We start from the raw sequence: 288358 nt of genomic DNA, 5'->3' as shown, positions 1-288358 counted from the left end.
TGACAGATGGCGTTCTAGATTGTGTTCCTTTCCTCATACCCAAAAGGAACAGGGCTGGGTCTTTCTGAGAATTTTGCCTGTGTACGAGATAGCATCAGGGAAGGGGCAGGGCACCATTTCAAGCTTCTGTTCTGCAGGTAAGGAGGAAGTGGGGGGTGTGATGTAAGGGAAACAGGGAATGGAATTTTTCCAGCCTGAGCAATGATGGGAAATAAAGGCTTCTGTCTGTTGCTTAGGAACAGAAATATCTTGTGCCTTTGCTACAGCTGGAGGAACCAGGTAATTTACTTTCAGAGCTCACCTATCTCCTATTCAAACAGAGCTGAAGTGAGCCTTCTTTTCATCTTGGCTTTGCAGGGTGGCAGGTCATTAGACCCCCCTGGCTTTCTTCCATTCAGCAAACTCCCATTCCTAATGCATTGTCTCAAAACTGTGCCAATCAAACGTGTATTAACTGGGGTTAAAAACAATAGATTTTCTTCAGGAGCTAGCCTTTGGGTATTTTTCTCAACCAGAAAGCAAATGGAACCCCATGTGAGCGGGCTGTAGAGCTGTCCTTCATCTGAACGGCATGTGATGTTTGATACCGTGTTGGCATCCTCCCCTGCACCTCAAGGAGGGAAGGTTGTCACACAGACACTCCCACGTTTAGGTCTGAAGTCCAGGAGGGAGGCAGGACCCCACTTTCTGGTACTGAGAAGGCAGGGCAAAGATTGGCAACCTTACCTGTGTACATGAATCTCTTTTGGAGGTTTACAAAATGTATGTTCCTGAGACTTACTCCCCCAAATTCTGATTCATTGAGTCTTTGATACGGCCCGGGCCGGTATAAAATTTTCCCAGCTATTTACAACTGAAAACTCAGTCCCATTTCTCCTTGCTCAGCCCCTGCTGAAGAGCGTTGGATGCCCAGAACCAGGCCTGGGACAGAAAGGCCTGGGCATGGAGTTCCTGGGCTTTCTCAGATTTTCTTACTTCCCCTGTGTCTTCCCCAGGAAGCTCTGTGGACTCATGTTCACATGATTTGTTCAAGGATGAATGCCTCGGTCTTCATAGTTTAAGTGGGAAGAGTTACTCTCAAAGGAGCACTCAGAAGGAGAATTGAGGCTTGTAGTTGGGTAGAAACATAGTGGAAGTATCTAGAAGGTGACTAGGCTATAGGAAACTGATGAGAAGAGCCCTGATCCCCAGGTGTTTCTGACCTGGAAGAGTGGTAAGAGCAGAACCTTCTAGGCCCATAGGCACACATCATAAATACATCAGGCCTGAGGAAGGCCCTGGAGGGTGTGAACACCTCTTAATTCTACGCACCCTTCTCTAGGGGTTCAAGGAAAATTGAATAGCTTAATTAAGAGCATTATTGTTGGGCTTCCCTGGTGGCGTAGTGGTTGAGAACCCGCCTGCCGATGCAGGGGACACGGGTTCGTGCCCCGGTCTGGGAGGATTCCACATGCTGCGGAGCGGCTGGACCCGTGAGCCATGGCCGCTGAGCCTGCGCGTCCGGAGCCTGTGCTCCGCAACGGGAGAGGCCGCAACAGTGAGGGGCCCGCGTACCGCAAAAAAAAAAAAAAAAAAGAGCATTATTGTTGTAGCAGCAAATAATTTTAAAAGGGAACGAGATGTAGTTCCCATTTTCCTCTTTTTGTCTTCAAAAGAAGGGAGTCAGTGATTATTGTTACACTGAAAATGAAGGTGATTATATAACCTTTAAAATATCCTCAGTACAATAATGAAAGAAGTGTTGACCGTTTCTTCTAGAGCCACAAGCCGAAGGCACTCATTACTTGGCTCTTTTTTGCTCAGTTATGTAAATGGCCATCTGTGGAAACACCAGAGTGTATCCAGAAATCTCATCTTGAAGAGAGCTATCACGTGCAGGAGAGGAAGCTCCGTGGGCAGCTCTAATTTGCATGATTCCCGACTGCAGGCATGTGACTAAAGCATAATGGGTCTGCTTCTCAGGGGCACCTGGCCATGAAATCAATCTCAGTGCTTCACGGTCACACTGGAGGCAGACTCGCATCTCTTACACTGGCTTACCAAAGCCTAAGGATTGCGGATTTGAGGAAGAAGAAAAGGAAAACATTTCAACCAGATTCACAGTGAAACCTGGGTTTTGAAGTCATTTGCATTTTTGATTCGTTTTTGTTTTGGCCCCCTGCCCCACTGACTCCCTTCATATTAGTGCAGAATCCAAAAATGAACTGAAGCTCTCCCTCTTCTGATGATGTGGGCTAGGAAGATCCCAAGAAGACGTTAGAGAGATTTGAGCCAGCCTGCCGTGGGAGATGCAGAGCTGCTGAATGGGAGGGGCTTGGACTGCAGTCTAGGAGCTGCAGAGGATTCCTCTAGAAGCTGTGTGTATCTAGCAAGCACACTTACTTTATAATGCTTCCTTAGGGTGATGAGAGTGCTGGCTCGCAGCCCGCAGACCATCCCTGCAGACTTGGGCCCCTTTCCCCTACCATCTCCTGCTATTACTTCGGTTTCTTTGTGTGAGTCCATTTTTCCCAGTAGGCCTGTAGGACCGATAAGGAAGGCCTGTAAGGAGGAGGTCGGTCACGCCCCACCTCAGACCACCACCAGAACAGCTGCCAGTGTTCACACACGGCAAATACTCAGCAACTTTATTATTAATAATTTTCCTAGTTGGCTCCCATAACGATGTAAAAATAAAAATAAAAGTGTGCCTTTTCTTGCCTCTCCTACTTGACCTCCAAGTTAATAAAATGAGTCGCAGAGAGATTGCAACTGCCGAGAAGTAAAGATTCCCTTTGATGAATGTATGACGCTTGTCATACCTTTGCCCTTGGGCTCGTGGCAAATAATGAGAGTTCAGTATGTGTTCTCCCTTATCGCGTTTGGCAGGTCACTTCACCACTCTGGACCTCAGAACTAACATTTTATGATCCATGATTTTGTGACTCAAGTAATAGTATTTCCAGATCCCCCATTCCCATGGCTCCTTGACCATTAGTATCACCAAGAAATGGCAGTATCATTTAAAACATCTTGGTTTTAAGGAACCTGCTCTCTGACACCCATCCCATCCTCCCAGCTCACCTTCTTTAGTCCTATCACCCGGCAGACTTCTAATCCATTGCCTGACTGCATTTACATTGTCTAGCATCCCCCTTTTTATATTCTATTTTTTTTTTCTTTTACCTAGTTTAGATTACACCATTTGTCATTTTTGTTAGTTAAGCAGGTACACGTTGCAGGAGGAAAATGCACTGTTGTGCTCTTTTATTTATAAACATGTGACATAAATCTAAAATTAACCCTTGACACTGCTTGGCAATCCTACTCCACCTACGAGTACTGTATGTTCGTTCTACTCTCTGGAACACTTAGACAGTCTTCTCTCACTCCCAACTCTGAGGCTCCTTTCCCATTTACCTTCAACTGATGACCTTGCCTCAGAATTTATTGAGGAAATAAAAGTAAAAGGCAGGCCAAATACCCATCGTCAAATCTAACAACCCTCTTATATCTTGATTCATTCTCCATTTCCCACTTGTATCTGCAGATGAAGTGTCTTTGTTCCCATGAAAGGCTGTTTCTACTTACTCTCTTCCAACTGTGTCATAGATGTACTGAGTCTGCACCCTCACTTGTCCAGTTCAGTCATGGTTTATGTTTGTTGGCCTGACATAATTATGAATCAGTAGTTCCCCGTATAGTGTTCCGGTTTGGATGATAAATTATATGGGCCCCTTAGTTATATAACAGAGTTCCATACGTGGGATGAGCTGTTCAGATCAGCTCTATGCTGCTCTCACACTGTCCTAGTTACTTTACAGGTAGTTACCTAGCTTTATAATAAGTCCCAACACATGGTGGGGCAAGTCCTCCCTTCCTTTCTTTGCTGGAAGTGTATTGGCTCTTTTTGGTCCTTTACTATTTCATCTGCATTTTAGAATCAGTTTATGAAGTTCCACAAAATCCTGTTGGGGTTTTGACTGGAGCTTCATCGAGTGTCTAGATCAGTTTGGGGGAGAACTGACATCATTACAAAATCAAATCTTCCTATTCATCAACAAATGTAGTGCTCTGTTTTTTCTTGAATATCTTTCAGTAAAATGTCACAATTTTCTGTATCCAGGTTGAATGTATATCTTGTCAATTTCTTGCTAGGTATTTTATAGTTTTTGTTTCTATTGTAAATGTTGTATTTAAAAAATTATTTCTTCTATTTTTTTGTTGTGGTACAGTTGACTTGTATGTTCTCATATGCAGCCGCTTTGCTAAAATTACTTTTTATTTATAATAGTTTATAAATTTGTCAGGGTTTTCTATACAGACAATTATATCACTTGCAAAAAAACTATGGTTTTTGTTTTCTCCTTTCCAATACTTCCATTTATAAAAATGTTTTACTGATATACAGTATACACACAGGAAGGAGCACACATAAGCTTACCTCTTGAAACATTTTCACAAGATATACACACTTATTTAACTAGTACCTAAATCAGGAAACAGAACATTATTTGTACCTTAGAAGTACCCCCCCCCATGCCCACCAGTGCGCCCTTCTATCACAACCTCCCCAGAGAATAACTCTTGTGCTTTCAATGTGTTTTCTGGTTTTCTTGACTTGGCTCACGCAGTGTATTACTTTCTCCTTTTCTGCTAGACTATTCCCTAACATACACGCATGGCTTTACAATCATCCATCTTAAATAACTCTTCCTTAACCAATGTCCCTTTCTGGTCACTACTCCATTTTGCTACTCCCCTTCTCAGAGAAACTTTTTGAACAAATATTCTATAGTCACTGTCTCTGTTTCCTTACTTTGCAGTTTTCTTTTCAACTCACTTGATTCTGGCTTCTGTCTTTGGAATTCTACTGAAATAGCTCTTGTCAAGATTACTGTGACCTTCATGTTACCAAATCCAATAGAGAGGTCTGTCAGTGTCCTTTTCCATCTCTCAGCATCCTTTGATGTGATTGACCCTTGCCTGTCTTGAAATACTTCCTTTCATGGCTCTTCCATTTATTCCCTTAAGTCATTGCTTGTTTACAGCCCTTCTTCCACCAAGACTCCAAGTTCCACAGGGCAGGGGTGATGTCTAACTTTTTCACTGCTCCATCCCCGGCATCTAGTCCGGTGTCTGATACATAGTAGATTGTTGCCTGGGCCTTAGAGATTACTGTGCATATCCAATCACTTTTGTCTCATGTCTACTTGGATGTCTTGCAGGTACCTCAAATTCAACAGGTCCAGAATATGTTTATCATATCACAGACTCTTCACTCTACTAGTGTTCCCTCTTTCAGTACACATCACTACCACCCACTGAATCAGAAACCTTAACTAGTTCCTCTTCTCATCTCCACATCCAACCCATCTCTAATACCTGACCATACCCCTGCCTAAGTACCTTTTCCAAATCTGTCTACTTCCCTTTATTTCCATCTTCATCCTTTCGGATGCTACCATGTTGAATTACTGCAACAGCTTCTGAGCTGTTTTTGTTCTAAACTGTTCTGAGCTCTGGTATTGCATCCCTCCAGTTGGTTCTCTACATGGCAGACAAAGTGGTCCTTTTAAAAATACAAGTCTAGTTAAATCATCTTCACATAGCAGACATTGTGTCATATTCTGTGCTCTGAAATACAGAAATAGAATTTACATGGGGTAAGCAAAACAGTGCAAGACTGCACTTATCAAATCATTTGTATTTAATTTCAGTATCAGTATTTTTCCAAATCTTGAAAGTATCCTCTGAATTTTTGTACAGCTTTTGTATCTTCTACAACTACTGACCCATCAGGTGCTTCTCTATCTCTGCACCTACCTTTTCTTAGAATTGAGTTCTATAGGCCTTTTTTCAGTAACAGAGGGCAGATTTCATTCCTCATTAGAAGGAAATGTATAAGCAAAACTACTTATCTGGGGTTGAGGCACTACCTGGCGATTCATTTGTCAACAGCAGTCTTGTAAAAACATTAAAAGAGACCTTTACCACCTCCCTACATTAATATTAAGGATTCTTAGCAATCCAAAGTCAATTTATTATTGCTTTCCTTACTTAGTTAGACATAGATTTTCAACTAGTTAATGAAGTGCATTTTGTAATTACTAAAGGGCTCTGTTGCTTTGATGATAACTAGATACCTGCAACAAAAACCAAAACATAAGTTTTAAGTGGTATTAAACAGCTTCTCTTCTCCATCAGTTGGTGTCTAAGTAGTTGCTTGCAGAAAAGCACAACCAATCAAAGGACAAAGTTGAAAAGTCATTTGTGTTTGATGATGTGCGTGGTTTTAAAATTTGAGAGCGACATGGCGTGACTACTTTCCTGTTTCCAGAATTAGCAAGAGTAGCAGAATGACATTAATATGTGGGTTCATTATCCCTAAGAAGTTGGTTCTTTTTTTCCCCAGAAAATATTTGCTTTTCTGGAGTGCAAAAAGATTTGCTCATTCATTGTCAAGATCTGTTACGTGGATTGAGGGATGATGTCACTCTTCCCACTGCTGGTAGGGCAGAAAGTCAATAAATGTGATTGGCAGCTTTGTGCAACATTGAAAAGTCTCCAGTAGATTTCTCACATGGGACCCACTAAAAACCAGAGGACTCCAGGAAATAAAGTCAAACTGTCCTCTTTTGACATAAGGCCATAAACATAATGGAATGATTTCTCCCATGAAAGATTTGAGCAAAATAATATCTACCGATTTCTTTGGTTGAGTCACACCCGGCTTTCTTTTCTTCTTAGGTCCTGTTGTTTCAGGCAGTATCACTAGCAATGAGTTATCTGTCTAATACTGTATAACAAAATACCTTATTTTAAATGGGCACAGGGAGGTAGTGGAGTAGAATGCTTTAGATCTTGGGCTCTTGAACCAGAGATCTGAATTCAAATCTTGACTCAGCTGGTTGTGTGACTTTCAGTGAGTAACTGCCTCAGTTTCTTTATCTATAAAATGGGGGAAGATAAGACTCCCTCCCACAGAGCATTTTTGTGATAATTAAATTTATTTATGTAACATGTGTGGCAAATAGTGATGACCACTACTAATGTCACTGTTACGACTGAGGTTGCAAGGAAGTGGCCAAATGTTCTTTTCTGGTCTTTCAGGGATCACTGAAGGTAGATTCAACCTGGCATTCACATCTGTGGATGGATGAATCCTTGCACGTATAGCCAGGTTAATCTTTATAAATGGTCATTTGAGGCTTGGCGAAGCAAGATATTTGGAAATAGGGCTCCCCTGGTGGCGCAGTGGCTGAGAGTCCGCCTGCCGATGCAGGGGACACGGGTTCGTGCCCCGGTCTGGGAAGATCCCACATGCCGCGGAGCGGCTGGGCCTGTGAGCCATGGCCGCTGAGCCTGCGCGTCCGGAGCGTGTGCTCCGCAACGGGAGAGGCCACAACAGTGAGAGGCCCGTGTACCGCAACAAAACAACAAAAAAAAGATATTTGGAAATAAAAAAATGGAATCCATGTTTTATGTTGTCTTATTAGAAAGACAGATCTTATTTCTACCTATTTTTTCCTAAAAAGCTACAACGATGGGGATAAAGCTGATAGCTGTCTCTATAATGCCGCATCTTGTAATCTACTTTCACATTTGAGTTTTTGCTGGTGTTGGTACAAGGCATAGAATCATAGTCACACTAGGAGATCCAGGGAGAGGTTCTGGTAGTCCCTGCAGAGAAATGGGTTTTCAGCCCCCAGGGTCATATAACTCAGGATAGCCATTGGGGAATGACCGAACCTTTGACAAGTGGAGGAAGGTGGGGAAGAGGTAGGATATTGCTCTACCTTGGGTTAGGAGGAACACGGGCAAGCTTCCCTCTCCTCCTCCCACCTTTAGTTTCAGTTGTTATAAGACTGGGTGGGTACCTTCGGTGGAAGTGTGGATGGTAGTTGGGGTCGGGGGGCCGCGGCTGTGGGCAGTTTAGGTTGGGTTGCTGCCCTGGATAAAAAGGGGGGAGGTGAGGGCAGGTCTTGGAGCTGTGGATGCCGAGCAGGCCCCGGGGAATGAGAGAGAAGGTGCTTTGGGTTTCCTTTCAAGTTGCTCATCTCATTTCACGGGTTAGTAAGAAGGATGAGGATTCAGGTTCACTGCCCTGGCCAAAGTGGAGGGGCTCCCTTTGTCCCTCGAGCTCCTGAGCATGGAGGTCCAGATGAAGGAAGGAGTTGGGTGGTTTTAAATTGAATCAAGAGTGTTTTCAGGGCTTCCCTGGTGGCGCAGTGGTTGAGAATCTGCCTACCGATGCAGGGGACACAGGTTCGTGCCCCAGTCTGGGAAGATCCCACATGCCACGGAGCGGCTGGGCCTGTGAGCCATGGCCGCTGAGCCTGCGCGTCCGGAGCCTGTGCTCCGCAACGGGAGAGGCCACAGCAGTGAGAGGCCCGCGTACCGCAAAAAAAAAAAAAAAATAGTGTTTTCATCATGATAACTTCTTCCCCACCCTGCAAAACCAAAAACAAACCAACAAAACTTAATTGTAGGAAATACAATTTCCATTTCTTTTTAGAAAAAAACTGAGCTCTTTGTCTACAGTGTCCTTTTATCTGGATCCAGAATTTTACGGAGTCTTGAAATTCATTGATACATGAAAAACTGGGGCCACTGTTGACAGGAATTGCGTATGTTAATAAACTAGTCCTAAGAGTATCCTTTGGGATTGTACTGAACAGTCTCCTGGCTGCAGTTCTGTGCGTGAATGGTGGAAGCCTGGCGGTGGGGGGTGGGGTGGGGGGGGCAGGGTGGCTGATGCATGTGGACAATTAGCTTGGCTGGGTTGATTTTTCTCTTTGAAAGAGACCCGCGCCCAAATGTCACATATATCGTTTTGCTTGAACTTTCTTGAATGATTATGAAATATGCTGGGAAAATAAGTAAGTCCCTGGTGTGTAGGGCTCGCTGCCGGCCACTGTCCTTCAGGTGCTGTCACTGAGAGAGGAGGTGATGTTTGCCCCTAGTTTGTACAATGGCTCCCTTGGCTTTGGCTAACGTGCTTTCCTTCTTTCGCCTTTTAAAATTCCACACATCATATCTTTCTTTTTCAGTCTCTAGAGAATGCCAGAGTGTTTTATTCCCTGATGAGCATTTGTGAACTAGACCCTTGGAATTTATCTTCTACCCTTTCCTTCTAGGCTTTGTGCCCCTGTGGACACACAGAATCTTTTTCTCTGTCTCTGTGTCTGTGTCTCTTGCATTTGTTCTTTGTGGCAAGCACATTTTCACCATTTTTTTTTTTTTTTTTTTTTTTGCCCTGGTGAATTGGAGCATTTCAAATTTCTGCTCTTGAGATAGTGACGTTAGGGACATTCAGAATAATGAATCTTCGCTCACTGTTGACTCATGTTGGGTGATTTGAGCTGCAGCACCTAGAGCCGGCAGCCTGTGGGATCAAGTTCATGGGCCTTAGTAGCAACCATCGCAGTGCTGAGAGTAGACATGGGACTGAAGGGACTGAAGGGGCTGACACCCGGGACCCTTACAGAATTCTAAATGATTATGTAAAAGATGGAAACAATGCAAGTTGCATCAGGAAAAGGCGGCAAGCGCAGAACAACTTATTAGAATAGGGAACAAGAAGGGAGAGAGAGAGAAAAGAATCCAATCAGATAATGTAATAGAATGTGAGGCTAGGAGAGGACTGAAGAACTCATCTGGGAAAGACTAAAAGGATAAATCGATAGAGATACTTTGAATGTTGAAAATTCTTATTTTGGTAGAGGATAGTTTTTGTCGATTGTCTTACATAACGATGTTCATGTGTCATCTATTTTTAAGGTTGTTCTGGAGACTATAAAAAATAATCCCTCTAGAATGTGGCAGGACCCCAATTAAAATGGATAAAATGCAAAAGAAAATTTGACTCATAAACAGAGAAATCCAGGGGTGAGGCTGACTAGGTATGGCTGGACCCAGGGCCCAGCCTGGACCCCAATAAGGATCTCTCTTCCTTCTCTCTTTCCATTCCTCTCTCCCTCTCCCCCTTTCTCTTTCCTTCTGCATTTCTGCTCCTCCTTAGCTCCCATCCCCCAACCATTAATCCTCTCCTCTTTCTCCCTCTCCCTTTCTCCCTTCTCCACCGTCCCCCCGCTCCCCTCCCCCCTCTGCCCGCCAATTTCTGTTTCCGTGTTGCAGCCCGTTTCTCTGTCTGATCCCCACTCTGTACCCTCCCAAGCCCTCTCTCTGCTCTTACTCCCCACACCCCGGTCCTTCACACCTCACACCCCTTCCTTTCTTCTCCCCGCTCTGTTTCCCTTTGTCCCCCCCCTTTGCCTCCTCCCCTCTCTCCTCCCCTTTCTCCTTACTCTCTGCCCCTCTCATAGTGTGTTGCCCCGCATGCTAACTTTGTTCTAGGGCAAGCTGTCTTCTACAGGGACCTCCCAGCACCTCCAAGCTTATATTGTCCAGCTTAGCCTTCCGGATAGAAAAAGTTTCTCTTTCACAGTAAATTTCATAAACAGTCCCAAGATTGCCTCTTAATTTGGCTGGTGTGGGGACTGGAATATGCTGCCAGGCCTTAGAGCTGGGGAGAGGTGCTGTTGTCCCTTTCTGAACCCTGTGGACTGAAGTTCCAGAAAAATCTAGGTACTAGAGGAGGGGAATTGGGACTGGATTCAGAAGAAAGAAGAAACGGTATTGGATCCTGGGCAGGCAGGAGATAAGGTGCCATCACTATTGGCCAGTCTACCGACTAGTGGTCTGCTGACTACTTTTCTACAAGAAACTATCATTAATAATAATCAAAATTTAGAAAGCTGTAACAAGTGACCCCCAAATATCAGTAGGATACAAAATAAAGATTTGTTTCTCACTTTATCACAGCCCAGTGCAGGTGGGGCAGCCTTCATAAGGCTTCCCTCAAAGCGCCGATGCAGGGATGGAGGCTTTCTCATCCTGTGGTGCTGCTGTATTGGAGTCCTTCACTTCCAGCTGCCTGAATGGGAGGGACGGAGTGTGAGACACACAGGGTTTTATGGCCACTCTCAGATAGCGTACAGGATTTCTGCCCACGTCGCACTGGCCGGAACCCAATCCCTTGTTCTCACTCTAACTGAAAGGGTGCTAGGAATTTAGTGTTCTTATGAAATGAACAGGGTTTGAGGACCTTAGGGCTACAGTCAGCTTGTTTGGATATGTGATTAGATGGCAAGTCATCAGAACTGAACCAGTATGAAGGTAGTGCTGGACATTTATGAGATATACATATACGCTCTCCTCTGAAACGCTTCCGTCCTTTCTTTGGACCTACACCTTGTCCTAAAATTCTGCTTTTCCACGAAGCCTTCCAATATAGCACTGTACTTAAGAGCTTGCACTTTGGAACCAAACGGCATGAGTTAAATCCCAGCTTCCCATTTTCTAGGGGTAATCTTGAACAAATTAGCCTCCCTAAGCCTTTGTTTCCCCTTTCACATACAGGCATACCTCGGAGATATTGCGGGCTCGGTTCTAGACCACCGCAATAAAGCCAATATTGTGATAAGGCGAGCCACGAGAAGTTTTTCATTTCCCAGTGCCTATAAAAGTTTGCTTACACTCTGCTGTCATCTGTTAAGTGTACAACAGCATTATGTCTAAAAACACAATGCACATACCTTAATTAAAAATTACTTTATTGCTAAAAAGGCTAATCATTATTTGAGCCTTCAGTGAGTCATAATCTTTTTACAATAGTTAACATCAAAGATCACTGATCACCAATCACCATAACAAATATAATACTAATGAAAAAGTTTGAAATATTGCGAGAATCGCCACAGTGTGACACAGAGACACGAAGTGAACAAATGCTTTTGGAAAAACCGTGCTGACGGTCTTGCCTGACACAGAGTTTCCACAAACCTTCAATCTGTAAAAACTGCAGCATCTGCGAAGTGCAGTAAAGTGAAGCACAGTGAAATGAGATATGCCTATTTTGTGCAAGAAAATACCATTAATAATAATCCAAATTTAAAAAGCATTCCCCTGATACTCATAGAAAGCTGTATGTCAGTTATATCTAAATTAAAAAAAAAAAGCATTCAGATCACCTTGGTAGTCGCGACGTTTTCTTTTTCTAGCTATGCTTTTACTTTGCAGCTCAGTGGAGCTCAGCAAGTGGGTGGTGCCTGCAGGAGGGGGCTGCTCGGCACGCTCCCATTCTCCACTCACAAGGATCTTACAGTTTCAGAGCTACAGGACACTTCAGGGGTCACCCATTCCTTCTCATGTTACAGAAGAGGAAACTGAGGCCCAGAGGGTAGCCTTGACGGCGCGCAGTCGCGCAGTGGGCTGATGGCAGAGTTGGAGGTGGCCCCCGCATCTCCTGACAGCACCTCTCAGCGTGAGGCTCCTCTCTCCAGTGTGGCTTCTCCCTTCTTCTAGTCCTGATCCTTCAACGAGCCTGCAATGAAGGCTCTGTGGTCCTGCTCCACGGCTCAAAGGAGAACCTGCTCACTTCATTACGTTGTGGGTCCCCCTCCCAGTTAAGATATTCTTCTGTGCTCTAACCCTAGAGACTGTCCTGTCTACAAAACAGTGGTTGGGATTTACAGAGATGCTGCTGCAGCTCAATGAGAGGTGATAAAGACCTAGGTAATTGCTGTAGAATAATCCCCCTGCCAAGAAGATGATTGAACTCCCACACAGAAGGTGAACAGATGGTAGATTTATTGAAATTCATAGGCTGTGAGATGGGATAATTTAACTGATGGCTGGGCACCCTCATTTCAGATCGAAGGAGGCTCGCGGGAGAACGCGTGTGCCGCTAGGTGGCATGATCAGCCAGGGTCCGTGTTGTCTGCTCTCGGAAAGGAGGCCAGGTTGCACACACGCCCAAGAATCCCTTCAGTTCGTTTCCTAATTGGGACTGCAAACCTTCCCTGTGGCTAAGTAGGAAACCACCATTTTTAAAAGACTTAAAATCACTTTAAGTTTAAAGTATAAATATATCACTAAGGACTTTTGCATGGAGAGAAAGCAATCACATGACAGGGTATTAAATCACTAAAGAGATGAGGCCATGGCTGAGAGGGGGGGCAGTGTCTGGATCACGAGTAGCTGTGGGCTCCAGTAATCTTTCAATCATTGGCCCATCTGGGCTTAAAGATATGTTCTTCCTGCCAGCTCCTTCCCTCCTCAGCCTTGCCCACTGCTTGCAGAATAGCAGGAAAAACTCGCTCTAGAAACTTCATTTTGGAAGTTGATACCACTAATAACATTATTTCAGAGGAAGAATAAAGGAATCCATTGGGAACTGGTGTGAAGGGATAGAGGAAATTATAAGAGAGAAAAGGTGAGTTGATAACAAGTTAGCCTGTATTGGTTACCTGTCATTATCTGTGTTCTCTTACTGATTGATTTTTTTTTAAAGGTTCCTCCCCTAACTTTTTCCTTTCCCCAAATCCAGAGCTTTGCCAGTGATTTTGGGATACCCACATCCTTCTGATTTTGTGTGGGAACCACTTCCTGTTTATAATAGAGTTCCTAAGTGAACCCATTTATCCACTGAACAAATATTCATCGAGTCTTTCTTTGTTCAAGTTTTTATCTTTTTCTTGTGTCTCCGTTTTTTTCATCTGTAAAATGGGGATAAATACCTATCTCGTAGGATTGTTGTAAGGATTAAATGAGCACTTTTATGTAAAATACTTAAAACAAGTCCTGGCAAATAGAAAGCACTCAAATGTTAGCCACTGTTTAGTACCACCACCACTGCCTACTCCTGTTACTACTGCTGTTACCATGACTATAACTGCTACTACTGTATATTACTGTTATCACTGTTATTATTACCACCGTACGACTACTACTACCGTTACCTACTGCTGTATTATTTCTACTTTTAATTTAGATTTTTGAGCCGGTATTTCTCCTAATTGCAGAAAATTTCTAATCTTGTCAATTTAAGGTAAATTTACTCTCTTCTGGATTTTAGGTAAATAGTTATTTGGAAAACTCCCCTTCCCACCGGTTTTCTTTTCCTCAGAGGGTGAGCTAACCATCAGTGGGGGCAGGGCCATGTGGTCCATAATTATCCTCCATCTGCATGGGGCCACCTTGTCTTTGCTGTATTTTGTTCATTGGCCTCTGTCTTCACTCATCTCTGAGGTCTGGGCTGGCCTCTTCTGAGCCATTTTTGGGCCTGGTGGGGGTGGGATTGACAGACACCAGTGAGAAATTTTGAGATGTCGTCTGGCCACATGCTTTGTGAGGCTGAGCTCAGAATTCTTGCCCCAGCACTTTTGGAGACCAAACTGGACAAGAGGACTTCTTACAAAGCCAATAGGCTCCCTGGGCTATACTTCAGGAAATGAGGCACAAGCCTCCTTGTCCTGGGCTCCCCAAACTTAAGGGATGTTCTGTAATTTCTTGCTTTATCTCTGTATTCCTACCCCCTGCTTCCCCCAGTACAAATATAGCACCCTTCAAATTTTATTCTTTTTGTCCTTCCCAATTCCTCAAATCAAAACTCACCATTCATGGAGGAAATCTGAGTGTGGAGTAGGGAAGTCCTTTTTTGAAAAATTTTATATTGGTGGAAAGGCTGTTGGGAGGAGTATAGGTTCTTGAGCAATGCCTCTGAAATCATAGCATGGAGGTGTCCAGTGAGGGGTCAAGTACATTGTCAACCATGAGCAACATGTGCCTTAACGGTTGTTCTGGAACAAAATTCCTGGATATGGACAACTCACTAATTCAAACTGAAAATAGGTGGTAGTGGTAAGGCTAGAATGGACAAATGAAACTTCAGGACTATAGACTAAACACAAAGAAATACAATTTCTTTGACTGAATACAGGCCTATTCAACATAGGCCAATAAAATACTGCCAATAAAGGACACTGTCACACTTTCAAAGAATAAATAAGAATGAATTTCCAGTATAGACTTTGAAAGTAGTTTGTTTTATGAAGTTTATGGGAATCTTATAATTCTGCATTATTTCTAAAGAAATATATAAACTCTAGCCCCCTCCTCCTGTATCATATACTCAAAAAGATATGGATTAGTAAAGTTTCCTGTATTACTTGGGACCAGAATTCATTGTTAGAATTGAGATTTATCCTATTAGATTATGATGATCTAAGTCAGAGGGTAACAAAGTACACCCTGCGGGCCAGACCCAGTCCGCTGCCTGCTTTGTATGACTGGAGAGCATAAGGATAATTTTTACAGTTTCAAATAGTTAGAAAAAAAAAATCAAGAGAAAAATAATATTTCATGATTTGTGAGCATTCCAGAAATTCAAATTTCAGTGTCTATAAATAAAGTTTTATTGGCACAGAGCCATGCTCATTCAAGTACGTATTGTCACACTCCATTTGCAGAATCACGTAGTTCCAACAGAGACCGGATTGCCTGCAAAGCCAAAAATACTTAGTATTTGACCCTTTACGGGGAAGAGTTTGCTGGCCTCTGGACTAAGATGTGGATGAACATGAAGAGAAATTCAGGGAGAGCATTCTGTTTAGAATCTTATTTATACGGTCTACATGTAAGAGCACTCAGTCCCACCGTGAAGGCGTTGATCTTAAGGAGAGCAGGCGGGAGAAGTTGTGCTTTCATCTCGGTGTTTGTGTCAGTTCCACCCCTCATCCGTGATTCTTAAAGCCTGCTGTTATTTTATGCCACCTGCATAACCTGATTTGCATCTTAAACGAATATCCAGCTACCACTTGGACTTTTCTCAGAATAAGACGAATGGCTTTTATGAAGCCATCTGTAGATGAAAAATAAAGAGCAGACAACAGTCCTGGAATATGTGATTGAGGGAGCTAGCACACAGCACAAGAGTCAATCGGCTGATTGGCTCCCCAAGTCAAGAAGCTACTAAAGGTATGTCAGTATTGACAAGATAAGGGAGGCAGGTGCGAGCGGTCTGGAAGAGAATGGGAAAATAAAAGCCATTTGAAACCCATGGGCACACTTGGATAAGAGACTGGGCCAGAGCTAGGCTTCGCATCCTGAATCCCCTGTGCCCTGGAGCTCTGGGGTCTTCTCTCCTCCTTGAGCCTGGCAGGCTTTCTTAACAGTCATGGGACTCGACCTCTCATGGGGCTGCCCCTGCTGCCCTGGGGGTTCTTCCAGGAGATACTCAAATCGGAGAGGGTTTCAACATCTACACTCAAGTCCCATTTTTATGGTGCATTCGGTTTAATGATGTCACAGGTTAATGATTGGATTAAGCTGCTTTTTTTCTTCCTTGCCCTAAACATTCCCAGCCACCATTTACCCCAGAGAAACTGTCAGAAGTAAATTGCAGAAAATGTAGCAATTCTTAGCTTCTAAATGTAAAATAGAAGCGTGAAACAAGGATTGAGGAAGTCAGTGTGATGAGTCAGAACCATCCTAATTGAGTTTCTCCCTGACATTCTCCCTCTCTCATCCCCTCCCAGTGTTTCGCCTTGAGTAGAAAAAGACCTTTTGACCAGGAAAAGAGAGAGAGGGGCGGTAGGGAAGAAGCAAGGAAGACCTGTTTTCCTCTCCTGCCTTTCTCTCTTTATCTCCTCTCTGTGCTCTCTCCCCCTGTCCCCTGTCTTTTCTCTTCCTTTCCTGTCTCTCCTCTCCCTTCCCCCTCCTCCCCTCCCCTCTCTTCCTCCTCCTTTCCCCTCTCCCTTCCCTCCCGTCTCCCCCTCCCCCTCCCTCCCTCCCACCTCTCTTCCTCTCTCCCATCCGCCCCTTACCACTCTGTGTTTGTGCCCAGTTCTTCTCGCTCCCCACCTCAAACTGAGTTAATTCTTGCCTGACATCATAGGGGAGATTCAGGGAGGTGGCTGATCTCATGGAGGAATTCTGGTTGTCCTCATGGTAGGTACTGTTGTACAGTAGAACCAGTTGCTAGTTGTGCCTAGGCTGGAGAAGGCCTTGGAGATCTCTGCAGATGCTCAGCAGTACTGCAGGGCGTCCGAAAGTTCCTATGCACAGACACCAAGTGAGAGTGTATGCCAGAGACCTGAAAGGGTCTTGCAGACAGCACAGGGGGATGTGCTTTGGTAAGACAGGACATGGGTAGTCTCTGTCCACGGTGTGCCAACATCTCAGTGGATCACTAGCTCCAGGGAGCTCTTCTAGATAGCACTGCTCATTGCCTGTGTCGAGGACTGGATGAGATGAGTTCTATCCTGAGAAGGGGCCTATAAGCCCCCATTCTCACAACCACTAAGCTGGCGCTGGCTGGAACTAAGGGATAACTTCAGAGAGGAGAGGGACCAAGAGAACATTTTCGATTTAACTGAGTTTTATTTTTCATATAGGGCAGAATAGGGGCCCCAAATCAGAAATTAAAATGAGTTATAGGAAATAAAGTTATATTTCTTACACACCAGAATTGGTGATTATAAAATTTGTACCAGATGTATTTATTAAATATGATGTGCCAGGTAATCTATGAAATGATTTTCATGCATTTTTTCCTTTAATGCTTTTAATGATTTTGTGAGGCATGTATTATTAATCCCATTCTACAAAAGCAACCAAGTTGCTTTTGTAGAATGGGATTAGTAATACATGCCTCACAAAATCAAGAGTGCTTTCAAGAGTGCATTTGTTAGCCTGAGGTCACATAGTCAGAAGGGAAGGAACTAGGATTTGGGTCAGGCAGTAATGACTCTGGAGTCCCACCCTCTCCACATCCCCTAATAGCTGAGGGTCAGATGGGATCCTATGATAGGACACTGAAATCTACTTTGCGCAAAGCTGTTAGCGAAGCAAACTTCTCCTTTGACAAGTAAACGTTTCTGGGCCTTTTTTCGTGTGCCAGGTGCTCAGCTAGGCATGGGATACAAAATGAATAACATTCACTTCCCTCCAGGGATGGAACAATCTGCCTACATTTGGTTCTAACACATGGAAAGGACTCAGTATGAACTGGTTGAGTGAATAAATTTGAAAGGTACAAAGCATCAGTAAGGGAAAGAATGTCAAATCTCAGATGTAGTAACAAGAATATGGCAACCATGCCCATAGAAAGAGAACTTGAAAGAATCAGAACACTGATTCTGGTGGAAATAGATGTGATTTTAGAATGGTCTCTGCCTTAGGCCTCCAACAGGAGGGCCTGTTGGTTAGAAACCTAATCCTCACTGAACAAAGCCCTGGGGAACAATTGAGCTCAGAGCAAAGAGTTGGGCTGATCTGATCTGAGAAGATTCCTTTATTCTTAACATCAGTGAGGTGCTGATGAGGGAAATCAATCAGTGGGTCTCCTAGGGTGGAACTGTATTCAGAAGGGAGAACTTGTTTTTGGAAACAGCACCCCTTTCTTGGTGTCCACAAAACTGAAAAAGAGATTAATGAACTGATTGATGTAGGTAGGAAATCTAGGTCATATTATAACCTCTGATGTCACATATCACACAGTCTATTGAATACAGGATAGACAACAGGCTCAGGTTTCTCTAAGGGAAAGGAGAAAGCCGGTTCCAACATCCTACCTTTGGCAGACACAGGTGGTGATTTTTGGTTGCCGGGCAGTGGGCGGCATCCTCCAACTTTCTGCTATTTTCTTGTTGATACCTCTATTCCGAAAGCAAATGATCAGGAAGGCCCATTTGTTGAAGTTGCATTAGGGTGTTAGGGATCTTTGATGGTTAGCCATAGACACTGGCTCTGGTTAATTCAAATCAAAAGGGAATTAACAGAAACAATGTAGACAGCTCACAGGATAGAAGCAGCAGCTCAGAAAGGGCAGGAACCAGGTAGCTCTGAGGCAGGAATTGCTCCACAGCACCACCGCTGGAGTCTGTGAACCCCAGCCTTATTCCGTCTTTTCTTCACTCCCCTCCCAATTCGATCCCAGAGAGGCAGGGTCTTTCTGGCCTGGCCTGGACTTCGTACCCACCTCCTGGTCAGGGGAAGGTAAAGCCTCTTGATTTAATCCCAAAGAGTAATCCAGTGGAGACGTGGTAATTCCTCAAGGAAATAGGAGGAAGGTTACCCTAAGAAGGTGGAGCGGGGGACTTTCCTGGTGGTCCTATGGTTAAGACTCTGTGCTTCCAGTGCTGGGGACCCAAGTTCAATCCCTGGTCAGGGAGCTAGATCCCGCATGCTGCAATTAAGAGCCCGCATGCCGAACCGAAGATCCTGTGTGCCGCAACTGAGACCCGGTGCAGCCAAATAAACAAATAAATATTTTTTTTAAAAAAAAGGAAGGTAGAGTGAGTGCCAGGCAGCCCCTGGAGCACCTTAGTTGGAAGGCTCAGCTTCCCAAAACTCTGCTGACCTTGGCGTAAGTTCCGAGACGTGGTCTTGAAAGGCTTTTGTGATCTTACTCTCCTTCTGTCTCTGGACGTGCCTGTGAGAGCAGTTCCCTAGGAACCTGCCACCTTCCCGCACTTCAGTTTACCCCCATCTAACTTTCCGTTTCCGACCTGGGTGTCTTTGCTCCATCTCCTCCAATATCAGCTTCTCTTCACCAGGAGCTAATCTCTTCCTTATTTGTGCTCTCATAAAACTTTTTGATTCTGGAGATGTTCTTATAATCCTCATTTTCCTGGCCCAAGAATTCCCCAGTACATGTCGCTGCTGCTATGGCAAATGTGGACAAAGCACTTAATATGTCCTAGGCCTTTCCTAAGCACTGTCTGTATAAAAAGCCATTACATCCTTCCCATCACCTTATGCTGCTAGTGTCTTCATTTTACAGGTAAGGACAGTGCAAGGGAAGTTAACTTGTCCAAGGTCAAATAGCTGAGACAGAATTTTAACTGCATTGTAGCAGAAGAGTCTGTGCCCTTAACTCGTCTTGCTTTTTTTTTTTCATGCCTCTTACACCCTCCACACCCATCAGACATCTGTTCTACATCTTAATAATTCTGCTTTCCCCCCTTTATTCCCACTGCCTTGATATCAGCCCCTATCCTCCGAGTCCCCTCATTAGCATAAACTCAGGTGTGGTTGAAAGGGGCTTATTATGAATAACAAAAGACATTCTTCTCATTCCAGACGCTCAGGAAATTTCCAAGGGCTTTAGAAGCTCTGTGCCAGGAACTGGAACAGAGACCAAATATGTGTTTCTTATAATATCACAATATCACACCTGCTTAAGTTGACTTCTTCATGATCTGTTTGAGTAACGTGTTACCTGGTCCTCATTCCTCAAGTATATTCAGCACCCTGTTGCCAAATATGTCTTACCAAAAATTAAACTTGATGCTATTGTTCATCTGCTTATAATTAAAGTTCTCCTATTACCTACTGCGCCAACATAATTTGGGTCTAACTTTACTTTCCAGTGGCATCGTCTACCATTTACACTCTTGCCTGTAGTCCTCTACCTCCATGCATCCCTCTCTGTATGGCTTAGGAGAGGGCCTTCGTGTCTTGACTTCTCCCACCTGTCTGGCCAAAGTCCTATTTCTATTCCAAGGCACTGTGCAAATAGCATCTCCTGTGGGAAGCCTTCCTCACCCATCACAGGTACAGTCAAGTTACTTCCTCCTCTGTTTCCGTCCTAGTCTGTTCTTAGCTATGTTACAACACTTAACGGGTGGATTAGTTTCCTAGGGCTGCCGCAACAAAGAACCACACACTGGATGGCTTAGGACAACAGAAATTTGTCTCATGGTTCTGGAGGCTACAAGTCTGAAATAAGGTGTCACGGAGCCACGCTTTCTCTCTGAAACCCAGCTTCTGGTGGTTTGCTGGCCGTTTTCGGCGTTCCTTGGCTTGTGGTTGCATAACTGCAATCTCTGCCTTTGCAGTCACAGGGCGTTCTCCCTGTCTGTGTCCTCACGCGGCTGTTTTCCTATAAGGACACCAGTCGTATTGAATGACGAGTCTACTCCGGTATGACCACATCTTAACTATCTACGTTTGCAATAACCCTAATTCCAAATAGAGTCACATTTTGAGGAACTGGAGGTTAGGATGCCAGCATGTCTTTTTGGAGGTGGGGACACAATTAAACCCTTAACACCTGTCTATACTGTAACCTTTTGTGAATATGTGGTCTTCCCCACTAGACTGGATCACACCTTATTCGTCTTTGTGCCACGCGCTCTGTCCCCTAGTGGGCCCTCGTAAAATGTTCAGTACATGTTTATCTCCCTTCATGAGGTAGTAAATTGTGTGAAGGAAGGAGAGGAGTTGTGCTTTTTTCATTAGGTTATGAATGAAGCAGAGGTGGATTCGGATTTCTTCTTGCTATCTCATAAATCGTATGAGAGAAGTGACTCTGCCTGTTCAGTGACTAATATAGCCTTAGTGATCGGAACATGCCTGACTCAGAGCAGGTGACAAGTAAATATTTACTAAACATTCATACATTTCTAGTTGGATGGAAACTATTGAATGAGTGGATTAAGATGATAGGAAATAAATGATAGATAATTTTAGAAGCACTTTGCTGGTCTTTGCCCTGGCCAGGTCTTTGCTGTAGTTGTTTCCATGAATTCATAAGCTTTAGCAAGTAAAGCTGACTCTTGCCAGGTGCTAGCCAGAGGGTAGGAGGCTGCTATAAAGGTAACCATTGCTGGGGTGCTAAAGGCATTAGAATTTGTTTGTTTGTTTGTCTGTAGATCAGCAACCTCCTGAACTCTTGGTGGGTTCCTTCATGTCCTTCAAGGGTGCCAGCCCGGCAAGGAGGAATGTTTTGCCAATAACTCCTTAGAAAGATTGACTCTGATTTTCAGTCTATTCCTGAAAACTCCCAATCACGGGAGACTGGAACCCAATTTTGCTCCTGTGTGCGGCCCAAACTGGATGTTTAGCTCAATCCCCGTTCATTAGCTGGCAACAACTGATAGTTGTCTGGTCCCACTGGAACCGCCCATCCCTGGCTTCTGTCCGCGTTTCCCAGGGAGTTTTGTACCACGGATGCTCCCAGTTATGCCACGTTTGGGTCCTGATTTAGGACTATCAGCTCTGAGGAGGGCAGCATTTGCCTTGTTTCCTTCACTTCCCTGCTTTCCCCATGGACTCCTTTCCTCAGATGTGTGCTCAGCTGCCCCACACCACAGCCAGTCACAAAGGGCAGGGTGTGGCTTCTTTCTACGGCTCCCTTGGGAGCAGCTCAGGATGATGGGAAAGGCAAATCTGGGATTCCCCGTGCCCTGGAGACAACGTAGAGTCAGTTTTTGAGTTTCCACGATGTTATAAGGTCTGTGTGTGTTAATAATTGCTTCATGTTGAGGTCAAACTATTATGAAGAGTCTTGAGTGCTGGCTTTTTCTGGTTTGAGTCTTGCAAGTTTAGTATGTAGAGCTAGCTACTTTTTATCTCTGGATGAAGAATATAAACCTCTGCCTTGCCTCTTTTCAGAGGTGCACGTTTGGAGGATGTCTCTGTCACTAAAACATACTCTTTCCATCTGCTGTGTGACCAGCTGGACAGCATGAGCCACAGTGTAATGGTCTGAGATAAAGAGAAGCTACCAGGGAAAGGAAATCTGTGTGACTTTGAGTGTCGGGGCGTGAGCAGGTGGAATGCTCACTGACATACTGCCCTCTTCTCCCCGGGCCTCTGGAGGCCGGTCGACTGAAGCTTGGCCCACTTTTGTCACATGTATTATATTTATAAATTTTTCCCTTTGTCTTTTCTTTCCTGTATCTCATTACTATAATTAGTATCTCCTAATCATAATTCACTTGAATTTGCAGGACCAGTGGGAGGTTAGAAACATAGCAATTATTGAAAGAGGGAGATCATTAAAACTCACTTAGAGAAGATGAAGGAATAATCATGAACAGCTTTTCTTAGGTAGCCTAAGGTTTGTAAGGCCATCTAATTGCTTCTGTTACAGTTGGGGTCAAAATAGAGTGTCATGCATTTACTTATCACCCACTTTGAAAACCTCTCCCTTACATTTCTTCCTTGTTCCTTCCAACAATCTACCAGCACCAATTTATTTATTTATTTATTTATTTTTAATCTTTATTGGAGTATAATTGCTTGACAACGGTGTGTCAGTTTCTGCTTTACAACAAAGTGAATCAGCCACACATATACATATGTTCCCATATATCTTCCCTCTTGCGTCTCCCTCCCTCCCACCCTCCCTATCCCACCCCTCCAGGCGGTCACAAAGCGCAGAGCTGATCTCCCCGTGCTATGCGGTACCAGCACCAATGTATACCCTAGGGCCATCACAGATTGAGAGGAACCCAGTGCTCTTCTCATATGCCTGAGATCCCGTCCAAATTGTCCGTCTTGATTTCCGCTAACAAATCTTCTTTGGGAAGCTTTCAGTTTGTTATCAAGTATTAACACATTTGTGTCAATGAGTTTTGTGAGTATGGATGTTAACCATCTTGCGAAGATTCATGCTTTCACTTTGAAGTGTAGTGTTGTTGCTGGAAAGTGGCCGTCTAGGCAGGAACTACATTTCCCAGCCCTTTTTGCATCTATCTGGGGCCATATGACTGAGTTCTGGCCAGCAGAATGTGAATGGAAGTGATGTTAGCTGCTAGCCTGTGACAACCCTCTGTGTAATTATTTACTTGCCCTCTTCTTATACCTGCTAGCTGATTGTCCATGCCCCGGGTCTCCTTGCAGGTCAAGAGCTGATGACAGCAGGGTCTTCATCAGTCTAGGCCCCTGAATAACTATGTGGAACATCTCCCCTCTACCCATACCTTCTGCTCTAATTAAAATTCTATTGTGTTGGGGCTTCCCTGGTGGTGCAGTGGTTGAGAGTCCGCCTGCCGATGCAGGGCACATGGGTTCGTGCCCCGGTCCGGGAAGATCCCACATGCCGTGGAGCGGCTGGGCCCGTGAGCCATGGCCGCTGAGCCTGCACGTCCGGAGCCTGTGCTCCGCAACGGGAGAGGCCGCAACGCTGAGAGGCCCGTGTACAGAAAAAAAAAAAAAAAAAAAAAAAAAAAAAAATTCTACTGTGTTAAGCCACTGAGAATTGGAGTTTATCTATTACCTCATCTAGTGCTACCCTAACCAAGTGGTAAAATGTTTTATTAAAAATATGTTTTGAGAGATAATTTTAGACAGCTAATTCCTCAGGGTAGAGGAGGAAGGGGTTATGGCTAAGGGTAAAGGTAGAAAGGCTCTAGAACAGCAAGCAGTGGACCCCAAAATAAATTTTCTTACCTAATCCTTCTTGTGAAGACTGTGCACTGCTTGTAGCATATTGGTTAAAAGGGATTTTTCACTGAGTTAACATCTAAGATTTTTTCTCCTACTCTTCAACTTTCTTAAGCATAATGTTTTCCTTCTCTTATTTTCATAATCTGCAGTGACTATTTGTAAATCCTCTCCTATAGTCTTAAGCAGTAGAGCATAATTGTTTTAGTTTCCCCTCACTACTGGCTCCCATGTCAAAATTTCAAACTTATACAAATAAGCAGTTACACTAAGTAGCTCAGGATATATTGTCCATCTGTCTGTCCGTCCATCCATCCATGCATCCATCCATCCATCCATCACTTATACTCCCCACCTATTATGTACCAGGAGCTCTGTGAGCCTCTGAGGACACAGTGATAAATGAGACACACATCACCTGGTCTTATAGAGCTCACATTCTAAAAGTTAGACATTGTTTTAGAAGTGAATTCGTATTTTAAATGCCTATCATCTACACCCTGTGCAAGAAGTTGCGGTAGGCATCAGTACATAGCATTTCTGCTCTAAAAGCCTGTTTGAAGCAAAGGTGGGCCCGACTACCCCTTTGCTCTTAAAACTAACAGAACTGCGTTAAGGGTGAGGAGAGCTGAACACAGTGGCTCAGTTCCCTCAGTGGCCACTTGGCTCATGGGAACTTGAATGCCTTTTAAGTACTGACCATTTTATTCTTGGTTATAGCTGACAATACTGAGTATTTTCAGTAAAACACGTTATAAGGTCTGTGTTTGTTAATAATTGCTTCATGTTTAGGTCAAACTATTATGAAGAGTCTTGAGTGTGCTGGCTTTTTCTGGTTTGTGTGTCCTGCGTGAGATCTGTACATTAACTAGGGATCATGTTCTCGTGAGTGATTATTACCAATGACAATTTGTTTATAAATGACATCTGCATTAGTTACCTTTTGGCATGTAGCAAATTACCCCACAAGTTGGCAGCTTAAAACAACAAACATTATTTCATAGTTGGTGATGTCGGGAACCCAGGAGTGACTTAGCTGTGTGGTGCTTGCTCGGGCTGTCTCCTGAGGCTGCAGTTAGAAAGTCAGCAGGGGCTTGTCGGGGGCTAGAAGATGCGCTTCCACGAAGGCTCACTCACAGCTCCTCCCCTCTCCTTAGGGCTGCTCATGACCTGGCTTCTCCCTCTCCCACAGTGTGCTCTCCAAAAGAGAGAGCAAGGCCACAGTATCCTTTAGGACCTGGCCTCAGAAGTGACATACCGTCGCTTTTCCCATATTCTGTCGGTCACACAGATGACCCTGTACAATGTGGGAGAGACTGCAGTAGGGCCTGGATACCAGGAGCAGAGGTCATTGGGTGCCGTCTTGAAGGTTGGCCAGCTACATAATATCCTTTCTCCATAACGCTTTTCTCACTCTTAGAAATACCACTTGAATCACGTGAGCGTAGGACTATGTTCCTACAAAGAGATTCAGGCCCTGTTAGGGCTTTTAGGACCACATACAAAGGACACAGAATACGAGAGGCTCCTTTAGTCTTAGGTGGAGGTGTGTGGGTAACCATACAGTTTTGATTTTGTAGCCTCTTTTTTCAAATACGTTGCAACTTTAACACCTTGTTGACCACGTAATGTGGGTTCCCTTGTTTCACAATCCCCACGTGAGAAAGGTGGTGGGACACCGCGGTAGGACAAGACCAGCTTTTGGTCTTGAAAGGCTACTCCTTACATGCCTTTCCTTCCTTCCCAGTTTCTCCCCCAGCGTACCGATGGCAGATTTGATTTGGGTGTCCCAGCTTTAGCTGCTTAGTGAAATCGTAAATCAAATCCTTTAATGTGAAACGTTTAAAGACAACAAAACCAAGCCGAGGAGAGTCAAGCATATGACATGGGCCAAATCAGTGACTTGCCGGATCCTGCCACCTGTTAGAAATGCGATTCTCAGCATGGCCCAGACCTGTTGCATTGGGGGTCTTCTGAGGAAGAGGCCTATGGTTTTTAAAAATAAAAGCACTTCAGGTAACTTTTAGGTCCTGTAAGACAGCGGTCCCCAACCTTTTTGGCACCAGGAGCCCGTTTCATGGAATACAATCTTTCCACGGACCGGGGTGGAGACGGTTCAGGCGGTAATGTGCGCGATGGGGAACGGCAGATGAAGCTTTGCTGGCTCGCTGGCCGTTCACCTCCTGCTGTTCCTAACAGTACCGGTCCGCTGCCTGGGGGTTGGGGACCCCTGCTATAAGATTAAAAAACACCGTGTTAGATCACAGTGGGCCCAGTCAAGTGCGCATCAGACTTCTTGGAGTTCGAATATAAGTTGCAATTTGGAATAAAATACAGAAAGAGAACAATTTTAATAGGCAGACAGTTTGGCTTCCGAATTTCAATGAACATTTGCTCTAAAGTGAGCAGGGATGGGTGATGCTCTCTTGGTAGCCTGGGCTCCATAGTGCCTTCTGGGCTGTGAGCCTCTCTCCCTGATTGAAAATCTAGTGCTTAGAGATACAGGAGTTTTTAAATGTAAGTGTTCCTGAAATTCAAGCCAGCTTGGTGTTCAGCTAAGACGTAGCAATCCATTTCAAACACTGAAATCAAAATGAGCCATATTGTATATTTTTGAGAGTACTTTCAGAGTAATACAGGGAATTTTCAAGGTAATCTGGACTATATGCAATTATTACTTCATATTGCTAACTTTAAAGTCCTGCAAGAGAGAATACTGCATTTTTTCATAGTGTATATGGATTAATTGTTTAGTTTCCTGTGACCACAGCCTTAGTGGCTTACAACAACAGAAATTTATTCTCTCACAGTTATGGAGGCCAGAAGTCCATGAGGTGTTGACAGGGCTCTGATCCCTCTGAAAGTTCTAGGGGAGAATCTTTCCTAGCCCCTTCCAGCGTTGGATGGCTCCCGGTTTTCTTTGACTTGTGGCTGTATGACTTCAATCTCTGTCTTTACGTGGCCTTCCTTTCTTCTTGTGTCTCTCCTCTGGGTCCCTTGGAAGGACATTTGTCATTAGATTTAGGGCTCACCTGGAGAATCCAGGATGATCTTATTTTGAGATCCTCACTTTAATTATATCTGCAAAGACTTTTCTTAATTTTTTTAAGTAAGGTCATATTCACAGGTCCTGGGGGTTAGGATATGGACATATCTTTTGGGCACCACCATTCAACCACTATACTACTGTACTGTAAAAATGAAAGCAAACTGTATAACATAAAGTTGTAATGTCTGGAGTTAACTATCAATTTTTTTTTTTTTTTTTTTTTTGCTGAATATTTGTGGAGCCTTTAATCAAGAATGGCTAAGGCAGGATTTAGCCATGTCCTTGGTCTTGTCCATACTTAGGTCTCTTTTACTTCGAAGCTGCCTCTGCACCATTCTCTGATGCGCCTTGTCCATTTCCACACTCCATGCTGAACACTGGTTTTGTTTCTTTTTTTTTTTTTTTCTTTGCGGTACGCGGGCCTCTCACTGTTGTGGCCTCTCCCGTTGTGGAGCACAGGCTCGGGACGCGCAGGCTCCGCGGCCATGGCTCACGGGCCCAGGCGCTCCGCGGCATGTGGGATCTTCCCGGACCGGGGCACAAACCCATGTCCCCAGCATCGGCAGGCGGACTCTCAACCACTGCGCCACCAGGGAAGCCCTTGTTTCTTTTTGACACAGTGATTTTTATACAATTAGTCTTCAGGTTCTGTTTGTTTTCATTTAAAGTTCAATCTTAAAGAACAGGAAATTTCTGCCCCAAATATGACAACTGTATTTCCGTTATGATATCTATTTCTATTCCTCCTTGTTATCCTGTATATCCATATAAATACAGGCACTCCAATTCTATATTATTTTTTTCCAGTGTGATACCGTTTTATCTTAACACTTTCTATAAAATGTCCACTGTCTTTAAGTATAGTCTGAAACTTGAAGTTAGCTTTGGTGAGATGAGGTAGTAAACCCCCATGTGGAGTATTAGATAGCTTGCCACCACTTTTCAGAAGCTGTTTTCCTGTGTTTGTTTTCTGTATTTCATTGTCATACCCTGAGCTGCTGCTTGTCCTTTGGCAACAACATGCTGTTTCACTGGAATTTTGTTATTGATGAGTTTCTTGCCTATTTACTAACTATGCGGGCAGCACTTTTAATTGACCTCTCTGAACTTTTCTGAATAAAATTTGTAAGGTATTCCCTTAGACAGATTTCCTTGGTCCTGTTGGACAAACATTTCACAGGAATTCCAACTGGGTAACTAGATGCCCCTGAAATGGATGCAGAGGTTGGATTTTGAAGGACTGGCCACGCACTAGAACCTAACCAGGTTTGAAGAGCTGCTCTCAGAACCAGACATTTGCCAGAATGGTTCAAGGCCATTACCTTTAATCCAGACTCAAGCCCCATAAATGTACCTTTAAGTACCTTAGGTCTAGAAGTCAAGGTTTGGACAGTGTAGAGGGGCATTCACATTGTTATAGTTCTAGGTTGTTCACACCAGAGTTGGAAAATCAGGTGCTCTCCCAAGCCCATCCTCATTCAGTCAAATGATTGTTGTTTTCACTTGAAACATCTACAGAAGGAGATGCCAGTGGATTTGCAGCCTTGAAATGAAAGAGCCACAGCAAATAAACAAGAGACTCAGGATATGTGTCCTATGTGTTTAAGAAAAAGAGGAAAGCAGAGCAGCTTAAAACATTGAAAGCATTAAAATCAATATTTAAGAGGTTCATTTAACCATAGCAAAACACCTTAGCAACAGACTTTTTTTTTTTTTATAGTGCTTTGCAAAGGAAGTGGGCCTCTCTAAGCTAGGGTTGGTGCAGTGAACCCATGAAAAAGAACTCGATATTCCATTGAACTGGAAGCAAATTATGTTGCCAGGGAAACCAGCCATTCTGTGCTTCTCAGGTGAAAGGCTGTTTGATCTTTAAAACAACAGAAACAGGGGTTTACATGAGGAATATTATCTGCATTGCCCAAAAAGTGCCGTTAAGGGGAAACAAGTGTATTATTGCTACAATTTACCAAATGATTGTAGAGGCAGGAAATTGTTGGGAAGACATTTGGTGCATACCTTATGAGGGATGCTGGCAAAAATTCAAGTGCAAATTTATTAATGTCATGTATATTTTCAGTATAGTGATGGGAGTGGCATGTCTTCAGGCTTTAATGGTATTTTATAACTAATTTTGAGCAAGCAGTTAATATTTGGTATTACTTCTCTAGGTACATCCTGGGAAACTGAGGATTTATCAGACTTACCTCTAATTTGAACAGGTTTCTCTAAGCACTGAGAAACATAGAATTAAGCATAAAAAAAGAGAAATGTGTAGGCTTCTTTAAAATTGGAGGATTGGATAGGATTACTAAACTCATTTTGTTTTTGACATCTGAATACTGTTGTCATACTGACAGCATCACACACAGGTGTGATGTTGCGTGTAATTTTGACCGGTGAGTCACTTGTTGGGTATGATTTCAAAAGAGTCAGCTTGTATTACCCTGTGTTTGGGGACCTCTGTTAATTATTGAATTAAGACAAGGCTTATGGCCTTTATATTTGCTGTCTAGCAAAGAGTGTTGAATAATGAACTACATTTTTAATCAAAGATTTCCTTTTACTCGAATCCTTTATTTCCCAGTAGGCCTAACCTGATTTATTATGCTGAGTTCTCTAGGAGGAGCCTGTGTAACCTTGGCTTTCTTCTGAAGAAAGATGAACATTGACTTGGGGGAGCAGCAAGGAAAAGAACAGTGTTGAATCTGAGAAGTACTTGAGTTTCGGGTTACGCATCCATTTATCCATTTCTTCATCTCTCCGTCAGATACTCTATTGTCCCAAATACAAAGCACTAAAGGAGTTACAGAGACCTAGTCCTCCCCACTGTAATTTCTTGGTAGGGAGGGACAGATAGAAATAGGATAAACAAAGGCTACAATAGAGCTCTGGGAACAGTGCCTGGGATGTGATAGGCACTCGAGAAATATTTGTCGAATGACTGGAGATATAAAGTGCAGTAGAAGTGTGAAGTAGGGAGTCATGAATTCTACTGGGGAATCTGGAGTCTTGGTCCTGCCTCATTTCATCCAGATCTTGGCTCAAATGTGACATCCTTCCAAAATCCTCTCCCACTCCCCACCCCTACCCTGTAAACAGTGCAAGTCTATCTCCTTACCTCACTATATTTTTCCTCTTAGTACTTGTCACTATCTTAAAATATAATAAATATTTGTTTACTAGTTTGTCTGTTTCTACCACTAGACAGTGATCTCATGAGTGTAGGGATTTTGCCTGGCTCGCTGCAATATCCCCAGAGCCTTAGTGCTCAGCATATGGTATATGCTCACCAAATATTTGTTGAAAGGATGAGGGAATGAATGAATGATGGGTTCTGGGAATACGGTTTGTAACCATGAAAGCATGAGGACTTATTTTACACTTTAGACTGCAAAGACTAAGTCTACGGCCTTGAAGAGATTGGTGGGATGGCCCCCCAATTTTTTTAAAAATTATTTCTTCTTGGGCTTCCCTGGTGGCACAGTGGTTGAGAGTCCGCCTGCCGATGCAGGGGACACGGGTTCGTGCCCCGGTCTGGGAAGATCCCACATGCCGCGGAGCAGCTGGGCCCGTGAGCCGTGGCCGCTGAGCCTGCGTGTCCGGAGCCTGTGCTCTGCAACGGGAGAGGCCACAACAGTGAGAGGCCCGTGTACCGCCAAAAAAAAAAAAAAAAAAAAAAAAAAAATTATTCTTAAACCTTTTAAGATTGCCCTTAAAAAAAAAAAGTTATATAATACATTAAGAGTAGGGTGGCATGGAGTGCTGATGTATACTGTTAGGTAATACACAATTATTGCCATTTCTGTGTTTTGAAATTAAATAATTTCCTCTTGATAGAAATTAAAGAAAATATACCCTTCTGTTATGATTATGGACACTGGACTTAAACCCACTGGACTGTGGGTTTAGCTTCAACTGAACATGATAGAGAAGAAAATAAGATCATCCTTCTTTCTGCAGCATGACATTTTTTTTTTCTTTTTGGCTAATGAAAACTTGGAGACAGTAAAGCTAGAGGAAAGACCTTATATCTGTGCATGTTGAAAATACACCAGGGAAATGGCTCTTCTTCAGGGGATGAGGCCAAAACTTGGCTTTGCTCAACACAACAGCCTTGGCTACAGACTTTTTTATTGCAGTGTCGAGGAAGAGGAGCCATACAGAATCGGAGAAGCTCCAGATTTACTGGCGCATCTAATATTTTGAAGCAGGTTTTAGAGAAGTCAGTTAGGTCACATCTCTTTAGCATGCAAATGGTTGATATTACTGGGATGTTTCATGATAACCTCACCTGTTTTTCTTATTTGGGGAGTCCTTCATGGAAATTTTAAAAGTTGTTGACATCTTTGAAATGATACAGGGAGTTATAATTTGTTCAGTCTGGGAGAGCATTAATCTCTCTGTAGTAATTTTTTGTATATCACTTCAGGGCTGGAGGAGCCTCAGGACTTCTGAAGCCTAGGTCCAAGGAAAGTTTCTTAGCCAGGCAACACTCCAACTGGAAGGAAAATCATGGCCTCTGTAGCCAGATGAAGCACAGATGAAACACATCTATTCTTGCTGTTTTGGTGAAGCAAGAGCTCCACATGTTATGTTGTTGCTGAATCATGCTTTCTGTGTGAAGAAATCCTGTTCGGTCCCTACCTGCTATTTTAGTATACTCTTAGGACTCTCCATTTTTATTTTCAGTCTTGACTTGAAATCCAGACTCATCTGTCCAAGTGACATCTTCACTTGGGTGTCCGGTAGGCATCTCTGACTGAACATGTCTAAGACAGACTTTTTTTTTTTTTTTTTTTCTTTTGCGGTACGCGGGCCCCTCACTGTTGTGGCCTCTCCCGTTGCGGAGCACAGACTCCGGACGTGCAGGCTCAGCGGCCACGGCTCATGGGCCCAGCCGCTCCGCGGCATGTGGGATCTTCCCGGACCGGGGCACGAACCCGTGTCCCCAGCATCGGCAGGCGGACTCTCAACCACTGCGCCACCAGGGAAGCCCCAAACATCAAAATTTTGAAGCACCTGATTGAACCATAGGCACACATTTGAACTATTTTGAGAGAAATAAAAAACCCACTTGGAACCATTTGGCAGGGAGGAGCTAGTTCTTTATTGGCTTCCTTTTCGAATATGTGTGTATACATACACACACACACATATATATATTTATATATATGAATTAGGCATATGTTTTATTTCCTAACTTGCCATGATAGATGATGGTTTTGATGAGACTGCCACTGTAAAGGAAGCAGTTATCTATGTTAATTCCATGGCTGGAAAAATTTCTCCTGTGTGCTGGAGTCTAGTGTGACTGTACCTTGTCATTTGATCTTTCTGTGGGCAGAAATCTGCAGGCCTCTCTCTGGAAACACTGCAGAATTTGTTTGAAGGTTGCTTCTACTTGGAAGACCTTTGTATTAAAGCATGGAGTATTAATCCTCTCCCTGCTGACATCAGTGCATCAATGATACAGTCTTTGCCAAAGATGATCTCATGGATTTGAGGACAAAGGAAATGGTGCACCTTGAATTCAACCCAAATCTTGGAGCATTCTTGTGTTCCTTGATACGAGCCTGTCTGTCTGTCAAGGTGAAAGATGGGGGCTTTGATTCTTGACTGCTATGTGTCTTCACGAGTCATTTTCCTCAGGACGAGTTGCTGTCAAAATGAAAAGTTGCTTAAATATTAAAGATGACTTGCATTCTATTTCAGAACCATCTCATGCTTTCAAGTTCGTATTTAAGTCAAAAACCTTCAAGCTTTTGTTGAAATTTACCTTTGAGCAGATTTTCTGTGGGGAGGGGAAATTTGGATTTATTTCCATCGTTGTTCAGGAAATACCCATTAATTTTTGCATGAAAAATGAGCGAGAAACTCTTTGTAAGGCTGCTTGTGTGAAGGAAATACATTTCCAGTCCACAACTGCCTTGTATGCCAAATGTTGTGTGTTTGTGTGTGCTTTTGTTCATTTTCCTCCATGCAGAGCTTATATTAGATCCTCAGAGGGGTTTCTGATCCTAAAAGTGAAGGTCACTGTCCTAGAGCGTTCCATCCTTGCATGGATGTCTATTGTATCAATTACACAGCATTCATTTCCCTCTTCTGGTAATTGTACCTGATGTCTTTGACTATGCTTAGCACGTAGTATGGGAGGTCTGTGGCCCAGCTCTAATTAAGTCAATGAATGTATCCATCCTCTGGGCCACAGGGACAAGAACATGACCCTAATGGTCCAATCAGAGCCAGTTCCAAGAGGTTTTTTTTTTTTTTTGGAGATATTGAGGAAGGAAGCAATCTTCTACTGGACTTGGAGCTATAATGATAGAAACCTGGAAGTGCTGCAGCCACCTTAAGGGGAACCCCTCCCAACCTGAAAGTGAAGCCCGCACAACTGACAGCAGAGCCAAGAGGTCAGGAAGAGCTGCTTCCTGATACTGTCTGATCATGACGGATTTTAATTTATGTGTAACAGCCTGTTCTTTTGCTTAAAGCTACTTGAGTTGGCTTTTTTGTCACTTGCAAAGAAGAGTCAGGACTACTACATAGCAAGGCTTTCCTAATTATAAACAAATATAGAACATCATAAGCAGTAATAAAGTAGGGAACTTTTTAGTTTTAGTAAACAAACTTTTGGCACTGAGGGATTTTCTGACTGATATATATATCATAAATCACTGTTAATATTATCGACAAAGGTAGAGTTTGTTGTTCTGCCTTAAGCACACTTTTGTCTCTGTATTAGCCAGTGTCATGCTGGTAAGACAGGTCTGGGAGATCTGAGTAGTCAGATGGGGAAGATACAGCAGCCACCCAGAACAATCATGGGAGTAGGAACCATATACTGCAGCTAAGGCTAACCTAAAGGTAACTGGTGGTGGTGTCCAAGAACATCTGGATGAAAAGAGGATGAAGACGGGGGGTGGGGGGGAACACAGAAGATGCAAGGTAAAGGAAAAACCAAACCAAGTGTCCAGTGATAAGGAGATGGAGTACATAAATTATGCTATATTCTTATATTGAAATATCTAGTAGCCTTTAAGAATTGTATTTTAAATGTTTGTTTATATTCATGGAAAGATTCATAATATATTGCCTGGCAAGAAAAGCATGACATTTTAGAAGAGTATGGTTCCTTTCTTTTCTCCCAAATACATGAATATGTATAAATATTAATAAAACATTCTCAAAGATACCTCTGAAAATGCAAAAAATGATTATCTCAGGGGGTAGGATTAGAATGATTTACCTTTTTAAAAATTTTGCTTGTTTGTGTTCTAATTTTTCTAATATGAATATGAATTTCTTGTGTAAAAAAACAGAAGCAGAAGGTAGCTCCTGAGAGAGAAAATTATTCGTATTGCAAGCATGCAGGCAAGGCATTTCTAGGTGTCAGAGAAATGTAAAGGAGAGGATCAAGAGTTATAAAAACATTTTCCTAACTTTTAGAAATAATAAAAAAACAAACTCAACATTTGGAGAGGAGGCATAGAAGAAAAGGCAGATCCTGGTGTGCAGTCTTAAAGGTTCAGATGACAGTGGGTGACCACTATTTTAACCTTCCCTTGGCAGTAGTTTCCAATTCAGCTTATTGCATAGGTTTTTCTTCAAAGGGGATATATCTTAACTTTGCTGAAATACACATTTCCTTGTTGCATGAAGAGACCTCCCTGTCCATTTAATAGAAATATGTCGATAATCACAAGGACAGGTAAACAGTGGATGCTTAGAGAAGCACCACTTTCTTTCCTATCCTGTTTCCATTTTCCTAAGACAGACCTTCATCATCTCTCCTCTGCACTAATGCAACAGCCTCCTTGTTGTTTTTCTCATTCCAGTCTTTTAAAAATAATTTACAGGTGTACAATGTAGTGATTCACAATTTTTAAAGGTTATAATCCATTTAAAGTTATAAAATATTGACTCTGTTCTTGGTGCTGTACAATATATCCTTGTAGCTTATTGATTTTATATGTAGTAGTTTGTACCTCTTAATATCCTACCCCTATCTTGCTCCTCCCTGCATCCCTTTCCCCACTGGTAACCACTAGTTTGTTCTCTATATCTGTGAGTCTCTTTCTTTTTTGTTATTTTCACTTGTTTGTTGTAATTTTTAGATTCTATATGTAAATGATATCATACAGTATTTGTCTTACTTGTTTCACTTAGCATAATACCCTCCAAGTCCATCCATGTTGTTGCAAATGGCAAAATTTCATTCTTTTTTCTTTTTTAATGTATAAGTAGTATTCCACTATGTATATATATACCACATCTTCTTTTTCCATTCATCTGTTGGTGGACACTTAGGTTGCTTTCGTATCTTTACAATGACTTTGTTTATTTCAGATATATACCCAGGAGCAGAATTGCTGGGTCATATTGTAGTTCTATTTTCAGTTTTCTGAGAAAGCTCCACGCTGTTTTCCACAGTGGCTGCACCAATTTACATTCCCACCAACAATGTATGAGGGTCCCTTTTCTCCACATCCTCGCCAACATTTGTTCTTTGTGTTCTTTTTGATGATAGCCATTCTGACAGGTGTGAGGTGATATCTCATTGTGGTTTTAATTTGCATTTCTCTGATGATTAACAACTTTAAGCATCTTTTCATGTGCCTGTTGGCCATCTGTATGTCTTCTTTGCAAAAATATCTAGTCACGTCTTCTGCCCATTTTTTAATTGGGTTGTTTGATGTTGAGTTATTTGAGCTGTTTATATATTTTGGCAATTAACCCCTTATCAGTCACGTCATTTGAAATATTTTCTCCCATTCAGCAGGTTGTCTGTTTTCTTTGTTGATGTTTTCCTTTGGTGTGCAAAAGCTTTTAAGTTTAATTGGTCCCATTTGTTTATTTTTGCTTTTATTTCTTTTGCTTTAGGATACAGATCCAGAAAATATTGCTGTGATTTATGTCAAAAGGTGTTTTGCCTCTGTTTTATTCTAGGAGTTTTATGATTTCCAATCTTACAATTAGGTGATTAATCCATTTTGAGTTTATTTTTGTGTATGGTGTTAGAAGATGTTCTAATTTCATGCTTTCAGATGTAGCTGTCCAGTTTTCCCAGTACCACTTATTGAAGAGACTGTCTTTTCTCCATTGTATATTCTTGCCTCCTTTATCATAGACTAACTGACCATAAGTGTGTGGGCTTATTTTTGTGCTCTTTATTCTGTTCCATTATCCATGTGTCTGTTTTTGTGCACTACCATACTCTTTTGATGACTAGCTTTGTAGGATAGTCTGAAGTCAGAGAGCATGATTCCTCCAGCTCTGTTCTTCTTTTTCAATATTGTTTTGGCTATTTGGGGTCTTTTGTGTTTCCATACAAATTTTAAAATTATTTGTTCTAGTTCTGTGAAAAAATCCTTTGGTATTTTGTTAGAGATTGCATTGAATCTGTAGATTGCCTTGGGTAGTATGGTCATTTTAACTATATTCTTCCAATCCATGAACATGGTATATCTTCCCATCTGTTTGTGTCATCTTTAATTTCTTTCATCAGTGTCTTATAGTTTTCCAAGTACAGGTCTTTCACTTTCTTATGTAGGTTTATTCCTAGGTATTTTATTCTTTTTGATGCAATGGTAAATGGGATTGTTTCCTTAATTTCCCTTTCTGATAGTTCATTGTTAGTGTATAGAAATGCAGCACATTTCTATATGTTAATGTATCCTGCAACTTAATGAATCCTGAATTCATTGATGAGCTCTAGTGGTTTTCTGGTGGTGTCTCTAGGATTTTCTATGTACAGTATGATGTCATCTGCAAACAGTGACTGTTTTACTTCTTCCTTTCCAATTTGGATTCCTTTTATTTCTTGTCTGATCTGATTCCAATCTTTTTACTTCTCAAGGACACTATATTAGTTTTTCTCACTTTTGTAAAAAATTACCACAAACTTGGTGGCTTAAATATACACAGATTTTTATGATCCTTCAGTACTGTGGTTCAGAAGTCTGAAATGTATCTCACTGAGTTTCTTTCTGGAGGCTTTAGGGGAGAATTTCCTTGCCCTTTGCAGCCTTTAGAGGCAGCCCACATTCCTTGGCTCATGGTCCACTTCCTCCGTCGTCAAGCCAACAACAGACAGTTGAGTTCTTCTCAAGCTACCCTTTCTGTGGTTCTCTCTTCTGATTCCCTCTTCTACTTTTAAGGACCCGTGTGATTACATTAAACCCATCTAGATAATCCAGGATAATCTCTGTTTTAAGGTCATCTGATTAGCAACCTTAATTCCACCTGCAACTTTGATGCCCCTTTGCCACACAACCTAACATATTCACAGGTTCCAGGGATGAGGGCATAGACATCTTTGGGGGGCATTATTCTGCCTCCCAGAGACATCATCCACATAGCTATGAGAATAAGTCTTCTAGTATGCACACCTGGCTAGAACTCTGTCCTGATTAAAACTCCGTCGAGCCTCTTAATCATCCAAAGACGTACAGGGTCTGGCTTTACTTTTATCTCAGTTTTTATCTTCCCCTTGACTCTCAGTTTATGCTCAGATAGTACTAAACTTACAGTACTTTCTCCCCCTCCTTGCATACAAACATTGCTGTTTCATACCCCTGTGCCTTTGCTGATGCTGATCCCTCCCTTTATTCATTTGGTTCCCATACATCGGATTTTCCTCCTGTCTCCCTACTTTCCTTTGCTGGCTCCCCTTCCCCTCCTGAATTCTAAAAGTTTGAGCTATTCTGAACTTGTTCATAACCTTCATCTCTGTCCTCTCTCTCTCCTTAGATGATCTCATCCATTCTCATGACTTCAAGTACCGGATGATTCTCAAATTTATACCTCCAGCACCAGATTTGTCCCTCGACTTGCATATATAATTGCCAACTAGAAACCTTTACTTGCGTGTCCCATAGGCATTGTAGACGTTTGACATTCAAGACGGACTTCCTCTTGATTCCCCACCACCCCCAAATTGTTGAATAATTCACTTATTTGTTGAGTGAATGTTCATTGTTCTATTTAGCAGTACAACCAGGAACTTTTATTGACTGATTACTGCAGGTGCCAGAAAAACTTAGAAGAACATCCTCACAAAATAGTACTATTCTTATTTCCATTTTTACAGATGAAGAAATTGAAGCCCCAGCTAAGTTATCTGCCTCATCTACAGAGCAGGGACTGATAGAGCTAGAATTTGAACCTCTACAGTCTGCAGACTTCCTGCTATCAATGGCTAGGTTAGACAGCTAACCAGTCTCAGGCTTGTTTCCAGTAAACTCTCCTCAGACCTCCAGGCTGACTTAGGAGCACCTTCTCTGGGTTCCCTCAGCCCCCTGTGCTCACCTCCAGCTTGGTAGTTAACACGTGATAGCTAAATCTGTGTTTTTTGTCTCCCTCTGGAGAATACACATGAACTTATTCATCTTTGTTCCCTCAGCATCCATCACAGAGCCAGACACAGTAAGCATTTGAAAACTTGTTGTTGGACCAAACAAACGCTCCTGTTTCGCTTTATTCTTATTGCATGACTCATGTTCCTGTAGCAGTGGGCTCTCTTAGCATCTTCTTCTGCACAAGGTGTCACTTTGCCCTTTAATCAGGCCCAACATCATCGCTCTTTGTTGCAAAGGTCACTAGCAACGTCCTCTTTCTGACAGCACCTGAAATTCTCCTCTGAGAAGCCATCTGTAATTAATCAGAAGAAGTGAGGGGGACCATTTTCCTAGCTCCATACTTGCTACCAGGAAGCTTCTGTGTCGATTGTATTCATAACCTTTGCTCTGTAGGCAGTGTCAGTACTTAATTTCATGTCTGCTCTGTTTGTATATTCATTCTCAGTTCTCTCCTTAGCTGTCTGTGTTACATATTGAGCAGTGTCACCTTAGGTTGTGAGCTGCTTCTCTGAGCCCTGGCAGCTTTGTTGATTAGAATAAGGGGCTCAGAGCCATAGAAGAAGCATTTTGCTTGGCCTCTTCTGTCTTAACATTGTCTAACTCAAACCAGCTACTCTGCAAGTTATTAGTTACATGGGGACTCAGCAGGGGAGAGATAACAGTATCTCACCTGTGGGGCGACAACCTCAAAGCATATGTCCTATTGGAAGTGAGATGAAAGAGTTGGTAATAGTAGAGTGGTTATGAGAAAGGACTTTGGAAGAGACAGGCCTGGTTTCAGGTCTTAGCTTCAATAAAATACTAGCTGCTCTGCTTCCCTCCATCCTCGCTCAGTTGTGATCCAGCAGCCCCCCGCCCCACTGCCTCCCCACCTCTCAGTGACCCCGACTGTCTCCTGACTTAGCCAAGTTCAATCTCATCCCTCCCAACAGCTCCCCTCCCCCCCCCCTCAGGGAACTGAAGATTGTCCTGGCTGAGACCTGAGACCTCCCTGAGTGGAGGGAGGAGTGATTTATGTCTCTTCCCCAGCAGCTCAGACCAGTCCCAGCCCCCCATTCCCCTTTCCCTCTGGGGGAGTTGGGGAATTCCTGCCAAGCACCTTGAATGGAAAGGGCCTCAAAGTGGGCAGGGCCAGGGTCCAGCAGGGGTGGGGGGTTCCTGCTCTGCCCCTGCCCATCCCCACCCCATCTTGCCCTTCCACCCCCTCATCTATCCCCCCCGCTGGAGATGAAGATCTTTTATTTTCTATTATTTATAACCTCAGACTTGGGCCGCCTGTTCTTTCTTCCCCATTAACTTGAATGACCTGTGTGAGAGACACAGACAGATGCCCCACAAGGATGGCTGGACAAGAACTTCTACTTTTTTTTTTTTTTTTTGCAGTACACGGGCCTCTCACTGTTGTGGCCTCTCCCGTTGCGGAGCACAGGCTCCGGACGCGCAGGCTCAGCGGCCATGGCTCACGGGCCTAGCCGCTCCGCGGCATGTGGGATCTTCCCAGACTGGGGCACGAACCCGTGTCCCCTGCATCGGCAGGTGGACTCTCAACCACTGCGCCACCAGGGAAGCCCCCATATTAGTTCCTTTGAACAGCTTTTTTGATGACCTTAGTTATACCTGTCACTGTGCTAGGGCCACGGAGAGACTCATGGGGGTGGCGTGAAACTGTAGAGCAAGACTTGAAAACTATGTTGCAGTTTAACCTAAGTGTAAAGGTGTTAGTTGCTGTAGCAGGAGCAGCGATTTGGTGTGTCAACGACTAGTATGTGATGCATTCGGAACTGGGGCATGTCTCCTTTTTAGTATAAAATCACGTACTTTAATTAAACCTTGGTTTGGGTATTAAGCCTCAGAATTCTATGTGAAACCTTGTGCGACGATCTAGTTAGTGCCCTTGTCTATGTCTTGCACCAAGAGGTGCCGCTTGCTTCTCACGCCCCCATGCTTTCTTTTTCACGTATGGGATTCTCTTGCTTATGAGGGGCCGAGCAGATACAGCCTTCAGTTTCTTATTGTGTAAAATGGTGATGATGCTACCTACCCAACAGAAGTAGTGTATGGATTAAATAAGTTTGCTGTCTCCTAAATCCAGCGACAAGTGAAAGAAACCCCCACATTACAGTGTCTTAAACAAGTTAGAAGTTTATTTCTCCTTCGCCTGAGCCAAGTCCGCAGGTAGTTTAGTTAGGGGTCATTGTCCTGGCTTCTGCATCGTTAAGGATTCAGTCTCCTTCTGTCTTGTTGCGTCACCATCCTCAATACAATCTCAAAGTTGCCTGTAACATTTGCACCTGCATCTCCTTGGCCAGCCCGCCCTTCATCGTATGGCCTCATCAGGTTGTTGAGGGTGCTGAGACATGCCATCTGTTTTCTGGGGTGGCCAATTGCTTGCTTAATGATTGGTGGTTCTACTTCTAAGGAAGAAGGGGAGAATAGATATTGGGGGCAGCTAGCAGTCTCTGGCCTGGCAGCCTAGGATAGTGTCTGGCCTAAGACGTTCTTCAATTGCTTGTTCCCTTTCCCTCCTTCCCCCTTTTTCCTTCTCTCAGCTTTTCACACCTGGGATGAGTCTTCATGTTTAGATTGGAAAGTGTTAAGCCTGAGAAGAAAGCTTTTTGGCAGTAAGGGAGGAATTCCTGTGGCCAGTTTCGGCTAATTTGTGATTGTGGAAGAAAATCTTGGCATAGATTAGTATCAAATCATGTGTTGTGCAAAGAGTGTTCTCTGTGGACACAAACTGATGTATTAGCATTTGTATTTAAGTACCTAATTATATTCTCAGCATTTAAAAATGTGGAAAACAAACACTGTCTGAAATTACTTCAGAAACCATTTAGTACTGTGTAGACCCATTGTAATTAATAGATGAAAAAGAAGGGATTCTTCTCCAGGATTTTTAAGGTGTGTAATTACAGTTTTCCTGTGCACATATGTATTCTCTTCTTAGGAAAATTTCAAGGTTAGGCTTTAATGTGGCTGTCTTTCATGCTTTTGCTTTATTTTCTTCTAACGTTCTGTGATGCAATTTTTAAAAATAAATTTATTTATATTTTTTATTTATTAGTTTTGGCTGTGTTGGGTCTTTGTTGCTGTGCGTGGGCTTTCTCTAGTTGCAGCGAGTGGGGGCTACTCTTCGTTGTGGTGCGTGGGCTTCTCACTGCGGTGCCTTCTCTTGCTGCAGAGCACGGGCTCTAGAGCGCATAGGCTTCAGTAGATGCAGCGCGTGGGCTCAGTAGTTGTGGCTCGTGGGCTCTAGAGCACAGGCTCAGTAGTTGTGGCGCATGGGCTTAATTGCTCCGCGGCATGTGGGATCTTCCCGGACTAGGGCTCGAACCTGTGTCCCCTGCATTGGCAGGCGGGTTCTTAACCACTGCACCACCAGGGAAGCCCTGTGATGCAATTATTATATCTCTCTCTCTTCACTTGAAGTGAATGAGTCAGAATTTCTCATCCTGAAGGTGAAGTCCCAGAAGAGTTATCTGAAAGCTCTGTGAGGCCTACACATGAACTTGTGATTTTTCCTCTGTTCTTGTGAATGGTTCACAAGAATGGAAAATCAGAGGACAACTTAGACATTCTACAACCAGAATCATAGTTCAGATTGTATAAGGCTCCATGGAAACTCTGTGAGAACAGGGACTTTTTCTGCCTCCATCATGGCTGGCTGTATCTCTAGGATGTGCTTGGTACATGGAAGGCTATCAATAAAAATATATTGTCTAAATGATCCAATTGAATAAATGAATTACCAACAATGGTGAGTGATGTGACATAGCAGCACATGTGTAAAAGACACAGGGGTTTTAATTTACTTAGAACTTAACAGGAGTCAAGTTGGAACTTCCAAAAAATTAATGAGACATTAGCTACTAGAAGGAATTTATTTTGGAGGTAAAATGAGGTTGAGGTTGATTCTGCCCAAATTAATGCACAGAACCAAAATAGAGTATGTGCTCGGCCTGGTTGAGTATCATGGGAAGCACATTATTTAGTTCTTAGTACCACCTCTGTGAAGGACATAAACACACAGGCGTCAGAGTACAACTTAATTATCAGTCTCATATGGGAGGGGACTTCAGAGGCTGTTTATTCCTGTTTCCCTCCTGGTTCTTGGATTTTCTCAGCGACACTCCTAAGAAGTGAGGGTTCAGTCTCTGTACATTCCCACAGTGATGGGCAACTCAATTTAGTTTGAGACATACCATTCCATTTACCAGAACATTCTGCTTCTGTGCTTTGGGAAAAGATGAGTGTGACCAGGAGAAAAAAATGAGTGTAAAAATAATGTCTAATCAGGGTCAGGTGGAAGGAGAACACTTTCTATTGTTTTGAAGAGCTATAATGTGAGAGCGGAATTGTTTTTCGTGTTGGCTTGATGGGAGAATTGGACTGAGGCATGGGCCAGATATCACCTCTGAAGCAGAAATTCTTAACCTGAAGTTTGAGGATCTCAAGGTACTTTTGGGGGGGATTTTAAGGGAACATCATTACATTCTGTGAATGTATTTACAAGACTTTGTACATTTGTTTTTTTTCTGGGAGTGGATTCAAAGCTTTCATCAGTTTCAAAGGGAGTTCTTAGTTCCAGAGATATGAAGGTCTTCTATAACTCTGAGTTCCTATGCTTTTTATAAATAAGTATGCACAAAAATAAAATACCAGCTCTCTTTCTTTTATACCTAGGGGAAGTAGACTAGACATTCTATAACAATTTCTCAGCTGTAACTACGTGACTCCTCTTGTATGAAACAAGAGTATTTTAAAATCTGTTACAACTCAGCAGCAATGGTCTTTCATGCCATGAAACTTCACATTTTTAGTTTTCAAAGAGTAACGGCTTAGCTATTGTCCCTGGCTTCACAGTTTTACCTGTGATCTTCTGTGACCCTCCCGATTTTAAATTCCAGGAAGTGTGGCTTCATCTCAGCCTGAAGCTCTGTAGTGCTATGCAGTGAAGAAATAAGTGATTAATGCTTGGGAAATACTGTATTTTTATTCCAGGTTATAATATTCATGGCAGACAAGGCATTTTGCTCCATCAGAATCCCAGCTGTGATCTTGTACTTGCTTTTCATTGTAGGTACAAATAAGAGAAACGAAGAACTTTTATGATGAACCAAAATATTTGTGACCAGAGTCTGAGTTTAGTCAGGGCAGCAAATTACATCTGTTCCCCAAAGGCAATAATTACTTACAGTTTGATAGCAAATGAAAAATAATTTGTAGCAAATTTATCAGGAAGATAATTCTGCCCATAGATAACTAATAATGCCACTGAACAGGTGGTTATATATTTGCTAAAAATTTAACTTATTAAGGCAGAAGGTTCTAATAGCTACTGTGGTGAGTCAGACCAGTTTCTCTACCTCCTGTTCAGCAAACATTCCTTAGATGAGTCTCACACTTAAGTAAGCAACTAGCTTTCCTTTACCCCTTTTGGATGGGAACTGCAATCTACTGGAGAACCTATTATTAACTCTAAGGAGGGTAAAAAGTCATTATGACTTGGAGTTAGAGAAAAATTAATAATCTAGAATTCGGAGAAGAAGCGGAAGTGGAGGTGTTTTTTCAGGAAATATTTAGGTAAACACAAACAAATCATTGAATCAACTTTCTCGAGGAAATACCATGATTTAATTTGCTTTGCAGTCGTGAATGTCCCACAGAGCCAGGTACGTTGGTTTTGAACATTTCTGGGGCTCACTTTGGTGTTCTGAGGGAAGGGCACAGTTTTTGAAAATAGTGTAAGGACTACAATAGGTGCAAATTTGATATTTAACCTATGACAACTTTGTTTTATTTGAAATTAATTAGAGCATCTTTTAGTGCTGGGATTTTAAACCCCTAATGGATCTGTGTCTTATGAGTTCATCTGACCATGACTGGAAATGGAGGGAGTTGAAAGTTGGAGGTGGACAGATGTTGGAGGTGGTACAGGTGCCCGGAAAGCAGGGGAGGTATGTCGACCAGAGCTTCGATAGAGCTGCTTTGTTTTTTCCTCCCATCACCAGAGAGAGGAAACGGACATTTAGGGCCCTAAGGGAAGGGAGGCAGGTGCTAGAAAGCTGTTCTCTGAGTAGCAATTGGCAGGAAGAAAGGACATAACCAAAGTTTGCTCTCCTATGCTTTTGTCCATTTTTAAACTGGTTTTGACCTTGGCACGGAGCTTTGAGCTGAGTGAGACTGTGTATAGCTTCCTCATCTGTTTGTCTAAATACCTAGGTAGGAGGGGATGTCTAGGAGGATCTGTAGTCATCAGAAATCCCGTGGCAGCATGGTCTGACATCTGTGGAGCCCTGATTCCGTTCCATCTAGGCGAGAAGACCAGTCTGCTGGGGATTGCCAGGAGCAGGTGGTGGCAGTTACATCTGTTCTCACTCACAAAGCTTGTTTCTTTGCTACAAGACTGGCTGATGTCTGTAGATATTGGCTACTTCTCTCTTCAAAGGCACACTGGAGGCATCTGGTTATTTTTTAAAATAACCTGGGTTAAGAACTGAGTATTGCTTCCTTTGGGGGCTAGAGCATGGTACACAGCGTGTTATCCAGAACATGATAATGAGGATAAATACATACATAAGGGTAAAAGTGCATCCCAAAGCACTGGCTCTTGCAGAAAGAGAGGCGATTTAATAGATGTAAGCCTGACACTTCCTGTGCATGGTCATTAGTGACAACCTGTGAGCATGGGAAACTCAGTCTGTACCGTGAAGCGAGAACATCACTGAACATCTAATGAGAAGTCCTCACGCTAAACAAATGTTTGCTCCTTTGCCTGTTCAGCGTTGGCTTAGTTCTGCTTTTTCATCCATTCTGAGGCCCAAAGGAACAGTAGTCCAGGGACTTCTGGAAGGACACTTCTGATTATTATTTATGTAGTCCTTCCAGTTCTGCTCCGTACATCTCTGTAGGAACTGATGGAGCAGATTCTGTGAAGTTTGCTCGTCAAGCCTCCCCTCTAACCTCTCAGGTTTGGCAGACGAGAAAAACACTGCTGGACTCGCTGGAGGTTTGGGTGGTAGGTATGAAAGGAAGAAAGAAAATTCTAGGCATGTATAATTTCACACAGATGGACAGGGGCAGATAAAGGATATACGTTGTATGTAGGGGAGAATGTGTACTGGGCAGGTAAGGAAGAGAGATTTGGAAAGGGTCTGGTGAGGAATAGTAGCCTGGGAGTTGGGTTCAGCATCCTGGATTGTTGCTGCCGTTGGTAACGCGGCCTCGGGCATGTCACTAACTCTCTTTGTTACACAGAAGCCTCATATTGAAGAGGAGGTTACATTCACTGGATTATGTTTTAGGACCCTTCTGGATCTCACTACTACCTTCATCCCTCTTTCTGAATTTAAAGCACTTCAGGGGAGAATATTTGCTTCAGCAGTAATTGGACAAAAACCAAACTGATACAACCAATAATACTTTTTTCCTTTTTCCTTTGGTCCTTGAATTTACAGTTGAAGGCACGTCTAAAATATCCTGGGTTTGTGTTACTATTTCATTGCTAGAGCATTTGTGTCTCTGGAGGATACGTGCTGTGAGAAGCTTGAATGTGACTTTGGGTGATCAAATGGGTTTTCTTATTTGTCTCCATGAGTGCTTCTAAAAAGTACCCTAGCAAAGGAGTTCCCCAAATTAGCTCTAAGAGGGGCTTAAAACTTTTGATGATGGGGCTTCCCTGGTGGTGCAGTAGTTGAGAATCTGCCTGCTAATGCAGGGGACACGGGTTCGAGCCCTGGTCTGGGAGGATCCCACATGCTGCGGAGCAACTAGGCCCGTGAGCCACAACTACTGAGCCTGCGCGTCTGGAGCCTGTGCTCCGCAACGAGAGAGGCCGCGTTAGTGAGAGGCCCGCGCACCGCGATGAAAAGTGGACCCCGCTTGCCACAACTAGAGAGAGCCCTCGCTCAGAAACGAAGACCCAACACAGCAAAAATAAATAAATTAATTAATGTCAGATGCAGGCTTGTGACATCCTCTGTCACATAGGGGAGGACGTAAGTCAGGCACTAGCAGATAAGCAAAAGCTTTCAAAACAAACAAACAAACTTCTGATGGCTTAACTATGTTTTAAAATGTGTTCAGTTGCTTTTTTTAAAACTGAAAAAGTAGTTAAGACTATTGGAAGTACACTGTAGCCTCTATATAACACAGCTCACCAGATTGAGTTATATATAAGGCAGTTGTGGGGTACAGTTAACTTAGAGAAGTACTTTGGAACTTCTGGAAACACAGAACACTCTTTTTCCTATGGCTTTAATTGAGTGAGGACGGGGCCAGCTTGGTTAATCCACCTTGAGAATAATCGTTTCTACTCCATGTAGTACTCACATCTTACCTAGGCCTTCTCAACCTGTGGATGCGGAGTACAAAATGAGGATATCTGTAAAAAAAAAAAAAAAAAAAAGCCTTTTCTGTTGTTTCTGTGTGATTCAAGACAGCTTGGTGTGCTCATCTCCTCTGCTTCCCCCAGGAGCTTTATGCCTGTCTCACGCTTCTTTTTCTCCAGTCCAGACGTCCCTATAGATCACCTGCTCACATAGCCAAGTGCTACAGGACACGTACACCCAGATGTGCCATGGGCATCTCAAGTTCTACCTGTATACCATGTCATTCTCTTTCTCCCCAAGCTGGTCCCCTGCGTGTGTTTCGTGGTCTCTGTGAGTGGTACCACCTGGCACCGAGGCTCCAACTCATTCTCCACATCTGTCCAGCCACCAAATGCTAGAGGTCTCCACCTCACGTCTGATGGAGCTGCCTTCTTCAACAAGCTTGTTCCCCTGGCTGTTGCCATCCTTCAGAGTCTCCTCTGCATCACTGTAATGATTTTCGAACTGGTTCTGGTAGGCAGAATGATGGCCTCCAAAGAGGTTCCTATCCTAATCCCCAGAAGCCATAAATGTGTTAGCTTACATTGACAAAGGGCAATCAAGGTTGCAGATGGATTAAAGTTGCTCATTAACTGACCTTAAAATAGGGAAAGTATCCTGGATTATCCAGGTGGGACCCATACAATCGCAAAAGTCCGTACAAGTGGAAGAAGGAAGCAGAAGTGGAGGTCAGAGTGATGTGATGTGAGAAGGATTCCACCAGCTGTTGCTGACTTTGAAAATGGAAGAAAAGGCTATGGACCCAGAAATTTGAGCTACTTCTAGAAAAAGGAAAAGGCAAAGGAATGGATTCTTTGCTAAAGCCTCCAGAGAGGAATGCAGCTCTGCTGACACATTCATCTTAGTCCATTGAGACCCATTTTGGACTTTGAACCTACAGCACTATAAGATAATAAATTTGTGTGGGTTTTTTTTGCTTTTTTTTTAGCGGTATGCGGGCCTCTCACTGTTGTGGCCTCTCCCGTTGCGGAGCACAGGCTCCGGACGTGCAGGCTCAGCGGCCATGGCTCACGGGCCCAGCCACTCCGCGGTATGTGGGATCTTCCCGGACTGGGGCACGAACCCGTGTCCCCTGCATCGGCAGGCGGACTCTCAACCACTGCACCACCAGGGAAGCCCTTTCTATAGCCCTTTTAATGGCTGCGCAGGATTCCTCTGGGTGGCTGTACTAAAATTTATTTTGAACTCCTTTCTCACATTATTAAACTTTTATATTGTTCCCAATTTTTCTCTGTTATAAAGAACACTGCAGTGAATATCTTTGCAGTATCTTTGTGCATGTCTCTGGGTACTTCCTTAGAATAAATTCTTTAAGTGTACTAGCTGGGTTGAAGTCTCTGGAATTTTTATGGTGTTTGGTATATATCACAAAAGTGCCCTCCAGGAAAACTGTGCCAATTTGCACTCCCACCAGCAGCGTCTCCTTTCATGCAGCTGACCTTCATGCTCTTGCCATCTTTTGAATACAGGGGAGGACTAGAGAGCATGACATCAAAAGGTGTCAAGAGGGTAATTTTACATTGGAAGTGGGCACCGCTTTCACCAGTTGAACACAGCACCATGGTCAACAACTAGCACACCCCGCTCCATTATAACTGAGACATACTCCTTTCGTCCCTCCAAAAGAATTGGTACTATTACTACTCAGAAAAGTCTGTGGGTCGGCCTCCTCTTCCCACCACACCAAATACCAGAAACCCAGCACAGAATCATAGCCCCCCTCCAGTGTTTATAGGCTTCTGATCTCAGGAATCTGTAAAGGAAACTTGGTACGGGGTCACGCAGACCCTCTTATCTCCCTGATCTCTGCCTTACCCCCATCTTTACTTCAGATCTTATTTACTCATGAAGTTGAGCTACTCATGACTCATGTAAGTAGCTGCTGCATGTTATGTAATGTAGAAGCCTCCTTAGGTTGTGGGGTGTGAGTCCCATAATGTCTGCTGAGTGGACCAGCCTGACACCTCTGCTCCCTCAGCATCACCAGCAAAAAAGCCTAGTGCTAGACTCTCTAGCCCAGGTCAGCTTTGATATGGTCGGTAGTTAGCCTTGGCTGTGGCTGTTTTAGAAATATTGATCTGGCACGTACAGAAGCATTAATAAAATGTCAGGGATGTTAGTTATTCTCTTTTTTTTTGGTGGAAGAGTTTTTCCCTTGGGAGTTTGGAAAAGCCAGGCTAGTTGCCATAGCAACACAATAGCTTTCAGACACTTGTTTGTTTGTTCTATTCCTTTGTCGGTTTATGGAGTGGACTGTGGAGCCTCATGAAGGAAGATGTGCTGCCTAGTGTTTGACGGTTAAATCACCGTGCTGCCTTGTCAGAGAGGAGCGCTGGGGGAAGGTGAGGGGACAGCCGCAAAGCCCTTTTCTCATTGTCTGCTTTCACCAAGATTCTGGCTTTGGAGAGGAGGTACCTGAATCTGGAGCAAGAGCTATCACTCAGTGTCTCTAAAATGACAAAAGAAAACCACTGACAGTTGGAGCCGCCACACCTGTCTTTTCCATCCTGTTTTCCTACCCCTCCACCACCATCCCTCCACGTAGGAATATAGAGTGCAGTTATGTTATTTTCTCTTGAAAGTCCAACGGTGCAAGAGCTGTTCTGGTCCATCTGTGGACTCTGAAACAGAAGAGGTGCTGGGAAAAACAAAATTAGCCTTTTCAGAGTGGGCGGTCCCACCATTCCCTTCCTTGCTTGTGCTCTGAGGAGAGCGTGCACTGGGGGTGTTGTCCTTCCCCAGCGAATGCAGTGGGTTGCGTGCAGCGTCCACATCGTTCCTCAGACCCCGGGGGCCTTGTGCCTCTTCAGTATGGGTGGGCTTCTGTGCACAGTGAGGCTTAGGGTATCTGGCACATCTAGGATTGCCTGAAGCAATCCTACAAAATATACTTTATCAAATAAATTTATTTTCTATTTAAGGAAAAAATAAATTTTGATATAAAAATATAAATTAAGGAGAAAAAAGATCACCTGTATTTCATTGCCCTATACCCCCAATCAACATTTTGGTACAAATTTTATATGTGTATGTATGTGCAGACGCACGCACATGCATACGTGTACGTATATTTTTATCTATGTGTTTGTGTATACATCTATACATGCATATCTCTACAGACACTCATATAAGTGCATTGCTATTGTTTCTGTAGAAATATGGAATTTTGTTGCCTACATTTTTCATTCAACTATGTATCATGAGATATTTCCACGCCTGTAACTTTAATGATTGTATAATCTTTTTAATCATATAGATATAGTATGGTTTGATTCAACCCTTTGACATTTAGATTATTTTTGAGTTTCTATTTTTTTTTTTTTTTTTAACAATTCTGGAATTACATTCTCATGCACCTGGATGTAAATGGCTTAAAGAAAGTATGCAGCGAATCAGCAAGTGTTTATTAAATGTTAGTCATCTAAGGTTTCTTTTTTTTTTTTTTAACTGGTAAATCAGCCTGGGGAAAACTCTCTAATGACCGAAAACATAGAGTGCTTTGTGAATGTTGACATCCTAAAGCTGCCACGTTAGCTAGAGAATTGAGGCATGCTCATGCAAAGGAAACTTCATGAAGACAAGGTGTGGTTTGAGACTACACTGGTGGGTAAAATGAGCTGCAGGAGCCATTAAACTGCATCACATGTAATGCCAAGGAGATGACCAAATTTTTTTCCTGTGTGGAGACTTTATTGGGATGACATGGGATGCAGCACAGTGGACAGAGCCTGGCCTGGGACTGAGGCCGGCTCAGTTCTCCTGGTTCGGCCAGGAACTAGCTTGTAGAACCTTGCACAAGTCCTTGGGTTCCTTACTTGTAAAGTGATAGAACTGTTCTAGTTGACCTCTGAGGTTCCTTTCAGATCTAAAACTCAGTGATTTGAAGCTGACTCTGCTCTGTTTAATTCGTTTGTATTGACGTGGGCAAAAAACAGCATGGACTTCTCATATACCTCCAAGAGGTTAAAACTTTGTGGCCTGAGGAAATTACTGCAATTTTGTTGTAATGGACTCGATACTGTTTAGAGAAAGAACATTTTTGCTCGCCCAGCGTCCATTTCTTCTTCCCTCCTAATTTTGCCTGGGGGAGCCAGCACTCCCCACGGTGGGCAGTTGGGGGGGTACTGTCAATCAGGCAGTCCCGTCCCTTCAGGCAGGGGGTCTGCGTGTCCCTTCAGCCGAGACTCACCGCCCTGCAATAACCAGAGCTGATTCATCCTGATAGTACTCCCATTCATTCCCCCCATCCAGATGACCAAACTGCCCTCATTCGGGTTCTTTTCTAGTCCTACTTGTTCTTTTTTTCTCTCTAATCTGTGAACTCTGCGTATCTTTTCATCAGATTCTGGGTTTACTATTTTAACCAGAGTTGGATTCTGCCATCTGCTACAGAAAAACCCTCTCATTGTTGGTGATGGCCTAGGCCTGGTTCTCCAGCCTGACCAGGGCTTTGTGACCAACAGGCAGGTCACTCCATCTCTCTAAGCCTGTGTGTCCTGATCTATATCAGTGAGCTGATATCACTCTGGGCCCCCAAGGGAAACCTTCTGGATCGACAGAATTAGCATCCTCGATTCATTGCCCCAAGACAGGGTGGTCCTTCTCCATTTCTAGGCCTCTGGTCCCGTAATCCAGTCCCCTCCCCAAGACTGCCTCCTAGTCAAATGCTACCCCAAGTTCCCTCTTACATGACTCCCTTCCAACCCACTTGGAAGGTGAACTCTACAGCATTTCCACACCACTTACCTGGTATTAAACATTTAATACCCGGCAAACTAGGCAGCTTTTTTAAAAACTCTTTTTTAAAAAAATTTTAAAAAGGGTTTTTAAAAAATTATTTATTTATTTATTATTTTTTTGGCTGCGCGGCATGTGGGATCTTAGTTCCTTGACCAGGGATTGAACCCGCACCCCCTGCATTGGGAGCACAGAGTCTTAACCACTGGACCGCCAGGGAAGTCCCCTAGGCAGCTTTTTATAGCTAGTTTTTCTGCACTGTGAAGACCTTGAAGGTAAACATCTAATATTCCTGTACCCCGCCCCACCCTCAGTCTCATACAATGTCATGGAGTTTGGCAACAGAAACGTTCCCTAAACTCCAGGGAAGGGGGGAAGGGGGAGAACATGTGAAGAGAGAGCCTGTGAGAGTCTCTGCCCTATTTCAGCATCTCATTTCATATAAGTTTCTTTGTCCTTAGACAATTAATTGAGAATTCAAACTTATAGCCTAGATGTGTGTGATCTCTTCCCTTAAAGTTTCCTCTCTGAAACACTGTGTGTGCGTGTATGTGTGTGGGCAGGGGGAGTTCAGAAGAGGCACCAGGTGAAAGAGCGGGTATTCCTCACTGGACCACCAGCTCCTTGAAGGCAGGACACTTGTGTGCCATACTTCCCTCCCTACTTCCTCTGCAAGTGGGTATCCTTCAATATATGTTGGATGGATGCATGGATGAGTGAATGGATTCTAAGCAATCATGTCACTCTCCGGGACCTCACGCTGCCACAGCAGGGAGAAGTTCCCATTCTTCTTCTTTCCTCCAGTTCTCTGACACAACAAATGCCAAAAACACATCATATCTGGAGTGATCATATCTGGGGAATCTGGTACCTCATATGGACCCTCACGTCTGCCATAGAAACAACAATGTCAGCAATTCTGCTCTCACTGGAAACTGTCTCAATATCCTCCCAGGACTGCACGGAAAGGAGCGGGGAGGGCTTCCTGCCCATCTGAAGTCCGTGTGTATCAAGACAATTACCTTCACTGGTCTCGAGGTCGTCAGAGACTTTGTTAGCAAATGCGTCAGTGATTTTAACCAAAAGAGCAGAGAGAGGTGACACGTAGGTAGGAGCTGACAACTGTTAAATAAAATTTAAAAGCTACGTTAAATCTTAAGCTCTTATGTAGGGTATCTCACTTTCAAGGGACTTGCCTTCATGATGGGCAAGGTAAGGAAGTTAGTCTTCTGCTAAAGCAAATGATCACCTTGAGTTTTCTAGAGCTTGCTAAATCACTTAGCTCTGAAAACATTTTAACATTTTAAATTGCTAGGTATGGTTGCTGTTAACAGTGTGCTTGCTCCAGAGATTATGAATAATAACCAACTTTGAAAATCACGATGGAGTACATTTCAAAGTAAAATCAGTTTAAAGCAAATGTAAGCTTTGAAGCTCTTGCAAATGGAATCACAGAGACGTCACTACCCACTGGGAAGTCCTTTCCTGACCACCACTGAGGTGCATGATAACAGCGTTCCTGGCACAGTCCTTTCTGTGGCTTTGTTGTCTATAAGACAAGTCCTCGGTTACACTGGACAGCTGCTGGGGAGGCTTTTTTAGTTCCTCTAAATCCACCAATGAGAACAGTTTGTTCAGATTTAACAAAATAAGGATGCGCAGGTACACCTTGTGACATGAGGTAAAGGGATACTATTTTTTAAAAACCTGAAAACAGGCTGAATTGTTACAAGGAAGGGAACATGCCACAGGCCCAGCAGAAGGGAACATCACAGCCCCAGCAGTGATGAAAAGATGCCAATGACAGTGCCCAGGAATGTGACTCGCTCCCGGAGGGAGGGCGTGCCTCAACCAGCATCCTGTACCACTCTCCTCTGCCTCCAGAACAGCTGAGAACACAGCTGTAAGAGCAGACAGGACCAGAGAAGGAGAGGGGGTGGAGCAAAGAGCAGAGGGGAAGGCCAAAGGAGTGGGGGAAAAGAAAAGAGAAAAATGATAGGGAAAGAGAAAGGAAAGGGAGAAGATGGAGGTGTAGCAACATCAGTGTTTCCTTAAATGCAAACTGTCTTGTGAATTTCAGGGGCAACATGTGGGGACCCCTACCTGTCTCACGCCTGGTCAGAATGCCTAGGATATCTTTGACATTGCCACTGGAAGTTCAGTAAATGCATCATTTGCCTTGCGGAGCTGGGAGTCAGGCACCTTCAGTTGATAGTACAGTGCTCCGTCCCACCCATCCCCCAACAGCCAGAACAAATTTAGAATGATCTACTCTCGACTTTTTCATTTATACTAAACCATAGTTACCAGTGCTCTTCTCTTTGCTGGGAAATTGTAGCAGAAAATAGTGACTCCTTATGCATTACTATGGAAACCCTAAAACTTCCTCTAGAAACCATCAAAAAAAAAGGCAGCACATAACCCTCCTCTAACTTTCAATCACGATTCTCTCCAAGGAAGAAAACTGAAAATTAGATGGATTCATTCCGAGTTCCCTTTTCCAATCAAACAGATGGGATTTAGATGAACTCTTAAAGCAAATGGTGATTCATATAATAATATGTAAACTTACCTCAGATCTCAAAGGCTTTTTCTAAAGAAGATTCTGATAATTAAAATGTTCCTGTACAACTCAAATTCCATTAAATCAATACAGTTAAGACTCTCTCAGCTAGAATATTTCCAAGCCCTGGTCAAAGGACCAGAGTATTTGTGCCCTTTGCTCAGTTTATTAAAACCCTGATGATCATGAAAAGTGTGATACTAAAAATCCCGATGACATTGATTTTCCTGTGTCCTTGTTGAGTGGTTTTAAAAAGTCATTCAGAAGAATTTGTAGGGGCTTCCCTGGTGGCGCAGTGGTTGACAGTCCGCCTGCCGATGCAGGGGACGCAGGTTCGTGCCCTGGTCTGGGAGGATCCCACGTGCCGCGGAGCGGCTGGGCCCGTGAGCCATGGCCGCTGAGCCTGCGCGTCCAGAGCCTGTGCTCCGCGGCGGGAGAGGCCACAGCGGTGAGAGGCCCGCGTACCGCAAAAAAAAAAAAAAAAAAAAAGAATTTGTATTTAGAAAGCACCTCCTATGTGCCTGCCACAATGCAAAGAAAGATCAAAAACAAACTAAACACAATTATTATCAGAAACATCTTTCTAAGGCTGTTGATTTAGAGTCCATAGATTACTCATCCAGAAGAAGGTCCTAAATTTACAGGCCCAGCACTTTTCCAATGAAGTGTAATGTGGCGGAGAAACTAGCATTCCTCATGCTCTTAGCATGGGCCAGTTCTGCGCTTAGGTCCCCCCAGACAACCTTGCTACATTGGTTTTATTACCCTCCTTGGGGAGATTGCTAGGGGTTCGACCCTTTATAGCCTTATGAGGCAAATAAAGGAATTTGGGCTGTATCTTATAGCTAATGAGAAACCGTTACCACCAGCCGAGGGAGAGTAAAACAGTACTTGGTGAAGATGAATTTGGTGGAGTGCTAAGGAGGATGAATTTAGGGGACTGAGAGCATAGAAACAGAGAATCTACAGAGACTTTGTTGTCATTCAGAATGGGTACAAAAAGGACACGAACTGAGGGGTTGCGGTGCTTGGAACATTAGCTGCAGAAGTCTAGAGGGACCTTAATCGTTTTCTCCTTTGTCCTCACGAGGTACATAATCCCCCCTAAGGAAGTGATTTTTGGTCTCTTTTAGGGGCAGGAAACATACATGCTTATTCAGTGAGACAGCTAATCATTCTCTGATGTACACTTTTAGTTCAAGGGAAGGCACCTGTATTAATGCGTTTGGGCTGCCGTAACAAATACCACAAACTGGGTGGCTTAAACAACAGAAGTGTATTTTCTCATAGTTCTGGAGGCTGATGTCCAAGATCAAGGTGTCGGCAGGGTTGATTTCATGCTGAGGCCTCTCTTCTTGGCTTCCGGTTGGCTGTATTCCCCCTTTGCCTTCACGTGGTCTTTTCTTTGTGCCCATCCGTGCCTGTGTCTATGTTTTCTCCACTTATAAAGGCAACAGTCCTATCTGATTAGGGCCCACCCGAAAGACTGATCACCTCCTTAAAGACCTAACCTCCAAATACGGTCACATTCTGAGGTACCAGGGGTTAGGACTCAACATATGAATTTGTGGAGGGACACAACTGAGTCCCTAACAGCACTCGAGGAGGAAGAGGGAGAGGAGCAGTATATCCCTGCCCCCCTGCCCCAGGCCCGCTCTTCTCTATCCCCGTGGTAACACGGGCCATCCCCAAACAGAAAGTTCCCTGAGCTAGCTTTCTGTCATCCTTTTCTAGGATGATTTAGGCTGATGTCATCTTTGGGGGATTTTCAATTCCCAATTTTAGGATTAGCAGTCTTTCTCCTTTTTTTTTTTTCTTTAAATTCTCCAGCAATGCTAGTTTCTTACCAATTTTTTTTTTGCTGTCATCTGTTTATATGCATGATAATTTTTATCATGTTGGGAGGGCATCTTTGAAAATGAACAGAATATGTAGAATAAAGAGATGCACTAAGTTAACAGCTGCATAGTTTTCATTATTGTCCTCCTTATGGGGTTGGCACTGATTTTATTTTTTTAATTTTTTTTTTTACCTCTTTTTCTCAGCCTCTGAGGGCATCCTTTTTATTTCTCGTGTTCTCTGTTTCCATCAGCTGGCTCAGGCTGAGGCCCCAGGTCCTCATGTCCTCACTTGTAAATTCTTGTTCCACTCTGGACTTCAGGCTAGAACTGCTTTCCTCACAGTCGCCTGAACCCCTACTGACAGTGTCTTTTGGACACTAGCCTCAAAAAAGCCCTGATGAGGCAGGATACCAGAGTGATTAAAACTTACTTTCCCTAGATGGATGGATCCCATCACCCAGGCTGCAAATGTGCCTCTTTCCCCACAGTAACAGCAAGTTCTCATCTTTCTGCCTCAATGAACTGTGGGGCAGGCCCTTAATTTCCAGTTTGTGGACAATCAACAATGATTTATCTTAAAGATGGTATCTAAAGACAAGTCAGCAAGCATTTCAGAAAATATCTGGAGCCAGATGAAATTCACCCAAAGGCAGAAGAGGTTCTTTGCCTTTGCCAGGCAAGGCTTCTTCAGCCATATATACAAAAATATTACTTATCAGTCAAGCTTATTTGTTTATCAGTATTTAAAGACGTTCATAAAATTGGCAGACTAGACTACCTTCCTACAGTTTGACAAGGTATATTATATAAATTACAAGTTTCCGATATTGGTCTTGTTTTTATTTTAGACCTATTAATAAGATAAGGCATTGCTTACAGATGTGGATTATGGGATGTTTTAAAATTAAGTTGTTGGACAGATGCTGGAGAGGATGTGGAGAAAAGGGAACCCTCTTGCACTGTTGGTGAGAATGTGAATTGATACAGCCACTATGGAGAACAGTATGGAGGTCCTTAAAAAACTAAAAATAGAACTACCATATGACCCAGCAATCCCACTGCTGGGCATATACCCTGAGAAAACCATAATTCAAAAAGAGTCATGTACCAAAATGTTCATTGCAGCTCTAGTTACAATAGCCAGGACATGGAAGCAACCTAAGTGCCCATCGACAGATGAATGGATAAAGAAGATGTGGCACATATATACAATGAAATATTACTCAGCCATAAAAAGAAACGAAATTGAGATATTTGTAGTGAGGTGGATGGACCTCGAGTCTGTCATACAGAGTGAAGTAAGTCAGAAAGAGAAGAACAGATACCGTATGCTAACACATATATATGGAATCTAGAAAAAAGAAAATGGTCATGAAGAACCTAGGGGCAGAATGGGAATAAAGACATAGACCTACTAGAGAACGGACTTGGGGACACGGGGAGGGGGATGGGTAAGCTGGGACAAAGTGAGAGAGTGGCATGGACATATATACACTACCAAAAGTAAAACCCATAGCTAGTGGGAAGCAGCCACGTAGCACAGGGAGATCAGCTCGGCACTCTGTGACCACCTAGAGGGGTGGGATAGGGAGGGTGGGAGGGCAGGAGATGCAAGAGGGAAGAGATATGGGGATGTATGTATATGTATTGCTGATTCACTTTGTTATAAAGCAGAAACTAACACACCATTGTAAAGCAATTATACTCCAATAAAGATGTTAAAAAAAAAGATGCGGTATGTATATACAATGGAATATTACTCAGCCATAAAAAGGAACGAAATTGGGTCATCTGTAGAGACGTGGATGGACCTAGAGACTGTCATACAGAGTGAAGTAAGTCAGAGAAAAATATCATATATTAACGCATATATGTGGAATCTAGAAAAATGGTACAGGTGAACTTGTTTGCAAGGCAGAAATAGAGACACAGATGTAGAGAACAAATATTTGAACACCAAGGGGGGAAAGTGGGGATGGTGCTGGTGGTGGTGGGATGAATTGGGAGATTGGGATTGACATGTATACACCAATGTGTATAAAAATTGATGACTAATAAGGACCTGCTGTATAAAAAAATTAAATTAAAAAAATTCAAAAAATATTGTTGGAGTCTTTCTTGCTAAGTCAATCAACCTCCTTTAACAATTTCCTTATTTTACAACAACTGATCCTTAAATCCCCTTCTTTAAGTCTTGTTTTGTGTAGAATAAATTTTCCATCTATGAAGCCTTCCTTGAAAATCTTTATTAAACTTCGTAGAGTTAGGAATCAAGTCCAGTCATGAGTGGGTGCTCAATAAACACTTGAATTATTGAAGGAATAATCTCAGTGGTTTTCCATGTGGAAGAACAGGCTGTATTCAGTCTTTTTTCTCTTCAATGGAGATATCAGTGATGTTATCAAAATGGGACTCCACAAGGTTTAAATAATGAAAGTTTAACTGGAAGAGATGTTAGATAAGCCAAGAGAGAAATTTCTTCTGTTTTTCTACTCACAGTGGGATTCTGAAACAATTTCTGCAGGAGTTTAGATGGTTGTGATCTTATCAAAGATATGTACAGAATATTTTTGGTTTTGAATTGATAATGAATGCTTTCAGAACTTGGGATGGGAGTTGAAAGGAGAAAAAATAGGAGAGAATGTTTTGAGATGTTTTAATTCATTCTGAAAAGTTTTAGTTTGATTTGCTCACGTTGTGGCCCTAAAATTTTTCTTAGGTACTTGCATAATGCGTGTAGTTTCAGCTCCTTAGGTCTGTACCAAATGTAAACTGGTTTAGAAACAGAACATTCTCTGGTAATGTTTTCTGTTGATGGGTCCTGCATATTACTGTTTGGACATCCTATAGAGCTGATAGAAATGGCAATTTTGCGTGAAAAATTACAAAGGCGTTGAAAGACATTTTTTCCAAAGGCTTTATTTCTATTCTCTTTTCAAAGACAAAAGCTGCTTAGGGCTAGGTCATATTCTATGGGACAGAGAAGGGCAACCAGTAAAATTGTGGAGTCACAACCGTATGTTGGGGATAGTTGAAGGCTACAGTTCTTTAGGTGAGAGAAGAAATCGGGGAGCCATAATTGTTGTCTTCAGCTATTGGCAGGGTTGAGACTGACATCCTCTGTGAAGAAGAATGTATATCCAGAAGATAGGGACCAGGAAGGAATGGGTTGCTTGGCAGAGTGGTGAGCTCCCGGCCTCTAGAAGTGTTCAAGTAGATGCTGATGGCTCTCAATCAGGATAGGATATACTAGATTGCTTCATTTAGTGAGATGCCGGAAGTTCTTGGTGAAGAGAAGAACTCTATTCCAAAGATGCTGTGCTTCTGTGAGAGGATTTCAGGGAGAAGCAGCAGAGAGTGGTGAAAGCAGCGTTGTCAGAATGCATGGGGAAACCTGGGCTCTGGTCTCAGCTCTGCCACCATAATGATGGGTATTTGGGGTAGGTCTCTTGGCCTCTTTGGCTTTCAGTCTTTATTTTTGTAAAGAGGGTTGAATCAATGTCCTCTAGGGTTCCTTCTAAATTAACAGTTTTAGGATAATAGTTTTCCCAGCCCACACTTTTTGTTTTTCTTTTGCGGTATGCGGGCCTCTCACTGTTGTGGCCTCTCCCGTTGCGGAGCACAGGCTCCGGACGCGCAGGCTCAGCGGCCATGGCTCACGGGCCCAGGCACTCCGCGGCATGTGGTATCTTCCCGGACCGGGGCACGAACCCGTGTCCCCTGCATTGGCAGGCGGACTCTCAACCGCTGCGCCACCAGGGAAGCCCCCAGCCCCCACTTTTGATAGTTGACTGAAGGCCCTGAAACCTTAATGGACCTAAACCGTAAGGCAGGAGCAGCAGAACCATATGCTTGTTGAAGACAACAAGGGCAAATCATACGTGGGATTCGTTTTTGTAAGGAGCCTTCCTGAGACTTCTTTCATTCTATACTCTAATTCAGTGATGGTTACAATGCAATAACTCCATCAGTAAACTCATTTAAAATAAAATATCATCTTGGAGGTTATGATTTTAATTTTATTAAACTAACATGCATTATGGATCTGTTATGAGCAAGGCATCAGGACTCTAAAGATGAATAAGAACACACCACCTCTGGTTTCAGCAAATTTACAGTCTAGTGGGGATTACAGCTGGATTAAACTAACAGTAATGCAACGTCTCAAGTTAAGTGTGAAGATACAAGCACTGTGCAAATGGCATGGTCATATATGCTGCTTGGTGGGACGGGGATAAGCTTTGTACAGGGCTTGGCTTTCCATGGGTTCTTAGAGGGTGAGGAGGACTTCGCCTGTTGGAAAAGGTCACCCCAGTGAGAGGGATTCCTATGAGGAAATACACAGAGGTTTGAAAGTCCATGGCATGTTTTGGAAACAGTAAGTATCTAGTAAAGCTAAGCACAGAGGACCTGGGAGGTAGGCTTGGTGATGAGGGGTGGAAAGGTGGTTTGGGCTGGTTTGGAAAGGGTCTCAAATGTTACGGTACTAGTTTGAGCTTTCATCTTTAGGCAGTGGAGAATCCTAGTAGCTTTTATGCATGACTTTGGGTCTGTGGTTATATGGCTAATCTAATTGGGGGGGGGGTGGGATGGCTTGGAGTCGTGGGGTATTGGCAGTGTCCAACATAAGTGTGTGTGTAGGGATAGTCAACGTTCAACCATGTTCCTGAAATGATCTCTATCTGAACCTCGCTATCCTCTAAGTTCATTAAAGTAGCATAGCCCAGGTAATTCCTCTCCACCAGAGACCCAGATCATATTTTAAAGAAATTAAACAGTTGAAAACTTGAACTAGACTTTTAAAAAAATCTAAAATAGAAGTAATAGGGAAAGGAGATGGAAGACAACATCAGTTTCAAGGCTTGTGTAGCAACTGGTCTCAGAATGGTAAGGGTCTGACTAAAGCACTGCGCTAGGGATGGAATGGCAGAGTTTTGGAGGTTTCAGAGGACTTTGGAAGAGGATAATGAGTTTGAGTCCTAGGCTTGATAACCTTGGGGATGCCTGCAGGACATCCTGGTAGAGACACATTTCTGATAAGAGTTTTGGCTTGTGGACACATGTACTTGGTAGCCCTCAGTGATGGCTGAAGCCATGAGAATACATAAAAAATCTGAAGGAATTCTTTTTAAAGTGGGAATGGGACACAAACACAAAATCTTTAAGAATATAAAAACTCTGAGAGGTGAGCAGAGAAGAGGAGCTTTGAGAGAGTGATTGGAGTATAGGAAGAGAACCCTAAATAAGATTCTGGCGATGTTTTTGGCATATAGAAAGAAAAGTTGAAGAAGAATGGTGTGTGATATGGGTTCTCGCTGTGACCAGAGGGATAGGTGTTCTGATTTCATTTTATTTTTATTTACTTATTTTTAAAATGAATTTATTTATTTATTTTTGGCTGTGTTGGGTCTTCATTGCTGCACGCGGGCTTTCTCTAGTTGCGGCGAGTGGGGGGGGCCCCTGTTCGTTGCAGTGCGCGGGCTTCTCATTGCGGTGGCTTCTCTTGTGGAGCATGGGCTCCAGGCGCATGGGCCTCAGTAGTTGTGGCTCGTGGACTCAACAGCTGTGGCTCGCGGGCTCCAGAGCGCAGGCTCAGCAGCTGTGGCCCACGGCCTTAGTTGCTCTGTGGCATGTGGGATCCTCCCAGACCAGGGCTCGAACCCGTGTCCCCTGCATTGACAGGTGGATTCCCAACCACTGCACCACCAGAGAAGTCCCAGGTATTCTGATTTTAACTGGCTATTCTGGGATCTGAGCGAGAGAGTGTTTGAAAGAAGATTGTTGAATCATGTACCCTGTAGATGGGTGGAAACGGACCTCAAGAAGACCCAATTTTTCTTGCTTTTATTCATTGCTTACCAGGCAACCTTGGGAGCTGTAATTTCATCTTAAATGGAGCCATCCCCAGGTATGAGGTTGGTTGTAGTTCTCTGGATACAAGATTGCTTCTAGTTCCTGGACCAGGAATAACCATTACAATATAAAAGTTGGTGTCCCAATTTATCACATATATTATTGTTGTAAAAGCACATAGACGTCCCGCAGTCAAGACACAGCCCTGCCCTCAGGACCTCACATCACCCTGGGTTGTAGAGTTAAGTAATACAGTGCTGGACCTGAACTTCCTAACTCAGGGCCAAGTGCTGTTTTTGCATCTCCTCTGCCTCTCTGCCTTTCAGCTTCTGGCTGGTTTAATTAGAGCGAACTAGTCCTCAAGAGTCTGAGCATCTCTAAGTAAACTTTGAATATCATATTCTTAAACATAAAAGCCCTGAAATAGTATTAGGACTGTGGTGGCCTCACCAGGATGCACCAGTAAGTGAGGCTCAGCTTGAAGCCATCATCCTACCTCTGCCGTGTTTTACAGCATTCAGACGATCCTGTTGAACCCAGGAAGGAAATTTAGTTCCCTGTGACGCTCACCTGGTGAGAGTAGCTCTGAACCCTGAAATGATCCACCTGAAGGAGGCACAGGTGTCTCAAGAGCACAGATTTCTTGTAAAAGTGATCACATAGCATGCTCTGAAATCAGAGCTTTGTTTCACCAGACTTTGCAACAGGCTGCCCACAAAGCATGTGAATAAAAACACCACGCTCTGTGCCTCCAAGTCCCACTCTAATAGTTCTTGTTTGCTTTGCTAATTAAGAGACTTTCACAACTCCCTCCTGACCTAAATGCGTAAAACGTTGCATGTTGTTTTGGCTCTTCTAAATAGCTTTTGTTTGGCACATTTTGAATTTATAAGGTCAAATGTAATTAGCTCCAGATATCCAAGTCTCCGTTAGGAATGATTTCAAGGAGCAGTACATCTCAAAACCAACTTAAAAGTCTCCAATCTCTTTGCGGCTTTCAAAAATGTTTAAATCTCTAAATTGACCTTGATTCTGGACAGATAAATGGGGAGAAGTTTGAGGGAGTTATTGGGCCGAGTCAGGTACTTGTGCTAAAGGCTGGGAGTTAAAAAAAAAACCTTAGACAGACCTGTCATAACTGTGTTTTAAGATCAATATTCACTCCTGCCATATGGAGCCAGACCTCTGGCTGTCATGGCTGCAACAGTTTGGCCCTGTGTAGTCTTCCCTTAATGTCTGATGCTAATCAACAAGTGGATACCTAGTGCAGATGGCCCCCTAGCCCCAGTGCACAGCCCCTCTGGTTACGGATGCTGTACAGCAGAGTGATGTGGGCATGTAAGTGGGTGGAAACTTTCTAATGTGTCACAATAATAACAATGCATAATTCTACTGCTGTTCAGTTTCCCCTAGAACTTCAGCCAACGCAGCAGCCTACTTGGTTCACAGTCCTATGTGAATGCTAGACAATTAGCAGCTGATAATGAAGAATGCCATGGGAACCAGTGGGAAAATAACAGCTTACTCCAAAGGTATAATGAAATGAAATTAGCACAGACAGTAAAACAGACAATTTAAGGTGGTGTTTTTTTTTTTTTAAATTAAAAAGAACCAGTAAATACTTCTAGTAGAGAAATCTGAGAATTGATTAGAATCCCATCTGTTTTGGAAGGGGATTTTATTCAGAAATTAATTCCAGGGCGGCTTCTTAACTTCTACTAAGGAACTAGAATAAGTAAAAGATGCCTATTTTATTTGAATACAATGATAATTTTGTTCAATTGTTGTTACCTAAATGGTTGTCCTGTGGTCTGAACTTTAGAAAGGGGCACAAAGATAGATAATAGATTTTACTGTTAGGGCTATCTGTACATTATGCTCTTAGCTGAAATGTCAGTAGATTTTGAGTGTTCCCAACAAATTCTTGGTAACAGGGTGAACTTGTATCTCTGTGGATGCGTAACTTTCTGAACACAAGAAAATACTTATATTGTCTGAGAAATTGGGGCTTTAAATGGCCCTTAAATCTTCCTGTTTCTAGATGTCCCATATGCTGCTTAGTCCTTGAGCACAAAGATCTACATACTACTTTTTAGGGTCAAAATGTAAATTTGAAGAGTCTTTATAATAATCTTTTAAAAATATTTAATTGTTTTAGACTGCAAGAAAAAACTTTTTTTTGAGGATTTTGGATTAGTGAAAAACAGTTCTGTGAAAATTTCAGTCTCACTGTGTGGGCAGTTCTGCAAGTTGAAAAATAAATAAGTTATAAACAAATCAAAATTATATTTCACTCCAGATGCTCTCCAAATGCATTTGTTTTGGAGAGTTGGAGAAATTTGGATATCTTTCTACTGAGACATTTTGTCTGTCTGAAGTAGACTTGTCTCTCAGTTTCTCTCATTTATAAAAATATTCTTTTTACTTGAAAGGTAAATTGCCACATTGATTCAACAACCATTCCACCAAAATCTTATAAATGTATGCTCCCTGATGTTTCTGCATGGCATGCTTTTGTTGGGCACATGTTCATAATTTGATCATATAGTTAAGTTCAGTGATGTTCAAGTTATAATGAATGATATTCATGCTAACTGATTAATTTTTTGGCAAATGACATAGAAATTGTACAAGGCCCATATATCGCTCATTTAAATTCAGCAACATAAACATGCCATTAAAAATCCAACAATCCAAAAATGTTGACTGTTGCCTTATAAACCATCAACGCCACATCATTCCTTTTGCTTCTTTTTCTATCCTCTTCCCCATCTGGGAAGATGTAGGAAAATGGAGAGGTTGGGGATGGTGGAGAAGAGCTGAAGTGTTCAGGAAACTCAGACAAGTGAACAAAGACTCAGAGATTCCCTCCATTGACCTACTGGTGCGTTTCAGGCATTTTCATCATTACATGCTGCTTCTGAGCTCACCACCTGAGTATTAAGGAAAAGGAGAGCAAGCTTGCTGACAATTCTTGGCTTCTAGAAATGTGTGTGCGCATGCATGTGTGTGTTCATGTTCGTGCTAAGGGGTGATATACCTTTAAACATGTAAAGCAGACAAGTTAGGTTACTTAATTCTCAGGAGAAGGTGGACATATTTCAACACACATATATTACTGTATTAAAGATAGCATCCCATGCATACCCCGAAATGCTGTGTTCTCAAGTGTTTGCAGAATGATTGGTTGCTAGTGACTCCATATGTTGCTATGTTTTATTTTGGAACATGTTAAAATCTCATTTAGGTTTCATTAAGCCAATTTTTTTTTCCTATTTTTTGAAAGGTCTGCTTTTTCCTTCCAAATAATTTATTTGAATATGTAGTTAACATACCCTTGTTAGCTATTACCAGGAAGAAAATTTAAGTAGCACTACCCATTTTCATATATATATATATATATATATATATGTATATATATATATATAATATTTTATATTTTGAAGTCCTAGAAATATTTAGAGAAATATCCGTGTTGGCTGTTGAGGTTATAATGCCTAACTAGCCCTAAATTTAGTACACTGGCAAAATAATATGCTGCTAAGTGTTTAAGGCTTTGTTCTTTTATTTATGTTTTGGTTCCAGAAGCATCACTGTAGGAAAAAAGGGAAATTAAAATACTCAGTTTAATTTGTTCTGTACTAATTTTTTAAATGACATGTAATTTTGTAGTTGGTTGTAAAAACACAGCTCATGGTATAAATGAGTCCGATTCTTTGTACAGTTGTTTTGAATTTGTGCACTGAAGCAGCTCTATGCTCTATATGGAGTTGGCACATTGGTGTTCAAGTCTTAAAAGTTTCTCATTTCTTACCTTCTCTTCTTTTTGCAAAGAAAGTCTGAACATAAACTGTAGGTCAAGGGCCTCAACTCTTATTGTGCCACCTTTGCCTTTGAAAACATCTCCTTGTTTTGCAGAAGCTGCTGATATCTAATGCTATAGCTTTTACATCACCTGCTTGCCCTGGGACCAAAGGAGTCTGGGCTTGGGTCAACCTGAGGGGTGGATGCCCATGCTGCACTCAGGTCAACTCAGCTCTGACCATCCTGGGAGGCTCCTTGGGTCCTCAGGTTGATGGATCCCTGGAGGAGGATGTAGACATACCCAGGCAATCCTAAATTCTTTTTTAAAATGTATTTTTACTGAGATACAATTGACATATTATGTTGTGCTAATTTAAGGTGTAAAACGTGTTGATTTGATAATTTATATATTGTAATGTGTTTACCATTGTAGCATTAGCTAACACCTTTGTCCTGTCACATAACTGATTTTTTAAAAAAATAAGTTTGTTTATTTATTTATTTTTGGCTGCGTCGGGTCTTCGTTGCTGCACGCAGGCTTTTCTCTAGTTGTGGCGAGCAGGGGCTACTTACTCTTCATTGTGGTGCGTGGGCTTCTCATTGCGGTGGTTTCTTTTGCAGAGCATGGGCTCTAGGTGTGCGGGCTTTAGTAGTTGTGGCATGTGGGCCCAGTAGTTGTGATTTGTGGGTTCTAGATCGCAGGCTCAGTAGTTGTGGCGCACGGCCTTAGTTGCTCCGTGGCATGTGGGATCTTCCCGGACCAGGGATCAAACCCATGTCCCCTGCACTGGCAGGTGGATTGTTAACCACTGCGCCACCAGGGAAGTCCACATAATTGATTTTTTGTCACATGATTTATGTCACATAACTTGTTTTTGTGTGGGGGGAACAATTAAGATCTAGTCTGTTAGCAGCTTTGAGGTTTGTAATACAGTACTGCTGTATGTAGCCACTGTGCTTGAGCCTTAGATCAACCCTGGAATTTTAAGGTGAACAAACTTAGGCTCAAGTCAGGGACTTGTGCTGCATGACCACGCTTGAGAACCTCATAGAAACAATTACAAAGTCATGCTGCTTTTTAAAGGGACGAATGAAATTGAAACTATGTCATGGAAAACAGGACTCTCAGGTTGATGGCTACTCAAGGATGGTAGAGGTATATAGGTGAGTAGAGTTTTAGATTTACTTCAGGCTTTCCTCATGTTTTTAATGAGATTCCTCACAATCCTCAGAGTGGTGTCAAGAAAGTTCCTGAGAAATTGTAACTTTACTCTTTAATGATTTCTATTGTCATTGCTCAGTTAATTCTGATTTCCCCTCATCATTTTGGTAAGTGTAGTTTCGGCTCCCTCTTATCTTATTTCTAGTACTCATGAGTCAGATGGCTACAATTGGCTAGCTTTTTTTTTTAACCTCTTCAACAACCGTGGAATGAAATTACAAACATCTAATGACTGTGTGACATGCAGAGGCCTCTCTGTTTATGTCATTGCATGCTCTTGAGCCGTTGCTTGCGAACCAACAGATGGGGCTCTCCAGTGGAACGTGAGAGGTATATTTAACTTTGAAGAAGTTTGAAAGCGTCAATATGAACTATGTGACCGAGCTTCACAGCCATCTGATTTCCAATTTAGTAATTACTGGAATAATTAGATGAGTTACTCTGCAGATGGCCGTGAAGTTTCTTGACATATGTGCCCTTGTCATCTATGGCAGATGATACAAGTAATGCTTGTTCTTCACCATAGCATTTGTATATATGGGATGCAAGATGACTTTAAGCTTCCCTGCCAAAGTCTCTAATTTTATTTAGACTCAAATGTAGCAGCATCAAACCCTCTTTGGCTTTGACTGATAGTACTGTTGGCGTGCTGTGTTCAGTGTTACACATAGATGCTAGAGCTGTGCCGATGACAAGTCTCATAATTTACAATATTTAAACTTTATTTTTAATTCTAAATATTGAGTAATAAAATTACAGAATATTTAAACATGAAGAAAATCACTTCCAAACCAAATCTAAGAAAACTATTATAATTTTTCTCATATTTCTTTCCAGTCTTTACTGAAAGCTGTTTAGAATTTAAGCATCTTTTTGAGATGAAATTTATATTCCATAAAATTCACACCTCTTAAAGTGTGTAAGTCACTGGTTTTTAGTATATTCAGAGAATTGCACAAGCATCATCACCATCTCATTCCAGAATAATTTTATTACCTCAGAAAAAAAACAAACCACCCATACCCATTTGCAGTCACTCCTCAGCCCCCAGCCCACACCCCAGCTTCTGGGAACAATTAATATACCTTCTGTCTCTGTGGATTTGCCTATTGGACATTTCATATAAGTGGGATCACTCAATATGTGGCCTTTTGTGTCTGACTTTTTTCACTTAGCATGATGTTTTTAATTTTCATCCGTATTATAGCATGTATCAGTACTTCATTTTTCTTTCTGTGGAGTAATATTCCATTGTATGGATATACCGCATTCTGTTTATCCATTTATCAGTTGATGGACATCTGGGCTATTTCTACTTTTTGGCTATTATGAATAATGTTCTGAACATTCATGCACAGGTTTTTGTGTGAATGTATATTTTCAGTTCTCTTGGATGTATACTTAGACATGGGATTGCTAGGTCATGTTTGTAATTTTAAACCATTTTTAAAGAGGACAGTTTGTGTGCAACCCTGGTTAAGCAATTCTTACAAATCTGGGGTCACTGCCAACTTCTAAGTCATTTCTGTGATACTCTACTCATGTAGAAAGTACATACGCTAACCTATAGTTTAACGTAGCATTTGGCTAGCAGCCTCTCACGCACCTCTTCAGACTTCCAGCTAAGTACCCATAAATACATAGAAAAAGATGAAATTAGAATTGATACATTCTGAGAGGAACATGAACTCTGATGAAATAACCACACTTGCTGAACTAAGTCTTCTCTCGGCTTTAGCTACATTTGTACTTATTCCTAGTGTTCTCCACCATCCAACTCAAAAGACATTATCTCCCCCACTGGCTACCACTGACTCAGATATTCAATTTACAGTTGTGACAATGGGTGTAGTAGTTAACAACACACTTTCACTTATTTAGTTGAGTGAAAAGTGTAGGCCATATTTAAGAAGATCTGCTAGAATGCAGAAGAAAAAAACCTAAAAATTGGTAACTGAAGAAATAGTACCCCAGTTTAAGAAAGAAACAAGAACAGTTGGCACAGAAGAAATTACTGAAGACATAATCGAAGAAAATTGTTCCAAGCTTTAAAAAATCCATGGATATGTTGGTGAAAAGACTAGGTTCCAGGAAAAAATCAACAAAAGATCCCCAAAAATGGCACATTCTGTCGATTTTTTTGTGTTAGAAGGAGAAATTCTAGACCAAAAAATTCTGTTGCCCATACAATAACAAAAAGTAAACTGCAGCATCACACTCATTCATGAAACATTAAAGATTAAAAGGTAATGGAGTGATGTCTAGGCAATTTTGAGGAAAAAAAAATATTGGTACCTACCTAGGAATTTTATACCCACCCATAGTTTAGTCACTGCTACAAGAATTATTACTAACAAAAATATTTTCATCTACAAAAAGTAGAGTTATTTTGAACAGCACAAGGGCTTCCCCCCATTCTTTCTTGTCTCTTTGGAGATTATATTGAATCTCTTTATATTGTCTTCAATCTGGAATCTGTGAATGTTTTTATATTAAATGCATTAATATCAGCATGTAAGATAGTATCTCAATTATGGTAAAAATAGTTAAGAAAACAATTGTAAGAGAAAACAGTGATAGGTGGTGAGATTCAACATGATCTTTTTTTTAAAAAACATTTTCCAGTATTTTCAAAATATTTTACTACATCCATGAATTATTTATTTTTTCTTTAAGTCTCTAAAAATAATAGAGTTTTTTTTAATAAAAATATTTTATAAGTCAATAAAGGTAAAATCAATACAGACAATTTAGTATTTGCCCAACAGTCAAAATGACTGGAAGAAAGTACCCAAAGTCTTGAGTGGTTGTCTTCATCTTTTTCTGTATTTTGCAGATTTTATGTAATAAGCCTCATGTTGCTTTATAATGGAAAAATATAGCTTATTCAAAAATCAAGAGTTAGTTTCCTTAATGAATGGCATTATTAGGTACAAATGTTTCTGCTTATGGACGATAGATGAACCCTGTTTTACCTAAGTCCAGATCTTAACATAAATCATATCCTGTATTGTTAGTGTTACTGACCCGCTTGAGGTATATATTTTCTTTCCAGAAGTTTTCATTTATCAACATGTAGCATAGAAGAGTCCAACATTTATTCAAACATCAAATATGTATTGAGTGCCTATCCTATGCTAGCTGCTGAGAGTACAGTGGGTAACTGAGGCAAAGTCCATGTTCATATGCAGTTGAAAATTTAACATTTGAAAGCTCTTGAAAAAGCTTTTGAGGTCTCAGTGGATGGGAACACATAGTAGAAGCATCCACTCTGGTCAAGAAGAACAAGAAAGGCTTTCAGAGCAAGTATAGTATCAGAGTTAGACAGTAGAGGGTGACAGTTGTACCATGGGTTTGAAATAGCTTCTCCAAAGGTCTGGAGGTAAGCTGTGTTTGGGGAACCAGAAATAGATGAATATAATGGCGACAAAGAGTTTGATGCTGGGGAGTGATGAGTGATAAAGACTGGAATCAGCAGCTAGGCCATAAAAGGCCTTGTAAACCAAGTTAAGGAATTCAAGTTTTGCCCTATGGGTGATGGGAAGCCATTGGAGGGTAAATTAGTTTCCTAGGGTTACCATGACAAATTACCACACCCGTGACAGCTTAAGATAACAAATGTATTCTCTCACAGTTTTGGAGACCAGAAGTCCAAAATCAAGGTGTTGGCAGGGTTGGTTCCTCTGGATTCTCTGAGGGAGAATCTCTTCCAGGGCCTTCTCCTGGCTCCTGGTGGCTGCTGGCAACCCTTGACATTCCTCAGTTGGTGGCTTCACAACTCCGGTCTGTGCTCCCGTCTTCACATGGTTTTCTTCTCTCTGTGTCTTCTCCCTTTCAGTGTCTTTTAGGGATACTTTTCATTGAATTTAGGGCCCACCCTAATCCTGGAAAATTTCATCTGAAGATCCTACCCTAATTACATTGCAAAGACTTTTAAATAAGGTCACATTCTGAGATTCAGGGTGGATATCTCTTTTGGGGGCCATAATTCAACCCACTGCAGAGGACTTTAGGAGGGCAGTTGAACAAATCAGACTTAATTTCAGAAGGATTGCTCTGGCTAGTTTGTGGAGAAAGGATTTGAGGCGGTAAGGCTGGGCACCTGGAGATCAGTGAGAATCTGTAAAGGAATCTCAAAGCTAGAGGCTGTGGAGATAGAAAGAAAGTGGAGGTAAGTATAGGGTACTCTGAAGATGGTTGGTTGTGAAGGGGGAAAGAGAAGGCTATGGATGAAGAGAACATATGGTGGTGAGGAGGGTCTTTTAAAGGATGGGAGATACTTAGTGCATTTTTCATGCAGGTGAGCATGATGTTGTATCTACTAAGGGAAGTAGCTGAAAATACAAGAATCGTGGGGGGAGGTAGAGATAATTTTTTTTTGGCCGCCCTGCACAGCTTGTGGGATCTTAGTTCCCTGATCAGAGATCGAACCCATGCCCGCTGCAGTGGAAGGGTGAAGTCCTAACCACTGGACCTCCAGGGAATTCCTGAGATAATTTTTTTTTAATTGAAGTATAGTTGATTTACAATGTTGTGTTAGTTTCTGGTGTACAGCAAAGTGATCCAGTTATATATATATATATACACATATTCTTTTTCATATTCTCTTCCGTTGTGGTTTATTGCAGTCTATTGAATATAGTTCTCTGTGCTGTACAGTAGGACTTTGTTGTTTATCTATTTTATATGTAGTAGTTTGTATCTGCTAATCTCAAACTCCTACTTTACCCCTTCCCCATCCCTCTGAGATAATTGTTTTGATGAAAGGGAGGCAGTGGGTGCTGGAGCACAGCCTGTGTACAAAGCAGCACGTCCATCTCCTGTTTGACTACTCCGGGGTATTTTAAAAGCTCTGTAAAGATGATAATGGTGATATTGAGGAAGATGGTTATTCCTGTTTGAGAACGCTATATGTGCTAGGTACCACACAGCTTATTTTCCCTGTGTTAGCTCATTTAGTCTTTAATGTAGTTATATTTATTATATCCTTTTATTGCTTAGGAAACTGAAACACAGAGAGGTTAAACAATTTGCCCAAGGCCACAAAGATAATAAGTGGTAGAATGTGATTTCCTCCCGGGCTGTGTGACTGTTGAGTCCATACCAGTAAACACTGCTACCTGTGCTGCCTCTGGTGGCCGAGGGAATAATCAATCTGTGCATACTTTTTTTTCACAATATATGTTGACTTTGAAAAGCAGGCGCTTATTATAATTTTGCAGATTACAAAGCTGTTATCTTGCCTGCTATTTTTTGTTTGTTTGTTCTTTCCCTGGCTTGCCACCAGATTAATTCAGTGAGGCAATGCCATTTATTTTCTTCATCTTTTCATAGGGTTGGGACTGGTTTGATTCATCCTTTCTCTGTTTATCTGGATGGTAGAATGAGGTGAATATTATCCCTTCATATTATTAATTCACATATTAAACCTGCCCAAGGATTAAAGGTGCTCTTAGGAGACTCATTTTCATAAGCTTTTGCATATACACAACTGCCTTGAATAACTCTTATTGACACTTGCTTTGTGATTGATTCCTTTACAGAACTTGATTTTTGATTTGTTTATGGAATATTGTCTTAACTCAAATGTCATTTCCTTGGGGGAATCTTCCCTCAGCCCGGAATGAGCTCTGGCCTATGTGTTTGTTATATGTACCTCATAGCTGAACGCAATGGCTGGGACTCTGTAAAGCATACTGGGTAACACTTAACCAGGGTCCTTTAAAACTCAGGAATTTTTTGATGAGGGGAGAACAGAGGAAGATGAAAATTCATCTTCCAAAATTCCAAAAAATTAGCAGGCAAAATTTAATTTATTATACGGATGGCACAAATTAGGAATTTTCTTGTCACCACCGATAATCATCATCGTCATGTTTTGCTTAGATGAATTTGCAAAACTGTATCCAGGAAATGACTTTCCTCCAGTTGCTCATATCGATAGATGTATGTCTGAAGCTTTGTCTCAGGTGATTAGTTTCTAAGCTTCAGGCATTTTGTATTTTTAAAACACTTGCTTTTGTAACAGTGGTTAACCATTTCCAGCTCAACGCATTTGACTGATATCTCTCTATTAGCTTGCATGCTTGAAGTTGAGTATTAGGCTGAGGATAGGGGCCAGAGAAGTTATATTCCAGGTCAAAGAAGCCACGTGTGCAAAGGTATGGAGGTCTGTCATCTAGGAACCAGCCTGGCAGGATGTACCTGGTAATAGTCCTTTTCCTTTCCCCTGTACACAGTTCTGCGGATGCCAGCAGGTCAGGACTTGTAGAGTATCTGCCACTCTAGTTAATAAATGGAAAGATTCCAAATCACTTTGATCAGTCGTTAGAACGAAAAGTTGGTTCACTTGATGATATTTTTTCCTTTGTGTTCTCTTGCCAGTCCCTCCTGAAGCCATCAGCTTCTTGTCTGCAGTTGGGGTCTTTCTTGTTCTTCTGGTTGTCCTCTTCCTCTTCATCAACAAGAAGCTGTATTTCGAAACCACAGGAGGCCTTCCATGCCTGGACCAACAAGGGAAGAGAAAGCACTCTAAAGACAAGACTGGGATCCATGAAGGGCTGGGTAAGCGTCATGCTTCACAGTCTCCTGAGCTTGGCATCTTGCTGTGGTTTGGGTCAGGGAAAGAATGTCACTGTTTCAGGATGGAGCCCATTAAGAAATCACATACGAGCTGTTTAGCAGCTGCTGTGGTGGACACGATGAATGGGCATTACTGAAGAATACATTAGCTTTAGGAAAGTAATGCTCTCTTCAGGGTCCAAGGAGCAGATGGGAAAAGGCTGACCACCACTTCCCATCTTCTTAGCTTTTTAGATGTCTGTGTTGAGTTTCCCTCTGACTAATGCTTGAAGGAAAAAACTGGATTTTTATTGACAAGAGCCTTGATGTGTTCTGGTCTCATTATGCTGGAACAGTGTTGACATTTCACTTCAGTTAGCTGTTTTTGAGGTTTTCAGTGCTCAGGGCCACTGCCCACCTTATATGGCAACAGTCACTTTTCCAACAGGAGGTTTTTACTCTTTAAGTTCACTGAATCTACTACATCAGTTACTAACTTCTTTCAATTTGATGGGGGATAACATACTAAAAGAGATAATTGGCTTCGTGCTCTTAAAGGACATATTCTGTTTTCAGTTGCTAAAGGGTAGAAATTTGTGATACAGGATGTTATCAGAGTGATGATTATCATCACACAGGAGCTGGACATTTAAAGACACAGCTCTTATCTTACAGGTAACAACTTTGCTTTCTTTTTTTTTTTTAATCAGTCTGAGTCTTACCCTCCTCTCCCATGCCCCATGTGTGGGGCATGACGGAACTGGTGGAGGGACAGTCTTAACATTACTTTTCTGAGCAGGCGCAAGGCCTTGAGGAAAACACCCCTTAGTCATCCCACCTCCTGGGCATGTTCTGGGTGAGCCAGCCTGGACCAAGGAGAATATTTGGCTTATTGATATGGCACCTTAGGTAGCCATCTTTTAACTTTTTTGCTTGGATATAAGGAAAGGCACAATTTTGGAATAAATGTGTATTAATTATCTGTTGCTTTAACAAATTACCCCACACCAAATATTAATTATCTCACAGTTTCCAAAGTTCATGAATATGGGACTAGCTTAGTTGGGTGGTTACAGATCAGGGTTTTTCATGAGGCTGCAATGTCAGCTGCAGTCATCTGAAGGCTTGATTGGGGATGATTGATTCACGTCCAGGATGGCAGAAGGCTTTAGTTCCTGTGTGAACCCTCTACAGAGCTGCCTGAATGTATTTATCACATGGCAGCTGGCTTCCCCCAGAATGAAGGATCTAAGAGAGGAGAGCAAGAGGAAGCCACAGTTTTTTGTTTTTTTTTTTAATGACCTAGTCTACATACAGTGTCACTTTTCACCACATTCTAGTCATTTACTAAGTACAGCCTGTGTTCTAGGGAAGGGGGATTAGGTTCCACTTTTTCAGGGAACAGATCAAAGACTGTGTGATGTATTTTTAAATCACCATAGGAGAGAATAATGGGAGGGGTGTAAATTGCAGTTGATTTGGCATTGCTACTGTTGCAGTGGCCTTATTTTTTGAACTCCACTTGGGACATATGGCTCATCTTCTGAAAATAGAATGGAATTTGTTATGTGAAATCTGGGACTTACTAATGGTTTAGCCACTACTGTCTCAGCTGGGACATAGGTGAGCATGATGCATAGACTTCTGTTTGGTCATGGGGTGATACGAAGGTAGGGTTCATAGTGATTCTGCTTTTCTCCTTTCAGCAGCTGACTGTCACTTGTTGTGTGACCAGGCAAATTATGGAACCGTTCTAAATGTGCTTCCTTATTTGTACATTGGGGTTATCGTTACATCCCGTACAGGGTTGATCTAGATTAAATGAATTAATTTTGTAACGATACCAGCATTGTTCCTATGATAAAAGTCCTAATAGAACTTTAACCATAGCTGTGTGGTATTAACAAAATTCCAGTCACAATAGTGGCTTTAGGAATGACCTCACACATGAACACATTGTATTCATTACTTAAATTGGGAGGTTAAAGTTGGTGGTTTTCTCCTTTTCAAACTATCATGGGTACAAAGAACTAAGGGTAGAGCTATTTAAGATATTTTTCTTCTTGTCTTGTTTGACATGTTATCTGAGTAATTTAGAGACAATTATGAATTATACTTGCAAATAAGTTGAGGTTTGAAGATAATGTTGAAACAGTAACAATAAAACATGGAGCAGGAGCTGTTAGCTCAAGAAACACTGAAATCCATGTCTCAAACTTAGAATGGGATCCTATGAAGGCGATTGAAAAATAGTTTAATAAGGAGAATCTACAAATTATAACGTCTAAGAAGCAAACACCTTCATTTTGACATTTCTCCTTTAGAAGTTTAATTATTATTGATCAAGAGTCTTTGAAAAATGTGCTTCTAGCCCAGATTTTATCTAACTTTTGATGTTTGCCTTAATTATCATCCTCAGAGCCCTGACTTCTCAGTGAGGTTGGGATGTTCTTAACGTATTTTGACAAATGTAGAGAAGGGAGGAAGGCAGCCTGGTGTGGTGGAAAGAAGCACAGTGAAGGGCTTCCTCGGTGGCGCAGTGGTTGAGAGTCCGCCTGCCGATGCAGAGGACACAGGTTCGTGCCCCAGTCTGGGAGGATCCCACGTGCCGCGGAGCGGCTGGGCCCATGAGCCATGGCCGCTGAGCCTGCGCGTCCGGAGCCTGTGCTCCGCAACGGGAGAGGCCACAACAGTGAGAGGCCCGCGTACCGAGATAAAAAAAAAAAAAAGAAGCACAGTGAAGACAACCAGAGCTTAGTTTTGCCACTAATTGGCTGTGATATTTGGGGAAGCTCACCTCACCTCTCTGGGTCTTAAGTCCTCACTTGCAAACTGATAAGTCTGGACTAGGTTCTTCTCCGAACTGCTGTCATGCAATCCTGTTTGATCCTATGGGTTACCGTAGCAAATTCTTCTCTGGGTCTCAGGCTATGAATGAAAGAGGCCTAATGAAAATGATTAAAAGCAGCTAGACCATCCTGCTCTGAGACTGAGCCGTATGAAATTGCCATTTGAATAGATCAAAAAATGGCTGAATATCAACAACCCAATCATTATAATCTAATACACATGTGAGGTTCTGAGGAATAAAATAATTCTTTTCTTTTGTGTGGCAATATCAGAGAGGCAGGCGTGACAATTTATTTTCTGAACCCACTGTGCAAAATACTTTACCTCACAAAAATACCTTGCCTTTTCGGCTATTTTTTCAAAGTTCAAAGAATTTACACATATCATTTTATCTGGATGTAGGTAAGGGGAGAAAGAAACTGAAACAGTTTCTTCCTAATAACATCGGCAATCATAATAATGAGATAATGATAATTAGTGGCTATCATTTATTTAGGATTTACTGTGGCCATACAGCTGCTAAGTCCGTTACATGGATTATTTGACTTCTTAATGCAAGGTACTTGTGTTGTTTGTTGGTAGTGATTGCTTTGGGGGAAGGGTGGATATGACTTGCCACAAAGAAGCCATTGTTCAGCGTTGAGATAAAAAATTGATTAAGAATAAAAATTCCATGGTGAAATCATAGTTTTTAAAGAAGCTTAGCTTTGAAAGAGGGAGCAGAATTTTGTTTTTTGTTTTTTTTCCCCCCTCAAAAGCTTTCTTTATGTATCAAAGGCAACATTTAGAAGTCGGAGCAAAGAGCTTCATTTTCAAAGGCACAGGGTAGAAAGGATGGAGGATGTGACAGCAGGAGGGTGTTTCCTCCCAGGCAGGGAGGGGAAGAAGAAAGGCTTTCCACCACTGGAAAGGGCAGCCCATGGCTTGGAAGGACCACAGGGAAAGAGATTTGGAGGGCTAGAAAGTTGCCTGGACCCTGAGAAGGGTGGCAGACGTGGGGTGGGGTCGCAGTGGTTGTGGTGAGAAGATCTGAGTCCAACATGGCCTGAGGAAGAGGTGAAAAGCAGAGCACCAGGTGCATCCCCTTCCAAAGGGTGGCAGGAGACTGCCTCATCCGTGTCTCTTGTGGGCCTACCGTGGCTGCAGGGGTAGGACACGCTAGTGGGAATGGGAGGAGAGAGATCTGGAAAAGACTCCCTGAGCAGCTCTTCAGGTGAGCAGCTCATGTCACACAAGGGTTTAGAAGTTTCTGCATGACCCTGAGGAGTAAGAGCGCTGCCAGGGAGCACTCCTGCCCGGGCGTTGTCACACCTTGGGGTAGGGTGGGCCTGTAACAGAGGTTGGGGAGCATGACACCCGAGGCCTCCCTCTTGGGTTAGTGCTCTGCTGTTGCCTTCTTGAAATTCTTAATGGTTTTTGAACAAGGGTCCTTCCATTTTCATTTTGCACTGGGTTTTCAAATTATGTACTTGTCTTGCCTGGAGGAATCACCAGAGGTACTGCAGGTCTGGGCCCTTCCCAAGGAAGGCTGTAGAGGCAGAGGCTGACTCCTCTGGAGGTCAGGGAGCCAGCAGGGAGGAACGGCACACCACGGTAAGCATGCTTACAGCTATGCCCATCGCTCTCTGATGAGCAGGAGTGTGGGGTGGGAGTGCAAAGCCCCCAAACTGCTTACTTATCCCAAGTGAAAGTGACCAAATGACTTTGAGGGGGCAAGCTGAAGTTTAGTTTCTCAACACAGAGCATGGGAGGGGGCGTGTTGACAGAGAGAGACGAGAGCACAGTGAGACAGCATGGCGACAGCTTTTGTACATTTAGGAAGAGCTGGTGCTCAGCCAGGGCTCAGCAGTCAGCTGTGTCAGCTGGAGCTCGGGAGTGAGGCGGTCCACATGTGACAGTTTCTCCCCACCAGTTGGATAAAAGGCCCAGCCGACTGGTTCCTCCTCAAGACCACTCCCACCTCTTCAGCTACAACTGAATGTTTAGCTTCTGGTCCAGCTGGGGCTCTGACCTGCCCCAGTTCCTTCTGCTTGGGCCATGATGCTGCTGTTGTCAGATACTTTTTATTTCAGTTCTGCATTTAGGTCAGAATGTGTTCAAGTACAACCTTCCTACTACACAAGTGAGGAGGCAGGTACTATTATCATCTCCATGTTATAGATGAGGCAACTGAGTCTTCGAGAGAGGAATTTTTTTTCCAACCTATTAAGCGGCAAAGCTGGGACTCGTATCCCAAAGCTGCCTAATGTCAGAGGCCAAGGTCTTAATTGCACTACTTTTCTGCCCACCTGATCTTCCCCACTCAAGTCACTATTTCATGCTTTTGAACTTCTGGGATGGGAGAAAATCAGGCGAAAGGAGGGTTTGGGGGATGGTTCGGTTTTCTGTGGCTGCCGTACAAACTACCACAACCTTCGTGTCTTAAAAGAACATAAATAGATTTTCCACACAGTTCTGGAGACCAGAAGTCTGAAATCAAGATGTCAGCGGGTCCACGCGCTCTCCCAGCTTCAGGTAGCTGCCAACCATCCTCGGCATTCTTGGGCTTGTGGCTGAATCACTTCAGTCTCTGCCTCCATCTTCCCATTGCTGCCCTCCTATCTGTCTGTCCTCTCTCTGCCACTTGTCATTGGATTTAGGTCTCACCCTGATAATCCAGGAAGATCTTCTCAAGATCCTTAATCACATCTGCAAATACCCTTCCACCATTCACAGGTTCCAGGGGTTAGGACATGGACATACCTTTTTGGGGACCACCATTCAGCCCATTATAGAGGGAGAGGAGGTGGAAACATCACCTGGGAGTGATGTTCAGTCACTCCGAATTAGGAGAGTTGATGAAGAATTGGATACAAGATTCTTCTTTTTCCATTTTCCTTGAAGAGTGATATTTCACACTCCCCATCTGGGGTTAGAATGATTCTTTCAAAGAGAGATAACAAAAGCTTGTCAGATATTTATGGTATAGACTGTAATCAGCAGTCAGAGTGTTTTCCAAACGTGAGCCCCGTTGAACTACACTGGATCTCAATCTTGGGAAGCTTTTAAAAAATACCAGTGCTCAATCCCACTGCAATGAATTATGTCAGAATAGGGAGTGACAGTGGTAAGGCAAACTGTACAGTTTTTAAAAGAATACCAGGTGATTTAAAGGTGTGGCCAGGGTGGAGTGCCGCTGTGGAAGGGGTGGGTTCATCGCTAACTTCCCCTTTCAGGTAGGGGAGGTTAGCGCTTTGAACAGTGTTAACGCTGGCCCAATCCATCTTTGCTTCTGCCCACAAAGTATCCATCCAGTGGTTCCCCACCTGTTTCCCTCCCTGACTGGTTCATTTCAGTTCTACCTTGGTCGGCAGGCAAGCTTTTTCCTTCATGATGCTTTCCCTCTCTACCACCCCATATACACTGTGGCACTATTAGCAGATTACTTTTGCACAGGGATTTAAATAAGGAAAAGTTATTTAGGAAAAGTGTCTACTTTATAAGATTATTCAAAGTTGTCAAATTACAACCATCTCTAATTTATATTCAAGATTCTGAGTTTTACAAATTTTTAGTGAATTGGACCAAAACAGAAGAATTTGGCTGCCCCATCTTGGTAACTTCCAGGGTTTTCTGAATGATTGTGACTATATTCCATTTTCCTCTTATGCCCAAATAAGAAAGAGCAATGACAAATTTTACAAAATGGTGTGAATCAGGATCTGAAACAGATGTAAAAAATATATATATATATATACACACAGTACTGGATAGCAGATATGGTTGCTTTTATTATTATTATTACTATTATTATTTTTTTGGCTCCTTAAGATTGAGAAGGACATTTAGCCATCCTACAGTTGTAAATAACCAGTGTCACCTTCTTTATACTTCATGTTTAGTATGATTGATGAATTAAATATAGGCTGAAAAAGGTGTCTCAAAGGATAATATAAAAGCAATACAATTCATTTTTTCTGGGAGGTTTTGGTTGCTGTCTTTAGTGTTGTATTTTCTGAACCTAGAGTCTAGTCTTCTTCACCTGCAGGTCTGTGTGGTGGTTTTGTGCTTGGACTGCTCAGATGAATTTTAAATGAATCAAATATTTTAGAATGACAAAAAGGCTACTCCCCTAGCCCCTTTTTTTTTCTGATAGGATAATTAAAACCTGTAAATGCCACTGAACTGCTTTTGATACGATTTGTAAACTTTTGGATTGTAAAATAATTTGTTTTAGAGTTATGAATTAACTATCTTTAGAAAGTTCAAATCTTCAGCCCCTCCCACCATCCCCCCTCATTGTACTTTTTTTGTCCTGAAATAGTGGGATAAATGGAATAGCCCCTCTTTACTTCTTGTCACCCTTCCCCAGTGAGGCTTAAGCAAAACAAGACCCAACTTGGAGGGTGATACCTAGAGTGGGAAATCTACTTGTTAACAGTTTAAATTGAAAGTATCTTCTCTTCTGATTTTAATGCTCTCATTTGCGTTATGTATTTCTCTAAGTATGTGTTATATTAGGTTGAACTCTTTGAAATTACTGTTTCTGTAGGTTGGAAGTTTCATATGATTCAACCTAATACATGAGATGAAAAGCTGTAAGGAGCTGTAGGAGTTTGAAGATCAGGAAAAGCCTTGGTATATCTCATTGTGGTGTCTAGTTACTTGTTTTGGTGACTTGATTAAGACACCAATAATTGAGAATACTCTCAGTGAACCTGTCAAAGTATGACTGATTGAACCCTGTTTGATGGGTACAAATTCCAAAGAACACAGTTGAAAATGACTGGTTTGAGAATATTCATTCATCCATTCAGTATTATTTATTAGGAATCTATGTTATGCTACCCAGTGTGCTAAGTCCTGGAAATAAAATGATGAAAAAGAGAGATGTAGTCCCTACTGTCCTGGAAATTCCACTTTTGGATATGACAGAAAAACAAACAAAACTGAAAGTAAAGTGGCAAAAAAAATTATAGATTGTTACAAATGCTATAAGGGCCTAAAATGAAGACTAACTGACAGGATGGAGAGATTGACCTTAGATAGGGTTGAACACATCTTGCTCATTGCTGGGTAGAGAGAGATACACACACAAATGCATTGTACTGGTTCTGTTTTTTTACGTCTTTTAGGAATTAGCTTATTATATTATGGAGGCTGGCAAGTCCCAAATCTGCAGGGTGGGCTGATAGGCTAGAGACCCAGGGAAAAGCTAATGTTTCGGTTGAAGTCTGAAGGTCGTCTACTGGCAGGTTTCCTTCTTGGCTCAGGGCAGGTCACTCTCTGTTAAGGTCTTCAACTGATTGGATTTGGCCCACCCACATTATGGAAGGAAATCTGCTTTACACAAAGTCCGATGTTTTACTTGTTAAGCTCATCCATTAAAAAACACCCTCACAGAGATATCCAGAGTCCTGTTTGGGCACCGTGGTCCAGCCAAGTCGCCACGTAAAATTAACCATCACAGGAGCTTACTTAACATCTTTGTTTGAATTCTTGTTTCCTTCAGTGTATTATGGTAGGGAGGCTGGGAAGGATCTTCATTTAAAAAAAAAAAATCACCTTTTTATTATGGAAAATTTCAAACTTACAGGAAAACAGAGAGAGAATGGTATAATGATCCCCATGTGCCCATCACCCAGCTTCAACCATTATTAACAAGGACAATTTGTTTCTAAATTATACCCTATTGTCTCCATTTCCTTGCTCAAGAGGGAATGGATCTGTCCCTTTAAGTTTACCGTCCTTTACTGTTTGTTTTCTTGCAACTTAGATGATGGGTTATCTTCCCCGGCTCAAGAGTTCGACCCAGCATGTTACACAGCTAGCTGATTGCTGGGGATGGGAGACATTAGATTGAAGGTTGGGAAGATACTAAAAGTCCTTCAATGGATCTGGGCACATTTACAGTCGGAATATGAGCAGCGTTATTTTCTGAGCTATTTACTTGAGGGTGCCTAGTGAGTTACCTTGGAAACAGATTCTTCTTGTAGCATTTGAGCTTCTTCTGTGGTGCTAGGATATTAATAAAAACAAATCCGAAGGTCTCTCTACAGTACAAACTGCTGCAGAGAATTCCCTTCATGATTTTTCACCTTCCCAATGACACTATAACATATGGGGGGTGTGTGTGTGTTGAGTGTGTATGTATGTGTGTGTGTATATAAATATATATATATATATATATATAACATATATAGTGTGGAGTCAATTTTTGGCAGAAACTCTGAGCCTTTTGTATTTGGAATCACCATATTATGGAATCTTATGACTGAGTTCTGGGTAGACCTCAGTAAACCTTAATAGTCTATGTAGAAGCACCCACTAAGTGTTGATTGCTTGGTGGCTTGAAATTCTTTCTTCACTCCTTCAGCATGGGTCCCCAGGATGACCTGAGGAGGTGTTAATCACACGTCCTTTTGCTGGAGCTAGTGAAACTATCTCATCAACTTTATGGGTAGCTTTGAGGGACTTTGATGCATTGGAGATGAACATGTCATTTTCACTTACGGATGAGGAAATTACTTGGAAGTTCAAAGCGCGTACGTTGGTCTGCACATGCTAAAGAATGGTATCGTAACAACAGTTGATCTCCCTGTGATATCTTCCAGAGATACATAGTGCTATGAGTTAGATTTCTCAGAGGATACTGGGTTTTTGTGCTTCTCTTGTCAACAAGGTTCATTATACTTTAAAGAGACACATGCCTTAACTTAAAAAAAAATCAGCTGATGAGTGGGCAGCAAGGAAAAGGATTGTTGTTTGTGTACAATAGTAACACAGGTCACTGTTTCTGCATTGAAATGGGTGTCTAGGAGTACGTGCTTAACTAGCTATTTGAGTAATCAGTTCTAAACTAGTTACTGGAGTAACAGGTTTAAAAATCTCATTTTTCTTAGTCTGTCAGATTAAGGTAAAAGAAAGGGCATGTCTATGGTTCTACAGTTCCATTAAAATGTCTGTATTCCTCTAAAACTCAAAGGAGCAAATACCTCACTCACAAAATCTCTCATAATAATTGCAAGCTTATATTATTGAGGCTTTATGAGTGAGGTTTAATGATAAGGTGACAGGTACTATTTGAAATGTGTGAATTTAGGAATTCCAAAAACATTTTGAATCTTATTTTCTTAGTTTCTATACTCTGGATTCTCAAAACAGTTCTTAATACTTAGGACAAATTAATGTCAGTTTTATAGAATGAAATTGCCATCTGCTTAAAAACTGATTTTCTTTTTCGCTTTTCTCTAGTGAGCATTGACCACAGAGTGGTAATTTATAGTTGTCATTCTATACAAATGTGGGCCACTTGATGAGAGAGAGGGTGATGGAGAAAACCTTACCGTTAGGGCATTAACTGTTTGAATGTTTCTTTTTAAATTATCTTGAAGCAAAATACAAATCATGGCATTATAAGGCACATTATGGAAAGTGTGATGAAGCTCTCAGTGTCTTACTGGGACTCTTAAGCAGAAAGCTTCTTTTGTTGTTGTTGTTGTTGTTAAGTTGGTCTTTGATCTTCCCAAATCTCTCCATCACTCTTCTGCCCCTTAACAAGTAATGCTTATTAAAGATGTACTTCGTAGCTCATCATTCTATGTTGGAAAGATGTCAGAGTCCTTTCAAATTTTTGTTTTTCCCATGGGTAGGCTTTATAGTCAAAGACCTAACTGGTATTAGTTTTAAAACATTTTAGGGCAAGAGTTCCATTTAGAATCCCCCCACCCCCAAATCTGAAACTAACCCCAAATGTGTATTTTGTTTGGGACTTTTTAGAAATGGGACACCAGTGTGAAACATCATTTTCTATATCAGTTGGAGGGTTTTCCTTTCCATTAGCTGCTCTATTGCAGGACTCATATTCATACTAGTATGCTTTTTGGAATGAAATGTTAGTATTTTGCTACTAGAAAGTAGTATCCCATTCATTATGGGTGATGGTAGTAAATCCTAGTTGAACTGAGCTGTGCTAACAGAAGACCGCAGAGGTATTTGTTATTCCTCAGCAAGCAAACTTTCACATCTTTTAGTGAGAAATTGGAAGGATTAAAAAAGAAAGAGAAGGAAAAAGGAAAAGACAGGAATTTTTGGCTTAAAATAGAAATATAACTAGTATTTTGGTTTAACTAAATAGATACAGTCTGTATAGCTATATATAATGTTATAAAATAGGTCACATATGTATGTAGAATTAGTTAAGAATGTTTGAATCCATTACTATGCTTAGAAAACAGTGTTCCCATTTCTTATGTGAAATTCCCTGCCAGTGGTAAGGGAAATGTAAAAGGAATGTTTTCAAGTGTTCTTTGATTGGGGCCACTTTGGCTGGGCAGACCTGAGAGACATCATGCACCACCCACCTAACCTACTTACGTTTGCAGCCACAAAGATGCCATTAAGGCTGCTGCTTTTGACGGGATCCCAGGGGGATCTGATTATTAATGTTTGCCAGACACAGAAGTATTGACATTCTCATGTTATCAGCATTACTATTCTAAGAGCCCAGTTATCAAGGACCCCAGGAGACCTTGTTTTGATAACCACTAGCGAAGGAGACAAAATGTGTGGCGGTTGTCGTTTTAGTGATGAGCAGTATTACTGCCTGCTTAGTTTGTAGCTTGTGTAAACAAATGAAAACATGAGGAAAAATACTGAACCTTTGTTAGCATTGATCTAGGTTGAGAGTTCCAACTTAAGAGTATTGATGTGTTCACTCATAGACAGAAGGGGGCCAATATAAGTAAGAACGTGAGGCCATGTCCCAGGACCTAGCAGAAACATGTGCAGTGGATTAATAATTTGTGCTGGAATGGTTTTCTGGCTATAAATGAAAATCTCATTAGATGAAAGGTTCCTATTTCCCTCATCACAAACATAGTGGGAACCAGATGAAAACTTGCAGATAACATTCTAAATCAGCATCCTGGGGAGCTCCCCTTTGCCACCCTCCTTTCGACCCTCCTAATTGTTGGTGGCAGGGTACCTTTCAGAGACAGACTAATCTCACCAATCTGTGCTATTTATAGAAATGACAGTGGGGATAAAGGGGCCCTTTTGAGATTCTGAGAAAGATAGGGACATCGTCTCCAGGAAAAAGCTTATTCATCCAACATTTTGCAAATAGTTTGAAACTTATAAAAACCATTCCTAGATTTTATAGGATTAAGCAAACATAATTAGTGGAGGCCAACCAAATTCAGTTCAGTTTAATTCAATGAATACTTCTCGAGTGCCTTCTATAATATATGCTTGATGTGGTTGAATTTGTGATGTCTGTCATAGTTATGTTTGAAGCAAAATGAATTTCATGTGTGTTGGATGACATCAATAGTACGAAGTCGAAAGGAGGGTGGCAAAGGGGAGCTCCCCAAGATGCTGATTTAGAATTTTATCTGCAAGGAATACTGACAACTTTCCAAGTCCAATTCTGTCATTTTGCATGTGAGGAAATGGGAGTCTAGGGAATTAAACATCTTTCCCAAGATCATAGATAGTTGCAGAAGTGGAACTGGCTGATGGTGTCTCTTATCTATTTTAGTGTTACTTCCACTGTCTCTCATAATCTTTTTCTTTCTTGTATGATTCCATTTATATGGAATGCCCAGGAAAGGCAAATTATAAAGACAGAAAGTGGATTTGTGGTTGCCTGGGGCTGGAGGTGGGAATGGGGATTAACTGTATATAGTCATTAGAGATCTTACTGGGGTAATGAAAATGTTCTGACACTGGGTTATAATGATGGTTGCACAGTTTGATAAATTTACTAAAAAGTATTGAACTGTTTATGATTCGAATGGGTATGTTCAGAAAAGGTGAATTTTATGACCTGTAAATCATACCTCAATAAAACCTTGCTGTTCCATGTGTGTCATTGGACCAACAGCATGAGGATTACCTGGGACGTGATTAGAAAAGAAAACCATTGGGCCCTTCTGCTAACCCCTTAATGAAAACAATAAGACGAACTGTAAGGTAAATAGTCCCCTGAAATATTTTGATGATGAGGGTGACGATGATGGTGATTTTGTTTAGCCAGCTTACTTTTAACTTTTACTTTAATAGAAAATACAGAAGTAAGCTTTACCCTGGCTCCCGTCAAAGCTTTTATAAATGTCAAATTTATGATGTCTGAATTAATATAATTTAACTGTATTCTCATTCTGATGGAGAATACTGGATAATTTTTTCTTGAGGTGTAAAAGATTGCATATTGTTATAAAAATAAGTACTTTCATAGGTTTGAATTTGGGAAAAGGTATTCAGGTTTTAATGGAAAATTTAGTTTTAAAAATGTTAAATTATTAAAAATGGTAAACACAAACCCTGTAAAAAGATGCAAAATGCCTTAAAATGTTAAATGAAAGAAGTAGGATATAATACTGTCTTGTGTGTGTATTTAGATATTCGAAACTATTGATTCGAAACTACCTATTCTATGGTAGTCACTTGACTGGATGCTGACAATAGGGCAAAGAAAAAATGAACACACTGCCTGATTTCATGTGGCTTCTAGTTTAATGAGGAAGGCAGCTGTTAAAAGAAATAATTACATAAGTTATTAATAAGCTACAATTACAATGTATTAATAAGAAGAAGGAAGAAGAAGTACTAGAAGAGAATCCAGACATAAAATTGAGTCTGGATTACGGGGGTTGGTTGTCAAGCAAAGCATTCTGAAAAGCAAAGTGTAAGCTAAGTGCTGAAAGGAGATGAATGGGCTTTAGGGGAGAGGGGAGGGAAGCCTAGAGGGAGGAGAGCTTTCTCAGCCAGTGGGAGGAGCCTGGTGAAGTCAGATGCTGAAAGGAGGTGGTGAGATGCTTAAAAACAGCAAATAGAGAGTGGTTACAGACAAGAGGTCAAACCACGCATATAGCCTTCTAAGTCCTGTGGGGGCTTTGTGGGGGGTAGGAGAGAATGCAAGGCATCACTTAAGAGGCTGTTGAAGTGGTTCAGCTGGGAAATAATGGTGACTTGGATTTGGGTATTACCTGTGCAGGTGGGAGAAGGCAGGTAGATTCAAGAGATGAAAGAATGGGTAGGCCTTGGTGATGAGGTCTAGATGAAAAATAGGAGAAAAGAGAACTGTTAGGTTCCTATGTAATATGATTACCATTCGATGTAAATTACAAAGAAAAATTACAGAAGAAATATGCAAAAATAATGAGAGTTGGGTTAAAGTGGAGGGTTTATACATTATCTTCCCCTCTTTTTTAAAACAAATTTTCATAAAGCTGATATTGCTTCTATAATTAATGAAAAAATTTAACAAACGCTAAATGATTGCTGATACTTACAGTATTGCTTAATTTATCTCTAGAGGGCTGCAATTACCTCAGTTCCATAATTTTCCCTTATCTTTGAGCCTAGTGCGTTTTCAAGAGATACGAATGATGTTTCTATCTCTTGGGACAAAAATCAACAATCTGATAAATCTCATAGTCTGAGAGTAATTCCTGTTAGTTGTGCCTGCATTTTGCCTTCCTCAATTTCGTTATGTTACCTTCTAATTACATTCCTTTGTACTGTGTATGTTATTTGCGATTTCAGAATCTCCTTTATTTCGGGCCAGTTGATCTGTGCCAGTGGCTTTGGAACGCAGGTACCTTCTTGTCGGGAGTTAATTGTGATCACATTAGCTAGGATAATGCAAAATGAGATTCTTCCTCATTATGGTTGGGTCTTTAGAAAGGTAAATATTAATCAAATATAATTCATTCTTAAATTCTCAATAAAAATATTATATGTGTGTCTGAAAATGGGTTTCTGGGCAAGAGCAGTGACAATCTATTAAGACAATTGTATTATTAAAGCCACATTAAATAGTCCCTCTGGAAATGCTGAAGAACTTATGTGTTTATATAACCACTGAGTATTTGTGAAGCATATTTACATCTCTGCCTTGGATATAATAGATACTCCAAGATACTCAATGGGCTTATGAAATTTGGAGAATATTTATTATTTTTTTTATGAAGGCATTTCTCTTTTTAAAAAATTTATTTTATTTATTTATTTTTGGCTGTGTTGGGTCTTCGTTGCTGCGTGCAGGCTTTCTCTAGTTGCGGGGAGTGGGGGCTGCTCTTCGTTGTGGTGCATGGGCTTCTCGTTGCGGTGGCTTCTTTTGTTGCGGAGCACAGGCTCTAGATGCGCGGGCTTCAGTAGTTGCAGCACCTGAGCTCAATAGTTGTGGCTCGCAGGCTCTAGAGCATAGGCTCAGTAGTTGTGGCGCATGGGCTTAATTGCTCCGCGGCATGTGGGATCTTCCCAGACCAGGGCTTGAACCCGTGTGCCCTGCATTGGCAGGCGGATTCCCAACCACTGCGCCACCAGGGAAGCCCCTGGAGAATATTTAAAGGATGTTATTGTTACAGTGGCAAAAACCTTGAGCAATTAAAAATTCTTGTTGGGTCAACTCAAGTCTTTTTGAGATCATCATGTTCATAAACAAAGCTTTCTGTTGCATGGAGTTTGAAAAATAGATTTTAAAATGTCTTCCGGCGACTTCCTGGTGGCGCAGTGGTTAAGAATCTGCCTGCCAATGCAGGGAACACGGGTTCGAGCCCTGGTCGGGGAAGATTCCACATGCTGCTGAGCAACTAAGCGTGTGTGCCTCAACTACTGAGCGTATGCTCTAGAGCCCGCTAACCACAACTACTGAAGCCTGTGTGCCTAGAGCCCGTGCTCTCCAACAGGGAAAGTCACTGCAATGAGAAGTCCATGCACCGCAACGAAAAGTAGCCCCCATTCGCTGCAACTAGAGAAAGCCCATGCGCAGCAGCGAAGACCCAACACAGCCATAAAAAAAAAAAAAAGATTAAAATAAGTCTTCCTTGACTTAGGTAGTAGTTTAGAATATTTTTTTACTTTACTTTTATACTTACTTTGGAAAAGTGTAATTTTTTTTATTTTATCATACTTATTTTGGAATATTGCAAAAGTTTTTATTTTTAGAAGAGTTTCATTAGTGGAATAGGTAGCCAAGGTGGAGTGGAAACAGGATGAGAATAGACCCTGGAGTCCTGCAAACCTGGATTTGAACAGCACATTGACTACTTGTTAGGAAAATACGTTACATTTAAAAAATTTTATTTTATTGAAGTATAGTTGATTTACAATGTCGTGTTAGTTTCTGGTGTATAGCAAAGTGATTCAGTCAGTCATACATATGCATACATTCTTTTTCATATTCATTTTTTTAACATCTTTATTGGAGTATAATTGCTTTACAATGGTGTGTTAGTTTCTGCTGTATAACAAAGTGAATCAGCTATACATATACACATATCCCCATATCCCCTCCCTCTTGCATCTCCCTCCCACCATCCCTATCCCCCTCCTCTAGGTGGACACAAAGCACCGAGCTGATCTCCCTGTGCTGTGTGGCTGCCATTATGGTTTATTACAGGATATTGAATATATCCTGTGCTATACAGTAGGATCTTGTTGTTTATCCATTCTGTATATAATAGTTTGCATCTACTAACCCCAAACTCCAATCCTTCCCTCCCCCAGCCTCCATCCCCTTGGCAACCACAAGTCTGTCTCTATGTCTGCGAGTCTGTTTCTGTTTCATAGGTAAGTTCATTTGTGTCATATTTTAGATTCCACACATGAGTGATATCATATGGTATTTGTCTTTCTCTTCTGACTTACTTCACTTAGTATGATAATCGCTAGCTCCATCCATGTTGCTGCAAATGGCATTATTTCATTTTTTTTTATGGCTGAGTAGTATTCATTTTATATATGTACCACATCTTCTTTATCCATTCATCTGTCGATGGACATTTAGGTTGTCTCTGTGGACATTTAGGTTGTTTCCATGTCTTGGCTATTGTAAATAGTGCTTCTGTGGTCTTAGGGGTGCCACATTTTTTATTTCTAGTGTCTTCACTGTCTTGTTGGCATTTTGTGAAGATGTGGAATAGCAGTTAAAGCAAGAATTTGGAATTCCACGAAGGACAGTTGGAATATCAGCCCCACTCTTTATTATAGGTATGACCCTTGGGGCAAGTCACTTACTCTTTCTGAGCCTCAGTTTTTTCAACTGCGAAATAGGAAGGCTAATATTCTTCACAAAGAGTTTTTAATTCATATAAGTTGTCAGAAAGCATTGCATACTGCGATATGTTTGGCAAATGTTAGTTATAATTATAGTATCTTTTTTCTGAGGTCTTACCACATCAGGGAAAAGATTGTAAGTTTAATATACTTTTACCTTTTAAAATGTCACAAATTTGAGTTTAGTAATGAATAAATGATATTGAGCGCCTGTTATGTACTGGGCTCTGTTCCAAGTGCTTTAGAAACGTTGTGCAATCTAATTTCCATAGTGAGTTGCAAGGCAGGGGGTAGTGTTCTCCATGTTACAGATCAAGACATTTAGGTGCACCCAGGTAACCTGATTGGTCCCATGCTGTGCCGTAATTGAGGGAAGATCCAACACTAAGCCTTGTTTTGTGTGATTCCAAAACCATTGCTAATTTTTTTCACACTGACTCATTTTTCTCAGTGTCTACTGACCAAAGTATATTTCAATTAGAGGGCAGTTTCATATTTTGCTTTATGCTACTTATCCCTGTGAAGCCCAGTGGTGAAGGGTCTGTTGGATTGCCCATTCCTCAGCATTGACAGTGTGGCTGTATTATATCCGTATTGGTAACATCAAGAGTCTTGAGTAGTCCATTTTTATATTTGTTAAGAGTCCAGCATTTAGAACACATTTTGGACAAATGCTACGAAAGATATTTCATCTCAATGGCACATTTTCCTATATAACTGGTATTACACTTGTCATGTTCCACCAATTAAGTTGAAATTTACCTATGCAGCAAAGCTATCTCCATGGTTACTCTGCCAACTCTTAGCCCTTTTGGCTTCAGACTGCTTTATTATAAAATGAAAGTTCTCTAGAGTTGCTAGCTTGGTAATTTTTCAGATTCTAGTTGTAGGTGCCCTTTTGTCTTACTATTTTGGAATATAACAACCGGACAACCTTTCATATATAGACTGAGATTTGGTCTCTTTCCAATCACTCTGAGATCATCTGACAATGGTTATTGGCAAAAGTAAAGAACCAGTCCCTGAAAAGGTGACTTACTGCTGAATACTACATCCAACCTCAGTATTAAAATGCGTTTTGCCCCACACTGGTAAATTCTTGGGTTTTAAAGTGGAAAGGAACTGTTAGAGGTCATCTAATTTACAGATGAAGAAAAACAAAGGAATGAGGGCTACTTAGCATTAAAAGTTTTCATTAGTAATTTTCATTCATTCACTTAGCAAACTTTTACAGTGTCCCTACCCTGTGTGGGTTCTGGAGCTATAAAGTATAAACACAGTCCCAGTACTTACGGTCTCAGAGTCCATTGGAAGAGAAAGATTGACCAATAATTATCACAACAAGTAAAACCTTATAAAGGCACATTCAAAGCACTCTGAGGCCACACCTTTGATTATAGATAAAGAGTTAACATAATAGTTTCATTTTAAAGAATAAGTAAGTCTTTACCAGGCAGGGTAGGAAGAGAAGGCACCTTGGGCAGAGCAAACAGAGGTCAGGAAAGAGCACAGTCACTTTGGAAAATGCTTAGTGTGTTAGTGTTATGGGTAAATAGGACTTCAGAGTGAGGAGTGGTGGGGAACGGCCGAGTTCCCACTGTGGGGTGGTATTAGTGGGAACAGCTCACACACAGCTGGACGTTCGGTGAGGACAAAAGGTAGGACCCTGTGAGTTGTGCAAATATTGAAATAGTTCCAAGCTGGTTGATAAATAGCCATTGATCTGAGACCCCTCCCACTGTCCTGTTTCACCTCCCAGACCTCCTCACAGCTAGTACTTCAGCAATTAAAGAGTTGACACCCAGCTGGAGGCCTTTAGGGACCCCCCCCCCCGCCCCCCCGCCCCGGCCAGCAGTAAGACAATGCTGGTTGTTAATTTTTTTGAGCATCTCTCCTCTTGTTTGCCATGGTAAAGAATGTAAACTTTATCCTATAGGGTAGAACTGGAAAACTAAATGCCTCCAGGGGTCAGGCAGGCTAAACAGAAATGAGTGAAGCAAATGGGTATAAACAGCAGGAGGAGGTGAGGACTGTAGTGAATTGGAGGCATTCAAATTAATTTTTTAAAAATTCTGTGTGAACAAGTATGAATTAACGTTTGCTATTGCTCAAATTTTGCAGTAGAAGAAATAGGAAGCCACAGTAGGTTTTTTTTTTTTTTTTTTTGGTTGGTTTGTTTTTAAACTAGGGGAGTTATACAAGATTTATTTTAAAAAATATTGCCATGAGGGTTTGATGGACAGAGATTTCAGAAGACATGGAGACACAAGACCGAAAGCATGGGTTGTTACTAGTTCCAAGATTGGATAAGAAAATGCTGGCATAGGGCTTCCCTGGTGGTGCAGTGGTTGAGAGTCCGCCTGCCGATGCAGGGGACACGGGTTCGTGCTCCGGTCCGGGAAGATCCCATATGCTGCGGAGCGGCTGGGCCCGTGAGCCATGGCCGCTGAGCCTGCGCATCCGGAGCCTGTGCTCCACAACGGGAGAGGCCACAACAGTGAGAGGCCTAAGTACCACAAAAAAAAAAAAAAAAATGCTGGCATAGATTCAAATATTTTGGGTTGTATATGAAAAAAAGTTTTCTCTGTATAAAAGAACAATAAAAAAGATGACTGGATTGTTAAGGCAAATATGTCATTTCTATCTTAAAAAGTTTCTTGTACCTAAGGCACAGTGATACAGTGTTTTTTCAGGGAACTGTGTAGGTCTGGGATGCCCCAAAGCATATTAATTTAAGCAAAATATTTGTGGAGGAAAAGCAAACAAACAAAAAAACCCTGTGGGTGGTGAAATGCGGTGGAACAAATATTGAAAGAACTCTTCAGTGTAACCAAGCAAGGGATTTGTATGGTAACATTAAGATGTTTTCCACAGTTCTGAGTAGGTTTTATTAATCAGTTTAACACATTTGAGTACATACTATATGCTAGACACTGTTTTTGCACAATTTTAAATAGAATTTGTTAATTCATTTATTGAGCATTTACTATGTGCTCAGCATACTTGCAGGCACTGGGAATAAACCAGAGAACAAAACAGACAATCCCTGCCTTCATGGAATTTCCATTCTAGGGGAGGAGACAGGCAATAAACCCGATGCAATATCAGGTTTGGTGAGCAAACCTAGAGGATGGATTGAGGCCAGGGAAGATCAGAGACTGAAACCAATTAGGTATGTAATTTCTGCGGAAATTCGAGTGTGGGGAAAGGTGATAACTATACAAAATGTAATGGAAGTGAGTCTTCATAGACCTCAAATTAGCAGAACTTGGGATGGAAGGAATGGAAAGGGGGAGGGTTGAAGGGAGAAATTCACAACCAATAAAATGTGAGTTTAGAGTGTTGAACATTTGTTGTAGCAAAAGTGATGTGCTAGGTTTTGATGAGCTGAAGTTGAGATTTTGGTGAGTTGTCCCAGTGTAGCTATTTCCTTAGATCAGCATTTCTCAAACGTTGGTGGTTGTCAGAATCACCTGGGGAACCTGACAAAAATGCAAAGGTCCAGAGCCTTTTTCCTTCAACTAGCCTGGGCCTCTGTTTTTTATTAGCTCGCCAGGTGATTCTGACACAGCAGAGTTTGAGAACCACTGGCTTAGATAACCAGACACAAGTCTGGAAAGAGGGATTGAGTTAAGGACTGGAGATGTATATTTTAGAATTTTAAAAAAGTGTTAATTGAGACTTATGGATGGGTCAGCTTTCCCAGGTGATGAGTATTAAGGGGGAAGAGGGGAAACTGTAGGACAATGAGTGATTGCATATATGTAGTTGGTGTTTAGACCAGGAAGAGCCTGAAAGACAGACACATGAATTATTCAGCGTCAGGAAAGTGCAGAGAGCTGTTTCCCTTTAACTGGAATGTGGGCTCCATGGGGATAGAAACCTCAGGGTTACCTTATACCTGGCATTGTGCCCAGCACTTAATAGGCATTTAATCAATATTTGTTTATTGAATGAATCAATGTGTGGCTCGCACAGAATCTAAAGAGAAGTTTTTAGGAGGATGTAGGCAGTCATGTCACGTGTAGCAGCCTGAGGTCAAGATGGCTGAAATTTACAGGATTGCTGATAGATTTGGTCAGAAGGAAGCTATTACTATAAAAGAGATGGGGTGATTAAGTGCAAGCAGGAATTTAGGCTCTGCTGTCATGTATAACATTCATCCTGAGCTGTTGATGAGCAGTGTAAAGGCAATAAGTGTGTACACACATAATGCACATAACATATGGTTATGTATACACAGATATATGTGTACATGTTTGTATATCTGTGTGTATTCACGCATATCCGTGAAAGTATAGATCTTTAGCCCTGGAGTGTTCATTGTGCCCTGTTGCTCTGTTGCCATCCTGTAGCTGAGCCTCCTTCAGGTTATGAATCTCGTGGGAAGGAGTGTCTCCCAGGAGTCTCACAGGTTGTAGAGGGCTGTCTTTGGGCAGTTGGAACACAGACAGAAGCAACAAAACGCTCTGGACATGTCTCCAATAAGCTGTGTAATCTACTTGCCACCCTCAGTCTTTCAGAGGTTGGTTGTTTCCCAAGAATAGGTGTAATTTCTAGAAATTGCATAAAAATATAAAATCCTGCTCTAAGATTTGTTAAAAGCTTTTTAATTCCAGGCACACATTTCCTTTGAAAGGATGAATCTTCGTGTCATGAAGCAGAGATGCTTATTAGCCTGCTTTCTGTGATCTGCAGATTCATAGATGAAGCATCCAACCTTTCTTGTATTTTGAAATGTCATGTCCGGCTGCCTCTTAATGAAGATTCATTTATCCTTTTTACACTGTTAAGTACGGTCTATGGGGATAGACTTCTCTCAGTCCACAGGAATAGAGCCCATTAGTGCTAATGGAAGTTTTGCACATGTCTGCAGAGGTGAATAGGCATTGAAACAATTTATTGATACCTTTAGACTTTTACAGTCGTTTTTATTTAGCTGCCTTAAGGATTTCAATGATGACCGCTTTTTGTCCCCATATAGTGTTTGACATTGATTGTAGGAATCTGGTGATGGGCCTGAGGTTGTAACTTTAACAGGTGTAAGTATTTCTTTCCTCTGTTTCAGCTGAGAAGTTTTGAGAGTGAAATATTCACAGCCATTGAGAGACCTCCAATTTAATTTCTCATCATGCTTGTTCTGTAGTTCACATTAAGTCCCGAGTATTGAAGGAACGGAACAGGTGGACTTGTAGACATCAGATAGTTGGCCATGCTGTTGACAATGGCGTCTCAGGATGCTCAGAACCTCTTCCAGCCTCTCTCTTCCTGGATATATCGGGTTTATGAAGCTCTCCAGCAAGCAGGAGATACGTTATCTGCTTTGCTGGTTAACTTCAACAAACAAGACTCTAAATTGAGTGACAAGCTAGACCAGGACTTAGATGATATTCAGATTCAGGAAACTTACTTTGAAGATGAAGAACAAAGCAATTGGAGTCAAGAGGACATAAATTCCTTGTTTCTTGAAGTGGATCATTTCTCCTGTTGTAACAGTGATTTGCAGGACTCTGCCCAAAGTTCAAGGCCCAGACTTAGCCAGCATGCAAAGGACGCCTGTTCTGTAGTGACCCAGTGGCCCAGTCAGACCCTTGATGACCAAAAGCCACCACATGTGCTTTCTTCTATTGCCGAGGAAGAACATCACCTTGAAAAGCAAAGGAGTGGCCTTCAACAGGGCTTTGACAGCCACCTCTCTGGTATTTTAGAAAACATTAATGGAAAAATGCAAGGTAAGCTAGCCAGTAATCATTTTCTATGGGTTTGTCCAAAGGACATTTCTACTCATTTTATTTTTATTTGTTTTAGTTGTCATTTGAATTTTATTTTTGTCTCTTATACCTTTCCACATACTGGCTTCTTAAGGAGAGTTGTAATCCTTAGGAATATTTTCAGTATATAGAACTTAGGAAGATCCACATTGGTGGGCTCCATATTCCAAAACAATAGTTCAGAGCAAGTGAAATGGTGAAAAGCGAGTCTGTGGGTTCTGTTTGAGAAGCCCCTAGTGCATATGTCATACTGTTGAAAACATCTTTTAAAATATTCTCTCTTTTTTAAACTAGGTTAGGAATCTCTAGATGTTACTATATTATTCAGTGTGAAATCCTGTGCAAAAAGCCATACTTGTTGCAAAATTTTGAGTTGATAACACTCCAAGAACACTTCTCACAGTGTTGTACTGAGACGTGATGTGAGATGACAGTAGATAGGAAATCTTTGGAATAAGAATAGCTCGCTTTTCTTCTAGCCTTGAATGGAAAGGACACATTTAAAACAAACTGCCTATAGAGCTTCATCCTGTCAGAACTGAGCATATAATGGGCCTTCAATAAATGCATAATGAATATGGTGAAAATGTAATTAACTCTATAAAAGTAGCTGTAGTATGTTCTGGCATAAATTTCTCACGCTTCTGTTACTCTAAGCCTGAAGTAAGGACATTCCATTTTATTGAGAGACAGAGAGATACATGATAGGCAGAGAAAGGTGCTGGATGTGTATATAGGATGTGTGTTTGTAATGCGCACATAGCTTATGCAGGTTTTCAGATCTTTTAATGTAAAAGGTGAACGCATTAATTCTCTTCTCGTTGGAGGGAGCAGACTTTTCTGGAATACTTTCTTAGTGTCTTCATCCATTTTCAGTGATTCCTCTTAGCTTTATCTTTTTAGAGGAATGTTTTATCCAGGTACATACAGTCTTAGTAAGTGAAGAAATATAATTTCATATTCTTTTTATAATGCTTTCTTAAAAAAATTTTTTTTTATTGGGGCATAGTTTTACAATGTTGTGTTAGTTTCTAATGTATAGTGAAGTGGAGTCCCCTGTGCTATACAGCAGGTCCTCATTAGTTACCCATTTTATATATGCTGTTGTTTATATGTCAATCCCAATCTCCCAATTCATCCCACTCCCCCTTCCCCCGCTTGGTGTCCACATGTCTGCTCTCTACATCTGTGTCTCTATTTCTGCCTTGCAAACCGGTTTATCTGTACCGTTTTTCTAGATTCCACATATATGTATAATGCTTTCTTGATACTCTTACTCAAATTAAAGTATTAAATGCTAGAATGAATTGGTGAACCAAGGTAACCTAATATTCTTTCTGAATCTGATAAACTGTAAATAAATGCAATTGCAAGCTTTTTAAAATTATCTATAGAGAGAATCCTAGAAATGTCTGGACTACTATTAGGATTTCTTAGATTTGACTTGAAATTTCTATTCCTATTTTAGAAAATTCTTGCTAAAGTTGAACTATATTTAAAATTATTAACATGAATTTGGCTCCATAGATGCTTAACACTGGCTTCTGTTAATTTTTGTAATCGTTGTAATAATCTAATGGCAATTAAATAATTGTGTCCATTTGTTCATTCGGGAAATGTTGATTCACTAGATTGTAGCCTTCTGGAAGCCAGCAGCCATGTCACAGATTCATTTCTGTATCCTTACTATCAAACACAATGTTAGGTATATAACAGGACATCAGATAATAATTACTGATGGAACAACAAGGAAAGCTAACAGCTCTACGAGGTAAATACTATTATTATTCTCACTTCACAGTTGAGAAAATTGATGATTAGAATTTGGGACTCTACCCAAGACTGACATTTAGAAAGAGGCAGTGCTCAGGTAGTCTGATTCTAGAGTTTACACATATAACTCTCCGACCCCCACCCTTTTTAAAGTTATAATTTACATATAGTAAAATTCATCCTTCTGTAGTGCACAGTTCTGTGAGTTTTGGCAGACACACGTGGTCTTCTAACCACCACCACCATCCAGGTATGAAATAGTTCTATCACTCAAGTCCCTCTGGGGCCAGTCCTTTTCCCTACCTCCAGCTCCTGGAAATTGCTGATATGTTTTCTCTTTCTCTTGTTTGCCTTTTCCAGCCTGTCATATAAATGGAATCATGCAGTCTGAGGCTGCATTTTGAGGCTGGCTATTTTCATAATGCCCTTGTTGTAACACCCTTGAGATTTATCTGTGTTGTCATGTGTTCCACTGGTTTGCTTTTTTTTTTTTATTATTGCTAAATAGTATTCCATTGCAGGAAGGCCCCAGTTTGTTGATCCATTCAGCAGTTGAGGGATATTTGGGTTGTTTCCAGTTTTTAGCATTATGAATAAAGCTACTATAAACACTTGCAAAACAGGTTTTGGTGTGAATATGTTTTCAATTAGGTGAATACCTATGAGTGGGATTGCTGGGTCATATGGAAAGTATATGTTTAACTTTATAAAAAAAAAAAATCCACTGTTTTCCAGAGTACAATTTTGCATTCTCAAAAGTTATGTATGAGATTTCCAGTCACTCATATCCTCACCAACACTTTGTGGTATTATTATTATTTTTTTTTAGCCATTCTCATAGGTGTGTGGTGATAACTCAGGTTGGGAGATAATTCTCCATCAGTGTCTTGCATGTCCTATGAGCAGGGCAGAGCCACAAACAGCCTTTTGTTTTGGATTATCTTTTCAAGGGTGTTTGTATGACAGCCTTGGAAGATAGTGTGTCCCTCCAGAGCACAGGGGATATGTGTTTGCTGTCCAATCTAATAAAGTTAATGTCTCTCTTCAGGGCAAAGCTTAGGCAAATTTGCTTGCAAATGGTAGAGGTTTTCCAAGCTTGGTGTTCCCTGGCGACATAAACCCATTGCACGCACGGAATCTATCTGGGCCAAGCCTCTGCATTACCCCCATGGTACTTGGAGGTACTGTGAGTAGTAAATTGTCCTTTGTCTCTAACCCAGAAGTCTTGCATCTCTGCCAACGTCTATAAAACAGTAGCAGGCAAACTTGTTAGATGCAAGTAGGATAAAATCATAGACCCTTCATAGGTTTTAACATCCCGTTTGGCTTTAATTTGCATGTCCCTAATAACTAGTGACACTGAGCATATTTTCATGTAGTTGTAATCTGTATGACTTCTTTGTAGGGTCTTCAAATCTTTTGCCCACTTTCATTGAATTGTTTGTTTTCTTATTTTTGAGATTTGGGAACTATGTTTATATTCTGAATATGAGGAATGTACTTTAAAAATATTTTCTCCCAGTTTTGTGGCTTGAATTTTCATTCCCTTAACAATGTCCCTCAAAGAACAGAGATTCTTAATTAAATGAAATCCACCTTATCAAGTATTTCTTTTATGAATTGTGCTTTTGGTATCATATCTAAGAAATCTTTCTATAACCCAGGGTCAGAAAGATTTTTTTTCCTGTGTTTTATTCTAGAAATTTTAAAGTTATGGATTTTGCATTTAGAGCTATGATCTATTTTGAGATATTTTTTATATGATGCAAGGTGTGGATTAAGCCCTCCCCCCACCATGTAGATGACTAATAATTCCTATACCATTTGTTGAAATGACTATACTTTCTCCATTGTTTGCTTTGATATCTTTGTCAGAAATCTATTATCTATATACGTGTGGGTCTATTTCTGGACTCTATATTTTCCCATTAATCTACATTTGTATTCTTTCTCTAATACAAATCTACATTTGTATTCTTTCTCTAATAACACACTTTCTCTAATAACACACTGACCATAGCATTATGGTCTTGAAATCAGGTGAGCCCTCAATTTTATATTTAAAAATTGTTTTGACCATTCTAGTTGTTTCCATATAGTTTTTAGATTAGACTTACTGATTTTTACAAAAAAATTTGTTGAGAATTTTATTGGAATTTTGTTGAATCCATAGATCAGTTTGGAGAGAATGACAGGCTAATAATAGTGTGTCTTTGTGCAAGAGGGAAGAGATATGGGGACATATGTTTATGTATAACTGATTCACTTTGTTATAAAGCAGAAACTAACACACCATTGTAAAGCAATTATACTCCAATAAAGATGTTAAAAAAAATAATGTGTCTTTAAATCTACGAACATGGTATACCACTTCATTTATTTAGTTCTTAATTTTTTTCACCTGTTTTGTAGTTTCCAGCATACAGGTCTGATACATATTTTGTTAGATTTATACCTAAGTATTTCCCTTTTCTTGGATTTAGTTGTAAATAGTATATCTATAACTTTAAATTTCCAACTGCTACTTGCTAGTATATAGAAATGCCATTGATGTTTGTATATAATCTTGTATTTTGCAACCTCCCTAAACTCAGTGATGAGTTCTAATTGCTTTTTTTAAAAAAATTTTATTTATGTATTTATTTATTTTTGGCTGCACTTGGTCTTCGTTGCTGTGCGCGGGCTTTCTCTAGTTGCAGTGAGTGGGGGCTACTCTTCGTTGTGGTGCGTGGGCCTCTCATTGAGGTGGCCTCTCCCATTTCAGGGCGTGGGCTTCAGTAGTTGTGGCTCGCGGGCTCTAGAATACAGCCTCAGTAGTTGTGGCGCACAGGCTTAGTTGCTCCACAGCACATGGGATCTTCCCGGACTAGATCTTGAACCCATGTCCCCTTACATTGGCAGGCGGACTCTCAACCACTGCGCCACCAGGGAAGCCCCACTTCTAATTGCTTTTTTATAGCTATTTTGGGATTTTCTGCGTAGATAATAATATAATCACACAAATGACAGTTTTATTTATTCCGTTTCAATACCCATGTCTATTATTTCTTTTTCTGGACTGATTACACTATATTATCATGTTGAATAAGAATGGTGAAAGTGGGTATATTTGCCTTGATCCTGGGCTTAGTGGAAAATCTTTGTCTTTCACTGTTACTTAGTAGTTAGATGTAGCTTTCTGTAGATGCTCTTTATTATATAGAAGAAATTTCTTTCTATTCCAGTTTGTTGAGAGTTTTTAATCAAAAAGGATGTTGAATTCTGTCAAGTGCAGTTTTGCATCTGTTGAGCTGATCATGATTTTTTTTTAATCTGTTGAAATGAATTATACTGATTAAGTTTTGAGTGTCGAACCTGTCTTGCATACCTGGGTAAAATCTGCTTGGTCGTGATGTACTATTCTTTTCATATATTGCTAATATTTTGTTGAGGAATTTTTATCAATTTACATTAGGGATATTAGTCTATAGTTTTCTTTTCTCGCAATATCTTTGTCTAGTTTTGGTATCTGGGTAATGCTGGACGCATAACATGAGTTGTGTAATGTTTCTCCTTTTTTATAGTCTGGACAAATTTGTGTTAAATCAGTATTTATTTCTTAAATGTTTGCTAGAATTTTCCATTGAAGTCAGCTGAGTTTGGAATTTTGTTGTTGTTGGAAGATTTTGAAATAAAAATTCAGTTTCTTTAGTGTGTATAGGATTATTCAAGATGTCTGTCTTTCTTGAGTGACTTTTGGCAGTTTGTGTTTCTCAAGGATTGTTTTTTTTCATTTCATCTATGTTGTTAAGTTTATGGACATAGTATTTTCTTGTTATCCTTTTAGTGTTTGTAGGATATATAGTAGTCTCCATTGTTTCCTGATATTGGTAATTTTTATCTTCATTTTTTCCAGGGGTGTGGGGTCTGTCTGAGTAGAGGACTATCTATATGTCTATATGTTTTTCGAAGAACTAGTTTTTGGTTTCATTAATTTTTCCCTATTGTTTTTCTGTTCCTAATTTTATTGAATTCTGTTATTTATTATTTTCTTCCTTCTGCTTGCTTTGGGTATAATTTGTTCTTTTTTCTAATATAATCATTTAATGGATGCATTTTTCTAAACGCTGCTTTGTCTACATCCAAAAATATTAATATGTTTTTATTTTCATTATATTAAAATATTTCCTAATTTCCCTTTGACTTCCTTTTTGATGCATTGTTTATTTAAAAGTGTATAGGTTAGGTTCCAAATGTTGGGAATATTCTGGATAACTTTCTGTTACCAATTTCTGGTTTAATTCAGTTGTGGTCTGAGGACATACTCTGTATTACTTTAGTTTAAAAATATTAAAGTTTGTTTTATGATCCTGAACATGTTCTAACTTGTTGAATGTTTCATGTGTACTTAAAAAGACTGTGTATTTTGCTGTTATTGGATACAGTGTTCTATAAATTACTTCAAGTTGTTTGAGGCTGTTTTCCTGTATACTTATTTTTATACTGATTTTGTTTACTTATTTTGTTCTGTTGGTTACTCTATTTGTGGATTTGGCTATTTTTCTCTTTTCTGTTCTTTCAGTTTTTGCTTCATGTAGTTTGAAGCTCTGTTGTGAAATACATACACATTTTAGAAATATATGTCTTCTTGATGAATTGACCTCTTGGTCATTATATAATGTACCTTTTTGTATCCCTGGTAGTATTTCTTGACCTAAAGTCTACTTTGATATTAATATGGCTACTCCAGCTTTCTTTTGATTACTGTTGGCATGACATGTTCTTTTCTACTCTTTAACTTTAAATCTATCTTTATCTTTATAGTGGGATTCTTGTACGTGGCATATAATTGGGTCCTGCTTTTTTATCCAAATTGACAATCTTTTACTTTTAATTGGTATGTTTAAACTGTTTGTATTTAATGTAATTATTGATAATGAATTAAAATCTGTCATTTTGTTAGATTTTTTCCTATTTGTTTCATCTATTTTTGTTTCTTTTATCCTATTTTTTCTGCGTTCTTTTGAATTGAATCTTTTTGTGATTCCATTTCATCTCCACTATGGGCTCATTATTTTTATCTCTTTTAAAAAAAGTTTAATGATCATCCTAAGATTTTACAACATATATCTTTAGTTAATCGCAGTCTATCTTGAAATAATATTGTACTGCTTCAGGTATAGTTAGATGACGTTACAACAGTGTACTCCCAATTCTTCCTTCCCATCTTTTATTTTTCTGTTGTTACATATTTAATAAATACTCAATATGCTGATATTTGATATTTGCTTTACTTGGTTGGTTATCTCCTAGAGTGATTAAAATAAGAAAAAAAGAATTCTATATTTACATCATTTATGTCATTTGAAGCACTCTTTAACTTTTCTTGTGCATATATGCAGCTAATGAATTAGTTATTGTTTGTCTGAAAAATATTTCTTATTTAGTGTTGAAATATATTTTAGATACGTATAGAGTTCTGAGTTGACAGTTATTTTTCTTTTAGCACTTTAAGGTTTCCATTTCACTGTCTTGTGGCTTGTATAGTTTTCCTATGAGAAGCATGTTGTCATTCTTACTTTTGTTCCTCTGCATATAATGTGTCTTTTTTTCCCCACTGGATGCCTTAAAGATTTTGTCTTTATCTTTGGTTTTCAGCAGCATATATCTAGGGGTGTGTGTGTCTGTGTGTGTGTGTCTGTGTGTGTGTGTGTGTGTGTACGTTTATATTTGTACTGCATATGTGTATGTGTGTGTTCTGGTATTCATTTTTATTGGTGTTCTCTGTCCTTCTTGTGTCTGTGATTTAGTAAGTTTCATTACTTTTGGAAAATTCTGTGCCATCATCTTTTCAAATATTTCTTCTAATCCATTTTCTCTTGCTCCTTCTTCTGGTATTCCAATTATACAAATACTAGCCCATTTGATATCATCCCACAGCTCTTGAATGTTCTTTTTCTTGCCTTCATTCTTTATTTTTTTCTCTTTGTATTTCAGTTTGGGTAGTCGTATCTAATGACGTAGTCTTCAAGTTGACTAATATTTTCTTTGGTTGTGTGAAGTCTGGTGATTAGGCCATCAAAAGTATTCTTCATCTCGGTTACCTTGTTTTTCATTTCTAGCATTTTAATTTGGTTAAAAATTTATTTCAGTTTCTCTGCTGAAATTCTTCATCAATTCACGCATGTTTCTCCCTTCTTCCACTATTAATATGTTTTTAGCATATTAATCATAGTATTTTAAAATTCTTTGTGTGATAGTTCTAACACTTGAGTCATATCTGAGTTTGGCTTTCTTGATTGCTTTGTGTCTTGACAGTGTATTTTTCCTTTCTGCTTTTTTGTTTTTCTTGTATTTTAGACTGAAAATTGAACATCATATGTAGGGGAAGTAAATAGTATGTCTGCCTGGAAGTAGGTGAGCCTTTTCTAGTGCTGGGCCTTTAGTGTGAAGGGGTTGAGTCAATTTAGTCAGAATATGAGCTGGGTTTCGGTTTTGTTGTTGTTATTGTTATCTCCTTGTAGTATAGCCTTCAAAACCCTCTATTATTACATTGTGTTTAGGGTAGGGGCTTGTTTGCTACAGAGCTTTGTCAAAATCTGCTCCATCTTCAGCTTCAAGTCTCTTCTCGTTGCCCGTACCTCAGAGAGGGTCTCTGTTTTCAGGCTGTTGGCCCTTTCCCAGAAGGAGCCTGATGTTATTCATTACTTGGTGTTTGCTCATATGGTGTTGTTGTGTTGGAAGTTTCTGTTTTCTGCTGTTGTGGAACGGCCTCTGTCTTAGGCAGGTGATATGTTCCTGTGTCTTCGGTTAGGGCCTTCTTGGTAATCTTGCCCCTCCCTCAGAGTTAGGGGATTTCTACTGGTATGACTCCAGGACTTCTTTCTACCTCTTCCCCAGCGGTGGTAGTTTTTATTCTGTTCTTTTCACTCACCTTAATGTGTCTCTACCTATGGTCTGAGGGTGATGGGATTTGCTGCCCTTTCCCAAGTGGCTTGTGGCTTTTATTCCATAGTGGAAAGATGAGAGAGGAATCCTGGTGAGACTTCTGATTTTGTCTATAGCAGCTGCTCTTCCCCCTACTCCAGGACTGTACCATGAGAGAACCTTTCTCCACTCCTGCCCTGCCCCGCTCCGCTCTGTCTTTCTTATGAGTACCAGGTGAGTTCTGTGGGGCCAGGCTTCTAAGTGGGTTTCAGTTTCCCTGGGGTTTGTGGCTCCCATGGGTTCTCCACTCTTGTGCTAGTACACACTTAGTCTTTAGAAGTTCTCTGAAAATATTAGCTTAATTTTTCTTGCCAGCTTGTATGAATCCAGCATCTGCCCCTGGCAAGCAAACGCTTCTGTCCTTTCTCCCATGGAAAGAAGTTTTCTTTTTGTAACTTTTGGATTAGTTGGTTGCTTTATGATCTCAGCTCTCTGATGGGTTTTAAAATGTGTAATTTGACATATTATGCAGATTTAATTTTTATTGAAAGAGCGAGAGCATTATTTCCAGTTTTTCTACATCCTAAGTGGAAGCTAGAACATAGAGCTTTGCACACTTAACACTAAACTCTAAAATTAAGTTGGACATTCTCATTAATTTGGGTGGCATGTTTGGGCTTGGAGATAAATGTACAAATAAAATATTGGTCTTAAGGAATTTTCTAATGCCTAAGAGATAGTTACATGTAAGTAGTCCCATTTTTTAAAGTTTGTGGAAAATTAGAACAGTTATCTATGTGGTAACTTTTGAGGTGGTTTTGCCAGTGGTGATCAGAGAAGGTTCCACAGAGCAGATGATATAGGACTACAAACCCTAAGAATGAATTATAATTTAAGAGGCGAGTGGAGAGAGAAAGGCATACCATTTGAAGGAATGGCATGAACACAGACATGTGGACAAGACTGACATTTTCAGGGATGGGGCTAGTAGCATAGGCTGCAGTTGGGGAGGTCTTTGTTTTTTGTGTTAAGGATTGGGTTTTGTCTCGTAAGCAGCTGGGAATCTCAGAGCTCTTAATCAAGTGTGATACCAACAGAACTCCATTTTAGAAGGATAACTGTGGCATCAGTTTGCAGGCTACGCTGGAGGAAAGGATATATGTTAGGGAGCTATTGTAGTAGCTGGTAAGAAGAAACAGTGTGTAAGCCGATACGAACACATAAAGAGAAATAGTTGTCCTTATTTTGACATTACTCCCCCTAAAAGGCCTCTCAACTAAAGAGAGTCTTTGACAGGGCTCTGGCGGGGCAGTGGGGTACCACCTTATTATTGCTAGGTGGAGGCAGAAGTCCAGGTTTCCCTCTTGGCCTCCTTAACCCTTGAAGGAGTGCTCCTCACTAATGCTGGGTTGGATGGCAGGTCCATCTCTCCATGTGGTCTCCATTGACATGGAGGTGAAGGTAGCCGCACTGATGGTGAAAGTCCTGAGTCTCCACTAGACTTCCTCTGACACCACCCAAGTAGAGTGGGGCAGGGGTGCCTTGTTACTTCAGGTGGGGTGCAGGCTCCCCATGTGCCCTTCACTGATACTGCGGGGGTACAGGATGCTCATTACTGGCCATCAAGGATGAAAGTTCTGGATTCCTACTCAGCCTTCTCTGGCACCCCCTAGTGGGGATATTGGGGTCCCTCGTTAAAGCTTGGTGAGTATGGAAGTCTAGGCTGTCTCTCTAGCCTTTGCTGGCATGAATGAGGGTGGGGGACACAGTTTTTCTTGTGCTATTTGGCTGGATTTAGACACTTACTGTCTAAAACTTTTCTCTTTGGGTAGTCTGTCCATTTCCTGGCCCTTTGCACAGAGAGAACTGGCATCTCTTGAGTTTTTTGGTGTGTGCTCATTGGCATTTCTGGGTTGCCAGCTTCCAGTCTGAGATATATAAGGCAAAAGAACCCAGAAAACTCACCTCCATGTTGTTCCTTGAGTCTCATGGTCACTAGCTGGTCTGCCTTCTTCTTGGCATCTTTCAGTCTTCTCATCTTTGTTTTATATACAATGTCTAGAGTTTTGAGTTGTACTTGGGGGGAAGAATAGGGAAAAGTATTTCTGTTCTGTCTTCCTTGGAAGTGAAATTCTTCAAATTAGTCCTTAATAGCATTATGACTTTAAATCCCACCCACTTCTCTCCATTTCACAGTGAAAATAAGAGGAATAGAGAAATGATACAGGGTGGCATGTATGTATAGGTAGTATGGGGAGAAACATTCCTCTGTAAAGAGATGTCTTGTATGACGTCCTTCCTCAGTTAACCAAATATTTATTGAATGCCTACCATGTACAAAGCATTGGGGGGAATGGACAAATCTACACAAGTATAAGCCGTGGACCTCTCCTTCAGATGATTGAAATACTTGTACCATTTGTTTAACATGTTCCAGAAGATGCAAAAATGTTTTTAATGCCCTGGCTCTTTGGTGGCAGTGGGAGTTGGGAATGCAGCAGAGACCTAGAATGAGACAGCCCCGTTAGCCCAAATCACTCATGACTTTATAGACGGAGGAGCTTTACTGAGTTGTCTCTAGAGAACTTCCCTCTTTCTCCCTCGCCCTGAGGAGATGGAGTCCACTGATTTACTTCAGATGCCTTATAGACAATGAACAAAAGCTCTTATTCCTCTCTTTCGTCAAAATATTTAAATGCCCTAAGAACCCTCTGAAACTAGAATATGGGACTGGACTCTCAGCTGCAAGAATATTAAAACCCTTGTTTTTTTGGGGGGGGTGGGTTACCTGCTGGTTAACACTCAAATTATCCTCACTTGCTCATTTTTTCCTTTATACTGGAGATCACGTCAGCCTCAGTGCATGGGCTGCTTTGCAGTCTATTAGAGAGATGTATTTGGAGATACGCTAAGAAAAGGCAGCATTTTAATCAGTGATTTATATGCACTTTTTAAAAAGCCTTGTCAAGCCTGCTTTTCCCATTTAACCTTGAATTCTTTTCATAACGTTGTATCTTGATTTTATGCTCCTTAATGTGCCATATTTTTCTCCACAATAGATTTTAAGATAAATTGGCCCAAAACAAGAGGGATGCTGAATGCTTTTTGTAACCATGGAAACATTTCTGGGCAGTTACTGGGGACCTGGTTGCCAATAGTAATGTAACAGAGAAAATAGATACACTTCATTTAGCAGTTGCCTATGATTAAGAGGCAGATAGAGTCCTTATAGTGCCATCTCAAGATAGGCTTTTGGTTTAAAGACCCAAATCCCAAACAGCAACTTCTCAGTCGAGAAGCAATTATGACACCTTTAATATGTGATGGGAAGGAGTTCTATTGCATTTTAAAATCATCTTTGTTTTCAGTTTTTCACCTCATACTTTTTTAAGGCTGTTTTTCAACCACATATATTTGTTTCCAAGAAATATGCTCACTGTTTCCTGAAATAGCCTGCTAATAGAATTAATGTGTTCCGAGTACATTGGCATGTAGAACTTCAGAAACACTCTTTGACTAGATGGAGTGTATTTAAAAAACAGAACAGCAGGCTTTGAAATCATGGTGATATAATTTGACTTTTCAATCAGATTATTCGACAAGGCTAATGTAACATGGGAAAATCCTGTCCCAACCAGTTCTTAGTTACTGGTTGGTCTCAAGCTTTTATGGGTTGAAGGTATTTTGTTCTGTCGATGTTTTGGGGATTGCTTGTGGCAATTGAGAGTAAGTGGTATCAGGCAAGAGCATGCAATTGATTTATAAACTACACAGGCTTCATTTCTTCTCTACAGGATGTATTACTGAACGTGAAATGCTGCATCCTGCCTTTCCTTTAACTGCGATACTGGAACTTTGCTTTTTCATTGCCCAAGTGATTTCTTGAAAGTAAACCCATCCCTAGTTAAACTTATCTTCATTTGTTAGTACTTCATTTGATAGCATTTGCCACCATGTCATTGGTTATCCAGAATTGTCCATGAAAAAGTTTGAGTATTCTGCAAAAGCTTCAGAATTTGTTTTCTAAAAGCTTTATGAAGTTAATTTTCTTGCTATGTTGACCTGCGTGTTTTAGAAAAGCTGGGTATTAATGAACATGCCAGGAGCTGATGTCCAGCTTTCGGAGCTTTGATATTTAAGGCAAGGAGGTTGTTATTGCCATTGTTACTTGTTTTGCAACTTTGTGTCATTTTAAAAGGAAACTTCAGACATGTAACACAATTTGATATTGACAGAAGTTAGAACACGTAACTTGTATAAATGGTCAAATAGAGATTCAATTTTTGCCTTACTTTCTGGATACTATAATACACAGTAGGACATTTTTAAGGACAGGTTTAAAATGAGAAAGCCTGTTTTCTATTTTCCTCTTCTTAAAAGGAAAGAGGAAATGGATTTTAGGAATGGATTAGAGGGTAAATTATGGTACAAATAAGCTTAAATTCCATGTTCACAATTCCCAAGGAACCAGAAATTTTTCCTTAATAATGGAATTACTTGATAGTAAAAGCTCAGGGGTCTTCCTTGCCCTGAGGCACGCACCGTAATTGAGGCAGGTGTATTATTTTTTGCAATTATCTAGCTCAACAGGGAAGAATCCAGAGCCAGGTAGGAACTACAGCTTAATAAGAACTTTTTTCACTTATGTGCCTGTTTCTTCTTGCTGAGAGAGATTCTTACCTGTATTGTTCGGTGTGTTGCTTATCTTTTAAAATAACATGGAATGTTTATCCTCTTCTCTTCTTCCCCTCTTATCTTTTCCTTTGTTTGGTAAGTCCCCTTTCTCCCTCCCTGGTACTCTTTTCCAGTGTCCACCCTTGTGAAGAGTGGTTCTGAAAAGGAGCCTTGCAATGGAAAGAGTTGCTGAGGTGTGATTATAAGTTCCTCTTCTCTTTGAGCTCTTGATAATTATGCTAAGGGGTGGTCTAGGCCATTGCTAATGGAGCTTTTAGTGCCCTTCACACTTCCTAGTTTTTAAATTTATGAGACATTTCAAAAACATAGAAAAATATAGCATCATACAGCAAACACCCACCACTTAACTTTGCCAAGTCTTAACATTTTCCCATATTTAATTCAGATTTATTTTAAAGAAGCCATCCAGGATGGAGGTCATTGGGGTCCCCTGAGGACCCCTCTTTGTTTCTTCCCCTTCTCTCCCTACTAGGAGTAAAACAAACCTAAATTTGGGCATTATGATTCCTATTGTGTTTTTATTCTTTTGCTGCAGGTATTTGTAAATTATGTGCAACATAATTTTGCATGTTTTAAAGCTTTATACAAACGGTATAATATTGAACGTATTTTATTCTGCAACTTGTTTTTGCTTCCACTCAATGTTACACTTTTACATTGTTCAGATACATGTCCATATGGTTTATATTAACTGCTATATAGCAATCCACTGTATTAATTAACATTCCATTTAATTGATTCATTCTTCTGTTGATCTAATTTATCCATTCATATGAGCATCTAATTTATTTCCCAATTTTCACTACCGTAACAGATAATTCTGCAATGTAAGTATATCTCTGAGCACATATACTAGTGTATTTAGATGGGATATATGAAAGAGACAGTCCTATTTTGAGCCCCTTTTGTAAACATGGTAGTTTCTTCCCTCGTTGAGGTCCCTCTAATTGATACTCTTGCTCTAGCCCCACTTTTTCTTGTGGTTGTTCACATTGGTTCCTTTTCCCTATAACGAACAGTCATAACCAACAGTGTGTGTTAAGGCATTAAAGGAATCTATAAGTTGTCTGTGTTTTCCATAACAAGTTTAAATAATGAGTGGGAACATGGGACAGTGATACCAAATTTTAAGGGGTGTTATAGGCTTCTTTGAAACTTCAATGAAAGTTATGAACCTACTTATGCAGGAAGATACATACATAACATATCAAACGTTTTTAGCAATGAAATTTCATGGGTTTCTGCACCACCCAAAGTTCATCTATGGTACTCTGGATTAAAATTGACAAGGTTTACAAGAAAGAGCTAGTGATAATACAGTCAGAAGTCAAGCATTGTACCATTTCATTTGAAGTTTGGCTTTTTTCTTATGAAAATAAAATTGGAGAAATGCATTAGGATATGTGCTGGTTTTTAAACTATTGTCTCTCAGCTCAAATCCATTCTTCCATATACTGCTTTGGATGTTGGGGCTGGAATTTTGCAAACTCCAGTTTGCCTCTGCTTGGGGGTATTCTCTGATCTATGCAAGAGGAGCAGTAGAGGGATATCGGAAGATGGGAGGTAAGGAGAAAGAGCTTACTTTTTCCTGTCTTTGCTCACTGTTCCTGTTGTTGGCATCTCAGCACTGCCCTTCACAGTGCTGTCAGCAGTGTGGGTTCTAGTCTCCAGCTTCTTTGAGCATTCCAGATCCAGGCTCGTTGTACTCCACTCAGAGGTGACAACACTGACCAGGCAGTTTCCCCTCCTTAGACGTCTGAGCTGCATATCCATAGCGCCTCACCTCTGAACTCCTAGTTTATAGTAACCTTGACCTCTTCCCTTTGCTTTCCCAGCCAGAGGGGTGGTAGCTGCTTCCTGCAGTTACAATCTCTGGTCTATTTCTGTTCCTCCTTCTATTTATCCAATACCCAATACCTGTGGAACCAGTTCCCTATATTAAATTCCCTCTGTTGAAATACCTATTGTGGGTTTTGTTTTCTGACTGGACCTTGACCAGTGTAGTAATTAAAGTGTTGTTCAAGCAGTTGTGTAGATTTTGAAATAGTCTATGTTAATTGTGCAAGAGCTACAATTTGCAGGTGAACTGGGACTTTCTAGAGATGATAGGTAACTGGCACAATGGACATCTAAGTCTTACCCATTCTGATGTTCACCAGGTAAACAAATTAATATAACATAGGTTATAGATGCCATGTAGAAAAATAAAACAGGATAAGGGGATAAAAATTAATTGTATGAGTGCTATTTTATATAGGGTTGTCCTTCCTCCTATACTTTTTATAGAATAACCTGTCTGGGAAGACAACAGTTATGCAGCGATCTGAAGGAAAGAGCATTCCTAGTAGAGCGAACAGTAAACGGACAAGCCATGGGGTAGGATGAGGACTGTGTTTGGTGGAATGATTGTAAAATGTGGCTTTGCTGAAGCTTATCAGCATCTGGTCATCAGTAATACTGTCCAGTTATTACTCTGGAGTTTCTGTTGTTCTTGAGATTTTTCTGATGTTTCATAAATCTTTTGCTTATGGATGCCAGGTACAGGATTATCACAGGAGACTTTCTTGTTCATGACACAGAAGGACTTCAAGAACTTTTATATCATTTCAAAAATCAGTTCCTCTGGGGGAAGAGAAACCAGTATGAAGTTGGAACTTCAAGCATTATCTTCTTAAGCTGTGATATCAAAGTCTATTTCAAAACCAAAATAAGAGTTTTTCTGGGACTGCCTAGTTTTTATCCTGTTTTGATCCTGCAAAAAGCAGCCACTGCTTGTATGGAAAGTTTGAAAATTGCTCCCCTGCATTTAGACCTATAATGACAAGCAGTTACTTTCATTTGAGTCTGTGCTAGATCAGTTTTACTCGTGATACTTCCCTTTGCAAGGTTGGACTTCTTAGCTGTAAAATGGCATTGAGGCAATATTGTTTATGTACCAAAAACCATGCTATTTATACAATTGAACTAAACTCAAATTATATAGGGAGTTTCTCAATTCCTTATCAGCAAAGGAGAAGAGTGGTTGAGCTTAAGTAATTGACAAATGGGGGAGGTAAATCTCGTTCCATGAGAAGGTATATCCAGGAGTTCAAATGTTGTCTTTGGAATTTGGTTTCTCTCTCTCCCTCAATCTCTTATTTCTGCATCCATCTGAGCTGGTTCCATTCTCTGGCTCCATGTGTAGTGAGATGGTCGCCAGAAGCTCCAGATTTATATCCTCTTAGGTTATAATCTAGTGGAGAAAGAAATGCCACTTTCTGGCAACTTAAAGAACAATTCTGGGGTTAGCACTCATTGGCTTGATTCTCTCTGCTTTGCTTGAATTATGTGGCAAACCTTAGCAATCCTTGAGATCAGGGAAATGTGGAGCGCTGATTGGCCAGGCCTAAGTCACATGTCATTCCTGGGGTTGGTGGAGAGAGACCTTTACCAGAAACGTGGTGTGAGCATAGAGAATAGGTGGCTTACCAGAAAAAAATCAGGATTCCAGAAGTTGAAAGAATAGGTAATCCGGTGGCAAAGAAACAAAAGCTCTATTGGAGGAGCCAGTGCCTTTCATGGGTGTCCCCACTGCCTTTACATTGTGCACTGATCAGAAGCCTGTTCCAAGGATGGACCTGGACCCCTTGTGTCACCACATGTGGCATATTGTCATCACAGGTGCCACGAACACCTGCTTCTCAGTGCTTATGAACGCACATCTCTTACAAGTCAGGAAAAGCAATATTTCACTTGATAATTTTGATTTAGATCATGGCTACTCCCCTGGATATTAGAAAATCTCTCTAACTCACCCTTTTAGATTGGTTTAACTGCACAATTAACTGAATGGTGTCTGAATTAGTTATCTATTGCCGCATAACAAATTACCACAAACTTAGTGGCTTAAAATGATATGTATTTATTATTCAGTTTATTTGGGTTAGGAATCCAGAAATGAGTTAGCTGGGTCCTCTGCTCAGGGTCTCACAAAGCTGCAGTGAAAGGATCAGCTGGGCTGCCTTCTCAGGTCATGGGCAGAATGGATTTCCTTGCAGAAGTAGGCCTAAGGGCCCCAGATTCATGCTGGCTGTTGATTGGAGGCTGCCCTTCACTCCTGGAGGCTGCCTGCAGTCCCTAGAGGCTGCCCACAGTTCCTTGTCACATGGGCAACGTGGTTGCTTACTACATCAAGCTAGCGAGGGGAGGCTACTGGCAAAAGGAATCTTATATTACATAATGAAATCATGGGCATGACATTCCATCACTTCTGTCATACTCTGCTAGTTAGAAGAACATCACAAGTCCCACCCACACTGAAGGGGAGGAGGTCACACAAAGGTATGGACACTAGGCGGGAGGGATGGGGGTAAGGATGACCACCTTAGAGTCTGCCTACCATGGGATCCTAGACTGGCTATTTAAATAAAGTAGAGAAATTGCACAAAAGGTAGAAGCTACTTAAATACCTTCATGTGAGTTATTTATTCTTACAGATTTTTTTAAATGAGAAAATTTTATTTCTGTCTTAAAAGGCAACTACTCCTTTCTCTTGGCTGCTCTGCAAATGATTCATGCAGGAATTGTTCATAAAAAGATTTTGGTTAGAAGCTAAATCTATAGACCTGAATCAGTTTGCAGATGGTAGAGTATCAAGGGAATGCAGACTTCACAGGAAAACTCACCACTGGCATGTGCTATCTCACTGCAAGTGCCCAAGAGACTTTGCCAAGAGTCCTTACTGATTTTGTAGAACACTCCAGGTGAAGAACTTCTTGATTGTTAATATCAGTAATAATAAATATAACACCCATAGGCAATCAACAAAGTGTAACCTTACCTTTGTGTTAAATATTTTAATTACATTATATTATTTAATAACCATAATTTTGTGAGGTGTGTCCACGAGTAGGTGGGTGGATTATTATTCCTATTTTTAAAGAAAAGACAAATGTTCTGGGGAGGTTCAGTAACTCTTTCCATGTCTCTAGCTGGTAAAGTAGCTGGGACTCCAAACCACATGCGTCTGACTCAAAACATCGAGGGGTGGGGGGCTTCCCTGGTGGCGCAGTGGTTAAGAAACCTCCTGCCAGTGCAGGGAACACGGGTTCGAGCCCTGGTCCGGGAAGATCCCACATGTTGCGGAGGAACTAAGCCCGTGCGCCACAACTACTGAGCCTGCGCTCTAGAGCCCGCAAGCCACAACTACTGAAGCCCACGTGCCTAGAGCCCATGCTTCGCAACAAGAGAAGCCACTGCAGTGAGAAGCCCATGCACCACAAGGAAGAGTAACCCCTGCTCACCACAACTAGAGAAAGCCCGTGCGCAACAACAAAGACCCAATGCAGCCAAAAATAAATAAATAATATAAATAGATTTATTTTTTAAAAAACACATCAAGGTGTTTCTCCATGTAGCCGCTGTCCCAAAGTGGATTCAAGTGCTCCCACTTCCATCCCACACCTCTGTACCTCTGCTACAAGAAGTCCAGTTCAACAGTAGTTACCGGCAACAAATTACTGGGCATTACAGCTTCTGACTGGTGGATTCAAACCTTCGCAAGTCTAGTTTAAGGGATTAATGGGAAAATAGGCTGCATTTGCAGTCTCCATTTCCCTAGCCCCTACTTCTTTCCTCACTATTGTTTGACCTCTAGTCTTCTACTCTAATGAACATGCACTGAATTATATGACTAGTTCCCCCTCACCCATTTTACTTATTTGAGAGTGACAGTGTTGAATATTCCTCCCTTGAAACTCATTCCTCCCCTGGGTTCTGGACTCCACTTGTTCCTGGTTTTCTCCTTGCCACGTCTTTTTCATTCACCTTCCTCTGCCAATTCCTTAAACATTGGTTTCCCTCTTACACACTCTTCCGTGACTTCCACTAAATATCTGCATCTCTAGTTTGGACCTCTCTCCTGAGCTCTGGGCTCATATATCCGAGTTGCCTTCACTTGGGTGGTATCACACATCTCAAATTCAACATGTTTAAAAACAAAATCATCTTTTATTCTTGTTTATGGAAAGCTAGTCATCAAAGTAAGAGATTAGTCTTTCTCAGTTCCTTATCCCTCACATCAATCCTAACCTGCCTCTGTTTTTTCAGTATGTACCAAATTATATTGATTCTGTCTCTGCAATTTCTCTTGTATCAGTACAACTTCTCTCTGTCCCCTCTACCTTAACTCATATATATCTATATCTATATCTATATCTATATCTATCTCTATATATATATACACACACACACATATATATATATCCTCTTCTGCTGATTTTGAGGAGCCTGAACCAAGATGGCAGAGTAGAAGGACGTGCTCTCACTCCCTCTTGTGAGAACACCAGAAACACAACTAGCTGCTGGAAAATCATTGACAGGAAGACACTGGAACTCGCAAAAGAAGAGATACCCCACATCCAAAGACAAAGGAGAAGCCACAATGAGACAGTAGGAGGGGAGCAATCACAGTAAAATAAAATCCCATAACTGGTGGGTGGGTGACTCACAGACTGGAAAACACTTATACCACAGAAGTCCACCCACTGGAGTGAAGGTTCTGAGCCCCACATCAGGCTTCCCAACCTGGGGGTCCGGCAATGGGAGGAGGAATTCCTAGAGAATCAGACTTTGAAGGCCAGCGGGATTTGATTGCAGGACTTCGACAGGACTGGGGAAAACAGACTCCACTCTTGGATGGCACACACAAAGTAGTGTGCACATCAGGACCCAGGGGAAGGAGCAGTGACCCCAGGGGAGACTGAATCAGACCTACCTGCTAGTGTTAGAGGGCCTCCTGCAGAGGCGGGGGGTGGCTGTGGCTCACCCTGGGGACAAGGACACTAGCAGCAGAAGTACTGGGAAGTACTCCTTGGCCTGAGCCCTCCCAGAGTCTGCCATTAGCCCCACAATAGAGCCCAGGTAGGCTCCAGTGTTGGGTTGCCTCAGGCCAAACAACCAACAGAGAGGGAAACCAGTCCCACCCATCAGCAGTCAAGTGGATTAAAGTTTTACTGAGCTCTGCCCACCAGAGCAAAAGTCAGCTATACCCACCACCAGTCCCTCCCATCAGGAAACCTGCACAAGCCTCTTAGATAGCCTCATCCACCAGAGGGCAGACAGCAGAAGCAAGAAGAACTACAATCCTGCAGCCTGTGGAACAAAGACAACATTCACAGAAAGATAGAGAAGATGAAAAGGCAGAGGGCTATGTACCAGAGGAAGGAACAAGATAAAACCCCAGAAAAACAACTAAATGAAGTGCAGATAGGCAACCTTCCAGAAAAAGAATTCAGAATGATGATAGTGGAGATGATCCAGGACCTCGGAAAAAGACTGGAGGAAAAGATTAAGAAGATGCAAGAAATGTTTAACAAAGCCCTAGAAGAATTAAAGAACAAACAAACAGAGATGAACAATACAATAATTGAAAAGAAAACTACACCAGAAGGAATCAATAGCAGAATAACTGAGGCAGAGGAACGGATAAGTGACCTGGAAGACAGAATGGTGGAATTCACTGCCGCAGAACAGAATAAAGAAAAAAGAATGAAAAGAAATGAAGACAGCCTGAGAGACCTCTGGGACAACATTAAATGCAACAACGTTCGTGTTATAGGGGTCCCAGAAGGAGAAGAGAGAGAGAAAGGACCAGAGAAAATATTTGACGAGATTATAGTCGCAAACTTCTCTAACATGGGAAGGGATATAGCCACCCACGTCCAGGAAGTGCAGTGAGTCCCAAACAGGACAAACCCAAGGAGAAACACACCGAGACACATAGTAATCAAATTGGCAAAAATTAAAGGCAAAGAAAAATTATTGAAGGCAACAAGGGAAAAACAACAAATAACATACAAGGGAACTCCCATAAGGTTAACAGCTGATTTCTCACCAGAACCTCTACAAACCAGAAGGGAGTGGCATGATATACTTAAAGTGATGAAAGGGAAGAACCTACAACCAAGGTTACTCTACCTGGCAAGGATCTCATTCAGATTTGATGGAGAAATCAAAAGCTTTACAGACAAGCAAAAGCTAATAGAATTCATCACCACCAAAGCAGCTCTACAACAAATGTTAAAGGAACTTCTCTAAGTGGGAAACACAAGAGAAGAAAAGGACCTACAAAACCAAACCCGAAACAATTAAGAAAATGGTCACAGGAACATACATATCGATAATTACTTTAAATGTGAATGGATTAAATGCCCTAACCAAAAGACCCAGGCTTGCTGAATGGATACAAAAACAAGACCCAAATATATGCTGTCTGCAAGAGACCCACTTCAGACCTAGGGACACATACAGACAAAGTGAGGGGATGGAAAAAGTTATTCCATGAAAATGGAAATCAAAAGAAAGCTGGAGTAGCAATACTCATATCAGATAAAATAGACTTTAAAATAAAGACTGTTACAAGAGACAAGGAAGGACACTACATGATGATCAAGGGATCAATCCAAGAAGAAGATATAACAATTATAAATATATATGCACCCAACATAGGAGCATCTCAATACATAAGGCAACTGCTAACAGCTACAAAAGAGGAAATCGACAGAAACACAGTAATAGTGGGGCGCTTTAACACCTCACATACACCAATGGACAAATCTTCCAAATGAAAATAAATAAGGAAACAGAAGCTTTAAATGACACAATAGACCAGATAGATTTAATTGATATTTATAGGACATTCCATCCCAAAGCAGCAGATTACACTTTCTTCTCAAGTGCGCACGGAACATTCTCCAGGATAGATCACATCTTGGGTCACAAGTCAAGCCTCAGTAAATTTAAGAAAATTGAAATCATACCAAGCATCTTTGCTGACCACAATGCTATGAGATTAGAAATGAATTACAGGGGAAAAAATGTAAAAAACAAAAACACATGGAGGCTAAACACTACGTTACTAAGTAACGAAGAGATCACTGACGAAATCAAAGAGGAAATCAAAAAATATCTAGAGACAAATGACAATGAAAACACGACAGTCCAAAGCGTATGGGATGCAGCCAAAGCAGTTCCAAGAGGGAAGTTTATAGCTATACAGTCCTACCACAAGAAACAAGAAAAATCTCAGATAAACAATCTAACCTTACACCTAAAGGAACTAGAGAAATAAGAACAAACGAAACCCAAAATTAGCAGAAGGAAACAAATTATAAAGGTCAGAGCAGAAATAAATGAGATATAAACAAAGAAAACAATAGCAAAGATCAATAAAACTAAAATCAGGTTCTTTGAGAAGAAAAACTAAATTGATAAACCATTGCAAGACTTACGAAGAAAAAGAGGGAGAGGACTCAAATCAATAAAATTAGAAATGAAAAAGGAGAAGTTACAACAGACACCGCAGAAATACAAAGCATCCTAAGAGACTACTACCAGCAACTCTATGTGAATAAAATGGACAACCTGGAAGAAATGGACAAATTCTTAGAAAGGTATAACGTTCCAAGACTGAACCAGGAAGAAATAGAAAATATGAACAGACCAATCACAAGTAATGAACTTGAAACTGTGATTAAAAATCTTCCAACAAACAAAAGTCCAGGACCAGATGGCTTCACAGGTGAATTCTATCCAACATTTAGAGAAGAGCTAACACCCATCCTTCTCAAACTTCTCCAAAAAATTGCAGAGGAAGGAACACTCGCAAACTCATTCTATGAGGCCACCATCACCCTGATACCCAAACCAGACTAAAATACTACAAAAAAAGAAAATTACAGACCAATATCACTGATGAATATAGATGCAAAAATTCTCAACAAAATACTAGCAAACAGAATCCAACAACACATTAAAAGGATCATACACCACGATCAAGTGGGACTTATCCCAGGGCTGCAAGGATTCTTCAATATATGCAAATCAATCAATGAGATACACCATATTAACAAATTGAAGAATAAAAACCATATGATCATCTCAATAGATGCAGAAAAAGCTTTTGACAAAATTCAACACCCATTCTTGATAAAAACTCTCCAGAAACTGGGCGTAGAGGGAACCTACCTCAACACGATAAAGGCCATTATATGACAAACCCACAGAAAACATCATTCTCAATGGTGAAAAACTGAAGCATTTCCTCTAAGATCAGGAACAAGACAATGATGTCCACTCTCACCACTATTATTCAACATAGTTTTGGAAGTCCTAGCCATGGCAATCAGAGAAGAAAAAGAAATGAAAGGAATGCAAATTGGAAAATAAGAAGTAAAACTGTCACTGTTTGCAGATGACATCATACTATACATAGAGAATCCTAAAGATGCTACCAGAAAACTACTAGAGCTAATCAATGAATTTGGTAAAGTTGCAGGATACAAAATTAATGCACAGAAATCTCCTGCATTCCTATACACTAATGATGAAAAATCTGAAAGAGGAATTAAGGAAACACTTCCATTTACCATTGCAACAAAAAGAATAAAATACCTAGGAATAAACCTACCTGGGGAGACAAAAGACCTGTATGCAGAAAACTATAAGACACTGATGAAAGAAATGAAAGATGATGCCAACAGATGGAGAGATATACCACGTTCTTGGATTGGAAGAATCAACATTGTGAAAATGACTATATTACCCAAAGCAATCTACAGGTTCAATGCAATCCCTATCAAACTACCAATGGCATTTTTTATGGAACTAGAACAAAAAGTCTTAAAATTTGTATGGAGACACAAAAGACCCCGAATAGCCAAAACAGTCTCGAGGGAAAAAAACAGAGCTGGAGGAATCAGTCTCCCTGTCTTCAGACTCTACCACAAAGCTGCAGTAATCAAGACAGTATGGTACTGACACAAAAACAGAAATATAGATCAATGGAACAAGATAGAAAGCCCAGAGCTAAACCCATGCACCTATGGTCAACTGATCTATGACAAAGGAGGCAAGGATATACAATGGAGAAAAGGCAGTCTCTTCAATAAGTGGTGCTGGGAAAACTGGACAGCTACATGTAAAAGAATGAAATTAGAACACTCCCTAACACCATACACAAAAATAAACTCAAACTGGATTAGAGACCTAAATTACTGGACACTGTAAAACTCTTAGAGGAAAACATAGGAAAAACACTCTTTGACATAATTCACAGCAAGATGTTTTTTGATCGACCTCCTAGAGTAATGGAATTAAAAACAAAAATAAACAAATGGGACCTAATGAAACTTCAAAGCTTTTGCACAGCAAAGGAAACCATAAACAAGACAAAAAGACAACCTTCAGAATGGGAGAAAATATTTACAAAGGAATCAATGGACAAAGGATTAATCTCCAAAATATATAAACAGCTCATGCAGCTCAATATTAAAAAAAACAAACAACCGAATCCAAAATGCGCAGAAGACCTAAATAGACATTTTCCAAAGAAGACATACAGATGGCCAAGAAGCACATGAAAAACTGCTCAACATCACTAATTATTAGAGAAATGCAAATCAAAACTACAATGAGGTATCACCTCACACCAGTTAGAATGGGCTTCATCAGATAATCTATAAAGAACAAATGCTGAAGAGGGTGTGGAGAAAAGGGAACCCTCTTGCACTGCTGGTAGGAATGTAAATTGATACAGCCACTATGGAGAAAAGTATGGAGGTTCCTTAAAAAACTAAAAATAGAATTACGATATGATCTAGTAATCCCACTACTGGATATATACCCAGAGAAAACCACAATTCAGAAAGACACATGCACTCCAGTGTTCATTGCAGCACTATTTACAATAGCCAGGTCACGGAAGCAACCTAAATGCCCATTGACAGACGAATGGATAAAGAAGATGTGGTACATATATACAATGGAATATTACTCAGCCTTAAAAAGGAACGAAATTGGGTCATTTGTTGAGACGTGGATGCATCTAGCGACTGTCATACAGAGTGAGGTAAGTCAGAAAGAGAAAAACCATTATCGTATATTAACGCATATATGTGGAACACTTGCAGAATTGTACAGATGAACCGGTTTGCAGGGCAGAAATTGAAACACAGATGTAGAGAACAAACGTATGGACAGCAAGGCGGGAAAGCCATCGTGAGTGGTGGTGGTGATGTGATGAATTGAGCGATCAGGATTGACATGTATACACTGATGTGTATAAAATGGATGACTAATAAGTACCTGCTGTATAAAAAAGTAAAATAAAATTCCAAAATTAAAAAAAACACCCCAAAAAACCCAAAAAGAAACACACATTGTTTTGTAATAAATCTCATAAATTATTGTTTATTAAAAAAAAACAAAAATAATTACTGATTTCTCACAGTTCTAGATAATGGGGAATCCAAGTTTCCAGCACCAGCAGATTCTCTATCTCCATGAACTCATTTCCTGGTTCATAGACAGCTGTCTTCTTGTTTTGTCCTCACGTGGTGGAAAAGGGGAAGAGAGCTTTTGGGGGTCTCTTTTATAAAGGCAGGAATCCCATTCTGAGCTCTCTACCCCATGAACTAATCACCTCCCAAAGGCCCTACCACCTAATACCATCACATCGAGGGGTTGGGATTTCACCATAGCAATTTTGGGGAGACACAAGAATTTAGTTCCTAACAGTTCATAATATCCTGTCATATTCCCCACACTGCCCCTCCCTCCCCCCACCCCCATGCCCCGGCCTTCTTCTGGCAGCTGCTTCCTCTTCTGTGTTCTAACAGCATATTACATTTCTCAGTAATATAGGTTTTGTATTGTATATAACTTTAAAAAAATTGTACCCACCCAAGTCTGTAGGCTCCTTGGTGGCAGGGGTTTGTGCTTTTATCTTTACAGTCCTAGGATTTAGTACAACATCAGTAACATGAATGAAAAAAATGACTTAATGAATGAATATAAACCTTATCTCAGCTGGCACCATCATATCTCATTACTTTCAAGAAAATGAACAGCCTGTAAATATCCTACAAGTAACTGTAGATTACAGACTGTTGGAAGAATCTAGTCAATGACACTCTCCAGGTTTCTTAACACTTTTGACACCGTGTTGGAAGACATAGGCAAAAAGTGTGTTAAGACTTGCTTCGACCTTCTCCATCCAGCATTAATGAGGACTTACAAGTGAAAATGAGCTGTGAATGTTACTGTCAGCCTTCACTTGTAGTTGTTTGTTCTTTCTCTGAGATATAAGGCAAGACATGTGAGTCCTGCCTCTGCAATTGGTGTAGGGAGCTCCAGGTGCACAGGTGAGGCTACTGTGACATCACCATGCAGAGCAGCTGTGGATGGGACCGTCTCAGACAACTTGGCAGGGGTAAAACCGTTACAGTGTAGAGCCAATTGATATGCTCTGGCAACATCTGAGTATGCACCAGGGACAAAAGATCAAGGGAGCAATAACTCTTCTTTGGCACTCCAGCTTTAGGAATGAAGTCATGATATTTCAGTTCTCAGTGGCACAGCTCCAAGTCATTCTCATAAGAGGTGTCTCCTTGTCAGAAGATGCTTAGCTAAGATGGGCAAGATGTTCTAGGTACTAGAGAGGTACTACCATTCAGTGTTAGTGCAGAAGAATATTTATTTTGCTGGTGATCAATGGAGTCTTTGAAATATTTCAATTGTATTTTTGGTTTAGAGTTACAGCATTGATTATAATGGAATGCTTGTTAAACTATAAGAATTTGACCCCAAAATATTTTTTTTTTTTTGATTGTATTGTGTCTTTGTTGCTGCATGCGGGCTTTCTCTAGTTGTGGTGAACGGGGACTACGCTTCGTTGCGGTGCACGGGCTTCTCATTGCGGCAGCTTCTCTTGTTGCAGAGCACGGTCTCTAGGCATGCGGGCTTCAGTATTTGTGGCTTGCGGGCCCTAGAGCGCAGACTCTGTAGTTGTGGCGCATGGGCTTAGTTGCTCAGTGGCATGTGGGATCTTCCCGGACCAGGGCTCAAACCCGTGTCCCCTGCATTGGCAGGCAGATTCTTAACCACTGCACCACCAGGGAAGCGCCCCCCAAATATGTTTTTGAAACTGTTATGATTTTATCTACATTAACTTTGTATCATTATTTCTGATGTACGTGTTTGATCTTCCCTGCTAGACTATCAACTTCTTAGGACAGGTACCACATATTAATCATCCCTGTATCCCTTCACCACTATCTATAGCACTGTGACTAGCATATGCTAGATTCATAATCAATATTTCATAAATTAAGTTAGTGGGAACCTTAAACCTTGCTCAGGATCTGACACAGCTCTGTCAGGCAAAATCGAAGACCCTAGGGGACACGTCAGAAGAATTCCTGGTGGCTTACTCTTTCGGCCTGCCTTGTTATTCAGGAAGTTTTGAAATGTGGGGATTTTTAAGAAGGAAATTTGTGGAAAACTAATATTTATCAAATACTTGTTTTATTAATAATTTTTGAAAGATCAAATGTTGGTGTCAATATAAATGCTTCCTCCTACTTGACTGGCCAGTTTCTCTTGGTTTTCCTTTATTTGCTCTTCAGCATCTCCCTGAGCTCCAAATGTCAGGATTCAGGGTTGGACTTGCCTCTCTCCCTTATCTCATCACATCTCAAGGTTTTAGATAATATTCATATGCTAATGAGTCTACAGGCTACTCTTGATGTGTCCAAGTGCTTGCTTGCTACTCTACTTGGATGTTTAATGGAAACCTCATGTCTAATCTGTCCAAGTCAGAATTTCTGATCTCCGCTCAAAACCTTGCACTTCCCACAGTCTTGCCTAGCTCTAAATAGCAATTTCATCCTTCCAGTTTCTCAGCCAAAAATCTTGGAGTCGTCATTCACACCTCTCTCTTTTTTTCCCTGCATATAATCCATCAGCAAATCCTGTTGGCTCTACTATAAAAATATATCTAGAATTAGGCTGTTTCTTCCTACCATCACTGCTACCATCGTGCTTTAAGCAACCATCATCTTGCCCCTGTGTTATTGAATTTACCCCCTGATTTCTCTGTATCCACTTTTCCTCTCATGTGGTCTGTTTTCAACACAGCACTCAGTGTTCCTTTTAAAACTCAAGATAGAGCGTGTCATTCCTTTGTTGTCAGTAGCTTCCATCGCATTTAGAGTAAAAGCCAGAGCCCTTTCAGTGGCTATAAGGTCTTTAGTAATCTAGCTTCATGCCGTTGCTCTGACCTCATTCCACTCTTTTCCCCCTGTTCGCTTTAGCAACTCTGGCCCCCTTAGCTCTTCTTCTAAAACACCAGCTGTGCTGCTGCTTCGGGGCTTTTGCATGAACTGTTTCCTCTGCCTGGAATGCCCATCCTCCAGACATCTCCAGGGTTGCTCCCTCACGTCTATACTCAAATGGCCCTTATCAGAGGCCTCCCCGATCACACAAATTTAAGCTGTACCCATCTATTTCTATGCCATTTTTTACTCTAGAGAACTTTTCACTATTTGGGCTGTTTTACTTATTTATCTGTCTCCATGAGGGCAGGAGACATTTCCATCCACTTCTTTCATGGGTGTATCCCCCGCATCTAGAAGTGCTTGCCTTATGGTGGTAAGAAATAAATATTTGTTGAATAAATTAATGAATACTTTTTTTTTTGTATTTGGTATATCCTGTTTTCAAATAGTTTATTCTGACAGCATTCACAAATTAAGTGGCTGAATTTGCCATGAGATGCTTTTAGATTTGTAATAAGAGGAACGATAAGCTATTGAAATGTAAGAACTGTAGCTTTTCTTCACTTTTCACAGTATATTAGAAAGAAGAAGGCTAAAACTTTAATAGAAGAAATAACACTGAAGTAATACAAAAGACTTTCGAGGCTTAGATTTCAACAGATGATGAAGCAGAATTAGAATGTGCTTATTTCTTAAAAGAACTTGGAGAGCACACACAAATGAAGAAAGTACACAAATGAAGATATTTTATGCCTTTTTTTCCTTGTGGAACGAGTTAGTTCCATGTTCTGAATTATCATGTGAACCATGTGTGTGAAGACTGGTCTTTAGAGCCACCTGGGTTCATATGTCAACACTGCTACTTATGTAAGCATGGGCAAATTACATAACCTAAAGAGGCCTCTCTTTCCTCATCTATAGCATGTGGATAACAATATCTAGTTAAATGTGAGAACCTACACAAAACATGTTAAGCGTGTAACAGATGTATTATTTTTTTCTTAGATATGCCTAGTCTTTTTTTTGGTCTTTATGGTCTTTTGCAAATTGAAGATTGGCTTAGATTTGGAGGAGATGCTCCAGGCTTCCAGATGTTTCTTCATGTGATACCTTTGCAAACACAGGGAATTGTTTTTGCTGTGTGATCAGGCAGTAGCTGGGGTAGAGCTGAAGTTGTGGGAAAGTTCTCCAGTTCCCTTCTGGGAGGAGAGTGCCTAGTGGATGGGGCACCAGCCTTCTTTCCCAGGACCCCTGATAAAGATGAGCTGCCCTCTGCATCCTTTAAAAACGCTGATCCAACACCCTAGTCTGAATGGTGACCTGATCAATCCCACCAGAGACTATTATTGCGGTGTTTGAAACCTCGGAAATGGGCCGCAGTGGGAATTAATGAAGGGAATTCTTTTTTCAATAAAGAAATCCTTTCACTTCCCGCCCCCCTCTCCCCAACTTATTAGTTAGAGATACACTTGGATTAGGAAAGGCAGTTGATTTTTATCTGGGTTATTTCATATATCATATTTAACAGTTCATGAAGAAATTGGCCTGACAATCTTGGGGTTATGTTGAATTCTGAAAGTTTATTTTGTGATTCTTTATTTTAGTGGGTTGTAAAGAACTTTAGAGATTTTAAAACCTTTAAGACTGTCACTAATTTCATTTTAAAGAAGTTTTTTCCTCCCTCTATAGTAGGTAGGTAAAAGTAAATTAACATATGATCTCACTCAAGTTTGCCACAGGTTTATATAATCTTTTTCTTTATATCCCTATCACCTTATTTCTTTTTGAGGAGAGTAGCTACAAACCTAGCACCTCTCTCTTAAAACAAATAAACAACAACAAAAAAAACTTTATTCTTTTACGGATCTTTGGAAAGTTACTAAGTTTACCTATAAATTTGCCAAGGAAATGTTGAATTGAATTTGGAGGGTTCAATTACCAATTTTCCATATTTTCCTAGGGAAGAGGTGGGCAGGAGCTAATGAAGATTTCCCTTCATCTCCCAAAAAGCCTCCAAGTTTTCACTCCCCCCTCCACAATTGTTTTCACCAACCAGCATTCCTGATTCTCAGCAGAAACTGTGGACCCGGCCCTCACCTTCGGTGGGCTCTGTACACCCTGGTCGCGTCTTTGTTCAAGTGAAACTTAGCTAAAATTCCCATTCGGTACCAGGAACCTCGCAGGATCAAACTGGACATCACTGAGTGAGCTGGGAATTTGGTCCTGACAGGCTTAGCGGTGAGCACGGCCAGCGCGCTGACTGGGAACCCGAGCTCCCTAGCGCTGGTGCGCGCCGCTTGCGCCCCTTGGCGGTGACCGCCAGCAAGGAAATTCACACGCCCGCGACCAGCGTGGGTCTTCGTTGGAAACTTGAGTCCTGAGTTCTGAGGGTGCAGGTGGTTTGAGAAAAAGAAAAGTTGTGAGGGTTCACACTCGTGAGAGGCGACATTTTATCCTTCGTTGGAGTGTGAACTATTTGTGATTTTTAAAAACGTGTGTATTGACATTCAGTGTAGGTGCCCTTCTCGTGGTTTTATTCATTGTTGTGGATTTTCTTCCTAATCCATCCCTACTTAAGAACTCTTCTTGTATCGCTAGTAAGCTGTTGTCATGTTTTGCAAATATTTTTCCAAATACACTTTGATCTAGTGTCAATTGGTCATTTTGGGGGAGGTGATTGATCCGTTGTTGTTGTTTTTGGTTCAGAATCACTCCAGGAGACAAGAATAAAACCTCAAATCAATTTTATATAAAGTCCCATTTTCTGAGATATCAGTATGAAGCCGCAAGATGCCGTGGAATGAGCAAGAGAAATCTGGATTTGAGCTCTGGTCTAACCATTTATTTCCTGTGTGAGCCTCGGGCAAGTTACTTGGAGTCCCTGGGCCTCAGTTTTCCCATCTATGTTATCTCTTAATTGTGAATGTTTAGTGTGTGCTATATGCAAAGTGTATATGGTAGTGCCTGGCCTGTAGTAAATTCTTCATGAACATTAACCATGCGAATTTCCGTCAGTTGAACATTCAGCTACATTTTCTTTTAGCGTTTTTGCCCTTGGGGACAGAAGGGGTGGGAAGGGGGTGGTTTTACGATGAACATTTTCACCCCTTAGGAGCTCATTCTGGATATGGTATAAGGTGAAATTCTAAATTGGAGTTTTCCTGATGGGTCATATTTTTCAAAGTACCATTTTTTTGAACAATTTCTTCCTTCCTCATTGATTTTTGTAAAGCTGTAAAGCTTCATTTATCATTTATCGCTTTCTGTTATCTGCTTCCAGGATGCCTTCTCTAGTCAATTAGCTGTTGGTCAATTCTTGTTCTAGTACTTAGGGTTTTTTTTTCTTTATATTTACTCTTTTATTGAAGTATTACTTATATCCAATGAAGTGCAGAGGCTTAACTGTGCGGCTTGAAGAATGTTTATCTTTCTGCTCTTGTAATTACCACCCACATCAAGTTAGAAACCTCAGACCGCCCCCTCATGCCGGCTCTGTAAGATAACCACTGTTCTCACTTCTATCACCATAGATTAAGGACATTTCTTTCTATTCCTAGTTTGTTTAGGAATAGAATGGGGAGATACATTTTATTATACACTTATTCTGCATCTATTGGAGTAACCACAAGATTTTTTCCCTTCTTTATTCTGTTACTGGGTAGATTATATTGGTTGATTTTCAAATGTTAAACCAACTTTGCATTTGCAGAGTAAATCCCACCTGGTTATGACATGTTATTCTTCTTATAGATCAACGGATTTGAATTTCAAATATCTTGGTTATGGTTTCTCATATCTTGTTCATGAGTGATATTGGCCTGTCATTGTCTTTTCTTGTAATGTCCTTTTCAGGTTTTAGTACCAAGGCTATGGTTGCCCCATCACAATGTATGAACAATGTTTACTTCTTTTTCTGCTCTCTTACTACGTAAGTTTGATATTTTTTCTTCTTTTAAAGTTGGCAGATTTCACTAGTGAAGTCATTTGGGATTGGCGTTTTCTTGGTGAAAACAAATCAAATGATTAAATTATGTAATATAGGGTGGACCTTTCAGATTTTCTACTTCTGTTGGGTCTTTTCTAATACATAACTTTTTTCTAAAGTATACATGGAAAGTTATGTTTCCTTAAAAACACTGCTTTAGCTGCCACGCACAAGTTTAATATATTTTCATTGTAAGTAAGCTCAACAAATTTTCTAATTTTTTTCCAGGTGTTTTTCTGGTTATCTTTCTTTGATTGATTTCTAGTTGAACTGCCCTGTAGTCAGAGAATATACCATGATTTCAATTCTTTGGATTTTGAAATTCGTGATGGTTTCATTATGGTACAGCATATAGATCATTTTTGATAAATATCCCATGTAAACTTGAAAAGAATGCGTATCATGAAGGTGTGTGTTATATACATTCTCTGTATTATAGTAATTTGGCTAATCATATTAAATTTTTATGTAATCTGATTTCTTTTATTTCTTTTTTTTTTTTTTTTTTTTTTTTTTTTTTGCGGTACGCGGACCTCTCACTGCTGTGGCCTCTCCCGTTGCGGAGCACAGGCTCCGGATGCGCAGGCTCAGCGGCCATGGCTCACGGGCCCAGCCGCTCCACGGCATGTGGGATCCTCTCGGACCAGGGCACGAACCCGTGTCCCCTGCATCGGCAGGCGGACTCTCAACCACTGCGCCACCAGGGAAGCCCCTCTTTTCTTTCTTTTTACATCAGTTTTGGAGAGAGGAGTGTTAAAACCTTGAAATATGACAAACTGTTCTTTTTTTCTTTATATAACTTGAAGTTATATTATTTAGGGTTGTTATGTCTTCCTATTAAGCTGACCATTTTATCATTATGAAGCATCCTTTCTTATTTTCACTAATACTTCCTGCCTTAAAGTTTATTCTGATATTATATAACTGTACCATATTACTTTTGGTTACTGTTTGCATGTTAGATCTTTTTCCTTTCCAGTTGTATCAAATTTAAAGTGGTCTCATAAATAGTTACACAGTTGACCCTTGAACAACAGGGTGTTAGGGGCACCAACCCTCCGGGTAGTCTAGTATCTGTGTATATTTTATACTCAGCCATATCTGCAGTTCCGCATCCAGAAGATTTCCTTGGATTGTGTAGCACTATAGTATTTACTTTTGAAAAATATCCATGTATAAGGGAACCCATGCAGTTCAAACCCGTGTTGTTCAAGGGTCAACTGTAGTTGGATTTTTTTTTTTTTTTTACTTTTATCTAGTGTAACAGTATTTATATTTTAAGTGGGTTATTCCATCAATTTACATTTAATATAGTTACTGACATAATTGGGTTTAAGGTATCTTACTGTTTATTTTCTATACTCATCCTGTCTGCTCTTTGTTCCATTATTTTCTTTCTTGCCTTTTGGATTAATCAAATATTTGTATTATTTGATTTTTTTCTTAAATTTTTAATTATGTATTCTTTTATTCTTTAGGTGGTTACTCTAGAGATTATAATATTCATTATTGACTTTTTAAAGTCTACTCTAAATTAGTATTTTTATCAGATACTTCCTGAGCAATGCAAAAACTTTATAACATTCTAATTTTATATACCTACCTCTATACTTTTGTATTTCTGTGGTCATATCTTTTATTTACACAAATATCTTAAATCCCCAGGGAGTTGTAATTAATTTTTGTTTTTTATTAAGGTATAATTTAAATATTTTACCACTTCCTGGGTAGTGTGAGGACCTTACAACAGTATATTCCTAATTCTTACCTCGATCCTTTGTTGTCATACATATACTTTAACTTATGCTCTAAATTCCCAATATATTGCTATTATTTTTGCTTTAGACAATTATCTTTCAGAAAACTTAGAAATAAGAAGAAAATAATTTGAAAATTTACCTTCATTTACGTCATTTCTAGCACTCTTTATTTTGTTACGTAGTTTCAAGTTTCTGTCTGTATTATGGTTCTTCACTCTGAAGAACTAGGTCTTGTAGTATAGGTGTGCTGCAAATAAATGATGAAGAATCTGCCATAATTCTTATCTCTGTTCCCTCATGTAATGTGTCCTTTCTTTCCCCTGACTCCTTCAAGGTTTTTTTTTTTAAACATTGTTTTTCAACAGTTTGAATATGGTGTGTGTGTGTTTAACTTATCTGGATTTGTGTTTTTTAATCTTCTTAAATCAATGGTTTGATGTTTATTAATTTGGGGGGGATTCTTGTCTGTTATCTCTTTAAACATTCTTTTCCTCTGTTCTCTCTCTTCTCCTAGTAGGATTCCAATATCTCATATGTTATACCTTTAGATATTGACCACAGTTCTTGGATGTTCTGTTCTTTTTTATATTTGTGTTTCAGTTGGGATAATTACTGTTGACTTATTTTTAAGTTTATAATTTCTTTCCCTTTACTATGTTAAGTCTAATATGATTCCATTAAAGGAATTCTTCATCTCTTACAGTGCTTTTCTTTTCTAACATTTCCATCTGGATTTTTTTTTTCTTTTTTTTAACAGTTTCCATCTCTGAAATGCTTCCTCTGATAGTGCAGGTTATCTACCTTTTCTGTTAGTCTTTAACATATTTCTCATTGTTGTTTTAATTTTTCTCTTTCATAGTTCTAGCATCTGTGTCACATCTGAGTCTGGTTCTCTGGATTGCTTCGTCTCAATGGTGTCTTGTTTTTCCTTGCTTTTTTGCGTGTCTCATAATTTGTTTCTGAAATCTAGACATCTTGTGTAAGGTATATAGATTGAGAACTGAGGTGAATAGCATTTATGATTGGAAATACGCATACCTTATCTTTTACTACACCTTTAATATGAGGAGTTGAGTCAAAATAGCCAAGATTTGAGCTGGGTTTAGGTTTAGTTATTGTTATTGTTACCTTCTGTGCACCATAGACTTCAAATTCTTCTAGTGTTACCTTGGTGTTCAGGGTAGGGGCAGGTTTACCAGAGAGTTTTTTCTTAATGTTTGCTCCACCCTTAGGTTTAAGTGTTCCCTTTGGCCTCCACATCACAGAAGGTCTGTCTCCACGTTCTTGACACACCCCCAGCAGGAGATTGCTGTTTCTCGTTATGATACTTGCTAGCCTGGTGGGCAGAGTGGGATGGTGTTCTCTGTTATCTGATATAGATTGGTCTCTGGGGAGGGGTATGTCCCTGAGTCTTGTGGTTATGGCATTCTTGGTAATCCTCTCTCTTGGCCGGAGGTACAGGACAGCTAATGATCTGGATCCAGGATGTGTTTCTGCCACTCTCTGCTGGTAGAATTAGAGACTTTTTTCCATTCCTTTTCTCTAGCTGCAGAGGTGTTCACCTGTGCCCTAAAGCCAACAGAATTTTCTGTCTTTAGCGGGTTATGTCTCCTATGCCTTAGGAGAGGGAGGGGAGAAGAATCTGTGTGGACCATTTTCCACAGTGGCTGCTGTTTCCTTTCAGCAAGACTGAACCAAGAAGGAGGCTTTCTCTTGTCTTTCACTCCAGTTTTTCTTATTAATACCCAATGAAGATGGTTGAGGAGAGTCTGTGAGTGGGTATAAATTTCTGTGTCCGCAGCTCCTAGAGGTTTTATGTTCATGCTAGCTCATACTTGGATTTCAGCAATTTATTAAAAGTTTTAGCTAAATTATTCATAATGGCTTGACTTGGGTCCAGTATCTGTCTCAGGTAAGCAGGCTTTAGTATCTTGTATCTTTCTGGAGGCTCCTGTCTTTCCTTAGATTTGTCAGTTGCTTGGTTGCCCTGAAAGATAAGCTCTCTCTAATGGGTTCAAGAAAAGTTGTAGTATTGCAAATTTTTTTGTAGGGGTGGAAGGTAATCTATTGTGGGAAGCATACTATAGTTATTGTTAAAGAGTTCAAATTACATTGATGCATTCCTTTGTTTTTCATCCCTTGTACATTTCCATAATTCCACATTGGATAATTTCCCTTTAGTTTTAAGAATTCCATTTAGTATTCTTGTAGTGCCAGTTTGCTGCTTATGAATTTCTCAGTATTTACATGTTTAAAATGTATTTTTCTTTATTTTTGAAGTTAATTTTTACTGGATATAAAATTCTAAATTGGTAGTTATTTTTATTTCAGTATTTTAAATATATTATTCCATTCTCTTCAAGTTTCATCTTTTTTTTCCTGTTGGGTATTTAGACTTCAATTGTTGCTCCTTTGAAGCTAATGTGCTTTGCTCTGACTGCTTTTATGAGTTTGTCTTATTTATTTACAGTTTACCATGATGTGTTTAGTGGTAGTTTGCTTTTTATTTATTTTCATAGGACTTCTTGAATATGTGGTTTGATGTCTTCCATCCATTTGGGAGGATTTTGGCCATTATTTCTTCACATACTGCTTCTGCCACTTTCTTTTTCTTCTAAAATTTCAGTCACACACACACTTGTGTATTTCATAAGTTATTTGGGCTCTTTTTCCATATTTGTAATCTATTTTTCCATGTGCTTCAACATGGGTATTTTCAGATCACTCTTCTTCCACTTTGCTTTGTCTAATCTGCTATTGAGCTCATCAACTGAATTCCAGACATTACGGATCAAAAATTGTAGAGGTCTGGATGATTTTGTTTTCTTCCAAAAGAGCCTAATTTTTCTGCTGGCAGGCAGCTGGAGTAGCAGTACCAGGATCACTGGGATACTTTTAAGGATTTATTTCTGGGCTTTTGGAGGCAGGCTTATTTTATTCTTAACTTTACTCCCTGAGATATCTCTTATTCCGAACATGTAGTGCCTCTGAGATCTCCCCTGAAAGAGTGTTTTTTAAGTTTCTTCTACCTTCATGGAATTTGACCTCCAACCTCTGTCTCTCTCGAAACATGAAATTGATAAAATCTATGTTTACGTTTTTAGCCTCTGAGCTGTTAGCTTTTTAAAGTTCATGTACAGCTTAGGAATTGGCCAACAACTTGAGGGGAATTTTTACGCAGATTTTTCTGAGGCTACTTCCTCACTGGGATTTTACCTCAGAGCCTCAGCTGCTTCTGGCTGCTCTAAACTCTGATCTTTTTTCTAGTTCCCCATCCTGGGATTTTGAAAACTGCCCTCAGGGAGATAGCGGAGGTGAGTGTGTAGTTCCCCTTCAGTGCTTCCTATTTCTCAACATCATAGACCCTAAGCACTGCCTATGTTGGTTGTTCCTGAATAGATTCAACATTTGTTCAAACAGTTGTTTTAAATTTATTTTTGTTCAGCTTTTATAAATGGTTTTGTCGGATGGTTATTCTTTATCAGAATATTACTCCGTCCTTAGATCTTTAATTGTATTGTTTTGCTACCTCATAAAGCACGTTTCAACTATCCTGTTTTCAACCAAATGTTGGTATGAATTTTCAAATGTGTTAATCTTGCCTGTTTGATTCGAAAGTTCATATGGGAAAAATTTTATCAAATTCTAATAAAAATCTTATTGTGTTAGTTCTGTATATAAATCAGAGGAAGAAATGATATCTTTATAACATGCCTTTCCATTTATGATTGTGGAATGTTTTCCCATTATTTCCTGATGCCCTTTAATAAGTATCACTGAAGTAGCTAAAATATGAACAGTAATTTTATGGTCATAATAATATAAACACCAACTTAAGATTTAACAAAAACTATTGTATATAATATTTGGACAAAAGAGGAAGAAGATGGGAGTAGTAGTATAAAATAGCCAAATCTTCATCTACTATGACAGTAATTCTGTAGACAGTGTAAACTTGATAAGTCAAAAATAGCAGTGTAAATATACTTTTAAAATTGGAAGTAAATTCCAGAAGAATGAATTCAAAGAGTTTAAAGTATTTGTCTCTGAGGAGAAGAATAGAGAGGTGGGACGAAGGACTGCTATTTTTCATTATTATTCATTACTACTATTTGATTTAAGAAAAGTGACGCATATGTATTATCCTTGGAGTAAAACTTACATAAAATGAGGTGGCTTGTTATTTATTAGACTTTATTTTTTAGGCCACTTTTAAGTTCACAGTAAAGTTAAGCACAGAGTACAGAGTTCCCTTATACCCCTTGCACTCCCCGCCATGCATGGCCTGCTCCACTATCAACATTCCTCTGCCCCCCGCCCAGAATGGTACATTTGTTATAATTGATGAACCTATACTGACACGTTATTATCACCCAAAGTCGTGGTTTACGTTAGGGTTCACTTTTGGTGTTAATACAGTCCATGGGTTTTGACAAACATGTACATAACCACGTGTATCTGTCGTTATAGTAGCTTATAGAATAGTTTCACTGCCCTAAAAATCCTCTGTGCTCTGCCTGTTCATCCCTTTCTCCCCCTATAAACCCTGGCAACCATTGGTCATTTTACTTTGCCCATCGTTTTGCCTTTGTAGACTGCCATAAACTTGGAATCATACATCATGCAGCTTTTTCATATTGGCTTCTTTTGCTAATGCTATGCATTGAAGTTTTCCCCAGGTCTTTTCATGGCGTGATAGCTCATTTTTAGTGCTGTATAATGTTCCAGTATCTGGATGTAACACAAGTTATTTATCCATTCACTTACCAAAGGACATATGTTTGCTTCCAAGTTGTTGCAATTATGAATAAAGCTGCTAGAAATAATCAGTGCAGGTTTTTGTGTGAGCCTCAGTTTTCGAAAACTTTTGGTAAATACCAAGGAGGATGATTACTGGATCACATGGTAATAGTATGTTTAGTTTTGTTAGAAACTTCCAAATTTTCTCTTTGTCCCTGTCCTTTTGTTTAATTAGAGAACTTCCTCTTCTTTAATCTTACATAGTGTGAGAGGAGGAGTCTCCCTGACTTATGTTTTTCCCATAATAAAGTATATTTCAAACTGTGATAACCTATTCTTTTTTTTTCTTTCACTAGCTTATAAGCTTTATGGAGGCATGCATCCTATCAGTCTTGTTTACTGCTGTAGTACTAGAACCAGTACACAGCCTGGATATAAGTAGGTGCTCAGATGAAGCTTGTTGAATAAATGAATAATATGTTTTCCTTCTAATAATCTATTAGGTTTTCCTTCAGGACCGAGTATATGACCTATTATAAGTGCTTTATTGACAGATGAAAATAAGATGTCTTCTCTACTTTTAAGGGGGGCAATGCTTGTAATGTATTAATTATATTCATATTTTCAACTACTTCTTGTTTACTTGATCTGTCAGAGATTGAAAAATATGTCTTCAGGTATATGTTAAAATATTTTTACACAATTGGATGCTGTGTTCGTCACAGAATTGTTCATGATAGTGATGTCTTCATCATGAAGTTTCTCTTTTATCATTTTCAAAACTAACTTTCTCTGTCTACTTAATGCTCTTTGCCTTAAACTCATCTTTTCCTGAGATTAACCTGTAAGTTGTTTCATCAAAAAATCTGTGGAGAAAATGGGGAGAAGTTCCCTGAGAACATGTTGAGGGTTTTACTTTTTCTGTTTCCTTCCCTGGCATCTGTGACTTTATCCATAAGATTCAGGATCTGGTTTCATATCCCAGTTCAGCCTTGGCCATTTTGCATCTCTGATAGCAGTACTTTCCAGAATGAATGTAGAGTTAATGGTATATGGGACCAGGAAAGAGAAATGGCTCTAGCACCTCAAAGGCAGAGCCCAGGAAAGGGGGGCTGTGGTCTGAACTGGAGAGATACCTTGTTTATGGGTTGGTGGCCCTAGACCTGGGTTTCTCTAAGGGTGTGGCAGGAATGGATATAAGAGCTTTTATATCCAGAGGCTGTTCTGATTGGTTGGTGCCGATGTCTCATGGGCTGTTAAAAATGTTTAATATCATCCTCCTGTCATTACGTTATTCTGCTTTTTGGATTGAAGTATGAGTTTGCCAGCTCTTGTATTTCAATCCAGCCTTATGTGCGTGGCAGTAATACTCAGAGGTGACATTTCACTGATCCCTATCCTTTGGTTCCCTCAGTGTCCTGACATTGCATGTTTGATGTTATGTTAGGAGTCTCACTCTCCTTAACCTTCCCACTAAATCAGGCTTGGGTACCTGATTGAAAACACAACTCAGAAGTCTCAAAACAGCCATGTTTAATAGGAGTCTTCTGTTCCTTCTGTTGTCTTCCCCAAACTGCTTGAGGAGAGCCTTCGTATTTCAGAGGGAACCTTGTACGTTGTGCAGTCAGTGCATCTCTGACAAGTTGTTGATTTTTATTGCAGAGCTTTGGACTGCTGGCGGTTGTGTCAAACGTGGGATATGATTCCTTAGGAAAGAGAAGCCTCTGAGTTTTAGACACCCAAAAGAGTTGTTATCCTTATCCTCTGTGTCCCTGAAGGTTTTGATGTTCCACCTGAGCAACTCTGTGTTCAGTGGCCATGACTGTGCTGTTCCTGGCCTGGCTGGGCTTTGGCTGACAGAATTTGCTCAACTGGGTTGTGTCACCACACAATAGTCACTTACGTTTGGCCGCTGCCTTCAGTTGGTTCTCTTGCAACTGTTTGATCTGAGCCTCAAATAAGTGGGTTGTGCACTTACTGGGTTATATGGAAAAGTGTAGTGGTAGCGGTGGTGATGGTTATTATATATTATAACTGGTGTCATTTCTGGAAAGCTAACTGGGTGCCACGCAGTTCTAACTGCTTCATATGCACAATTCTAAGTGCTTTCTACGTACAAGCCTATAAGTACTATATTGACTCCATTTTACAAAAGAGGAAACTGAGGCGCAGAGGACATACTAGTATGTGGCAGAGCAGGATTTGAACACAGGCAGTCTGGCTCTTGACCACAATGTTATTCTGCCTTTAAAAATAATTAACCCATAGCATCCCTCTGTTTGCTTAAACTTTTAGGTAAGTTGCAGAATATTTTATATGAATTTTCATGTGAATTATAGTTGTCAAAATAGAATTAAGAATTATATGAGGGCTTCCCTGGTGGCTCAGTGGTTGAGAGTCTGCCTGCCGATGCAGGGGACACGGGTTCGTGCCACGGTCCGGGAGGATCCCACGTGCCGCGGAGCAGCTGGGCCCGTGAGCCATGGCCACGGAGCCTGCACATCCAGAGCCTGTGCTCTGCAACGGGAGAGGCCACAACAGTGAGAGGCCCGCGTACCGCACGTACACACACACACACACACACACAAAGAATTATATGAAAGGACTGATTAAGGAGAACAGGTTTTATAGTTGAATGGGAAAAGTCACCAAAGTGTAAACATCTGAAAGGCTAAAGTCTTATTATTATAACCAGGATTGATATATATTTTAGTAAAGTACGTACACAATAATTTTGGAATGGTCTTAGAAGACAATATAAAAAGGGAACTTGAAAATTAATTTATAAATGCAAACTTGAACGTACTAAGAATATAGACAAGTACCATGAAGTGTAATCAAGAAAAAGAAGTAGGAAAAACTTAGTGGAATTTATTAAGTAAAATAAAAAACAAATATAGAACATTTCAGTATTCTGGGAGCTATTTCTTTAAAGTAAAAGTAGCTATGTCTATTCCCCAGAGGAAAATTCATTCAGGGGCCAGTGTTTAATGCAGTGTGTGATGCTTTGCACAATTACCTTTCATCCGAGTGGTTCCCGAAGGTCCAGCCTAAACATCACAATTAGGAATGAAGTGGCCCTTTTGGAGAAACATCTTGGGTGAATGTGAGCAAAAGGAGATATAAAGAGCATCCATCACCTTCCCCCAGATTGGCTGCAGCCACACTTCACACTGGGAACAGACGGCAGGCTTTTCTGCTGCACCTGCGTGGACCAGAAGTGATGGCCACCGGTGCTTTGATCTTGAGTGTGAAGCTTCTTGCTGCTGGTATGGAGATCATGTGGGACTCTAAAAATGAAATGTTACACTTCCTTTTGGGAATTCTATTCCCAGAATAGCATAGTTCTTTGAAATCCTCATTTAAATACACTTCATGATTCGTGGAAGGTGAGAATGCTCACACCTGCTTTGCAAATTGATAAACTATGCCCTAAATTCATAACAGGTGGTTTGCTTGAAGTCAGGTAGTGAGTCAGCAGTGGGACTACCAACAGAATCCAGTTTTTCTGTCACCTGCTGACTCTCTGGAGGAGATCTCCCAGCTCTCTTTTAATGTTAGGTAATTGGGAAAAAAAAAAGTCTCAGTAGTAGGGAGAGTTTGCCGGTTTTATCAGTTTGAGGGCCTTGCCTTTCTGTGCGTGTATGTGTGTGTACACATCGGAGTATTTGTGTGTGTTTCTGTGTTTTCCTATGTTTTCTGAAACATTTTTGCCAAGTGGTATCTTCTTCCCACTTCCCAGATGGTAGTTCTGATTTTTTTTGTTGTTTGTTTTGGAAATTGCTCACAAATCAGGAGGCTTCATTTGCCAGTTGACAGATTTTAACAGCAGCTGGTAGGTGACCACCCTCCACCACCCGTTCCTCCCACCCTCTTCCTCGGCTGGGCATCAACAGATAGTGCCGAAAAACTAGGGGATGCTTAGCTCTGTGAGGGAGGTTTGGATAGTAGGGAAGTCTGACCATTATTGAAAAGATTCAATACAAAACCAAATTTTAGACGAAAGCCGTTTTTGCAAGTCTTTCTCTGACTTCTTTTTTTCATCAGTTCCTTTTCAGTAGAATGGTACCTTTGTCCACTTTTATTGTGCTGCTAGGGGGAGAAAAGTTAGTCTTAAAAGTGTTATAAACTTGCTGAATGGAATATTGAAAGTTCAACCAAAAAGTGATGAATCCCTTGTGTAGAAATCATTTGGAAATGTCTGAATGACCACTTGTACTGAGACAAGTGTGGCCTTGATCTACCTTAATTGGTTGAAAAATACAAGATCCGTGGAGGCCATCCCCACACCAGTCCAAATCCCATCTAGTTTTGGGCTATAAATTTTGTTTATTACTCTCACTTTCTCTTTCACACAGAGTTGAACTACCTGTTTCACTCCCTTGCCAGGAGTGGAATGTAGCTTTCATCAGTTTGCAGCATGATTATAGAGGTTTTCATTTGCTATTTGTTAATCAGATTCAAAGGTGGTTTTAACCTTTCTCTCAGTTAGTGAAAAGAGTGTGTTATCATTGATTGAGGCCAACCATAGATGAAATAAAATGGATTTCCAGACAGTGGCCTTTTGTATTCATAAAATGAAAAGCTGCAAAGAAAGAAAATCAAGGTCATGACTTACCTGTTGCAATTGTTTATTAATAAACATCAGAGATGTTTATTAATAAACAAATGCATCATTTAATTTCAAGTTGAAGAACATGTACTTTGGAACCAAACTCTCTGCGATTAAAGCCTAGGTGACTTTGGGCATGTTAACTTACATCCTCCATGCCTCAGTTTCCTTATCTATAAAATGGGGAGAAATAGTAGTATCTGTCTCATAGCATTGTTGTGAGGATTATGTGAGATACTGAAAAAGCACATAAGCTGCACAGAATAGTTTTTCTTGAACTATTAAAATCTACTTAGTTTAATATTTTGAATGTTGGCTTTAAAGTTTCTTTGAAAATATATGCAGCATGTTAAAAGATAAAAGGTCACAATGTGCAAATAACTACAAACCTGTCGATATTAAATATAACCACGTCCTCAAAACTGACTCCTGTTTGGTTGAGTTCAGAGAAGACTTACAATCTGGGTTTCTAGGGAGCTAAACTGCATTAATTTGCAGGTCTATTCCCATTTAGCACAAACACTATAGTTAGAAGAACACCATGAAGCTGTTCAGAAATGGAGATGATGTTCACAGTATATTTCAAAGGTGGAAAAAAATAGTTCAACCTTATTTAAAAAGCAAATAGTTACTAATCTTCGTGAGCAGCTAGTTGAACTGTGGGGCATCTTTTCAGTTCTACTAATCGGGAAAACAAGAAAGGCAAATGTGAGCCTGGAAGTGAGATAAATGATGGTGTTTTAGGGCTGAAAGTAATTTAGAAATCAGAAGAGTTCCCTTATGTTACAGTCCAGGAAACAGAGACCTGGGGGATATGGTGGGCTTGCTCTAAATCACATGAATAGGTGGTGATGGGGGACATGCATCATGACTCATGCAGTGGCTTGATATCTAACTCACCTCCCTGGGTAAATTAGGAAATCTGGATCAAGTGGTGACGCTAACTCAGTGACCCTTGACACCAAGGAACCAGGCCCTGTACTGAAGATAAGAGTGGGTGGTGTCTGTATCAGAGTTTGGCCAAAGAGGAAGGCTTTAGCTTATCTGGTAGTGAAAAGGCTGTTGGGACATGAGAAAGGGCCTGACCAGGAAAGATGGACTTTATAATCTGAACCCTGAAAGCAAGAAGCTGAAGATACTAAAATCCTAAAAAATGCAGCAGCACAGTTTTCAGACTATAAAATTGGAAGGGCATTTAATGGAGTGCAGAATAGCAGGTGAATTACCTTGACAGTGGCTAGAGAGATTAGGAGGGAATTCACTGGCTTAGATGAACAAAACGGGAATGATGAGATAGACGACCCAGTAAGTTGAAGAAAAGGTAAGCATGGGAAGTGGAAGGAAAGTCAAGTTATAAAAGAAAGATGGTAGAAGCCTAAAAATAAAGAAGGTGAATGTTGATATTATTGTCAGCAACTGAATATCTTAATAAAATTTAAAATTTCATGGAAATGCGAGATTCTATTAAGATAATTTTTATCATTTTCTTCACTATGGAAAAACCACTTAATATTTCTGGGTTTTAATTTCTTTCCCTGTACGATAAGAATTAAAATAGCATATCAGCCTAAAAGTTTGTTACTTTATGACATTTAGAAGGATCATTTACTTAAAAATTTCTCCAAATAGTGACAATTTCAATTCTATTATTTTGTAGTATCCATTAGCTTAGGATACTTTTGTTTACCTAATACACAACACATTCTTATGTGAGTTTATAAATATATTATTTATTTGAGTTTATAAAATTGGATCCACATAGGGTAATGATACTGAATAATGACAATGATCTTTTAGCTCTAAATGCCTGGTTAGTTTTGCGAACAAAAGTCTCAAAAATCTGATTAAACGTAACATTGGTAGATTGGGGAGCTTCTAAACTTAGTAAAAAATCATTAAGGTAAATGTAACAAAATTTTTAGAAACAAATTGAGGAGGGGTTAAAGTAGGAGTGGTTAGTGTTTTTTTTTCAGGAATAGAGTATTTTGGTAAACAGAATTTTTTTCCAGCCCATTTACCTAATGAAAGTGTCATTACAATGTATGAAAGAAATTTTTACCCCTAATTATTTTTAGTGTACCTGTCAGGTTTGGTTTATTTTTAATTCCGTGGTTTTAGAAATATACAAACTATTGAATGTACAGCTAATTATCAGATAATAAATTACAATATCAGCAACTTTTAAAAGACATTTCGTGAAATTTAAAGTATCTCTGATGTTAACGTAATAAACTTAAGGAAAATATATTTCTCTGTAAATATTTCGGAAAATATAATATCTCAGAAAAAACACAGAGGAAGCTAAATTTTTAATTTGATTTTAAAATATTAAGGCAGAAGTACATCTCAAAAACCATAGGACAATTGAAAGTGAGTGCTATAGACATTTAAAATCTAGGATAAAAATGTATCTTTAGATTTTGTTAGTAATGAAATAAGCTTAATGTTTTCCCCCTGTAGCTCAAATGTGGAAATAAAATGATGTACCTTATGACAAATCAATGTACTAAGTATAAACTCTGGTTATCAAACCAGGGATATCTCTCCTCTCCTACCCCAAGGCATAAAGCATAGAAACTAGTAGTTTTTATTTTCAAAACAGGGACACATATTATGGAAGAAACTTAACAATCATAGATAAACTGAATCATTTGACAAGAAGAAGTTCACAAGCCAATATGAAGAAAGGGAGAGGGTATGAGAGCATGAGCAGGGTGGAGAGGAAAAGGTTAGTACCCTGCAGGAAAATGAAAGATGTAGAGATATGTTGATTTATGAATTATAGCTAATATCCAATTAAAAAACAAAACCTCCTTACAGCATACACAAAGATTAACTCAAAATGGGCCCTAGATGTTAACTGTGAGAGCCAAAGCTATAAAACTTTTAGAAACAAACCCAGGGATACATCTTTATGACCTTGGTTTGGCCAAAGCCTTATTAACAGGTGACTAAAAACCCCACAAAAACCTACATAAATTAGACCTTTGTAAAAATTAAAAGACTTTTGTGCTGCAAATGGTACCACCAACAAAGTGAAGAGACAACCTAAAGAATAGGAAACAGTACTTGCAAATAATGTATCTAATAAGGGACTGGTATCTAGAATATATAAAGAACTCTTCCAACTCAATAATAAAAAGGCAATTAGAAAATGGGCAAAGGACTTGAATAGACATTTCTCCAAAGAAGATATACAAATGGCCAATAAACACATGATAAGATGCTCAACATCATTAGCCATCAGGGAAATGCAAATTAAAACCATAAGATAGCACCTCACATCCACTAGGATGGCTATAATAAAAAAAAAAGACAGGTAATAACAAGTGTTAGTGAGGATGTGGAGAAATTGGGGGATGATCTAAAATTGTGGTGATGGCTGTATAGCTCTGTAAACCATTGAATTGCACCCTTAAAATCGGTGAATTATATGTCATGTGAATTATATCTCTACAAAGCTGTTTAAGAAAACCCTCAAAACCCTCCCCCCCGAAACAAAAACTGTCCTACATAGTCATCTTCCAGAAAGTGACAAAAGCTTTACTGTTGAGGATGGACTTGACTGAACATTATACCTGCAGACCACAGTTTTCTTAGTTTGTCTTTTGGCTTTTTTGGCTATGACAGATGCAGTGTCTCTGAAGTGACCTTAAGTGTTTGCGTATGCCTGTCTGTATTCCTGGTGCTTTAGGTGGGTAATTTTTGAGTATGGAGAGTCAAATGCTGCCCTTAGGGTGCTGTGAGGGTCAGATTCTCACATGCAGGTTATTTAACATGTTGCTGGAAACGGTAGCCCCCTTAAATCCAACTTGCATCATGATCACTTTTAGTGTATGTTCTAGAACTCAACATGAAGTAGTTCCAAGGGCACAGAGCCCAGTTGTTTAGGATCTTATTTTAAAAATATGAATTGTTTCTATTTATGCTATATACTGCTTTGATTTTTACATTGTCCTAATTATTTGGTCAATGATTCTGTTCATCTCTTTATTGTATTATAATAGCTGTTAAAACAGTGAATCCATTTAGTTAAGAGAAAAAAATGAAAATAAAGAAAAGAAGGATAGAATACAGGAAGAAAATAATGAGGGAAAATATTTGTAATTTTATTAAAGAGACAAGTAGATATCCACTTACGGGTTTAGCAAAAAGAAATTAAAGTAGACTAACAGAAGCTAAATTTGATAAACAGTGTTTCACTGTTGTACACTCAGCCCCTGTTTGCCAGCAGGTTCTCTTCCAAGGGTTTCTTCGTAAGCTATTTGGAACGTGAAAGGCTTTTTCCTATTAAGAGTTGGGGCTGACGTCCAGACCACAAAAGCCCATTTAATCTGTGTGTATCAGAAATACAAGATGACGGGTTGTATAGATGCTAATGAAATATCTAACTGATCCATTTAACACATTTGTGTTAAACACCCACTCTGTGCCTGATTATGGTGATAGGTGCTTTTCTGTGTTTGATGCTTTGAGGAGTCCATCTCTTTCCACTATAGTTAGATACGGCTAATTAATTACTGCTTTCATTTAATAAATATTTATCGAGCAGCTGCTGTGGGCCGGACACTTCTCTGGCTTGGCTCTGAGATTGCAGACAGAGGGACTGTGCTCCCACTTTCAAGGAGCTGCCTGTCTAGAGGGGGCACATACAAGTAAACGGAGAGTTTTAAATTGTTTTGGTAAGGGCTCCCACAGGGGTAAGCACCGACAGAAGGGGGAGCAAGAATAAGGGGAAGGAACCCCAGCTCAGGTTTGTGTTTTGGGAGGGGGAGGGGGGAACAGATCCTGAAAAAGCTGAAGATGGAAAAAGGTGAAGAACGAGGTTAAAATTAGGAGTTTGGGATTAACATATACACACTACTATATATAAAATAGATAACCAACAAGGACAGGGAACTCAATATTTTGTAATAACCTATAAGAGAAAAGAATATGAAAAAGATAACTATAATTATAACTATATATATAGTTATATATATGTGTGTATATATGTAAATATGTATATATATACATATATATGTATATATATACTGAATCACTTTGCTGTACACCTGAAACTAATACAACATTGTAAATCAACTGTACTTCAATAAAAAAGTATGAGAATGGGACTCAGGGGAGCAGAAGTCATTCTGGGCACAGAGACATGAGGATGGGAGTAAAGGAAAAAGGTGGCAGCATGTAGGTTGGGAGTAGATGGCCACAGGATGGGCATGGTGGGGCTGTAGAGAGATCCAGGCTAGAGGCAGGTGTTGAATGCATGAGTGAAGAGATCAGGAGAGGATGGAGGAGCTGCTTTGCTGGTCGCCGTTCTGGACTTGGCAGTTGAAGCTGTGGGTAGTTTGAGATTTTAGCAGGTGCAGCATATGGACCGAGCAAAGTGCTCAGGGTAGAACCCTAAGGAGCACTGGTGCCAAGAGATGAGCAGGGAGGACAGAGGGAAACATGAGGCTGCCTGCTGTGGAAGATCAGGGGAGGAACGTCCTCAGTGTCATATTTCATGAGCGGATCAGTACGTAGCACTCAAGAGCAGCATCCTCTGAGTGCAGCATCAAGGGACAAGTCATTGCATTTAGACGCCTTTGCCTCTGAGCTGCAAGAGCAGTCTCAGGTGCCCTGAGAAGCCTGCTCCCCATATTAAGTGACTTTCAGGAACGTGGGCTTTTTGCCCCTTCAACTTAATTATGGCAGGAGCCCTGTTTACAAGATCCTTTTAGTTTTCTCGTGTTTACCTTGTATTTTTATAATTTCTTCACCTACTCTGTGCTACTCCAACCCCTAGAATTAAGTTTTATTCTGCAAATGGACTTCTTTAATATCTTCAAACAAAAATTTTTAGAATATTCGAGATTCCTACATCTTAAAAAATATTTCTTAATAAATCTTGTGGGGAAAAGGTTTGCATGCCTTGATTAAACACCAACATATGGTTTGGGACATCTCTTCTAGAAATCAGACACATAAAATTAACTTTTAAATTGATATTTGCAATGTTATTCTTGATACAAAGGTATAAACCCTTATCAGGAATTCCAAAATCCAAGACATTGAAAACTGGAATTTTTTCAAAAGGTCAGGGATGACTTGAACTGAGATGAGGTTATTTAGAGCCTTTACTTATCTCTCTTAGAATAAGCATTTGCATGTTTTAATTATTAGTATGTCTTACTACAACGTGTTGCCCCAGACCCCACTGGGGTGTTAAATAAATTATGGTGTGTGCACCATTTTTGCCTTTTTAAAATCCAAGAGAACCTGAATTCTGAAACATATCTAGCGTCCAGCATTCCAGCAGCAGACTTGGCAGTCTTTGAAGTTACTTGACCCATCTAGGCTATTTCTGCTTTCTTAAATGAGCCCACTTTTCCTGCCTGCTTCCTGGCCCTTCACAGGCTTTTGGTATAACGCAGAGAGAGTTGGTGGCATTATAATTGCCAGGCTGGGTCCATTTTTGCTCATCGATTGTGCCTGACTTCTGGCCTTGGGCCTGGCATCTCATAGGGTCAGAGCTGTTTATTAAGCAGATGGGCTTTTAAGTGAATTTCCTAACATTGTCTTCCCTTTTCCTCTCCTGATTCCAGGCTTGGCTATAGCTCTGCTCTGCAGTCTCTAAACAAGATGTAAGGAGAGTCTTTACTGGGCACAAGTTTGGCCATCAGCTCCATCCTGTAGGCAGTTCTGATCAGTGGATTTTGCTTTTTTAAGTGCATTTACAGATTCTGAGCCTTATCGGGAAAGAGTGCCATGACCAGTTAGTATCCTCTGCTTTGGGTATAGGAGGGAAAAGTTGTAGTGGCACGTGTGCAATACCAGCTACTGTGGATGAGCAGAAACTCTTTGGATCCCACTTTGATCTTGCTGTCCTTTGTCATTTGAGGCCCAGCCTGTTGTCTTTCATGGTTCCCTGGCACCTGGGGAATGAAACACCTGTTATTTGTGTTTACCAAGTAGAGTAGTGTGATGGAAGGAATATGGACTTTGGAGTCAGACAGAGCCTACATGTTACTTAATTTTTGTGGGCCTCAGTAACTGCACCTGTCACGTGAGGATATGATAGCTACCCCTGAGGATAAGTTTTAAATGGGATATTATATATAATATAATGAGTACATTGTAATGTTTAGTAAATGTTGCCTAGAGTCCTTTGCCTACAAACGATTGCTTTTGTCCCTCACAACAACTTTAAAAGGGAAGGCAGGGATCATTATTTTCATATGTATATGAAGAATTGAAGGCTCAGAAAAGTCAACTAACAAATGGCAAGTCACACAGCTAACAGGTGGGCAGAATCAAGGCTAAAACTCGGGTCTTTTGATTCTAAATTATTTGCCTTTTACGTCTCTTCATCTGTGAAGGACAATATTTCTGAACATAAAGGGAAATTTGGATAGAATTGAGTTCAGTTCAGCCAATGCTTTGAGTATGCTGACAGTGGCAAGGGCACTGTGCTCCATCTTGGGACTGTAAAGGCCTAGGGCAGACTCTGCTTCCAGGGAATAATGGTATTTCAGGGACAAGACATGGGGCAGCTTCGTCAATATGAATGAAATGCTGTGGAATCAGAGAGTAGGCATGGTATTTGGGGCCACAGTATTCTTATTGAATCACAAATTTGTTTTAAACTGAGAGGACCCTAAGAGCTCAGCTTTCTCATATTAGTTGTGCTGTGTATGTGTTTGGGTTCAGGGGATGCACCAGCTGTGTGGGAGGAATCAAGGATATAATTCAGTTGGGGAAATAAGACATAAGTGAAATAAAATGTTAATAAAGATTTAAATAGCTAGTCAAGCTAGAAGACATCACAAAGCAGTACATACTTGTTTTCTTAATGAATTATGCAGACAGCATTTATTGTAGGAATTTAGAGAAGAGAGTGAAATAAAGTTTCTTGCCCAAGATTTTATAATAATGTGTTGACAGAGACAGATCTAGAATGGAGATCTTTTTACTCTCACCTATACTACTCTCTGCACTTTACTACACCAGTCAGTATCCTTCTGGGTGCAAGTGACAGAAATTCAATCAAAAGGGGCTTAAGTGTGTGTGTACATGTACACACACACACTAGAGTTTTTTAGCTCACAGAAGTGAAAAGCCCAGTGGGTTGTGCTTTGAGACAGCAATGATTGGCTCCACTTCGCCGTGGGTCTTAGTATCAGGAATCCATAATTCTTGGTTCCGCTTTTTTCTGTGTTGATTTCTTTCTCAGGCAGGCTGTCCCCCAGGTGACAGCAGATACAGGCTTATATCCTACTACCTTATCAGCCCCAGCTGCAGGCATAGAGGTGCTTTTTCAATATTTCCAGCGAAGTTCTGAGGCTGACTGTTGTTGCCCATATCTGAGGTTTTTGCCTACCCTAAAATGACGGAATGTGGAGTCAGTCAGCTTCACCCAAACCTCATGGATTGAGATTTGGAGAGGCATGGTTTCTTTAAAGAAAATCCGATGTCATTACTGAAAGAGAGAGAAAGATTCTGGAAGGTCAAAATTAACATCTGTGTACTGCAACATATGTGTAAAACCTGGGACATTTTTTAAAAAATTTAATAAGAACCTAAGTCTTTATGTATTTACCCACATAGTGATTTCAGGGGTTCTTCATTTCTTTGTGTAGATGCAGATTTATATCTGGTACCATTTTTCTTCTTTTTGAAGGACTTTTAACATTTTTTGTTTTGTCAGTCATGAATTCTTTCTGAAAGTCTTTATTTTGCTTTTGATTTTGAAAGATATTTTCTCTAGGTATAGAATAATATCAGCTTTTTTTTCTTTCAGCACTTTAAAAATATTTTTTCACTGTGAGATTTCACAATGAGAAATCGCCTGCCATCCTTGTCTACATTCCTCTGTTCATAGTGTCTTTTTTCCCTCTACTTAAAAAAAATTTAGTAGACTACTTTGCCAGAGAAGTTTTAGGTTTACAGAAAAATTGGGCAAAAAGTATGGAGAGTTCACATATAATCTCCCCCTGCCCTCTTTTTTCTGTTACTCATCTTAGATTGGTGTGGTATATTTGTTCTAATTGATGAAGCAATATTGATACATTATTGTTAACTAGTTCATAGTTTACATTAGGGTTCACTCTGTTGTTTTATTCCTGACCGTCTGTAACTGGTTTTCAGCAATTTGATTATGATGTGCCTTGGTGTAGTTTCATCATATTTCTTGGACTTAGGATGTTTTGAGCTTCTTAAATTGGTGGGTTTGTAACTTGCATCAAATATGGAAGAGTTTGGCCATGATTTCTTCACATATTTTTTCTGCTCCCCTCCCTCCGTCAGGGTCTTCAATTACATGTATTTTGTGCTGCCTCAAATGGTCCCACTACTCACTGGTGCTTTGTTTGTGTTTTTACAGTGATTATATTTCTCTGTGTCTCATTTTGAATTGGTTTCTACTGCTGTTTTCAAGCTCTCTACTCTTTTCTTCTGCATTGTCCAATTGTGTGATTAATCCCAATCAGTGTTATTGTTTTATCTTAGTGTAGTTTTCAGCTCTAAAAATTTTGACTCTTTCTCTACTTACTGTGTTTCTTCAAGCTTCTTGAATATATAGGATATAGTGATATTTACATTTTTAATGTTCTTGTCTACAAACTCTGTTATCTGTGTCATTTCTTACTCCATTTCAATTGATGGACGTTTTCCCTCATTATGCATGATATTTTCCTGCTTCTCTGCATGCCTAGAAATTTTTGATTGGATGTCATACATCATGAATTTTACCTTGTTGCGTGTTGGATATAGAAATATTCTTGAGCTCTGCTCTGAGTTGTGGTTAAATAATTCGGAAACAGTTTGATCCTTTCTGGTCTTGGTTTCAAGCCTTTTTAGGTAGGACCAAAATAATGTTTTATCGAGGTTTAATTTTTCTTCCCCACTGAGGCAAAACCCTTCATAGTAGTTTACTCAATGCCACATCAATTATGAGGTTTTCTACTCTAGGTAGCTGGACCAGACAATGTTCTTGGCTCTGTGTGAGTTCAAGGGACTGTTACTTCATCATTTTCAGAGGTTCTTTCCATGGCTGCAGGTAGTTTCCTCACATGCATGCACTTATCAGTATTCAGCTGAAAACTCAAATACAGCAGACTTATAGAGTTCTCTCTGTTTTTAGCTCTCCTCTTTAATACTGTTTAGTGAGCTCTCACAGCCTTGGCCTCCCTGGCCTCCTAGCTTTATCACCTCAAATCAGGGAGACCACCAACCTTGCCTGGGTTTCCCTTCCCTGTACAGTGGCTTCAAAACTTTCTCCAGGTAGTCAGCTTAGACAATCATAGGACTGACTTGCTTGTTTCTCATCTCTTAGGAATTGCTGTTTTTGTTGCCTAATGTTTAATATCTTCAGAGCCATGTGTTATGTCCAGGTTTTTAGTTGTTTCATGTGTGAGAGCAGATTTAGTATTTGTTTTGTCACCTTGATCAGAGGCAGAAATCCCCTTAATGAACTCTTAATAATTTAAAATTGACCTTGGATTTTTTTTTAACATAGTTTGATCTTTTGGAATTTTATTTCTTGCTTTCCAAGTCTTGTAGAGACTCTAAGGAATGTTAAAGTTTACCTTCAAGTGTGATGAATGGTAGATTATCTTTTTTCAGGTTGAGAAAGTTTCCTTCTATTCCTAGTTTTCTAAGAGTATTTTATCATAAATGGGTGCTGAAGTTTATTTAATGATTTTATACATCTATTGAGATGATTGTATGTTTTTCATCTGTAACCTATTAATGTGGATATTTACACTTAAGATACTTTCCTAGTATTTAAGCATCTTTGCATGTATGCTGTGAATTTTTATTTTTGATGTATTTGTTTTTAATACATTTAAATTTTGTTTGCTGCTGTTTAGGATATTTGTAACTAGGATCATCAGAGATTGAGCTACTATATAAATTACCTTCTTTGAGTTCATAAACTGATATGGGAAGTTTTTCCTTCTAGAACAGCTTATATAAAAGAGCAAGTTACCTGTTCTTTGAAGGTTAGAAAAAGTCATATAAAACCATCTGGATGTGATATGTCCCTTTTGAAATTTTTCTACGTTTTATTTTTTTACTGGTTACTGGCCTATATGTTTTCTATTTTCTCTTTTTAAAAAATTGTTTAAACCTTTTTTTTTCCTCTTGTGATTTTTAAATGTCCACTCTGTAGTTACATTTGTATGAATCAACCTTGTCAATGGTTTATCTTTAAAAGATAGTTTTTATCTTCTCTATTTTTAATATTTTCTTTATATTGATATTTTTATTAATATTTGCTTTTATCTTTTCCATTTCTTCCTTTTATTTTGCTTTGGTTTAAACAGTTGATTGATAACATCTTGAATTGACCATCTATCATATTAATTTTTTCATCTTTTTCTTGATTCCTAATACATACTCTAAATTAATCCATAAATTTTCTTTAAGTACCACTTTAACTATATCCTACAAGTGTACGATATGTAATGTGTTCATTATTTTTCAGTTATTAATATTTTATTATTCCAATTAGGGTTTCTTTTTCTGACCCATCAATTATTTAAAACTGTGGTTTCTGGTTTCCAAAAGCATTTTTATAATTTGTTAAAAGTCTTGTTTTATTTCTAACTGTACTGAAATTAAAATGTGGTCTAACTGTATTTTTGAAGCTTCCTTTGTGACCTGATACATGGCTGATTTTTATAACTTTTCCACATGTGCTTAAAATTACTGTGTATTCTTAGATTGTTTTGCATCCCACCTTGTGCTAATTTAATCCCTCTTGTGTATTATCTTCTGTGTGTTTGTGGGTGAGCTCATCTTCAGAAGGGGTGTTTTTGTACATGGTGATGGGTATAATCCCGTATACCTTGGGTTATAGAAGTGTTCCTATAGAACAATTTTGTACTTACTTCTGTTAGGTCTCCTGGATTTCGTAGGTGCTTGATCATTTTTCTTATTAATTTATTGCCTTCAGATGTCTGCCCTGTGTTGATATTATATTTCTGTGAAGACTTGATGTTTCTATTTCTCACAGGATAATTTTTTTTCCATTCACAGCCCCAAGCAAAGAGCAAGCTTTCTTCCCACTTCTCTAAGTACAAACTACTAGATGGAATTTTACTAGTCCCCTTTTCAAAGAAAGGACAGGATTTCAAAAAGAGTAGTAGTCTTATGCTAGGGTACTGAATCCAGCCTTGTATGAACCCAAGGCTATTTGTATCTGAGATATTAGCCTATGGGACCTGCAAACAAGTTAACTACCACTCTGGGCTAATACCAGGCGTCTTTCTAATTTTATCAGCATTTCTGTGAGTTTGTAGTAGGAGGGGTTCTATATGGCCTCAGGCTTCTGTATAGCAGGAACCAAAAGCTGGTCTAATTTTTAAAGATGAATAAACTGAAGTTTATTGATGACCCAAGGTTACTCACTTGGGAAGTGTCAGAGCTGGGATTAAAACCTGTATATGATTTGATTCTTTTTAAAAAAAAATTATTTAATTAATTTATTTATTTTTGGCTGCGTTAGGCCTTCGTTGCTGCGTGCGAGCTTTCTCCAGTTGCAGCGAGCGGGGCCTAGTCTTCGTTGCGGTGTGCGGGCTTCTCATTGCGGTGGCTTCTCTTTTTGTGGAGCATGGGCTCTAGGTGCGTGGGCTTTAGTAGTTGTGGCTCATGGGCTCACTAGTTGTGGCTTGTGGGCTCTAGAGCACAGGCTCAGTAGTTGTGGTGCACAGGCTTAGCTGCTCCGTGGCATGTGGGATCTTCGTGGATCAGGGCTCGAACCCATGTTCCCTGCATTGGCAGGCAGATTCTTAACCACTGTGCCACCAGGGAAGCCCTTGATTTGCTTCTTATTGATATTCTTCCTCCTTTGCATTTGGCTTTTATATGGTATTTGTGATAGTTAATTTTATGTGTCAACTTGACTGGGCCACGGAGGTGCCAAGATAAAGTTGGTCAGATATTCTGGGTGTGTCTGGGCAGATGTTTGTGGATTAGGTTAACATTTGAGTTGTTCAACAGAGTAAAGCAGATAGCCCTCCCTAGTGTGGGTGGGCCTCACCCAATCAACTGAAGGCCTGAAAGGAACAAAAAAGCTGAGCAAGAGGGAACTCTGCGTGCTTGATTCCTTGAGCTGGAACATTGATCTTCTCCTGCCCTTGGGCTGGAACTTACACCATTGGCTCTCCTGGTTCTCAGGCCTGCAGTTAGGCTGGAACAACACACTGGCTGTCCTGGGTCTCAAGCTTGCCAACTGGAGATTTTTGGACTTCTCAGCTTCCATAATCTCATGGGAGCCAATTTTATATATATATATATATATTTTTTTTTTTTTTTTCTCCTATTGGTTCTGTTACTCTAGAGAACTCTTTGACTAATACACTATTATACTAATTTTAAATTTATATTTTTGGAGACTTCCGGGAAGATGGCGGAAGAGTAAGACGCGGAGATCACCTTCCTCCCCACAGATACACCAGAAATACATCTACGCGTGGAACAACTCCTACGGAGCACCTACTGAACGCTGGCAGAGGACCTCAGACCTCCCAAAAGGCAAGGAACCCCCCACGTACCTGGTTAGGGCAAAAGAAAAAACTAAACAGAGACAAAAGGATAGGGACGGGTCCTGCACCAGCGGGAGAGAGCTGTGAAGGAGGAAAAGTGTCCACACACTAGGAAGCCCCTTCGCGGGTGGAGACTTCGGGAGGTGGAGTGGGGGAGCTTGGGAGCCGCGGAGGAGAGCACAGCAACAGGGGTGCGGAGGGCAAAGCGGACAGATTCCAGCGCAGAGGCGGGCGGGACCGGGAGCTGAGGCTCCGGCTTTTGTCGGAGCGCCGGGAGAGGACTGAGGTTGGCGGCGTGAACACAGCCTGCAGGGCGTTAGTGCCCCGCGGCTAGCCGGGAGAGAGTCCGGGGAAAAGTCTGGACCTGCCAAAGAGGCAAGAGACTTTTACGTCCCTCTTTGTTTCCTGGTGCACGAGGAGAGGGGATTAAGAACGCTGCTTGAGAGAGCTCCAGGGACGGGCGCCAGCCGCGGCTAAGAGTGCGGAGCCGAGAGACAGACATGAGACGCTAAGGCCGCTGCTGCCGCCACCAGGAGGCCTGTGTGCGAACACAGGTCACTAGCCACACGCCCTTCCGGGGAACCTGTGCAGCCCGCCACTGCCAGGGTCCCGGGATCCAGGGACAACTCCCCTGGGAGAACGCACGGTGCGCCTCAGGCTGCAACATCACGCCGGCCTCTGCCGCCGCAGGCCCGCCCCACACTCCGTGACCCTCCCTACCCCCCGGCCTGAGTGAGCCAGAGCCTCCGAATCAGCGGCTCCTTTAACCCCGTCCTGTCTGAGCAAAGAACAGACGCCCTCCGGCGACCTACACGCACAGGCGGGGCCAAATCCAAAGCTCAGCCCCTGGGAACTGTGAGAACAAAGAAGAGAAAGGGAAATCTCTCCCAGCAGCCTCAGGAGCAGCGGATTAAAGCTCTACAATCAACTTGATATACCCTGCATCTGTGGAATACCTGAATAGACAACGAATCATCCCAAATTAAGGAGCCCTGTGGATGAAAGGCTGTTGGTGCTGCAGCCAGGAGTCAGTGCTGTGCCTCTGAGGTGGGAGAGCCAACTTCAGGACACTGGTCCACAAGAGGCCTCCCAGCTGCACATAATATCAAACAGCAAAAATCTCCGAGAGATCTCCATCTCAACGCCAGCACCCAGCTTCACTCAACGACCAGCAAGCTACAGTGCTGGACATCCTATGCCAAACAACTAGCAAGACAGGAACACAACCCCACCCATTAGCAGAGAGGCTGCCCAAAATCATAATAAGTCTACAGACACCCCAAAACACACCACCAGACGTGGACCTGCCCACCAGAAAGACAAGATCCAGCCTCATACACCAGAACACAGGCACTAGTACCCTCCACCAGGAAGCCTACACATCCCACTGAACCAACCTTAGCCACTGGGGACAGACACAAAAAACAACAGGAACTACGAACCTTCAGCCTGCAAAAAGGAAACCCCAAACACAGTAAGATAAGCAAAATGAAAAGACAGAAAAACACACAGCAGATGAAGGAGCAAGATAAAAACCCACCAGACCTAACAAATGAAGAGGAAATAGGCAGTCTACCTGAAAAAGAATTCAGAATAATGATAGTAAGGTTGATCCGAAATCTTGGAGATAGAATGGACAATAGAATGGACAAAATGCAAGAATCAGTTAACAAGGACCTAGAAGAACTAAAGATGAAACAAGCAGCGATAAACAACACAATAAATGAAATTAAAAGTACTCTAGATGGGATCAATAGCAGAATAACTGAGGCAGAAGAACGGATAAGTGACCTGGAAGATAAAATAGTGGAAATAACTACTGCAGAGCAGAATAAAGAAAAAAGAATGAAAAGAACTGAAGACAGTCTCAGAGACCTCTGGGACAACATTAAACGCACCAACATTCGAATTATAGGGGTTCCAGAAGAAGAAGAGAAAAAGAAAGGGACTGAGAAAATATTTGAAGAGATTATAGTTGAAAACTTCCCTAATATGGGAAAGGAAGTAGCTAATCAAGTCCAGGAAGCACAGAGAGTCCCATACAGGATAAATCCAAGGAGAAATACGCCAAGACACATATTAATCAAACTGTCAAAAATTAAATACAAAGAAAACATATTAAAAGCAGCAAGGGAAAAACAACAAATAACACACAAGGGAATCCCCATAAGGTTAACAGCTGATCTTTCAGCAGAAACTCTGCAAGCCAGAAGGGAGTGGCAGGACATATTGAAAGTGTTGAAGGAGAAAAACCTGCAACCAAGATTACTCTACCCAGCAAGGATCTCATTCAGATTTGATGGAGAAATTAAAACCTTTACAGACAAGCAAAAGCTGAGAGAGTTCAGCACCACCAAACCAGCTCTACAACAACTGCTAAAGGAACTTCTCTAGGCAAGAAACACAAAAGAAGGAAAAGACCTACAATAACAAACCCAAAACAATTAAGAAAATGGGAATGGGAACACACATATCGATAATTACCTTAAATGTAAATGGACTAAATGCTCCCACCAAAAGACACAGATTGGCTGAATGGATACAAAAACAAGACCCATATATTTGCTCTCTACAAGAGACCCACTTCAGACCTAGAGACACATACAGACTGAAAGTAAGGGGATGGAAAAAGGTATTTCATGCAAATGGAAACCAAAAGAAAGCTGGAGTAGCAATTCTCATATCAGACAAAATAGACTTTAAAACAAAGACTATTAGAAGAGACAAAGAAGGACACTACATAATGATCAAGGGATCGATCCAAGAGGAAGATATAACAATTGTAAATATTTATGCACCCAACATAGGTGCACCTCAATACATAAGGCAAATACTGACAGCCATAAAAGGGGAAATCGACAGTAACACATTCATAGTAGGGGACTTTAACACCCCACTTTCACCAATGGACAGATCATCCAAAATGAAAATAAATAAGGAAACACAAGCTTTAAATGATACATTAAATGAGATGGAGTTAATTGATATTTATACGACATTCCATCCCAAAACAACAGAATACACATTTTTCTCAAGTGCTCATGGAACATTCTCCAGGATAGATCATATCTTGGGTCACAAATCAAGCCTTGGTAAATTTAAGAAAATTGAAATTGTATCAAGTATCTTTTCCGACCACAATGCTATGAGACTCGATATCAATTACAGGAGAAGATCTGTAAAAAATACAAACACATGGAGGCTAAAAAATACACTACTTAATAACGAAGTGATCACTGAAGAAATCAAAGAGGAAATCAAAAAATACCTAGAAACAAATGACAATGGAGACACGACGACTCAAAATCTATGGGATGCAGCAAAAGCAGTTCTAAGAGGGAAGTTTATAGCAATACAATCTTACCTTAAGAAACAGGAAACATCTCGAATAAACAACCTAACCTTGCACCTAAAGCAATTAGAGAAAGAAGAACAAAAAAACCCCAAAGTTAGCAGGAGGAAAGAAATCATAAAAATCAGATCAGAAATAAATGAAAAAGAAATGAAGGAAACGATAGCAAAGATCAATAAAACTAAAAGCTGGTTCTTTGAAAGGATAAACAAAATTGATAAACCATTAGCCAGACTCATCAAGAAAAAAAGGGAGAAGACTCAAATCAATAGAATTAGAAATGAAAAAGGAGAAGTAACAACTGACACTGCAGAAATACAAAAGATCATGAGAGGTTACTACAAGCAACTCTATGCCAATAAAATGGACAACCTGGAAGAAATGGACAAATTCTTAGAAAGGCACAACCTGCCAAGACTGAATCAGGAAGAAATAGAAAATATGAACAGACCAATCACAAGCACTGAAATTGAAACTGTGATTAAAAATCTTCCAACAAGCAAAAGCCCAGGACCAGATGGCTTCACAGGCGAATTCTATCAAACATTTAGAGAAGAGCTAACACCTATCTTTCTCAAACTCTTCCAAAATATAGCAGAGGGAGGAACACTCCCCAAATCATTCTACGAGGCCACCATCACCCTGATACCAAAACCAGACAAGGATGTCACAAAGAAAGAAAACTACAGGCCAATATCACTGATGAACATAGATGCAAAGATCCTCAACAAAATACTAGCAAACAGAATCCAACAGCACATTAAACGGATCATACACCATGACCAGGTGGGGTTTATTCCAGGAATGCAAGGATTCTTCAATATACGCAAATCAATCAACGTGATACACCATATTAACAAATTGAAGGAGAAAAACCATATGATCATCTCAATAGATGCAGAGAAAGCTTTTGACAAAATTCGACACCCATTTATGATAAAAACCCTGCAGAAAGTAGGCATAGAGGGAACTTTCCTCAACATAATAAAGGTCATATATGACAAACTCACAGCCAACATCGTCCTCAATGGTGAAAAACTGAAAGCATTTCCACTAAGATCAGGAACAAGACAAGGTTGCCCACTCTCACCACTCTTATTCAACATAGTTTTGGAAGTTTTAGCCACAGCAATCAGAGAAGAAAAGGAAATAAAAGGAATCCAAATCGGAAAAGAAGAAGTAAAGCTGTCACTGTTTGCAGATGACATGATACTATACATAGAGAATCCTAAAGATGCTACCAGAAAACTACTAGAGCTAATCAATGAATTTGGTAAAGTAGCAGGATACAAAATTAATGCACAGAAATCTCTTGCATTCCTATACACTAAGGATGAAAAATCTGAAAGTGAAATCAAGAAAACACTCCCATTTACCATTGCAACAAAAAGAATAAAATATCTAGGAATAAACCTACCTAAGGAGACGAAAGACCTGTATGCAGAAAATTATAAGACACTGATGAAAGAAATTAAAGATGATACAAATAGATGGAGAGATATACCATGTTCTTGGATTGGAAGAATCAACATTGTGAAAATGACTCTACTACCCAAAGCAATCTACAGATTCAATGCAATCCCTATGAAACTACCACTGGCATTTTTCACAGACCTAGAACAAAAAATTTCACAATTTGTATGGAAACACAAAAGACCCCGAATAGCCAAAGCAATCTTGAGAATGAAAAATGGAGCTGGAGGAATCAGGCTTCCTGACTTCAGACTATACTACAAAGCTACAGTAATCAAGACAGTATGGTACTGGCACAAAAACAGAAATATAGATCAATGGAACAGGATAGAAAGCCCAGAGATAAACCCACACACATATGGTCACCTTATCTTTGATAAAGGAGGCAGAAATGTACAGTGGAGAAAGGACAGTCTATTCAATAAGTGATGCTGGGAAAACTGGACAGCTACATGTAAAAGTATGAGATTAGATCACTCCCTAACACCATACACAAAAATAAGCTCAAAATGGATTAAAGACCTAAATGTAAGGCCAGAAACTATCAAACTCTTAGAGGAAAACATAGGCAGAACACTCTATGACATAAATCACAGCAAGGTCCTTTTTTACCCACCTCCTAGAGAAATGGAAATAAAAACAAAAGTAAACAAATGGGACCTAATGAAACTTAAAAGCTTTTGCGCAGCAAAGGAAACCATAAAGAAGACCAAAAGACAACCCTCAGAATGGGAGAAAATATTTGCAAATGAAGCAACTGACAAAGGATTAATCTCCAAAATTTATAAGCAGCTCATGCAGCTTAATAACAAAAAAACAAACAACCCAATCCAGAAATGGGCAGAAGACCTAAATAGACATTTCTCCAAAGAAGATATACAGAGTGCCAACAAACACATGAAAGAATGCTCAACACCACTAATCATGAGAGAAATACAAATCAAAACTACAATGAGATATCATCTCACACCAGTCAGATTGGCCATCATCAAAAAATCTAGAAACAATAAATGCTGGAGAGGGTGTGGAGAAAAGGGAACCCTCTTTCACTGTTGGTGGGAATGTAAATTGATACAGCCACTGTGGAGAACAGTATGGAGGTTCCTTAAAAAGCTGCAAATAGAACTACCATATGACCCAGCAATCCCACTACTGGGCATATACCCTGAGAAAACCATAATTCAAAAAGAGTCATGTACCAAAATGTTCATTGCAGCTCTAGTTACAATAGCCCAGAGATGGAAACAACCTAAGTGTCCATCATCGGATGAATGGATAAAGAAGATGTGGCACATATATACAATGGAATATTACTCAGCCATAAAAAGAGACGAAATTGAGCTATTTGTAATGAGGTGGATAGACCTAGAGTCTGTCATACAGAGTGAAGTAAGTCAGAAAGAGAGAGACAAATACCGTATGCTAACACATATATATGGAATTTAAGGGAAAAAAATAAATAAATTTATATTTTTATTAATTATTGAAGCATTTGTTTTATTTCTAATAGTATGTTAGACACTAAGGGGACAGACTAGAGAAGAATGAGTTAAGACTACACATTTTTTGAAGATGTTAGAGAAGTCACAGCTGCATAAACCCATTTAGAAAATGTAAGTAAGAAAAATATTAGAAGGTAAACTGCATGGCAGTTAAGAATATGGATGGAACAAGGGACATTATTATACCCAGGGCAACATTTCTTACTCAGTGGTGCCAGGCTTGTTCAGTTGGTTCAATGCCTAAAATTGAGGTGTTTTTTGTGGCACCCCATGAAATTTTAATGTATTTATTTTCATCATGAATCAGGGATCATTTTACCAGTGGAAAATATAGCTAGATTGTATAAGCCATATAATAGTCACAGCCACGAGTATGCATGTCCATGACAAAACAGACTGAGGAAAGAAGCATGATTAGCAATGCCCATATTTCTTTGTTAATATTCATTTGTGTTATTGCCTGTTTGTGCTTGCAGCATATATGTGATAACAGGCATCCAAAGCCTAGAAACTGTATGGGAAAAAATGGAACATTTAGCAAATTTCCCATTAATTTTTCTGCAAATGGAGAAAAGTTATTTATTACCTGATTTTCAGGGACATTATTGGGAGCTACTTTTCTGATATATGCATACCACCACTGAATAGCTGATGTACAAATTGTGTGAGTTGTTTTTGGAATATGGATTTTATGCTTGTATTATTTTTTTTCTGAAAAAGCTGTTACTTAGCTAAGTGAATATTTTCAGTCTATTTCTTTTCAGTTGTCATGATATATTTGGATATATTTACTGTGAATTTGGTGCTGAAGAAACTTTGAAACTGTTGTATGGAAATTATCTGTGTAGCTTGACTGGGCTACAGTTGAGTTTTATCTCAAGATAAAACAACTTTGGAAATTGCCTTGAGGATGATTTGCAGCGTGGAGTTGGCAGCATGGAGTTGGAAGATGAGGGAATGAACTGAACAACTAGAAATCCAGAAACTCACAACACCTGCAAATCACAAGATCTGTTCACTGTCTTTCTTAGCCTTGGTTACATATCCCAGTCCCTTCATTTTAGTATCCATGGCAATGGGATTTTTTTTCTTTTGTCTTCCTAATCAGAACATTTGTAAATTATAATGTTGATTCACATTTGCTTGTAAGGATTCATGGGGGGTGATAGAGAACTATTGGAGGTTGGAGAAAAGAAAGAAAGAACAAGCATTCTGGTTTTATGTTTTCTGTACATGTGCAGAAATTTAATTATCAGGTCACCTCATTCTCAGCAGAGTAAATTACAGTCTTGGTCATTAATTTGTATGTAAATGCCACTGTTGTAGGAAAACAACACAACACTTGAGTCCTATCAAGAGATGCCCTTGAAGGAACTCTCTTGCACTGTTGGTGGGAATGTAAATTGATACAGCCACTATTGAGAACAGTATGGAGATTCCTTACAAAACTAAAAATAGAACTACCATACGACCCAGCAATCCCACTACTGGACATATACCCTGAGAAAGCCATAATTCAAAAAGAGACATGTACCACAATGTTCAATGCAGCTCTATTTACAATAGCCAGGACATGGAAGCAGCCTAAGTGTCCATTGACAGATGAATGGATAAAGGTGTGGCACATATGTACGATGGAATATTACTCAGCCATAAAAAGAAACGAAATTGAGTTATTTGTGGTGAGGTGGATGGACCTAGAGTCTGTCATACAGAGTGAAGTAAGTCAGAAAGAGAAAGACAAATACTGTATGCTAACACATATATATGGAATCTAAAAAAAAAAACAAAAAATGGTTCTGAAGAACCTAGGGGCAGGACAGGAATAAAGATGCAGATGTAGAGAATGGGCTTGAAGACACAGGGAGTGGGAAGGGTAAGCTGGGACGAAGTGAGAGAGTGGCATGGACATATATACACTACCAAATGTAAAATAGATAGCTAGTGGGAAGCAACCGCATAGCACTGGGAGATCAGCTCGGTGCTTTGTGACCACCTAGAGGGGTGAGATATGGAAGGTGGGAGGGAGACGCAAGAGGGAGGAGATATGGGGGTATATGTATATGTATAGCTGATTCACTTTGTTATAAAGCAGAAACTAACACACCATTGTAAAGCAATTATACTCCAATGAAGCTGTTAAAAAAAAAAAGGAGATGTCCTTGTAGGAGGCATACAAATTAGCAGAGCTTAAAATAGTCAGGTAAGTAAATGGTTTAGTACTGCTCTTGTTCAGGTGAACCTTGTTGGAGTGATCAAACAGCTTAGAGTAATTTTCAAAGCCAAGTGTTCAGAAAACATTTGTATTTGAGAGAGTCCAAATAGTGAGAAATGAAGGCCCAATGAGTACAGATACAGGTCTTGCTCAGAATGCTACCTGTACTGAAGGCTTTTTGTGATCTCCATAGTCAGACCTAATCACTGTACCCCTCAATGCTTTCATGATGCCTCTTTTCGTATCCTGGATGAGTTTGGCCTGGTAGGGAAGAGAAATAAGCTTCAAAGTGGCTAAAGTAGCCCTTGTTACAGGACTGTTCACTTAGGTGATTAGCTATACAGATTTCTGTCCAGAGAAGCCAGGAAAATTTGGGGCTGATTTAGCAAACACCTGGCTCCTGGAGATAAAAATGGTGGGCTGAGTGTGGCAGCAGGGGAGTCCAGGCTGTGTCAGTACTGTCTGTCTTCAGGGCTATTTAGGTTTAACTTCAGTTTGTGGCTGGTGGCTGTTGGGAATAGGGTATAGTAACTAGAGGCACAGAGGTGTCAGACCAGAGCTAAATTGTGGGTGACATTCAAGGTTTATCTAGGAGCTCAGAATATAAATCAGAAAGCCAGGAGAAACTTCCCAGGTGCACACAGTGGGGATCAGAGAGACACTCCGTTTGATGGGCACTCTGGTCCTCAGACTTCTTTTCTCTGGCTAGAGCAGGAGGACAAGTTCTAGACTTCCTTGGTTTTCAGTCTTCTCAACTGCACAGAAATGGCTCAAGGCTGGGAATATTTGAATCAATAAGGGGAGGACAGAACTTCAGTGCGTTGCAGTGAGGGAGAGAGAGAAGGCTGTCATGGGAACCAGCTTTGCTTCAATCCACTTTTTAAAAGCGTTATTGTGGTACAGTGGCATACAGTAAACCGCACACATATGCAGTATACAGTTTGGCGACTTTGACATATTATACTTGTGAAACCATCATCACAAGCAAGAAAACAAACATCTACATCATTCTAAAAGTTCTCTCACGACCCTTTGTAATCCATCCTTCTCTCTAACCTCCCCTCGCCCCTGCAGGCAACCACTGATCTATTTTCTGTCGCAGTATATTATTTTCAGTTTTCTAGAATATTATATAAATGGAATGATATAATGTGTACTCTTTTTTGACTGCTTTTTCCCCCTACTCAGCTTAATGCTTTTGAGATTCGTCCATGTTGTTGGAGGTATAAATAGTTCAGTCCTCTTGACTGCTGACTAGTATTCCAGCGTATTGATATACCATTATTTGTTTATCCATCTACCTGTTGCCACACTTTTGGCTTGGTTTCAGATTCTGGCTATTAAAATATAAGCCTATAGGAACACTTGTGTAAAAGTCTTTGGGTGGACATGTGGTTTTTTTTCCCCCTCTTGGGAAAAATATCTAGCAGTGGAGTGGCTGGGTTAAATGATCAAATGTCTGCTTAAATTTTTAAGAAACCAGCAAAGCAGTTTTACCATTGTATTCCTACCAGGAGTGTACAAGAGCTCCAGAAGCTTTACTTCCTTGCAGTCAGTTTTGAAAAATTTTATTGGTATAATATTTTGGTTTTAATTTGTATTCCTCTGATGATTACTGATGCTGAGTATCTTTTCATTTGCTTAAAGCCATTTGTTTGTACATATTAGTTTGTGAAGCATGTGCTTGAAATTTTTTATTGGGTTCTTTGTATTGACTTATATTATTATCAAGTTGTAAAAGATCTTTCTGTATTCTGGATACAAGTCTTTTTTTTAACATCTTTATTGCAGTATAATTGCTTTACAATGGTGTGTTGGTTTCTGCTTTATAACAAAGTGAATCAGCTATACATATATCCCCATATCTCCTCCCTCTTGCATCTCCCTCCCACCATCCCTATCCCACCCCTCTAGATAGTCACAAAGCACCAAGCTGATCTCCCTGTGCTATGCACCTATTTCCCGCTAGCTATCTATTTTACATTTGGTACTATATATAAGTCCATGCCACTCTCCCACTTCGTCCCAGCTTACCCTTCCCCCTCCCCATGTCCTCAAGTCCATTTTCTACATCTGTGTCTTTATTCTTAACCTGCCCCTAGCTTCTTCAGAACTTTTTTTTTTTTAGATTCCATATATATGTGTTAGCATACAGTATTTATTTTTCTCTTTCTGACTTACTTCACTCTGTATGACAGACTCTAGGTCCATCCACCTCACTACAAGTAACTCAATTTCATTTCCTTTATGGCTGAGTAATATTCCATTGTATATATATGTCACATCTTCTTTATCCATTCATCTGTCAGTGGACTCTTAGGTTGCTTCCATGTCCTGGCTATTGTAAATAGTGCTGCAATGAAATTTGTGGTAAATGATGCTTTTTGAATTATGGTTTTCTCAGGGTATATGCCCAGTAGTGGGATTGCTGGGTCATATGGTCTATTTTTAGTTTTTTAAGGAACCTCCATACTGTTCTCCATAGTGGCTGTATCAATTCACATTCCCACCAGCAGTGCAAGAGGGCTCCGTTTTCTCCACACCCTCTCCAGCATTTATTGTTTGTAGATTTTTTGATGGTCCAGTTCTCACTGGTGTGAGGTGATATCTCATGGTAGTTTTGATTTGCATTTCTATAATGATTAGTGATGTTGAACATCCTTTCATGTGTTTGTTGGCAATCTATATATCTTCCTTGGAGAAATGTCTATTTAGGTCTTCTGCCCATGTTTGGATTGGGTTGTTTCTTTTTTTGATATTGAGCTGCATGTAAATTTTGGAGATTAATCCTTTGTCAGTTGCTTCATTTGCAAATATTTTCTCCCATTCTGAGGGTTGTCTTTTCGTCTTGTTTATGGTTTCCTTTGCTGTGCAAAAGCTTCTAAGTTCATTAGGTCCCATTTGTTTATTTTTGCTTTTATTTCTATTTCTCTAGGAAGTGGATCAAAAAGGATCTTGCTGTGATTTATGTCATAGAGTGTTCTGCCTATGTTTTCATCTAAGAGTTTTATAGAGTCTGGCCTAACATTTAGGTCTTTAATCCATTTTGAGCTTATTTTTGTGTTTGGTGTTAAGAAGTGTTCTAATTTCATTCTTTTCCATGTAGCTGTCCAGTTTTCCCAGCACCACTTATTGAAGAGGTTGTCTTTTCTCCATTGTATATTCTTGCCTCCTTTATCAAAAATAAGGTGACCATATGTGCGTGGGTTTCTGGGCTTTCTATCCTGTTCCATTGATCTATGTTTTTGTTTTTGTGCTAGTACCATGCTGTCTTGATAACTGTAGCTTTGTAGTATAGTCTGAAGTCCGGGAGCCTGATTCCTCCAGCTCCGTTTTTCTTTCTCAAGATTGCTTTGGCTATTTGAGGTCTTTTGTGTTTCCATACAAATTGTGAAATTTTTTGTTCTAGTTCTGTGAAAAATGCCATTAGTAGTTTGATAGGGATTGCATTCAATCTGTAGATTGCTTTGGGTAGTATAGTCATTTTCACAATGTTTATTCTTCCAATCCAAGAATATGGTGTATCTCTCCATCTGTTTGTATCACCTTTAATTTCTTGCATCAGTGTCTTATTGTTTTCTGCATACAGGTCTTTTGTCTCCATAGGTGGGTTTATTCCTAGGTATTTTATTCTTTCTGTTGCAGTGGTAAATGGGAGTGTTTCCTTAATTTCTCTTTCACATTTTTCATCATTAGTGTATAGGAATGCAAGAGATTTCTGTGCATTACTTTTGTATCCTGCTACTTTACCATATTCATTCATTAGCTCTAGTAGTTTTCTGGTAGCATCTTTAGGATCCTCTATGTATAATATCATGTCATCTGCAAACAGTGACACCTTTACTTCTTCTTTTCTGACTTGGATTCCTTTTATTTCTTTTTCTTCTCTGATTGCTGTGGCTAAAACTTCAAAACTATGTTGAATAATAGTGGTGAGAGTGGGCAACCTTGTCTTGTCCTGATCTTAGAGGAAATGGTTTCAGTTTTACACCATTGAGAATGATGTTGGCTGTGGGTTTGTCATATATGGCTTTTATTATGTTGAGGTAAGTTCCCTCTGTGCCTACTTTCTGTAGGGTTTTTATCATAAATCGGTGTCGAATTTTGTTGAAAGCTTTTTCTGCATCTATTGAGATGATCATATGGTTTTTCAACTTCAGTTTGTTAGTATGGTTTATCACATTGATTGATTTGTGCATATTGTAGAATCCTTGCATTCCTGGGATAAACCCCACTTGATCATGATGTATGATCCTTTTAATGTGCTGTTGGATTCTGCTTGCTAGTATTTTGTTGAGGATTTTTGCATCTATGTTCATCAGTGATATTGGCCTGTAATTTTCTTTCTTTGTGGCATCTTTGTCTGTTTTTGGTGTCAGGGTGATGGTGGCCTTGTAGAATGAGTCTGGGAGTGTTCCTCCCTCTGCTATAATTTGGAAGAGTTTGAGAAAGATAGGTGTTAGCTCTTCTCTAAATGTTTGATAGAATTCGCCTGTGAAGCCATCTGGTCCTGGGCTTTTGTTTGTTGGAAGATTTTTAATCACAGTCTCAATTTCAGTGCTTGTGATTGGTCTGTTTATATTTTCTATTTCTTCCTGGTTCAGTCTTGGAAGGTTGTGTTTTTCTAAGAATTTGTCCATTTCTTCCAGGTTGTCCATTTTATTGGCATATAGTTGCTTGTAGTAATCTCTCATGACCCTTTGTATTTCTGCAGTGTCAATTGTTACTTCTCCGTTTTGATTTCTAATTCTATTGATATGAGTCTTCTCCCTTTTTTTCTTGATGAGTCTGTCTAATGGTTTATCAATTTTGTTTATCTTCTCAAAGAACCAGCTTTAGTTTTATTTATCTTTACTATTTTTTCCTTCATTTCTTTTTCATTTATTTCTGATTTGATCTTAATGATTTCTTTCGTTCTACTAACTTTGGAGTTTTTGGTTCTTCTTTCTCTAATTGCTTTAGGTGCAAGGTTAGGTTGTTTATTTGAGATATTTCTTGTTTCTTGAGGTAGGATTGTATTGCTATAAACTTCCCTCTTAGAACTGCTTTTGCTGCATCCCATAGGTTTTGGGTCGTGATGTTTTCATTGTCATTTGTTTCTAGGTATTTTTTGATTTCCTCTTTGATTTCTTCAGTGATCTCTTGGTTATTAAGTGGTGTATTATTTAGCCTCCATGTGTTTGTATTTTTTACAGATATTTTCCTGTAATTGATATCTAGTCTCAGAGCATTGTGGTTGGAAAAGATACTTGGTATGACTTCGGTTTTCTTAAATTTACCAGGCCAAGATATGGAGGATGTTCCATGAGCACTTGAGAAGAAAGTGTATGCCTTTGTTTTTGGATAGAATGTCCTATAAATATCAATTAAGTCCATCTTGTTTAATGTATCATTTAAAGCTTGTGTTTCCTTATTTATTTTCATTTTGGGTGATCTGTCCATTGGTGAAAGTGGGGTGTTAAAGTCCCCTACTATGGTTGTGTTACTGTTGATTTCCCCTTTTATGGCTGTTAGCATTTGCCTTATGAATTGAGGTGCTCCTATGTTGGGTGTATAAATATTTACAGTTGTTATATCTTTATCTTGGATTGATCCCTTGATCATTATGTAGTGTCCTTCTCTGTCTCTTGTAATAGTCTTTATTTTAAAGTCTACTTTGTCTGATATGAGAATTGCTACTCCAGCTTTCTTCTGGTTTCCATTTGCATGGAATATCTTTTTCCCTCCCCTCACTTTCAATGTGTATGTGTCCCTAGGTCTGAAGTGGGTCTCTTGTAGCCAGCATATATACGGGTCTTGTTTTTGTATACATTCAGCCAGTCTGTGTCTTTTGGTTGGAGCATTTAATCCATTTATGTATAAGGTAATTATCGATAGGTATGTTCCTGTTACCATTTTCATAATTGTGTTGGTTTTGTTATTATAGGTCTTTTCCTTCTCTTGTGTTTCCTGCCTAGAGAAGTTCCTTTAGCATTTGTTGTAAAGCTGGTTTGGTGGTGCTGAATTCTCTTAGCTTTTGCTTGTCTGTAAAGGTTTTAATTTCTCCGTCGAATCTGAATGAGATCTTTGCTGTGTATGGTAATCTTGGTTGTAGGTTTTTCCTTTTCATCACTTTATATATGTCTTGCCACTCCCTTCTGGCTTGCAGAGTTTCTGCTGAAAGATCTGCTCTTAACCTTATGGGAATTCCCTTGTATGTTATTTGTTGTTTTTCCCTTACTGCTTTTAATATTTTTTCTTTGTCTTTAAGTTTTGATAGTTTGATTAATATGTGTCCTGGCATGTGTCTCCTTGGACTTATCCTGTATGGGACTCTCTGCACTTCCTGGACTTGATTGACTATTTCCTTTCCCATATTAGGGAAGTTTTCAACTATAATCTCTTCAAATATTTTCTCAGTCCCTTTCTTTTTCTCTTCTTCTTCTGGGACCCCTATAATTTGAATGTTGTTGCATTTAATGTTGTCCCAGAGGTCTCTAAGACTGTCCTCAGTTCCTTTCATTCTTTTTTCTTTATTGTGCTCTGCGGTAGTTATTTCCACTATTTTATCTTCCAGGTCACTTATCCATTCTTCTGCCTCAGTTATTCTGCTATTGATTCCTTCTAGAGAATTTTTTATTTCATTTATTGTGTTGTTCATCAGTGTTTGTTTGCTCTTTAGTTCTTCTAGGTCCTTGTTAAACGTTTCTAGTATTTTCTCCATTGTATTTCTAAGATTTTGGACCATCTTTCCTATCATTACTCTGAATTCTTTTTCAGGTAGACTACCTATTTCCTATTCATTTGTTTGGTCTGGTGGGTTTTTACGTTGCTCTTTCATCTGCTATGTGTTTATCTTCTCATTTTGCTTAACTTACTGTGTTTTGGGTCTCCTTTTTGCAGGCTGCAGGTTCATAGTTCCCATTGTTTTTGGTGTCTGCCCCCAGTGGCTAAGGTTGGTCCAGTGGGTTGTGTAGGCTTGCTGGTGGAGGGAACTAGTACCTGTGTTCTGATGGTTGAGGCTGGATCTTGTCTTTCTGGTGGGCAGGACCATGTCCGGTGGTGTGTTTTGGGGTTCTGTGGACTTATTATGATTTTAGGCAGCCTCTCTGCTAATGTGTTGGGTTGTGTTCCTGTCTTGCTAGTTGTTTGGCATAGGGTGTCCAGCATTGTAGCTTGCTGGTTTTTGAGGGGAGCTGGGTCTTAGCATTGAGATGGAGATCTCTGGGAGAGCTTTTGCCATTTGATATTACATGGAGCTGGGAGGTCTCTGGTGGACCAATGTCTTGAACTTGGCTCTCCCACCTCAGAGGCACAGGCCTGACACCCGGCCGGAGCACCAAGACCCTATCAGCCACATGGCATTATATTGTTTCTCTGTCTTTTATCTCTTGCCTCTCTGAGCCACAACATTCTGTGGAATCCAGAATTATATTATCACAACCCAACTTCCCTTTGTTCAAGTGGGACGCATTGCAGTTCTCAGACTTCCCTTTTCCTTCACTCTTTACTGTCAAGGTTATGTACTGGAAGTCTTTATTTCTTTCAGCTTGGGCCTCTCGGTGCCTCATTCTCCTTCCAGCCTGTTCTCATGCCTTTCTCATCACCTGCTGAGGCCTTTTTCTTTTCCTTTGTCCTTAGTCTAGTGTTACTTGCTCAAGGGTACTGAGTGCAGAGGCCTGGCACCAGGCACTTCAGAACAGAGTTCCTGGTGCCTGGAAAGAAGTCTTTTATCTGACATGTGTGTAAAAACTTGCCCTCAATCTATGTCTTGCCTTTTCATTTCTTAATATCTTCAATGAGGAAAAGTTTTAAATTTTGATGTTTAATTCAGCAGCTTTTTTTCTTTTATGGTTCATGCTCTTATATATCTTAAGGTTGCAAAAATTTCTCCTATGTTTTTTCCCCAGGAGTTTTATAAAGTTTTACAATTTGATCTATGATTAATTTTTACACCCACACACATAAGGTAAGGGTTGATGTTCCATATTAATATCAATTTTGCTCAAGCATCCTTTTTTAAAAGATTTTAATTTCCTTTTTTAAAAGATTTTCCTTTCTTAAAAGATTTTAATTTCCTTTTTTAAAAGATTTTAATTTAATTGCAGAAGCAATTTTGAATTGCTTTGCCACTTTTGTATAAAAAATGGACCATATTTATGTGGTGCTATTTCTGGACTCAATTCTATTCTACTGATTTATTAGTTTACCTTTTTGCCAATAGCAAATTGTCCTGATTAGCGTACCTGTATCATAAGTCTTTAGAGCAGGTAGGTTGGTACTCCCACTTTGTTCTTTTTAAAAATTATTTTGAATATTCTTTTTTAAAAATTTATTTATTTATTTGTTTGTTTATTTTTGGCTGCATTGGGTCTTCATTGCTGCACGTGGGCTCCTTCTAGTTGCAATGAGTGGGGGCCACTCCTCACCACGATGCGCAGACTTCTCATTGTGGTGGCTTCTCTTGTTGCAGAGCATGGGCTCCAGGTGCACGGGCTTCAGTAGTTGTGGCTCACAGGCTCTGGAGCGCAGGCCCAGCAGTTTTGGTGTGCAGGCTTAGCTGCTCCACAGCACGTGGGATCCTCCCAGAAGAGGGCTTGAACCCACGTCCCCTGCATTGGCAGTCAGATTCCCAACCACTGCACCACCAGGGAAGTCCCTGTTTTGAATACTATAAGTCCTTTATTTCCTTATACATTTTGGAGTCTGATTGTCAAATTTTACAAAATATCTGCTTGGATATTGATTTAGATTGCATTAAAACAATAGACTAATTTGGGGAAATTAATATCTTAACAATACTGAGACTTCTCTATTTTTTCTCAGAAATACTGCTTTTAGTGTGGTAGGTTTGAATGCCTCTTGTTAAACTAACTCTTAAGTATTAATGTATTTTCATCTTTTGAGAACAGAATTAAAATTTTAAAAAATTTCCATTTGTCATCAGAATATAGAAGTGTAATTGATTTTTATATAATGACTTTACTAAATTCATTAAGTAGTCTCATCATTGATGTTAGCTATAGAGTTTTAGTAGATTCCCCCTCTTTTCAGATTGTTGAATATCCCTAGTAAGCTGAGATTTTTTAATTTTATTTTAATCAGAAATTGATGTTGGATATTGTTACTTTTTGTGTGCCTGTTGAAATGATTGGTTTTTTTTATTGTGTTAATTTGATGAATTATATCAATTGATTTTAGTATTTTAAACCAACTTTGCATTTCTAGGATAAACCTTATGTGGCCATAATGTATGATCCTTTTAATACATTACTGGATTTCATTTGTTAATGTTTTGCTAAGGATTTTTTGTAACTATGATATATGGGATATAGGTGTAAAATTTTCTATTTTTGTGATGTCATTGTCAGGTGTTCTTATTAGGATTATGCTGGCCTCATAAAATGAGTTGAGAAATGTTCTCTCTTCCTCTACTTTCTGTAAGAGGTATGTAGGTATTGGTATTATTTGACATTCATAGAACTCTGTACCCCAAAACTGCAGAATGCTCTTTCTTTTCAAGTCCACATTATCACAGTGAACTATATGTTGAGTTATAATATAAATCTATATACTTACTGATTTTTTTCTTAGTTGCTCTATCCACTAACTGCAGAGAAGAGGGTGTTAAAATCTTCAGCTTTACTTTGAATTTGTCTGTTTCTCCTTTAAGTTCCATTAGTTTTTCCATCACGTATTTTGAAGCCCTGCTAATAGGTTCATACACACTTATAATTTTTATGTCTTGATGAGTTGATCACTTTATCATTATAAAATATCTTTCATCTCTGGTAAAACTCTTGTCTTGAAGTCTACTTTGGTATTAATACAACTGCATCAGCTTCTTTGTGCTTACAGTTTGCATAACTTATCTTTTTAATCCTTTTACTTTTAACCTGTCTGTGTATTTATATTTAAAGTGTGTCTCTTATGGTCATCACATAATTGGGTCTTGCTTGTTTATTCAGTTTGACAATCTTTACTTTCAAATGTGATATTTCATTTGCATTTAATGTATGGAAATTATTGGGTTTAAGTATGTCATTTTGCTGTTTTCTGTTGATATTTGTTGCCTCTGATTTTCATCTTCTGTTGCTCTTACTGCTTTACTTTTGTGTTAATCACCTATTATTTTACTATTCAATTTAAATTCCTCTATTAAATTTTTAGCTATACATATTTGGATTTTCTTTTTTCATGGCTGTTCTAGGAATTACATATACATCCTTAGTTTAATCATAGTCCGCTTTGAGTTAGTATTGTACCACTTCAGATTTACTCTTTGCTTTATGTCACAGCATTAACACCACTTTGCAACAGTATAAATCACTTACTTCCCCTCTCCTTTGTGTTATTCATATCTCATGTTCTACTTTTCCACACTTTATCCATCCCCTGCCCCCATGCAATAGTATATAGATACTTTCTGCGGTTATCTTTCAGAAGAAGTAAAAGAAGAAAACATCAAATATTTTTTGTATTTACTCACATATTTACCTTTGCTATTATTGCTTTTCATTCCTTCCCTTAGATCTGAGATTCAGTTTGTTACCAGTTCCCTTTCATTTGAAGAACTTCCTTTAACATTTATTAAAATGCAGGTCTGATGAGTTTTCTTTGCATTTATATAAAATTGTAGTTATTTTATATTCCTTTCTGAAGGATGATTTCTCTGGATATAGAATTCAGCGTTGACAGTTTTTTTTTTTCTTTCAGTACTTAAACATGTCATTCTATTGTGTTCTGGCTTCCAATGTCTCTGAGAGAAGACAGTTTTCTTTGTATTATTATTTTCCTGTATGCAATGCATTTTTCCTTCTCTTCTTACTTTCAGGTATTTTGTTTAATCTTTGATTTCTAGCTAGCTGACGGTGATGTGCCTAGTTGTAGAACTTTTGAACTAGATTACTAAAATGTTTGAATCTGTATGCTGATTTTTCACCAAATTTGGGAGATTCTCAGCCATTGTTTTTCAAATATTTTTCTTCCACATGAACTTAGCTCAAACACTTGGCTAAAACCTGAACTATGAAAGCATGGAGGAGAGTCCTTTTGTTTTGTTCTTTCCTCCTTGGACTCCAGTTACACATATTTCAGACAACTTGATGTGTTATCCTTGTTCACTGAGGTTTTGTTTATTTTCTTTCCAAAGGTTTTATGTTCTTCAGATTGATTACTTTTTACTGAGCTCCTTCGAAGTTCATGGCCATCTCCAATCTGCTACAAAACCAATTGGCTGAATTTTTTAACTTCGAAGATTTTATTTTCAATTCTAAGTTTATTTAGTTTTTTAAATATTATTTTCATTTCTCTACTGAAATTATCCTTATTTATATTCATTACAATCACCTTTTCCTTTGATTATTTGAACTTATTTATAATAGGTACTTTAAAGATGTTGTCTTTTGCATCCAACATCTGAGTCATCGTGGGGCTAGTTTCAATTGAATGCTTTTTTTCCTTGATGATTCACATTTTTCTTGTTACTTTGTATGTCTAGTGACTTTTGACTGTGCACTGGACATTGTGGATGAAATGTTGTAAAGGTAATAGATTCTTTCATCTTCCTATAAAGAATATTGCTTTTTGTTTTAGCCCACAGTGAAATTACTAGTTGATTCCTTTGACTATATTGGTTTTATAGTTTGTTATGCTGGGCTTATTTCAGTTCTAGTCTTATTTCTAATGTTGACCCTTCTAAAGTTTTAATGGAAAACCTGGGGTGTCTTCCAAGCCCCTCTACCTTGGCCAGATTCAATCTCCTAACTCAGTCCCTACTGAGGTAGGCTTAAACCAAAATGTCTAATCAAATTTTTAGCCCACTAGCTGTTACTTTTTCTAGGTTTCTTGGACTCTTCCCCCATGCTTTCATAGTTCAGGTTTTAGCCAAGTGTTTGAGCTAAGTTCATATGCAGATTTTGGGGCTCCCTCTCTGTGGTTTCCTCTTTTCTGGGGTTTCCTTCTCCATTTCCAGCTTCTCTGGATTGCCTTGAATTCTGTCCTCTGACACCTCGAGTCAATAATGCTTGTGATTTCTGCCTGAGTCCTTGATGCCCTGTGCCTCATAGACTTAGGAATACTTTCAGCAGAAAAGTAGTATAACCATGGATCTCATCCAGTGAAATTTCCTTCTTTAAAAATACTCGGGGCTTCCCTGGTGGCGCAGTGGTTGAGAGTCCGCCTGCCGATGCAGGGGACGCGGGTTCGTGCCCCGGTCTGGGAAGATCCCACATGCCGCGGAGAGGCTTGGCCCGTGAGCCATGGCCACTGAGCCTGCACGTCCGGAGCCTGTGCTCCGCAACGGGAGAGGCCACGGCAGTGAGAGGCCCACGTACCGCAAAAAAAAAAAAAAAAATCGATCCCCTCCAGTTTCTGCCTGCTCCTGCTCACTCCCTATGCCTTCAAATAGTTGGTTTAAATTTTTTTCATGAATTCATAAGTGTTATTAGGTTAGTTCAAGTCTCTTACTCTGCTGTTATCATAACTGGAATCCTCAATATCGTAACTTACTTTTCCCTAGTGTAGTGATCTTTATGTTACTAATTTTAGTAAAATATTTTCTATCTGACTAACTCATATTTAAGTATTACAAGTGCTGTCTCTTTGTTCATATATGAAATAAAGTTGTCAAGACATCTCATACAAGGTGTAGGGTGACAAAACAAGTGTGCATCAGAGAACCAGATTGTAATCCTTCCTCTGCCACTAACTAGCTACTTGACATATAGTTATGTGCCTTAAGTAGTCTCAGCCTTAGTTTCTATTCTGTAGAATGAGAGAGTTGGGTTATATCAGTGTTTTTCAAACTTAAAAAAAAAGTCAGGACTCTTGTTTTTTTCCCAACAGAATCTTATAAAAATATAAACGGTCTTAAAGCAAAACAGCCCTGATTGTACAGGGTGTATAGCTCAACCTGCTCAGTGCAACTACCCACATCTCCACTTTTACTGTGGGTGGCATTGAAGCTCCTTTGTGGAAACCCAGACCTCCACAAAGCATAGTCTGAAAAAAATCAAGGCTGATGATTTATAAAAATCTTTTCCTATCCTGCCTGAGTCCAAGAATGTTTGGATTATGCATCTAAAAATGTGACCATTTTTTTTTTAGGATCTGACAGGGGCAGTTGTCAACCTTTGATGCTCCCTTCTGCTTTTTCACTTTAACCAACTTTTTTTTTTTTAACATCTTTATTGCTTTACGATGGTGTGTTAGTTCCTGCTGTATAACAAAGTGAATCAGCTATACATATACATATCTCCCCATATCTCCTCCCTCTTGCTTCTCCCTCCCACCCTCCCTATCTCACCCTAACCAACTTCTTGTTCTTATTTCTATCCTTATCCAACCACCCTAGGCAGACATTTGCCGTGGGTATTTGAGAAATCTGGTATATTAGGGATTCCTGCAATTGTAGCTAAAAGTGGCACCCAGGTACTGTACCACCGAGCACAGCCCACCCCCGCCTGTCTCTACAACCCATCTATAAGACATGAGCAGTACTTCCCTGCACCTGATTGCTCCTGTGTGGGTGGGAAGGAATTAATAAGCTTGGATCTTCACTGAGCGTGTATAAAGTCTTTCTCCATCTGTAAAATAGCAGCAGTCAGGCTTAAGAAATCCTCTTTTTGCATCACCAGTTGGTGGTTTTGTTGCCTTAAAAGAAGCAACAAAATGAGCAGGTGCTGAGCACTGCCCACATCCAGACAGCATTGCCAGCTCTCACAGAGTGCTCCACCTCTAGGCTTGGAAAAAAGTAGAGTGAGGGAAGGAAGGTGATACAACCCACATTTTCAGCTTAATTTTCTCCTATTCCAGCCCTTGTTTCTTTCATCCTTTCCCTACAGCAGCTCTAATGATGAATTTGCAAGTCAGACCCTGCGAGAACAGGCATTCTTCCCTTTGCCTGTAAACGTGAGGCTTCCTAGAAGGGTTTCCACATAGGGCACTGCCATGGTGAGGCATAATAATAATCGTTAACATATTTAGCCTATCATATGTCAGGCATATACTAAGTACCTTTACATGGTTTATCCCATTTAGTCCTCTCAACAACTTTAAGAAATAAGGAATATCAAAATAAGGACCCTGAAGTTCAGAAAGATTAAGGAATTTGCTTAGATCTTAGACCAGCGAATAGAAGATCCCAGATTCAAACTGAGGTAGCTTGACTCCAGATTCTGCACTCTTAACCACCCTAGCCTTCACTGATGTTAGACTGACAGGCAGTTTCTGTGGCACTGGGGTCCCGCCTTCCTGTCTCTTAATTGTGGAAGATGAAGATGGCATTTCCTCTGCCCCTCTTTACCAGAAAAAAAAATTCACTAAAAATCAGAGGGAGGCATGTTCCGACGGCACTGCTGTAGAGACTTGGTACTGATGGGTCTACAGATAACTCTCTTTTTCTGTCAAAGTCATGAACTTCCTGCCAGTGCAAGAAGCCCACAGTGGCAACTCAGTAGTGTGTGAACAGAGGGATGGAGCCGGATGGCTGTGCATCAGAAAGATTGCAGAAGAGTCTGACTTCTCTTTGGTGGTAGATACTGAGGGGGTGTCTAAGATCTCCTGCATTCTGTGATTGAGTGAAATGCACAATCTCAACTTCAAGATGTATTCACATCCATGACATTTGTGCAACTTTTTCTCTGTTGTTTTAGCAAGATAATTAGATAAAGAGATTAAGTGTTTTGTTTTGTTTTGTTTTGTTTTTTCGGGTACGTGGGCCTCTCACTGTTGTGGCCTCTCCCGTTGCGGAGCACAGGCTCCGGACGTGCAGGCTCAGTGGCCATGGCTCACGGGCCCAGCCGCTCCGCGGCATGTGGGATCTTCCCGGACCGGGGCACGAACCCGTGTCCCCTGCATCAGCAGGCGGACTCTCAACCACTGCGCCACCAGGGAAGCCCAGAGGTGAAGATTTTATTACAAGTTTCCATCATGCTCTTTCCCAAGTGCATATCTTGAAAGGGGTTTGAACTGGTATTTATACAATGTTTCAGAAAGTACTATCTTATGTCTGAAATAAGTGCTACAACTTAGATGAGACTTTGTGATTTTCAAAGATTTATGTTGAATGAAATCCAGATCAGCTATTTAGTTGTTGACACAGACTCTTACAAGGCAAGTAGCAGCTGGGATCTTTCAAAAAGGTAGGAGTCAAAATTTAAATTTGAGAAAATAACCGACCAGTGAGAGAGCTTGGAAAATAATGTGGCAAAACCATTGACCTGGAAACCTGGAGACCTCCGTTTGGTCCTGGCTTGGTATAACCATGGGCAAATCAGTTTGCCTCTTTGGGCTTTGGTTTCTTTTCGTGAAAATGAGGGAACAGATAGATGCTCATGAAAATCCTTTCTAGCCCAACTTATGTGATTTTATCGTCTTAGTGACCAAACGCAGTTGTATAGATTTTAACCTGGATTTTCTTCCTTGAAGAAGCAGATGGTACAGGGAGCATAATGTAGTCATTAATAATATTGACTTTGGAGCAAGACCACCTGGGTTTGAATCTTGGTTCCACTATTTATTAACTGTTATGACTGTGGCAAATTACTAACCTCATGGTGCCTCAGTTTTCCCATCCACAGAATGGGGATAATAAAGTATTGACTTCACTGGGTTATTGTAAGGAGTAAATAAGTTATCATATGTAAGATTCTAGAACAGTGCCTGGAACATGATAAGTGCTTTATATGGGATTGTTTTTATTGTTATAATAGCACCACTATTGATTTCTGTTGCTGCTCAGTGGTTTCTAGGAGAGATGGTAGGTTTCCTTTTTAAACAGAGAATTCCCTGAGATCTTTGGGGACTCAGGTTTAGCATAACATGTGCAGTTGCATTTATAATCCCACGAGGAGCAATGGGCCAGTTATACTGCAGCCTGAGTGTGTTCACTCTCACATGGACTGACTCTTCTTCCCACTGCTCTTCTCTTCTCACAAAGGAAGCAACCTCTTGGCAGATTTCAGGGTGGAAATGGTAGAACCCTCTCTCACCTCACTCTGAAAAGTAAGCCAGATATGGCTCTCGTGTCCTGATGCAATGATGTTTGATGATATGTGCAGTGACTAAGAACAGAGATTCTATGTTCAAGTCCCAGCTTTATTACTTTGCTAACTTTGTTGCCTAGGGCAAGTCACTTAACCTCTCTATGCCTCTGTTTCCTGTCTCTAAAATGGGAATCATAATAATCATCCCTACTTCATGGTGTTGCTGTGATGATTAAATGGGATAATATATGCAAAGTACCCAGAAGGTGCCTGGCATATAGTATATGTTTAGTAAATGGGAAGCATTATAATCACTGTTATGATTCTTATATCGAGTGAGGAGAATATGTGCTCTGTGGCTGATCAGTGACTCACTGAAAAAAAATCAAGGACTACATGCTGGTAAATGAATGAATTCTAGTTCCTGATTTTATACATGAGGAAATACCCATGGACTAACTCATTTAATTTAAAATTGAGGACTTTTGACTATTTACATTTTTAAAAACTGGCCTAGTAATACAAATGGAATGGAATATCAGAGTTGGAAAAAGTGCCAATGGATGTCTAATCCAGCCACTTCACCAATGCATGTATCTCCCTGAGTATCTCCCAGGTGCTTAGCTGGTCCTGTACTCTAAAGGTGGAGAGGGTTTAGTTTTGGTCCCGTTCGTCTCTGGGTATCTTCCATATGTGATGGTCCATCCCATGCCAGAGCACTATGCCCAGCACGTTGAGACATGAGGAGACTGTCCATTGTAATGGCATTCTGTTGAGACAGCAATGGAATCTTTTCTAACACTTAGCTTTTCAGGTCCTACCATGGGGCTGGTCACAGCCAACAGTAGAATTGAGTGAGCTGAAAACAAGATTATGCTCTTATGTTCATGGATCAGCTGCTCCATAAAAGAGAGAAACAGATTGAATGTTGGTGCCTGTCAGGTAGAACGTTTGGAGTCGGAGAATTTAGATCTAGAAAAGACCTGGGAAATTATCCAGACATTAAAAGTGAAGATATTTCTTCCACAAATGAAGAAACAGGGTCAGAGAGGTTAAGAGACTTGGCCACATAGACTCAGCTAGCTAATGTGAGCACAGAGAATAAGAGTTCTTTCTGCCATCTCTCTCCCATTCTCTGGCAGAGTGTTTAGAAGCGTGGTCTCTAGAGACAGGCTGACTTGATTCAAATCTTGATTCTTCCCCTTCCCCTTCCCCTTCTTTCTGCCTTCTCTCTCCCATTCTCTGGCAGAGTGTTTAGAAGCGTGGTCTCTAGAGACAGGCTGACTTGATTCAAATCTTGATTCTTCCCCTTCCTGGCAGTACGATCTTCAGCCAGTTGTAGACTTTTCTCTGCCTCAATTTTCGTACTTGGAAAATGGGAACAGTAATAGGGGTTTTGTGTGAGATATGTGTAAGGCACTTAGGACAGCGCCTGGCACATGAAAAGCATTCAGTCTGTTATAATTACTTATTTCCAAAGAGCCTCAGGAAAATCAACTCTTAAGCCAGAGAATAAATGTTTTGGCCAGGCTGGTGTTTGAAGTATTTTCTCTCACTTAAAATATTGCTTTTTAATTTCTTCTTAGCCTCTGATTCAGAAGTGATCTTCAGGACCCATCTGTGAATTAACACCCATATCCTTCCCAGGAGCCACTGTGTGACTTTTGGATAGAAAGAGTAAATCTTTAAAAAATAATTCCACATTATTTATCGTTTCCAAATCTCACTCAGCAAATGTTTACAGAGTAGCCTGCCACGCGCCTGGCACAGAGATAATGCCTGGAGGGATGCAAAGGTGGGCAGTCTGATGTGCGCCTTACCTTCAGGGTGTGTACAGGTTAGGTGGAATGGGCGGCAATTAAATAGGTAATTCTGCCACAGAGCTGGAGGGAGCACTGACAGGACAGGACAGGGAGTGATTTCACAGCATGTGGAAGGAGCCTTAAATCCCTAAACTTGATTTAAGGGGTCAAGGAAGGACTCTGGAGGAAATGATGTCTATGCTGAGACCTGAATGGTGAGCTAGATTCTGGACGAGTCTAGACGGGGCTGGAAAAGCATATTCCAGGCACAGGAAAGCATGTGTGAGTGTTGTTGGGGAGCGGGGAGGAGCGCTCAGGGTTTTGGGAGAAAATACTGGCCATTCACCAATCTATTCAACATTTAACAAGTGTTTATTAAGTACTTACTATGCAGCAGGCATTGCTTTACATACCACAGAGACATCAGTTAACAAAACAGGTGATGTCTTTATTTTCATGGAAGTTATGGGGGAGAAGAAAGAAAGAAAGAAAGAAAGGTGGTAGGTACTGGGAACAGAGCTGCTTCAGGTAGGAGGATGGTCAGAGAAGTGTTTAGGTTGAAGTGACAGTCAAGCTGAGACCTCCGTGGTGAGAGGAGCCAGCCAGGTAAACACCTGCGGGAGGGGGAGTTTCAGGTGGAAGGAGCAGCACAGGCAAGGGCAGAACTGATCATGATCACGGCCTGCTGGAGAAACAAAGAGGACAGAGCAGTGTGCTGGGGTGGGAAAAGTGGTGCGAATAATTTAAAGGGTGTTTGGGTTGAGTCATTGGTGCTGAGAAAGGCATTTCTAGTATAAACTAGTTATTTATTAACTTTTTAAACCCATACGATGTGGTGTCACTTGTCAAAACTGGAAGTTTGGGGAAGATCTCAGTTGCTGATATCTCTTCTCTGAAGTGGGGCTTGGCTCTGTATGTTTTAATAACTGAGGTGAGGCGAAGAGAGTATTTTCCGTCATCATTGACTAGAACTACACATAAGGCACAGGTGCAGATTGCTGTCCTGTTCACAGTCATGAGCACATGCCAGCAACATAACACATCAGCAGGGTGCCCAGCTCAGCAAGAGGGCTCATTATGTTAGTCAGGGGTGTCGCAGTAGTTTCTCTTGGTTCTAGCCGTGTACTTCTAATTACCTTCCTGAGCTTTCTTTTCCTGTTTCATTCCTGTGGACTCAAATTTGTGTTTCAGAAGTGCTTTGAGGGCTTCCCTGGTGGCGCAGTGGTTGAGAGTCCACCTGCCGATGCAGGGGACGCGGGTTCGTGCCCAGGTCCGGGAAGATCCCACATGCCACAGAGTGGCTGGGCCCGTGAGCCATGGCCGCTGGGCCTGCGAGTCCGGAGCCTGTGCTCCGCAACGGGAGAGGCCACAACAGTGAGAGGCCCACGTACCGCAAAAAAAAAAAAAAAGTGCTTTGAATTCTTTCTACCCAGGTTCAGTCTGCTTTGATCCAGACTGATTGGCCATGTTCTTCTATCTCTCTGGATTATCTATCTCTGTTTTCTCATGGGCCCCGCAGGAGACTCATTGCTCTTGTTTGCTTCCAGTTAACACCTTTGGAGTTGATGAGAAGCTGCCCACATCTTCTGACAGCGACGAGGAGGTTATCAAACAATTTGAGATTTCTGTGCCCCGGTCCCAGAGTTTCCGCTCGGGAGCATCTGAGAAAGGAAAGCAGACAGGACTGGAGCATAAACCAAAACCCAGCCGCTGGCTTTCCACCCACGAAGAGGCCAGCACAGAAGTGTCTGCCTGCAAAGGTATTCTTTGCATCAAACCTTTCCTTTATCTAGACCCGGGATGTCTAATGGTAAGAACGTTTTTGAGTCACTGCACTTGCATCTAAGAGTCCAGAGAGGAAAAAGAAAAATAGGGCAGGACCCAGAGGCTGGGACAGGGCAAAAGGGCTGCTTCAAACCTCACAAGCAGCCTCGTTGCAGAGAGAAAGGATCAGACGTGCCAAAGTCTTGACCCCCACTTGTGGGATCCCTTCCTTTCTTGTAGGTTACTGCTTTGTACAGTTTGAACACTAACGACTATAACGGTATTTACCAAGCTTTGTAAAATCTTGTTGCCTTCTGACGAGGACAAAAATTTTACATAGCTGTCTGCTGACATTGCACTTCTGTGCCTTTCCTCCCATTTGGAAACGTAGAGTCTATTTTCCATATATCTATGTAACCTCAGATTTTTGACGCCTTACTTTCGATAGTTTGTAATATTAAAACAGTAGGTGTGTTTTATCTTCCAAATAAAAATATGTGTTATAATAATATTAAATAACCTTTTTCAAACAACACATGCCTGGCACACCGTCCCTCATACCCTGTAGTTTCTGGACCCCAGCCCGTGTGAGAATTCATGGGTCAGAGCAGATTTTACGCCAGCCTCCATCTTCATCGTAAGTTTGCCTTTCACCAAGGGAGAGGAGGACACTCAGAGGTAGGGTGAGCACAGCCTGTGACTGCGGGTGGGCCTTGTCAAGGGTCCTTCTCCCTCCCCACCATGCACACAGAAGAACCTAGGAAAAGAACAGTATGATATTTCTTAGTGCTTTCCCCAGCGAAGGTCAGGCATCTCTCCAACTCCTTTATGTCCAGAACCCTGAATAGGCACAGGACGTTGGAACAGGGAAGGGTCTGTGAAGTGTATTTGGTAAAAAACCAGAGAAAATGTCATACTGTCCACTGTAGTGACCTGGTCTAAATGACCTGGGTTCTCTAGTCTTCTTCTTTCCATTGGGCCTGTGGTCCGTCCAGCCAATGGGGGCATAGTTGATCTTCCTTGTTTTTCAACACTTAGTAGTAGAAAGACAAAAAGGAGAGTGCAGGATTGAGAGAAGGTAACAGAGAAGAAATTTCTGATTTGGTGATGTGGATGAGGCAGGGGGAAAAGAGGAAAATTAATAAAAAGAACCCTATTTTTCAGCAGGAATATAATAATTTGCTGACCATCATGTAATTTTACTTATTGGCATGGGCCTACGTAACATTTTACTGCTCTCCTTTTTAGCCCCAGGTAAGCCAGGAGATAAACTCCCGATGTAACCAAAGCACAGTAGCAGTAGCTAATGGCCCTCTGTCATCTCCTCACCCCCTCTCCTGTTTTCTCTTTCTCTGCTGTTACATCACAGCATTCCTCTCTCTCCACTGAGACGGCAAATGTTAGCTAATGAAAGTTAATAGCAGCTGATCCCCTACAGTAGCTTGTTTAATTCTAAAGCTAATGGCCCCATTTCCCAGAAGCCCAAGTGTCTAGATTTTGATTTATACAAATGGCTGCTGTTCTGAGAGTTCTCACAAACACTCTAGCCCTCACCCTTCCTGGAATTAGCAACAACTTTTGTCATAACTGGTGCAATTCTGAAGTTTTTGACAGATGGTGATAGAAAGGCTAAATTTTTCTCTATCGGGATGGAGGAAAATGTCCACTACATTCAATGAATTACCTGTAGATTTGGAAGAAAATCATCAGGATTTTCATAGGAATGATTAACTGTGTGCTAAATTTTAGGTTATCAAATGCCATGGAAATGTTAATGTAATTTTTATTGCATGAGTTTTTTTTCTGTGTCCTTTTTTTTTGTTCATCTTTAGATCAGTGAATTTGCATCGGCAGTAAAGAATAAGGAAAAGATTAAGCATGAACCCCAGAGAGGATCTGTTTTTTGGTGCCTATTCTCTTATCTATTTAGTTATTTTTCCCTCTACCTTAAACACAATTTTCTAAGATCAAATTTAATTGTAGACAATTGTTTCACTTAAAAAATGCATTCAAAATGTTGGACCAGTGAAATTCAAGGTCCAAACCCACGTAAAAAATCTTCATATTCCAGGCAAGTTCTCTCCTGTCTCACATATCTGATTTAGTGTTATTGTGCATTCATTGTCCCTGTATTCCTGATAATGTCAAAGAGGGTTTGAGCCAAGTGATCTGAATCAGAAGTTGTGCATGAGGTCTTTACGCACGAAAGGTGGGCTGCAGAATAATAGCCCACTTATTGGGCTTTTTGTTTGTTTGTTTTGAGCAAAGCCTTATTTTTGCTTGTGAAATATTTAGTTCTTAGGGTGTTTCATAGAAGCTAGTCATTACCTTCCTGGTGTCATTTAAAACAGGTCAATCATCCCCAGAATCTGTGCTCGCTTTTGTTTAGGATGGTGTATCAAGCAAGATTGTATCAATCAGATATGAAGGGGATTTCAGGGTGAGATATATATATATATATATATATATATATATATATATATATATATATAATATTTCAAGAGATTTATTGCAAAGAAGTGACTTACGCGATTGTAGGGGCTGTGTCGGCCACTGGAATACGCAGCTCTGAAATCCACAGGACAGGCTGCTGGGAAGGATAGGCTGAAACTCTCAGGAAGGAGATGAAACTTCAGTCCATAGATGAAATTGCTTCTCCTCCAGGGATGCCTAAGTTCTCCTCTTAAGGCCTTTCAATGGACTGATTATGTAGTATAATCCCCTCTACTGAAAGTCAGTTGCTTAAGGGCTTTAATTACACCTACAACACGCCTTCACAGTAACTCCTAAATTACTGTTTGATTGAATAATTGAGGCCTATAGCCAAGTTGACACATAAAACTGACCATCACAGATGGTTAGCAAAAGTATTGGTATATGGGTGATGGAGGGAGGGGTCTGGGAGTAGAAAGAAAGTAATTGGATAATAGGTTTACACTCCATCAAAATGGGATATGAACTAAAAACGTTCCTCTACTAAAATAAATATGGTTGATGTGACATACTTATGCCCTGTAATTTCTAAGAAGCCAGGATACATTTCTCGACAACAGGCAATTACTTTTCCATATGTGTTTAAGGTGACATGACCTTCTTTAACTTAAAGCACAGGAAGACTGCTTTATGTAACAGTGAATCACCTTTCCCCTCACCCCTCCTTGCAACTTGACTTGTCCCCCAGATTTGCCTTTCTAATTCATTCCTTGCTTGTCTGTCAAGGAAAATGGTTTGTTACATTAATATAGTTCTTATGTTTTTCAGTTATGAATAGCTTTTCAAGGCTTTAATGTAGCTTTTGAAAATTCCATTATTACTGATCTAAGTATTATCACCATAGGAGTTGAAGTCATGAGACAATTTTATGGGGGTAATTTCTTGGCAAAGTTAGATTTTGTGCTGAGATCCTGCTGGGTGCTACACACGTTGATGAATGACCCACTGTTTAATAGGACATTTTAGTGTTCGTGTATGTGAGGAATGGATGGGCTAATTAGAGCCTGAGAGAAAATTCTGCTTTGTCTTATGGGGTTTTTGCATATGGAATACCCCTCGTTCTGTCATTTTCTGTGGCCATTTTTAAGGGCATTTGCCAAATAACGGAAAATGTGAATGTAAAGATGTTAGGTGCCCTATGACAGAGCTTCCAAGAGGCCTGAAGTGAGTTATTAAGAATAACAGGGCAGATGGGGAACATCTCAATGGCTTGCCATGGTTTGGCAAAATCCCAAATCAGGAGTCTGAAGTTGTGCCCTGAAAACCAAGTCTTCCCAAAGATGTTTTTATATGGTCTGCATAGGGTGATAACGTATTTTAAAATTTGGGTGTTTATTGTAGGTGGGTCATATATTGTCTGCTAAACCACTGTCACCACCACTCGATATTGCTGCACACCTTACTATTTCAAATATTTTTTATCTGCCTAGCATTTAAAGTTATTTGAGATTTAGTAAAACCCAGTGGTAGATAAAGACTATGCAGTATACAGATGTGGCTTAGTGCCTTCAAGGACGTATGTTTTAGCTCGGATTTTAAGACCAACTATGGGAGCAATTGCTATCATACAGTGTGTAAATAAGAGCTGAATTTACCGTATATACTTTGTCATCCTCACTAATCCTGTCTATATCTCTAATTTTCTATCATCCTGGGATGGGGCCCACTGGAGAAGAGTAGAGGCCCAAGAGATACGACATCGTTGTCTACTTTCTGGATGTGGAAGCAAGTTAGGGTGAAAGCTGTTGCTTAGGGAGACCCTGTCAGTTTTTCCTTATTATCTGAGGGTAACCTGGACACTGAGGAAGAGGAAGGGGATGAAGAGAAAGAGAATAGTATGACACGAAGCCTGAGAAAGACACTGAGCCTGAAGGAGTCAGGGAAGATTCAGGAGTTGTCGGGGCTTTGGATGGACAGGAAGGAAAGGACAGGAGGGAGGGCTTGAGGACCGCTGTGAACCAAAATACACAGCTAACATTTTCATGGACCTGTGAGACCACAGGTGTCTGTGAGTTGGGAGGTAGTATAGCAAATGGGATTTGCTGGGTTGGTTGAGGCCAGACAGGTCAGCAAGTCTAAAATTTATGGGAGGGCTGGTGGTTGCCAGGCAGATATTATTTCATGTGTCCACAATGACTCTCTGATGGCTTTTATCATCATTTTATAGATAAGAAAACAAAGGTTAAGGCAGTTCAAATGTTGTTCAGGTTCTTAATGCAGAGCTAGGATTTAAACTCAGATCATATGAATCCAGGTCCAGTGTTCTTTCCATGGATTAAGTAGAGAACTTTTTGCTTGAGAGAACCACTGAAGCCTTTTGAGCAGAGGGTGATGTGGCGAACGTGGAAGAGAGACGGAAGAATGGTAAAGCCAGGAAAACATATGATCTCTATAGCTGATTACTATTCTTGCTTTCTAGATTCATCCCGAAGGTCCTGTGGTCATTAGCTCCAACCAAATGCTAATGTGTTTATTTTATCCACATAATACTCATCCTTTATACTCATATTATTATAAAGCATTAAACCTTCTTGTACTCTACATAATGAACTAATGGGTTTCGATTTTATGGATCAAATTTATCTACCATATAGATGAAAGTATGTTTCTGCAGGTGTTGTTTAGTGAGTTTGTTTTTGCAGACTTGACTGGTGTAGTTGCTACTGCTCATTTTCTCTAGATAAAAAGGTGAAACATGATAATATATTTGAAAGAGTTTCCTTTTTGCAAATTTAGGTTTGGATGGAGCCAGCCAACTGACTTATTCTGAGAATCTGTCTTATGGCGAAGATGACCCCATCTCTGCCCACTCACAGTCCCCTCGTGAGGTGGGGGACACCAGGCACCATGGCACATCTCCCCAGGAGACCCGCGTGGTCCGCAGCCTCAGCCGGCAGTCCACACAGGGCAGCTTGGAGATGGAGACAGCTTTTAATAACCGGAGATTTGAAGATTCCTATGCCACTGACAGCTCCTCCGTGTGGAGTCCAGAGGCAAGTTGTTTGTTTTCCATTTTTTTCTTGCTCGAGTATTGTGTGCTCTCTGGTTGGTCGTTCTCCTTCCCCTCCCCTCTCCCTTCCCCATTTTCCTTCCCCCCCGCTTCTTTCTCCCCTCCTCCATCCCTCAAGAAAAACTTTCTCCAAAAGAAGGAAGCATTGCTTTGAAGAACAAACATCTTAAGAGCCTTTAATGGAAATATATTTTTTGTTCAGATGACCAAGGCCCAGCCCTTATGTGTGCCAATAAAAGGATTATATATAAGTGGAATCTATCAAAATGGAAGAATGAAAAGAAGCATGGTGGCAGAGTGAACCCAGCAGCCATCAGGCTTCTTTTTTATATATATATAACGGGTTTTTAGTTCTTTAGGGAGACTGGATTATTTCCTTCGTGGTTTCAATTAAATGGAGTTTATTTTTATTTACACCAAATCTTGAGTTATGATTCTTTGCATGTGAGAATCATTCGAAAATGAAACTAAAATACAATGCCCCTGCAAATGAGATTATACAAGATATCATGAGGAAGATCTTACAGTATGAGCGTATTTGTTAGCTCCGAACTGAATTGAAGATCTAGGCGATGGCATTAGTCTATCATGATCCTCTGGCCACTGACTTTGCTTTTTGGATAAATCTCTGATAAAAGACGCGTCGTCTAAATTTCTTTTTCAATTGAAACTTCCTCTCGAATATGCCTAAACACCCAGAAGTATGACTGGAGGTGACGATGATAGAAACTACCATTTTTGAGCAATTACTATGTGTCAGGCACCGTGATAAGAATTTACAAACATTGTTTTACCTTACAGGCACTTATGGTTATTCTTTATTAGCTAGACCCCTCTGATTATGATTCTGTGACATTAAGAGATATTAAATAGTGGTGTCTAGTACCTACTTTGAAATTAATTTTGATGAAATAAGTCACGTAACTCTATGAAACTTTTAATTTGTGCGAACAGAGGAAGGAGAAGGGTGGATGGATTTTGTTAGTATCAGTCTGACTGAGAAAAGAAACAGGACGCATCTCTTATTAGGACCTGGACTGTCATAAACACCAAATGCTCAAATGCTTCTCCAAATCAAGGAGAAGAAAAATAATCACAGATAGTTATGTTTCAAAGCCTGACTGCTAAGGCACTGGGGCATGTAGAGAGCGCCTAAGGAGATGGCACAGGTGCATGTGTGCCTGGGTGTTGTGTTACTGCTGAGGACCGGAAGTGGCCACACAGATAGGTGGCTTGTGGCTGGTTAAAAGCAAACCTTCATACAGAGACCCTCAAAGCTATCAACCTTATACGTTTTGTAAAAAAAATTGTGCTTCCCTACCAGTTTACTGCCAAGAGTCATATCACATCCCACACACTAACATTTAATGTTTAAAAATACTATTCTTTTTGGCTCTCTCGCCACAACAACAAAACGGAACTGTTTACCTGCCTATTGACAGTCTCTCCCCTTGATAACTGTACCATTAGCCTTGGAATCGCTTTCTCCAGGTAACCTCCCATTTACCTGCCTCATGGAGCTTTAGTAGAAGATTTGGTGTTGAGGGCACTAAATGTTCTCAGACTCCAAAAATACCCAGACATCTCTGTGTGCTCCATTCAACCTCCTATCTATTTTGAGACAAAAACTGTAATTTGGTGCTCCTACAGTAGAACCTCAGATGCAGCTCGGGGGCAGTTCCCGTAAATGCCTGCGTTGCAGGCTTAGCTCGCCTTTTAAGAATTGATTTATTTGCCTCTTAGCTGTATTAAGAAGCCTGTCTTCCCCTGCGTATCTGGCATCGGGAACACACTGTGGGTCTGTTTACTTTGGGCCACACAGATGACATTAACACTATCTTGCTAAAACAGAAAGCCTTTCGGTTTGATAGAAAATCTTTATATCTTCATGGGTTTTGACAATGTGACACAAGTATTCCCATCGTAAAGAAAAACCCAGGATACGAGAGCTAAAGGAATCATTTATTTTGCCTCAGAAGGGAACTGGTCATGCAGTGTGACTACCTGTTAGGCTGATGGGTTTGCAAGCCCTGCTCTTCTCTGCCGGAAACGGCTGTCGACTTTTTCCTGCAGACCTAAGGCTTGGCAGGGAAGACGATGGGAGGGTGGCTGGTGATTTTGAGTGCACAGAGAGGCAGCTGTCCCACTTTTCATCTCCGCTTTCCACTGATTAACTGATTGGCCTTGAGAAGTTAATTAAAATCTGCCAAATGGGGATAAAAATGAAGAGATTTTTGCCTCGCAGGAAGGTCAGATGGATTAGTGGTATTAACAGTACCCACAAGAGGAGCGCCTTTAGTTGCCTGGTGATAGGTAGAGTGTGTTGAAATAATTAATTGCTATAAAAATATCAGCCTTCACAAATCTTGGTCTCAGATCAGCCCAGGAAGGGGCCACAAAGCCCAGTTTTCACGGACCACAGCTTGGACTGTCCCCATCCAGAGCCTGGCCATTGCCTGGAGTGGCGTCAGATTCAAGTTTCATAGGACAGTTATTTAAGACCCTTTCCCCAGGACTTCACCACAAATCTGCAGATGGAGTGAGCACTTATCTGAACAGAGAGCCTGATAGATAAGTGGGAAGATGCTTATTAACTAGGATATTTTAACCTTGGCATTGAAGTTGATGACAAAACTAGGAACTGTTGGTTAATATCAAGAGCAGGGGCCTAAAAGGATATGAAATTCAAAGTAGTGTGTGTTTCCAGCTCCCAACTTCCAATAAGTTGGAAGTTTCCAACTTCCAATAAGATGTGTCCATCTTATCCCCTCTTCATCTCACACACTTACTATACTTATAAATAGCTAGGGTGAAAGGTTTGTGGGGGAAGAAGGTAAACATCATGGTTCCCTGTAAAGCTTGGGACTTTGAGCATTAATACTGGTGAATCCTGGGTAATTCTGGCTGGGCATATGATACTGGGGGCAAGGAGTTAAGTTATTTAGCCATTCTAAGCCTTAGTTTCCTCTCCCATAAAATGAAGATATTGAAATACCTACCTCATTAGGTTAATATGAATGTCTAAAAAGATGTTTCTGGGGCTTCCCTGGTGGCGCAGTGGTTGAGAGTCCGCCTGCCGATGCAGGGGACACGGGTTCACGCCCTGGTCCGGGAAGATCCCACATGCCGCGGAGGAGCTGGGCCCGTAAGCCATGGCCGCTGAGCCTGCGCGTCTGGAGCCTGTGCTCCGCAACGGGAGAGGCCACAACAGTGAGAGGCCCGTGTACCACAAAAAAAAAAAAAAAAAAAAAAGATGTTTCTTAGCTGGATTTCCCAAAAGCAGAGCCTACTTTGTTAGGACATGCAATTCCCGGCAACAAGAGTGAAGGACGAGAAGAGTGAGGCAGGGAAGGTAGAGCCGGTATGAGAATGTCTAATGGAGTTGGCTACCACTAATTGTGACTCATGGCTTGCTCTTGTGAAACCATACCCTAAGAAGCTGTATAAACTAGTCTCAGGACATCTGTCCAAGGGGAGAAAAATTTACTGCATGGGGCATTAACACCACCACCCCACCCCCCAACTCTGGACTTTATATACATGAGTGCCAAGCAGGATTCTGTAAATTTCCAAGCCTTTACATCAAAGGAGAGGCCTGTGGTGGGAGCTGAGAGTTACCTTGCAGGGGAGGGAGGCAAGACTTTGTTGCATTGTGCCAGGGAGAAGCCACTTAGAGCCCAGACAGCCTGTAGGGGAAAATGGAACAGGAGGGGAGGCCAAGAAGTTCTGAAGTGCATAAGAGTGGGCTTTTACAGTCCATAAAGGGTTTAGTGTGGTACCTGGCATAAGGGAGGGCTTAGTGGATGTTAGCTGTAACTACTTATGGTCCAGCAAGCAATATGGAGATGACCAAAGGTAGGCTAAAATAGATGGGAGTTTGAACGGAAGACTGTGACTTGGTTTTTGAGTTAGCCTAACTCCTTGGAGACTTGCTTCTAATATTATATCTACACTAGTCAGTTGTATTCAGAAGTCTCTATAGCAACCACTTTTATCACTTGAAACTAAGTACCTCTGAATAGAAACACTCACACATGAATGCATGCTCAGAGGAAAGGATGTAAAAAGCTTCCCTTATTTTGCAAGAAGCCTAAATTTTCGTGGTAGATTAATGTGAATCTTAAAAGAGAGGCAATTATTAGATGTCTACTATGTGTCAAGTTCTTTAATTTTCACAGCAACCTTATAAAATAGGTATCATCCCCCTTTTGCTGTTGAGGAAAACAGAAAGTGAGAAGGATTAAATAATTTGCCCAATGTCCTAAAGGTTGTAAGTGATGGACCTGGGATTCCTAAGCACGTCTCATTCCAGAGAACCATGCACTTTTTCACCTAGATCTATGGGAAAGTTTCATTGATGAACATGCATTTTTGAAGTGTATCATTATATTTTTAAAAACAAAGAGTTCTTTGAATTAGCAAAGTTGGTGTTCGGTTACATAAAGAAGAACTGCTTCTGATTTACAATAAGAATCAAACCAAAGTTTAGTTATGAGTAAGAGGCATGCCTTCAGAGGAAAAAAATCAAATTATGTTGACATTAGTAATAGTTTGTTAGAGGGTGGTTCATTATAGTAAAGTAAATGTAGTTCAGCTCAGTTTTCTCAGGGAGGTCATCGGATCTGACTGGCTGAGGTGAACTGCTGTCTAAAAGTGTATTTCATAATGAGGGGCCGTGTTTGAAAATAAGTAGTATCAGTCCAGCGATGGGAATAGATACCTATGGAGGCTGGTCTGAGCCGGGTATTTCCCCACATCTATTAAAACCTCACAACAACACTCTATCAAGCAGGTACCCTGATGCTCATTTTTCAGCTGGAGTACAGAGCAACTGGACTGTTTGGCCATGGCCAAAAAGCTAGTCAATGGTAGAGTTATGATTTCAACCCAGGTGTTCTGTCTCCAGGGTTTAAACACTTGCTATTCCAAGAGTGATTTGAGTCCAGCTGAGACATCCTTGTGGCCTGAGAAATGCAGAATCTCAGGCCTGACCCCAGTCCTACTGAATCAGAATTCCCAGATGATTCAAGTCCACTCGGATGTTTGAGAAGCTCTGTCCTGAACATTTTCTGCCATGTAGATTGAAAATCTACTGAAGGATCACCTGTCTGTGACCCCCATTAGGATCCTTATCTGCAGGAGGTCCTGGCTCAGAGAGCACAGGCCCAGGCTGAACCGTTTCTCCTGGGCACTTGAGGAAGTTACCTTTTGGCAGGTGCATAATTGACTAGTTTTAGACTTAGTATCTCAGTTGGTTTCAATGATAGTGGTCAATTGTGTTTTTTTGAGAGGCAGTGTAGAGGAAAACACTTTGCAAAATATAAAAGCTTTGTTCATTCATTCCAAAAGCATTCATGAAGGCTTACCATGTGCCCAGTGCTGTACCCTCAAAGGATTCACAGTCCAGTGGAGAGAGAGACCAGGAAACAGACCTTTCTAATGTTTAGGGATATATGGTAACAGTCCAAAAGAATGAGGTTCTGAAGAGGCACAGAGGGGCACCATCTTTCCACGATGTATTAGGCATTGTTCCATTCCTAATCTTTCCCTCTGTCTGCAACAGGAACAGGATGCAACCAATTTTCAAGTGCCATCTGGGGTCCCGGAGCCCATCTCAAAATGTGGTGGCCTGGATGTCATCTTCGAATATAGAGCTGCCAGCCAGAAGCTCACAGTGACCATCGTAAGAGCACAGGGCCTCCCAGATAAGGACCGAAGTGGCATCAACTCCTGGCAAGTGCATGTCGTGCTGCTGCCCAGTAAGAAACAGAGGGGCAGGACGAACATACAGAGAGGGCCCAACCCCGTCTTCAAGGAGAAAGTCACCTTCGCCAAGCTGGAGCCCAGAGATGTGGCTGCTTGTGCTGTCCGCTTCCGCCTGTACGCCACCCGCAAGATGACCTGGGAGAGAATGATGGGCGAGAGGCTCTTCTATCTCAGCCACCTGCACCAAGAAGGGGAAATGAAAGTGACTCTGGTTCTGGAGCCAAGAAGTAATATCATTGTGAGTATGTTAAATGGTGCCGCTAATGACGCGCTACGTTTGAGGATCTGGAATCGTCAGCCCTTGATTTAGTACATTCAGCCCGTGAATTCAAACACCTTAATTTAATTTTCCATTTGGCTCTCCTCATCCTTCTGAGACATGATCTGCATTTCACGGTACAATGGGTTTTCTTTTTTTGTGTGTGCCCATAGTCGCTGTAACCTGATGGATGTGTTCTCTGTCCATTTTAGGAAATGACAGCAGCATTGTGAAGGAGGGCACGGGGAAACTGGGAGAGGTTTTTTGGCCTTCTCGTTAGTTGATAAGTGGTCCTACCACCCATCCCCCTGCCCTGACCCCAGCATGCATCATGATGCATCTCAGAGATGATGGGACTTTCAAGGTGAGGTCCTTAACAGGTATGCCTACGTAGGCTGCATAGGAAGCCCTGAACTCCAGCCACTTCTAAGACCTTCCATTTATATGACTGGGCTTCTCCCACATGCCCCGTCCTCTGTGTCCCTCAGATTGCAAAATAATACAGCACAGCTTTTATGTCTACAAGATGGGTAACCCTCTCTTCCCATGGGTTATATGTCATCCAGTGTGAGGATCTCCTTTTAAAAATCACATAAAAGATCGGGTAACTATCTTGGGCTCTTGGACAAATAAGTCATCCATTCCAAAATGTTTGCTGAGTACCAATTATATGTCAGGTGCCGTATAGGCAGAGGGGATGCAGGAAAGAACAAAACAGGTGATGCCCTCATGGAGCATACAGTGTGGTGGAGGAGGGTGACAAAAGACAAACTGGGGTAGGTAAAGAGAGAGAGGCAGAGGCTGCTGCTGCTTTAGAAGGTCAGAGAAAGTATCTTTCAGGTGGTGATACGAGAGAACTCAAGGAATCGAGGGAGCCAGACTGGGTGCCATGTGGAGGACGGGGATTCCAGACAGAGGGGCTGGCATATGCAGACATCAGGAGGTGGGAAAGAGCTTGACTTGTCTGAGGAAGGGGAAAGGAGCCAGAAAGGCCAGAGTGCGCTGATGGGAGATCCAGCCACTTACATTTTTAATAGATGTCTCAAAATTCATATCTCCAGACTCGAAATCCTGATTTTTGCCTCACTAAATCTATTTTACCTGCAGTCTTTCCATCTTGGTTAAAGGCGATCTCGTGCATTTAATTGCTCAGGTCAAAAATCTTAAAAGTCACTTGTGACTTCTCTCCTTTGCACCTGAAATCCTACTGGTTCTATCTTGAAAATCTAAGCAGAGCTTGACTCTCGGCTGGATTACTGAAATGGCCTCCTAGTCGTCTCCCTGCTTCCGCCGTTGCCCTCTATAGACTATTCCCAACACTGGGGCCAGAAAGAGCCTTTTAAAACATAAGCCAGATCATGTCTCATCTCTGTTCAAATCCCTCTTTTTTCTTAAGATCTGAGTAGAGTGTTTCTGAAATCCTGGGAGACAGAAGCCACAGGAGGTCAGAGGAATCCTGCACCATAAAGCATAAGGATAGGTATTATTACACCCCTGTTTCTCTGTGCCGGCCCTGGGCCCTGTGCTGGAGGCACAGAGTTGAGTGGGGGAAATGAGCCAGTGTGAAAGAACCTTGAAGGTAAAAATTCCCCCATTCACCAGTTATTTGTTGAGCATGATTATAAGCTACACACTGGGCCATGCCCTGTGGACTGGGGGATTTATAAGGTTGAGAATTTGATGCGAGAGGCAAGCTGTGCAGTGACAGGTGCCACAGTGGACACTTCTGCACAAGCCCAGGGGAGGGGGTGGCCCTCACCCCAAACTAGGCAAATATTTCATTGTTGGGTTATCATCATCCAGACAGCAGGGGCTATAAGGCATCTATCAAAACCACCTAGCCCTGTAGTTTACAAATTGTGTTCCATGAAAGCCTCCATGGGCTCTACAGGGATGTCCATGGCTTGGTAAACAGGGTAGTTTCCTAAGATATGAAGAATATTTAATTTCTTTCAATGCATGTATTTATTGGGGTTCCTGATAAGAAGTTTTAGGAAATGATTGCAGATGTTGAGAAGAAAGGTTGGAGCAGTTGTGGGACCGGGAGGCTGGCTTGCCTGCCCCTCAGGCTCCACTCCCACTCATGCTCCTTGAGTGAGAGTCAACGTCCTGATCTACTTTGCTTTCCTCCTCCCAGTGTGTCTGGTGCATAGAGGTGGGTGCTTTAGAGAAGGACATGCATGAATACATGACACAAAGTGTGGAGTCCCCTGGTACCTGCAAGGTCTCTAAGATGCACTGTCCATGTGCCAGCTTCCTCACTAAACAGTTGTAAAAGTGTTCACGTTCAATATAATTCATCTCCTTAGGAAGAAAAAATGTAGCATCTGCCATATTCTTGACAACCTGAAAAAGCAGAACCAGGGGCCAAATGTCCTATGGGGTGGTAGATGGCCAGTGGTCATTTCTTTTCTGGTGAAGACAAAATGCCTCCTGTATTGCTACATTCCTGAAGAGGCTGCAGAGAACAGAAGCAGAGCCCATGCCTGGAGTGGACAGGTTCCGTAGAACTCATGCCTGGAGTGGACGGGTTCCATATGGGTCTAATATAGACTCATTGAAATTTGGGTCTATATTAAGTGTCCTGTTAGCTCTCCATGTATCTTCCAGGGTTTGATTTACACTAGTAATAACATCTTCGTCCGTTTTGTCTTTAGAGAGGAAAGAGTGAATGGAGACAGTTCTTGAAACAAATATGTCTGCTAATAATGCAGGGGATCCCATCCAAAACTGCGTTCCCCAGGCCCTATTATCATTCACACCGAGTGCGCCATTAGTAATCTTTGGCAGCAGTGGAGACTGGGCCACAATTTCACCAAACATAATATCGGCTTTCTGTAAGGGAGAGGAGCGCAGTGGGGCCAATGGATCCTTTGTTGTTCTTCTCCTCCAGAGTGGAGAGTCTCCGCTCAGCCCATCTGCAGTTTCTCACAGTGACAGTGCTTCATCCACGCAGTCGCTGTCACATGGAGGGGCGCCAGAGCTGCTGGTGGGGCTATCATACAATGCCACAACGGGGCGATTATCCGTGGAGATGATCAAAGGCAGCCATTTCCGAAACCTCGCGGTTAACAGAGTGCCTGGTAAGTTCATGCCTGTACCCCCAGCTCTGGTCTTCCCAGAGGCAGGAAGAAGGCTGTGTCTGCCTTCATCTCAATTCTCTAACTTTTACAATAAAAATGATCTTGGTATGACTTAGACACGTTTTTACCAAGTGATACCTCTGGATTTTTCAAATGCCTTTCTGTTTAATTAGATTGAAGCCTCCTTCGATGTCTGGATGCATCTTGATACAAAATAGGCTGGCTTTTACGTGTAGATCGTTAAAGGGGAAAAAGAATGATGTCTTTTCAGCAACATAACATATATGAACAATTCAAATCTGCTAATAGGTCCCAGGTCCTCAAATACGTTTAAAGAGACAGAGCTCAGTCTTTGGAGCCAGGCAGTTTTGGGATCTAATTCCAGCTCTACTCATTCACCTGCTAGCTTTGCTCTGATCCTATACAATTTACCTCTCTTTTCTGAATCTCAGCAGACTCATCTGGAACAAAGGAATATTAATAGTACCTTTCTCATGGGTGGTTTTGGGGTTTAAATAAAATGATTTATGTAGAACATTCAGTGCCTGACACATAGTGAGCGTTCAAGAAATGTGAGTGGTTATGTGGTTGATGGTGGAGGAGGTGGAACAGGAAGATATGGGGCAATCCAGGCCTGACTCACCAGGGCAGCTTCTGAGATCACACCTGGAAAGAGCAGCTCAAGACATACTCGCACAGCTGCCGTCCAGGGCTCAGGAAACCAGAATAAAGATGCTGTGGCTGCTGCTGCCAAATTGCCTCTCAATACCCAAGAAGCTGGAGATTGAATCTTGGAATAATGCTGCTAAAAAAAATCAGCTCATCTTTAATGATCTTGCTTATCAGCAAAAACAGCTTAAGAAAGGGTGGGAAGATGGTTTCTGCCTCACTTCTGCCTTCTGGCTCTCATGCAACCATATCTAATTTGAGGAATCTAATTTATATCTAGAATTCTAGCTGCAAGAGAGTCTGGAAAATGCTGTTGAAATTCCAGCCTTTTGAGTCCGAGAAGGTAAAATAGAAGTGGGTAGAGTGGAGCATAAGTGAGGGTGTCCACCCCAGGCAGCCAAAACTTGCTGAAATAAGGACGAAGTCAGCCTTGATAGGCTGCAAGAGGCAATGGACTCCGGCCTCACATGTCAGCATCCCATGAAGAGCCAGCTGAGCTGGTAGAAAAAGGTCAGCTCCTACAACCAAATCTGGGCTCTCACTCCTTTTAGTCTTTAACTGTGCTGCTGCCCACAATGTCTCTGTTCAATAGTATCTTGTTAGTCAGTCTGTGTTAAAGGCATTAGAGCAAGTTAGTAAGGAAAGCCCAGCACTCTGGAGAACAGAAGAGACCAGAGGCATAGGCCATATTCTGTATCGACTCTCAGAACCAGGTAAGAGCTATTTAAAATCCATAATAGGTGTTGATTATTAATTGCATGGCTAGACTCTTTTTTCCAGATACAGCTTTTTTTTTCTTTTTTTTTTTTTAAAAAAAAAAAAAAGCTCTGGATTTACTGCTTTCCCTGCAGAGCCTTTTCTGATCTCTTTCCCTGTCTTCCTGAGATTTGGTGAGATCTGAAAATTTTTCAGGGAAGAACATGGTGCAGCTGCAGAGAATGATGCGGAGGTGGATCACACAATCATGGCCTATTCCAGTCCGTGCTGGGAAGCTTTAATTTGCATGCTGGGTCATCCCAGGCAATACAGGGGAGAAGGACAGCATGGTGGCTAAGAAAGCATCAACTGGAGTGTGCCAATCTAAGGTCTTTGTCACTTACTAGGTGTGAGTTACTAAACTTTTTCGACTCTCAGTTTTCTCATCTGTAAAATGGGATCATAATAATATATACTTTCTAGGTAGGGATACTACATATAAAGCTGTGATATTGAGAATGGTGCTCGTGAAACTTCATGCATTTCTATATAAAAGAAAATATGCCATAGAGGAAACTCTTATAACAAATATTTAAAACTGAGTAGGAAAAAAGACAAGTCCTCATTTTGAAACTGATTTCATTCCAGAAGTTTAAGTCAGTTTGGCATTTACATGATTTTTCATAGAATAGTGCTACAGTTTAACTGACAAATGTAACTGACATGCTGTATCTTTGTGACCAAAGTAATAGAAGACAGTGTTGCTGTGATGCTATTAATTAAAGCAGAAACCCAATAGTGAAGACAAAAGTTTTTTGTTTACATAGAATGCTGGTACTTGAGGAAAAGCCAGTTTAATTAGGAGGGGTTGAGAAAGTAGAAGGTTCTTTTGTGGAGATTCTGAAAGGGACCTCTTGGTACTTTCAAGGGCTTGAGATGTTGACGACATTGGTCCTTCATTATGTCTCACTTCCTTACACCACTAACAGGACTTTGGCAGTCATCAGGCAAGCTTAGGATACAATTTTAGTTCCCATATGGAACAGAATAAGAGAGAGAGAGGATGAGGGAACAATAGTTTTATGACGTAACTGAGCATCGTTGGAAGAAAGAGGGTGTGAAGGGGAGAGGATGCAAGCTGGAAGATGAATAGGCCTGGAGTGGGGAGTGGAGGAGGGAGGCGGTGAAGTGCACTCATCTCCCTGGTAAAGGTGGAAGGAGGGCAGGCTTAGCCTCAGAGCCCTGTGTCAGAGTGCACCCCAAGGGAGCTGCCTGCCAGGGGAAAGTCACCGGTAGAAACGTGTGTGAGGGTCACAAATCCTGTGCTTGAGACCCTCATCTCAGAGGCGGTGACCTCTGCAGAAAGGGGACATCAATCCTGCCTTGCAGGCTGGCTATGATAATGTGAAGAATGGTTCTTAGGGAAGCCCAAAGGAAAAGAGGTTGAACCTGTGGAGTGAGGACTTCTCCTCTCTAGAATATTGAAGGTGCTAAATCTTGATGGAAAGAGACAAAGGCTGGGATTTAGAAGAGAGAATCTTTTGCATCAAAATATATCATGAACCAAAAGATAACTGTGAACTTGCCAACTTGATCCAGCTAGATGACTATTCTGGTATTTTAAACTTTTCTTTCTAAGCAAGATAGAGGAGAGGTGGACAAATAATAGATGGAGTTCCTCTTCTCTTTTAGGGTCTTAGAAGAAATAAACCAATGAGATGTAAGCTCCCCTCCCAAGATTTTTGAGGCAAATCCTTAGGGGAGAAGGCTCGGTGAAAGGCAGGTTTTGCTCCAATGTGCAGGAGCTGGTGGGAACATTCCTAGAGATGAGTCTCTACCACACCTTGCCCCGCCCCCACCCCGCCCCCCACCCCAGAATGGTTAAAACTTAAAAGACAGATTCCCTCAAGTATTGGTGAGGCTGTGGAGAATACATTCTTAGTGATTGTGTAAAATGGAATAACAGCTTTGTGAAGAGGCTTGGTAGTTTCTTATATAGGTAAACATGCACTGAAAATCCAGCAGTTCCATTCTTAGGCATTTACCCATAAGTTTAAAAAAAAAAAAACAGGAACAAGAATGTTTGTAGCAGCTTTACTCATAGTATGGAAAAATTGCAAAGAGCCCTTATGTCCTCATGAATGAATAAACAAATTAAGATATATTTCCATAGTGGAATACTATTCAGCAATATAAAAGGAACGAAATTAACTGAGGCATTCAACAACATGGAGGAATCTCAAAATCACACTGAGTACCTACTGTATGATTCCATTTATATGAGGTTCTAAAACAGGCAAAACTTATTTACATATAGTGAAGAAAAGCAGAAGAGGAGTGGTTGCTTCAGGATTGGTATTGGCATCAAGATGGACTGGGCATGAACATGAGGGAATATTCTGGGGTGATGGACATATTCTACATTTTGATAGGGGTATGGGTTAAATGGATGTTTGCATTTGTTAAAACTTACTGAATTGTACTAGGCTTTGTGCATTTCACTGCATGTAAATTTTACCTTATAATAGAAAAGAGCCATAAATTATTGAACTCTAGTTAATGAAACACATGCTGAAACGTTTAGGGGTAAAGAACAATGATGGCTACAGCTGTGATGGATTGATGGATAGATAGATGCATAGATATGTGAAAAGGCAAATGCTGTTAGCTCAGGCTACCATAACAGAAATACCATAGGTTGGGTGGCTTAGACAACAGAAATTTACTTCTCACAGTTCTGGAGGCTGGGAAGTTCAAGGTCAAGGTATCAGGTGATTTGGTTCCTGATGAGAACCCTCTTCCTGGTTTGTAGACAAACATCTTCTTGCTGTATCTTCACATGGCGGAGACAGAAAACATCTCTCTCATGTCTGTTCTTATAAGGGCACTAATCCCATTCATGAGGGTGGAGCCCTCGTGACCTAATTATCTCTCAAAGATCCCACATTCAAATAGCATCACATCGGGGATTAGGGCTTCAACATATGAATTTTGGGAGGATACATACGTTCAGTCCATAGCATAAATGGAGAAAAATATAACAACTGAAGAATCTAGGTGACGGGTATATGGGTATCCACTGTATAATTATTTTGAATTTTCAGCATATTTGAAAATTTGTTATAAAATAATGTGCATGAAAATCTGGTCTGGTCTGGAATAGTTCAGCTGGAACAGGTAGATAAAAATAAAACAAGAGTCTAGCCATTGATAGGGGCTACTGTGGTGGGCATTACATTTTTTTTTTTACTTATGATGACATCTCAAGTTCCGACCTTATTCCTTTGACTCAGTTTTGGATGGAATAGACAGGGTACCAAGCAAATGAACCTGCAGGCATCTTCTGTAGCATCCTCTATAAACCACATCCATCCCAAGACAAAGTATGTGGTTGGGCATTTCTTTATTTCTAACTTTAACCTTTTCTCTATTCATCAGACAGATAGATAGAAAGGTAGGCAGGTTTTTATACCTCCCTCCCTCCCTGCCTTTCTTCCTTCCTTCCTTCCTTTCATTCTGGTGAAAATGCCCGTATTATAAAAATTTAAATATGTATATATATGTATATTTCAAATCCTAGGTGGGCTAGGGAAGATAAAATAGGGTATTTGAAAATTACTGAAACTATTCCATAGAACCTATTCAGAAACAATATATAAGCAAGTTAACAAAATGAACTAATCTTAGCTCAGGTCAGGTAACAGTGTGCCAAGAACCATTCCAGGCACTTTCAAGGTAAAATCTCACTTAGTACATGTGGTCAGTGCTATCATTTTTGCTGTTAAGATGGTACAGGCTAGTCTACAAATCCGATGGCAAGAGAGAGTTTCCACATCTGTACATGGCAGATGGTCCAGGTGAAAAAACCTCTTATTGTGCCTTCTAGACATCTGAAATCCTGATAGACTTTCTTTTTTTCATTTATTTCTGATCTTTATGATTTATTTTTTATTTTTTTTATTATTTTTAATTTTCTTAGTTTTTAACATCTTTATTAGAGTATAATTGCTTTACAATGGTGTGTCAGTTTCTGCTTTATAACAAAGTGAATCAGTTATACATATACATATGTCCCCATATCTCTTCCCTCTTGCATCTCCCTCCCTCCCACCCTCCCTATCCCACCCCTCTAGGTGCTCACAAAGCACTGAGCTGATCTCCCTGTGCTATGTGGCTGCTTCCCACTAGCTATTTGTTTTACATTTGGTAGTATATATATGTCTATGCCACTCTCTCACTTTGTCCCTGCTTACCCTTCCCCCTCCCCGTATCCTCAAATCCATTCTCTAGTAGGTCTGCATCTTTATTCCCGTCTTGCCCCTAGCTTCTTATGACCATTTTCTTTTTCTTTTTTTTCCTTTTTTAGATTCCATATATATGTGTTAGCATACGGTATTTGTTTTTCTCTTTCTGACTTACTTCACTCTGTATGACAGTCTCTAGGTCCATCCAACTCACTACAAATAACTCAGTTTAGTTCCTTTTTATGTCTGAGTAATATTCCATTGCTGATACACATTTACAGAAGCTTTTGAAAAAGTTACCATTGAGAATTAGAAATATTTGGTTATCTTCTGAATTTGGCTTCATGGGAAAGCAATTCACTAACAATTTAGCAGCTCTGTTCTGTTCTTTTCCTGGGCTTGCCACCCAGTTACTGCATGACCTCGACATTCGATTTAACCTCTCTGAATTTAATTTCTTTCCCTATTAAATAAGGTTAACTAGATAATATTACTGATACAAGTCTACGTTTTTTAAAAAAGTATTAGCTGTTCTGTTGGCAGGTTTTCTTTCTCCGTCCTTCTACAATGCATTACTGCACTGTGTATATATACACCCATATAATGGTCCTTGTCAAAAACTATCATTAAGATGTCCCCTCCAGTTAAAAACAACAAGTTCCCCAGCCTCTCAGCATGTGCATGATTAGCCACATGTGATAATTACATCCCAAATGATAATACTTACAGCAGCAGCACATTAACCTTGTTAGGTACTCACAATAGCAGAGACTAGAGGAAGGAAAAACAAAAAAGCAAATCAAGCTGGCTCGTGTTTAGTGTGAAGAACAAGTGGGATGCAGGGGGGTACACTCTACAGATGGAAGGCAGGGGAAAAATGGACTACATGGAAATGAACAGATATAGGACATACCACCTTCTTTTAAAGCTAAGTATAGCGAGTACTTACTAATAGCCATTATGTGCTTAGAATTAGGGCCAATTCATATGAAGATTTGTACGTGGCAATAACTTATTGATTGCATATGGGATATTCCTATACTTACATCATCTCATTTAATTCTCACAACAATATCAAAGTTAGAAAATCTGAAAAGCAACAGGGGAGAAAATACAGTTACCATGGTATGTGAGTTATATCTCAATAAAGCTGCTTTTTTTTTTAAAAAAAAAAAACAGCTTTCTGCAGAAGAATGACAGTCAGACTAAGGACAGGCTTATTAACAGCAACGATAGAAAGCTGAGGACAAGGGAGGGAATATCATCAAAGAGAAAAAAGTACTCTCAACTTACTATTCTTTTCGAGTGAAGGAAGAATAAAGATCTTTTTCACAAACTTTGAAAGGTTTATCAGTGGAAGAGCTACTAACTGATGTTATTTCAGGGAGAAAGAAATCGAACTTAGAAGGAAGTAGTGAAGTGCAAGAAAGGAAAATGAACAACAAGAACAAAAAGATCAACATGTAGGTAAAGGTAAGCATGTATAAACTGCATAAAGCAGAAACAGCAATAGTAGGAAACATGCCTAATGTTGGGACTACAACAACAACGTGGAAATGAAATTACGGGCAGGAATAACATGAAGGATACGAAGGGGAGATAGGAATCAAAGAATTCTAAGGTACTTATGTTGCTTAAAAAGAGGGTAGACGTATTGATTCATTTTAGACATTAAGTCAAGTGTACATGTTAAAATTTCCAACTTTCAAACCAGTAGGGAGGCTAAATTAGAATAAAGAAAATTCAGTTAATCCAATAGAAAGCAGAAAGAGATATTTAAAAGCCTAGAAAATGCAGAATAGATAGCACAAACCAAAACAATAAAAATAAATCAAAATATATCAGTGATCATAATAAATGTAAAGGGACTAAGACTGCTATGTAAAAGGTAGTTATAACATTAGATTAATATTTCTCTTCCTCCCAATCTCTCCCTGTCCCCCTCCTCACATCCTCTCACATATACTGCAGTTTATATTGCGCCCACATAGCCTCACAATGTATAAGAAAAAGAAATACTAATTACCAACAAATTGGGTTTAGTTCAGGAATGCAAGAATGACTTAATATTGGGAAAATCTACTGCAGTTCACATACCAATTGATTTATGAGAAAACCTGATCATGTCAATAGTTGCAAAAGAAGCTCTTGGTAAAATGCACTATCCATTATTGATAAAAATAACTCAAAGCAGAGGAATAATAGAAGGTGTATTCGTATAGACTAGGCTATGATGCAACGACAAATTCTGCAGAGTTCGTGGCTTAACAGCAAAGGTTTATTTCTCCCTTGCATCACAGTCCAAAGTAAAGCAGATGCCTTTCCTCTAAGCTGTGACTAAGGCATACAGGTTCTTTCCATTTAATGAGGTGATAATATTATATTCAAAATGTGACCTGCTTTGTTGTCATGGAAGGGGAAGAGACGGGGGAGTGGTTGCCTATAGCTATGATTGAAGATGATATTTACCACTTCTCATATTCTGTTATTCAGACCTCAGTCACATGGCTCAGTCAACTAAAATCTGGTGTGAAGCCTACATCCTTAATTTGATACTTAACCTGAGTCACTATCACATTATTCCCCTAAGAAGGTTTACTGGGCCTTTGTTGTTTGAAGCCTTTTAAAATCCGTCTCTTACTGTTTGGAGGTCTGGAAGCAAGGAACTTTTCCAACCACAGAAAGGTCTGAATTTCAGGATTCTCTTTTTCCTTGCACATTGGTCAGTTCTTTCCCAAGCTTACTTTTCACCCTCACCACCCAAATAAAGCTAGTAGTACAAATACACACTTCTAACGTTCTGTTTTTCAGTCTGTTTCCTTAGTTCTATAAACATTAGGCATATGCTCTTCCTTCCAAGTTATAGCAGATGGTGGTTTTACTATCATATAATATGGATTATGGATCTCCATTGTTCTAGCCTCTGATATTAGTTTCTTCATCACCTGGCACCCAACTTCTAGGCCAGTAGTCATTCTTGTGTTTTTATTTTGGTAGCATTCCAGTTCAGATTACCAGTTACTATATCAGTCAGATTTTGTCAGGAAAATACAAAATAGGTATTTTGAGTCAGAAGTTGTTTCTTACAGGTTTTAAGCATGGGAAGGCTTGTGATAAATGTCAAGAAAGCTCTCCAGGAAATCCAGAAGTATAGGTATCACAGGAAAGATGCCAGTACGGTCTGAGCTGTGTACATATGAAAGGGATGATTCTCATAAGGATGTTTGAACACCATGGGGGAAAACCCTAATTTGCCATCTGCTTGCTAATGCCTGTACACATGCCTGCAACTGGGACTAGAGGGCTGTGGCAACGCTTTCCTTCTACTTTGCAGTCTCATACAAGTTGCTTTCATTAGTGGACTCTAACTGGGATCTTACTGCAAGAGATTCAGGGGAATGTAATTTTATGTTTCATAAGGGAAAGAGCTTAGAAAGGTAGAAATGGTATTAAATATCAACAACTAGTTTGTGTTACGGAAGGGAACTTGCTTAACCTTGATAGTGGGTGTTTTAAGAAAATAGACACTAGCCATCATTCTTAATCCTGAAATCCCCTTAAAGTCAAGAATGAAGTAAGGGTTCCCACTGGCATCATTCTCACTCAGCATTAGACTGGAAACTCAAGGCAATTCAGTAGAATAAGAAAAAGAAATAAAAATTACAGCTTGAGAGGAGGAAACAAAACTGCCATTATTTGTAGAAAATATGATTGTCTACATTAAAAATACAAAAAACCTACAATTTTAAACTAATAACATTTTTTAAAATACAAACTTGTTTTCTAATACGTCAAGGACAGTTAGAAAGTGGAGTTTTAACACATGGATATTTACAAAAGTAACAGTACCTATGGTACCAAAGGATAACATTAATAAAAGATGACTAAGAAAATTATTTTTAAAATCACAACACTGTTTGAAAGACACAAAAGAAAACTAAATAGATAAACCATGTTCATTGTTTAGAATAATCTATATTGTGAAAATAACAGCTTTCCCCAAATTAATCTATATACCCAGTATGATCCCAATCAAAATCCCCACAGATTTATTTTGGTGTATTTTTTTTTCTTTTTAAAAAAAGAGTTTGACAAACTGATTCTCAAATTCATATGCAAGAGCCAATTAAATGAAGCAAGAGCTTAAAATAACTAAAATAGCTTTTAAAAAGATGATAGAAGGATTCTACTGAGCAGATCAAAATATATTCTAAAATGATAAATATTATCAAGTTAGGGGAAGGACACTAAAGCTGGACACGATATCTGATCAACATTATATTACAAATCAGCTGGGAGATAATGGGCTATTAAATGAATAATGCTTCCCGTATAGGAAAAAATAATTAGATCCCTACTTTATACCACACACAAAGATCAGTTTAAGGTGGATTAAAGATCAGATGTGGAAAACAAACTCTTAAGACTCAAAGGAGAAATGTGGAAGACATTTGGGTTTGGGTAGGATTTCTTAAACAATTTTTTAAAATATGTCAACTGAAAAAGAAAACATTGATAAATATGACTCCACAAAAATTTAAAGCATTTATACTACAGAAGTTACTACACAGAGGAAAAGGATAAGTTACAGGCAGGGAGAAGATATTAGCAATAAAAATAACAAGATTTTGTCTCTAGAATTTGTAAAAAGCCAGTAATCTACTCCTAGGTATGTATTAGAGAAATTCTCAAATATTGGTACAATGTAAAAATATAGAAAAATGTTCACTGAAATCTTTTCACTTTTTGTTTATTATAAGCAATTAAAATGTCCATTAATTAAGATTATGAATAAATTGTGGTTTATTAATATACTGGAACATTATACGGCACTTGAATCACAGGTATATATATAATATAGGTAATATAAAAAATTTAATGCTGAATGCAAAAAAGGCAAGTTTTGGGAGGACATACAGTAAAACGTTAAATACTTTTTAAATGTGCAGACTACTGTTAAGTGTATTTTGGATATCTTTATTTACAGCTATTTATATAGTGAAAGGCTAAAAACATACATGAAGATGATGAGCTGCAAATCCAGGAGAGGAATTACCTTTAGTGATAGAGGAAACCAAACAGTATCTAGGAGGGATACTCAAGGATCTTCAATTATAACACTTTATTTCCTAAAAATCAAACAAAAAGCAAAAAGGTCCATAGTAAATACAACAAATGCTAAATATCACAAGTCTGCATACTTGGGTATGTGTACTATTATTCTCTCTTATGTATGTTGAAAATATTTTATAATTATGAATACATTAGAAGCTAAGGGGAGGTTAAATGACCAAATTCTTTCCCTTACCCAGAGAATCGTGGTGCCACACTTCCACCCCCTCCCCGAGGCTGAGTCTATTACAATTGGTAGACCGTCATGCTGCCCACTGGCAGGTGTCTTGTATGAGCTATTTAACTAACTATTGTGGTTAGTTAAATAGTTAGGTATTATATTGTTTCTTTGGAAAAATGACTTCTGAGTCCCAAATGACATAATTTTGTGCCATGATACATTGGAGATACTTTACTGTCATAATTTTTTTGGTGCATGTGGTATCTTCCTTTATGAAGAAAGAGACAAGTGACCCATAGAGCAGTTGGCAGGCTGGGTCAGAAGAACAGCATCCAGGATGATCTAGGGATTGGGACCCATTCAGCCTGTTGTTGATGGTTTTGACACCAAGAGGCGTCTGAATCATCAGCAGAAGATAAATACTGCTCGGTGGGAGGAGGAACAAAGATGGCAGAGTAGAAGGACATGCTCTCACTCCCTCTTGAGAGAACACCAGAATCACAACTAGCTGCTGGACAATCATTGACAGGAAGACACTAGAACTCACCAGAAAAGATACCCCACATCCAAAGACAAAGGAGAAGCCACAATGAGATGGTAGGAGGGGAGCAATCACAGTAAAATAAAATCCCATAACTGGTGGGTGGGTGACTCACAGACTGGAGAACATTTATACCACAGAAGTCCACCCACTGGAGTGAGAGTTCTGAGCCCCATGTCAGACTTCACAACCTGGGGGTCTGGCAACGGGAGGAGGAATTCCTAGAGAATCAGACTTTGAAGCCTAGTGGAAATTGATTGCAGGACTTCGACAGGACTGGGAGAAACAGAGACTCCACTCTTCGGGGACACACACAAAGTAGTGTGTGTATCGGGACCCAGGGGAAGGAGCAGTGACCCCAGGGGAGACTGAACCAGACCTACCTGCTAGTGTTTGAGGGTCTCCTGCAGAGGCCAGGGGGTAGACTGTGGCTCACCGTAGGGACAAGGACACTGGCAGTAGAAGTTCTGGGGAGTATACCTTGGCATGAGCCCTCCTAGAGTCTGTCATTAGCCCCAACAAAGAGCCCAGGTAGGCTCCAGTGTTGGGCTGCCTCAGGCTAAACAAGCAACAGGGAGGGAACCCAGACCCACCCATCAACAGTCAAGTGGATTAGAGTTTTACTGAGCTCTGCCCACCAAAGCAACAGTCAGCTCTACCCACCACCAGTCCCTCCCATCAAGCGTCTTAGTTAGCCTCATCCACCAGAGGGCAAACAACAGAAGAGAGAAGAACTACAATCCTGCAGCCTGTGGAACAAAGACCACATTCGCAGAAAGATAGAGAAGATGAAAAGGCAGAGGGCTATGTACCAGAGGAAGGAACAAGATAAACCCCCAGAAAAACAACTAAATGAAGTGCAGATAGGCAACCTTCCAGAAAAAGAATTCAGAATGATGATAGTGGAGATGATCTAGGACCTCAGAAAAAGACTTGAGGCAAAGATCGAGAAGATGCAAGAAATGTTTAACAAAGCCCTAGAAGACTTAAAGAACAAACAAACAGAAATGAACAATACAATAACTGAAATGAAAACTACACTAGAAGGAATCAATAGCAGAATAACTGAGTCAGAAGAACGGAAAAGTGACCTGGAAGACAGAATGGTGGAATTCACTGCTGTGTAACAGACTAAAGAAAAAAGAATGAAAAGAACTGAAGACAGCCTAAGAGACTTCTGGGACAACATTAAATGCAACAACATTCGCATTATAGGGGTCCCAGAAGGAGAAGAGAGAGAAAAAGGACCAGAGAAAATATTTGAAGAGATTATAGTCAAAAACTTCCTTAACACAGGAAAGGAAATAGCCACCTAAGTCCAGGAAGCACAGAGAATCCCATAAAGGATAAACCCAAGGAGAAACACGCCGAGACACACAGTAATCAAATTGGCAAAAATTAAAGACAAAGAAAAATTACTGAAAGCAGCAAGGGAAAAATGACAAATAACATACAAGGGAACTCCCATAAGGTTAACAGCTGATTTCTCACCAGAAACTCTACAAGCCAGAATGGAGTGGCATGATATACTTAAAATGATGAAAGGGAAGAATTTACAACCAAGATTACTCTACCCAGCAAGGATCACATTCAGATTCCATGGAGAAATCAAAAGCTTTACAGACAAACAAAAGCTAAGAGAATTCATCACCACCAAACCAGCTCTACAACAAATGCTAAAGGAACTTCTCTGAGTGCGAAACACAAGAGAAGAAAAGGACCTACAAAATCAAACCCAAAACAATTAAGAAAATGGTCACAGGAACATACACATCGATAATTACCTTAAACGTGAATGGATTAAATGCTCCAACCAAAATACACAGACTTGCTGAATGGATACAAAAACAAGACCCATCTATATGCTGTCTACAAGAGACCCACTTCAGACCTAGGGACACATACAGACTGAAAGTGGGGATGGAAAAAGATATTCCATGCAAATGGAAATCAAAAGAAAGCTGGAGTAGCTATACTCATATCAGATAAAATAGACTTTAAAATAAAGAATGTTACAAGAGACAAGGAAGGACACTATGTAATGATCAAGGGATCAATCCAAGAAGGAGATATAACAATTATAAATATATATGCACCCAACATAGGAGCACCTCAATACATAAGGCAACTGCTAATGGCTATAAAAGAAGAAATCGACAGCAATACAACAATAGTGGAGGACTTTAACACCTCACTTACACCAATGGACAGACCATCCAAAATGAAAATAAATAAGGAAACAGAAGCTTTAAATGACAAAATAGACCAGATAGATTTAATTAATATTTATAGGACATTCCATCCAAAAACAGCAGATTACACTTTCTTCTCAAGTGTGCACGGAACATTCTCCAGGATAGATGACATCCTGGGTGACAAATCAAGCCTCAGTAAATTTAAGAAAATTGAAATCATATCAAGCATCTTTTCAAACCACAACGCTATGAGATTAGAAATGAATTACAGGGAAAAAAACGTAAAAAACGTAAACACATGGAGGCTAAACAATACGTTACTAAATAACCAAGAGATCACTGAAGAAATCAAAGAGGAAATCAATACCTAGAGACACATGACAATGAAAACATGACAATCCAAAACCTATGGGATGCAGCAAAACCAGTTCTAAGAGGGAAGTTTATAGCTATACAACCCTACCTCAAGAAAACAAGAAAAATCTCAAGTAAACAATCTAACCTTACACCTAGAGGAACTAGAGAAAGAAGAACAAACAAAACCCAAAATTAGCAGAAGGAAAGAAAACATAAAGATCAGAGCAGAAATAAATGAAATAGAAACAAAGAAAACAACAGCAAAGATCAATAAAACTAAAAGCTGGTTCTTTGAGAAGATCAACAAAATTGATAAACCATTAGCCAGACGGATCAAGAAAAATAGGGAGAGGACTCAAATCAATAAAATTAGAAATGCAAAAGGAGAGGTTAAAACAGACACCACAGAACTCTATGCCAGTAAAATGGACAACCTGGAAGAAATGGACAAATTCTTAGAAAGGTATAACCTTCCAAGACTGAACCATGAAGAAACAGAAAATATGAACAGACCAATCACAAGTAATGAAATTGAAACTGTGAATAAAAATCTTCCAACAACAAAAGTCCAGGACCAGATGGCCTCACAGGTGAATTCTGTCAAACATTTAGAGAAGAGCTAACACCCATCCTTCTCAAACTCTTCCAAAAAATTGCAGGGGAAGGAATACTCCCAAACTCATTCTATGAGGCCACCATCACCCTGATACCAAGACCAGAAAAAGATACTACAAAAAAAGAAAATTACAGACCAATATCACTGATGAATATAGATGCAAAAATCCTCAACAAAATACTAGCAAACAGAATCCAACAACACATTAAAAGGATCATAGACCACAGTCAAGTGGGATTTATCCCAGGGATGCAAGGATTCTTCAATATATGCAAATCAATCAATGTGATACACCATATTAACAAATTGAAGAATAAAAACCATATGATCATCTCAATAGATGCGGAAAAAGCTTTTGACAAAATTCAACACCCATTTATGATAAAAACTCTCGAAAAAGTGGGCATAGAGGGAACCTATCTCAACATAATAAAGGCCATATATGACAAACCCACAGAAAACATCATTCTCAATGGTGAAAAACGGAAAGCGTTTCCTCTAAGGTCAGGAACGAGACAAGGATGTCTGGTCTCACCACTATTATTCAACATAGTTTTGGAAGTCCTAGCCATGGCAATCAGAGAAGAAAAAGCAATGAAAGGAATGCAAATTGGAAAAGAAGAAGTAAAACTGTCATTGTTTGCAGATGACATGATACTATACATAGAGAATCCTAAAAATGCCACCAGAAAACTACTAGAGCTAATCAGTGAATTTGGTAAAGTTGCAGGATACAAAATTAATGCACTGAAATCTCCTGCATTCCTATACTTTACTGATGAAAAATCTGAAACAGAAATTATGGAAACACTCCCATTTACCATTGCAACAAAAAGAATAAAATACCTAGGAATAAACCTACCTAGCGAGACAAGAGACCTGTATGCGGAAAACTATAAGACACTGATGAAAGAAATTAAAGATGATACCAACAGATGGAGAGATATACCACGTTCTTGGATTGGAAGAATCAACATTGTGAAAATGACTATATTACCCAAAGCAATCTACAAGTTCAATGCAATCCCTATCAAATTACCAATGGCAGTTTTTATGGAACTAGAACAAAACGTCTTAAAATTTGTATGGAGACATAAAAGACCCCGAATAGCCAAAGCAGTCTTGAGGGAAAGAAACGGAGCTGGAGGAATCAGACTCCCTGACTTCAGACTATACTACAGAGCTACAGTAATCAAACAATATGGTACTGGCACAAAAACAGAAACATAGATTAATGGAACAAGATAGAAAGCCCAGAGATAAACCCACACACCTATGGTCCACTAATCTATGACAAAGGAGGCAAAGATATACAATGGAGAAAAGACAGCCTCTTCAATAAGTGGTGCTGGGAAAACTGGACAGCTACATGTAAAAGAATGAAATTAGAACACTCCCTAACACCATACACAAAAATAAACTCAAACTGGATTAGAGACCTAAATGGAAGACTGGACACTATAAAACTCTTAGAGGAAAGCATAGGAAGAACACTGTTTGACATAATCACAGGAAGATCTTTTATGACCCACCTCCTAGAGTAATGGAAATAAAAATAAATAAATGGGACCTAAGGAAAATTCAAAGCTTTTGCACAGCAAAGGAAACCATAAACAAGATGAAAAGACAACCCTCAGAATGGGAGAAAATATTTGCAAATGAATCAGTGGACAAAGGATTAATCTCCAAAATATATAAACAGCTCATGCAGCTCAATATTAAAAAAACAAACAACCCAATCCAAAGACTGGCAGAAGACCCAAATAGACATTTCTCCAAAGAAGACATACAGATAGCCGTGAAGCACATGAGAAGCTGCTCAACACACTAATTACTAGAGAAATGCAAGTCAAAACTACAATGAGGTATCACCTCACACCAGTTAGAATGGGCTTCATCAGAAAATCTATAAACAACAAATGCTGGAGAGGGTGTGGAGAAAAGGGAACCCTCTTGCACTGTTGGTGGGAATGTAAATTGAATCAGCCACTATGGAGAACAGTATGGAGGTTCCTTAAAAAACTAAAAATAGAATTACCATATGATCCAGCAATCCCACTACCGGGCATATACCCGGAGAAAACCATAGTTCAAAAAGACACGTGCACCCCAATGTTCATTGCAGCACTATTTACAATAGACAGGTCATGGAAGCAACCTAAATGCCCGTCGACAGATGAATGGATAAAGAAGTTGTGGTACATATATACAATGAAATATTATCCATAAAAAGGAACGAAATTGAGTCATTTGTTGAGACATGGATGGTTGTAGAGACTGTCATACAGAGTGAAGTAAGTCAGAAAGAGAAAAACAAATATCGTATATTAACGCATATATGTGGAACCTAGAAAAAAGGTACAGATGAACCAGTTTTCAGGGCAGAAGTTGAGACACAGATATAGAGAACAAACGTATGGACACCAAGGGGGGAAAACCGTCGTGGGGTGCGGATGGTGGTGTGCTGAATTGGGTGATTGGGATTGACATGTATACACTGATGTGTATAAAATTGATGACTAATAAGAACCTGCAGTATAAAAAAACAAACGAACAAAAACAACTAATACTAAACTTTCTTTGAGATATTTGTTGAAATATGTTAATATAAATGTTTCAGATATTACATGAAATTTCTGAAAATCTTATATGTTCTGGTATAATGTTATAAGTCATTATTCTAGTTAATGCTTTAAAATGTATAATTCAGAAATAACTATATTTCCTTGTCAATTGCATTATTATGAACTTTCATCAAATCTTTAACCATGGTCGTTTTTAAGTCTTTTGTCATTTACAGACAGTTCTGGGTGTACTGTGATGCTTTTGCAAAAATGTTCCTATAAAACGGTTTCATCTTCAAGGAATTCATGGAAAAAACTCTGACAAGTACAGGTTTCTGGTAACTGACTATACTGGTGAACTGAATCAATAAGCATTTTCAGAACTCTAATGGAAAACTGATGAATTCATAAAAGTGCTAACAAAAGATCAAGATGAAAAATAAATTACATGGGACTGAGTGAACTGATGAGGATGATTATAATTTTTATGACTTTCTGTTTTAATTAAAAAAAAATGCTACTCGGTGGTGCTCTGCAGCAAGTATTATCAATTCCAAAGAATTAAAACAGAGCTCACTTAAGTTGCATATTTACTTGATTCTTTCTCTTCCATTCCGACTGGTGCTCATCAGATTAAGTCATTGAACCCCCAAAGACCCCAGCCTTACTCCCCACTATTCCTCACAAGTAGAATTTTCTGGGCACAGCCCTGGGTCACTAAGAATTAAGCACATTATTACAGCCAATAAAAGGTTCTCTTTTGAGCTGGAATGATCAGCAACATTTCTCTTCTTCTAGTCAGGTGTCCTCAGACTGGATTGTTTATAAAATTATTATTTCCCCCTTTTGTCATACAGGTACAATTCAGCTTCATTGATGGTGGTTTGGGAGTAAGTAGCCTTTCTCATAATTAGAAAATGATCTTCTGACAGGATAAAGCTGGAAATTGCTCTCTTTGTGAAATGAGCAGTTCTTTGTCTGAAAGATTGATTCAATTTTCACTGCCATAACTGGTAGCAGAATTGCCAGACCAGTTTGGTGACTGGATTGAACTTTTCCTACAGGAATTGTGTAGCTGTCCAGCTGCAGAAACACAAGTTCACTCCCCCATTGTTGGTTTTCTGACAGCTTTTTCCGTAGAGTAGTTTGAAGAGTGGAGAGCCCTGTTTTTGAGACAGAGGAGTGTTTTTCACACCTGAAGTGTAATTTCACACCTTGTGTTTCTCAGCAGATAACTGCATAAAATAACATATCAAACCAGAATAGAAAAAGATCAACAAAGAAAGAAAACTGCAGGTTGTAATTTGTTTCCTATCTTACAATGCTCTTGTGGAGAACAGTAAATTACAGAGCTCTGGGTTTACACTTTAAAAAGTTTGACTGGTTGTTAGGTGGGAAAGTGAGCAGTAAACACTAATCAGCATTTAGCTTGTATTGAACAGAATGTACAGAATTATAAAATTCGGGAAACACCGGAACTTGTAGATTTTTTTTAAAGGATAGGACACATAAATTAGTGGTAAAATCTGTAGTTAAGAGTAAGTCAAGAAATTGATAAATGATTTTAATAAAAATAGAATTTTCTTAGGATATAATTTTCTTTGTAATTATCCATTCAGGAATTTTAGTAAAAGTAATAGACTATGTTAGTACTTACTTTCTATAAATGACTAAACCTATGATGCTAGTCACCATCTCATGGCATTCTAGTGCAGGGGTTATAAAATGAGGGGTTTAGCTCCATTTTGCAAGTTTGAAAACTTAAGTCCAAAAGAAAAAAGAAAGTTGAGCCTCCTGGCTGGTCATAGACATTCATTACAAAATATTTAATATTTACTGAGTGTCTACCACATGTTAGGCATTACCCCAGGCACGGGGGTACAGTGGTAAACAGGGCAGTCTCTCTTTCTCCCATCTGGGAACTGAGAGTTTTGCAGACAAGTAAGCAGGCAATGGAAATACTGGGTAATAAGTGCTGAGAGAGGCTAAAACTAGATTTTGATGGAGCCCACAGATGGTCAGCATGGGGGCAAGTGGTCAGCAAAGATTCCAGGATAAGATGACATCCAAACTAAACTAATGAATAGAAGTCATGTGAAGGTAGATATCATTCGGGATATCAGGGCATGTGTAGCTTATGCAGAAGTGAAAGGGAAAGACAGCAGAGTGGGTTGGAAGGATAAGGTATTCAGTGTAGTGGGGATGCAGTGTATAAAGGTAATGGTGGTGCATAATGAAACTGGAAGAGAAAAGTGTCAGGGTATGTGGTCTATACCGAGAAATTTAGCTTTTATCCTGAGACTAGTGGGATGTGTTGAAGGTTTAGTCTTTGTTTATTAGGGAGAGTGACACAACCAGATCTGCATTTTACAAAGACCCCTCTGACAATCCAGTGAGTGGAGATCAGTGAAGAAACATGCAGTGATGCGAGTGGGAAATGCTGGTGACCTGAGCTGATGGTGTACACTGAGAGTTCAGTGGCATTGGGATGCAAGGAAGTGGGTGGATTTGGGAGCTATTGAGGAGGTAGAATCAACAGAACTTGGTGGTTGATTGACTGGACTAGGGGTAAGGAAGCCAGTCTAGTCAAAAATGCTGTCCCGAGTTCTGACTTGGGTACTTGAGCAGATGATGCTACCATTCACAGGGCTGGAGAAGACTAAAACAGCAAGTTTTTAAGAGTTGGAGACATGATGAGTGTGAAATGGGATTTCCACAAGAAGAAGTATGATATTCAGTTAGATCTTGAGCTTGGGAGGGAAGTCTAGGCCAGAGATACAGATCTGGTAGTTGTCACTGAGTGGATAATATGGTCCAAAGAATATGTAGAGAATGAGAAGAGAAGAGACTCTTTAGGCATAAACAGCCCTTTGAAAATGAAAAGGAAGACACATAGAGCAAAATGTGTATTTATAGTTACATAAATAAAATGTGGATGAAGAACTGTGCATGTCTACAGATACCATTGCACACATGCCTGTGCATGTACATACCCTTGCACATACAGAGCTTCTAATGAACATCAGCAAGGTGCCCCATGGTGGGCTGCATGAAACATTAAGCATAAAGGTAATAATCCCTTTCCTGAAGAGCTCATGTAAGATGTGTTAGTCCTACAGCAAATTCCGGGCCTAAAGATGCTGCTCAGTATGTCAGTATGTGTAGATATTGCAATTAACCTAGCAAAACGGAAGGCACTGATGTTTTCTCATTTCCATTGTTTCCTCAGATACATATGGAAAGCTCTTTCTTCTCAGTTCTGTGGGTCAAGAGATGTCCCGCTGCAAGACCTCCATCCGACGTGGTCAGCCCAATCCTGTCTATAAGGAGACCTTTGTTTTCCAGGTGGCCCTCTTTCAGCTCTCTGACGTTACGTTGGTGATTTCTGTGTATAACAGGCGTACCATGAAGCGTAAAGAGATGATTGGTTGGATTGCTCTGGGTCAAAACAGTAGTGGAGGGGAGGAGCAAGACCATTGGGAGGAAATGAAGGAGACCAAAGGGCAGCAGGTCTGCAGGTGGCACACTTTACTCGAATCCTAGGTTTGCCAAGAGGTGTTTGTGGGCTATACCTACCCTGGTGACCCGTGTTTTGAGTACTGATACCAACTCAGTGCTTGCTGGCAGGCTTTTTTTAAAGACAGGCTTTAAGTAGGGATTGGATTCTATTAGACCCTAGGACATTCTGGGGGTGGAGGGATCTTTGGGTTTCTCAAAGGTTTGATTTGGATTTAAATACTGTAATTTTTTTTAAAAGCCCATATGCACTGTCGAGTATACTTTATTGGAAATGTTATTGTAGATGAGATGAATGATGTTGAGTTAATTTCTGTTAATAGGTTATTAAATTTTGGTTCAGGCTATAGAAGGAAGCTTCTCTGGCTGTCTCTGCTCCCTTCGATTGCAAGGGAGATGTTAAAAGTTACTGTTTGTAACCACTCGTGTGTAGGAATCAGAATTTTCTTAGTATGGGGCAAAATACTCCAAAATACAGAAATGAACCTGTCGCCGAGGTTCATAGAAGAATGTAACTGTCATCCATAATCCCCTATTTCATGTTTTTCTCTTTATAAAAAAACCCTTCATTTATTTGCCTAACAAATAAGTTTTAAAAACTTACACTTATAAAGCAAATTTGAATTAAATACCTCTTTGTTTATCTCACTTATATATTGTGGTTTCCTATGAGATTTGGTTAGGTGACCCATTTTGAAACTAAAAAAGAATTCGAAAACTACTGTTGTAAGACAACTTGTCTCCTTTTGAGTATGTAAGATTTCAAAATGAAAACTTTCTAGGTTTTTATGTTGTTTTTCTCACCTAATAAATTCTTACAGAATGAGAAGAAAACCGAAAAACCTATTAAGTCATGGAGGTATTGATTTTTCTGAATCTAGTGTTCTCCTTCTAGATTATGCTTTTTCTATATTCAATACAGTATACTCACTCATACATATATTTTGATTCTGTGTTTGCATGTAAACCATACTTTTTTAATGCCATATTTTCCATCATCAGAGCATAGTAAATTGTATACAATGGACTTTAATAGATGTTGATTTGATTGACTCTTAGAAATGAACATGCTATAACACCTGTGAATGAAGAATATTTTCAGTTTGTAAGCAACGACCCTAATTCTTCTTTGAGCATTTGAAGTGCCTATAATTGTCATTTTTTTCGTGGTATTTGCAGCAACATATATTAGTCACTACTTGCATTTTGGGCACGTGCCATTTAGAGCACTGATCATGTATGGTTATGAGCATGAAATTTTACTTCTAACTGACTTTTACATTTTTGTGCAGTGCATGTTTATTTTCTTAGATCTGAGCCCTTAATTTCAATTACTTTAAATTGGCAGTAATAAGAAAAGGGAAGGAATGTGTGTACATGTAACACTGAGCCCCGTGTGCAGCTCTTCTGAGCAATTGCTGTCACTTATTTTTAGCTTTTATGTTTCATTGTTGACTTTTTGCTGTCTGTGGGAAGAGTGATAGCTAGTGATGGATGTATACAGTTAAAAACACATAACTCCTCCTCAGCTCTACATTTTGACAGATTGTAAACGTAGGCTGTAACACTTGAAGCACATATTTATTCCTTACAGCATGTAACGGTTATCCTGACAAGCCCAGACTAAGACACAGGATAACTCGACTCTGATTTGAAGCTTTTGAAAGAAGTGATTTCATATGGAAGAATCAGAATTAGAAAAATAAAGGAATATCTTAATTTCTTTTCAGGGCATGGGAGTTTCGGATATAATACTGCTCAGTTATTGGGAACAAGTAGTAAAACCATGCTCCTTTGGGGTTTTCCCCTCCCTTGCTTTGGAAGACCTCAGAGTGCTTTTCCAACATCGTATCCATTAACTGCTGAGTGGTCTGTGCAGTGCGGCTGTGTCATGGAGTAGAACTGAGTGCAATTGATTAAGTAGCAGCACAAAGAATTGGCTTTTCACATCCCTTACTCTCTTTATGCGCCTGTGCTTAAAGGGAAGCAGAGCAGCCTTGTTATGCTTTCCTTTCTGCAGTGACATAAAAGCAGCATTCACTTTAAAATTTACATTTGAAAAAATCTGCATCTATTGTACAGACAGGCCTGGATGTTTTCTCCTCATATTTTCCTGCTCAATGTTTTGCCGCATCCCTTGTCTCATAGAGCCCAATAGTCACCTATACTTCATTTACTGCTGCCTTGCCTCACCATTTCTAAGGTTTTCTGCCGGGGTAGTGAAAATATCCTTGTGTGTTTGATCTGCTTTCTAATAGTCTGCTTATGATACAGTTTACAGAAATTTTAAGGGAAGAATGCCTGAAAAGCATTTTTCATTTGTATAATTTTACTATGTTGGTGCTATTTACCATGTAGGATGCATGTACATCTTGAATATCTAGCAACGTTCACCCTAAAGCTGATTGTATAAATATAAAATGCTAATGACAAGATACATCAAAATATGAGGTGAATTTTTTTTACATAGACTTGAAATTCTGGTTTAGTAAAATCTTTTCTTTTTGTGCACTTAAATTTCCTTATTTTCTTGGCGGAGTCTAGACACAATGCACTTAACATGTTTTTCACTTGAGCTTTTATATCTGCATTTGCTTTTCAAAGGAGTTACGAAAGATAATTAGTTGCTTCTGCCGTGTTAAAGCTGCTTTTACCTATTTCATCTAGCTAATAATTAATATCTCATAGGGACATACGAAATTGAAGAAGCACTGATATTTGTTGCTTGAGTAGTTCTTTCCATGAGTTTTTCCCGAAGAGAATGCTTTTAAAATACTATTGTGGAGGGTAAAGGATGCACTAGGTTTATGGAAAGCTGGTTTCCAGCGTGCCTTCTTTCAGGGAATGAGTTTACACTGAATCGAGAAGTGCCCGTTTCCCCAAACACGGTGGTGACTCTTGTGTTCTCTGCGCCCCTCTGACTATTGTTGAATTTTTAAATGGGCCATTCACCAGGCAGCCGAGCACCTGCTCTCACTTCTCTCCTTCACTGGCTCCCAGTGTGATGTGCAGTTGTTTTGGAACCTCTTTTTGCTCCTGTTGCATAACTATGAGGGGGGAGGTCTTGCCTTTCTTAACAGAAAAAGAGCTTGTAATGCCTTCGGAAGTAATAGACCTGGCATTCCACCTGTGCAAAGTTTGAGACAGAATCCCCGCCATGATGGGAAGAGAAAAAGAGAGCATTGTACTGCATTGTCGCTCACTTTAGGCACTGTTCACTCTGCAGCTCCTTCCATGACAGTGACGTATTGACCTCAAATGTGGGTATTCTCCAGAGTGCTAGGTGCTACAGCGAGCCTGAAACACAGCCTCTGCCTTTGCAACATGTAGCACCCACAATATTTTATAAATTGTTAACAAGTCTCGGTCAGTCACTGTGTTTTACATCCTGGCTGTACCACATGGTCTTAGCTGACAACCAAAACTCTTTTCTTTTCAAGTAATGCATTGTTTAAGTTGAAACTCCCATCAGGTTAAGTGAAAATCCTTCTCTGATAGCCATTGAATTGATTAAATTCATGGTTCAGTGTGGACCATGGAACTGGGGGTTTCTGAAAAGCCTGGCTCTCCTTTTGCAGCAGAGGGCTTAGTACATGAAGATCAAAAAAGTGAGTAGGAAAAGATTATTCGTAGACGACTTAAAACCAAATGCAGGCATATCCTTTAATGGTGAAGAAACAGGGCTAGAAATTACATGTGGTCCCTCCTCTTACCTTTGAGTAAACTGTGACTAAAGAGCATTCCATTCTGTTTGATCCACGATGAAAGCAAATGATAGATAATCCTGAAATGGCAGAAGTATTTTTTACCGTATTAAAAATCATTTGTGTGTTCCAAAGAGAAAAGTTAGGCAAAACTATAAAACAAATTATATAGCATGAGTATGGAAGAATTAAAGAATAAATAAATATGCTAGATACTGCCAGTGTCTATTACATATATGCAAGAAGAGTAAACAAATGTAAACCAAAAGCCATTTTAGATTAAGTATCATTTTTCACAACTTGTGGAATTCTGGAAAATACTTTAAGTTGGGGAGAATGAAATTGGTCTAACGCAACTCAGAGAAGTCGGCACAGGCTGTGGTCTTAGCCTGGGTTTGGATGAACTTTGCCTACTGTGTGGCCTTAAGAAAATTAACTTAGCCAGCCTGTGACCCTGTTTATTCAACTGGAAAATGGAAATAATTCCTACCTCATAAGGTCTTGTTGTTGTTTTTTTCCAATAATGAAATAACAGCATAGAGATGGGCATATGGTAACCATTCAGTGTTGCCCTCTCACAATCATGCTTTAAAAAAATGCATTTAAGATTTGTTTCTCTTTCTAGTGAAAGTAATAGTAATGCTAGAGAAAAACTAATAACAATTTTCAGATACTTTAAAAAGGGTAGGCACATGAAGCTAGTCTGGAAGGTAGCTCTGCTCACCAACTATACCACTGACACTACATGAAGCTAGTCTGAATTTGGGGCAAGCTCAACTGGAATAAGCCTGGTGTATGGAGGAAACTGAGTCTTAATAAACCCCCAGTGAGGTATAATGACCAAATCTTTTATCCACCCTGGTGCTTTTGTGCACATCTTGGTAAATCACACTCATGGCGTCTCCTCACACCCAGCTCTTCTCTACTGTTCATATGTGGACAGAGCACCTTGTTCCCATCAAAAGAGCTGGTAAAGATGGCAACTTGAGTACCTATTTCAACTTCGATCTGAAAAGTAAAATAAATAATGTGGCACTATACTGACACTCTTTTCAAAATGGGCAACATTCTCTTTTTGGTCTTATGTTACATATCCATATTACATACGTATAGGTAAAAAATTTTAAAGATCTAATAATGCAGCTATTCAAACTTACCTAACTGTTCAACTGGGAAGTAATAGGACCAATTATTTATCTGTTTCCCTTCAGAAGTCATAATTCAAAGGAATTCTATCAGGGTTGATACTCTTTTTTAGAATGGTTTTTAAGAGTGACTTGTTGATGTAATAGAGAATGTGTTCAGTTGTCCTCTGGTGTTCAAACCTTAAGTAAAGAGGAGAGTTTCCTGAGAACTTAGAAGAGCCTTTGTGGACATTTGATCTGAAGAAGTGGTCAGCAGCAAACCTCCTCATGTTGGGCATAACCAGGTGCCATGAACCAGTCACGCATACGGTGGTTTTAAACTGAGCAGGGTTCTGGGATGGGGAAGTGTGAGGCCACATTCCCAAAGTTGCCAAATTGCCAAAGTGTTAACTCAAGTCCTACGATTCTCAGTTAAGGAGAAACATGAAGAAATTGGAGAAGGATCGCTTAGGGGTTTTAGTTGGGAATAATTTAGCACGTAGGGAAGTTAAAGGGGTTGGATAGGTATTGAGAAAGCTGAGGAGTGATTTCTAGGAACAGTTATCTAGAATGTAAAGAGCTCTTACCAAGAGGATGACTCACCCCCTGTCTTCTTAACATGTGGACAGAGTCAGAGCTTCCACCTAAAGCAAGTCAAGAGAGTTTAACTGAGATATAAGGAGAATGATATGAAGAGGGTTTTGCGCTAATTCACAATGTATTCTCTGGATTTTCTTGTCTCTTTGAGATAGCACGGGACTTAAAAATCTTTTTGGAGTGCGGTGACTACACTTTGAAGCAATGTCACAATAAAAACAGCAATGCTTACCAACCTACAATTGTTCAATTAGTCTAATCATGTACCATGAAAAGTCAAGTTTCTTGTTTTGAGTTATTGGAAACAGGTGAAATGTATCAATTCCATGTATTGGAAAAATCCTCTAGGAAACCCAGGACTTGGAGTAGGCCTTGGTCACATTGCAGGGGGATCACCAAGGGAGATCACAGAATCATCACCTTTGGAAGTCTTTTAAAATAGAAACATCAAAAAAAAGAAAAAGAAAAGAAACATCTGCATGAGCTGTGGGTTCCGACTAAAGGGGAACAGCAGGGCACCCAGGAAGACAGCCTTTATAAAGTTCCTTCTGAGCCTAATATTTTACATGTAACCTCCAAACAGGATCAACAATAACAGTACTCCAGGCCTGCCGTCTTCCCCTTTGGACATTTTTCCACACTGATTTTTCTCTGCATCATAGAAGGCTTTTGCCAGGGAGTGCCTGCTCAGGCTTTGTTTAGGTGACTTTGGGGATGCCTGCAGGCTCCAGGTGAGTTTTCTTTCCTACGATACTTTGTTTTTGTTTCCCTCAGGTCACAAAGCAGTATCCTAGACACACAGACAATAATCAGCTATATTTATAGCCACTGTGAGACCTGTAAAACAGCTTGAGCCTTAACAGAACAAATTCAGAGGCAGGCATGGGGGCCTAGGGACACTCATAGAACAAAACAATGCTACCTGCTCTCCATAACTCACTAAGGCTGCCTTCGGGTGTCTCCATGGGGGTTCTATGCCTTCAAATGACGGTGTTATCAATTGCACTTTAAAGACGGTGAGAAGGCTGTCTTCCCATTGGTATCACCATACTTACGCAGTATTTTTGTTTACTTCATTTTCCCCTTAAACTATCTACTTGCTCTATTGTTTTAGTTTATATAAAATTTATTCATTCAAAAGATATTAAGTACATTATATCCCAGACTCTGGGCTAGGGGCTGGAGAATAGCAGGTGAGGAAAACAGCTTGAGCCGAATAATCATTTTTGTTTCTAAATATTTATTTAATATATTTATTTTTAGAATTGAATATTGAATGCTCTTTGCAAGGCAGTAAGTTAGACCCTGGAATACTAGGTCTATACAAACAAATGTGACACAGTTCTTATGAGCTCAGTGATTTAATAGTTGAAAGGCACGGCTACCTTGTACTTTTTGAAAAAGTGAACTGGACAGAGGCTGCCAGATAAAGGGGTGACACTGTGAACAAAGATAACTGCTTGCTCCTCTGCTTCTTTTGATTAAAATTTGTCTTAGACGTTATATACTAAGCACATTTGGGGCATCCTATGAAATGGGTAAATGTCAACATTGGGGGTGTCCCTATCTTGGCAGATGGACCAATAATTATTTTCTAGTCTCAAAGAATTTAAAATCAGTGTGAATCTAACTCTTAATGCTTTCAATTTTATAACAGAAGGCAAAACTAGGAATTTTTCCAGTGGGTTTATTGCTTGTAATTCTTCACGTCATAAAAATTTATCTCAAATATATACTAAACATGTTGCAATCCACGTAAGTTAAGTGAGAATGTTTGGTGGCCTACATCATCAAAAAATCTACAAACAATAAACGCTGGAGAGGGTGTGGAGAAAAGGGAACGCTCTTGCACTGTTGGTGGGAATGTAAATTGATACAGCCACTATGGAGAACAGTATGGAGGTTCCTTACAAAACTAAAAATAGAATTACCATATGACCCAGCAATCCCACTACTGGGCATATACACAGAGAAAACCATAATTCAAAAAGACACATGCACCCCAATGTTCATTGCAGCACTATTTACAATAGCCAGGACATGGAAGCAACCTAAATGCCCATCGACAGATGAATGCATAAAGAAGATGTGGTACATATATACAATGGAGTATTACTCAGCCATAAAAAGAAAAGAAATTGAGTTATTTGTAGTGAGGTGGATGGACCTAGGGTCTGTCATACAGAGTGAAGTAAGTCAGAAAGAGAAAAACAAATACTGTATGCTAACACATATATAGGGAATCTAAAAAAAAAAAAATGGTTCTGAAGAACCTAGGGGCAGGACAGGAATAAAGACGCAGATGTAGAGAATGGACTTGAGGACACGGGGAGGGAGAAGGGTAAGCTGGGACGAAGTGAGAGAGTGGCATGGACTTATACATACTACCAAATGTAAAACAGATAGCTAGTGGGAAGCAGCCCCATAGCACAGGGAGATCAGCTCAGTGCTTTGTGACCCCCTAGAGCGGTGGGATAGGGAGGGTGGGAGGGAGGAGATATGAGAGTATATGTATATGTATAGCTGATTCACTTTGTTATACAGCAGAAACTAACACACCATTGTAAAGCAATTATACCCCTATAAAGATGTTAAAAAAAAAAAGTTTGGTGGCCTAAAAATTCTTACTGATGACAATTTTTTAGTGTTGCCCAATTGGTGGTCCGTAATAAAATCCATAACAAAAAGTTCCCATCTCTAATTTGCTAAAGGCCTTGGTGTTTGGGAAAAGATATCAGAAGGCTGCCAATGAAAACTGATTGGTGAAGAACATGTGCACTAAAAGAACATTTCCATGTAAGTTATTCCATAGAATACATTCACTTTCTAGGGCTGTGTGTCTCTCAAGAGTCTGTCAAGTTCTTTATAGTTGGCACCTTCAGCAAGGCTTACTAATTTTGCCACATTTCCTTGTGGACCATGATAATGTTTATTAATTTACAACTATCCCCAAATATAATGCAGTCTTTTATCATGCCACCATACTAATGCAGCCACAAGTTAAACTTTAGTGTTATGAAACGCAAAGTCTTTCCCAGAATTTTTAATTTAATTTTATTGAAGATTCTATTATTTTAAGTTTATGAATAAGAAGTTAGTATTTGCATACTTTACTGTGACTGAGAAATTTCTGTAAAAATATCTGTTGGAATAAGATTTGACCTCTATTTTTGGGAAATAAAACATGATGGTCCTTGTGATCTATTTCCTTTTTAAAAAAGTTTATAAACAATTTTTTTAGCGATTTTAAGTTCACAGCTGAATTGAGCAGAAAGTGCAAGTAACTCCCTTCCCCTACACTTACACCTCCCCCCGCCCCCATCCCGCCCCACTATCAACATCCCGCACCAGGGTAGGTACATTCGGTACTATTGATGAACCTACAGTGACACATTCTTGCCATCCAAAGTCCGTAGTTTACATTAGGGTTCACTCCTAGGTGTTTCACTACCCTAAAAATCTTTTGTGTTTTGCTTATTCGTCCCTCTCTGCTGACTCTTGGCAACTGGTGATCTTTTTACTGTCTCCATAGTTTTGCCTTTTCCAGAATGTCATATGGTTGGAATCATACAGTGTGTGGTCTTTTCAGACTGGCTTCTTTCATTAGTAACATGCATTATAGGTTCCTCTATGTCTTTTCAAGTCTTGATAGCTCATTGCTTTTTAACTCTGAGTAATAATATACCGGTCTGGATGTACTGGTTTGTTTATTATCTGTTTAATTTTATTTGCAGTTTTAATTACTATGTTACATTTTGTTAATGTGCCTGATCTCAAGAAAAATAGATGGATTAATCCATATGATTCATCAAATAAAATGTAGCAACCTCCAATCTGGAATCAATTTTACCTATGTGATATTGAGCTTATTTTACATTTGAGGAGAAGATTCATGAAAATAATCACATAATTTTATCATTTATGTTAACATATCTAAGCCCTTTCCCCTTCCTTTAGAATCTAGGCAGGGAAAGTTTCGAAGGCTCTGAGGACGTGATCCCCAAATTTAGATACTCTGTGGCGTTTTTGTTGTTGAGCAGTGATTTAAATATGCATTGATAAAAAGTACTAATTACATTATTACTGATTCATGACCGAAAACCACCTCTGTTACTAGTTTATATGACTTTACGTTTATCACTGCTGCCAAGAGAAAGGAAGCTTTGTGATTGTGCCCTGTCATAGTCAATTGTACAGATTAGCCAAAGGTGGTATGTAAGCATCTGGGTCATACAGGAGCTCTGAATTCTGAATGGAAGGATGAGCCCTGATCATGCGTAGGCTGACTGAGCAAGCGGTGGGTGATGGAGTGATAACACCGATAATCACACTGGGCGAAGGGGGAGGCTTGACTGATGATCAATATCTGGTGAGCATTTTGACATTATTTATATGTGTACTGATTACCCTTTGCTTTGTAGCTGCAGCAACTTGTGGAACTGGGCATTATTGATTATTGCAGGGATGAAGGTGTGGTTGTAGAAGGAATACTGGATTAGGTGAATGAGGCCTCTGTTCTGGTACCAAATCTTCCCCTAATGAGCTCTAAAATGAATGTCAGATCACAAGTTCTCTAAGCCTTCGTTTTTGCATCTGTCACATGGGAAGGGTAGTACTCATTTTACTTATTTTTGCCAGGTTGTGGTAAGAAAAAGTTTCATTCATCCCTTCATTAATATAACAAACACTCTGGGTCCCCACTGTGTACCAGGGCCATAGGCCTAAGTAACAGATGAAAAAATATTTTGCAGAATTAAGAGTTTCTGAAGACTGTGAGATGTTTCATTATTTTTATTTTAAGGTAAATCAATTCTTACTTATATCCTAGTAATTGACACTTTTAAATCTCTGCCAGTCATTGAGCTATATATTCATAGAATGTCAGTAATTTGACTAAAAGTTAAAGTTGGAATGGTCTTTAGCCATTCCCCCTCTGAGAAGATAAAAATAAAGTATTATCTTCTAATTCTTTTGCTCAGACACCCTGACCACAGAACAAATTACAAATCCATCTTTTCAGTAGGCTTGCCAATCTTTGAGTTGAACACAGACCTTTTTTTAAGAACATTTTAACTTCAAGCACAAGGAAAGTATTAAATTGAATAGCATTTTGTTTTACAAAATGGGATTTTAAATACAGTATTTGGAAAGATGCTTCCCCCACCAAAAAAAGGTCCTTCAATCTACATTATTATTTTTCTTTTGAAGAATCAGTCTCCTCCACCTCTCTGCTCTCAAGTGACTGTCCTCACCCACATAATCATTTTCTTCCTAAATAGCATTTATTATCTCCCAGAAAAAAGTAAAGATTAAAAGAAATATTTTCAAGGTACATCCAAGATTTCATAGCAATATTTTGTATTCACAATGCAAGATAAATCTGACTCTTGATTTTTTTTTTTTCGGTCTTCATATGGCATCTGAAACAGTTGTTCACATTCACACATTTATGTTTTACCATATGCATACTGTGTGCAACTCTGTTGTTTTAAAATATTTTATTGGTTTTCCTTTATATCTCAACTTTTGATGGGTGTCCTTGAGGAACTTGCATGAAAAAAATATGAATGATTCATTCATTTTGAACATATTTAACTATTTTGGGGAGACTGTGCTCCCCTACATGGAGCACACTGTCCTTAGCAGGGAGTGTGCTTTGTATTTCTGTTCTATTCGCAGCTGGATGCTGGAGATGTATTAATATTGTAAACCTGTACCTTTTCTTTCCCTTGTTTACTTTAACGAGTTATTTATATGTACTAGACTGCCCTGACTTTTTGGTGATTGTGAAGGCTGGTCATTAGTTTTATGGATTTCACTTACGGGGATAGTTTAGTATGACATGGTTTAATATAAAAGGTGGTCTTCCTTTAGATTTCTGTCACAAGCAGGCGTTCCTGGGCAAATTCATCGTGCAGGGTCAGACTTGCTGGTTGTAAGGTAGGAGCTGTCCAAACCTCTCCCATTGCTTCATGGGCCTTTTCAGACGCAGCTGCTGTCATATTTTCTCAGATTTTCTAGCAGAGAGTCAATCTCTGGGTGGCCCAGAGGTTTAAGAGAAAAACGAAAAGTACTTTTTTCTTCCAAAGGGTTTAACTCTCTTTTAGAAACTTCTGAAAATCTTCAGAACATTCCAAATAGGTGTCCTCCTGTTTCTCACAGTATGACTTATTGACTTATGGTGTCTCCTATTTAAGAAGCATGAATGTATCTCTAGCTGTTACCAGAACAAACAGCTATAGAATGTAATGACCCACCCCATTTCTAAAATTACTAAATTCTATCAGTGAATAGTGTATAGAAAACAGTTTGGAATTTTTTAAACTGGTCAACTTAAAAACTAGAATACCTTTCTATTTTTGTAATGTTCAAGATTTCAACAACAATGGTTTTAATGTATTACTCTTGCACTGTTATGTCTTGTGTTTTAACTGGGCAAGCTAGTGAAATATTCAATGTCGATACTCAATTCAATGTTAATACTCTTGTGTTAGAAACACCCTTTGAAAATACGTTAGAAAATACAAAATTGTTTACCTGTGATAAAGAATAAGTTTGTGATTGGAAGAATTATACTGTTTTTCTTGTACAAATAATCCTTAAAGCAGCTGTTCAGTCTCACAATGATGTTGGAAGCATATTTTATGCAGCCTAAAAACTATTTCTGTATTAGATATTTAAATGCATGAGGATAAGTTCTAATTGCTTTTTGTTTAAAACAGAAACATAGAAGAAGCATTAGCCCCAGTTTGTACAAAATGTCTGCTGCAACTGAACTCACATTAGTTCAAAACTGAAAATCATTCCAGTTTTGTAAAACTGCTGCTACTGGTTTTATCAATAAAGTCTAAGCAGATGGCTTATACGTATACATGTGAAATTTTTGTATGTCAAAAAAGATACAGTTTTGCAGCATCAACATGCAAATTTTATGGGCCTGAGTGATATTACTTATTTCATTATATACAAAAACCGTTAACTCTCAAACCATACCAACTGCAGACATAGATATATTAGAACTATAAGTATTACATTTATGACCCATATAATTTATTTTGGTTTTAGGGTGCTGTAGGCTTTTATATGGAACACAGATACAAATCAATGTATATCAACTCAAAAGCTAGCTTAAAGTGTTGAATTTAAATTAAGAATATTGGGTAAAATTGAGTCATTTGTTGAGACATGGATGGATGTAGAGACTGTCATACAGAGTGAAGTAAGTCAGAAAGAGAAAAATATCATATATTAACGCATGTATGTGGAACCTAGAAAAATGGTACAGATGAACCGGTTTTCAGGGCAGAAGTTGAGACACAGATGTAGAGAACAAACGTATGGACACCAAGGGGGGAAAGCGTGGGGGGGTGGGGATGGTGGTGTGGTGAATTGGGTGATTGGGATTGACATGTATACACTGATGTGTATAAAATGGATGGCTAATAAGAACCTGCTGTATAAAAATAAAAAGAATATCGGGTAAGTAAGTAGCTCTATAAATGTAAAGATCACCTGAAATAACTTAACTTCATCTGAGGAGCATTCTGAGAAGGCAGTATATAGGCGTTCCTGTACAAACGTGTGGGTAATTACTCATCCAGGAGGCTCTCGTCCAGAGGTCTCTCCCTTCTACGTATAGACAGTTCTGATAAATTTTCAAGGCTCCGATGCAGCAAGCTAGAAGTAGAGTGAGCAGAGCTATTATGAACAGCCACCTCCACAGCAGTAAAAACACAACTAATATCCCCAAAACAAAAAAAAAAGAAAATGGAAAAAAAAAACTATAGATGTTTCAGGGAAAATTTATTTTTAACATTTTGCATACTGTATCAGTTGAGGGAATTAATGCTACGTGTTATAACAAGCCTAAATGTCAGTGAGTTAGTATAAGAAAGGTTTATTTTCACTAAGATGTTCTTCCCCATACAGCTTGCTTTCTTAGCATCTCAGGAATTGAAGCCCATCTCAGAATCCTTAGTGCCTCTAAAGGAATATTTAGTTGGTCATACAAATAGAGGGGGAAGAAAAGGCATGAGAATCGAATCGCTTTAAGGAGCCAGGCTAAGAGGTGGCGACCTCTCCTTCTGTGTGTCCATTGGCCAGAGCTAGTCACTTGGTTCCCCTTACGTTTAAGAAGGCTGGGAATTGTTGTTTATTTGTGCATACGGAAAAAATGAATCAGTTTAGTGAGAATCTTCTAGGCAGAATTTGGCACACATTTTTTTTCTTCTCTTTAAAAAAATTATCTCAGATGTTGTGGTAGTGGTGATTATTTAAGGAAAGCTTGCTAATTGCAAGCTCATTTCTTATGTTGCTGAAGTTCTTCCTAACCTGTGGTGACACTAGAACATTACACGCTGATTAAGAATTCTCCTTGTTCACCCTAGTCATCTTAGAGCATCTGAACACTGTTTAGAGTGGTTGTGGGGGGTTGCAAGTAAAGATCATTTGAGGTCACATTTCTAAAGCCACAGGGCAGAGTTTGAGCACTCAGACTGAGTACAGTTGAGCATTTCTACATGTGTCTGTGCACTACATATTGATACATATGTGATATTTAAAAAAAACAGAAAATATATAAAATTGTGAGCAAAAGCAGAAAATTGCTGAGGGAACAGATTTTTAAAGTAAATCATTTGCAGAACAAAAAACTTGACAAATTTGATTGCTGTCTTCTGACATTCCCTCAACAGAGACTTAAACATCCTTAAATGTTAAAATAATTGAGACAGCCATCTATGACTGTGATTCTTAAAGTCTTTTGTAGCAATTAAAAAATCGTAATCATCTTGAATAACATTTTATTGATGAATCAAATCACATTATATGTCTTGTAAACCTCATAGTCTCTTTACAGTTTCTCTAGGGTTTCTCCAGGGAGATTCAGAGACATGGCTCAAGAGGACTTGGGTGACAATTCAGAGCTCTGATGAATTTTAATGTGCATTCTACTACATTATACAACATCTCATCCTTTTCAGCAGACAGATAAGGAGTAGGAGACAGGATTAGCATTACTTCTGTGGTTGTCTCAAGGAGGGACAAGATTCAGTGGTGAAAAGATTAGAATTTAGATGAATTCTAAGGTGGTTAGCATGGTATTTTAATATTTAATTTTTAAATCCAAAATTGTTTAGTGAAGGGTTTGCTCTAATCACTGGAAGAATTGAAGAATTTATAAAATTATATCTGCAGACACAGTGGGTCCAGTAAAGATTAAACTCTTATACCCATGTTCTATTTCTGGCTTTGCCACCAAGCAGTTCTGCAATCTTGAGATTACCTTGACCTTTTCCTTCATGTCTTCAAAAATCTGTTATTTTTTTTGAGGTGGTCCCTCAAGATGAAGAGGGAATTCGGCAATTATTTGGTGAGTTATATTGACAGCAGGAAAGGCAATTTCCTGGTCCATTCTAATAAGGTCTACTAAAAGTGCTGTTCGTTTTGGTCAAGTTAGCTAGCTGCTTCTAAACAGATTTTTTTTTTCGCTCCATAGAGATGCAGCATGTGATGATGGAGGCTACGTTTCACCTGAGGTAGAGGAGAATTTTAAGGAAAGATGAAACAGTTCAACTCAGAGGTCTCCCACCTACTTTGGAGGACACAGAAAGAAGAGAATTAGGAAAACAGATAAAGGACTTTTAGGTTATTTTCCAATGCCATTAAAATTCAGATAGTGACTTTTTTTTTTTTGTAGGAATCAGTTAATGTTTTGTGTTTTTTTCCAACCAAACTCAGCCAGAGTGTTCTTTTTTTTTAATTTTTATTTTATATTGGAGTATAGTTGATTTACAATGTTACGTTAGTTTCAGATGTACAGATAGTGACCTTTATAAAATGGTTTGAGAAGGAAAAGAAGTTACTATATCAGTGCAACATCTCACTAAGGGCAGAAAACAGTTTTCTATGTGAGAGGCTTTTTTCCTCTCCTTCACTTAACAAAAAGTACAGCAACTAGTGGCTGCCCTCATGGCTTATGTAAGCTCACTGATAGCTGCATAGCTAAGGTGAAAACAGAAGCCTTGAACCAGGCAGGGTGGGTGCTTCCACTCACATGTGCTTGTGATTCCCTTTGATGTACCAGGCACTGTGTGCTAGGAGCTGGGGATACAGTGTTAAGGCGGAACAAGCTGGAAACCTGGCGTGATGACTGTTGTGAAGTGGGATCAGTAGGATGATTTGGGAATGTAATTAGGAGCCTAATCTAGTTGGTGGGAGGCTCCGAGGGAAAGCCACTATGAAGAAGTGGTAGTTCAGCTGAGACTTGAAGGCTGAGTAGGAGTAAGCCAGGTGAAAGGGAGGCACATTAAGGAAGGAGAAACAACATGTGCAAAATACCTGAGACAAATGAGAACCTTCCGTATTCAAGGAAACTGAAAAAAATGGACTGTGAGCAGTAAAGGAGAGCGCCTCCTGAGATGGGCTAGCCAAGAAGGCAAGGCCGACTGAGATATCAGCTCCTTTCTTCCTTGACAGTGAAAAAGAAAGAAGTAGCAGTGGTGCAATTCTGGCTGTGGCTATTGCCCGGATTTGAGGTGTGCTGGTCTCAAAGCCCCCTTTCATACCTTATAGCTGAAATGTGATCATCAGATCTTCAACCCACTTATTACTTCTTCCACACAGCTAGATGTTAGGTTACCAGCTTTTTTCTCCAGCTTTACTGAGGTATAACGGGCAAAACCGTAGGATATTTAAAGCATACAACATAATGATTTGATTCTCCTCATTGTGAATGGATGGCTAAAACTGAGTTGTTTATTAACACAAGATTAATAATAAACACAAAGTTATCAGCTTTTAAATCTTAGGGCTAACAAACTCTTAACTCTACGTTTTGTCATAGGTGTTGAGTTGGTACTGGGTGCCTGAGGGGGCAGGGGCCCCTGAGATTTGTAGGGCCACTTTCCGTAGCCCTTTCAACCTTGCAGAATGTCTGCTATTACAGGAGTCAACATGACACTGTACAGCAGCTCTGCCCTGGCTCCAAAGACTGCAGCTTTTCTTTCTAGTTGATTCCCAGTGCTGCCTTCTTCCTTCCAGGCCCTGGCCTGAAGCTGTAGGGAAGTTGTGTATCTGCTTCTTCAATGAGATTCCCTTTCTGAGAATAGCATGGGCAAAATTTCTCTGCTACGTTTGTCATCTTCCCTTCTTTAATATCGTTCATTGGCTACCCAGATTTGCCCACTTTGACATTCTCAACATCCCCCTTCACCCAAGAACAATAACTGCATTGAACAACAACAAGAAGAAGCAATGATAAAAAATATAAACAGCCTGAGTGATCCAATACAGAGACAATACAAGCCTTTGGGTGAATTTATACTAAAGTGTAAATGACTGAAACATGCATATCTTCTCCAGTCTCCCTTGTGAAAAGTACATTCTCTTGCATATTTTTATTTTAAAGAAGTTTGCCTATTAGCCTGAGGTTTTAATTAGCCACTGAATCAAAATGAAGTCTTTCTAACTGCATAAAGTATTTTAGACCACAGGATCATTTTTTTCTGAAACCTTTGGCACCAGCAGGCAGCCACGGACACTGCCAAAAGGAATTAGACTCTGGACTGATTTTCATGTATTAGTTATTTTTACCCTCTTCAAAATCTATCAACTGTTCAAACCTGCATACACAAACAGGAACATTGGGGAGAAGAGTCCCAGAGGGTGGAAGATCCCCTACTCATCCCACATGCCTCACCTCATGTCACACACTCCTCTCTCTCTCCCCTTGCTGGGGACCTACCCCAAGGCCATCCCAGCTGGTCTCAAGGCACTGACCGAGTCCTGCTTCACAGCCGCTGGAAGTGCCAACCCACTCGCGTCCCCAGACCCGATCCTTCCACGGGACACCCAGCTAGGGTCTACAGCGAGTGACCCTGCCGTGGGAGGCGCGGCCCCCATCACCTGCCCAAGCCGGCGGAGCAGGGCCTGAAGCCCCGCGCGCTCAGCCAACCGCAGCTCCCCAGGCCGCTCTCCAGGACCCAACTCAGGCAAGCACAGGACCCCCTGTTTGGGGTTATTTGTTCGCCTCCCTCCTGGTTCCTGCTCCCAAACCTTCCACCCAGCAGCCGCCGCCAGCGCACCCGAACCGCAGGAAAGTTGCTCTCTAGCTGTGGAGGGGAGTCATCGCCTCCTAGCAACGCTCCTGGCAACCGGTAACATCTGCTCCCTCTGGTCCAATGCGAGCCGAGAACAGCTGCGCGCCCGCCTCGCGTCGCGAACCCTGAGCGAGAGGAGCTTCAGAGACTGGAGGGACGGACCTGCAGGAGCCAGGGCAGCCCGCCGAGCTGCAGTTGCCGCTGCTGCCACTGTCGCGTCGCCGCCGCCGTCGCTGTCGCTGTCAGCGCCCGTCTGAAGAGTGACAGCGCCGCAAAACGGGAGGGAGCACCGGATCCCGCGCCTTTATGAAACAGGTGCGTGCACCTGTCTCCTGGTGAGTGGACCCAGATCGCAAGGTACGTCTGGACTCATCCAGCCAGGTGCCCTCCTCTGAGACTCAGAAAAGACTCTTTCATTGAGGGTGTGGATAGGGACGTATTCTGGGATCCTACCCCGCCCCCAGCCATTGAAAAGTGGCTAGCTGGTGGTCCCAAAGAACATGATTTGATTTTTTTTTTTTTTTTTAATCTTGGGGTTGTTCTTGCAGATTCTCCTGCCCGTCGCTGTTAGGTTTGTGCTCGGAAGTTTTCAGTCCTCCCTGTTTTCCCTTTGACTTCGCTGACTGTGTGCAGCTAGGAGGGCTGGAAGCAGTGAGCTCCCATAGAAAACCTATGGTTAAGGCGAAAAGGATAGTGTAGTCTCGACTAATTGAATCAACACGTACGGAGAGCAACATTCTTTTTAGGTCCTGCTCTGGAAAGGGTCCATTTGGCCGGGAGCAGCCAGTTCACTGTTACTCAATCTCCTGAAAAGTAACCATAGTAACTCACCTCTCTTTTGATGGGATCCTCCTCATTGGCTGCCTATCTTCCTTTGGAAAGCTCATCTCTCTAAATATAGAAGATGATGAGATCTGTAAGCATACATCCATGTTAAAAAAAAAAAAAGGTGCAGTTAAATATGGCCCTTTAAAGAAAACCTGTCTTCAAAGAAAAAGTACTATTTGGCTATTTCAAATCTTGTGAGAAATAGTGTGTATCCCAGTGAACGATTGAGTTAGTCTGTTTTGAGTTAACTGCTGAATTGTTACTTTAGAGAGAATATTTCTTGAAATTACACAAAATCTGGCATTTAAAAACAAGTATATCTGACTCTGATTTTTTTTTTTAAATCAGCATACTGATAATGTCCCCCAAATAATCTCCTAGTAAATAGTTGGTGAGATCTGTGATTGATTCACTTATTTTCACATTTCTTAGGGTAGTTAAGATTCCTCATGTTCACAGTTAAATCTGGAGAACATTGAAGTAATTGTGTATGTTTGAAGGTTTATCTCTCTGGTTCAGATCAACTCCACCTCAAACATCTTAGTGTCCTCCTACTGCATGCCTTCTCCTGACTTGGTAACTAGTTCAAGTCAGTGCAGTTCTGACTCTTCCAATGTTATCTGTGTCTTGCTCCTTGTTTCAAAATCTCAGGTAGCCATTCATGAGCCCGAGGCTTTGAGAAATGCTCGCTGTGCAAAGGGGAACTCTCACCAGATTTTCTGAAGCTGTCCTAGAGATACACTTTTCAGATTGATTCAGCATTACCAGGTAATCACTAGCTTAAAAGAAATTACTGTTTAAATATGTATCCAGAGAAATAAATGCTAATGTAGCATTACCATAACTTACAAGATCAATATAAGGGATTGTTTATATAGGTGGTTGCTGGGCAGAAGTCAATAGAGGTTCTCTGTAGAAAGGACATTTGTAGGCAGGCAGATTTTCCTCTCTAAGACCCATGTGAATAGGGTGAGGTCAAATTAGGTAGCTTGGCTTGGGGAACATACCAAGCGGAAACCCTGTGAGCACATTGGTGCATGTCCGATATGAAGGCAATGAAGAGAGCTCTCTCTGCAAAAAAAGATTGTAGTGATTTTTAAAATTTAATTTGCATTAAGGTCATGGTGATAGAAACCCATGAGTGTTAAGCATTTTAAACTCCGTTTTCAGAATATAATAGAGTCTTATTTTTTATGTATAAAAATTTTAATGAGGGTTCAGCCCTCCAGCATTGTATAACTTTCACATGTACTGAGCTATCCATATGCAGTTCCTAGAGGTAACCAACCTAGCAAATTACAATCAAATTCATGAAAGTACACCATGCCACATTTCTTCCCTTTCCTTTCTTCCCTTTGTAAAAATAAATAATTGAACAATTTTATTCAGAAACCTATTTGAAAATTTACTCTGTTCTGGTTGTATAGTTTTTATGGATATCATGAGATTTTAAAAGTACTGGTCTATGTAGTCACTTAGTAAAATATCTGTAGTTTAATAAATTTAAGCATTAAAGATGATTGTTTGAGCCATCAAAAATGTTGGTTTCATTAGCCGTTAGCACCACCCACCCTTTTCCCTTCCTCCATTATAATTACTACATTTTATGGTGAGAAACAAATCCAAAGAGACCAGTAAGATTTACTGTCATCTGTCATGAGATGCATATAAATTTCTAGTCATGCTATCAATCTGAGGAAAGTTTGAATAAAGCAGCCACAAGTATTTGCTCATGTATATGCATTAGTCTTGTGTATTAGTAATTTATACACATCCTATCTCTATGTAATATGCATAGAAGTTTAAAATCATTCAGTGCCCTTTAATTTATGTGAATGAGTCTGCCCTTTCATTGAGATCACTGTCACAATCAAAAGGTCACGTAAAAGGGGCTCTTAAATTTTAATTTTGATTCTATCATGAATGTATAATGTGCAGGATATTTACTGTGCAATTTTAATGTCCATATCTGTTTAAAGTCATTCATCAGAAAATATTATCATGGTCCTTAGTTTAAATAAATAAAAATAAATCAAATAAATCACTATAGTGTAAACATTTAATCCTAGAGACATTGGTAGATCCTAAGTTAGAGCATGAAAAGTATTCCACCAATCTGTAATGAAGGATCTAGTCACTCTTATCAATGGGAACACCAGCTGTACTTGTACATACCATGGATTATAAAAAGGGGTGTACTTAGGTCTGTAAGACTTAGATAAGGCTGAGTTTAAGCAAGTTAAAACTGAAATCAAGTCTAATTTCAGTTTTTCATCAAATACTCTATCTGGAAGCTTTTAGGTGTTTATGAACATTCCATGTTCAGTTTTATGTCATGTTACTTTCATGGGATTTAGAAGATGCTTGAAACATGGAGAAATGTTGAAAGGTCTGATTAAGATGCTGGGGCCCTTACCTCTACATCTGGGCTGTCCACTGAGAACTCATGCCAGCTGGCTTTAGCTGTCAAAACACCAACATCCCAACAATAGCTCTAAAGCCAAGGCACAACCAGTTCAGATTGTTGTATCTGTAAAAGCAATATGTTTCAGAAACCCAGAAAAAGCTGAAATAAAATGGCGATTTCAGAAGCAGGGCGGCAAATTGACTATAACTGTGTAGGACTAAAACCGAGGAAGAAGTACACCTTTAGATATTGGGAGGAAGTAATCCTTGTCGACCCTCCCCACCCTCCATCTTATTTTTAATAAGGTCTGTCTAAATAGTCTTGGTACGTTGCTTTAATGTTTCCCCTTTTTAACCTAACCAATTATTTTTTAATTTTTCCTGATTAAATTTAACAGGCTAAAAACAGAGTCATCTAGCTTGCTGCAATAATTCTCAGTGGGGTGGTAGGAGGATATTAAAAAGTACTAAGGGTTTGCTAGTGTTATGTTCAGTATTGTAATATAAGTATATTTAGAAAAAATTTGAACCTTTTCTCATGTTATAAATTATAGAAAGTAAAATGCAACACAAAAATCTTCTTGGGAGGTAGAGATACAAGAGTCTTCTAAATATTAGTGATGATCAAAAGGGGTGGAGGGAGAGGTGTGAAGCTGGGAAACCCCCTCTGCAGGGGTGGAGCAGAGTTTGTGTTATTTTTTAAATGCTTATTAAAAGGGTGTGTGTGGTAACACGTCAAGAAAAATTGGGGATGTTGCAAAGAGAACCAGGACTCAGGAGCCTGGAGTCTCAATTCTGTCTCCATGTGCTACCTGTTGTACTGCTTTATGGCTCAGTTTCTCCATGTCTAATATGGGGGATAAGCCCATCTACTAAGTGGCATGCTTGAGTTGAACACAATATAATAATTTAATGAAGCACCTATCACTCTTTAGAATAAAGGTGCCCTGTGAATGAGGAACATTTCATCACTAGAGCAACTCCAGGTGGCGACACAAAGCAGGCACCATATGAGTGAGGGCAGAGAATTAACCAACTCCAGAGCAAATTCTCATACAGTCGGTCCTCGATTTTCACGGGTGTGGAACCCACGGATATAGAGAGTCGACTGTACTACACCAGTTTACATAAGGGACTTGAGCATCTGCAGATTTGGGTATCCGTGGGGGCCCTGGAACCAATGCCCTGATACTGAGGGACGACTGTGTATTCTTAGTGAGTAAAGTTAATGGTTAGTTCCATTTTATGTTTTTCCTCAACCCTTCTGGGATATCTAGCTAAGTGTTTTTGGTGATATACCCAAACTTGATGTTAGTATCAAAGTGGAAGACAGTGAGGGTGATACAGATGGGGTACTTTTCAAAACACCACTGCCGTGCACATGTCAGGGGTTAAAAACCCGTCTCTCTGAGCAACAGACTGGGGTACCTAAGGAAGTGAGAGCATCTCCCTAGACATAAGATATTTCTTGGAACCTCCATCTGTCAGTGTTATTGCTTTGCCAGTTTTCTTTCTGATTCGTTCCCGCTTTCCAAGGTAAAAGGTAGAGTGAAAGGGAGCCTCATCCTCCAAAACAAGGCATGCACTTCTGAGGGGTGGCAAATCCCAGAGCTTCCCCGAGGAACCTGTTGCACTTGGTCTCTCTCATTAATAGGGCCAGCTCATGGCAGAAGTTAGGTAGGCTTCAGTGCACCATCTAAGGTAACTTCATGATTATATGACTGGTCATATCCCATTTAATGATGTTGTCTTTGGTTCAGAGACCATCACCAATGGGACAAGGTAGGCGTGTGGAACTAGTGGTCTTTTATTTAGTATTCTACATCTGTGCTTGGGGCTATCCTCAATGCCGCTGGTTTCTTGAAAAACATTTCTAACTCTCTGGCTGTCCGTACCCCTGGAAGTTCCTAAGAAAGTTTTCCAGGAGCTGCAACGTGTCGGTAATTCTAAACTGCCGGTAGAGACAATCGTGCTTAGGGTGGATGATAGATCTGAAGGGACAGATTGCTCCATTGATTCAGAGCTAAAAACTGGCACTGAGTTCTGCTCCTCTAGAGCATATTATCCAGAAGGGTGCCAGACAAGAGGTTATGAGGGAGAAGACTGATGGCATATTGCTAAACATCAACAAAGCGGAAGGTCTATAGAAGGTGCGGCATTACAGCTTTGAATGTGGCACCTGCCTGCCTTCTTGCATACACACGGATGTTTCACGCACCCTCTGCTTAACAAGAGAGGACAGATGTCCTCCATAGAACACAGTGCTTCTGAGTAGCACATTTATATACCTATATATGTGACTTCAAAAATGAGGCCACTACAGTAATAATACCTAATATTTAGTGAGCAGAAAATATGTGGGTATATGACAGGCATGAAGTCAGTGCTTTTTAATCATCTCATTTAATCCACACATAACTCAATGAGTTTGATATTTGGCCTCACTTAATCGATGAGGAAACTCAGGCTCTTTGAGATTAAATGCTTTGTCCAACATCACTGAGAAAATAAAATGAGGAACTGGGATTGGAACCAGTGCTGTAGGATAGCCCCAGCAGGTCGTGCTGAAGTGTTTGAAGCCATGCAGTGAGATTGCAGAATGTAACTCACAGTGACAGGTAGAGCAGCTCTTGGAACAAAAGTGCCCATGGCCCTTAAGGAAGGATTTCGGTAGCTTTGCCACCAGCAAAGCGTTATTTAGATAGGTAGGGTTATGTGCTTTGAAAGGCTCTTGCCAGGCTAACACTACACAAAGAGAAATCACTGAGGGACTGGAAGCTGAGGCACGTGGTTTGTCCACATCACGGGTCCGTTGTTGATCTGAGACTAGAAGCACCTTATTTTCCCCATTGATCAAACTCTTCCTTCGTCTTTGGCTACAGATGCCCATGGCCAATAGGATGGTCTGAACTCTATTTTTGCAGTGTGTTGATTAAAGTGTTGTGAGGCAGAAAATGAAAACCTTACCAAAATTAAGATACATTATACTCATTGCTTCCTTACCATCTCTCAGGCTTTTCACGGTCTTGGATAAAGAATGGTTTACTATGACAGGAGTCGTTCTTTTATGATCGTCTGTGCTCTCAAAGTGTTTGTAAATTAATTTGTTGATGATCTTTCTTTAATGTACTGCCTGTGGGCCGTGCACCAAATGAAATCACTTTTGTACAATAATAGGATTTCAGTTGTCTGGAGGCAGAAGCAGAAGAATAAGGGAGAGCATTGGCGCAATCGTTTGTAATTACATTTGAAACGTTTATTTAAAGAAATATGTATAAATTGTACTGTCAGAACTCTAATGACAGGGATGGCCATTGTGTTCTGTGAGTCTTAACCTGCTGTATTGAAGTTTTAGACTAGGAAATACATTGAAGCATTGAGGCTGGCACAGATATTTTATGTGCCCAGAGGTTAGAACATTAAAAACAATTTGAATATTCAAGCCAGCATTAGCTATTTTACTTTTAGAGATAAATTTAGGCTCAACCGCCTTCGTTGTATAATTTATATACTGTTCTCAGAGCTCAGGACATGGGCTATGAAGACATAAGATCATTTTACTTTTCCTTGTCTATTTCATCAGCTTTATTTGAATAACAGGCTGGGTTGAGTTGGGCTTTTTCATTATGGGAGAATTATATAAATAGATTTACATATGTTTATTGGATCATACAGGCAAACATTTGGAACTTCAGACTAACTTTAATTAATTCTCTAAATGACTATCTGGATATTTTAAAAACAGTTATATTTCCTTCACTCCAAATGTATGACCAGTGACAATATATCCAGAAACATTTTTCTGGAGCTTTTATAGTACTTGTGCTATTTTCAACTTGACCATTTGAAATATTCTTTTGCAGTCTTTTAACTCTCTAATTATAATTGAATATCTGTGGGAGGCAGAGCGGTAGAAAGAATCTTAGGGCCAGAGCTAGGAGGCCAGGCTGGGATTTGCTTCTGGGATAGATCTGTGCTTATTGGCACTAATAAGAGCTAGGATTTGATTGAGTGCTTACTATATGCTGGGCATAATGCCAGTCACTTTCCATGAATTATGTCAGTGATCCTTTGAGACAGTATTATTTCTATCCCCACTTTACAAATGAAATATGTAAAGAGTTTATGTAATTTTCTCAAAGTCACACAGCTAAGAAGTGGTAGAGCTGGGCCACTTGCATCTGACTTCAAAACCCAAACTCTTAGCCACACACCAAATTGGAAATCATTGAACCCTTCTGGGCCTCAGTTTCCTCATCTGTAAATCTTGTAGGCTGAACCATGTGATCAATAAATAGTTTCCAGCTCTGAATTTTTTGAGTTCTCATCCAGCCGGGAAAATAGATGTAGGAACTTATGTTTGCCATATATTTTAGCCTCAAAGTGGCTAAAAGCATCCTCCCAAATTTGATGCTGAAAACATTGCAAATAGCTAAACAGCATGCAAGGAAGTAATTGTCAAACAGATAGCAGCTGTGAAAACTTTTCAGCATTTCAACAACCCATGGGGGTGTTTCTTAAGAGCAATAAACTAAGTGGCTAAGCGTGTTGCCCATGGAGCTGAGACACAAATCTAGACCCCTGAGAAATTACTGTGTTTCCAGGGTCTAATACATTCTCTATCTTAGGATAACTGCCTGAATATAGCAGACAGAATCTTTATGAACCTCGGAGCCATTGGTATAATTTTTTGGTCTTGATGTTAAATAAAAAATATTTTACTAGGTCATCACTTGGTTTACTTGATATTTGGTTCTCCAAGCTGCCACCTGCCCTCCCTTGTGTCATTCATTAAAAAGTTTTTAATTGGTCATAAATGCTGTAGACATTGTGTTACTTTATAAAATAAAATGAATATATCTATACACCTCCAAATATATATATGAATATATATACACATACCTATTTCCAAATCTTTCCTCATACTTTCCTGCACTACAGTAATTCACTGATCCTTGTTAAAAAAAAAAAATCAGTGACCTGTCCAGCTATAATGCTAATAGCCGTCAGTCGTTGATACTTCTTAATGTGAACCCAGGAATTTATGTTGAAAAGTGACTTGATTCTTTCTTCACTATTAGTTAAAGTGGAGTCTGTCTTTGCTCATAAAGCTAAAACATCTAAGCCAATGTAGCCAATGTCACAATAACAATAACAACAATGACAAAAATCCATCAAGCCGATTGCTTGGCATTCTCGTGATTAAGCAATCAGTTGATTGGCTGAATGTTCTGTTTTTCAAATTGCTGTTGTAGTGCTTCTACTACATTTGCCTAATGCTGTGACATAGAGCCTCTCAGGCCTGCCTTATCAGCATCACCTGGAAATTTGTGAGAAATAGAAATTCTCTGCTCCTAGCCCAGATCTACTGAATTAAAAACTCTGGGGGTGGGACAAATAGCAGTTTGTGTTTTTAGGAGAGATGATTCTGGAGAGATGATTCTAATGTTCACTAACTTTTGAGAACCATGGTGGCATCCACTAGTTAAGCAGTTTAAAAAGAAATCAGTCACAATAATTAATTGTCATCACAGAGCAACCCAAAGCTTCACCTAATTATTTGATTCAATCCTTTAAAAATCCACCTAAGAAAATAATTACTAAAGAACAACCCCTGAGAAAACTGGCTTCCGTGCTGCTTCCTTTGTTTTCATTATAAACAATTTTGTTTTCCTTTTTTCTAACTTCTGAAATCTGTGAAAACGCCATATAAACTGAAATATGCTTACTGCATTCAGAAATTGTATCCTGACTTTGTTCCAATTGTGAATGATTATTACACATTTGTCTCTTTTTAGGTCAGACACACCAGTGGTTTAACATTCTTATTTCCCTTACAAAACATGCCAACTCTAATTTAAGGCTCTCTTGGGTTTATAATCCACAGTGGTGCCAGTGAAAAATTGGAAAGCTTTAGGTGTGATTTTTTGTAGCTTTTCCTACTTGTTAAGGAAAACCACCCAGCTACAAAAAGCTGCAGGAAATGTTATACAGATGCCACCAAATGGAGGAAAAACTTAGAAGAGGCATGTTCTTAAAGAGCACATTTTTAATATTTAAAACATGTAAGATGTTAGAGGAAAACATCAAATGTCTTGACTATGAACTTATTTAACCAACACATTAATAAACTCCTCATTTTGTGAATCCAATGGTGTCAGCACCTAAAAATATTCCAGGGTGTGTTTAAAGGTAAAATTGTTGATGCTTAAGTATAAACTTTTTCTCTGATCTGGTCCACTGAGGTTGAATGAGTACTGAACAGGACACAATTTGTAGTATTTTAAATTCATTCAAGGCTTTCACTAGGAAGCTCCTTATGTATCTTCAGCTTTCAAGGCTGTACTTGCCTCTCTTCCGTGATATCAGCACCACCTAGCGTACATACTAAAAACTCCCTTTAAACCAAACCATCTCTTTCTGAAAATCTGCCTTCAGAACACTGTCCTTTTTTAAACAAGTCAGAATTCTCAACAATAGTATGTTAAAGGAGAGAACAAAATTTTCACTTTCAGAAATTATATACCAAGCTCAAGTTTTCAAGTCAGTGTGCTATTTAAACTTTTATTTACTTTTGATTTACCTCTGTTAAGCCAGGTGTTATGAGGATGGTTATACCATGACCATATCATAGGGTTTGTCTATAGACATGCAGTTATTTTTTTAAAGTGTAATGGGGTCACCAACCATTTTACACAAATTTGGTTAACCTAGCAACATTAAATTCCTTCTGTAAATGAGGCAGTTTTACTAAAAGAATGATGAAAGGTAACATCTCTTTCCATTGCATTTTGTGCATCAACTTCAAATGTGGGTATGTTTTGACATTAAATGGCATGAAATTAAACAGAGGATTGCTAAGTATGTACTTTATTTCAGAGGGGCTACATAAGGAAGTAAATATAATTCTCCAACCTAGAACATCTAATTTGGGTCTGAATAGTGGCATGTGCCTGCAAACAGGCTTCTCAGCAACAGGACAGTTGCCACTGACTGCTTCACTGCATTGCTCAGTAAATGAAGAGAGAATATTAATTTCTGGGGTCACCAGTTTCTTTTCACAAGTAGAACTTATGTTATAAAATGTTCTTTTGCTACAGTAATATCTGATTTTTCTCCAATTATTTTATTTTCTATAGCTTATCCAACAAAAGTATTAACACATACGTTAACAACGTCGAAAGTAGCCTACTTTAAGAGAAAATATGCAGAAGAAGAAGATTTACATCAAGATTACCATGGGTATTTTCCAAAAGTAAGGGTTTATTTATTATTTTTTAAAAAAATTTTATGAGTCTTGTCGATAACAAAGGCTCTTGTTCTCATTTTTCTAAAATGTAGATTGAATGATGTATTTGCTTTCCAGCACCTGATACTGCCTGAGGACAGGACTTGCATTCTCAAACTTTCTCTAGAGAAGCTCAGATTTCTTGAAGACCCAGAAACCTACTTAAGAAGGTCTGTGTTAATTAACAATTTGCTGAGGAAGATCCATCTAGAGACGGAGAAAGAGAGCTATGAATACTTTAAAGAAGCTCCCTGTTATAAGACTGCTTATTCTGATACAAGAAAACGGCTGAAGTTTATGGTACAGGAATGCTGTTCTCAGTCTCTCTATTATGAAGAGCTGCATTCGTATCATATTGTGCCTTATGCTTCGGAGAATGCCATTTATGGAATGGGCTACACTAGCAGCCACTTGGAGCAAAATTCTCAGTTGCTTATTTATAAAATGAATTAAAGTAACTGTTAAAGTCCATTGATACCTTGTTTCTAAATGCCTGAACTGTTTATAGTGAAGATGTTAACATAAGGCACTAATTATCAGTGCCCTTGAGATCAAAGATGAGATGCATGCTGAACTGATTGGAGAGAACCCTGGTTATTATTCAGCAGTCCTTACTATCAGCCAGCCAAATTGAAAATATGTCCACATATTATAAAGCGGAGAATAAGTGCTTTAGAAGCAAAGTTTGTTTTTTTTTTTTTTTTTTAAGATAAGGTGTGTAGGAAGGGACCTATATTAAGTTCTTACACAGATTTAAACATTTCAAGCCCCCTATTTCCAAATTCTACTACTCTTAATGGAAAGTAACAAAAAGTAACAGATTCAGATTAAACAAATAATGTCTTGTCCCTGAGGATTAAATGTGGAATGAATTAAATTTTCTGTAAATGATGAGAGGAAGGGTAGATCCTTTCTGAAATGCTTTGGCTTGTCAAGCATTGTGCCAAGTAATTGACACCATTCTCCTTTTACCATCAGTGGCAATTCAAGAGGTGGCAAACCTACTGCAATTTAACTGCTGAATGTAACAACCAGAACACTCCACATCGATCCATTTTACATTATTATTATTTTTTTTGACTTCATAGAGTTTTCTCTTTCAAAGTGAAATTTAATAAAATAGCCTTGCAGATGGGCTTTTGTCTAAGTTCTAGGGGTCAGTTAAAATTTGTGGTGGGCTTTTAGTTGAGTTTAAATTTATTTATGATGTCATTTTTATAGGCTGTGAAGCTCAGGAAAAGGGTAGGCAGGTAATATTTGATTTTAATAGGCAGGTAATTTAAAAAATCTTACCTGCAAAAACTGGTGAGAACAACAAAAATTCTACATGATGTTATTTCTTCATCTAAGAGTTCATTTAAGGCTGTCTGGATGAAACTTTGCACTGATTTTTGTATAATAGTCGACCATTCACTATTTGACAAAATGTTTCAGAATGCCTTTGGTGGTGAAGTTTAGATAAGTTCCTATATTTTGCAATGTGAAAGGTAATTATTTAACAAGTTTCATAGATTCCTGAAATTGTTTGAAATGGTTCGTGATGTTCTCTGAGGTTTGAGTGAGATGTCTGATTTCAATGTCCGGACTTACGTTCCATGGCGCAAACATCATTTAAAGAATTGTCATTAACTGATAAAACAGATTGGAAAACTAGGTGCCAAAGCTATATTCAAGAAAATACCAAAGACCCAAAGATGAGTGTTAGAGAGACTATGATAATGAAGATAAGAATCTAAAATAAGCATTGTACAGGGCATAGAAGAACAGTGTTAAAGAGATTTGGAACGATTTGCTTACTAACGTGCTTTCAGAGCACTTTATACATACATAATGACGATAGTCAAGGGCACGGCTTGGGCCTTCAGTGATCATATGTTTTTGCAAATCTAAATATGGTGACTTGTCAACATTGTATCTTCCCTCATTGGATGCCATCTTGTAAACAAGAAGGCCTTTATCTCTTAAAGAGAATTTTGTTTTTAGTTTTGATTCACTACTTGCTCCCTCTAATGAATCATCGGGGTGATTAACATGGATGCTTTCGGTATAAAGAATATTGGTGCCCTAATTAGCATGCATTGTTAAAGACCACATAGATATATAATTGATAAAAGTATTGGGTTTCTATTTAATTGCTCAATCAGAATTAGGAAAAAATGCTTTAGAACAAATTGGAAAATTATAATTGAAGGTAATTTTTTTATATACATTTATTTATTTTTATTTTTGGCTGCGTTGAGTCTTTGTTGGTGCACGCGGGCTTTCTCTAGTTGCGGGGAGTGGGGACTATTCTTCGTTGCGGTGCGCAGGCTTCTCATTGCGGTGGCTTCTCTTGTTGCGGAGCACGGGTTCTAGGCACGTGGGCTTCGGTAGTTGTAGCTCGCGGGCTGTAGAGCGCAGGCTCAGTAGTTGTGGCGCACGGGCTTAGCTGCTCCGCGGCATGTGGGATCTTCCTGGACCAGGGCTCGAACCCGTATCCCCTGTATTGGCAGGCGGATTCTTAACCACTGCGCCACCAGGGAAGTCGAGACTAGTTTTTAAGGCAATTTAGTGTGAATGGTGAGATAGCTTTGCCGTACAAATATAAATATTTTAAAAATAATTTAAGGGCAAGATTTGTCACCTAAGTTCAAAAACTTTATTTCACTGCTTATACCACACCTTATTCCTCAGAATGTGTTTATTAAAATGTAGATTTCTTAAACAATGGGAATATTAATTGAATATACTCCGAATTTGATAGGATAATTATTATGTACTTTGAAAGATAGAATTAGCTCTCTAATAGTTTAAAACTTTTTACCAAAAGGAACGTTTGGCTTCGTTTAGGACAGTGTCTACAAGAAAACATGCCCGTGCTAAGAGGTATGACTTACAAATATACCACATATTGAAATTGTTTGAGGACAGAAATGTGTATACTTTGGGAGAGAAAAGAGAAGGAGAGAAAAAGTTTCCAAGAAAGTGTAAAATTGTAATATTTACTGTAGTCAGAAATGTTAAAGCAGGAACTCTTGGACAATGAACCCATAACAGACATAAAGTCTGTTTTATTTGGTGACATCATTAACTGAACTCTCTGAATCTTACATTCATATGTAGAGAAGGAACTGTCTTAGAAACCAGTGGTATTTGTGAATATGCTTTTTTTTTTTTAAGAAATATGTGTTGATTTCAAAACAGGTTATTTAGAAAATATCTTTTAGAACATTTAATTTCTTTTCCAATAAACAATTCATAGACAAGGAGTTGACTAATGTCATCTTGACTTATTAAAAAAATACTAATTTGTATTTAAACTGTGTTAACTTGTCTGAGTTAACCAATAAGATTACTGTCATTTTACCATGGCAACCTGATATACAGGGAGACCCTATTCAGACCTGCTCTGCTGACGCCATCCTGCATGATCTATTATGGGAGATGCAAAGGTAAGAGAACAGTGACAACTTTTTTAGAACCTTGACATCCTTTCTTTGGTGACAAGAGCCATGCTTAATGTAAGAAAGATAGAATAGGAAATCTGAGTGCCTTTGGTAATGTTGATCAATCTTCTGGGTGCCCAGACAGCCTAAAGACCTGATAAAGAATAAGAAAATGAAACAGAGAGGAAAAATGAGGGTAAAAGGAAGAAAACAGGAGGGGATAGGGAAATAAGGAAAAGAATTAGTAAGTGAAAGCAAAAGTTGTTTCCTGTCGGGGGTGGGTGGTTGCTGTACTCAATTGTTCTTTCCTGCGTCTGCTGTAGATCCCAAATCCAAATTTCCACAATGTATTGATGTTTTCTTACGTTCACCAATGATGCATAAGACTAGATTCTATTCAGCATGTGTATTATTTGAAATGTGGTACTACTGTGAAATATCCCTGAAATGGAACTTCTTGGGTAGAGGAGAAAAGAAAAAACAGAAATTAAGTTGGAAGAAAAACTAAATTGTGAGCCTGTGTACATGTGGTTAAGCTCAAACACATGATCAGATTTCAGTGTACATCCCAAGATTTAATAAACTCAGTGCTAGAGGACTTGGAAATAAGTGCCATTCCCCACTGTTTATTGAGCAACTGCTATGAGCCGGGCACTGTGCCAGGGTTGGGGATACAGAGGTGAACGATGCACAGTTCTTTTGTCCAAGCAGTTCATTGATAAGGGAGGAACTCGGAGATGTTTGGGGGTTTTTTTAATGTAAGAGTTCTTTACTGGGAGTAGCACCTGAATTTCTCTCTTCCAAACTGTGTGATGGTTGTCAGACGTGTATCTCCAAAGGTGTTTGCAGCTAAGAAGATGCACAGGGGAAGAGAATGTCTACTGACCTAGATTTTAGAGCAGAAGGAGAGTACATTCTGCTTTGCAGTGTATTTTATATTTGGAAGCATGATGGAAAACCAGTGCTGCAGAAGGGAAGTGTCACTGGCCTTAGCTTCACCTGGGGCATAGGAGGAGGTAGGGAGACAAGTGCAAGTACAGAACAATTTCTCCTCCCCAACCTCTCTAGCTGTGAGGTTCTTTTACGGGGCAAATCAGGTTAGTATCAATGTCAAGGAGATCCTTGAAGGAGAAGCAAAATCAGGAGATCACAGCCTGAGAGTTGAATATAGTGTGCTCAAGGTTAGAAGGGCAGCTTCCTTTAATTTGCCTTGTGTTGCTGAATTGCTAAAACGAACCTCTGGATTTCTTAACATCAGCTACTGGCGCCATGCTCCTTCTCTCCACTGGCTTCCTCTCTGAATCACAGCCCCTGTCTTTGCAGTTTGCTGAAAGTGGAGGTTATGGTTCTAATTCTTTATTGCCTTTCCTTTCTTCCGTCATTGATATTGATTTGCTCCAAAATATTGTACCTGGAAAAAAGCAACAATTTGCAGTACTGGTTGAACTCCCTTGGGAAAGGTTTCCAGAGTGTATCAAACTAGAATTCATCTCAGTTTCTTGATACAATTCTTTTAAAAACTACTCTACATTGTCATTAAATAATTGTCTACTAAGGTAATCTTTATGTTTCTAGAGTTCAGTGAAAGGTTATCAGTTCTACATGTTTTGCTAAAGAAAATACCTTAGGTTGGAAACAATGGAAGATCATGTGTAATTAATTCAAGCAGTTCATGAGTATTTATATAATATTTGGAATTTAAATTTATGTTCTTTTTTCCCATTCTCAAACTTCATTACTGTACATCAGCAGTGTGACATGTCTCCGAATTTTTATTTCCTTATTAAATGATCATTTCTGAAAGTTGTTACATTCATGGTTGAACCCTTTGGATGATATTTCCCTATTAAGTTTCTAACTTTCCACAAGAATTATTCTATAGTTGGGTAGATAAAGAACATTCCTCTACATTAGCACTTAAACCTTCTTTTGCATATATGTCACTGGATATCAAGTTAGAATACAAACCCTTTTAAGTAGTTCTGGGGTGGGGTCTGAGAGTCTGCATTTCTCAAGTTTCCTAGGTGATATGGGTGTTGCTCTTCCACTGGTTCAAAGCATATGCATTCACGTCTGTTTTCCATAGCAATTTTTTTCTTTAAAGAAATGAAAAGCAAAAAGTAAGTATCATAAGCTGGTTTTCCAAATTGGTCACAAATATTACAATATTTTATAAAGTAAAATATCTAGAAAATGATTTATAAATTTTATCTACATCAAGTGCAGAAAGGGATCAAGGATGTAGTCATGTACCATTCTTAATCAGTCAGGAAGCGACACATGGTAAATTTCTTCTCCTGATTTTTTCCCCCTTGATTATACCCAGATAAGGGAGCTTCATTTGGTAACATTAAAGGTGAAATTTTGTTCACAGTTAACATGAATTTGGCAATTTCTTGCTTGACTAAATTTGAGAGAGTCTTATAAAAACCTTCTGTGTTAAATTCAGACTTATGGGTGTCTGCATGGGCTGAAGAATTTGGAAAGCCTGAGCTGAAAAATGGTACTTAGAATTTCGTCTTCTTGCCTGAACTCTTTCTTGAGCTTTGTTCCATGAGAGATCCTTCCTTTGCTATGGACTTTCTGTTTCTCTTTTGTTGTCGGTGTCTGAGTGAGGGGTGGAGGATTGGTGTAAATGAGGAAGTCAGATAAACTGTCGATTTGAGCATGCCAAGTGATTTTTGTCAGGCTCTCCTTTGGTCATAAATTATTGGTATAGCTATTGTGAAATATAGTGTCATAAATTTGTCACAAACCATTAACGAAAGGAGAAAAGCAGGAATTTAGTTTTGTGGGAACGTACCCAAATACCAAGCAGATAGTGTTCTACAACATTTATTTGGGAAAATGTATATGTGTTACATAATCTAAAATGTGTCTTTTTCACATTTCAAAATATTTGGGTCATGATTTAGAGTTTTTATTGGATTGTTTTTTAAGCTGAGAGGAAGAAGAAAGGTCACTGTATTTTAAAACACATTTGACATGTTACTAATAAAATTTTATTTCTGGTGAAATATAGGTGCCTTTATTAAGTAGGGGCGGGGGGATCATGAACTTTGGCATTTGCTTTATGTCCCTCACTTCCAGAGGTCTCATTTTAAAGGCGTACGGTTTTATTTCTTTCAATAGTTTATTTTCAGCACAAATTTTACTGAAGTATTTCGAAGACATTTCCAATCTCTAGGTGGATTTTTTTTTTCACTAAAATTGACCCCGAAATGTTTTTGAGGTAGCATGAGTCATGAGAACACTTGACAGAACTCACTCAATTTAGGTCTTTTTCAAATATAAGATCATAAATCTCAGAGTCAAAGATAATTTTTCTACCCATAGAACAGCAGAGGTACTCAATGGTCCTTCATAGATTTGTTAGGCAAAGGGCAGGTGGCTCACACCAGGAAAATAGATTCCTTCTCTTTCTAGTAGGAAATGGTGTTTATTATCAATTTTGCAAGCCAGTGATTATGAAACCCCCTTTAATCCATTGACTTATGTGGGACATCAATACCCAAGTAGAAGGTATTTCCAAATAAACATTTTTCTGTGTGTATCCAGCAAGACAAAATCTTGATTAATTTTATAGTTAGTTGAGCAATCCAGGAACAACTAACCCATATAAATTACAGAGACTTTCATGTATGTGTTAGTGGAAACTTAAACACATACGGATGAACACACCTAAGATGGTAAAATAAAGAGCCAATTGGTCTCTGGAAGTAAAACAAAAAACAAAAAACAACCTTATATGTTATATAAGTGCCTTGGACACTGCCTAGTATGTATTCTGTGGTAATAAATCTTGTTGTCCAAGTGACTCTTAGTTTTTCTTTTTGTAAATAAATGCATTTTTTCCATTTGTGCTCTATTTTTGAGCCCCAAAGCAGGCGTTTATGATTTTCTTTCCTATTCGAAGGTTTAAGGAACACACACACACACACACGCACACGCACATGCACACACACACGCACACAAACATCAAGAAATCACAGGTTACAGGCGGATAGGCTTTTTAAAATCTATTATTATTAGAAGTAAAAGAAGGGTGGATACTCTAGGGTACTTCTCTCCAGAAGCCTGGAATCTACATAAGAATTTGAAGCCACATCGTGAAACATAAATACAGTAGTGTTGTTGAGTTGATAGTAGTAAAGACAACCAAGTTTTAACCTCGAAAAAAGACCCACCACACACACACACACACACACACACAAAAGGATTTGATGATCATTTTTTCCTTGTTCCCATTTCCCCGACATTACTTCCCCACCTCATTCCACCCCAGCCCTGGCCAGGCCCTCTATTTGTGACCTGATTGCTATCAGTGAAATTAATTAATAGTCATGGCAAGTTCTACCAGGACAGATCTTTATAAAGCCTTGGTTAAATCATCACAGTCATTCCTTCATACTGCGGCAGTGTCCTTAAAATTGTTTGATACGAGTCTGCTGAATTAAATATGTTCCACAGGGTGAGGGCCACCCCCAAACGTTCACTGCTCTGGAAGGTATTTTTGCTGTTGCCGCATGGATTTTATAATTAGAAATGTTTGTAAACAGTGCCGTGTAAACACAAGTTATGTTGAATTACCATTACTCCTCTCAAGATAAAAGAAGATATATCAAATAAATGATTAGTTCATATGTACAAGTAGAATATAGCTCCACTTTGACTGACTATGATCACAGCATTTCTATAGTTTATGAGGGAGCCAAACACAGAAGTTTTATCAGTATGTCTCATACTCAGTTTCTTAAAATCAATCTGTGATGCAAACTAGGTCACCATTTTTTAATTATCAAATTAAAACGACTTCACCCTCACTTGACCTCATTGGCAGGAAGTCCAGTCTTTCTTCTGGGAAAGCCTTTTCCAAGGTGTTTCAGAGAGCCATTTCCACAGGTCACTAGCCAGCTTCAGCCCAAGATGAGAACGGAGGACCCCTTAAGGCAGATCATCTTGCCATCAGAGGCAGCAGCGGCTCAAGTGTCAATCTTGAGGTGTCACCATGGAAACCGGTACCGGCCAGGGCTAGGCCTTACTGCTTGTGATTACTGTGAATAGGGAAATGTCTCCTTACAATGGAACCTTATCCTGATTGCCCTATTTTTTAAAAAACACATGTAGGCTAAACTCCTTCTCATGTCAAACTCTCCAAGGAAGTTTTCACTGTTGATATTAATCAGGAGATCTAAATAAACCAGTGACTGTTGTCTCTATTTAGCTTTCAAAATAAGCCAACTCTAAAAACTCTTCATTCTGCTATAGTTGATAGGCTATTAGGAACTGGGAAAAGTCTCCAACACTAAGTAGTTCATTGTCTCTGGTTTGCATTACTTCCACTTTCCTGGATCCCTGCATAAGTGAATGGAATTCAATCGATGCAGTCAGTACAGAGAGAGCTTTCTGCCTGGGCATAAGAAGCAGGCACATGTGGGAGGCAGAACCACAGAAACAACCTGGACCGCGGGTACAAATGCACCAGGGACTTAAATACCTACTTCCATATTTAGAGGAAAAGGGCCCTGGGCATGGGTCCAAGACTTAGAGTTGTTGTTTTTCCTTCTTTGAATTTGCTTTGTGGGAATGAGGCAGATGGCTGAACTGATTGCTACTCTCACTTCTGTACTTCACAATTAATTTATTTTCACTGGTTGGGTTTCATCTAAAGAAACTCATAGATTTCTTTGCATACTACTGGCCCACTGCTTTATAAACTTGAGTCCTATTACTCTGGAACAAAGACTCAGTAATGGTCCGTAAGAGTTTGACATTACCTGGGAGAATGCAGGTGATATCCTCAGCCATAATCAATGACAGTGTTGGAAAAATGCTCTCAGACATGGTGAAGAAGCTTACATTTTATATCTGAATTATAGTATGACAACACTTCAGTAATGGTTACAGCCCTTTCTCTAATATCCAGAACTTTTCAAGACAACTCCGCCTATAACACACATCCTCAAAAGAAAGTTTATAGGCTAAGTGTTGACTTTAAATCTTGACTTCCCAGTTAAAATTTACTGGAAAAACTTATCACATTGCATATTTTGCCTTTTGGGTATTTCTTGTTGCCTGAAAAATGAAAAGCTATTCTTAGAAAGTTGCTTTCCTTGCTGGTACCTTCAAAGTGGTCTGGAACTCTGACTGGGGCTGGGTCTGCCACAGTCCATGCCCTGACCCATGCATATCTTCTTCTTGGATCGATCCCTTGATCATTAGGTAATATCCTTCTTTGCCTCTTGTTATAGTCTTTTTCCTGGAAATACTGCTGGCTCACTGGTGGGTGGAGCCAGGTCCCAGGGTCTCTGGCTGCAGGGACCTGGGAGTCCCAGAGTTGGTGTGTGGGTTGGTTGGTGGGCCCCCCTCAGGACCTCAGGGGGCTCCTGAGGCTGGTACCTGCCCACTGGAGGGCAGAGTTGTGTACTGGAGGCTCTGGCTGCAGGGTTCTAGGGGTCCTGGGGCTAGTGCCTGTGTACTGGTGTGTGGGGCCAGATCTTGGGCCCTCTGGTGGACAGGGCCCTGTCCTGGGGTGGCTGTGAGATCAGGAGGTCTTAAGGCAGCCTACCTGCTGGTGGATGGGGCTGCGACTCTGCCTGGCTAGTTGCTTGGCCTGTGGCATCCCAGTACTGGTGCCGACAAGCTGGTCGGTGATGTCAGGTCCCGTGCTAAAGAGCTAGAGGGAAGATTCCAAAATGGCATTTGCCAGAACTGGTGTTCATGTGGTAGGATGAGCTCACCAAAATGATTGCTCTCAGTGTCTTATGTCCCCAAGGTGAGCTCCAGTTGCTTCTTGCATCTCCAGGATACTCCCCAAGATTAGCAGGTAAGTTTGGCCTAGGTTCCTTTCAAATTACTACCTCTGCCCTTGGTCCCAGAGTCTGTGAGATTTTGTGTGCTCCCTTTAAGAATGGAATCTCCATTTCCCACAGCCCTCTGGGTCTCCTGAAAGTAAGCCTCACTGGCCCTCAAAACCAAATGTTCTGGGGCTCATCTTCTTGGTATAGGACCCCCAGGCCAGGGAGTCCAGAGTGTGGCTCAGACCCATTGCTCCTTGTGGAAAGCCTCTGCAGTTGTAATTATTCTTCTGTTTGTTGATCATGCACCTGGGGATATGGGTCTTGACTATACCACAACTCTGTCCCTCCTATCTGTCTCACTGTGGTTCCTTCTTTAAATCTTTAATTGTAGAAGGTCTTTTCTGCTACATTCTGGTCTTTTTGATCAATAGTTGCTCTGTAAATATTTGTAATTTTGGTTTGCCCATGAGAGGAGTTAAGCTCAGGGTCTCCCTACTCTGCCATCTTGGCCAAGCTCTTCATTTAGAATTGAAGGAGAGTTAAAGTACTTCTTAGATAAGCAAAAAAATAAGCAAGTCCATCAATGCTAAACCTACCCTCAAAGAAATGTTAAATGATCTTCTCTAAGTAGAAAAGAAAAGGCTACAAGAAGAAGTAAGAATCCATAGGAAAGGAAAAATCCCACTAGTAAAGGCAAATATATAGTAAAGACTGTGGCTCAACCACTTACATAAGCTAGTGCAAAGATTAAAAGACAAAAAAATTGTAAAATCAACTATAACTATAATAAACAGTGAAGGGATAAACATGAAGAGGTAAAACATGACATCAAAAACACAAAACATGGGATAAGGGAGTAAACAAATGTAGATCTTTTAGAATGTGTTTGAAGTTAAATTATTATTAGTTCAAAACAAGAATATATAGTTATAGGTCAACATATATGGGCCCCATGGTAACCACAAATCAAAACCTACAATAGATACACAAAAACTAGAGAAAAAGGAACACAAGCATACCACTAAAGAAAATCATCAAACAACAGTGGAAGAGACTGAACAAAGAAGAAAAAACAGGGAACTACAAAACCAACCAGAAAAAAAGTAACAAAATGGCAATAAGTATCAATACATAGCTATCAATAATCACTTTAAATATCAATGAATGGAATGCTCCAGTCAAAAGATACAGGGTGATTGGATTAATAAAAAGACCTAGCTATATGGTGCTTACAAGACACTTCAATCTAAAAACATACACACACTGAAAGTGAGGGAATGGAAAAAGATATTTTATGCAAATAGAAATGACAAGAAAGCTGATAGATAGCAATACTCATTCAGATAAAATAGTCTTTAAAACAAAGTCTATAACAAAAGACAGAGAAGGGCATTATATAGTGACAAAGGGATAAATACAAGAAAAGGATATAACACTGTTAACATATATGTACCTAATATAGGAGCATCTAAATATATAAAGCAAATTTTAATGGACATAAAAGGAGCAATTGACATTACATATAATTATAAGAGATGTTAACACCCCACTTACATCAATGGACAGATCATCCAGACAGAAAATCAGTATGGAAACAGTGGTCTTAAGTAGCACATTAAACCAGTTGAACTTAATAGATATCGACAGGATATTCCATCCAAATACAGCAGACACACATTCTTTTCAAGTGCAAATGGAATGTTCTCCAGAATAGATTACATGCTAGGCCACAAAACAAGTCTCAACAAATTTAAGAGGATAGAAATTATATCAAGCATTTTTTCCAAATGCAACAATATGAAACTAGAAATCAATTGCAGGAAGAACAATGGGAAAAACACAAACACATGGAGACTAAAAACATACTATTAAAAAACCAATGGGTCAGTGAAGAAATAAAAGAGGAAATCAGAAAATACCATGAGACAAATGAAAATAAAAATAATTTTTCCAAAAACAATTTTGGGATGCAGCAAAAGCAGTTCAAAGAAGGAAGTTTATAGCAATACAGTTCTACCTCAAGAAACAAGAAAAATCTCAAATAAACAACCTAACCTACCATCTAAAGAAATCAGAAAAAGAAGAACAAACAAAGCCCAAAGTCAGCAGAAGGAAGGAAATGATAAAGATCAGAGAGAAAATAAATAAAATAGAGACCAAAGAAATAATAGTAAAAAGATCAATAAAACAAAGAGCTGTTTTTTTCAGAAGATAAACAAAAGTTTTAACCAGGCTCAACAAGAAAAAAAGAGAGAGGATCCAATAAACAAAATAAGAAATGAAAGAGGAGAAATAACGATCAATATCGCAAAGATTTAAAAAATCATAAGAGAATGTTACAGTTTTATGCCAACAGATTGGACAACCTAGAAGAAGTGGATAAATTTCTAGAAAGATGCAATCTTCCAAGACTCAAGCAGGAAGAACTAGACAAACTGAACAGACCAATCACTAGTAGTGAAATTGAATTTGTAAAAAGCAAAAAAAAAAAACCAAAAAAAAAACTTTCAGCAAAGAAAAATCCACGACCAGATGGATTAACAGGAAAATTCTACCAAACATATAAAGAAGAGCTAATACCTATCCTTCTCAAACTGTCCTTCCAAAATTGAAGAGCAGGGAACACTAGCAGATTCATCCTACAAAGACACCATTACCCTGATTCCCATACCAGACAAAGATTTAATAAAAAAAGAAAATTATAAGCCAATATCTCTGATGAACATAGGTGCAAAAATCCAAAATAAAATACTAGCAAAGCGAATCCAACAATACGTTAAGAGGGTCATACACCATTATCAAGTGGGATTTATTCCACGGGTACAAGAATGGTTCAATATCCACAAATCAATCAATGTGATATACCACATTAACAAAAGGAAGGAGAAAAATCACATGGTCATTTCAATAGATGCAGAAAAACATTTGACAAAATTCAAGATCCATTCATGATAAAAACTCTCATCAAAGTTTGTATAGAGGGAACATATCTCAAAATAATAAAGGCCATTTATGACAAACTTGCTAACATCATACTCAACAATGAAAAGCTGAAAGCTCTTCCTCTAAAATCAGGAACAAGATAAGAATGCTCATTCTTGACAGTTCAGCTTAACGTACTATTGGAAGTCCTAGCCACAGTAATCAGACAAGAAATAAAAAAAAAAGAAAGGCATCCAAATTGGAAGGGAAATATTAAAACTGTCACTATTTGCAGATGATGATACTAAATATAGAAAACCCTAAAGTCTCCACCAAAAAACAATTAGAACTAACAAATAATTCAATAAAGTTGCAGGATACAAGATTAATATACAGAAATCTCATGCTTTTCTGTGCACTAATAATGAATGAACTATCAGAAAGAGAATTCAAGGAAACAAGCCCATTTACAATTGCATCAAATAGAATAAAATACCTAGGAATAAATTTAACCAAGTGAGTGAAAGACTTGTACTCTGAAACCTGTAAGACATTCATGAAGGAAATTGAATAGGATACAAATAAATGGAAAAATATCCCATGTCCATGGATTGGAAGAATTAATAGTGTTAAAAATGTCTATACATCTTACCTAAAAATCTTCTTAACAATCTTCTATTTCGTGGGAAGAATGTTTTAACCTTAATAAAAACTAACATTGGGGCTTTACTGTATATCTTACTGTTGTAAGATATAAGTTTACTTTCCTTTTCAATTTAATGGCACCTTTATAATTGTCCATGAGATTCAGCAAAGTTCCAATAGTAATATTTAATATTTTAAAGCAAGCCTCTTTCTCAGTGGTTCTCATATAGGTCCAATATCTGCTTTAGATTGATGATGCTCTCAAGTAATATATTGGTTAAAAAACAGATTTAAATGTATGTGTTTTAAAAAGTACTGAGCTTGCTTTGGGAAGCAATTTTTTTTTCACCCACTGTAAACAAAGCAGCAGTTACAAATGAACTCTATCGTCCTTGTCCCTTATCACTGTCTAACTGTTTGAGAAATAAGTATATCACATTTTATTACATGAAAAAAAAGCCTGTACTACTTAAAGCAATCTGCAAATTTTATGCAATTCCTATCAAAACATCCATGACATTTTTCACAGATCTAGAAGAAATAATCATAAAATTTGTATGGAATCACAAAAGACCCCGAATAGCCAAAGCAATCTTTAGAAAGAAGAACAGAGCTGGAGGTATCATGGTCCTTCACTTCAGACTATATAAAAAGGCTACATTCATCAAAATTGTATGGTACTGGCACAGAAACAGGCACATGGATCAATGGAGCAGAATAGAGAGCCTAGAAGTAAACCCATGCACTTATGGTCAATCAATCTATGATAAAGGAGGCAAAAATAATCAATGGGGAAAAGACAGTCTCTTCAATAAGTGTTTCTGGGTAAACTGAACAGCTCTACATGTAAAAGAATGAAATTAGAAAAATTTCTCACACCATATATAAAAAAAACTCAAAATGGATTAAGGACCTAAATGTAAGACTGGAAACCATAAAACTCCTAGAAGAAAACTTAGGCAAAACACTCTGACATAAATTGTAGCAATATGTTTTTTAGGATCTGTCTCCTAAGGCAAAGGAAACAAAAGTAAAATTAAACAAATGGGACCTAATAAAACTTAAAAGCTTTTTCACAGCAAAGGAAACCATTGACAAACCAATGTAAAGACAGCCTACTGAATGGGAGAAAATACTTGCAAGTGAAATGACTGATAAGGGGTTAATACCCACACTATATAAACAGCTCATACAACTCAATACCAAAAAACAAACAACCTGATTTAAAAATGGGCAGAAGACCAGAATAGACATTTTTTTCCAAGGAAGATATACAGATAGCCAACAGGCAAATGAAAAGATGCTCATTAGTAGAGAAATGCAAATCAAAACCACAATGAGATATCACCTCACACCCGTCAGAATGGCTATCATCAAAAAGGCCACAAATAACCAATGTTGCTGAGTATATGAAGAAAAGGGAACCCTTGTAGACTGTTGTGGGAATGTAAATTGGTGCAGCCACTATAGAAAACAGTATGGAGTTTCCATACTGTTTTCTATAGAAAACTAAAAATAGAACTACCATATGATCCAGCAGTTCCACTCTTGGGCATATGTCTGAAGAAAACAACAACACAAATTCAAAAAAATACATGGACCCCAATATCCATAGCAGTATTATTTACAACAGCTAAGATATGGATGCAACCTTAGTGTCCATAAACACATGAATGGATAAAGTGGTGAATATATATATATATATATATATATATATATATATATATATATATATTCACCACTTCTTTTATAAACACACACACACACACAGAGAGAGAGAGAATGGAATACTACTCAGCCATAAAAGAGAACAAAATTTTGCCATTTGCAGCAACATGGATGGACCTAGAGGGTATCAGTCTTAGGGAAATAAGTCAGACAAGAAAGACAAATATTGTATGTAATCACTTATATGTGGAATTTAAAAAATAAAACAAATGAGTGAATATAACAAAGTAGAAAGAGACTCACAGGTATAGAGATCAAACTATTAGTTACCAGCAGAGAGTGGGAAGAAATATGAGGCAAGATAGGGGTATGGTATTAAAAGGTAAAAGCTACTATGTATAAAATAAACTACTACAAAGATGTATTGTACAGAACAGGGCATATCACCAATAATTTATAATAACTTTAAATGGAATATAATCTATAAAAATCAGTATTGAATCACTATGTTGTACACCTGAAACTAATAATGTAAATCAACTATAGTTCAATAAAATACTTTGTTTCCCACACTTTTGCTTACTTCCACCATGGCTCTCAGAGATTTGCTTCTTTTAGCTGTCTATTTATAGGTTCATGGAACCAGTTGAGTGCTGCCTGGGATGGTGGGATTTTAAAGATACTATCCTGGTCCACAGGCTACACTATAGGAAGGATAAGAAAAAATGGTTCCAGTTACTTTCACTGTAAGCTTCTTTGCCATAGACATCTTTGCTGCAGCATTTTTGCAACATAAATTTTCTCTGCGTAAGTAATTGTCCATAAGGCAATTTTGCCATACAAGACAAAATAACTGGTTAGAAGTTTGTTTTGACATATACAAAATCATGACAGATGATGATGATTTGCCCCAGGAGTTCATTTCTTATTTTGAAACACACTACATTGGAGGAGAAAGAGGCTGATGCTGGGGACCTCGAAGGCTCAGAGTTGAACATATAGTTCCCACTGAACTATGGAATTTCTGTCAATGGACATGTTACAATATATTAAGAACAAACAAGAGTGAGAAGACTTTCACAATGCAGTCCAAAATTTAGTTTACAAATATACATCATAGTATTTGGAAATTGATACCTCTCTTAATGAAGGAAGAAATTTTAGCAAAAAAGAAAAAATGTGATACCAACAAGGAGACAAATCAATAATCCAAGTAAATACATAAATAAATACACAAATATTAAAAATGAATAGATAAAAAAATGAATAAATAAAAGTATAAAATACTATGAAGGAAAGACTTGGAAGACAAGTGTTTGGGTAAAACCCACAAAATAAAATCAGTTATTTATATGGTATTGCCATGAGTTTATAGACATTTTAAACATATTCCAATATTTTGTATTTCTCAATAAGGTCTTTTTAATTATGTTATTCACTTCTCATTTTTCATTACATCCTTTTTAATGTCCCTCTTTTATTTTTTACTTTTAATCTTTTATGACAAAATTACCTTGGAACCAATTAGTTGTGCAGAGAAAATACTTGTGGTAAAAGTGCTTGTGGCAAAGATGTCTATGGCAAAGATTCTTAAGGCAAAAATACCAGACACAGAGAAAAATATAATAAGATTCTATATTGAAATAGATTTTTGGAGGGCAGTGAGCAGAAACAAGAATGACAATCCTGCAGCCTGTGGAACAAAAACCACATTCGCAGAAAGATGGACAAAATGAAAAGGCAGAGGCCTATGTACCAGATGAAGGAACAAGATAAAACCCCAGAAAAACAACTAAATGAAATGGAGATAGGCAACCTTCCAGAAAAAGAATTCAGAATAATGATAAGGAAGATGATCCAGGACCTTGGGAAAAAAATGGAGGCAAAGATCGAGAAGATGCAAGAAATGTTTAACAAACACCTAGAAGAATTAAAGAACAAACAAACAGAAATGAACAATACAATAACTGAAATGAAAAATATACTAGATGGAATCAATAGCAGGATAACTGAGGCAGAACACATATGTGACCTGGGAGAAACAATGGTGGAATTCACTGCTGTGGAACAGAATAAAGAAAAAAGAATGAAAAGAAATGAAGACAGCCTAAGAGACCTCTGGGACAACATTAGACATACCAACATTTGCATTATAGGGGTCCCAGAAGGAGAAGAGAGAGAGAAAAGGACCCGAGAAAATATTTGAAGAGATTATAGTTGAAAACTTCCCTAACGTGGGAAAGGAAATAGCCACCAAAGTCCAGGAAGTGCAGAGTCACAGGCAGGATAATCCCCAGAAGAAACACACCGAGACACATAGTAATCAAACTGACAAAAATTAAAGACAAAAATGATTAAAAGCAACAAGGGAAAAATGACAAATAACATACAAGGGAACTCCCATAAGGTTAACAGCTGATTTCTCAGCAGAAACTCCACAAGCCAGAAGGGAGTGGCATGATATATTTAAAGTGATGAAAGGGAAGTACCTACAACCGAGATTACCCTACGTGGCAAGGATCTCATTCAGATTCGATGGAGAAATCAAAAGCTTTACAGGCAAGCAAAAGCTAAGAGAATTCAGCACCACCAAACCAGCTCTACAACAAATGCTAAAGGAACTTCTTTAAGTGGGAAACACAAGAGAAGAAAAGGACCTACAAAAACAAACCCCCAAACAATTAAGAAAATGGTAATAAGAACGTACATAATGATAATTACCTTAAATGTGAACTGATTAAATGCTCCAACCAAAAGACACAGGCTAGCTGAATGGATACAAGAACAAGATCCATATATATGCTGTCCACAAGAGACCCACTTCAGACGTAGGGACACATACAGACTGAAAGTGAGGGGATGGAAAAAGATATTCCATACAAATGGAAATGAAAAGAAAGCTGGAGTAGCAATACTCATATCAGATAAAATAGACTTTAAAATAATGTAACAAGACAAAGGAAAGACACTACATAATGATCAAGGGATCAATCCAAGAAGAAGATATAACAATTATAAATATATATGCACCCAATGTAGGAGCACTGCAATACATAAGGCAAATGCTAACAGTATAAAAGAGGAAATCGACAGTGACACAATAACAGTGGGGGAATTTAACACCTCACTTACACAATGGACAGATCATCCAGACAGAAAATTAATAAGGAAACAGAAGCTTTAAATGACACAATAGACCAAATAGATTTAATTGATATTTATAGGACATTCCATCCAAAAACAGCAGATTACACTTTCTTCTCAAGTGCAGACAGAACATTCTCCAGGATAGATGACATCTTGGGTGACAAATCAAGCCTCAGTAAATTTAAGAAAACCGAAATCATATCAAGCATCTTTTCTGACCACAATGCTATGAGATTAGAAATAAATTACAGGGAAAAGTACGTAAAAAACACAAACACATGGAAGCTAAACAATACATTAATAAATAACCAAGAGATTACTGAAGAAATCAAAGAGGAAATCAAAAAATACCTAGAGACAAATGGAACTGAAAATACAAGGATCCAAAACCTATGCGATGCAACAAAAGCAGTTCTAAGAGGGAAGTTTATAGCAATGCAATCCTACCTCAAGAAAAAAGAAACATCTGAAATAAACAATCTAACCTTACACCTAAAGGAACTAGAGAAAGAAGAAGAAACAAAACCCAAAGTTAGTAGAAGGAAAGAAATCATAAATATCAGAACAGAAATAAATGAAATAGAAACAAACAAAATAATAGCAAAGATCAATAAAAGTAAAATCTGGTTCTTTGAGAAGATAAACAAAATTGATAAACCTTTAGCCAGACTCACTAAGAAAAAGAGGGAGAGGACTCAATAAAATTAGAAATGAAAAAGGAGAAGTTACAAGGGACACTGCAGAAATACAAAGCATCCTAAAAGACTACTACAAGCAACTCTATGTCAATAAAATGGACAACCTGGAAGAAATGGACAAATTTTTAGAAAGGTATAACGTTCCAAGACTGAACCAGGAAGAAATAGAAAATATGAACAGACCAATCACAAGTAATGAAATTGCAACTGTGAATAAAAATCTTCCAACAAACAGAAGTCCAGGATCAGACAACTTCACAGGTGAATTCTATCAAACATTTAGAGAAGAGCTAACACCCATCCTTCTCAAACTTTCCCAAAAAATTGCAGAGGAAGGAACACTCCCAAACTCATTTTACGAGGTCACCATCACCCTGATACCAAAAGCAGACAAAGATACTACAAAAAAAGAAAATTACAGACCAATATCACTGATGAATATAGATGCAAAAATCCTCAACAAAATACTAGCTAACAGAATCCAACAACACATTAAAAGGATCATACACCATGATCAAGTGGGATTTATCCGAGGGATGCAAGGATTCTTCAATACACGCAAATCAATCAATGTGATACACCATATTAACAAATTGAAGAATAAAAACCATATGATCATCTCAATAAATGCAGAAAAAGCTTTTGAAAGAATTCAACACTGGTTTATGATAAAAACTCTCCAGAAAGTGGGCACAGAGAGAAACTACCTCAACATAATAAAGGCCATATATGACAAACCCACAATAAACATCATTTTCAATGGTGAAAAACTGAAAGCACTTCCTCTAAGATCAGGAACAAGACAAGGATGTCCACTCTTACCACTCTTATTCAACATAGTTTTGGAAGTCCTAGCCATGGCAATCACAGAAGAAAAAGAAATAAAAGGAATACAAACTGGAAAAGAAGAAATAAAACTGTCACTGTTTCCAGATGACATGATTCTATATATAGATAATCCTAAATATGCTACCAGGAAACTACTAGAGCTAATCAGTGAATCTGGTAAAATTGCAGGATACAGAATTAATGCACAGAAATCTCTTGCATTCCTATACACTAACAATGAAATATTAGAAAGAGAAATTAAGGAAACAATCCCATGCATCATTGCAACAAAAAGAATAAAATACCTAGGAATAAACCTACCTAAGGAGGTAAAATACCTGTACTCAGAAAACTATAAGACACAATGAAAGAAATCAAAGAGAACACAAACAGATGGAGAGATATATCATGTTCTTGGATTGGCAGAATCAGTATTGTGAAAATGACTATACTACCCAAAGCAATCTACAGATTCAATCCAATCACTGTCAAATTACCAATGGCATTTTTACAGAACTAGAACAAAAATCTTAAAATTTGTATGGAGACACAAACCCCCCAAATAGCCAAAGCAATCTGGAGGGAAAGAAACAGAGCTGGACGAATCAGACTTCCTGACTTCAGACTATACTACAAAGCTACAGTAATATGACAATATGGTCCTGGACAAAAACAGAAATATAGATCAATGGAACAGGATAGAAAGCCCAGAGATAAACCCACGCACCTATGGTCAACTAATCTATGACAAAGGAGACAAAGGTATACAATGGGGAAAAGACAGTCTCTTCAATAAGTGGTGCTGGGAAAACTGGACAGTTACATGTAAAAGAATGAAATTAGAACACTCCCTAACACCATACACAAAAATAAACTCAAAATGGATTAAAGACCTAAAGATAAGACTGGACACTATAAAACTCTTAGAGGAAAATATAGGAAGAACACTCTTGGATATAAATCACAGGAAGATCTTTTATGACTCACCTCCTAGAGTAATGGAAATAAAAACAAATATAAACAAATGGGACCTAATAAAACTTAAAAGCTTTTGCACAGCAAAGGAAACTATAAACAAGATTAAAACCCAACCCTCAGAATGGGAGAAGATATTTTCAGATGAATCAATGGAGAAAAGATTAATCTCCAAAATATATAAACTGCTCATGCAGCTCAATATTAAAAAAACAAACAACCCAATCCAAAAATGGGCAGAACACCTAAACAGACCTTTCTCCAAAGAAGATATACCGATTGCTAACAAACAACATGAAAAGATGCTCAACATCGTTAATCGTTAGAGAAATGCAAATCAAAATTACAACGAGGTATCACCTCACACCAGTTAGAATGGGCAACATCAGAAAATCCACAAACAACAAATGCTGGAGAGGATGTGGAGAAAAGGGAACCCTCTTGCACTGTTGGTAGGAATGTAAATTGATACAGCCACTATGGAGAACTGTATGGAGGTTCCTTAAAAAACTAAAAATAGAATTACCATATGACCCAGCAATCCCACTACTGGGCATATACCCAGAGAAAACAATAATTCAAAAAGACACATGCACCCCAATGTTCATTGCAGCACTATTTACAATAGCTAGGTCATGGAAACAACCTAAATGTCCATCAACAGATGAATGGATAAAGAAGATGTGGCACATATATATAATGGAATATTACTCAGCCATAAAAAGGAACGAAATTGGGTCATTTGTGGAGTCATGGATGGACCTAGAGACTGTCATACAGAGTGAAGTAAGTAAGAAAGAGAAACATATCATATATTAATGCATATATGTGGAATCTAGAAAAATGGTATAGATGAACCAGTTTGCAAGACAGAAATAGAGACACAGATGTAGGGAACAAATGTATGGACACCAAGGGGGGAAAGCAGGGGGCGGGGATGGTGGTGGTGTGATGAACTGGGAGATTGGGATTGACTTATATACACTAATATGTATAAAATAGATAACTAATAAGAACCTGCTGTAAAAAAATAATATAAAATTTTAAAAAAAGAAATAGATTTGCTTAAATTGCGTGAGAAATACAGGACTGTGCTATGAAAGGATGAAGAGATTCTATCTAGTTAGGAAGAACAGTCAAGAGTTAATGAAGAAGTAGCATTCCACAACGACTTTGAAGAAAGGGTAAGACTTTAATAGGCAGAAAGGGTGGTCAGTGAGCAAAGGGAGAGTTGGGAATGTAGGAGTAAGTGAGGAACAACCTGTAGTCTGGTTTCTGAAGGACAGAGTTTTGGAGGGGAACCATGAAAAAGGAGGCTATGAAATGATCAAGGGACATCTTGTAGAGGGTGTTGAACACCAGGGTGAGGTATTTGAATGCCATTTGGTAGGTAATTGGGAGCCATTGATGGTAGCACACTGGGAAGGTTAGCCTCACAGTAGTGTATCTGATGGATTAGAACAAGAAAACACAATGGATCGGGTACCTGTGTGTTATTTAAGGTGCTTAGTAGATAAGGAAATAATGTGGTAAATGGAAATGACAAGATAGTTATAAGAGACATGCCAAATGTTTGGATATAGAGTGCGAGAGAGAAAGAGTGAAAGGTAACTTAAGGTCTAGACCTGCATTATCCAATATAGTAGCCACGGGCCACATGTAGCTATTGAGCACTTGAACCTTGGCTGGTCTAAATTGAGGTGTACTCTAAGTGTAAAATATACTGGATTTCTAAGACGTTTTCATCAAAGAATGCAAATATCATTAATTTTTATATTGCTTACCTGTTAAATGATAGTATTTTTAATGTATTGGATTATACATGATGTTTAAAAAGTAATTTAACATGTTTCTTTAAAAATTTAAAAAATGGCTACTGGAAAATTTTGTTACATGTATGGCTCACATTATATTTCTATTGGCAGTGTTGTTTAGACTCTGAAGAACGAGGACAGTTGTGGACCATTAATGGACATAGAAAGGAGGAGCAGGAACTAGTTGAGGGAGAGAAATCACCAACTCAGATTTTAACACTTTAGCTTAGAGTGAAATATCAAAGTGAACTGTGAACCACCTGAAAACATAAATCTGGAATTAAGAGAGGGCTGAATGGGAGAAGCAGTAATAAAGACAGTTGCTAAATCTTCCAGAACTACTGATAATGACTCAAAAATATATTATTTTATGACAAATATTTGTATGACAAATCATTTTGCTGGCATACCTCTTAAGAATCAATGTCAAATATATGGATCTCTTTGATCTTCCATGTGGGCCTTTATCCTTACAAGCTTCTCTTTAGTTTCAAATACCCATAGATGCAGTTGACTAATGAGGTGCCGGAGGCTTGGGATGGAGTGGGAGGCAAGGGTGCAGGGTGCTGCCACATCTGTGACCAAATTAATTTGTTTTGGTAATCTGAGTATTAACACTAAGAAAACCCTCCACATATGTTTTGGGAGGAAACAAAGAAGCTCTTCATGATCTTATAATCTGATTGGTGGATATAAAACACCACTAGACTGTGAGATTTTTCTCCTTTGATTTCAGTATCTCGAACTATACCCAGCAATTGAAGCTGTCCCACACATTATTGACCCAATGTGTTTTCTTTCGTTAAAGTATCTTGGATTACTCCAACTGCGTGTACTCTCTTTTTTCGAGATTCTCTCCCTCTCTTTCAACTTTAAATCATTGTCTGCCTTGTACTGAATTTTTAATTACATCTCTCTCTTTTCCCCTAGACTATATGGTCCCTGAATACAGACATGACATATTTATCTTCCCTGAAGTGCTCAATTTGCTTTCATTCAACAAGTGCTGTGCTGAATGAATAAAAATTAAGATAGCTACCATTTGTTGAGCATTTACTGATTCCAGACACTGAACTAAGTGCATTGTACATATTTATACTTCTTACCAACCATATAGGTTACACTTTATTGTTTCCCAATTTTATAGATGAGGAAATGGAGGCACAAAGGATTGAAGAATCTTATCCAGTGCTATCTAGCTGATCAGTGGTGGAGCCAAAGTTGGAATCCCAGTGGTGTCACTCCAGATACTTCAATGTGAGAGACAGTAGTTGTATGGTAGATATGGTAGTTCTTAGGAAAATAATTTTCAGAGCCAGACAGACCCAATTTCAAGTCTTAGTTCCACTACCTAAAACTGTAGGACTTTCTGGAGTCCCTCTGTAACCTTCTTTAAACTTTGGTTTTCTTATCTCTAGAGTAGGAGAAATGATTTCACTTACCTCTGAGGTTTATTACGTAAATCACGTGAGTTAATGCATGTGCAACATTTATTACCATGCCCAACTTAAGCTCTATACTCAAAAAGTTTTAGCCATGTAAAATAAATAACAATGCAAGAAAAATGCCAATCCATTAACACAATTAAGTAAATTTCTGTTACTAATTCAGAAATAATAATAAATCTTTAGTTTTCCAGTTATCCTGGGTTCCCCTCCAAAAGGGCCTGGTATAACATGGTTCCCCAAAAATAAATCTGACACTTCTTAGAAAAGTTCTCAAAGCATGAGGTATTTTTCTCTATAAAATATGCTTTGTTTTACTCCAATGTGTGTATTAATTATCTCTGTATGGGGGGCTTCAAAATAAGAGGAGGCCTTCCTTCCTGCCAAACACATGCTGGAGAAACCTAAGGTATATATACTCATACACACCACAGATGAAACGAGGGCAACTGATGCCAGGGATAAAGAGTAAAGCATGACTACAACCTTCCCCATTGGGTGTTTTCCAGGCCATGTTCTTCTGAGCTAAGTGATGTCCACAACCACACAACCACAACTACAGGCTTCCCAAGCACAAAGCCTTCTCCCAACAAAGGACTCTAATCAACCAGAGAATCTGACTCAATACTTGTGGTCAGAAGCCTGAGTAACAGCCCTTCCCCAACCTTGGCGGTGTATGCAAACACACTCACGAGCCAGATGGCTATTGGTCTGATTCACAGCAACGTGGTATGGTGACCAATGATGTGTCCAATTTTTAATTCCCACTCCCATAGTTCATCTTGAGAGGAGATAAACACAGCTAGGTAAATTGGCAGAGAATTGGAACTTCAAAGCTGTTTGTTTAAAAGTACATTATTGAGAGGTTACAGTTTGGACTAGTAGAAGAGTTTTTTCTCTAGCCTTATTTTAGTATGCAGTTAACATTATTATTAACAAGTGCTAGAGAATTTAAGAGTTTATCTTCCATATTAAGCATGATTTGTGTAATCAGTGATTTTTGCCTGTCTCCCTCTCTATACTTTGAGGTCCCCAAGAGACAAAGTGTCTTTTGCTCTGATAGTGAAAGTAGGTCCCTGGAGCAAAACACACAATTCCTATTCACTAGATGTTTACAGTCCAGGAGAATCAATATTGCAAATGAAAACCTAACAAACAAATGAAACTACCAAGTAAAAGATGTGCTAAATAAATGTGGATGCTAAAGTAGAACACGATGACAAATGGATGTGCTGCTAGGGAAGGTGCTTTCAGGGCAAGGTAAACAGATCTAATTCCTAATCTCTGTAGGCATCATCATGGAGAACAGCTGGTGGCACTGTGGTCAAACAGAATATCTTCAAACAGGCAAATAAAAGCACGCCAAAATTAAATGAGTAAAGGAGGTAAGTGTATTATATATTAATTTTTAAATACATTGCAAAAGATCATATTAATAGATGGAAAGATAAGGATTAAGACTATGCTTTTTGGACATATATACACTGCCAAATGTAAAATAGATAGCTAGTGGGAAGCAGCCACGTAGCACAGGGAGATAAGCTCCATGCTTTGTGACCACCTAGAGGGGTGGGATAGGGAGGGTGGGAGGGAGACGCAAGAGGGAGGAGATATGGGGATATATGTATATGTATAGCTGATTCACTTTGTTATACAGTAGAAACTAACACACAATTGTAAAGCACTTATACTCCAATAAAGATGTTAAAAACAAAAGACTATGATTTATCCAGAGCCTAGAAAGGCTTCAGAAAAAAAAGATGGGGTTTTAGGTGCAAGCCATTAAAAGTTTTAGGTGCTTCCTTGGAAGCAGCAAATTATTGGTTGTTCAACCTTACGTTGAAAGTTAGTCATAAGTAAATATACAATTTGGGGTTCTTAATTTCAAACCCAGGGCTCAGCTCACTGCCCTTACAGGTAGACTCTGATATTGCACACTTGGCTACTGAGGCTAGAGTTTAGCATGTTTAAGAAAGCAATATATTGGTAAGGATTCCTTTTGTCTCATGGGAAGGAAACCCAACTAGTTGAGGCCAGAGGGGAAAAGCATCAGCCAGGACTAATTCTGGGTATTTAAAGAGACACTTGGATTCAGATAACTCCTCTCTCCAATGCCTCATTCTGGCAACTAAAGATTATTGTTCGTACTTGCACTCTTTTAAAAAGTGTGCTCTGAAAGTCAAAGTTGGATAATTCCTTTGTTGTTCTTGGATGTGTCTCTCTTTCTTCTGAAGCACTGGATGCCTCAGCTTCAGTGTGTGGTGCAAGAATTTCTGAAGATGAAAACCACATCTGGTAATATTCAGAACTATTATCTTATTACACTGATTTGTGACAGACTTGGGTTTCTGCTGATATTTGTAAGCTCAGGTGGAACAGGAATGTTCTACTAGCAGTGATTAATATTATTCATAAAATATGAGTAGTGTCAGTAACTTCAACATAAGTTAATGGTATTTAAGTGTGTTTAAAACACTGAATCTCATTTCATCCTCTTCTACCTGATACCAGCTGAGGTTGAATGTATCTGTATTCTCCCTTTAGGTACATCAAGCAATTGTCAACTTCAGGAGTTTTTAGATAATGGGTCATCTCAACAATTTCTTAACAGATTTACACAAGCCTATATGAATAATAAAACTGAATTTCGAGGAAACGGTGTGGGGATAAAAACTTGAGGGTTGAAGTGTACATGTCCAGAATTCCTTGACTTAGTTCCTACTTTCCACTACAATGTCCACACCAAAGGCACCCTCTCCCTATAATCCCCTCAACCTTGCCACATACACCTCAAAATACCTTTAAAACTAAGCTGCAGCTTATCTGCTTCCAGCTTCTGGTCATATTTTCTATTGTCTAAGACAAATGGAGCTGAAATGATTGTTGACATCTATTTTGCCACCTGAAACTCCATGAAACCATCATCATCCCCCTCTCACTGTTGCTTTCTGACTGGAACGTTATTCTCCTATCTGAGTACTGTACCTCTCCCCTCCTATTTCCACGTGCCTCATTAGTACTTGTTTTTATACGTTAATTTGGGCACTGAAATTTCCACAAAACCACGGGACAAAAAAAGGGCATTTGGGTGGAGAGGTAGCAAAGAGTTTTGCTTTGTATTATTGGAGATACAGTTCCAAAATGTTAAAAGGCTGTTGGTGTGGGCAAAAACAAGAATAGCCCTAATTCTCCAATGTTTCACAATATCAGAGAGTCAAATGGCAGGAATAGGGGGTGATTAACTATTTCACTGAAATCCAGCAAAGCCATAATAGAGGACTATCTCCAAGCCCTGGAGATTGAGCTAGATGCTGTGTATTTCACTATGCCTTCCAATTGCAACGCACCGTACTAAAACTAAGCCACAATCTCTGTGTGTTGGCAAACATTGAGTCTAGGCTGTTTTTTCCTTATTCCATGAGGAGTAAACTGAAAAACAAGAACAGACTCCAACAACAGCTGGCGTGTTGCTCAACATGTAAAACTATTTCAGAATAAAAGAAATATTACATAAGTTTTATAACTCAGAGAAATAGAAATCTCTTTACATGAGTAATCCCTGAAATTAGAAAAACATTTAGGAAAAAATTAGTGTCGACAGTAACATATGTAATGATGTGGCATCTATAAAACAGGGAGAGAAAGCTATAACAAGAGAACAAGTTGCAAAGAAAAGATGATCAGATGAACTATAGTTAAAAGTGAAGATGGAGTTGAGTGGGGTTAGAAAAGATTACATAGTAATTAAAAATATGAAGCATATTAAAATCAATATTGAAAACATAGCAGAATGTCAATATAACATTAATAATAGGAATAGTAACATGAAGGCAAATTTAATGATTTCTCCCATAATGCAGAGGCAACAGTTAAACAGTTGTAATATTATGAAAAAGTGCATTTATAGAGGACATACAACAGAGGGAAAAACTTTAAGACACAGATATTTATGGGGAGTAAACAATTGATACAGAAGTGACATTAAAAGATATCACTGAAGAAGATACTTATCATACAGATAAGTATCTTCTTCAGTGATATCTTTTAATGTCACTTCTGTATCAATTTCCTATGTTTGAGGAAAGGTTGACAAAATGCCAGATCATGGAGATATGTTTCAATTACGAAGATAAATAAAAATATAAAAGGAATCAGACATTAAGTACAAGCACATACGAAGGACTACAAATAACAAAATATAGTGCCAGAAAATAATAGAGCAATATATACAGGGTTTTGAGGAAAGAATTTTTAAATCAATTTGAAATGTGAGGTTGATGGTCAAGTAATAAAGAGGCATAAATATATTATTCTTAGGTGTGCATAGTCTTAGAAAATGCCACCCAATTATCTTTTGTATCAGTTAGGGATTGCTGTTCAATAAATCATCCTAAAATTTAGTTCCTTAAATCCTCAAATGTTAATTTTTCCTTATAACTCTACAGCTCAGCTGGGCAGTTCTGTGGAGCTGGGCTTGTCTTAGCTGATTGGTTAGGCTCGCTCATGCATCTGTAGTCAGCTAATGCATTGGCTGAGAGCTAGGTGGCTAGCTGGCTGACAATTGTCTGGCTATCAGGTAAGACCATTGTGGTGAGGGAGCTACATATATTTCATCATTCAGCAGGCTACCCTGGCTTATTCAGCTGGTGGTTTTAGGGTTCCAATGGTGGAAGTACACAAGATCTTCTGAGGCCTAGGCTCAGACGGACACAACATCACTTGCACCATACAGATATGGTCAGAGCAAGTCTCAAGGCCACAAGAGTAGGAAGATAGACTCTACCTCTTAATGGGAAGACCTGTAAAATTGCAGGAGACATGGATACAGGGAGGGCGTGAAAAACTGAGGACATTTTTGCAATCAATTCAACATATTCTTAACAAAAAATTACTTGAAGAAATGCTGATACACACTTAAGAAATCAAGAATGGAGAAAGTGGTATAAAAACTGTCAGTGAACATTGAAATCCATTAAATACAAAAGTAAGAATAAATGAAGGTCAGAAATATGGCTACGAAACTGGATAAGATAGAAAAATCATTCTTAAAGAGAAAGTATATACTTTTAAAGACTCAAGCTCTATATTATTCTTTTAAAATTGTTTTAGAAACAAAATTTTCATGGATCACTGCGGATAGGTAACAGAAATAAGACTCATTCAAGACAATGGAGTATAAAAGCTAGGGGGAGACACATGTCATGTGAAAAATGACATGTATTTGGGAAACACAAGCCAAGGATAGTGAGATTAAGGAAAAAAGTGAAGTGAAGCAGGAAAGAGGCAAAGTGAAGCAGTGGTTCATAGCTTCACGGAGAGTAAGAGGAGACTTGGCATGGGGCAGCAGCATTTACTTGTATGCAGGTATTGCCTGAAAGGTCAGAAAAGAGGAGATGCACTTTGAATAGTTCGTGGAGGGGAGAAGGGAGAGAAAATTTATCTGCTCAGCTCCCTCCCGTTCCCTGTTTCCCATTGGCCAAGGCTCATCTGTGCTTCACTATCCTGTAGGTAAATACTTGGGAATCTAAGTTACCATATCTGTGACATCTCATTTCATCTGAGTCCAGAAATAGAGAGACCATATGTCATGGAAAAACTCAGGAAGGCAGGCAGCACCATTGGAAGAAATGAAACAAAGGAATCTGAAGAGTGCCTACAAGGTTTTTAGCCCATTCATGCAGTGAGGGTTAGTGTCATGTGGGCACTCAATACTGAGGTTTCAATTGATCTCATAGATAACCATCTGATTCCCTGCAATGGCAGAATCAGAGTGCTGTAGGGTGGTGATAATGATGGAGTGATAGGGCTTGACTACTTCTATGGGAACCTGAGGGACTAGGGAATAGAGAATTCCTACTATGACTTCTTATCATTATGGATATCATCACTAATATCAGAATGAGACCTATTCATCAAACTGGAAAACCAAGAAGCTTGCAGACCTGTACCCTGGTAGGAGTTATTGAATCCTATCAAAAATGGCATCAGTGATTTTATTGCCAGTAGTATAGTGTCCACAGGCCTAGTCTCTGCTATGTCTTCCTTGCCAGTGATGAGAAGCTACAGTTGGAAAGGCTTCTGCAGCTCCTCTGTTTCCACCAATAACCATGAGGCTTTGCGGCTGCAATCTTGTGTTGTCAGGCAATATTTTCCTGACAGGACCACCTGGTTCTTAACATAATGCAGGTATAGATATTAAAGTATAAATCCCTAAGCATGTATCAAATCCAATTACTTCTCTGGGCCATATAGCTTCACCTCCTACTCAATAAAGTAGTTTCTTTATTTCTGGCACTGGAAGATTTCCTCTTCTGCTTTTAAGCTAAGCTATGCAGAAAACGAAAAAAAAAAAAAATCTGGCAATTCTAATTGTTGAGAGTCAGGAGTTTTTCTTCATCTGCTTACTCTGTAATCTTCACCAGAAGTCCGCCAAGGCATTCTGTCCTATCATTTGAAATACAACTTCTACCTTGAATTAAATTCCCATGTAAATGAGGGTCTGTTCTTGAAATCTCTACTCTGTTCCACTGATATGCTTCCCCTTTCTTGTGCCATCACTCCACCATTTTATGATAGCTTTGATGAAAATTTTGATATCCTGTAGGGTAAGTCACCACTTACGGTTGTTTTTCACATTAAAAAAAGTTCTAAGCGTTCTTGCTCATAAAGTTGGGAATCAGCTGGCAAGTTCAGTGATCAATGTAGACGAATTGGAGCGAAGTTATATTTTTACAACAGTACATCTGTCCATACAGGGACACTGTTGGGGGAGGTCATCTAGAGCAGGAGTCCCGAGGTACCGTTCCTCGGCCTGTTAGGAACCCGGCCGCACAGCAGGAGGTGAGCGGTGGGCAACTGAGCAAAGCTTCATCTGCCGCTCCCCATCGCTCAAGATACCGCCTGAACCACCTCCCCACCATCCGTGGAAAAATCGTCTTCCACGAAACCGGTCCCTGGTGCCAAAAAGGTCGGGGACCGCTGATCTAGAGGACGTGAGCGCCACTTGACCAGTGAGCTGCACTTGGGCAATCATAGGCTCCTTACCCTCTCCCCTGTTCTTGGAAGGTACATTCTGCCCACCATGCCCACACTAGGAGCTGTTCCAAGGACACAGCCTTGAGACAGTAAAGTGTTGTGGAGACCACCTGGTCTGAATACGTGACTGAACCCAGTTAAGGCCTCTGTATAAACTCAAGATTCTGGCAGGAGGGTGTGGAGATCTACTCATCTGTGGCCGCCCAGGACAAGCCTCACATGTAAATAATTTCCCCTGCTTCTTAAACCAGCCACCTACCAACCCAGAAGCGTCTCCCCTTGCCCTCCATGTATGGGGGCCAACTGTGAACCGACAGATACACTATGTCTTTCTGTTTATTCAAGTTTTCTTTTATATCCTCCAGTGGTTTTTTTTTTTTTAACTGAAGTATAGTTGATTTACAATGTTGTGTTATCCAGTGGGGTTTTACAGTTCATTACCCAAGGCTTTGCACATCCATGTTAGCTTTATTCCTAATTAGTTCATGGGCTTTATTGCTATAGAGAATTGGATCTTTTTTAAAAGTTAAATTTGCTCAGCTATCATTGTTGGGTTATAGGAAATCTGTTTATTTTTTTTGTTGTTGATCTTATCTGGCCACTTTACTGACTCTAATGGTTTTCTACTTGATTTACCTCACTTACCTAGGTAAAAGATTATCTTCGAAGATGGTAGTTTCATCACTTTTTTTCTGGTCATTTTAAGTTTTAATTACAGATTTTTTTCTTGGACCTGCTATGTAGTGTTGACTAATAATAGTTTTAATGGGCTTCCTTGTCTTGTTCCTTGTAGAGACACTTTTAATATTACACAACTAAGTCTATAATTTCCTTTAGTTTTCTTGTTAAATTAAGTTAGTTTTCTTCAGTTTGCTTTTCATTAGGAAGTGTGTAAAATTTTATTGAAATTATTTTTGGTATCTGTTGACAAGATGCTTTGATTGGTTTCACCTTTCTATTTAATAGATTTCCTAATGATGAACAATTCTTAACATTTGTAAGATAAATGCTAATCAGTTGTAAAGTCCTATTCTTTTAACTCTCTTTTGAATTTGATTTGTTGAGGTCTTGTTTAAGAATTTTGTTTCTCTGTTTATAATGAAATGGTTCTTTTTCATCTGTCTTGATATCAGGATTATGGTGACTTTGGAATATTACCCTGAAGAAGGTAAAAGCAAAGGAAACACACTCCACTTAGGCAATACACATTATAAAATAAGGAAGAAAACATAAAATCTGAAAGCATGGTACTTTATGGCTGAATTAACCAATATGAACTTGACATAATAAAAGCAAATGATTGTATTAGAGGAAAAAGTACAGATTATTTTAAAATAAAGAGGCCAATATATATAATATATATAAAGTTATGAATAAGCAAATTCAAGAGTTAGTTCTCAGAAAAACAAAACCAGAAAATAGAGACATCACTGCCAATTGGATTAAGAAAAATAGACAAAATGTCAGAAGTAAAAAGAACGCTATAACACCATAAATGGGCAACTTTAAAAATTATGAGGTATGTACAGCTTTCTAATTAAAATGGATAATTTTCTGAAAAATTGTAAATAACCAAAACTGAATAACATGGAATTGATAAGTTGAAGGTATAAATATCTAAGGAAAAAAAATTTTAAATTATCAAACAAGTGACAACAACAAAAAAGCTGTGGGTTTAGATGTTCTTACCAACTTGAATTATTCCAAGCTTTGAAGACACATATCAACTGTTATACAATATAGAAAAAAATGAAAAGCTCTTCAATTCACTTTTTTAAAAAAATTTTTTTTGAAATATAGTTGATTTACAATGTTGTGTTAGTTTCAGATGTACAGGAAAGCAATTCAGATATATATATATATATAATTTTTAAGATTATTTTCCATTATAGGTTATTACAAGATATTGAGTATAGTTCCCTGTGCTATACAATTCACTTTTAAACCTAGGAAAACCCTAACAAATCCAGTAAAATATAACACAGAGAAGAAAAACAGAACAAACTCACTTTGTTTGTTCTAAACCAAAAATTCAGCAGTAAATTAGGAGAATAATTTACCAAGACCAAATTAGTTTTATTTTGGGGATATATGGATGATTTCATTAAAAAACTAGTCATAAAGCATATTATATTAATAAAGGAAGACAATGTAATATTTTAAGTTTCTGATAAAAATGAATCTCTGAATAAATTAGAAGTGTAAGAACTTTTTAAAAGATGATAATGAATATCATTCTATCAAAAATCTATGCCTTGTACCTAATGAAATCCCAGAAGCACTTTCATTAGAATCAGAAGTGAGCTAAGAATGTCTACTATTGGCCACTTCTATTTAATGTTGCCCTAATGTTCTAGGTATGGGTACAGGCAAAAACAGACATTATTATTTTTAGATGGTATTTTTTTCTACAGATACAAGATAAAAAGCCATTATCAGTAAAGAAAACATTTAAGTGACTGTTAAAAAATAGCTTTCTGATTAACTAGTAACTCTCAGCTGGAAAAAGAAAACAATGTAATAAAACTACCATTCAGAATAGCAATAAAAGCACAAATATCTAAGATAATAATAATTAGTTATTGAGTGTATCCTATGTAATGAAGTTACCATAATATTAAAAGGATATGTGAGAGAGTGGAACCATGTTTTTGAATGGGAGTTCCTGAAAGCTATAAACATATCAGTTTTTCCCAAATTAATTTATGTTTAATAAAATTTAATAAAAAATGAGTTTTTGTTTTATATTTTCAAAAACAAACTTTTTTTCAGACTCATAGGAAAAATTTTTTCATTCACATTTGCCAGATCATTGGAGACTCTGAGTACACTGAACTTAATAACAATTACTACTGCCTATCTTATAAGCCCATCATACTGGAGACACCGTAGAACCTCTTCTTTTTGCTGTTTATTTCCACAGAGAAGATGAGCTTATACTCTTAAGAGCAGAGTATCTTAAGCATGAATAGAGACAAAATAGCCCCCATATCCAATCAACAGCTTGGACTTCAGAAAACCAGCTTAATTTAATTATAGTTAATTCTTTTAAAATTGAGGCATACTTGACACCTTATATTATATTAACCTTATATTATTATTATAACATTATATTCGTTTCAGGTGTACAATGTAATCATTCAATTTTTGTATATATATGTGAAATGATCACCACATTTCTAACTAGACTAAACTAGTTAACACCCATCACCACATATAGTTACAAAATTTTTTTTAAATTTTAATAAAATCCAGGTTATTAACTTTTGAATTTATTAATCAGCTTTTAGTGTCTTATATAGGAAGCATCTGCCCAATCCCAAATTCACATTCTATTTTTTCATCTAGGAGATTTATTGTTTTTAGTATTATATTTATATCTATGATTCATTTTAAGTTAATTTTTTTTTTTTCGGTACGCGGGCCTCTCACTGTTGTGGCATATCCCATTGCGGAGCACAGGCTCCGGACGCGCAGGCTCAGCAGCCATGGCTCACGGGCCTAGTCGTTCCGCGGCATGTGGGATCTTCCCGGACCGGGGCACGCACCCGTGTCCCCTGCATCGGCAGGCAGACTCTCAACCACTGCGCCACCAGGGAAGCCCTAAGTTAATTTTTATATAGTGTGAGATATGGATCAAAGTTCTTTTTCTTTTCTGTGTATGGATACCAATGTTTCCAGCACCACTGGTTGCAAAGACTATCCTTTTCACTGAATAAACGTTTTACCGTTGTCAAAATTCAATTGCCACCCCCTGGCAGCAGCAAAAATTGGGGCACCAGATGTAACAACTGGGGCACCAGATGTGTGTAGAAGCTTCCCTCTAGGAGATGCTGGCACCCTGGAGTGTGGCAGGGGGAAAGCACAAAGATGGTGCCCACCAGCTGGAGGGGGCAGAGACAGAGGAAGAGTGTAGAGATGGTGCCCACTGGGAAAGAAAAAAGAAAATGAAAAAAGAAAGAAAAAGAAAAAAAAAAAAGAAAGATGATGCCCGCTGGCTGGAGTGCGGTAGAGTACAAAGATGGTGCCCTCCAGTCTCCGTCCGCATAGAGCACCCCAGCAGGCCCCCAGGTATGCATCAAATGAGATGCCTGCCCCTTGGGCTGAGGCTCCAAGACAAGAATATGAGCCTCTCTTACAAAAGTCTGGGCACCCTTCCACTGGTTGCTTCCATGCTGGGCCCTAGGGCAGGTGTGTCTGAGCATGTAAGCCTTTCAATAGCCATTTCTCGGATTGCTACAGCCTTGTGGGTGTGGTAGATGTGAGCACAGTTGGCTTTCAAAGCTAGATGTTTTGGGGGTACAGGTCTTAAAAGTTGGGGTGACTGATGTGGGGTTCAAACCCTTGAATACTCAGAGGGAGGCTCTGGGTTTTGAGGACTCTCCCAACTGTGCGTCTCTGCACCAGGGGTGAGGTTTCTGGTGAGACAGTGTTCTAGACTCTCCTGTCTGTTTGATGTGGGCCTTCTATCATTCACCTGAGGTGATGCGTAGGAGTCACTCAGCCAGGTTTTAGGTTTTTTGTTTTTGTTTTCATTTTCCAGAAAAAGTTGTTCCATATGTAGCTGTAGATTTGGGTTGTTAGTGGGAGGAGGTGAGTTCAAGATCTTCTTACACTGCCATCTTGCACAGGAACCCAAAACCTACTTAAAAAAAACTTTCAGCAATACGGTTCTAACATCTTTCTTAACAAAAATATGGGGATGGATAATCAAAGTTTGAAGAGGGAACATGGAGAAAATACTTGCTGAGCCAGACAGTGAATATTATTATAAAGCCATAATAATTAAAAATAGGAGGCTACAGGTCCCGAGTGATGATATCTAACATACAACTCTAAGTAACCAAATATATTTGTTTTTTATCTATTACATATATTGTTTATATATTATATATATGATATTATACACATATATGTACACACACCAATAATAAAGGTGGTTTCATAAATGAAGTGTTACTCAAGAAATCATATTAAGAGCATAGCACAGTATACAATAAATGGTAGCTGAAAGGAAAAAAAAGAAAAGACAAAGGCGGAGGCAATGATGAGACATGTCACCGCAGGGAAGGGCATGCCCTTTCAGAAAGACCCAGACCAAGAAGGTGAGTACAGAGTCTGAGGTGTTAGCACAGATGCAAGTGTTGATAGTTACCCAGTTCTAAGCAGGAGAGTTACTCCATAGGCAGGGAGAGGAGGTATCAGAATTCAGAACCGCAGCCCGGGGCTTGGAAGTAATAAGTGGTAGACAATCTAGTCAGAGCAGAAACTGAGGCATAGAAGGGTAGGTATCAGGGATTAGAATTTGTTTCTTCATTGCTCATTAATACATCCATCAGTATAGTCTCAAAACCCTCTGGCTTAAATCTCTGCTCTGCTATTTACTAATGATAAAATGTGGAAGTTACTCAAGCACCTTGAGCTTCAGTTTCCTTATGTGTGAGGTGAGAATGATTATATATGTTTGTGTGTGTATATATATATTTTCTCTTAGAAAATGCCTGGCGAATAGTGAGTTCTATATAAATATTAGTTAATAATGTTCATCATCATCATTGTTGTTAACTGTTATTAAGCCCCTTTTATGGGACAGGTATGGAAGTTATGGATATGTTGTCCTCAAGGGTCTCACAATCTAGTGGGAGAAGATGGATGCTTTCAATTCCGCATAAAGAATGCTATAGTGTTAGCATTCTGTGTGAGCCCAATGACTACTGTTTTGGAGGTGACCTGTGAGCTGGGTCTTGTGGTATGACCTGAAGATAAAAGTGCTGGGAGACGGGGGAAGGAGATCATTTCAACAAGAGAGGGCATTGCGTATACACAGTGGTTGTCACAGAGCACAGTGAGTTCAAGAACAGGGAAAAGTTCATTGTCGCAAGGAGCCATAGAAAATAAACTTGGACAGATTTTTTTGAGGTGCTTAAAGGCAAAACAAAGGAGAGGAGTTTATGTTTGATGTGACAGATGACAGAGAGTCACTGTAGCTTCTGAAGAAAGGGGCGAGCAAGATGACAATGATTTTTCTTTTTAACATCTTTATTGGAGTATAATTGCTTTACAATGGTGTGTTAGTTTCTGCTGTATAACAAAGTGAATCAGCTATACATATACATATGTCCCCATATCTCCTCCCTCTTGCATCTCCCTCCCACTCTCCCTATCCCACCCCTCTAGGTGGTCACAAAGCACCGAGCTGATCTCCCTGTGCTATGCAGCTGCTTCCCACTAGCTACCTATTTTACGTTTAGTAGCGTTTATATGTCCATGCCACTCTCTCGCTTTGTCACAGCTCACCCTTCCCCCTCCCCATATCCTCAAGTCCGTTCTCTAGTAGGTCTGTGTCTTTATTCCTTTCTTACCCCTAGGTTCTTCATGACTTTTTTTTTTCTTAGATTCCATATATATGTGTTAGCATACGGTATTTGTTTTTCTCTTTCTGACTTACTTCACTCTGTATGACAGACTCTAGGTCCATCCACCTCACTACAAATAACACAATTTCGTTTCCTTTTATGGCTGAGTAATATTCCATTGTATATATGTGCCACATCTTCTTTATCCATTCATCTGTTGATGGACACTTAGGTTGCTTCCATGTCCTGGCTATTGTAAATAGAGCTGCAATGAACATTGTGGTACCTGACTCTTTCTGAATTATGGTTTTCTCTGGGTATATGCCCACAAGTAGGATTGCTGGGTCGTATGGTAGTTCTATTTGTAGTTTTTTAAGGAACCTCCATACTCTTCTCCATAGTGGCTGTATCAATTTACATTCCCACCAACAGTGCAAGAGGGTTCCCTTTTCTCCACACCCTCTCCAGCATTTATTGTTTCTAGATTTGATGACAATGATGTTTAAAGGATGCTTAGTCTGACAGTAGAGTGCAATATGCACTGAGCTGAAGAAAAGTGATGGTAAGGGGAACCACCAGGGCATTGCTTAGCAATCCCAGAGTCAAGCCAAGTGCTGAAGAGAGCAGGAGGCACGAGGGAGGAGCCTTTGCAGAGGAAGCAACTGTTGGATAAGCAAGAGATTGATTGGATTTGAAGAAGAGAAATAATCTAGACTAGTTCCAAAATTGCTAGGAGATCAGAAGAAGGGTAGATTTTTATTAAGTGAATTGGAGGTGTTTGAGAAGGAAAGTTGAGCCAAGGGTAGGGTTCTCCAAATCATACAGATGGAAAATGGAGGAGATGCGGTTTTTCAAAATGCAGAGAAGTTTCCATTACCCAGAAGAAATGAGGCTGGGAAGGCAAAAGTAATAGGGTGAGTTTTGAAGAAGAGTTCCTGCTGTGCTTGGACCACATATGGGAACTTTATTGAAAGAGAAACTCCAGAGATATGGGGATGTATGTATATGTATAGCTGAGTCACTTTGTTATAAAGCAGAATCTGACACACCATTGTAAAGCAATTATACTCCAATAAAGATGTATAAAAAAACAAAAGATTCACAGGAGATCCAAAAAAAAGAAAAAAAAGAAACTCCATCAAAATACAAAATTAGTTATAAATAAGAAAGAAAATGCATTGTCTCTATTAGATGATGGCCAGCTGGATCTGTGGGCTCAGCTGAAGTTTCTTCTGCTGAGCTGTTCACTCCTCCCAGGTGAGAGGCAGGGGGCTGAATTAGTGAGAGACCCTAACTTTTCAGGAAGAGCAGGTGGTCGTGAGGGCAACTAGTTCCTGACACAAACCACAGGTTATCAGTTGGAATGAATGCTCCCTCTAGCCAAGCACTCCCACCCCTGCCTTTGTAAGTATCCCTGACTTTGCTACCTACTGTCTCCCCATCCTTCACCTCGTGAACGGGGTAGAATCCTCTAGGGTTTCTTCCAGCCTTAGGACACCTTGAGTCCACGAGTTTGACACGAGAGAGGAGATACTGAAGTAGAAATACCTTGTAGATAAGTGGAAAAATTCTAAACGTCTCCAAAGGTGTTGTATTATGTGGTATAAAAATACAACAGATCTGAGATCCTGTGAATCTCCGCACCATTGAGATCCCAGCAGGCCTGGGGCCCTTCAGGTCGGCTGGGACCAACTTAATGAATAGACTCCATACTCTCTGGGTGTTGTGGTAACTGGCTATGCGTGGTGTGTGAGAAATAAAAGAACCACACAGCCAAGGGAGGATGTATGTGCTTTGCAATTGCGCCCCTCAACATCAGTGTCACCTCACTGATCTTCAGATGTAGACTTTTGGGGATTGTACTCAGGCAGCTATGGGAGATTTTTAAGCTTTTAAGGCATTTTCTGTGTGATTTTTTAAAAACCAGTCATAGTAGAAGCCAATGCTATTTTTGCCCTCCATCAAATGAAAACTATTATGTTTGTGAAATGTACTCTCAACTTGATTGTTCCCTCCCACTTTCCAGGGTGTAACAGAACATCCTCCAAAGTGACATAAGGAAATGTCTTTCACTAATGGCTCCTTGTACGTCAGGGAACTGAACTGCCTGTCTCTTGTTGTCTTCTCTTAACAGCCAACTGCCTAGTTTTTAATGTAGGGACCAGATAGCTGGGCTATATGCCAGGTGAATTATTTTTTCACATCCTGGAAGCAAGAAAATGTATTTTTAATTAAGGTTATTGTAACTTCTGCCTGAATGTAAGTAATGGAGTTTCTTGGCCACACACATCGATGATGCACACTTAAAAGAAGGGAAGAAATGAGGATATAAACTACAAACTATTTTTAAAGCACTAAGCAGTGCACATGATCACACTGTTAACAGAAGTTGTGTCGATTATCAACAACTACTCAGCTCACAAGCCGGCAGCCCAGCCCGGACTGGTATTGCTGTCAGCTGTTTAGTACTGAGCTATCAGGGCTCCTGCCATAAATAAAACCACCTAAGGGAGCTGACCACATGGAACACCCAGGTAACTGAGGGGAGAATTGAGCTGACTACTTTGATCACACCTGAAAAGCTAAGGTTAGTCTCACTGGGAAATATATTTAATCCATTTCTCACTTATTCCTAAAAATTAAAAGATGAATCAACAAAAAGATTGAAATGAATGTATCTTGTTTTCCCAGAATCAAGATTGTGCTGTACATGCAAATTTTATTTAGCTTTTCACTTATTGTAGAAAAATGTATTCTTCTGTTTTATTAACTTTTGATAAACATCATTTGGTATAAAATATTTATTCAATTAGAAGTTCAGTAATGTTACCTTGTCGTTGGATATTTAAGTTACTTTAATTTTTTGATATTACAAATGGTGATGGTATCTATATCATACCTAAAGCTTTTTCAATTTTCTTATCACAGATTTCTAGGAGCAGAATTACTATGTCAAATTAAGTTATTATTTATGACTCTTGATATGTATTCTCAAATTATTTTTCAGAATGGTTGTATTGTAGCATCTGAAAGTGCTTGTATCACCACACCTTAGTAGTACTATTTTTATTATCTTTCATTGAAAGATGGCAAAATAAGTGACCACTATTTTTTTTTTTTTTTTTTTTTGCAGTACACGGGCCTCTCACTGTTGCGGCCTCTCCCGCTGTGGAGCAGAGGCTCTGGATGCGCAGGCTCAGCGGCCATGGCTCACGGGCCCAGCCGCTCTGTGGCATGTGGGATCCTCCCGGACCAGGGCACGAACCCGTGTCCTCTGCATCGGCAGGCGGACTCTCAACCACTGCGCCACCAGGGAAGCCCTAAGTGACCACTATTAAAGCATGAAGCATCACTGGAATATGTATACATATGCATAAGTGTGGTGAGAGTGTGTCTGTCTGTTATTCATTCTGGGAAAGGAGTCCTTCGGTGGGAGTCTGGTATATGTGAGTTTTCTTTGTGACTTGCTTCTGATGTTTTTGTATCTTTTTTTGTTTTCCTTTTTTTTACAGACTTCTCACACTTTCACTCTCATTAAGAACGATGGGGTTATTCAGGGGCTTCAAAACATTTCTTTTTTCATTTGAAAGTGAGGAATGCACACAAGGCTCATTTCCTAATAGATATATAGTTGAAACAGTTGCAGGCAGTGTGTACTGGGTGACAAATGGTAGCCCAGGCTCCCTGCTCTGTTGGCCTTTAGTCCTGTGTTTGCTGTTCCCTCTTCTGGGAGCAATTTCCCCCCTCCTACTCAGTCTGGGGAACTTCTAGAAACTTCAGGAAAACCTTTTCTGGTGACTGTTAATCTCCATGGCGTGTTGAGCTTCACCTATCCATTTGGATATTTTCACACAATCCAAACATGGAAAATATTGGCTTAAGTGATACACAAGTGCTGGAATTATAGCTGGCTTGCGGGGGGGCGGGGAAATGTGGGGTGCTTAGACAACCTCTCAGACATGGGTGTCGCTGCCCTGCAGGCTTCCCTGTGCTGCCCCTGCTCGCCAACATCTCCCCCTGGTGGTGGTAAGGTGGCTGCCACAGTCCAGCCAGAAAAGAACACCCTCCGCTCTGATAGCGCAAACCAAAGTTTGGGAATTGTACCTTATTAGCTCTTATTGGCTTTCCCTGGATTATGAACCCAATCCAGAACCTATCCCTAAACAGAGAGGAGCAAAATGAGCTGATAGTGTTGGCTTTAGGTCACATGTCCTACCCTCAGACAGAAAGTGAGGTGGAATAGATACCAGATAAAAAGTCAGGACACCAAAGTGGTGTGCCTGGCGACCATGGATATGATAACTCGTAGAGCTCTGCATTCTAAACATCAGTTTCCCCAGTAAAGTATTAGACCCCTGATCCTAGGGAAAACGTCTGTCTTGTTCTTCATTGCCAAGCCACAAGCTTGTGCATGGTAAGCACTCAACAAATATCTGTTGAATGAATTAATGGGACCAGTTGATTAATACCTCTGAATTTAACTCCCTGCTATTATTGGTAAGTATGAAATTGTGGCAGTGGTAGAATCTATGACATTTTCAAATCATCTTTGTGAATTATTAAGATGTATAAAGGTCTTACAAAGGGCTCTTTTGTTTTTCCCATGTAAAACCTGGTAACTCCACTGCTAACTTGATCTGTGTTGCATCCTATAAATGCAAATTTCCCTCCTTTGGCACTGTTTGTACTTGGGAAGCCAATCCTGAGAGACTTTTATTTTCTTCTGGGCTCTAGGCATGGATAACATCACAGTCAAGGAGCACTTGGCAGCCTCCTTCAGCATTGTAGGTGCTGCGGACACTGCTCAGAGCTGCAGGTGAGCTTCCTTACGTGCAACACCCGTGGACAAAGCAAATGTTAAGACTCCATAGAGCCTATGTGGCGAGTATGGGAAGTTAGATAATTCCAAAGTCAACAAAAAGAAGACTAGCAACCTTTCTAACAAAAAGGGAGTATGCAACATCACCGAATATTGTGTTAAAAATTATAATGGCATCATCAAAAAGGGCAACAAGCACCAATGATAGGAACAAAAGGAAAAAGAATTTAGGCAAATTTGTACATTTTCCTCCAGAATTCGAAGCCTGATATAATCTAAGCTATCCCTTATCTTCGTAGACCATCTCATCGGTCTCTTTGATGTTCCCCTGCTGGCACTGACAATGTTACCATAGCGCTGGGAGGGACCTGGGCTATTCCTCACAAGCCAGCTCCTTCCCAGTTGGAATGGCTGCCCCGCTACATGTAAGGACCACGTCTCAGGAGTCGCCAAGCACAAAGCTTCATTTGTTCAGTGACTGGCCGATATACCTGGTATATAAGTATAGGGGGAAAGAAATATCTCCATTCCAGATATTCAATTAGGATAAAATAGTGAACAAATTTTCAGAGAACTGTGGAGAGGAGAGATTTCCCTCAGACTTGGAAGGCGAATAAAGGTCTATGTAACCGGAAAAGAGCAGGCAGGGGTGCACTGCTTGGGTAAAGGTGAGAGCCAGAACTGCAGCCATGGGGAGCTCCGTCTATGCCAGATGTTTCCACATCCTGAAACAGCTGGATCTGAAGGGGTTACGCAGGCTGAGACAGTGCTCATCTCTGCTGTAACCAGAGTGGGCGTCCCTGCGTCTTGTCACTATGCAGACCCAGAATTACTTTGGTACAACTGTGTGTGTGTGTGTTCCCACTGATGACTGAGATTGAATTCTTTCCCCTGTAGTATCATTTTGAGTCTAGATAGGAGCTCAGAGTTGCAGGGAACTTGTTTGTGCTCATAAACACTTTGTCAGATTAATGCTTTTTTCCGTTAGAAAAACATAAACAACTCAGTGAAAACATTGATGTTTATTGTAGAAAACCTGAAAAATATAGGTAAGGAAAAAGAATCTAATAAAAATCACTTTTAATTCAACATTCAGAGATAACCACTCTCTGAATTTTCATATAGATCATTCTCTTCCTCCTTCTCTGTTTCTCTCCTTCTCTTTCTCTTTCCTTCCCTCCCAAGGGTAGGATAATACTGGACATACCGTTTTTTATTGTTTTTT

At 39.7% G+C, this 288358-nt stretch overlaps 2 protein-coding genes and 2 long non-coding RNA genes across 5 annotated transcripts; 3 read left to right on the top strand and 1 right to left on the bottom strand.

Annotated features, from left to right (window-relative positions):
• Positions 1-72689: 72689 nt before the first annotated feature.
• Positions 72690-218939, top strand: SYT16 (synaptotagmin 16). Its single transcript, XM_073799891.1, has 7 exons — positions 72690-72785; positions 73197-73380; positions 180993-181205; positions 186439-186695; positions 192276-192716; positions 195631-195820; positions 216225-218939. The coding sequence occupies exons 1-7, from the start codon at positions 72690-72692 to the stop codon at positions 216536-216538; spliced, it is 1695 nt and encodes a 564-aa protein (XP_073655992.1). The 3' UTR covers positions 216539-218939.
• On the top strand, positions 89721-99123 carry LOC141277966 (synaptotagmin-16-like). 2 transcript variants are annotated; one of them, XM_073800415.1, is made up of 3 exons: positions 89721-89784; positions 95339-96002; positions 98863-99123. In XM_073800415.1, the coding sequence occupies exons 2-3, from the start codon at positions 95483-95485 to the stop codon at positions 98895-98897; spliced, it is 555 nt and encodes a 184-aa protein (XP_073656516.1). In that variant the 5' UTR covers positions 89721-89784; positions 95339-95482; the 3' UTR covers positions 98898-99123. The 2 variants fall into 2 exon arrangements, with proteins under 2 accessions (XP_073656516.1, XP_073656515.1); XM_073800414.1 differs by lacking the exon at positions 89721-89784 and adding an exon at positions 93348-93442.
• Positions 218940-221425: 2486 nt separating the features above from the next.
• On the bottom strand, positions 221426-229856 carry LOC141277967 (uncharacterized). Its single transcript, XR_012329956.1, has 3 exons — positions 229449-229856; positions 221943-221983; positions 221426-221540 (listed from the first exon to the last, which is right to left on the bottom strand). It is a non-coding gene; the product is annotated as an uncharacterized lncRNA (long non-coding RNA).
• A 1425-nt stretch (positions 229857-231281) lies between these two features.
• LOC117311190 (uncharacterized) lies at positions 231282-244523 on the top strand. The gene is made up of 3 exons (XR_004525442.2): positions 231282-234349; positions 235514-235630; positions 244408-244523. It is a non-coding gene; the product is annotated as an uncharacterized lncRNA (long non-coding RNA).
• Positions 244524-288358: the final 43835 nt, after the last annotated feature.

This window comes from Tursiops truncatus, chromosome 2 (genome assembly GCF_011762595.2).
Source record: "Tursiops truncatus isolate mTurTru1 chromosome 2, mTurTru1.mat.Y, whole genome shotgun sequence".
NCBI lineage: Eukaryota > Metazoa > Chordata > Mammalia > Artiodactyla > Delphinidae > Tursiops > Tursiops truncatus.
Note: the sequence above shows the minus strand (reverse complement) of the source record. Positions and strands in the feature narration are given on the sequence as shown.

What these genes read in the sequence shown, in the direction of transcription:
- SYT16 (XM_073799891.1), top strand. Translation starts at nt 72,690, where the DNA reads ATGTTTTGCTTAGATGAATTTGCAAAACTGTATCCAGGAAATGACTTT. An exon ending in AGAAGTGTCTGCCTGCAAAG is followed by an intron (nt 181,206 to 186,438) that starts GTATTCTTTGCA and finishes TTGCAAATTTAG; the next exon opens with GTTTGGATGGAGCCAGCCAA. An exon ending in CGCGGTTAACAGAGTGCCTG is followed by an intron (nt 195,821 to 216,224) that starts GTAAGTTCATGC and finishes TTGTTTCCTCAG; the next exon opens with ATACATATGGAAAGCTCTTT.
- LOC141277966 (XM_073800415.1), top strand. Translation starts at nt 95,483, where the DNA reads ATGCTGTTGACAATGGCGTCTCAGGATGCTCAGAACCTCTTCCAGCCT. An exon ending in CATTAATGGAAAAATGCAAG is followed by an intron (nt 96,003 to 98,862) that starts GTAAGCTAGCCA and finishes GTCTCTCTTCAG; the next exon opens with GGCAAAGCTTAGGCAAATTT.